Below are 288358 nucleotides of genomic sequence, written 5' to 3'. Positions count from 1 at the left end.
GCAGGGACACCTTCCACTAGAGCAGGTTGCTCCAAGCCCCTGTGTCCAGCCTGGCCTTGAACACTGCCAGGGATGGGGCAGCCACAGCTTCTCTGGGCACCCTGTGCCAGCGCCTCAGCACCCTCACAGGGAAGAACTTCTGCCCCTAAGAGCTCATCTCAATCTCCCCTCCTTCCTGCTAAACCTTTAATGACATGTTCATGATGATGTCCCCAGAAGCACAGGGAAGATTCTGCAGTTCAGCGTTACAAGTTGAGCCTAGTTCCTGCCAGCAGAGGACATTGTTGTTCAATAAATTCTCCAAGAGGCTGTCTCTTGGCATTTGCTGTGGATGTTTAGCCTGATGTTTTGTAGAGTTTTGATATACTTAGGCAATGTTTTACACTCACGAAAGAGCCTGTTTTTGTTGAAGAGCGAAAACTTCTAAGACTTTAGAAACCAAATTGCAACTGAACTATCACCCAGGTCCTGGAGGCAGAGTGCTTTTTGCCATGCCAGTTTGCAGCCAGTAAAGCATTGCTGGTAGAAGTGCTGTTGACTAGCACCAGTACTGCAAAGATTAAATGTGTTGGGTAAGCAATCAGCAGGAGGAATTGAAATCCAGGGAAATGTTATACATCTGTTACTACCAAAACTTCCACCTGCACGTGAAGGATAAGAAGGCATCATGGCAGAAAATGAAATTAAGGAGGGATTAAAACTGATGGTTTTGGGAGAAGTGAATCTGTGCAAGGGTATCTCTTGATGGCAGCAGTGGGCTGATGCTGCTCAGAGAGCTTGGGGGGAAAAACTGGGTTTGTTCAGCTATTCCCTGTTATCAGGTGTGGAGGCGGGAGCTGGGAATCAACCTGTTAATATAAAGGAATCTTCATTGGGCCAACTAGAGAAATGGGAGTCCCTGCAGACACAGAGCAGCCGCAAGTCACATACACAACAGGGTGGGTGCTCTGAGGTGTTGATGGACCTGGAAAACAGTCCTTGTTTATGTGTCATGAGCTGTACTCTGAACTGAGAGCATATGTACCTGGAGAGGGACTCTTCATCAGGAACTGTAGTGATAGGACAAGGGGTGATGGGTTCAAACTGAAACAGGGGAAGTTCAGGTTAGATACAGGGAAGAAGTTCTTTACTGTGAGGGTGGTGAGGCGCTGGAACAGGATGCCCAAAGAAGTGGTGAATGCCCCATCCCTGGCAGTGTTCAAGGCCAGGTTGGGCAGAGCTTTGAGCGACATGGTCTAGTGTGAGGTGTCCCTGCCCATGGCAGGGGGTTGGAACTGGATGATCTTAAGGTCCTTTCCAACCCAAACCATTCTGTGATTCTAGGTCCAGTCAAGTGTCTTCTGTAGGAGGTGAGCCCCATAATTTAGAGAACTCTTGAAGGGCATAAATATCCTGTTTGCCAAAGCCAAACAAGCCAGCCCCCAAAATCCCACCTCCCTCTGAGGGTAAAAATAGAGATTTAGCTTTTTTGGTTCTTGAGAATTCACTTCAATTTTGTTAAATTGTTTGCTTAATAAAAGTAATATGAAAGCTAAATACTTAGTACTGTAAAAACGTTTCTGATGTTCACTATAGTAGAACAATCCTTTAATTCACTGTAAAGTTTTAAAGTGAAGATGGGAAGGAAGGTTTTAAGCTGACTTTGGTTGAAATGTTTTTTGACTTCTGAGTCTGTTGGGCCAACAGGGAGGATTCAACTGTTTGATAGTGAGCCAGTGACCATACTCTTTGTCCTGCTTCTCCTTCAGCACTTGTAATGCTTGCCATCATCCATTACTTTGTTCCTGATGAGTACTTGAATGAAAACTGCCTTGATACCCCTGCAACCCCCAAGCTGTGGCTTCCTATCCCAAGCATGCAACCAGAGCAATGCTGTTTCCATCTCTTGTGCATTAGGAATGTTATTCCGCCTCAGTGCTGTTAGAAAGGATTACAGCGGGGCTGGGATGTGTTTGACAGGCTTTGCTCTATCAGCTTCAGTTGCACCATATTTATATTAACTGAGGATGTGGCTTTGGGGTTTGATTTCAGTTGTTGGTTCAGTCAGGAAGCCCGAGTTTCTCTGCTGTGATGCCTTTTATTTATTTGCATGGAATCTGCTTTTAAATGAATGTAAGAGCCTGAATACTTTTCTGATGGATTAGTTCTCCTTTGGGATTTCGTGGCCAGATGCCTCCTGAATCCTGCCAAAGCCAGTTGTTTGCTTTCTTTAAAAAGTAGTAGTATTGGTTGATATCTGCAGGAGGATGGGTGAATTCCTCAGTGGAGATTGATCTTCCCCTTTCCCTGCAAGGAAGGAGGCAGGCACACTCGGGCTGGTTGTTGGTACAGACTGGTAGCACTGATACCACAGACAGTGACCATTTGCAGTAATCTGGGGCTTGGCCTCAAAAGTATATCTAGACCAACTGTTGGAGATAGGTCTTTAAGCAGAAAAACACGATGGCTAAAAAGAAAAAGCCTGAATCTCCTTTTGCAGAGGAAAAGAATATCAGAGGCTTATAAAGGAAAGATGTGGTCAGCTTCATCCTTTGTAGCTTCCTTTTCCTGCTCCCCCCACAGGAGTTCAAGAGGTTTGCAAAACCTCAGGTTCCACGAAATATGACCATCCCTAATTATAAGGTTAAAGTATGAACGTTGCAAATAGCAGTGGGAAGTGTGAGGAGGAAGCACTACCCCCTCCCAATAAAAATAGCAAAATGAAGGTTTGCATTAGGAAACATGAAGTCCCCTGAGTCTCAGTGTCCTCTGAAGTGATTTCTTCCACTGGGAGGTGGTCAGCTTCCTATTTATTCAGAAACACCATCAGATCTGTGGGAGGGAGAAAGACATGTTGGTGTGTGGCCTCCTCAGCTGAACCTCAGGGCCTGGCAGGCAGGAAAAAGCAACGTGTTCCCTTTGCACTGTTCCTTCAGGTTTGGTTTTAACACTTGCACCAGCCAGGCAATGCCCCAGGAAGAAAGAGGGCAATCAAGCCTGAAACCAAAAATCAGCAGCTGCTGTTGTGCTGGTTTTATGGTGGGAACCACTGGCTTTGGGGCCTCCTGTGTTCTACAGGTAGCAGGGCTGATGTGGCACCTCCCTCCTGGGCAGAGCCCCAGCTGAAGTCAATAGGGCTCAGCTGATTAGGGATGAGTTCTGAGAGGTTGAAATGGGTGTTATAGTTGAGTGATGGGGAAGAATTAGAACTCCTCAGGTTGATTTACTTAATGAACTTTATTATGTCACAGAGACTGAGTCGTGTCCATCCTTGCATGGTTAAGAAGGGAGAATGCAAGAAGTTCTTGAAATCTCAGGGTCCTCGAGCTTTCCTGGCTGAGTGGTTTAATGAGGGCCAAAGGCACGGGTTGGTTCTTGCTTCCAGCACAGGTTGGAAGTGGGAAGTTACAGATGAGAGGCACTTATTTTTGATGGTATTGGTGTGTTCTCCCTGTTCCCTGGAAATGGGTAGGAGATATATTCATACCTGATCCAGCTTAAAGAGACTGCTTTATATATGATAGGTTCTTACACTCCTGACTAAGCAAATATTAACTACATTACAGTTTGGATGTATAAAATAGCAGAAAAAATCCCTTCCATGTTCATAAAGCCGGGTCTTTACCCCAAGGTACTGGCCCATAATTGAAACATTCATTTGCTTAATGATTTCATTTGGCTTTGTCTTGCAGGTCTGTCTAGTCTTTCTCTTTCTGTGTGAGGCTCACACATCTGGCCCCTCTGTCCTGCTCTCCCATCGTACTACTGACAGCACATACATTTTAAGCTTCTCAGCTTTCCTCTGAATTCCCCAGCTGCCTCTGCTTCCAACCATCCACATCTGGCACTTGTTAGTGACAATCCATGGCATCGCAGATCTCTGGCTGTCCACAAACGTGGTCCTGTGCTGTGGCTGTGTCCTGTTGGGTGACTCGGTCAGTAGGACACATCCCTGTTGTGATCTGAGGTGATGGATCCTGATGCAAAAACACAAAGTCCTCCTTTTGTGTCTTAAACTGGTTTTCTTTTGAGGTGTGAGATAAACCAGCCAAATGAAAGCTTAAAAATAACATAGAATCATAGAATCACAGAATGGTTCGGGTTGGAAAGGACCTTAAGATCATCCAGTTCCAACCCCCTGCCATGGGCAGGGACACCTCACACTAGACCGTGTCTAGATAGGCTCTGTCCAACCTGGCCTTGAACACTGCCAGGGATGGAGTATTTACCTCTTTTCTGGGCAGCCTGTTCCAGTGCCTCAGCACCCTCACAGTAAAGAACTTCTTCCTTAGATCTAACCTGAACTTGCCCTGTTTCAGTTCGAACCCATCACCCCTTGTCCTATCACTACAGTCCCTAATGAAGAGTCCCTCCCCAGCATCCTTGCAGCCCCCTTCAGACACTGGAAGCTGCTCTGAGGTCTCCACGCAGCTTCTCTTCTCCAGGCTGAACAGCCCCAACTTTCTCAGCCTGTCTTCATACAGGAGGTGCTCCAGCCCCTGATCATCCTCGTGGCCTCCTCTGGACTTGCTCCAACAGCTCCATGTCCTTCTTATGTCGAGGACACCAGATGATGGTCAAATACAAGTTAAGGTGTTTCATTTTAATATTAAGCTTCAGTTTTTCAAAGGACAGTCTATCTTTGCATTATGTACAGGTGGCTCTTCATACATTTGTGTGACCATTGTGCATCAGAGGATTCGGGGTGGGAGTTACTTAACTGCTCATGCAGACGAGTAACACTCTTGCATGTTCATGTCCCAGTGCAACAGGGGGACAGACAAAGCTGACTTTGTGCAAACTCAAGTTGCAAACCAGCCCCTTCGTGTGAACTGCTTGGGAATTCACTTTGGGAAGTGACTTGAAGTAGCTTCATCTCGAGTATTGCTAAACTTCAGCCTTCTGTGAACAGCCTCTTGTGATGGGGTTGTCTTTTATTTATACACAAGGTTAACATATTTGCTCTTGTTCTTTAATATAGAACAACAGAATTGTTTTGGTGTTAGCGCATATGTGGAGTTAAAAATGAATGTCTGCATATAATGTGGATGTGTGTGGATGGATGTGTCAGTGTTTCAGAGGAATATTGGAAGCAGCTGTGGGTGGAAGAGAAACAAAGCCGTGGGTTTGAGAGCCAAACAATTAACATAGGAGTGGAATACTGTAGTTACATCAGTCTTGCTTTAAAAAGCCAGAATTTCTCCCTTATTCCCCAATGTACATTATTAATTCTCTTGGCATGTAACATAGCAAAATGACTGCGTTTATGAACTTGACTACTTCTTTTAACAAGTTCCAATAACTGCTTCCTAAACCTTGTGTTTTTATATCAATTACATACAGTAAGCATTGAAATCAACCAAAGAGAACTGCGGAGGCCAAGAAGGGTTATTTATGTTAAATGAGGATTGCCAACTGCCAAAAGTAAAATGTGGATATAATTTTATAACACCATTTTATAATTAAAGGCATAAGTGAGGTTTCCTGCTATTGTTTAAAAATGTGTCATGATAAATTTAAATCAAAGATGAAGGCACAGCCCAGGCTACTAAAGAACATATCAAGACAACAAAGATGGTACAGCGAACATGTCTGCTGCAGGAGAAAAACATGTGCTAACAATTTTGGTGAAATAATTATATTTATTGCATATAGATTCTGTTTTAGGAACTATAACCACTTAGAAACTGTTTTCATTCATGTCAGATGGAGGTTAATTTGTTGTTACTGTATGGCTATAGATAGATTCTACTGTCAGAGAAATGGAATATGTTGTTTTAGTGATAAGGCAGTCCTCTGACCAGAGCAGATTCTTTTACAAAGGCCAAGAAATCCAGAAGACGTTGATAGTTTTGGCTAATATTTATATGTCTGCAGCATTTTGGAGTTAATATTGTATTAATAAAGTAAATAAAGCTTTCAGAAATAAGTACCCACTGGCCAGAGTCAGGAGAATATTGAAGCACAGGCTTAATTTGAACAATATTGATTTTAATAGGAAGCCTAAGGACTTCTGTAGGGACTCTTTCTTTGGTTGTGGCCTAAACTTGAAGAAGTAACTTCAAATTATCAATGTGAACAGGAACAACAGTAGCCCTTAGTTTTAATTGTTGTCTGAATATGTGATTTTGCTACTGTACTGTCAGAGCTATTCACTTGAGCAGATTTTAGGGGTGACCCTTTGCAACCTCTTGGTAGCTGCTAATACTGCCCTTTCCCCAGAAACAAGTGGTTTAATTCACATGCATTTGTAAGAGTTAATCGCTAGAACATTCCTGACTTTGGTAAGTCATGTTCATGGAATAGGTAAGTAATTTCCAATGTATCATTTCATCCATTGCTCTGCTAATGTAACCCATGTGTTCCATATCAGCACCGAAGGGACATTAATCAGTGCACACCACTTCTGCCAGACGGGCTCTGTGCAAAGTCCCCGGTTACATCTCAAATGTCAATATGTGGAAAAAGATGAATAATAAAATGCAATAGATATCATTTGTTACACATGCCATGTGGAAGTTCAGTGTAAAATAGATCCCATAGAAAGAGCTGATGGTAATATAACAATGAAGTTATGCAGTTAAACTCTCGGAGGTAAGAAACGCCACAGTCAGGAGTGTCGTCGTAATTCTGCTGCCTTGTGACATGCATTAGTATCCTATGGACTTCAGCTACGGGATCACAGGTTATTTCTCCAGTGACACAATGCTTTTTCCAAACTGGAAAAAGCTTGAAAGCTGCACAATGCAGGAGCCATTGGTGTCCCTGTGAATTCCACCTCATGCCTGGAAAACTAAAGCTGTAATGTGTGCTTAAAGTTATGCATCACTCTTGAAATTAGGGATGCTGGGATGGAAGCAACTCTATAACCCCAGTGTAAGAGGTTGCTGTAGGCACTGGTCTAATAAATACTGACAAATATTCTCATTAGTGACACTAATTCTAACTTAATTCATTAGTCATTTGAGGCAGAATTCCTTAAAGGCTGATTTCCTCCTCCCTCTCCCTGGGGGAAGAAGTGGTGCAAGGAAGAGAATGTGAGGCAAGAAATGAAGTGGGATGGCAGGGACAAGGAGGAGCAAGAGAAGGTGCTGGGACAGAACGGGCTGGGAGGTACATCCGTAATCCAGTAAATAATTAGTATAAACCACCCAGACCTGTGCTAGAGATCTATGACAGATGATTTCGTATCTTCACTTCGCTTGTTATAATCTTTTTGAGCTCTGAACTGAATTCCTCTTGTTTTTAAAACTTAGCCCTTTACTCTTGTCCTGTCCATGGGGGAGGAAGAGAACAAATAATTGATTTTCCCCCACCAACTTTGGGGTCCTGCAAGATGTGCCCTTCTTTTCCCTCTCCCTACTCTCTGAATCTTCTGATTTGCTATAATTACCCATTATTCCTGTTGATTTACTGTTTTCCAAAGGTGTCTAGCACGTCTTTGAACTTTTCATTGTTTTCCTGGCTTCTCCAGCTGACCAATGTAACTTTACATTCTGATTTTGTCCTCACAGTACTTGCACTCTCTTGGTAGCTTGGTATCACCCTTTTTTTTGTTGTAATTAAGGTTTCTCTCTGAAGCACTTTAAATACTTCTGAATACTATTGCCCTGTGCTAGATGTGTGTAGGATGAAGACCTTAGTGAATATGTTCTCTCAGTGTCCTAGTGAATGGTTAACAGTGACTCGTTGAACACAGCTTTTCCACCACTTGTTTTACTACTTAGAATCCCAGACTGGTTTGGGTTGAAGGGACCTTAAAGCTCCTCCAGTTCCAACCCCCTGCCACGGACAGGGACACCTTCCACTAGAGCAGGTTGCTCCAAGCCCCTGTGTCCAACCTGGCCTTCAACACTGCCAGGGATGGGGCACCCACAGCTTCTCTGGGAAAAGTCTGTGCCAGCGCCTCAGCACCCTCACAGGGAAGAACTTTTCTGGGCTAAATGTTTCCAGAGTGTTCCCTATCTCTTAGAACTCAGTAAAATGGTGCTTTCTGGTCTCCTCGAGTTCCATACATGTCTTCAGTGAGCACCCTACCAATAACCATGAATGGCTCGAGGTTCTTCATTTAGCTTCTTAAGTGTTTTGAAATTATATGTGGCTGATCTGCATATATTTAACTATTCCAAATATTTTTTAACACTTCCCCCCCCCCTCCCCCCCCCATAATCTGGTCTGTGCATTTACTCTGTTGCTATTAAGTTCAGCTTAAAGTATCTGATCTCAATTAACCTCCTTTAAAACCTGGAGCAGGAAAGGCCATGTTTAAGCCTTCTAGATGTTATTGATAATCAGGAAAAGCATCACAGATGCCCTCTCCTATTAAGCAGTTTACTATCAATAGCTTGAGAAGGCAAACATGGAAATGTCTTGGACCATTTAGAGAGAAAGACTCTGCTACTGTGGGGGGGGTTCTGCTGCCAGAACACTCACATATTTGTGGATTACTCAATGTGAGAGCAGATGACTGAGCTGAAATCACAGCCTCCTGCGTTTAACAGCAGCAGGAAGCATTTTGTTGTGCTACTTCCCTGGGTGCTCTCTAATGACAAAAAAATTGCACATTTCTGTCTGGTGAAATTCAGTCAGAATCCTCGATAGCTGGACAGAAATCAGGCTAGACAGAGCTGCTTAACGTGGTTTGCATTACATACGAGCTGCAGATATTGCCTAGAGGAGAGTATGCACACGGAATATTTTGTCTTAATTGACTCCAGTCTGTGTCACCAAGAGGTTTCTAATCTCAGTCCTCTAAGTTAACATGTTAGAGAGAACATAAGGCTTCTCTCTTTCACATACCTTTTCCTATATATGTACAGAAGAATTTTGAGAAACAAGTAAAGAAAATACAGATTCTAGTGTGTAGACTGAAGTAAAAGGGAATGGGTAGAGAAGAGATTCAGAGCAGCCCTGCGGAGAAGGACTTGGGGGTGTTGGCTGATGAGAAACTGAACATGAGCCGGCTTCAGTGTGCGCTTGCAGCCCAGAAACCAACCGTATCCTGGGCTGCATCAAAAGAAGCATGACCAGCAGGTCGAAGGAGGTGATCCTGCCCCTCTACTCTGCTCTCGTGAGACCCCACTTGCAGCACTGTGTGCAGTTCTGGTGTCCTCAACATGAGAAGGACATGGAGCTGTTGGAGCAAGTCCAGAGGAGGCCACGAGGACGATCAGGGGCTGGAGCACCTCCCGTATGGAGACAGGCTGAGAAAGTTGGGGCTGTTCAGCCTGGAGAAGAGAAGCTGCGTGGAGACCTCAGAGCAGCTTCCAGTGTCTGAAGGGGGCTGCAAGGATGCTGGGGAGGGACTCTTCATCAGGGACTGTAGTGATAGGACAAAGGGTGATGGGTTCACACTGAAACAGAGGAAGTTCAGGTTAGATATAAAGAAGCAGCTCTTCCCTGTGAGGGTGCTGAGGCGCTGGCACAGACTTTTCCCTGAGAAGCTGTGGCTGCCCCATCCCTGGCAGTGTTCAAGGCCAGGTTGGACACAGGGGCTCGGAGCAACCTACTCTAGTGGAAGGTGTCCCTGCCTGTGGCAGGGGGCTGGAACTAGGTGATCCTAAGGTCCTTTCCAACCCAAACCATTCTGTGATTCTAAGATGTATATTCTGGATTTCAAAATGAATGTAAAACTATTATCACTCTCAATATGCTTAGCATCCTTCTAGGATAGATCCCAGGCATAAATTGGCTTCAAATTGGTCAAGTCTCTGACTTAACTTAAAATATATTGACCAATGCCCAGCGGTATGTTTTGATAGAATTGGTGAGGCTCATTGTGAATTTTATACCTTCCTGGAAAGGTATGTGAAGTATTCACATTCCCAGTCCTTGTTACAGCTGGAAACACTGGAAGGTCTTTAAAGCTTCTGTCTTGACGTGATTTCCGTGAGGTAGGAAGTCTCAGTTGCTTGGAAAATTGAGAGATAGAGCAGGGAGAAACTAACTTGTGTTGGAACACCATGACACAGCAAACCCTTGATCCTGGATTTCAGCAGCTGAATTGCTTTCTGTAGCTTTTGATCTTTCTTTAAAAACTGAGATTAAAAGCCACTCTGGGAGCATGCCAGAAAATAAATGACAATTCTGAGTCCCTTTCTCCATCCAGAAATTGCATCTCAGATCAAGTACATCATTGTTAGTATTAATGAATCATTATTATACAACAATCCCCTGTTTGAAAACTAAAAAATCCACTAGTTCTTATTTGTTAGAAGAGCTCAGTGTTGCTCTGAACAGTACTTTGCTTCCTCTCTGCCTGGCCCTTGGAGCTACAAGATGGTGAATAATTCCTGGTCTCCCTGGGCCTGCTGTACATTCTAATTCAGTTGTCATAGCTTTCCTCAACAGCTTGTACAACTCTCCCATGGGTCTTGTGCATTGTGAGCTTGGTGGCAAAATTGTGAGGTGATGTGGAGCTAGAATTAAGGAAAGCATTCTCACAAAGCTCTTACGGAACTTGCCTGGTTTCATGGTTCATTAGAAGCTTTAAACTCCTGCCATGCATGTTGAAAGATTTGCGTAAGTCAATGAAGTCTTTCGAGTGAACCTCATCAAGCAAAATTGGTGGTTCCACTGAGGATCCAGAAGAATATTACCAAACAGCTTTTGCTCTGAGATTTCTTTTGATTCATTTGGAGCTGACACAGTAGAGCTGTGGAGCAACCGGAGACAAAATACTTCAATGATCTACAAAGCGAAACCACAGCGTTTTGTGAAGTTATCATTAGAGCTGTGTTGAAAACTCGATGGTTTTTTGAAATGAGAGGGGAAATATGAAATGAAGGTCTGCAAAATTGCCTGACTATGATTGCCATAGTAAGAAGCTTAAACTCTGGAAACTTCACCAACTGCTAAGCTACTTGGAGCAGCCATCATTACTACAGCAACACATACAACCTCCCAGTCAAAGCCTTCTCTGCTGAGCTGGACCCTACATGAAGAAGTACACAATGGATTAGTCCTCATCTTGGAAGGCTGAACAGGCGCAGGAGAGCTTTTCAAGTGAGCTTGAGGGAGCTTTGTGACCCAAACTGTGTCAAAATGCAGTCGTAATTTTAAGCTGCTTTGAAAATCTTAGCTGCAGGAGTCTGAAAACATCCAGTAGGTACAAAGGAGAGAGCATGGTCTGAGAAATGGGGGATCAAAATGTACTTTAGAATCGTAGAATGGTCAGGGTCGGGAAGCACCTTAAGATCATCTAGTTCCAACCCTCTGCCATAGACAGGGGCACCTTCCACTAGACCATGTTGCCCAAGGCCCTGTCTAACCTGGCCTTGAACACTGCCAGGGATGGAGCTACAATTGGAAATCCCTGGACATTTGCTTCAGACCCTGCCTTCCAAGATGCATTTTCATTCTATTTTGATTCCAACCTTCTGAAGGTTTTCCATAGACGCTAACATTGGTACTTCTCTTTTATTTTGATTTTAATAATCTGCTTATGTACCTCAAAAGCCTGTGTCAGTGTCCATGTGGCTCCATTGAACAGGCTTGCCTAATCAGATGTCCATAGTGAACCACACTTGAAGATGCCTGAGATGCCTGTGCTGTTCTGTTCTTTGGGAAGAGACAGTGGCACACACTGAGAGCTTACATCAAACCAGAGATAGCTGCCTGTAGAGGAGTACTGGGATGTGAAGCAACTGAATTACACCACCTGTAATACTGGAGTGGCATTTCCAAATGGTTTACTGCTGGCTTTTGCTTTTTTTTCCCCTCTTCTCCAGAACAAAATTACCATTTCTATGGAGAAAACCCATCTTTCAGCTTGTCTGGTGTCACCCCTTTCCTTCAGTGCCTGAAGCCAAGAAGATCAGCTTGTGAAAGCTCCTGCTCTTGTAAGGGAAACCAGGAAAGGGGAGACTACACCACTTAGGATCCCATCTGGAATCTGGATCCCACAGGATTTAACTCTCATCTGGCCAATTTCTCCCTTGAATTATTACCCACCACCCAGGGAAGTAAATCAAGGCATAACTTGGCTCAATGTACCTTACTTAGCGCTCGGAGTACTCTCTTTCCACCATCACTAGACATTGCAGAAGCACAACTAAACATAAAGCCCTTTCTGATATCACTAAAGCAAAGGGAACCCAGCCTTAAAATCCATATGAAATGAACCTAATTTCCTCTGAGATGTTAACGTGCTGCACTGATTTCAAGTTAATCAAACCAGATGTTGTCTAAATGCATCAAGCAGGATGTAGAAAATTTGGCTATTTAATGCAGATTCAAAGGCAAATTCCTTATAACCACCACGGAAACCATGGCTCTTTGCTAAGTACTGAGAATTGGTGCTGGGCTTTTTAAGTGCCACTTGCTGACTTCTGCACACTGTTGCCTACATTCTGCAGACTTATTTAAAGCTTACTTATACAGAGCCACTAAAGAGAGTTGGCCAAACCTTGGGTTTGGGGACATAATTAATATATCCTGCCAATTTCTTAAATAGAGGCAGGGTCTGATCTAGTTCCTGTGTAGGAGCAAGATGCTTTTACATATATGTTCCATTCTGGAAGCTTTACTGTTAAATTCAAGACATTTTGCACAAGAGAGTGATAAAAATGGAATTAAACTAAGGAGTTCAGGTCAGTATTTGGTGTTTCTTTTAATTGCAGGTTCTTTCAGTCTGTATTTCATCAGACCCATTTCTAACCCTTAAATTCAGCACTACTCAGAACCAGAAGAACCCAGTTGTCTTATTCCTTCTGATTCAACTCCAGAGGTAAAAGCAAGGTCTTTTTAGTCCACGATCTTCATTTGTATGTGTAGCTGCTATTGAAGTAGGTGAATAAGTCCAGTTTATGCAATAACATTTTAGTTTAGTCAGTCTGAACCCCCCTCTTGAATCCCCCTCTTAAAGTTTCTTCTGTATGGACTAAGGGATTGGGTGGAGAACAGTCTTAGGCAGACAGTCAGTCATGGTACTTCAGTGTATATTACATCTGGTCTGCAGTTTTGTGTTCTTGTTGAGCTTTATTGCAGTTTGATTCTGACATGGCCTCATTAAGTAGAATTTGATCTCTACCAGCAGAACTGAGGAAAACTGAGGAGTTTGGGGAATTCTTGTTTCGAGAATGGAGACTCCACAACCTCTGCGGACAACTTACTCCAGCGTTTGACCACTCTCACAGTAAAATGAGTTAGATGAAGTTTCCTGTGTTTCAGTTTGTACCTGTTACCTCTTGGCCTGTCACTGGGCAGCAGTGGAAAGAGTCTGCCTCCGTCTTCTTCATTCTTTCCCACCAGGTACTTACACCAGGTGATAGATCTCCCTGAACTCCCTCTTTTCTAGGCTGAACAGTCCCAGTTCTCCCTGTCTCTCCTCATATGAAAGATGCTCCAGTCCCTTTGTGGCACTTCATTGGACTTGCAGCAGTGAACCAGTGCTTTTGTGTACTGGGGAGCCCAGAACTGGCCTTGCCAGTGCTGAGTAGAGGGAAAATGTTCCTGATGATTCTTTTATGCCATTTTCCTTCCATTACAGTTAAGGTCTTTTGTCCCAAGTCTTCTCTTGTATGATCTGATATTCTTCACTTTCTGTTCTAAGCTGCATTGCTTTGGGACACCATTAAAGACAAGCCAAATTGTAGGAGTTTTGGAAAGACAAATTACAAATGTGATGTATTTTCCTATTGCTGTGTTCCACCAAAATGTGTCTCTATGTAGAGTGACAGTGTTTGACACTTATAAAGATCCAAGTAGGATTTCTTTTAGCTAAGATAAATGGAGAAAACTTCTTATCAGCCATGGAATGAAATCCCTTCAATCTGTGTAGATGGACTTTTGCATTTGGAACAAGAGGGGTTCAGGTCAGTTTTTACAGGGTATAGATACAATATAATCAAACATAACTAGTGAGTTTCTGTAAACTAGCTATTAAAATCCCTTCCCAGTGGTTGTAGCCCTTCTTCAGTGAACAGCTTACTCTGGCAGTTGCAGGCTTTCCAGCCATCTCAGGACTGTGTCATTTGTGGTGTTTTATGCTCCAGATGACTTAAATTCATGATGCTGAGGCTGTGGTGAACTCGGTGTCTCTGAGCTTTGTCAATAGGTCTGTGGTTTGGTAGATAGTGCAAGACCCTTGGTCCTGCCTCCCCTGAGGTATGGAGGAGCTCAAGTCCTCCTGATGTTAGTGGTGTTTTCTCACCTAAATACTTCTGAAGATGTAGACTGGAGTCTCCTAAGATTGATATGTGTGAACCAGTCTCAGTACGGACTCTGCCCAATGTCTAAATGGGAAGTGATGCTCCAAAGCATTATACTCTATATTGGCACTACTTGTTGACAGTTTATTCCTGCACTTGCATGCACTTAAGTGATAGGAGAATTGAGGTTGGAAGGGCTCTCTGGAGGTCATCTAGTCCAACCTTTAACCTCATCTTTGTAGAGGAAGGAAAATCCCTAGTTTAAGCTTTCAGCGATAACCGCTTGCAGTTGTTTGGCTGCACATGCCTCTGGGCTCCTGTATTTAAATGTTTAATGTGCACACTTGCTGTATCAGTTCCTTAATGGCAAATTAGGGACTAAATGAATGGATTCCAAACCAAACACAAACCAGACCAGACACACACACAACCATCTACAATGCCTGTATAATCCAGACCACATTTATGAATAAATGGATACGTTCTCTTTGGTGATTTTGATGATACGTTGTACTGAGTAGCAAATCCTAATTATGGTTCTTTGATGCTCTGTTGGCTGGGGCAGAAAAGCAACTTTCCCCTTGCATCTTTGCAGGTTTTGTTTTCTGCTTTCTAATCCATAATCCAAAAGGAGGATCCGTTTTCTTTGTGGAATCATCCATGTTTCGTGAATTTGTGGCTAGGTAAATGGAAATGTATTGAAGGAAGAGGCATATATTTGACTGTGCAGTTCAAAATAAACATGAAAGGGGCTTTACTTTTAGTTTTCTTAACCTTTTCTTTTATATTCTGTGCAAATGGCTGAGAAGCTGTGAAGTTCATATAGCAGTGACTGACCAGCAGATGGGAGGCCAGGAAGTTGTTCTCTGTCTTGTGTAGCAGGAAGGCTCGTAACTACATTAAAAAGTTAAATTATGCAAGAAAATATATATAGTCAAATATTTACTGTGAGGGTGGTGAGGCGCTGGCACAGGCTGCCCGAAGAAGTGGTGAATGCTCCGTCCCTGGCAGTGTTCAAGGCCAGGCTGGACAGAGCCTTGGGTGACATGGTCTAGTGTGAGGTGTCCCTGCCCATGGCAGGGGGTTGGAACTGGATGATCTTAAGGTCCTTTCCAACCCAAACCATTCTGTGATTCTATTTACAAAAATAAATGAACCACACTTCCATAAAATGTACCTTTGGAATATCTTTTGGAGTATCTTTGGAACTTAGAATCATAGAATAGATAGGGTGGGAAAGGACCTTAAGATCATCCAGTTCCAACCCCCTGCCATGGGCAGGGACACCTCGCACTAAACCATGTGGCCCAAGGCTCTGTCCAACCTGGCCTTGAACGCTGCCAGGGATGGAGCATCCCCAGCCTCCCCGGGCAACCCATTCCAGTGCTTCACCACCCTCACTGTAAAGAACTTCCTCCTTATATCTAACCTGAACTTCCCCTGTTTCAGTTTGCCATCACCCCTTGTCCTATCCCTACAGTCCCTGATGAAGAGTCCCTCCCCAGCATCCTTGTAGCCCCCTTCAGACAGTGGAAGCTGCTATGAGGTCTCCATGCAGCTTCTCTTCTCCAGGCTGAAGGGCCCCAACTTTCTCAGCCTGTCTTCATATGGGAGGTGCTCCAGCGCCTGATCATCCTCGTGGCCTCCTCTGGACTCACTTTCTGCTGATCCGTGGTGAAGTTGAGGAGGTATCGAGTCCAAATCACCGTTAGTATTCATGTGCAAAAGAAGAATACTCAGCATGACTGTAACACAAACAGTGCTTTTTGAAGGGCTGTTGTGTTCCATGCTCACAGGCAGGATTAGCTCTTATGTTATCTGTGGCAGCATCCTTGCACCTTCGGGTGAGGAATCTGGTGGTATGGGTGGTTGTCAGGTCTGGGTGACTGCTTGAGCTTGGGTTTACTCCACGGTGGCACTTCTTGTCTCTGCGTTGGTTTACTTTTTACATCATGAACTAAAATCCGGAGTAAGGCAGTAGGTGGCACTACAGACTCTCTGTTCTTTAGGTTACCTTCCACAGTACTTCTTCCTTGCCAGCTTGCCCTGAACAAGTGTCCGTGTTTCCAAAAATAACAAGGTTGTTTCCAAGCTTTCTTGAAATATATGCACGGCTGGTTAGTCATTCATAGTCACTGCTTTGCAAACACTGCGGATATTTCACATCAGAGCAGCACGTCAGAACCGGGAGTTTTGCAGGAATTCCCAAGATCATGGCAAGGAGTCCCTGAAATGGTTCTTTCTGGCAGCAGGGGTGGTGGGTTTACCCTCATCAGTGACCGAGCTGCAGCACTTCCCCTGCTCTCTAAGCCCTTTCTGGGGTTGCAGACTATGAAGAGGATGGGTAGAACTTGCTGGAAGACTGACTTGTGTCAGCTGGAGTTGTCTTGCTCCCCTCTTCACAGCCAAACCCCTTGGATAGGGGGAGAGTGTAGATGGGGGGAATGGCTGTTGTGAATCCATATCGTTGACTCACCAGCTTTGGCTAATGTGTGTGAAATCAGAATTGGGCCCTTGAGCTCACACGCCACTGCTGCCACCTTACCCTGCATCTCTGTTTCATTTCACTAGAAGGGCAAGATGTGATTATACACCAAGTATGAAGCCAGGGCCAGTGTGATGGAGCTGTATGTTGTTGAATGAGTGAAAAACTTCCATGGGTCTTCAAGGTGAATGATGTGGAAGATGGGAAGTAGGGATTAATTCTTTAAACTACATATGAGAGCTTAGTGCCTGCCTTGCTCTGTGAGGCTGGCCTGAAGTGCCTCAGCTAGAAGCAATAAAAAGCTCAACAAATTGCTGAGGAGGCTTTAATGGTGTTTTGGAGTAATTATCCTTTTTTCCCAGAGTCTTGTGAGGATAGCTGGTTATATCTAAGGGATATACAACCTCAAGTGTCCTGCATGCAGCCTTTACTGGTGCAAGCCTGCGAGCAAAAGGTCACTATTATCATCATCTTGCTCTCATGGGGCTGAAGCAGTCCAAGGGTAGGTGAGTGCACCCAAGTTATATGAAAGCTTGGGGCAGAGAATAAACTTGAGCCAAGGTTGCTGCACATTCTTGCTCTGACCGCACCGGTGCCTTTGCTCATGTCCTGCAGGCTGGAATACTTCCCTTGCTGAAAACTTCCATCCAAACATGTTGTGGTTTGGATTTGCTGCTACTGAGCACTGTGTGCTGGAGTCTCCCACGTGACAGTATACACTAAATCTTCCTGTGACTTTGAACTTTGTCCTCTCTTCCTCTCTGCTTTCTCCACCAACCTGTTCCATCTGCCTATCACCTCTTGGCTCTTGCACCCTGATTCACAAACCCCATATTCCATCTGTTATTCAGGGAGGTATATAAGCACCTGCTTTTGGCAGGTGATTAAAAGCAGCTGGGAATAAAGGAATCACTGAGACATGTGCATATGCTTAAAGCTTCAGCACCTGAAGATACAGGCCAGGTATGCATCCCATATGCTTGTGATGGTTGTTTCCTTTCCATTCCTGGCATAACAGGGCTCTGAGCTACTTGATACTTGAAGTGAAGCCACAGTATATGTAACAACATAGATTATTTTAGCTGACTACACTGCTGCAAATGTGATTGCCATTTTTAATTGGATTTCCCTGCCAACCTTTGTTCTTAAAGACAGGGGCTCTTTTTCTTTGCTATCCAAGAACCCATGGTGTGAAGGAAGAACAACAAATAAAGATGGGAGCAGCACAGGAAAGCTGCAGGGGCAGACAGAGCAATGTCACTGATTTCTTTTCTTCTGCCTGCTGCAAAGGCCAGCATTTGATTATGTTTCTCTTTGTGTAGACTCTGTATTGAGAGATCAGTCTAAGAAAGCCTGAATCAATCAGAAAACAAAAGAAGTGTCATCAGAAAGTTGTATAATGAATTTCAGGTTGGAGCAGCCCCAGTACAAATGGGTTGCTTCCAGCCTGGATCTACAAGGGATGCAGCCTCTCAGGTGCTTATCTCAGGTCCTTACACTCATCATGTCACCAGTGGAGAGCTGGGGCTCCAGCTATGGGTCGTCTTGAGAGGAACCTCCCCTCCTCTCTCCGTGGACTGTTAAGGAGCCTTGGGAGATGAACTTCAATAAGGTCCTAAACTGCAGTATGTGGAATACTTCCACCTCCTTCCTCTCTGCTAAGAGATGAGCCTATTTTATTTAGCTTTTTGGAATGAATTGGGGGGTTTAAGCTCTTATTTTTCCATTTCCTAAACATGCCATGCAGACTAGAGGCTGCTTAGCTTATGTGCTGTCATCCTGTTTCCTTCCAGCACATCAGTCCCGCTGATGATCCTAATAAAACAGGAGGTAACGAAGGATTGCCTGGTCATGGACTAACGCTGGCTCTCCAGAAGAACATGTCCTGCTGCTATGGGAATGCTTTCTAGAGTAGAGAGTTGAGATTTAGGTGCAAAATCAGCCACATAATCCTAAGCACAAGACAAAAGTCAGCTCCCCCCTGCGTGTGCTTTGGAAGGGAACTTAAATTCCTGCAACTGGGTTTTGCACATGTGGGTTAAAGGATCTGTGGAAAGGCCACTGGCTCATGCAGTGTATATACCATCCCCTCTAGCGTGCTTCCCCTTTTAGGCTATAATGTAAATACAGCTGCTGTCACAGGTCAATACAGCCTGTCAGATCTTTGTTACTGTAAAACTACAGTCGTCCAGCATGAGGGTAATGGCCTCTTTCACACACTTGTGTGCATGCTCTCTTTCTCTCCCCCTCTCAAAAAGAGGAAAAAAAAAAGGAAGAATTTGGGTGGTCTTAAGCCTATATTCATATAATTCTAAAGCCCAGGAGTCAGAATAGCTCGGAGGCCCTGGGAATCTTTTTAATCTACAGCTGTGCTGTCACAAAGGCATTGCCTTCCTTGAACTTACAACTTAAGGGACTTTTAAATAGAGGTTTGGGGAACTTCTGGAAATTGTTATTTATTTCTTGACTTTTGTCATGAAAATGCTTGTTTAGCAAAGACTTGGGGTGCTCTGAAACCGCTGCCCGGAGATGTGTGGGGCTGGCGGTACAAGATGATACAGGCTGGGAGCAACTTGGATGCATCGAGCTGTGTTTTGGGAAAGTATGGAAAAGAAGGTGCAGTATGATGGTGTTGGGTCAGTGAAGCTGGGGCAGGGCAGGCTCTGGCCATACGTGGCAATTGGTTTACTTGGTTAAGCTTCCATTCTGGGCTCAGTTAAGCCAGGAGGACAAAACCCCAATCCTTTCTAATGCTCCCCTTTTAAAAATACACCCTTCCTCCACCAAAGCTTTTGCACATCTCTAAAGGCCAAGCTGGAACTGAAGACTTTGGGGGGTTTTTAGAAAGTTTATATAAAAAGGAATCTATATTCCATGTATAAAAAACAACCAGTCAAGAGTTTGTTCAGTGTGTGTATCAAAAAGCCCCACATGGTAGAGGATTATCCCTAAAAAAAACCATGGAAAGCCTGGGAAATTGGAGAGAATCATGTCCTGAAAAAACCCCCTGTGTGTGTGGTAATAGGAACGATTGCAGAATCTAAATAATCTTAACTCTACATAGGAGGTGACCCTTTATTATGATATTTTAGAGCTGTCGAGCACCTTTAGTTCAAAGTGAAGTCAGTGGATGCTGTGGCTATGCAGTACTCCTGAAACTTGGCCTCAAAAGTCTGGTTTGTTCTCCTCTGGTCACAGTTTCTTCCCCAGGAGAGGTTTTAGTACAGTAGCTCAGCAGGGAAAACCTGGGGTTATGATGAGGTTATCTCTTAACCTCTTTGGATTCATCTCTGTTGGGAGGTTAGGAGGAGGGTTAAAGCCTGCCAGCCTGTGGGGAAGGTATTTCATCATGCCCCAGGGTAATTCCCAAGAGGGTTCCATAGTTTCTAGCCCAGGGCTCGGATGCATGGCACAGCAGGATTTCAGGGGACATGATTCTCTGCGAACAGGTATGGTGCCTGGATTTTGAAGCAGGGGTAGAAATATCAGAACTTGCCTTTATAACGAGATTTTCATAGTGCTCAGCACTCAGGTTTTAGAGAAACAACTGTGGGATGATGTTCAAAAGTCTCCTTCATCCTCTGTGCTGGGTTCTTCTGGATCCAACCCTGTAACACACAGCAGCAGAGCTCAGCACGGCAGCGAGTGGTTTCACAATCCTGTCTTTATTTGCTGTGCAATGAGCAAGGAATTCTCTTTTCATTACTACATCATTCATGACCTGATGTGGCGGCTCCAAGAATCACATAACCTTATCCTGCACTCACGTTAGCATGAATAGTTTAAATCAACATTTCTGGTGGGGGAAATTGTTGTTTGGGAAATGGGGAGCATCCAGGAGGCGCGTCTGTTGGTGTGTTTTTCCTGCTGAGTCTCTCCATGGACTCAAATACCTGTCTAAATACAGCTCCCTAACACTGGCTATGCTGTTTCCTTGGGGTGGGCACTGAGTTCAGATCACTACATCACACGATACAGTTCCAACCTGATGTTGTGCTTTAGATTTCTTCAGCAGGAGAGCTCTTGTCTGCATGTGCAGTGGTTCCACTTTCACAAAAGGTGAGATTTAATGCAAACCACGATAAAGCTTGATGTTTTAGTGGAAATGAGGTTCCTAAATGTATGAGAAGCTGGGCCGTAGTCTCTTGTCTCCACCATGGAGCTCCTTATGGCCTTGCTGGCTGCAATGTAGGACACCAGGATGTTACAAGGAGTGAGGCTGTGAGAGGAGCAATGTTGATGGTGCAGTAGGTTGGAAGAGTGATGATATGATGATGATGATGATGATGATGTTTTTGGTACAGGAGAGGGCATTTGCAAGGGTAGTCTTGTAGAGACATCAGTATACAGAAAGCATTCTATTTTGGGGTATCGAGATGATAAAGATGCTTGGCATGTCTGGTGAAGTGTTGTCAGTGTGTGACACTGGCAACTGCTGTTTGTGAGATGAGGATAATAAAGATAACTGTCTTTTGGGTAAATCTGTCTTGGAATTTGACTGATAAAGCTGTATCGCTGCACTCGCATCAGGCAGTAACATTGATAGTGGCAAAATCTGGTTTTCCAATATCAACTTTTGTCTACTAGCAACATGATAAGGAAAATGGATCATTTTGATCATTCTAAATGCAATTTGTTCAGTTCTTTTCAAGCATATAATCCCGATACAAAGCAAGGATTTTTGTTAGGGCATTTTTCAATTCAAACGGAACAAAAGCACAGACCACTTGGAGGTTGAATTATCACTTGCAGCTGCACTGATAAAAGAGCAAACACTAAATGCCTCTACAGTTCTGAATGCTTTAGAAGCAATGAAGTTTCTCTAAAGCAGCTGCTTTCTTCCCTGTTATCTGGTTTCTCACTGAAAGCAGTATCTCCCTCCTTCCTAGGGCATTCCTACATCTGTCTTACGCATGTAACACGAGCAAGTATCAACAACGAGGAGAAGATCAGTTTAGTAGTCTGGTATCTGTTCCCAGAGAGATGTCATGCTATTATCATCAGGCCACAGCTTCTGGCTCAAGTGTATTCAAAGCAAATCAAATTATCAGTTGTAGTTTGTTGTATTGGCTAGGGCTGTGGACTTCTAGTCTCTTCATTCTGAATAGGAAATGCAGAATATATCTCTGCATAATAAATAGAATTCTTCAAGAAGTGACAAATTGCATGGGGAAAATGGGGAACTTCCCTGCTTTCAACCAATACTTGGATCATGTGTCATAGCTCCAATCTCTGCTGTGTTTCTGGGATCCAGCTGGAGTCTTCTTATTAAATCCATCAGTTTTTATTTAGTATTGACTAGTATGCATATATATATATATATTTGCTGTGGCCACCGTCACAGATAGAGATAAAAAAGCACGTGTGAACTCAACCTCCTGCACTCTGTAGCAAAGATCTTGATGTTCAGAGAGAGAGTCAGAAGAGAGAGGACTCCTCAGCAATCTCAGATGTGGTGTTTCCCTAAAAGAAGCAGCAGGGTCTCTGCTTCTGTTCCACTCCCATTCATTTGCACCTCGCTGCTGACAGTCGCTATCTCCAGCCTGGAGGTAAGCCAACACCAGTGCCACTTTGTGAGTCAAGTGTCAGGACATGGCATGGAGTGATAGTGCCTGAAATCTTCCTGGGCCCTTAGAGATAACAAAGCCAGGTGCTCTTGAGAGCCGAAGTTCAATTCCCATCACCTTCCGTCAGGCCTGGAATCTCAAAAGGGCAAGCGGTGAGGCCGCGTGTGTTGACAAGTCAGAGGAGGGGTTTGCTCTGAACATTGACTTTCTGAGGAGCGGGAGAAGGTTGGCTGTATACACACACTTACTAGATACTATTCTTACATATGTAACTGGTTTGAAGGGTCCACTTCTGTGATATCTGGGCACTGTAACTGATAGTTGTACCAGATAGTGAGGACCTGGAGCCGGGGTCCTGACTCATGTAGACCAGCGCAGAGCTGGGTAGAGGTAGGCTGATTGGTAACACAGGCTGTGGCACACATGGTAGGGGACAAGCACGAGTACACCACCATGGAGAGGTTAATAAGTATTTAGACCTCTCATTAGCACCGGTCCTCACAAGCTCCCATATAGCCAAAGGATGGCTGTGTCCATGTCTTAGAATCATAGGATCAACTAGGTTGGAAAAGACCTTTAAGATCATCAAGTCCAATCTTTACCCCAGCACTGCCAAGCCCACCACTAAACCATGTCACTAAGGGCCTCATCTACACAGGTTTTGAACCCTTATGTTTTATCAGCCATTGACAAGAAGTTGATGGTAAAATTGCCAGTATTATTTTTACAGATGGGCAAAACAAATCCTCCCTCCTCTGGTTTATTTGCTGAAGAACCAGACTCAGTTCAACTGAAGCTGTTTGCAGTCAACCTTGGCAAACAGTTTCAGCCAAACTTTCCCACCCTGACAGAAATGAGTTAAGTGAAAGCTGTCACTTGAGCGTTTTTACATGAAACTGTTCAGGCTTTGTTTTGATACAGGGTTCCAAGACCAGGTTCAATGAAACTTAATAAAAGAAATAGAATTCTCATAGTAAGGGAGAGCCCTCAAATAGAGCAAACCACTTGCCAGTTGTGAACGTAACAAAACATTTCATTCAGTCTGAAATGCCTTTCTCCCAAGTTTACCTTTTAACAAGGAAACAGACATTTTGGGTTTAGGGTGACCTTAAACAATTAGCATGAATAACCTGGAGAAACATTCCCTACATCATCCCCTGCTCCAGGCTCTGGGAGATCATGCACATGTGCTGATGCTAATGGATGAGGTTCTGTGAGGGCTCCCTTTGTGCTGAGGAAGCAATGCTATCTTGTCCCAACTATCTCAGCATCACCAGCTTGGTGTTGTAAATCACCCTTTTAGGGCTCCGACTGGTTGTAATGGTTGTGTTGGGATAGTGATGTGGTGGTGCATTTTCTTGATGTCCCATTTGTTTATATTTTGCATGAGGGAGTGAGGGTGTCCACAGCATTCTTATCAGATAATGCCATGAAATGGGATAAATGAGGGGAAATAGAAGAAAGAAACATTTACAGCCCATCGCCACAGCAGAAATTTGCCTCGGTGAAAATGAGACCCGAGAGACACATATAAAAATGACTTAGGATATGTTTAGTTAAAATAAGACTAAATCTCAGCATTTTGGCTAAGCTAAGTGGAAGAATCAGATACTAACCGTACATCTGCAGCCAGAAATATTTTGGACACGGACCTGTTAAATGATCAAATGCGTGTTATGTGTGGAACCTTGTTTAAATGGGAATGTTAATACCACTCAGAAGATTTACAGAAACCGTTTGATTCTTAATACCTCTTCTAAAGATATATCTCTACAATCCAAGTGTGTTTATTCCTCAATAATAAACAGTGTCGACAGGAAACTCATACAGAGTAAACATGATCCTTATGTTTTACTTCTGTGTTTTCATAAGAGGTCGTTGCCCTGCTGGAGCTTTCTTCTCCAAATTCTTAGTGGTTCAGTTTAGATGTTTCTTCAGTGATACGTGTCATCAAAGTGTAGAAAGAGCTTCATTTAGTAATGCGCTTTTTAGGCCTATGAAGTAAATAAGTCTGTAAAAACACCTTAGAGAAACAGGCATCTTCTTTATTTTTAATATTCTAATTATGATTTCATTCCTGAAATGGAGAGCACTGGTTTAACTCTACTGACACTAATCATTCTGTTTGATAGAACAGTTTTATTACAAACTGTTTTCTTCAAATTTGTTAAGCATTATGTTAACTAAAGCGAGATAAAACAAGATGAAATATTCACAGTGTATCTTGTTCACGTTTCCCATTGAAAACATTTGTGACGAAAGACAAAGCTTCTTCCTAAAAATAACACCTTTTTTGCTTTTTCATTGAAAATAGGAAGTTTAGTCTTGTGGAATTTTGATATTCTGGTTCTACCTTGTTTTCTCCTTTATCAATACTGGATGCAATTGAACAAGGGCATTAAAAAGTTTCAGAAGACAGAAGTCTAGAAAACTAAAATACCCCCCCCCCCCCCAATCCAGCAAACTAAGAAACAGTTGGAAAAGTAAACCAGAAATTATAGTCAGCAGCAGTGATATTAGACATGATTTGAAACAATAAGAAAGGACAAAAAGTAATAGCTTTCCACATTTTAAAAATGAGACTTAAAATAATTGTAAACATTTTATATATTACCATTGAATTTTGATAAGAAATGCTGTTTGGTAAATCTTTGAGACATGAATTAGTTCCATTATGGAATGAAAATTGAAAATGCCCTGCCTTTTATCCAGAGTTTCTGTATGTCCAACATCTTTTAGTCAGTACTCGAAAGATCAGTGTTGAACTAAGGAGAGTGCCTTACCCTTTTATGTCTTTTCATTTCTTAACCCTAATTCTTTTCTTTCCCATTTTTAATTGCAGCATTATAAATCTTGTATATTCTGTGAATTCTGGGAACCAATTCTCATTTCCACCCTGTGTTCTGCTGAAATTCTTTGAACCCTAATGAACCATAATAAAAGTTGTAGAATTCAGAAGATCAACTCAGGACCTTCTGTATTTATGTTTCATTTTCTTGTATCTCTGAGCTTTGGGAAACAGAAGATTCCTGACATCACTTCCTGATGAGATAGATGAATGTGTATCAAAATAATCATATTTACAAATTCCCATCTTTTCAGCTTTACAGAGTTTAAGTTTCTGTAGACTGTCCAGGTTGGACACCAGCAGATCCAGTTACAAGGCTGTTTAAAGAAGAAACCCCCAAATTAAATAGAATCTCAGAAGTTTGGTTTATAAAAATCACCATTTATTTACATCAGGAAAAGGATCTTGCCCCTATTCATTATTTGGTCTTTCAATTCTAGCACACTTGTCTCTTGGCCTTGACAGCTATGCCTGCATGAAGGGGTGCACTACAGGAGCAGAGCATCTGTAGACAAAGGGGAGATGTCCACAGTGAATGTGGTTCTGGGGTTTCACTGCAGATGTAGTATGAACCCCCAGACTTAACATCCTTGAAGAGTTAGAGCACATCTTCTGCTTTAGTTTCAAGAGAAAGAATTCAGTTCTTGTGCCCTGAGCCTGCTTTATGATGGGAACCAAGCACAACAAAGGAAGATGACTGGAAGATTTGTATGATTCTGTGATACTCATTGATCATCATTAAGATGCTTCCATAGGTACACCCACATTAGTTGGAAACAGCAAAGAAACTTCGGTCGTCTCTATAATTAATTAGGTTCATTTCAATTGCGAACTGGTGGGTTTTGGGTAAAGATGAAACTACGTAAGTTGGGAATTGGTTTTTTCCTGGCGTTCTCTACTGAGCTTTCCTGCATTTGGAAGCTGATGGTGTGTCCTTCCACTGCCAGAGCTGTTGACTGGTTGCTGAGGAGCACATTGTGTGGGGCTGAGAAAGATGGAATAAAGGGGAAACAACCAGATGTGAGATCTGAACCTTCTGTGCTCCATTTGTTCCTTTGCTGAAACCTACCTGTAATATCTCAGCTGCTGAACGGCTCCAAGTTTATTATTGCATACTCTTCACTGGGCCTTTCATTTTACCTCTCAGTCTTTCAACTGATCTGAGGGGGGTGATTCTGAGCAACTTCTCTGGTTTCTTCATACCTCTGAAGCAGCAAAATTGTCTTTTCTCTATGAATGCAGCAACCAGAGCCTACTTCCTATGGGCTTTTTCTTCTGCCGATGGGAAATAATAGTGTTGTTAGTGACACATGCCAGGGTGTTGGGTGCTGTCTACAAAACCTTGTACTGGGTCATTTCCTGAATCCCAGTGGAAAAAACTCCTCAGAAGACTGGTTCCATCTCCTTTGTCATTGTCTCTCTATGGAGCAATCGCTGACTCTTCCTTTCTGTCTCATGTTTTTATGATCAGTATCTTTATTCCACAACTCTTCATCTTCCCAATTCCTTTCCTGCCCTCTGAGAAACTCTGGGGTTCATACCTCTGCCTGGTCCTGCCTTTCTAGAGATCCTTAGGGGTAACATTTCCAAGAGCTTGGTTCCTCTTGCTCCTTCTACTAAGAGAACAGCACTTTGCAGGCCCTCAGAGGTGCTTTTTCATCTTGGCACCCATAGGGCATTACCCAGCATCTCTTGGCTTTCTGCTGTTAGTGTTCAGCAGAGGTGGTCTCTCCTTTGAAGACATAAAGAATTCTGTTATGGGAGTGAAATAAGGATATTAAATGTTGGATATGGCATTTGCCCACCCCAGCAGATTGCTTCCAGCAGGGCATTGTGGCATAGAACATCAGCACAACATATGTTGTGGCATCAGATGGAAAGAGAGCTGGTGAGACTGGTCTTTAAGGGATTTGCAGAAGAAAAACAAAGGTGTGTTTAAATGTACTGTGCAGTCAGTATTGCCTTTACCTTGTTTAGTTTAGGTCTCAGTGTAATTGTAAAGGTTTTTAATTGCTTAAACAATTATTTCCTGGCCACCTTTAACATACTTCTGCACTTGAGAGGCTAAAGATCATTACCTCTCACTGCTACATATTTTTTTCCCCACATGAAATGCTAAAAACATTTCTACAACAGGGGACCTGGAACACTTAAAGGCATTTATTATTCAGCTCTATATTTAACCAACTAATACCCTTTTAAATAGGAAAAGCTCCTCTTAACTTTTTCAAACTGTCCATCTTAAAAGAACTTTATTTTTTACATCATGTATGAAATTTATTCTGGGAAAATTTGTGACAGCTTCTGGAGAACCAACCATGCAATGAGCTCATTCCTCGAGCTATCTAAGGTGGGTGCAGTTTCCAACATAATCATCTTCTCAGTTAATATGGTTTCTACTTGACAGTGAACTGGTTCAAATGTGCTGTATTTGGCAAGGGATTGGAGATCTGGCACGTTTCTTCTCTTCTGGTCAGTGAGTTTATCAATGTGAATGTATCATAAATTGAAGGGGTCCTCACTGAGAAGCTGTGGGTTGTTTTCAGAAGTGGTGATGCCGAAAAGCCCTTCATCCTTCAGTGTGAAACACTGAGCCTTGTGCTGGAGCTCAGTGCTGAGCTCAGTCCTGGCCTTATTACAGTCAGTGGCAACATTCCCATTGACTTCAGCAGAGCCAGAATTTCACCCTTTATTTTTACAGTTCCTTAAGGGGATCTCCAGGGAGGGGAGGCAGGAAAGTATGGCTTTCTGCTGGTGAAATGAGCCTGGATTCATGGAATGGCTCAGCAGCTGATGGGAGTCTGCCCCATTCAAAATGGTATCTGAGGGTAGGGCGTGGAGTTGAGTTACTTGGTGATGGGGCTCTGTGCAGGAAGGGGAATGGCTTGAGGAAGACAGGACAGAGGTGGCGGTGGCATATTCAGAACATAAGGTTTTGGATGTAGATTACAGGAATAAAGTAAGGTGTCATCAAACAGAAAATAGCAGAAAGAACATAATGGTCTAAAAAGGAACAGAAACTTGGAGTGGGTCTAACACTGGATAAAACTCTCTTCATAAAAAGTTATTTTAAAAGTGCAAGGAAAATGTCAAACTAAGTAAGTACAGATGAAACTACAGAACAGAACTGTGGAAGAGAGCTTGCAACTCAGTGCTACTCGGAGGTGTGCAGACCGTGCTGCGGAGCCTTTCTGCTTGATATTGAGAAATACCTGCACTGAAATTCCCAAAACATGGAATGTATGCAAATCCTTGATCCATTGCATGCCTTCCTTGCCCTCGCCAGGTAGTGCAATGTGCTGATCTCAGTATGAAGCCTTTTTATTCTCTGAAATTCAGGCCTGGCCTATGCAAACATATAAATGGGATTAATGAACGCGGCTCATTACCGGCTCTTGATTGAGACCACACATGATGATAATCAATCACTTTGGAGGGCTAATGGCTTTGGGTGGCTGACCCCTAACCCAGTCTTTGATGGCCATCTTGTCAGGGACACTGAGCAGAGAGCTCTGGACAGCGTCCACTGCTCTGTAAAGCAGTCCAAGAAGCCCTGGCCAGATGTGTGTGCTGACTGGAGGAATGATGTATGTTTCACAGTACAAACTGCCTCGATGCTGAGCTCGCTCTTCCTGCAGCAACAGAAGACCAGCTTGGGTTGTGCCAAGGAGATTTGGACGAGGAGGTCCTGTGAAGAAAGAAGATAGGAGTTGCGTAAAGGAAGGGGTGTCAGGGTAAAAGGCCAGCTGGATTTCCCTCTGCAGCAGGCTCTGCTGGAGGTGTTGGTGAATTACTTCAGATGGCAGATCCCTGGTGTGACACCGAGGAAGGATGGCAGGGGAAACTAGGGGATGTTACAGCCCCGTCTCCCCAGGGTGCTGGGGTGTGTGTGTGTGCTGGGGCAGCTCAGTGGTGTGAGAGCTGGGTGTAGGGCAGTGCTGAGGGCTGCCTAAAATCTGTCAAGCTTTGCTAAAGGGTCAACTTGGCTGCTTGGTCTGCCTGTAGGCATGGTTGGGTCACACTGTCTCTATCTTCACTAGACTTGTAGGAGCATGGCATACATTTCCATGTTGTCCTGACACTGTATGTCCTAATTCCTAAGGATAACTCATTTTTCATTACATCAAGACTGAAAATATCTGTTCACTTTAGATTGGATAAATCCTAATGAATGGTTTCAATTGGCTATAATAACCATCAGCAGATCCAATGTTTTCTGTTCTCCCAGATTATAATTTAAGATTATCTAAGTAAGATAATTTAAGTGGCACCTCATCTAAAGCAGAAGAGTGCTGGACTCTGAGAGATAGGAAAAAGAACTGTGGAGAAAGATTTGCAATGGAAGCCTGTGGTGGATTCCTCATCCAGGGAATGAGGTTGTGCAGTGGCTGCTGCAGGAGACTCAGGCCTTGCTTCTCCGCTGAGGTTCCCTGTTTGCTGCTGAACGTTAACCCTGACTTCTGTGCTGGTCAGTTCTGCAGTAGCTGAGAGTGAGCCAGATTTCCCCCCCCCCCTCCCTCCACCCCAAAATGTAGAGTCTTTTGTTTGGACTAAAAATCACAAGTTCAAGTGGCTCATATTTGAATAGCGAGATGAATTAAAACCAGCTGGTCCTGGGATGGCTGAAATGAGTCAGGTTCCTTCAGCATTTGTATTCATGGCTGAAAGCAGGCTTTTGGAGAGTCCTCTGAATGCAGGTCTGTTGCATGGCAGAAGGTAGGATGTCTGGAGTAACAGCTGGTGGTTTGTAGCAGTTACCTATTTGCTGCTGAGACATTGCTGTCGTTTACTTGTATCACTTTCCTCTGATTGTCTATCCATATCTGCTGCTTTCCCATTAACAATAAAGGTCTCAAGGAATCAGAGAGCAGATGAGGTTGAGGTGCCATAGCTGGCATGTCACCTTAGGGAGACACGAACCTTACCCTGGGAGCTTGGAGTCAGACGGTGTGATTGCAGGAAAGCCTGTTTCCTACCAAACTCCAGGCTGAACATGAATTTACCTTTAGAAGTATGCTAACCCCCAGAATTAAATACAGCTCTGCTCACCTCACATCGTTTTCTAATGGTATCTGATTCATGTCAGCATCAGTCTTTGGGGAGAGCTTTAACCTGGGTGAGGAATGTGGTGCCCTAATGGAGCACTTACCAGTGAGACAGGTTGAAGCCCAGGAGCTGCTCTGGCCTCTGAGAGCGATGCAGGCAACGAGGGTGTGTATTTTTGGAGTGCTGACAGCAGCGGGCCCTGAATTGAGTTCCCATGGCAGATGATTTGTCTCTGCACTGAAGGCATTGATGCTGCTGCACCACGGTCAGAAATCCAGACCAGTATGTCCATAGAGCAGAGGGAATGGCTTTAAGCTGAAAGAAGAGATTTAGGTTAGATCTTAGGCAGAAGTTCTTCCCTGTGGGGGTGCTGAGGCGCTGGCACAGACTTTTCCCAGAGAAGCTGTGGCTGCCCCATCCCTGGCAGTGTTCAAGGCCAGGTTGGACACAGGGGCTTTGAGCAACCTGCTCTAGTGGAAGGTGTCCCTGCCCATGGCAGGGGTTGGAACTGGGTGAACTTTAAGGTCCCTTCCAAACCAAACCATTCTGGGATTCTTTTCCCTAATGCTGCTCTTCTAATGAACCTACCACCTCCTTAGCTCCCTGCCATCGCTGGATCTTCCTCCAGAGCTGTCTATACTATTGAGTCACTGTAGATCCCAAATCCAGATGCCCTCTGGTATTGCCAGGGGCTGGATATGTTAGCTCACAGCTTTGAAAGTGGGCTTATGCTGCTGGGAATGGTTATACTTAGTACAGACTATGAACCACTGGTCTGGAGGGGTTAGGAGCTGGATTTTGATATCCTTGCTCACGTTCAATAGTATGAAATGATTTTGGGGGGTGGAGGTTATGCTGTAGTGTAGAGAGAGACAAGAGTGGGATTGATGGAAGAACTGCCCTGACTTAATATTGGCAATTCTCCCTTTGGTCTTTCCTGTAATATTTTGACATTTTGGATCAGTTTTAGCCCATTAGGAGATGTCTGAAAGGGGACACTGAGTTTGCATTCAAGGCAGTCAGTATTGTGATACCATGATTAGGGCAGAACAGGAACTTGTGTGTCTGTATATAATTACGAAGCAGTATGAAGCGTGCAGTGCAGAAAAGGCTATTCCCAAAACAACTGTATTACTTATATCTCATGGATTTCATGCCTTTGATATTGCTTTGGCTATCTCTTATTATGGGTTTCCTTCAGCAATCGGGTTGGATGTTCAGTTTTGACAAGCAGCCAGACGTTTTCAGTTCTCTCTGAGGTCACTGAGAGTTGGTCTGGTTATCTCAGTGGAGATCTCATGACTCTGGGTCTTCTCAGGAGATTTCTTAGTCTTCAGCTTTTCACTTGGCCAGTTGGCAACGTTAACAGCTGCCTTTGTTTCACTAGTTCTGGACCTAGACCAAATGTAGAAACAGAGGCGTGTGTGCTGCAAAAGACTGTAATTGTAGTGTAAGATCCATAGAGTGAGAAAAGGATTGTAGTTTGCTGGGTTTATCTCATAACATTAAGCACTTTTCTAAGAGTTGCAACTGCAAAAGATGCGTGGAAGTGAGAAAAGGCTCTTTCCAACCCTAACTGTTCTATGATTCTATGATCTATTAAGAAAGAAGAAGTGGGACAGGTTGTTCATAGTCTGCTAGTTAAAATATGTGTGTAAAGCAAAGAAAAAACCCCACACCCAGACCCACTTGAGAGCTTGTCCTAATATAAAATCGGTTGTCAAGAGATATTAAAAGCAAATGAAGAGCATAATCACCAGCTGATTGTTACGATGTAAGAAGATCACTATTTCTACTGTGCACTGGTGGCTTTATCAATTGGAGTAATCACACAGTAATATATTGATTTGAAAAGCAGAAAGTCAAAACACAGGCTGAAAGTAGAGCTTTATGTATCCATTTCTTTTCTTTTTTAATGGTAAGCAGGACAAAAGAGGAAAAAAAAGCTTTAAACACCAGTGAAATTTTCAGCAATATAGTGTTTTAGACCTGAGAGTTGAAGATGGGGGTTAGAGGAGGCTTCACTACATGAACTTCTTTAAACAGCATCATAAAGGTTCAAACTTAAACAGGGGACACTTAGGTTGGATGTAAGGCAGAAGCTCTTCCCTGTGAGGGTGCTGAGGCACTGGCACAAGGTGTCCAGAGAAGCTGTGGCTGCCCCATCCCTGGCAGTGTTCAAGGCCAGGTTGGACACAGGGGCTTGGAGCAACCTGCTCTAGTGGAAGGTGTCCCTGCCCGTGGCAGGGGGTTGGGACTGGGTGAGCTTTAAGGTCCCTTCAACCCAAACCAGTCTGGGATTCTATGTGTGTAAGGTTTTGATCAGGTTCTTTTGCTGCCTTGCTTTTCTGGAGAAGTGTATTATGGAATCTTTGTGACCACCAAAACCTGAAAAATATTCCCAATTCCTGGCTTGGGTGAAAGTTTTCAGTGGAAACCAGGTTTTCAGCAAGAAAAAAAAGCAGATTTAGCTATGGGAATAGTTTCATAAATATATGTCACTTTTGCCAAATTGTTCTATTAAAACCAGACAAACCAAAAATCACCCAAATCAGGTAGATCTTGAAATGTAACAATTCAAGAAGGCTTATACTTCAAAACTGCCTCTTTAAAACACTTCAGAATTGAAATAAAGCAATCCCTTCAGATCACGTTAATGTTTAGTTTCAACCTAAATTAAGTAACTACAGTTTTGTACTTTGCTGAACTTTTGGAAAGATGTTTGGATTGGGTAGATCCAAACCAATACTCTCCAGCTTTTAGAGACTGCCACAAAGTCAAAATCAACTGTTTACATAGTTCAGCATCTGAATATGAGTCTGGTCTTAAGGCCAACACAAGTCCTTTATCTGACATAAGGTGATGGAAGTCCCCTGTGCTTTTTCTGCCACAACAGACACTATTTTCCATAACATCTTCCCTGTTGCCAGCAGGCAGAGCTATGAAGGTGAATGCCATCTCTTCCAGCTTATTGTGAATGTCCCCACATTATTTCATTAGATTAATTAATCTTTATCTAGCTCCATGGTTCTGATGTGTTTTCTCATACTCCCAAGTATTTCTCCTTCAAGGTGATGAGTGTTTGTGATGCCCAAAGTACTCATGTTATACGTGTATATTTGTGCTCTCCCTGTAGCTATATTCCTTAGCTGGGTACCAGCCAGTATAGACTTGAATTTGCAGTTTGCCATTGAGGTCAGGATTGATTTGTAGAGATGATTGTTACTGAAGCAGTTACCACCCTTATAGGATAGCAAATTCATCAACCCTTATTCAAGTATCTGCCGTGGTGCTTGGAGGGGTCTGCTGAGGCCCTTTGGAGGCAGTGAGATTCCCCAGGGACCAATTGCAGCTACTTGCAATTTCTGCCTTACTTGTCTTGCCAGTAAATGTCATGAAGACTTTTTTATGAAACAAGTTTAATTAATTCACTTGAATTTAATGGCCACGTTGCAATAGGCTGTCACCCCTTTACAGCGTTAGGTTTTGAATGTACACAGCCCTGTTCAAAGATGAGAGCTGGCTTTGCTAGATCAAGTTGTCATTACGTTTAACTAGGTCTTTAATTATAAGCAGATGGATGAATTATTTTAATCGCTGCTATATATCTTAACAGTAGTTTGTACATTGACACGAAGTTGAGAACATCAAACAGACATGAACTGCTAGAGCAGGAAAGCTGCCAACCTCTAAGGGAAGCAGTTGATCAGAACCTGTCATCTTAAAAGGCTCCAAGAATGCAAAACAAACATTTAGGATTAGTATTCTAAATATGGCTTATCAGCCCTGCTCTCTTCCTTGATAATTCATCTATATCATTAATTTTAATACTTTGCTCTGCATATCTCAGACTCGGTAATTAGAGAGCTCCAGGTATTCGCTTCTTCCTGCCTTTGAAATACTTTGCTTTGAGGCTCTTCAGTAAGAAGATACAATTATTACAAGGCTATTTGATGCGCAGTACAAAAGAGTTTTCACATAGAACTGTCCCTTTGTGTGTAACAATTGACTGGAGCTCGTCCTGGCACCTACCGAGGTTCCTGCTTTTCTGATCAGCCTGATGGAAACCAAGGAAAGGGCTTCCAGGCTGGGATTGTGTTGATCTCAAAAAGAAGAGACCGAGGATAAAAGCTGGCTCTGCACAAGCATTTTGCTGCCTACTGGTCTTTCATTTAAATCCAGAGGGAAGCAATGGCTGGAGTGCTGGTAAAGCTTTTGCATACCATGTGTCATGAAAAGCGTGCTTGTGCTGGGTCCTGTGCTGAGAGCACCCAGTGCTGGAGAAGACACCAGGAAGCCTGAGCTTCCATACCGTGAATACAGGAGAATATCCCTCTTCCAGTTGGGAAGAGGCTTAGACCCTTTTTCCCCTCATTCTCCACCTCTTTTCTGCTTCTCAGTGTGGTGCTGCGCTCTGCCAGTCCCTACATCTGGGCTGTGGGGTTAAGGAGTGAAGATGGGAACAGTGCTAAGCTGGACACATGCATTTCTGTCCCTCGTGCCACACACCAGTGCAAGTTAACAGTGGGACTTAATGATCTTAAAGGTCTTTTCCAACCCATTTGATTCTATGATCTGAGTTTGTGGGTCAGCAGCTGCCTGATGCTGGATTTCTGCATCTCCCTTCTTGCTGCAAGGGAAGAATTAGGAAGGGGGTTCAGGAAGGCTCGGCACTGTCACCTTGTGTGTAAAGCCTCCAAAGGGAGTAGAATTAAACTGACACCGAGCGATATGGTTAGAAACACCCAGGGTGATTTTGTCTGTTTGATGTCTGATTACACAGCACTTACTTTCTGATTATGGTGTTGATTTGAATGAGATTATTGTGCTCTTGATCAAATGCAAGTGCTGTGATAAAACCACTGCATTTGTTTGTTTTCTTGCCAAGTAGTGATGATGTATTAAGTAGGATTATATTATCTTTTGAGAATGTTTTGCATTTATCAGCTGTGGTCTAACTATGGCCTTTATTGTTTAGAACAGGGAACAGGTATCTGTGGAGATCAGTTAAGCTGCAGTATTCCAGTTTCTCTTGATTAGGAATTATCTCACCCTGCTAAAGAAAAGCAGTATTTTATACTTTAAGTAAAGCAAGTTTATATGTAAAAAAGTCCTCAACTGTAATACACTTCACTCAGAAATCTTTCTCTCCAGCCAGAGCTAAAATGACCCTTGCTACAGGAGTGCCATAGAGTTATTTTCAAAACCAGATCTTTTTCACCACACTTTCCCTCTAGAAATTTAGGAAGTTTCAAAAACGTTAGTACTCTTTAAATACCCTGTAACAGATTTCATCTGGGGTACTGGGTGAATCTGTGAAAGTCAGGTCCAAAGGCTGCCCAGGGTAGTGCTGGAGTCACCATCCTGGAAGTGTTCACACACCACGTAGATGAGGCCCTCAGTGCCATGGGTTAGTGGTGGCCTTGGCAGTGCTGGGGAATGGTTGGACTTGATGATCTTAAAGGTCTTTTCTGTCCTAGCTGATTCTATGATTCCAAGGGCATTCCGGGGACTATAAACACCTTTTGGGTCTGCTGGTCACGCTCTCAGTGCTTAACTTCCCTGTCTGGATAAGCTTATGAGGTGAGCAGGTGGTACAAGTTTTGCAGGTGGGAGCCATAATTATATCTGAGATGGGCAAAATGCTCTTTTTACTTCATTTTCTTGTTGTTTCCAAACTTCTGCGATGGCAACGATGGCGATAGTGGTGTTTAGAAGGTACCAAGAGTGATGCTCTGTTGTACACTGAAAACAGCAGCAGCAGATCCAGGCAGAGGCAGCCGGGTGAGAGGAGGGGTGGAACACCCAAGCAGAATGACCACTATGAACCTAGCAAGTGTCACGTTAGTTATCTAAAACCTCATCTCTCTAATGGATAGTTTTAAAGAGCCCAGAGCCCAGCATGCAGGAACTTGCATCTTTGACAACGAGCTCTTGAAAACTGAGAGCTGCTTGCCACCTGGACACTTGCCTTCCCAAAGGATATTGCAGATGCTTTCTCTCATCCCTTTTTTTTCTGTTCTTGTAGTTTGTCCACACTCAAAAGCACAACAGGCTCAGACCTCCTTGCTTAATACTGACACAGATGTCAGTTAGCTAGTGGATATCTGAATAGGAGAGGAGAGCTTGATGTGCTTTTTACCTGCTGCCTCCCAGAAACGAGCAGGAGAGAGGAGCAGAAACTGGGATTTCCATTCAGGGCTACATTGCAGTGTTTACGCACAGGATCGAAGACTAACCCAGGTTGGAAGCAGGCTCTGCATGTCCTCAGGTCCACCTCTGTACTCAGAGGAGGGCCACTTTCACAGTTAGATCTCTTTATCCTGAGTCAAAGTTTATATACCTTTAAATCTCATGTTTTACATCTATAAAAGGAAGGCAATAAAAAGGTCAGGAAAGAAACCTTTGATCTGGGAATGATGAAATATTCTTGATCAAAGTAGAATATTGTTGACATTCTTAAATCGAGACACTTCATTAGAATCTGTTTGACAATAAAATGCATCTGCCTGTGATACCGTGGCCTCTTATCGGAGTTGCAGTGCCAGCTGCTGATGCTTTGCTTTTCCCAGTGCACCATGCTTCCCAAGTTGTACTTCTGATGATGTTCCTTCTTCTCCTCATGTCTTGCAGTCATAGCTATACTATTTTCCTACAATTAAATATGTGCGTTGCCAATCTCTAGCATTACTTTGATCTTTGGTCTTTCATGGCTCATCTAAAATGGCACAGGAGCTCCACAGTCTCCTTCCTGCATGTGTATTTGCAATGCTGGGGAATCAAGGAGTTGCCCTTTGCCAAAAGACAGGATTATTGTTCTAGATAGACTTTTCTGTTCAAAGCCAGGGGCTTTCATAAGCCATTCTTACATCTTCTGCTAGATAATTGTGGCAGATGGAGAGTGTGTCGAGGAGTTAGCCCTTTGTCTTTGGTGAGAAGGTGGATGTTTAAGTGCACATTGTACCCTCAATGATCTCCAACAACAGGGAGTGCCTGGGTCAAACAGCTTCTGCCAGGGAGAAGTATGGAAACAGATGAGGTGCAGAGATTTTCCATGTCAGATTTGGAAGCTGGTTTCATCTGTGATGTTATTGATGGCACTGGTAAAAAAGAGATTGCCTGTTTTCACAGGCATTTATACTTGCCGTGATGAAGAAACACTTGCTGGAATAACCCAGAGGAAAAAAGGAAAGCTCTGTCTTTTTACAATGCTTCTTGTATGGTGGTCAGTGCTTTTTAGAGCCCCAAAGGACAGGCTCTGCATTAGCTCACCTATGGAGCAGCATGTGAGTTTACACCTCCAGGCCTTGGTGTGCCTGTTGGATGGTGATGGTTTCCTTATGTTGTCTGTCCTGTTTTTCATTTAGCCATTCCTGGACCTGGCCAGGTTTGCACACTGACAAGATGCATTAGGGCAGCCGGACAAAGGAGCTCCTCCTGTGATCCAGGCCAAAAAAAGAAAGTCAAATAAAACCTCCATTCATGGGATGAAGGACGATGAAAGGCAGAGAGGAAAGATGACACAAAGCTGACAGCCGTGGCACACGTCTCCTCTCTTAGCCAGGAAAGCTGACAAGTAGATTGCTCAGGACAGGCACTTACAGGTTACCCTGTCAGCTACTTGAATGCCTTGTCTTTTATCTGCCACCCTCGTAGGAAAGAACAGAGAGAGCTTGTGCCCATCTGATGAGCTGGTTCATACTGGCACATCATCAGCTTTAGCAACACATGAACACAATGTAGCCCAAAAGCTGCACTTGGGTTGCTGAAATCTTTCCCTTCTCTTTTCTTGTCTACATACATGCATGAAGACACGTACCTGCCCGAGCAGCTGTATGCCCTTGAAAAGTCCTATTCAGAGAAATAAAATTCTCCTGCCTGTCAGAATTGGTCTTTTTTTTTGTCGTGTAAAGCCTCACTCCATTAGTGTCTGTATAACAGTGTGATTTTGTTTGTGTAGGGTAACTCCTGCAACGTACAGAGCTCATTCAGGCTGGGTGAGATCTCAGTACTTTCGCTTTGCGTCTGTCTCCACTGAAGAGGAGGACAGCGAGGACTGCGACGTCTTTCTCCCAACATTTGCTTTGAGTTTCATGTCAAAGAGGGAATTTGTTTGTGTCTAAGCTCAAAATGAGGGAGAAAGACTTGAATCTTCCTCTTGCTTATAGGTGGTGCAGCAGCACAGGGGCAGGGGGAGGTGTGTGATCTCCTCATAAAATGCATCTGAGAGAAAACCGACAATGCACCTAAACAGAACTTGCCAAACAACACGAATTCCAGCATTTCCTATCTTCATTGTTTGATGTTACCATCTCAAATGTTGACTTAAGATGGGATATATGTTGGCCATGACATAGGTACCCTAAAATTCAATTTCAAACTGTAATAATTGGCTTCTTTTGTAACTCAGCCACATTGAAGTTTCCTCAGAAAGAACATTACTTCCTTTGCACGATTTCAAGTTATTTCTGACCATGACCACGACAGAGTTATTTGACCTGGCAGCACGCTCTCTGTCCTTGTTTACAGCAGTGCCTTAATGATCTCTCTGAAAAAAGCAGCCTGAGATCAATATAAAACTTGGAAATCATCAGCCTTAACAGTTGTAGCTGTTTCAGTCATACTCTTTCCTAAACAAGGATGTGCCAGGTAACGTTACTTACTGTTACCTTTATTTTTAAAGGCTTATTCTATTTCCTATTAATGTCAGCAGTGAAGATACCACTGCTTAAAATGAAAGCAAGTAGAGTTTTAGCACTTTGCTCAAGAGAAGACCTTAAGTACATGTTATTTTGGGTAGGGGCAGCATTCAAGGATGCATGAGCCCCAAGTGTTTTGCCTGAGTGCCATCTAGTAAGGTAGACGAAGACTGTGACTGTAGGTGTTAGGTTAAAGTCCTGTCTAGAACTTCATGTAAATCAGGATTTTTAGCTGTATGACTAGAACTAAGGTAGATCCCTATTGACTGTCAGGATTCTACAGATGTTAGTAAAAATAAATGCTAAGTAATGAGTCTTTCAGCAAATGTAATAACGTCTTTAACACATCATCTCTCCCTCCTTTGCTTCTCCAGAACTGCATAGTCAGTGTTTATGGAAGACTAAACATGCTGTGTGGTACAAGAGCTTAAAGATTAATTAGTAAACAATTATGATAGACTTTGAAGAGGAGAAAGGTTGAGTGTGATTATGATAGAGATACATTTGTGGGCCATGGGCCATCCAGAGTATTGCCAGCAATTAAAGATATGTTCTTTACCGCTTCAGTAGCTCTCTTCTAATTAGCTATAAATGTATATATCTGTGGTATCATCAAGCAATTTTCTTGAGCATGCAGGTTTTGTTGTTATAGATTATGTGAGGTGATTGCATGCAGTGTTATTTTTGTGGTTGCTTATTAGATGAATTTAACTGCCTACGTTCTCAATCGCTATAAATCAGTGTCACTCCAGGCCAGGGAGCTGTGCTGATTCACACCAGGGAATGCTGCGTTCAGTGGGATTTGCTGGATGTTGGGATCTTCTATTGTCAGTCAGTGGAGTGTGGTCAGGCCAAGAGGCTGTGGAAAGGAAAAGGTATGTATTTTCCTTGGGGTCTCAATACTATGTGCTGAGTGTCAATCATACTGATGAGGAATAACAGTCATTTACTGATTAAAATAGTCAAAAGCAGAATAGATAGTCTGCACCTCAGGAAATCTTGGTTTCAGCTCTATCCCTTTCATTGCCCTGCTTGAGGAGCTTATTCACAGCCCAAGATTTGTCTTCAGAGTGCTTTAGCTGCTCAGGAATCCTGATAAACAGTTGTGCTGCCTGAGGAAAACAACGTATGGACACAACAAGGTACAACACAGAAAGTGAAGTTGTATCAGGCACAGGAACACACCTCTGGGAAGCCTGGCTTTACTGGTTGAGGTCTCTGGGGTAGGTGCAACCTGTTCGAGGAGAGAAGAGCAAGATCCATTTATTGAAGCAATTTAGCAGGAAAAATGTGAATCCTTGCCAAGGGGCAAGAATGTAGATGACCTTGGCTGCAGTAAGAGTATATTGTTCCCATTCAAGAGAGAACAGAAACAAGGAGCTGTGCTCACTCCAATGTCAGGAAAAAAATGTTTGTGTTCAGTACATTGGAGAAATGTCCAGAAATAGCTCACCTTAGTGAAAATATTACTTCTGGAACATTACCAAGGTCAGCAAGACCCTGACTTATCAATTCTGGTAATGTTCACATAAATTCAAGCTGTCAAATACTAACTTGTCCAACCAAGATACTATAAAAGACTTTTATCTGTGTCTCCCTTCTCTGTATTTCTTTCCTTTTTTGCACACTTCCATCCTTCTCCCATTGCGATTTAGAGGCTCAGCCTATGGCAAGGCAGGAATTCAAGGGTTCAGATTGTAAATGAGGCAGAAAAGGTAAATTCTGCAATGTCTTAAATAATACACAGTTCCCAAAATGTCCTCTGAGTGCAGGCATGTCTGTGAGCAGGACACCAGTGTCTTGACAAGGAAATGTTGGACAGCCCACTGCTGTAGTTATTGTTCTGGTGAGTAACAGTAAGGGTTGAAGGCTCAGCATATGAGATGTAATTCTCTGTTAGGGTTTGGTTCTGCAAAGGGCTGAACAGCTTGGCTCTGAATTAGCAAAGCAAGTTAATGCTTGTTTAAAGTGAGGCACACGATGTGTGTAACCTGTGTGGGTAAAGGAAACTCTTCACGGGCTCAAAGAAATCGAATTTGAATCATAAGCTCAATGAAAGTGAATTGAAATTGAAAATGGCCAAGGTGCTGCAGCTCCTGTGTGTGCTGTTGGGCAATCTGGATGTTGTTCTGCACTAGAGCACCCTCAAGACTGCTCTGAATTATGTTAGTGATGATGCTGTCTAAGCACATTGGCATGGGTTTAGGTCTATGGACCATGACTCCTTGGTCTCAGTGCCAGCCCCACCACCTCAGGAGTCTTCAGCTCCCCATTTGCAAAGAGACGGAGCAGGCACTTTGCTGCAGGAGAGAAACTGTCCCAGTTTAAAGTTCCCTTTAAAAGTATAGTGCACAAATGCAACACTTTCTGTTCTTTTCTTAAACATTCATGATTCGTCCTTTATAGAAGAGACAATAAACAACTTGCACTTTTCTTTCTTTGTTTCCCTCTGCCTGTTTCTTACTGCTTTAGAACAATAACTACATATATCAGAAGGACTGATAAGCAATGAGAAGCCCGGGGGTACTGGTGACATTTCACAGGATGAAGTTAAGAGATAGCTGACCTAATGTGACAAGTGTCTTTTTTCAAGTCTTTGCTAATAGCAGTAACCACTTAGACTCCTTAGGTGTGTGTCAAATGCCATGGGCAGTCAACTGAATCATGTCAAAAGGCTGCCTCTCATGACTAAATAGTCTCATATCAGCACAAAGCCCTGTAAATCCACCAGGTGGACTTTAATCATTTTGCTTTCAATGGATTTGGGGTAGCAAGAAGTGGCTGAGGGGCTAATATTTCACCCCCTGTGCCTGTGAGGTTTGTGTTACCGCTCCCTGATGCTGACTGTCCTTTTAGCTGCACGGCGTGCTTTGGTTTTCCATTGTTGGTCCTTTGAGGTCCTGAGCTGATAACAAAGCTGGGGGAATTTTCTGTTCATTCTCACAGGGCTTTAGGCAATCTCGACCAATACTGATTTTTGAAGCACTTTGTAGTTGAAATCCTGTTTGGATGAGTCTGGGGGGAAAGGTTTCAAGCACAGGGCTGGGATTTACCATAGACTATAGCTGGGATCCTGTATCTGCGCTCATGTATTGACCTTGCAGTGACAGAGCACTTAGTGGCTGGCGCTAATGAATTTACACTTGTGTATCAAGCAGGGATGTTAAGCACGAGAAGTAAACTTTAAGGCAGTTTGTGCCTGAATATGATGCTAAAGTATTGTCCTTCTATTTTCTGTGCTCAGATTTAGTCAGACAATCCTAAACCAGGCTTCCGTTTTTCTTGGTGCTTTACAAACGCATACCTGGAAAATCCAGAGAGATTCCATTCTATTTGTGTTAACCAGAAGTACATGTGACAGGCAGGTGTTATTCTAGGGCAGAAAGGAACTAGCATTCAAGAAAAGAGTCTGTAAAGGGATTTTTCAGGTTGCTGTGCAGTATTATGCTTAAAAATGAATACAGAAATGATAGTGAGCTGTTGGAAATAGCTTAAAACGATCTACAGTATAAACATTCATATGTCTTGGATATTAATGTAACTGTTGTGGAAAATCATTCCTTTACTGCTTTCCCCTTCTCCTCTCCCAGTTTCCAGTCTTTTACCTATTGCCCTCCAGTCCTTGTGACTTCCCCTAGAAGAGGAATGATGCTCTTTCCGATAATGTCTAAAGCAGGAAAACCCTGAGTTGGTTTTGGCTGTTCCCCAGAAGAGAGTAAGTCACAGAACGTGGCAAGAAAAGTCAGTGTGAGTTCCCCTGTTTGAACACTGGTGTACCTCCTCTGGTCCTGGTGGTGATACCCACTCTCTGTCTGCATTTCTCCCTGTGTTGGTGCTTTATCACTTGGCCTACAGGCTGCCCATAGCTGTGAGTAGATGATCCCTTCATTATTCAGTTGTGTTGCAGTAGAAGTCACTGCACAGAGCCTGCCCCAGCTTCTGATCCCAGCCTCTCTACCAGAGCTACTGACTCCACAGCAGAAGACGGGAGCAATCCCTAATCTGGCTCAATCCATACAAGCCAGTTTAGTTTCTCTTCACTAACATGGTTCATTTTGAATGTAGTTTAAGAGGTGTTCATGTGAGCAACACCGCTGGGGAGGTTGTGACCTTTAGGAGAGATGGTGGTGGACACCAAAGAAGAAGAGATGATCACAAACCCACATCTCTTTCCACTCCAAAGGTCTGCCCAGTGCTCCCTCCTGCAGCTTGGGGCGATAAGCTGCCTGGTCAAAGTCAAGTGTTTCTGTAGTCACTGGAGCGGAAGAGAGCTTAAAGAGAAGGATTTGAAAGCTGATAGTGGAATGGATTTGTCTTGTTTACAATGAATCCCTTCCGTGCTTGAGAAGCACTTTGCAGGAAAGCATGAAGGTGCTCATTTGGAGCAGTCATTAGTGGGCAGGAGACTGTTCCCACTGGCCAACAGGACCTGTAAGTCTGTGATATATGGTAATGCAGGAAAGAACAGGCTAAGAGGAACCTGAAAATGAAGATAAATTGATGCAGTGTAAGAGGAGGAACCATGAGGTCCGTGATGCCCATTTCCTAATTATTTGCTGTTCTTGGTTCAAATATTTGGGATTTCAGGCACTCTTGTGCTAAGTTTTGGTCAATGAGGCTTTTTTAACCACCACTTTTAGTCTACTCTTTTTCTTTCTTTCTTTTTTTTAAAGACTCATCATTAGAAAAACTTTAACTACATCAACAGGAAAAAGAAACCTTTCCTTTGACAAATTGGAACTCTCCAAAGACTTATAAGCCAGTATGAAAGATTGACTTAATGGAGCAGTATAGTTTTGCTACAGCAAGGAGCCTCCCAATCCTCTGATTAGACTGATATAGATTTTCTAGAGATTAGCCAAATCTGAAATGCATTACCAAAAAATCCACTGTGACAAAACAGTTTTGACAGCATAAATGAAACCTAAAGCAATGTAAAATGTAATTACTGCAGCTATCCCTGTGACCCCTCAGTATTCGCTGCCTTGCTCTGGCCTCAGGAGAGCTCGGGCCTATTTTCCACCTATTTATTTTTCTGCATGTTTGGCAAGAGTATTTTTAGTCTATTCATTTGCTTTTCTTTAGCACCCCCTTTTCTGGTTCCTCTGTATTCCAACACGGCTTTTGGTGAAAAGACTTTCAATAAATAAGGGATTGGAAGGTTATGAGGAGGGTACAGGAAGGTCGGAGACAAACCGGAATCAATCCCTTACTGCCTTTTCACGTGCTTTGGTGGCGGGGCTCTGTGACCACTTTATTTAACTTGCAGAGGGCCAGGAGAAGTGCTGGGGTTTATTTACATTCCAGTGGCATAGAGGGGCCCTGGCTGGTGTTAGGAATTCATAGTGTGTGTCTATGTAGAGCCTGTTTCTGCTTTGAAGAAACCAAGTGACCAGAGAGAGAAGAGGAGGAAAAAGACTTGGAAGTCCCAACGTCATGCAGAAGGTGTAGGAGTGTTGGGCCAGTGCTTTACCCTCAAAATAGGTTTCCACCATGAGGTATCCTGGCATCAGCCACCCAAGTGTCAGCGATGCAGCTCTACCTGCCAGTGTTTTCTTCTGAAAAGCCTCTTCAGAACTGACTTAATTTTGTGCCAAAGGATCTACTGACTATTGTCTTTTATGTGTCATATTAATACCCAAAGAAGCAGTGCTGATTTGCTTCTCCCTGGTGAGGGAAAGATAACTGAAGACAGTGTGACAGAAAGAGAGCTTGAATACAGAAGTCTGTGGGGATTTTTAGTCTTTTTATCTTCTCCTCTGCAAGCTGATATGTAATTGTTGTGTGTGACTGGACGTGGTGCATTTCATCTTAGGGGTGATGCAAGGATCACAACTGCCATGAGGTAATTACTTTGCATCAGCGAGCGATGTGGGTTTGAGCTGGCAGTGCTGGGGAATGAGGTTTTGATCCTTGAGTCACCTTGTCTTCCCAGCCATTGTCACAGAGGAGAACTCTCACTACATTGTGAAATAGCTCCAGATGCAACCACATATCTTTTAAAAATAACCCCAGGGTCAGTTATTTGGTGTTTTGGGGAGGGATTGTGGTTGGGAACGTTATCTGGCTCTTGGACAGCATCTATCTGAGGTATTTGCGTGGCTTCTGTTACCACAGGATCTGAGCAACCTTGTAATCATCATCATGCTTATCCCAAGGAGGCAGAGTGCTGCTGGTGGTGTCAGCCACTGCCCCCTTTGCTCAAAGTCGTGCTGAACTTCCCCCGTTTAAGTTTAAACCCATCACCCCTTGTCCTGTCACTGCAGTCTCTAATGAAGAGTCCCTCTCCAGAAGCATCCTCCAGCGAGGCAGCCAGCACAGCCCAGGGCTGTTTGCAGGGTCCACTGGTCCTCTTGGCTCTGTTTGATATCAGTTCTTAAGAAAACCTCCAGTTGCTCTAGTGGTATCAGCTGTAAACTAAACCTCAGGCTCCCCAGATGGGTTTGACCTCTGGAAAGCTGGCAGCCCTCCAGTTTTCATGGGCCTTGCTTCCACTTCCACCCCCTTTCATCATAACTTTAAATAAAACTGCTGTTCTGTGTGGCTTGGTAGTGGCACAATCAAAGTCTGGAGAAGAGAAGGCTCAGGGAGGACCTCATCGGTCTCTGCAACTGCCTGACAGGAGGATGGAGCCAGGAGGGTCTGGTCTCTTCTCCCAAGTGACAAGTGGCAGGACAAGAGGAAACGGCCTCAAGCTGCACCAGGGCAGGTTTAGATGGAGATGAGGAACAATTCCTTCCCCAGAGGGTGCTCAGGTACTGGAACAGGCTGCCCAGGGCAGTGCTGGAGTCACCGTCCCTGCAAGTGTTCACAAACCGTGTAGATGAGGCCCTCAGTGCCATGGGTTAGTGGTGGCCTTGGCAATGCTGGGGTAATGGTTGGACTTGATGATCTTAAAGGTCTTTTCTAATCTAGTCAATGCTATAATTCTATGGTTCTGTGACTTTTTTAATGAGTTGCTCCATAGGTCTTTAGTTCACTTAGAACTTCTGATGGAAATGTTGCAGGAGAGGGAACTCTCTCTGTGTCAGTGAACGGCTAGTGTGATGGCTTTCCACTACTGATGTCAACAGGTTTCCGATCATTTCTATAAGTCCTTGTACTGTACTATATGATTAGAACAACTGCAGTAAAAGAAATGCCATATCTGTTTTACGGCAAATCATGAATTGCATTGAGAACCCAAATTAGAGCTCACAGTACCTGGCAGCACTGGCTGCATTTTGTATAGGTTTACATGTATGTATGTTAATACAGCTAGAATGGTTTTATTGCTCTGGAATTTAATGCATTTTAGATTTGCTAATCTCTCTCAAATCTATACATCACTTTAGCCAAAGGATTATGGCTCCTTTAGTAAATCAAAAATATACTGCTCAATTAAGTCAATCTTTCACATCAGCTTATAAGTCTTTGGAGATTTTTAACTTGTAAAAGGGGATTTTTCAAGTAGGATTTAAACTTTTATAACAATATAAGAAACTAGCAAGAAATACAAAAGAAATAGACATTACGATGAAGTAATGCCAGTGGAGAGAGGCATAGTTTTGTCACCAGAGTGTGTAGCTTTGGAGATGCTGATGTTATAGGTGAGGTACAATGAAATCAAAAGGGCTCATGAACTTTATCCTTAAATTTCTACTGCTTAGATTCAGGCTAGTGAGATCTGAGACCAAATTATCCCCAATTTGATATATTCCTGTGGAAATTTTTGCTATTTTGTTCTATCTGATACTTTCTGAATCATCAGTAATGGTGTTAAGAGAGGAGGGAAAAAACCAGCTCTGAAGTTTCTCTTGCCCAGAGAAGCTGTGGCTGCCCCATCCCTGGCAGTGTTCAAGGCCAGGTTGGACACAGGGGCTTGGAGCAACCTGCTCTAGTGGAAGGTGTCCCTGCCCGTGGCAGGGGGTTGGAGCTGGATGAGCTTTAAGGTCTTTCCAACCTAAACCATTCTGTGATTCATTCTATGATTTTATGAAAGTCAACACTAGGATAATTTGTGGGTATACTTCAAAGCTTTTAGGCAGAAGTAGCTTGCCCAGAGTCACACAGGATTGGGATGAAGCGGAGAACTGAACAGAGCTTTTCTGAGCCTCCATGTAGCACCCAGATTTCTGGAGCACCCATCCCACCTTTCTCTGAAACAGTGGTGATAGGCTGCTCCTAGATGCAGGTAGAAGGTGTTACACAAAGTGGTTGAAGTCATCAGGGATCCTTTTCAGGGATGTCCATCATCTGTGTATGGTGGCTGCTGTGTTCCTTTAACCAAGACCATCTTCCCAGCAGCATCGCCACAATTCACCACGTCGTTGGTATTCATCAGTGGTGTTCTATTGTGGCCATGCTGCAAGCCAGATAATGCCCATTAGAAACAGCAAAGCTTCTGTAAACTGCCTTAGAGCTAAACGAGTTATTTCACACATGTCTGGGAAGGAGAACAAAGAGCTAAGCTCATATAGGAGTCATTTACTTGTGCTGTGTGCCAAACCAGCGCTGCGTTAGATGGGGCTGAGGTGGCAATGTGTAAGTCAGAGCACACAAACATGGTGTTGCTAAGTTTGCCTGTAATGCCTTAGGAAAATTAATTTGCTGTGCAGCCCCTGTGTAAAACTTATTATAGTAGTTACAACAGCAAAGGCAGTTGTTAAGGCTGAGTTCTAACCCCTGCTCTTGGCTAATAACTTTTTGCTAATAACTTTCTCAAATTCCTTTTGCCCTGAGATTTTCCATGCTCAGTGTTAGCCCTAAGGTGAATTTTTTGGGAAGTCTGGGAGGATTTTGAATTATGAGAGCATGAATAAAATACATTTTTCTTCCTCATGTTTTAAGGGAACTTTTGCATTCTGAAAAGTCTCTGAAACATCAGATTTGTTTTGTAGCCCTGAGAAAGGAAAGAGAGCAGCGTAATTGATGTCTGCAGAATATCCTGGTTCGTGAAACTGCGGTGACTGTGTGTGGTCACAGCAGCTTTAAAGATGAAGGATGACATTCTCAAAAGCATCTAATGATGTAGGCCCATTTCAAAAGCAACATTGACATTGAGGAGATTAAATGTCACAGAACCTCGTAGGATGGAGGCACCTGCGTACCTGCCGCTCTTGGAAGTAAAAGGCTGTTTTAATAGAGCTGAACAAGGAGTGTTTCTCTTCTCATGAGGTGTGGGGTTATTTTGATCCCCAGCTTGGATCAGGAACCTGCTCATACACTACAGTTATGCAGCTCCCATCAAGTGCCACGTACGTAAGTCATGTGGAAGACCATGGTGGAAGGCTGGAAATGTGTAGTGAGGGATTTCCCCTCTGTGCAAGGGTGGGAATCCTGGGCTATGGTTCCTGTGAGCCACATTGGTCCAATGTGCACCTCCCAGCCAGAGGTCTGAAACATCAGTCTTGAATGTGACAAGTGAGTAAAGCAAAAATACTTTTAAGCAAATCTACATGTGAAAGGGTTACAATCCATATCTGACTAGTCTGTGTGTACCCTTAAGCATCATTTGCTTTTAATTTCAATGATATCTAAAGGGGATTCAGCTGAACTCCACTTGAGCTCTTCTGTTAAAACCCTTAGAAGCCACCAATACCAGAAGCACAAAATGTGCTGCTTCAGTGGCTCCTATGGACTTCCCATGGCTGTTGGCAAGTTGTGACTAAGTCGATTCAATTGCCTGCTTCTTCGATTGTCTTTCACTGTCCTGTTCCCATTGTGTAAGTGCTTTTCCAGCACTTGCTGGAACTCCAACATTGGTGAACGTTCATGGAGGCGCTGAATTTCCACCAAGGAACTTGGCTACCAAATGCAAGATGCCTTGATCTGGTGATGATGCCGGGGTGAAGGCTGCTGGAGTTAAAAATGTTTCATTTACTGCTGCCTCCATCAGAGCTTCCTTATGTGTTGGTCCCTAGAACATTGTACCTTTACCATGAATGAAAGAAGTCACTGGATTTGCAGTTGTTAGAAATTCCCCTATGATTTAGATAATTGCAAAAAGCAGTGCTAGAATGATGTGAAAACTGTGGAGTCCGAAGTTGAGAGCAGGGAGAGTCTGAAACCTGTGGTTTGCATCACTAACCCGTGGTACACATACACAGAGTGAGACTAGAAGGCATTTTCCAGTTCAGTTCTCCTTGTTAAATGTAATGTGTTACTGTGTATTGTTTAATCTATGCTTTACAACACACAGGATGCATAATGGGGCTGGGTTAATACTGTGGCTGGAAAGTTCATGTTTGGAATGGTTTTGCACTTCTGGCCTTTTCTTTTTGTTTAACCTGGATTTAGTGACAACTTTTACATTTTTATCTCTATCACATGCAGAAGAATTCAATGCCTGAATATATGTTGGAGTGCCCACCCCAGGACCAGCAGGATGTAATTCTCCTCTTCAGTTCCCCAGGACTGCTGTTCCCAACGGCATTAGCTGAATGAGCCTTTGACTGTGTTCAGTTCCTTTGTGTTCTCTCTCCTTTGCTTGGTGGTGAGGAGCAGCTTCCCTTTACTCACTGGAAGCAAGTCAAACATAGAATCCCAGAATAGTTTGGGTTGGAAAGGACCTTAAAGCTCATCCAGTTCCAACCCCCTGCCACGGGCAGGGACACCTTCCACTAGAGCAGGTTGCTCCAAGCCCCTGTGTCCAACCTGGCCTTGAACACTGCCAGGGATGGGGCAGCCACAATATCCTCAAGTGAGTTGCTGACTTCATTGATTTTACCCTAGTTCAGAATGAATATTCATGTTCATCTCTCCTAAATTGTTCTGGTGTGCACTGAATGGATGATGGAAAGTTTCCTGCCAGCTTTGGTGGGGTTTGTTCAGCCCCTTCCTTTGGATCAGTTTAGGGGCAGTTAGAAAAATGATCAGAAAGATCAGTTTTGGGAAGGGACTCCACATGGATTGACTGACTCTGTGTTATGGTATGAGGAGAAATATATCTTATCTGAAGTTTTGTGACCGTATCAAATGATTTAAAAAAAGATATTATAAATAAGCAATGTGTAAACGTGACCCACTGAGAGACTCAAAACTCGCAGTGAACATTTGGACTGATTTATTTTCCTCTATTGCTTCCTTCTCAGCACATCTGTTCCTGTAAATGTTCGTAAGTAACACCTTCCTTTCCTTGCCTTTCTAGGCCCCTGTGTGCCATGCACCTTTGGGCTTTGAAATCCCGGGGGATTTTAGTTTTCTTAGGACAATTTCCCCCCAGACCTTTGCAGTGAATCTGGTGTGCATCAGAGCTGCCATGTGCTAAGCAGCTAAACTGCATTACCAACGGGGGAATAATTATCAGCCCCAGATTATGGCATTATTAACGCCTTAATACTGATAACTCTTAGCAGTTCACAAGACCATCAAATGTTTTCCTTTTAATACTGTCCCAGATTTTCCAACGAGCACTGGAGATAACCTGACAGCCCAATAGAGTTTGATGTATGTGTCTGGAGAGGGGGAAGGAAAAAAAGCAGGTTGAGATCCTCCAGTCAAGCCAATGTCTTTAATGGCTTCCCTAGATTAAAATAATCCCTATGGGAAATCCACTATGACAACAGTTCTTATACAGGTTTTGTGATTTTCCAGTCAGTGCTTCTGTGCCACAACCACTCTTTGAAACTGTTTTTGTTAGTGAAAGGCCCCATTCTCAGAGCCTTCTTGTTTTTTTCTTGCTAAAGAATGTGTTTTAACTCCATTAAGAAGAGTTTGAAGTTCTCACTTTCTTCCTTGGGCATTAGCGTGCCTATTACTCCTGTATCTTGTGAATGTTTGACAATGTGAAGAAATGTAGAGGTCAGTTCTGACTCCCATATGAAAGGTCATCCTGGTGTTTGCACTTAAGTACAGTATTTATAACATGGGTGATTTCATCCATTAGCCCTTCAGGGGATTGAAGAATTAGGCTGCATGACAGAAGGCCAGGCAGTAACAATACTAAAACACTAACTAGTGTTGATTTAAAATCCAAAGGAGAGGACAGATTTGCAGTCCTGAAATCAGGCACACTTATTCCTATTTAGAGGTAACAAATCTAGCCCTGAACAGAAAGCTTTTCACCAACACCACCCAAAGTCAGATTCTTGATGTGGGGAGACTTTTTAAAGAGCTCAGATTAATTCAGCAATGTTTTGTTGGTGGAAAAAGTCGTCATCTTTAATAATAACAGGAATTTAAAGCTGCTGGGGAAGCTTTAAACTACTGGGGTGTGGGGGAATCCATGAGAGACAGAGTGAAAGACAGGAGTATTTCTGCGGGTGTCCACTGAGACCCAAGATCATGTTTGCAGCATCGTTGCACTTAACCTTTGTACCTTTGCTGCAGGTTATATGAGCCATCAGAAGGCTGTGAACGTGAAGAAGGTCATGCTATTATTTGTGTCCCTGCCACTGAAATACTGTTGGAACACATTGCTGTGGCCACAGGTCATAGATTGTCAAATTAAAAAGGAACATTAGACTTTTCCTGCTTGCTACCAGCTGCAAGGGGCTTTTGGCTGTTAGATGGTTATTTAAGGAGCAGCTTCTCTTGTTCCCACTTTGATTTGATATTTGCAGCAATCAGGTTGGTTAATATGTGTCCAAGACCTGTGTTTCTGTATGGTAAAAAGCTCTGAAGCACTTTGCAGTAGTTCTGTAGTGTACATTGTTATTGCAGCACCCTCCACTGGCTCGTCTACCTACTTTACCTCTCTGAAAGATTAATTCTTAGGTAAGGCATGGGAAAAGCATCACTTTATCACCAATTTAGAGTGATGTCTTGGCACCATGCAAATGTTCATGTCACATTGAGGTTTAGCTAGCAAAATGGAGTTAAACACATTGTTAAAAATAATGATTTGAGACCCAAATTCATGGTCAAAGGCTACATAGTATGACATACTTGAGATATTTAGTTAAAAAAGTTCAAGGAGCAGAGAGGTGGTACTGAATGGTGCAGCCCATGAGGGCTGCCCAAACTGCTAACAGTGCTATGTTATCTCTAACCAGGACTCAAAAGTGATATTCAAAAGATAGAATTGCAGCTTTGTAGACTGTGATTAAGGTCTGCTCTTTGGAAATGTGACTAATGACTGTCTTTTAATTATGCTCTGTATTCTCCTGCTTTTGCATCTCGATGCTGGTGTTGGGCAGGGTGCTGACGAGGCTGAGCAGCAGCATATCGTACAATCATAGAGTGGTTTGGGTTGGAAGGGACCTTAAAGATCACCTAGCTCCAATCCCCTTCCACGGTCAGGGACACCTTCCACTAGAGCAGGTTGCTCCAAGCCCCTGTGTCCAACCTGGCCTTGAACACTGCCAGGGATGGGGCAGCCACAGCTTCTCTGGGCACCCTGTGCCAGCGCCTCAGCACCCTCACAGGGAACAACTTCTGCCTAATGTCTAATCTCAATCTCCCCTCTGTCAGGTTAAAGGCATTCCCCTTGTCCTGTCCCTACAGGCCCTTGTCCAAAGCCCCTCTCCAGCTTTCTTGTAGCCCCTTTAGGCACTGGAGCTGCTCTAAGATCTCCCCTTCAGGAGCCTTCCCTTCTCCAGGCTGACCCAGCCCAGCTCTTTCAGCCTGGCTCCATAGGAGAGGTGCTCCAGCCCTTGCATGCAGCATCTCCGTGGCCTCCTCTGGACTTGCTTGAGATTGTCCACATCCCTCTTGTGTGGGGGACCCCTTCATGACTCTGCAGATCAACTTTCCAGGCAGAGTATGATCATGTTTTCTACATCCAGCTCCCCTGCTAGGCATATCTGTCTCTTATCCTCCTAATGAGCTTTACACAGCAGCTCAGGTCCTCTTTACAACTGGTGCATTGCCAGGAAAGAGAGCTGCTTGGTGACATCTGCCCCATCACTGTGTGCTGTGGTGGGATGGAGGTGAAAACTGGAAGGGGCTCACTCTGTCCTGTGTCACTGTGCTCTCACAGTTAAAATGCTGCTCTGGGTTAGCAATTCGCTGTCTGGAGTCCTGTTGCTGATGGGTATGTGAAATCAAACCACCTTCGAGGGGTTAAGCTGTGGTTTGTTGTAACACTTTGGAAGGAGAAAGTCAAAGTTACCAAAACAGTTTTCAATGGGGGTCAGGTCTGAGTGTGATGACCTTTCTGCTCTGACCACTACCCAGCTTAAGGTTAAACTGTACTGCTCCAATCTCAGGGCTGTTTACATGATACGCTCTAAAAACAACATTGCTCCATCAAATTTTCACACTTCCATTTGTTTTAAGAGTTAGGGAAAAAAAATAATCAGCATTTCATAAATTCCTCTTCTCGCCTGAATGAACCAGGCAGTCCCACAACTTTTATTTTCAGCTGCTTTTCCTGTTTCCCACACATTGCAGTCAGCAACCTTTGCCCAGGGCAGGGTGACCGCTGATTCATATGGAAGACCCGAGTCCTGCCTGTAGCGATGGGGATGCTCTGGCAAATAGGATGTTTGTTCCGCTTGCAGGCCAAGGGAAAAGGAATTTCTGGAATGATATGGGTAAAAAAAGTAATTGTTTCTTTTGGCAGTCTCGCTTGGACAGTCCTTGAGCTGTTGTGTGGTGGTTCTATTTACACCGAGAAAACCCAAGCAAACAGACTGCCCGGGGCTATCAGCAAGGCTGGAGTTTCCAACATATTTTTCCAGCATATCAAGAATTTGGATCTTTGCCACACAATCATGCTACAGAACCGTGAGTGGGAAGCACTTCAGTTGTGCTTGATCTGTTTTCTACGTTCTCCAACTACTGCTTTTCCAGGAATGGTCAGTGCAGCCCCCATCAGATGAAATACCTCTGAATTTGTCCTCTCTTGATCTAATTCTTTACCAACAACTGCCCCTTCTGAACTGTTTTTAGTGCTTACAATGCTGTTGTATTCATTTAATCCTTGCCACCCCTCACCTGTAGAATTACACAGCAGTGACAAGGCTGTTTACCACGATGGTACCAGCAGTTTTCATGGCCCTCAGTGTTGTTCAGCAGAGATGCTCCAGGGAGACCTTATAAGTCTTCCAAAATCTAATGAGGGCTACAAGAAATGTGGAGAGGGACTTTTTACAAGGACATGTAGTGACAGGACAAGGGGGAATGGCTTTAACCTGCCAGAGGGGAGATTGAGATTAGACAAAAGGAAGCAGCTCTTCCCTGTGAGGGTGCTGAGGCGCTGGCACAGGGTGCCCAGAGAAGCTGTGGCTGCCCCATCCCTGGCAGTGTTCAAGGCCAGGTTGGACACAGGGGCTTGGAGCAACCTGCTCTAGTGGAAGGTGTCCCTGCCCGTGGCAGGGGTTGGATCTGGATGAGCTTTAAGGTCCTTTTCAACCCAAACCATTCTGGGATTCTATTCTATGATTCTGTAATCTCATCCACCTGCCCCACTCCTGCTATGGCTTCAATGCAAGTAGCTCAAGCCCTTAGTTGAGAAAACCTTTTTTGGTTGGCTTTTATGTTGAGCTTGTGCTGTGGAGTATTTTCACAGCTTTTCAGGCTTTGCTGTTGTTGTTGCTGCTGCTATGTTAAAGGCCTGTTCAGGACAAGGCAATTGCTATAGGTTTCCTTGGGCAGGTCCTCCCTCTCTGCCCTTCCCCACCCCAGCCCTGTGTGCTCTTTCATGGCCTCTGGGGCAGTTCAAGGTTTCTGTTTTACTTTCTTGTACGAAGAAGAATTGAAGAATTGTTTGGTAGCATCTATAGAGAGATTATAGTTCCAGGAATCCTCTCTAAGCTTTATTTATCAGGGAAATAGCAGAAGAGTTGTTCATATTGCCCATAAACAGGCTTCCGGTGCTTCAGACCAAAGCTGTTTAGTCCATGTTCATTCTGTTTAGTCCATGGTTAAAACAAAAATGAAAGTCTAAGAATGTAAATCAGCTGATTAGTCTCTTTTGCTGTGTTCAGACCTGGGTAGCTGGATAAGAGCAAAGAGTGGTGCTTTGGACCAGTGCCTGGCTATTCCCAGCTCTGCCGTCCAGCCAGGGATGACCTTAGCTGAGCCTCTGTGCCTCCGTTTCCATCTGTGTGAAAAGTTCATCGTGATCCTGACTTCTTTTTCCTGTTTTTTGAAAGGATTTTGACCCCTGCTGCTGAAAAGAGCCAGACACTGCTCTTCATGATTCCCCCAGGTGCATGGGATAAAAGCAGGCTGCCTTGGAGGAACAGGCTCCCTTCTTTGGGGAGCTCCGTGTTGCTGGAGGTGCGGGGCTGTCTGAAGTGTTTACATCCTGCACTTCTGAAGTCATATCTGTAGGCCATCACTTTGGGTTGAAAATTGATTTTATTAGGTGAAAATGAAAATGAACTGAAGAAATGAACTGCGAGCCACATTGCTGCGCTCGGCAAACGCGTTATCCAGCCTTCTGTGTGCCCGGATGTAATGAATACGCAGAGACCACCTACTTGGAACACTCCTCTGATTTCCCAGTTTCTTTAAAGTCTAATAATATTGGCAATGCAGGATGAAAGCAATTGTGAAAAGTGAAAAAGTCCTTGTTTGCCTATCCTGTCATCTGGGCTCTGTTTCACTGAAGCTGAAAATGAAGGTAACTTGCCTTAATGCTGGAGGACAGCTTTTAGTCTAATTGAACCATGCATCGGCCAGAACCCGGTATTGAGCCTTCAGTCTCGGGTTAATCCCTTTTATTGGCTTGGGCGCAGGTTATCATCCCTTCTTATCAAACAAGGACCCCTTTCTTCTCGCTCGGGATCAGAACTAAAAGCCAGTTGAGAAAGAAAATGACAAATTCAAAGCTTTAAGCCTCCCTTCCCCCCCAAAAAACCCTTCCCACCCTGCACATCCACGAGGTGCTCTGCGGCACACACACTGCAAGGCCTGGGTGCATTTTTGTTGCTAGGAAGCTCCCTCCCCTTTCAGCTGTGATTTCAGCTTCAAAGTGCCCCACTTGGCTCAATTGTTTTGCCCAGCATTTGCCGGTCAGCATGTCAGATTAAATTTATGGGCGGTTGACTAGTGCTTAGTATTTGAACACCTGCTTCAGCCTCCTCTTCTGGCACAGCTTTTAGAGCAGAGGTATGTTAAAGCCATCGATAGCGAGTGTGTGGTGTGGGGCAGTGATGGCTTTTAAAGGGAATAAAAATGGCTTTGGAGGGGGAGAAAAATAATAATAAACAGTTATTTTTGTGTGAGGCAGCTGGTCAAACTGCAGGATCACAATTGTCCTTTCTTCTGACCTTAAATTTGAGGAATCTGCTTAAACTAACATGGCCAAAAATCCCTCATGTTTATTATCAGACTGTTTTATCCATGATTATAGGTCAAATCACCAAAAAGTAAGTAAAAAGATGCACTCTGCATATTTTAAACACAGGAAAAGGTTTTTAAATGAAATAATAGGAAACCTTCGACAAAGATTATCCTATGTATACTTCTAGTTTATCCTATACTGGGTTTTGGGAGTCACTTATCATGGCATGGTATTATTTAAATGTAGTATAAAACAACCAAAACATCCCACTTGCTTTTCTTCATCCTCAGTGCCTGCCTTGGACTTTTGCAACAGCTTCTACAATCAGAGCAATCTGTTAAACAGCTTTTCTGATAATGGACAGGAGGAGAAATTAAAGGTCAGGACAGTCTAATAGGGGATATAATAGAATAAGGACTTTATAAAGGCCTGAAACCTTCATGCTTCTGCAGAAAGGTTTCTTTTATTTCCCTGTGAAACATCTGGTCTGTGACTCTCGGAAACAGGATACTGAACCATGGGTTCTGATCCCATTTGGCATTTTAGCTCCCCTTCACACAGCCCAAACTCCAGCAGTTAACAGCAATTCAAGGTGTATGACCCAGCAAATATCAATGCCTCTGAAAGAATCTGATCCTTTGTCTGTTTTGGGGCTGTTTGACCAAATTCTTCCCATCATCTCTCATATTCCCTTCGAGATGCTTTCCCCACAGGCACCCGGAAAGAGAAGGTTGCAACGTCTTTGTAAGTTTTCTTCCCTTCCATATTGTTCTTTGGTAAAAGCATAGCGTGGGATGGTTTTGTCATACAAACGCACAATGCCTGCTGGCCTGGGTATCCAAAATACAGTTTTATTGTTGTGGAAAGGCCTTAATGAGGAAGGAAAAAAACCAACCCCAACCCTATTTAATAAAGTGCATCAAGTGCCCTTGGGACAAATTAGCACACAATGACTTCTTGTGCCGCCAATTGAAGCAGCAGATCGGGGTAGTGATAGGCTTTACAGGAAATATTAAAAGAGCACAGATGGCTCAAGTTTACATGTTTACAGTGGAGCTGGAACAGCAGCTAAACCCTTCCAGTAGAGTATAATTTACTCGGAGGTCATAGACCTCATGGTTAAGTATGAACCTGAAGACTATTGTAAACACGTTATTAGGGTTTGTAGAGGTTTAATCCCAGCATTTTCCCCTTCTTTTCTGCAACATTAGAAGCAATTGGCTGCAGCGTGAGTGAAAAGGGATACTTAAAGCATGGAAAAATGTGACATTCTGTTGGCGGCGGTGGAGCTGAGCTGTTGCAGGGAGCTGGGATGGGGTTATGCAATTGCTACTGTTACTATGTAATTAGAAGCTCTTTGGCACCGACCTGCCATTGGGCTCGCAATGTGAGTATAAAAAAATAGTACTGAAAAATGTAGCTAGAAACAAGCTGCTTCAGCAATTACGGGAGAATCTGCTGTGCCCTATAGAGCTGTGGCTCGCAACTCTGTGAGCAATCACAAGATCAGACAGGTTGGAAAAGACCTTTAAGAACATCAAGTCCAACTGTTCCCCAGCACCGCCGAGGCCACCACTAACCCATGGCACTGAGGGCCTTGGCTACATGGTGTGTGAACACTTGCAGGGACGGTGACTCCAGCACTGCCCTGGGCAGCCTGTTCCAATGCCTGAGCACCCTCTGGGGAAGGAATTGTTCCTCAGCTCCATCTAAACCTTCCCTGGTGCAGCTTGAGGCCGTTTCCTCTTGTCCTGCCACTTGTCACTTGGGAGAAGAGACCAGCCCCCTCCTGGCTCCATCCTCCTGTCAGGCAGTTGCAGAGAGCGATAAGGTCCCCCCTGAGCCTTCTCTTCTCCACATTAACCCCCCCAGGTCCCTCAGCCGTTCCTCATCACACTTGTGCTCCAGGCCCTGCACCAGCTCCATTGCCCTTCTCTGGCCCCGCTCCAGCAGGGAGGCTGCCCAGAGAAAAGAGATAACCCAGGGGATTGGGGTTCAACTGCTTGCTCTACCATGAGCTTCCTAGAGGGCCCAGGTGCAGACAGCTGGATGCTTTCTTATTTAGGTAACTAATTAAATGCTTATTCAATTATATATTTATAGTTTGTTGCATCTCTGGTGGGATCTGGCAGAAATCTGACTACAGCAGATATCTGACTACAGCAGATAACAGGGCACTTTGCAGGGATGCTTTGAACAACCTGGGCATCCTTTTCATCATTTATCTAACTGTGATAAGCGTCACTTCTTTTTACTCTTCCTCCTCTTTGTTCAAACTGTCAGCTCTTCAGGACAGGAATTGTCACATCCCAAACTCAGACAGAAAATGGATTTTAAGAAGGCCTGTAGCAGGCTGCGGTGTAGGATAAGAAGATGGGGTCACCAAATGGACAGGCGAGCTTTGCTAGGAACTGAGTAACTGCCTTTAGTGTCAGGTGTCCTTAAAGTATGTGGTTTGTTCCCTGCAGGAATCAGCAACCTTGGTCAATCAAACATCTGCTTAACTTAATGACATCTTAACCTGGAACCATGTTCTGCCTCCCCTGCAGTTTGAGCTATTTTGTTTACTTCAAATAATACCTGACCCATAGCAATAGGACAAGCAGCTAACCTGGCCCAGACACTGAAAGTAAATCTGAAGTAATGAAAAGCTCTAAACATAAATATAACAAAATCTAGCTCATGTATTTCCCTTCATGACTGGTTTTCAAAGGACTATTCAAAGCAGTTCAGTATCGTTACCCTCTTCCAACAGACAGACAGATTGAAGCATGAAAGTGTGAAGTAATTTGCCAAAAGAGTGATAAAGTTTGGTGTCAGAAATAGGTTTCTTGATTTCCCAATCAAATGTTCTGTCCTTTGTATCAGAACCATTGGGTTGTGCTCAGGGTAGTCTTTGCATTTTCGTGGTGTGGTAGCTCCTCTGGTTCCAATTGCTGTCAGCCCAGGAGCAGCTGGTTTCTTTTTTCCCCACTTTCTTTGCCTTGCACATGTACATGCAAATGTGAATGGTGTTATTTTCATTTAACAAGCTCCTGTAATATCATTGGAATCGCTTGATAATTAAGTCATGTTAAATTAAACCTGGCTGCTGCTGCCGCGTCATCACCATCAGCAGTACAATAGGTGCATTATTAACTGAGTATTTACTTTGCAGACAATTATCTTCCTCATCAGAAAGTTGACTTCACCTGGGAATGTTCGAATAGGTGAGCTGAAGCTGGAGTTCTCAGCTAATCTGGGGCTGATCTAGATGGCAATATCTCCATGTGAGTTTCACCAAATGAAACCTGCATGACTCACCTCACAAAAATCTCAACCAATAACATGAGCTCATTAACCACAAATCAATCACCACAGCAACTAAATCCACAACATGGCATGGAGCACCTCAAAAAAGAGGAGATTTGGGTGAAAGTGCCCACCATACCCAGCTTTTCAAGCAGAGCTTAGTGCTGGTGATGGTTATGGGACAGAGCAGACAGTGAGGATTGCTCCAGGACAGGGCCCATAGGAAGTGCAGTGATTTTATGAAAACCCCAAGTTTCATTTGCTACACAACCTTTTCCAGCCCCTTGCAGCAGAACTCTTTTCAGGAGCCCAAAGCCTTGTAGCAAGCCTTGCAATTTAAGAGCTGGTGGCATTTAAAACCTCTCTACTTCTCCACTGGAGACCGATACCCTATTCTAGGTATGTAATGCTATGATACCTTATTCCAGCTATGCACGAGGACTGAAAATGTTTGTGTCCACATGTAAGAGGGAAGTGAGTATAACATGTGGTTGCCCTCACCTGGGGTAGAAGGAAGGAGTCCACTTCCAGGGCCCTCAAGCTGACGTCAAGAGCTAAACACCCTCTGATTATTTCAGCAAGGGCAGGAATCTGTGGTGATGCTGAGCACAAAAGGGAGACCATTGGGTCGAGCTCAGCGCTGCTTTGGCCTCATGCAGCCTTTCTGTGCCTGCCCGCGGCTCGTTCTGGGAATTCTGCCAACCCAAATTCCCTGCTCTCTGTGTGAGTAGCTTTTTAAACATCTCAGCCTGATCTAGGGGTGTAGTGTGCCACCGTTTCAACTAGTGACCTTCGATGAATGCTAAGTTCAGGAGACGTTTCCAGTTGAGTAGGTTTTGCTCTCTGGATGCTCATTCTTCCAGCTGTGAGAAGGATGGGCACACACGGCAGTGCCCTGAGCTGAAGCTGAGAGCTTTTGGGCTCGCTATCATCAGCCCTGATGATTTGTCAACTGTGTGTTTTCCAGAATTCAATGAAAATTGAGTTTTGGTTGATCTGTGTGGGAGTTATTTAGTTTATATTTGTGAGTGTGAGTGAGAGGAGAAACAGCTCAATGATCTGCTGTGATTCTACCCACTTCTGACCTGGGGGGAGAAAGGTTTAATACCAAATTCATGCTGTGGTGAAGGTTTAATTCATGCTCTCCCATGTGAGACATACCTCACTAAGGTATCCTTGTGTGTCTGAGACCCATTTCCCAGTTAGCTTGAGCTCAGTTACCAATGGCTAATATTCACAACGTGTGTAAGGTTGGAGAGCTTCCACGCTGCTGAATACAATCCTAATGACTGCAGGCAAAGGAAAACAGGGAAAGGATTTCTGTTTGAGATGTGCAGCAAGTGATAGCTCTCCTATTAACTGCAATGGGATCCAGACTGGATCGTGCTGTTAAGCAGTTCTGAATTAATCTGTGTGACAATACCCCAGTTGACTAGATCTTCATTTAAACGACATGCACGCACATTTAGGTAAGCCTGTAACCCTCTTTTGCCTGGTAGCAGTAGCTTTAGTTTATAGAAGGAAACACAGTGTGTCAGACCCCGTCCCTCTCTAGATCCATATGTTTATACAGGCCAGAGTTCCACATGATCTAAATCAGTGATAGGCATTAAATTCAGTGATAAATATTAGCTGAGGTTGGACTGTTTCTATTTACAGCACAAGCCCTGCTGTGTTCAATGTTTTGATAAGAACCTAAAATAAATTGTAGGGCGGGGGAAATAGTTAAAGCTGCTCAGCAGAGAAAATACCAGTGTTAAAAGTGCTTTAATTTCTCCAAAGAAAGTGTAACAGGGAAGCACTGGGATTTAGAACTGACCTCAGCAAATTCAAATGAGAAGCAGAATGTTGTTAAAGTATAACATTAGCTGGAGGGAGGTATAACAAACTGTCAAGGGGAGGAGTGGGTTCTCCGTGAGAAATGCTTTCTTCTTCAAGAGTGAATTACTTTTCTATATTTATTATTAAATATACTCAAACCAGACATAAGTTAGTGGGATCCATGTAGAAAAACTGGCCTGTGTTAAACAAGAGGCCAGGACTAAGTGATCTAAATCATCTCTTCTGGCTCTTAATCTGGCCTATGAATCTTACTATGTGTTTACGTAAATCCTGGCACAATGAGTTCTTGAGCTCAGCTGTGACTCTGTGGTGTAATGATTTTTAGTAACAGAAATACACTGAAATGAATTTGGAAAGTGAAGCTTTGTGTCCATGAGTAAAGATGGAGAAAAATTTCTTCACGTTAGTTGTAGGTATGCATTCAAAGTGGGGTAGTTAAACCACTGGTGAGCATCTATTTCAGAAACAAAACGCTCTTTAATTCAGTTTCATTTTGGAAGTGAAAGAAGAAGAATCCATTTGAGATCACCAGCTCAGAACCAGTGTATTCTCACAAGGAATTAACATGGTTTTAAAACCCCTTTGTATGCTCAAACTATGCTTCAAATTAATTTCCTCAAGTTGTCCCCACATAGACCACTCTGTGGTCATGATACTCCTGCTCGTGCTTTGTCTCCACACCGAAGCTAATGTTTCCTCATCTCTTTCTGGTGACGATAACTCTGTCCTTTATCTCCTAGATGACTGTTCTGTTAAATGCAGAATACCTTAAATTGGATGCCTCTCAGTTTGGATGAAATTTATTACTTCAGGGCTTAACATTTCATCTTGGCTTATGATTAGGAGGATGAACGCTGATAGAATGTTGTCTTCATTCTCCAGGAATGCCGAAGAGGTAAATACAGTGTCTTACTGAGCGTGGTTTAGACCACACGAGTTGTTGGTCTTGCTATATATATATATGTATGTATATATATTTTTAAGAGAAAGAAATCTACAACTGGAAGCAGACTTGTTGAATAAGGGACAGAAGCATGGCAAAGGGACACTAACCCAGGGTTGTTACAAGCCTAACCATGACACTGCATGCTCAGCACCCTTTGGATCTCAAACTTCCCATGTAACATGAGAGATGTTAAACCTGCCCAAATCCTGTTAAAATTCAGGAGAAATTGCCTGTCATGCCTATGGATGCTGTTAGCTGTTTTGGACAGAGGAGATGATCTCTCGCACTGTCTGTGCAATACATAGAAGAAAGAGGAGTATAAAAAGAAGGACTCTAAGGTGAGATGCATACCTCTTACAGCTCTTACTGCTTGTGTCTAAAGAGAGTGTCTGACTAAAAATCCATAAGAATAAATGTATTGTGCCAGGAAAGGAGAGGGCTTTTGTTCCTATTCACATGAGCCAAACTCCTTATTGGCTCCATAGAAATTACACTGGGAGCAGAACTGTTCCAGTGAATGCAAATGGGTGATATGGGTGGGCTGTGATACCTATGAACTTCCAAGTGCTTTCTAAAGGAGTTAAGTGCCTTCAACTTTCAGAAGCTGATTTTTTACTCATATTTCATTTTACTCATATTTCATCAAAGATGTTGAAACATCACCTTGAATGATCAGAAAATGTCAACTGTTGTTCTGGCCCTCCGTTTGTGCTGTGTTATATTATCTCACTACATTATATTGCAATACTTTCTTTAGAAGAACTCACATTAACTTGCATCAAGTGACTGGAAAATGCAAGACTGAAAATCCACCAAGATGATTTAATGCAAAGACACCATCTGTGGCTCAGGAAATCCACAAATCACTGAATCCATAGATGCTGGGAGAGTGTTTTGGATAAATACCACTTCAGATGTACCCTGGGCATTTTACTGTTCTCCAAATACCTGCTGGTGGTCAGAGGCAGAATCAGGGGTTAGATGGACTTTGATGGGACTTGTTATTCTCTTCTTATGTTGAAATCTGCTTCAACCTCCACATCAACTTTGAGTCTACACTCATGGTACTCTGTTTGCCCATAAATGCTTGTATGTAAATGGTGATGATTGTGTTACACTCATTGGGTTTACTTTTAGGATCTCCCCTTGCAGTCCCTGTTGCGGTTCATACCAGATGCTCTACAAGTCTCTGCAACAAGAGGCTTTGAGCCAAAAGGTGGGGTTTTCATCTTCATTCAGAGATTTGAGAGAAGTTGCCTGCACCACTGTATCCCCAAGACACTCATAAATCTCTCTTTCCCAATACGCAGGGCAGCTGTACAGTGGGAAAGGAAAACAAGGGAACCCAGGAGTGAAGGGATTTACCTGCTGTCACAAAGCAGTTCTTGGCACAGCCAAGCATGGAACTCAGGTGGTTTTTTGACCTTTAGTGGGCAATTCCTGCTCTCCCCCACTGACCTTTCACGGAAATGCTGTTCTAAAGCAATAAAATTCTAAAGCTTTGATTCAAATACTTCCTCTCTGCAAGCACCAGGTGACAAATCAGAATAGTAAGCCATCATTTCCATCCCTAAATCCTACATGTTCTGGCAGTTCCAATATGAAAGAAAATAGCTTAAGACAAGTAGTTACAGTGATTTCCATTCTGGACCACTTTTCATCAGTTTGGTGATCAGAGATGTTCTCTTTAACCCTGGCTCAGCCTCTAAATATTCCCTGCTCTTTATAACAGTGTTTGTTGCTTGCTGAAGCTGCTTTGAAGGCAGGATGGAGTTAAATCACCTATAAATCCTGCTTGACACAATATGTGTTTCAAGGTAGTGAAATATACACTCTAACAAAACCGTTCTGAATCATTAGCTGGTGCTGGGGGAGAGGAAGTATTTCAATCAAAGTTTACAAGCATTTTGTCTCACATTAGCTTTTTGATAAGACCCCAAGGGGCCAACTTTTGTCTTGTGACTGTCAGATCCGTCACCCAGTGCTCAGAAGTCAGGGTGAAAAATTCCCTTTATAGGAAAGATTACTCAGAAATCATGGATGCAAAGGAATAGATGGAATTGGAGACAGTACAGGTAAGGAGTGACCAGATGGATCACTCCAGTGAGGAAGATCTTAGTCCATGACCACATATAGTAGAAGTAGACAGACTGTGGTTTTTATCAGTACTTTGCAAGAGTTACCAGCTCTCAGTCATTGTGTTCTCATGGAAAATGTATTTCTTAGAAGCATGTTACATATATTTTTACTATTACTCTAGAAAGAGTTTATGGCCAATTGATAGTCTGCTTTGACCTTCTAAATTCCAACAGGAAATAGTTTTTCCCAGGTGATTCTGCCATGAAACCAGTAACTTCTCTTGAAAACTGAGCATCTTTTAAAAGAACTGTAATTTGCAAAGATAGAATCAGAGGGTTTGCCAAGAAATTGTTGTTTTGAGGTGTGGGGTTTTTCAGGTCAGGACCTTTATTTGTGTATATGGTGCAGTGCTGAGCCCTCTGGTGGTGTTCAGCAAATAAAACGCACAGTGCAGAGTCTTTGTAGGAGTCAGCCAAATTCATCTCTGGCGTAATGGCCTTGAGGCTATTCAGGATGCATCAGGAACGAATGGTCCCTCTTGGAGAGAGGTGAAAAACCAACATTCTCTTGTGCCTGGAAGCACCTGGGGTGCTGCTTCAGTGTAAGTCAAACAGTAGCTTGGGCTCAGGAAAGCTGTGCTGAGGGAGAGAAAAGCAGACCCATTGTGTCCCTTCTCCTAATAATGTTCCTTGTTCAGTATATTAAACAAAACTAATCTGTGAAGAGCTTTATAGCAGTCCCACAGCTGTCATGTACTTGTCTGACGTTGCCTCTTAGAGCTGAGTGTTCGATCTGTTGCCACTGCTTCACTCTGTGAACAAACCAACCAGATTAACTACCCTTCTTTTTGGTAGGATAAAGCTGAATCATAGAATCACAGAATGGTTTGTGTTGGAAGGGACCTTAAAGCTCATCCAGTTCCAACCTCCTGCCACGGGCAGGGACACCTTCCACTAGAGCAGGTTGCTCCAAGCCCCTGTGTCCAACCTGGCCTTGAACACTGCCAGGGATGGGGCAGCCACAGCTTCTCTGGGAAAAGTCTGTGCCAGCGCCTCAGCACCCTCACAGGGAAGAGCTTCTGCCTCAGAGCTCATCTCAGTCTCCCCTCTGGCAGGTTAAAGCCATTCCCCTTGGCCTGTCCCTACATGCCTTTGTAAGTATAAATAATAATAAATAAACAATCCTTATCTGGTCCTATCTGGGGACAGTTTCCTACAACTGTTTCTTTCTTACAGTGCATGACCAATTTAAGCCTGACTGTTAGAGATCAGTATGTACAAGTATCAGTGCGTTAGCTTACAACGAAGTCTGTACACGCTGCTGCTTATAGACCTGTTTGTGATGGAGATAACTGAAGGTTGAAGCCAGGGAAACAATAGGCAGGGGAATGCTGATGACTGAGAAGAGCTGATAAAAACTTACATGAATGTTTCTTGCAACTTTATGTTGAGTTTGCAGATTTGGAAGTTTCATTGCTCATAGTATTGCAAACTCCTGTCAAACGAGGACAGAAGGTTGATCTTAAGGGGCCTGCTTTGTGTGATTGCCTCCAGGAAACTAGAGACACTAATCTATGTACCTACAGTAGCGTGGTACAACACAGCGCGGGGGGGCTGCTCCCTGAACGGCTCCTGCGGTGCCTGTAGCTTCTCCATGTATTTAATAACAACTGTCAGTAAAACCTTTCTCTTCTCAGTGCCACATTTTAATGTAGTTAGTAAGGATTTGGGTTATGTGCCGAGCAGGCTGTTGATGTAAGACACCTCTGTGCACCTGTCCACTTAGAAGGCTGATCTTATATTGGTCTTTGCTTCAGGAAGTGGCTGTTACTAATAATTTATTGAGTGCTGACAGCCTGTTCTCCTCTGTCCAAAATACCTCCTCCCTTATGAAGACTACCTACTGAGTAAGGCAGACAGTGCCCTATAAATCATGATCAAATACAGCCATGCTGCGGTGATTCAATATGTGATTCATTTAAGATTGGAGGGGAGGAGGAGAGATGGGAAAAGATGGGATAAAAGCACTTCCCTGAAGAATGCTAAGTGTAGATCACAGATTATTTTCAATTAGATTTGCTGGCGTGTGGCTTTTGCATGCAGGCAGGAACTGGTTGTCATGTGAACCGTCTGCTTTATTCACAGGAGCAATGCTTAGATGTCCTTCTCAGGAGCTACTTAAAAAGCAGTTCTGTTTATCTGTAAAGGCAAAGAATTATAGACGTTGCTCTGCTTTTCAGCCCTAAGGTTATGTCTCTTTTCACCAAGTTCTTGCTAAGCATTTGTTCTTGAATCAAAAGCTACTTTTCAATTGATGAAAGCAATTAGACAATTTGAAGGCGGTTGTCTGTGTTAGGTCTGTCTTTAAGGATTTTGGGGTCTCTCAGAAATTCTACACTGCAGGTTTCTGATGTGTGTCAAAGAACTTGATTTAAACTCGGATTCTTGTGGCAGGGTGTGTGTGTATGTGTAATGACACAGGAAAGGAAGTCTGTCTTTCAGTCTTGCTGTCTGAAGAGGTGTTCAGAAGACTCTGCAGCTTTTGTCAGACTCGCTTTCTTCTGTGAATGACTTCAGAGTTCAAAGAGGCTCTTACAGAGACCTGCATCTGAGATTGGTTTCCCTCAGGAGCATCAGCGTCAGCCTTTGTTGATGGTGACTGAGTTACTCTCCTATGTAGTACAGAATTCAGGGGGACCTCTGTGAAAGCAACTGCATAGCAAGGCTCACAGCTTGACCCCAAGTTGTGTCCTGGTAATACTTTCAACCCCGAAGTGTCCAGTTCTGGACAGACTCGGAAACAAGGTACAACATGATTAAAGCCCAGGGGCTTTCCTGCTGTGGCAGGCTCTGTTTTCCTAGAGGGTATGAGTCCTTTGCATAGGCACCAGAGGTGAAGTGTTTTAAAAGCACCTGCATGATTTGGAAGCCTATAGGTTCTGACTAACATTTGGTAGTCGGTTAAAATAAGACAGCTGAAGATTTTACTACCCACAGGTATCTGCCTTGCTCCTTTGATGGATATCACTCCCCTGGCACAGCAATGTCTGACCTACTGGGGAACTGCCACCATTTCCAGCCTGGCATGTTTGAGTTTACTCACAGCCTGCTTTCTTGGCTTATTTTTATGTGCCAGCCTGACTGTTAATGGTTGTGCTGCCTTCACTGCTCTGCAGCTTCTGTCTGAGCCCCACACAGGTTCCCTTGCTTGTCTGTGGGATGTAGGTGGTTGTCATATAAGTTGTGTCTCCTTGGCAGTGCTGGCACGCTGATCATCCAGCCTGATGGGAAGTGGCAGCACGTTTGTCTCCCTCCTGGGCCTACCACCCTCTTCCTTCTGTGCAGTCACCAGGGAGTGAGGGAGAAGATGCTGCATCTCCAGGGCTATGGCCCAGCTCTGGTTCTAGATACAGGATCTTGGGTCTAGAAACTCCACTGCTATTTGGCCATGCAGGTGCCGTGCAGGTAGTCTGTTCAGCATGCCTGGCTGGGCAAACGGAGCTCATCCATGAGCTCTGCCAAGGGCCCTCTATACAGGTGCCAAGAGGGAATCTGCATCTGTGCTTCAGTTTGGATCAAGCTTGAGCTTTTGAAGTGAATCTTTCTACGTGTACGCTTCAGTGAACATCACAGAGTGGTCCTGGGCTGCTTTTGGATGAGGCTAACACAGAACATATGCACATAACATGCTCTAAATGCTGACAGACATTCAGTTCATAGGTTTAGGAACAGGGTAGAACTCAACACTGTTTTTTCCCCTAGATCCTCCTGTATCTGCTGATGTGAATGTAGCTTTAGACTGGTCTTAAGGATGGCTCTAGGGCTGCAGTGTTCCCTAATGCCCAGGGTTCTTCTTCAAATGTGGTCTGATTTCAGATATACTCCAACCCAACATCAGCTGGCATAAACCGTGAGAAATCTTCACAGAATTAGAAAGCAGTATGGAAAAAACCCCCAAGAACTTCCAAATGCTGCTTGTTAAATCAGGATGCAGAACTAAATGACTCAGAAACACTGGATTCACCCCTCCCCTCTCTTGCACCGTGAGTGCTGTTTCACACCAGCACATACATGGTGGTTCTCAGAGTACCAAACCACAGCGGTAGCTCCTACCCCTGGCTTGTAGTCATATAAACAGGTAGGTTCCTGCAGGGGAAGGTGAATCTCAGCTGGTATCGGGGAGATACTTCCCCTGGGGGGACACAGGGCCCTGTCTCACACAGGACAGCACATCAAACCATTGCCTCCATCCCAGGGCTCTGCACCATTTTGGGCTGGCAGGTTCATCTCCCCTCAAGAGGGCAGCAGGACTTTAGGGAGGGCACCTGTGTTGTGAACCTGCAGCCCTTGCAGGAACTAGGGTAATTTGGGCAACTCTTTCACAAAGGATTGAATGTCTACCTAATGCATCTCAGATCTATGTCAGAGCCATCTCTGGCGTCTTGGTAGCTGAGATTATCCTGTCTTTACACCAGGGATTTAATCAAACTTCACTGCAGCAATATGGGGAACCTGTGCAAGATGAGCTGACCGCCTCTATGACTGAGGATGGACAGGAATCCTTAACACAAGGATGTCCAAAGACAAGGAGAGATGGCTCCTTTAAATTCAAGGCACCAAGAACAACTCTGAAACAGATAGTTTTCATCTTGTGAGTCACCAGCACATGTCAGCTTGGGTTCCTCTCCCATTTCCAAAAGCTTCCTGGTACGAATTCTAGCAACATTGCACTAAAGCAGTGAAAGGTTAGGCACCACTGGTATTGTTAACCTCCACATGCAACGTGTGTCAACACATCCCAAACTGTAAGTAGGAGGCTTGTGAATTCTCAGCACCCAATATACTTGTCAATACACATTTATTCTCCACTAGGCTTGGGCTTATGATCCAATTAGGATTTATTAGAAGGTAAATGATCTTAACAGAAAATACAGTTTAAACTGATGAGGGTTTTGTGTAAACACATGTGCACACACACACGCTTGTGTAAGATTCTCATTCAAGTTCTTGCCCTCTTCTGTTTAAGCCAATATTACTATATTTTCTAGTGAATCAGAGAAAAAAATGGATAATTTTTCTTTTTATTAATCAAAGTATATTTTCAAGCAAAAGGATTTGAGCATCACTGGTTTTGAGTGTCAAGTAATGCCATTAGAAAACCAGGCATCCTGTCTGCAGCCAGCAGTATCAAGATGTGCTTCATGGACCATTTCTTTGTCTTTTGGAGAACTGTCTACGTTGTGAGGTTGATGGATCAGCCCATCCATTGCTCCAAGAACATGAGGTAGGCTGTGTTTTGGAGTGCTCCTGATTAGTAGTACTTTTAAAGTCATTTAAGTGCTACTAATAGTACTTAAGTATTATTTAAGTACTACTATTTAAATACATTTAAGTACTACTAATAGTACATGTAAGTACTATTAATGTACTATTGTACTATTAATGTGTAACGTACTATTACATATAAGTACATTTAGTACTAATAGTAGTACTTAAATGACTTTAAAAAGTCACGAGGTGTCCCTGGACACCTTTGTGCAGTCGTGGTCCCTGTGTGGACAGGAGGTGGGACAGGTTTGGAGACATGCCATGCTCTTAACCTTATGCCACACCATTCTGTACTCATGACGTGCATAAACCCTTCAGGACTCTTTAGGAACCAGAGGGCAGGCAAACCACCAGCAGTCCGAGTCGAACCATTCCCATTGCTTTAACCAGCCCTTCCCATGTACGTTTTGCATGTGGGAACAGGAGGGGAGATGGTTTGGGATGGGAGAAGGGGTGGATCAGTGCGAAAGGCTGCTAAAATGCACTCTGCGCAAGAGAAACGCTTCACCTGGGCAAGGAGGGAGCTCGCTGTCTCTCTCTGCTACTGAACCAACAATGGCCAGGAATGTTCCTGGGCCGGGAGCGTGACTGCCCGCCCCGGTGAACTGTTCCAACAGCCCCCGGTGAGGTTTTGGCATGCGCCAACCAGCGCTGCCCCGGGTGCTTTTGGAGGATGGGTTGGCAGCAGGCGTGTTCAGGGACCGTCCCCAGCCAGCGCTTTGCATGCAGCCTCCCTGTTGTGAAGGGTGAGGGTGTTTACTGGCGGAGGCTCAGGCCCTTCCCTGCCAGCTGGCCTCCATGCCCAGGAATGTTCCCAGGCACACTTAATTTACTTGTAGAGATAGAACCTGATGTTAACAGTTATCATCTGTCCCTGAAGCTCACATCGCTGGGCTAAACTAGTATGGTGCTGCTTGTACGCAAGCTTTTTGCTGCATGGGGGTGTTCAGGCTCGTGTTGTGTGTGTTGGAAATCAGCTCAAAGTGTCTTCACTGAGAACCCTGTCAAGGACAGCAGCTTCGTCGTGGGTATGTTCCTACTGTAAGTGGTCCAAGCAGTGCTGCTTTTGGGACCACAGCAATGAAAAACCCCCTGTGTGATAATTCCAACACTTTAGGTTGCCATGTCCCTTTTTCTTATTTACTTCGCATTAACATTAAGTTTGTTTTGGAATTGTTGCTTTCTGAAGGAGGAATCCCAACCTAAATGAACTGAGTGGAAAATTCTCACTGATTCTATAGGGATAGGATTTTACTGCAATTTCCTGTATCCATCAACTCTCTGTATTGCTGGTTATTTTGTTTTAGATGCATTTCTTGTGTTCTTTAGAGTTATTTTCTTCTAATATTTCTCAGTGTGCTGAATCTCATGCTATAATTTCTCTTCCTTCTTTACTGCTCAGTTCTTTTCCTCTTTGCATCTCCAATCACTTTCATTATATTTTACATAATAAATCTTTGGTGTGTTCATGATATAGTTACTGACACTGTATCTACAAAAGTCTAGTGCAGCACAGATCACACAAAATAACAGGTCTAGTGGAAAAGTATAATTTCTGCAAGACAGTGTCTCTTTTGGGATTGATAGGAGTGAGCCATATGTCAGGGTGCCTACACGTGTACAATGTCTTCATTAATGATCTGGAGGAAACTAGAATATATTTAGATCAGACATTAGGCAGAAGCTCTTCCCTGTGAGGGTGCTGAGGTGCTGGCACAGGGTGCCCAGAGAAGCTGTGGCTGCCCCATCCCTGGCAGTGTTCAAGGCCAGGTTGGACACAGGGGCTTGGAGCAACCTGCTCTAGTGGAAGGTGTCCCTGCCTGTGGCAGGGGGTTGGAACTGGATGAGCTTTAATGTCCTTTCCAACCCAAATCATTCCATGATTCTATGATATTTTAGTCTTCTATTCAAAGATAAAAGAGATTAGTACATGCTTCAATGATATGACACCAAATTTACAGTAAGCCGTTAGTCATAGCTGAGATAGTCACCAGATGTTGTGGTGTGGGAGCAATGGTGATATTTTGTGTATTCTTCATTAGGTGCCTATAATTACACTTTGCTGGTGACCTCTGTCTTTGAGCTAAGGCAAACCAGGCATTTTGGTTTGTTATATATAATTGTAGGATTTCATTGGTTATTTTTGTAACCTGCAGAATGGTGTCACTTGCAGATATTGTTGGGGTAGCCACTTTCTTCCACAAGTGTGGAGGGAGTGAATTGGGCTGGAGAATACTTATGCTACAGGTTACCAGCTTTATTCCTTAGGAATAAAACCCCCTCAACATTTTATAGCCCTCTGTCTGAGATACTTCTAAGAGCTAAACTCAGTGAACTATTTTATATCAAAAAATAAACAGATATATGGCATAGTGACAGCCCCCTTGGACACAAATCTACCACCTTCTCCCCCTGTAGCCCCAAACTGTCAGAACAGGCATATCTATTCCTGTGTCTTCCCTTTTGATTTATTTTGCATAGTCGGAAAGTAGTCACAAAGTCTTTTATTCACAAAAGAGCTGCTCAGCATGATGCAGGTGACTGACACAAATAATGGGTCTGGAGTGATTTTGCAGTAAATAAAGGAGCAAGTAGCCCCCTCTGAGTCTTTAGTACTATTATTTATGTTGATGAGAGACTGTGGTTTTGAAGGTAAAGCTGTTCCTGATTGCTCACTGGGAGATGAACATCTGAAATGCTTATGGTATTAAAATCTCTGCCTGCTCCATCTGAGCAAGCACAGTTTCGCTTGGATCCAAAATGGCAGCAGTTCAGAACAGATGCATTACCCTCATCTTAAATGCATATGTTATATATCCCACCATAATATATATCCATATATATCATTTTGATCCAGTCTTCTAAGCTGATACGGTGGCTACAGCTCCTCAGTAAAGACAGAAGCAGTTACAGAGCAGGCTGCACTGCACATCTCCCGTATCTTCTTGAGAGATGCATTTTATTCTCCTCTGGACCACCACCTCCACAGCCGAATTAGCCACCTCTTTGAGAAGAAAAGGCCAATGGCCTGAAGGAAAGTTTTATGGTTTAATGAAACAGTAAGAAAATGAATATTCGGTTCTTAGTGAAAGAAACGAAAATGAAAAGCACACAGTAGTCAGTACTTTATGACCCATGAATTCCTTTCTCTTGCCCCGCAGAAAGCACATGTGTTCTGCAGTAGTTGGGCTGATCCCATTGGCAAATCTTTCATTCAGTGTAATGGCGCAAGATCAGGAATTTGGGAAGAAAACTGGGAACAGCAGATGGAACCTGCTGAGACATAAATCCAGCCTTCTGCTCTCATGGGCTCTGCACCGTAAAATCACTTCCATAAACTTTTCAAACCTCCACCAGCGATTGTCAGAGCTCTTTGTCCTCGCAGCTCCCCTTGGCATGCTTTTCTGCTGACTCACCTTCTTCTCAGGTTTTGCCCAAGTTAATTCATGGCTGTAGATGCTGCTTTGTTCTTGAGCCAAAGCTGTTCTTTAGCCTGCATGGATCTCCTTTCTGCTGTGCATCCCTCTGACATGCAAACACCAGCTACGCTCCCTCTGCCTTTCACTGTCAGCCAAACTCTTCCAGTCATCTGCCAGGGATGGTGCTTTGCTTTTGCTATCAACTTTGCCCTATCCCAGAATTCCTACTTGGTATGAAGACTGGAAAACTACATAAGGTAACACCACTGTTAGTGTCACTTTGGAAACCACTCCCAATAAGCTCTGGTGAATGCTACAACTGTGAGATGAACTATAGTGTAGCACAAATATCAAACCAAACCCATTGACTGTGTATTTCCTTAGATGACTTTTTGTGTTCAGTGCTACACAGACATTGTGAAGTACATTGCTGCTTCACATGACAGTTTGTGTAACACACCGTGGTGCTTTCCCGGCTAGCAAGAAGTGGGCCACACCACTGACCCAGGGCTAAGGATCTGGTGTGAGTGGAAATAGAGTCAGTGGCTCATACTGTGTTCAGTTCTGGGCCCCTCACTACAAGAGAGACATTGAGGTGCTGGAGCGGGGCCAGAGAAGGGCAACGGAGCTGGTGCAGGGCCTGGAGCACAAGTGTGATGAGGAACGGCTGAGGGACCTGGGGGGGTTTAGTCTGGAGAAGAGAAGGCTCAGGGGGGACTTCATTGGTCTCTGCAACTGCCTGACAGGAGGATGGAGCCAGGAGGGGGCTGGTCTCTGCTCCCAAGTGACAAGTGACAAGACAAGAGGAAACAGCCTCAAGCTGCACCAGGGGAGGTTTAGATGGAGCTGAGGAACAATTCCTTCCCCAGAGGGTGCTCAGGCATTGGAACAGGCTGCCCAGGGCAGTGCTGGAGTCACCGTCCCTGCAAGTGTTCACACACCGTGTAGCCAAGGCCCTCAGTGCCATGGGTTAGTGGTGGCCTTGGCAGTGCTGGGGAATGGTTGGACTTGATGTTAGAGGTCTTTTCCAACCCAGTTGATTGTATGATTTCTGTGGTTAGTTATTTCTGTATTTCAATGGGTTCAGTTTTTCTAACATCACCATTCTCTATGTCAAGATAATTACAATTCCTTTATCTATTGAGTTTGTAAAGACTTTAAGGCAGAATCTGCCAGTTTCTGCGGGCAGAGTCATCACTGAACACAACAGGATCATGACAACTGGAGGCTTTTAGAGAGAGAACTGTAATGTGAACAATTGTCATTGCAGGAGCACTTTCAAAGTAGTAGTTTTCAAATGATTTTATGGTTGTGCTACCCAGGTAGGCTCAAATCAAAGTATTTTGGCCTCGGTCCTTTTGAGCTTAGCCGTTATTGATGGAAATTTTCCTGCAACACTTTTCTTTTTTCCTTATGGAAATTTAATTTTCTACATTTAAAGCTGTATTTCTCACAGATGAAGTGAGTGTGCTTGTTCATTGTGAAGATAACAATACGGCCAATGAATTGCATATGCCTGGGTAAACTCTAAACACACAAGCCTAACATGGAATATAAATCTAAATGTCTTGCACATGCTATGCAAATTCAAGAGGCTTCAATAGGGCCCTGTTTCACCCAGGAGCTGATTCCAGAAAAGTTTGAAAAAGCAGTGGAATAACTCTAACATTATTAACCCACATAAAGCCTCCTGAATATAGTACAAAATCGCTGCTGTTGATATTGGCTCCCCCCCGGAAAGAAAAAGAGATCAAAGGGGGTTTTTTTCCCCTCAAAATATTAGCCTTGAGTTTGTTTTCATCTTTAATGTAAAATTGCATTTACTTTCTATGTTTTCGAGACTGAGGCATTATTGTTACTCCAGTTCAGTAGGCTTTTTATAATCACTTCATACACTTGCATCTGTTTAGCTCCTTCTGAATGGCAAGGAGATGATTTTCCCTCCAAAAATGGGGGTCTTTTCGAAGAAAATACCTGAAATAATTGCACCTTTATGATTATTCATAGATTTGTTTGTAAGGTTAGAGGCCCACAAAGTGTTCAGAAGTAATTTAATTGCTGAGCTGACACTGGCTTGAACTAAATGGCTGAATCCCAATGCTTTGTTCATTTTCTGTTCTAGCATATTGTATTTTTTAGTGCATTATAATACTGGGTTACTCAAACAACATGAGAATGCTTATTTCAACAAGAGCGGGGCTAAAGCTGGGGTTTTTGAAGGATATTACATATTGTCTTTTAATGTGACAATTTCAAAATGATGCCTGCATATTGCTGTCAAACCAGAGAGAATTATACTGCATCATAATGGGATGTATTTGTTTAATATTGCAAACTAAAACACAAAGGAACCTTCTCTAATATATCTTGAGCTTCTGCTTTAAATCTTGTTCACCAGGGACCACCCTGGCTCTGGGATTTGGTACAGCTTTGTGTCCTGGTTTCAGAGAGATATATTGAGAGTGAGTAATATACTACCAGTCAGTGTTACTGTTCTGCTCCCTGGACGTGCCCTTATGGGAGGTGAAGGGATGTGAAAAAACCCTTTTCCATTTCAGTTTTTTAAACCAGACTTTCTACCTACTCCACCTACCAGGAGTGAGAATGAAGAATCATAGAATCCCAGACTGGTTTGGGTTGGGAGGGACCTTAAAGCTCATCCAGTTCCAACCCCCTGCCATGGGCAGGGACACCTTCCACTAGAGCAGGTTGCTCCAAGCCCCTGTGTCCAACCTGGCCTTGAACACTGCCAGGGATGGGGCAGCCACAGCTTCTCTGGGAAAAGTCTGTGCCAGCGCCTCAGCACCCGCACGGGGAAGAGCTTCTGCCTCAGAGCTCATCTCAATCTCCCCTCTGGCAGGTTAAAGCCATCCCCTTGTCCAGTCCCTACAGGCCCTTGTCCAAAGCCCCTCTCCAGCTTTCTTGTAGCCCCTTTAGGCACTGGAGCTGCTCTAAGGTCTCCCTGGCGCTGGTACTGCAAAGATGAATGAATGCATTTGGAACAGCCCAGATCCTGGGTAACACCAGCAATTCTGTTCACTCTGCTGAGAAGAACTGCTGTAAGTTATCCTGGTTCTCCAGAGTCTTTAGAGGCAGCTGGAAAAACACTGGATGGTCCATTTTTCACATGGCTCGGGAGCTGAGGGGGAGCAGTTTTGTCCTACCTTTGGCCTTAAAGAGTCAAATCAGCTAACACGGAGGCAATGGCGAGAGACAGGATGGCTTCTTTCTCTCCTTCAATATTAGGACCCTCTCCTGCAATCATGGTGTTAGATGGGAGGTCTTGCCTGAGTGAGGAATGTGGCACAAAACGAGTTCCTTACACCAGGACCTTAATTGCTGTTGAGAATCTTTAGGTATGGGCTTCTTTAATGAAGTGATTTGTTGGTCCTAAGTAACTGCTTTATCTCATGAAGTCCTCAGCACAGGAAATCTAATGTGAAGGTTTGGTCCCAGCAAAGTATGCTTGGCTTGAAAAGAAGAATCACACTTTGGGAAAAAAGGAATAATGGAATGTTGAATTAGTAATGGCTTTTGCAGCTTGTTTGCAGTTTGATGTTTCTATGCTGTAAAAATTATTTCAGTATTTGATTTCTGGGGCTTAATTTGTGCCTTTGCTTGAATTATTTTTTTTAAAGCATTTCTTCTGCTTGGAAGAGTTTGTTTCCTACAACAGAAGAATAATATTACAATGGATGGTTTGCATTTGGCTGCCAGAAACCCCAGCTGTTGGTAAGAGGATGTTCTGAGCAAGTGTGTAAATAACGTTGAGACTGACAGGCTGCCTTGAATATCCATGAAAACACAGCTTACCTCTCTAGATCTCCAGTCCTGGAAACTGATTCTGTCTGTATTACCTGCACTATTAGAAGTCTGTTCACGTACTCCACTTAGATAAATGCTGATCTGCTTTGCTGGGTTGGAGTCACTCAGCTGTATCTGTCCTGCTGTGGGCTGCAGCTCATGTAAACAGGCTCAAACTATCTTCACCTGAAGTCTCTTGGGCTTTGCTATTGATATGGACATGGGAACTTGGAGTTGAGGAGCATGGTGTGGTACCAAGTGCTGGCTGACCTGTGCTGAGCTCCATGCTGAGTTAGCTGTGCATCTGGGTGTCCAGCCAGCTAGGTAAGGCTGTGTCCTTACCTAAAAACTAAAGCTGCAGTGGGGTGTGCTCAGAGAGCTTGAAGTGAATGAGGATACTGGTTTAACACTCACTTTTGTACCCTGTTGTGGGGGTAACACACCTTACTGTGCCCATAGAGGGGTAGAGGAAGAGTTACACCAGCTGAGATGGTGCTGCTAAGTGTCTCCATGCGTTTGTCTCCTGTTTCAGATGTCCATGAACTCCTCCACACTCAAGCTCATTAGGTTACATACCTACACTTACAGAAGGGAAGCTGATGTGCAGAGAAACGAGATGCTTTGTACAGGGTCAGGAATGATAGAGCTGAAGCCTGGATCCAAGTCTCTTGAAGCCATGCCAGCACCTCAACCACAAGGCCACCATTCCTTCGTAGCATATTTTCCTTTGACTCTAGCAGCTTTTGCAGCTGGCTGGCTTTGTAGAGCAGATCCAAAGCTCACTGAAGTCAGTGGGAGTCCACTTGGGGAGCTGGATCAGGCTTTGGATCACTCCCATTAGGTGCTGTTTTCCTATACACTAGAAAGAATACTTCTGTCTTTTAATGCTCCCTTTACCTGTCCCAGCTGTGTATGAGGGAAGCTGTTCAGTATGAGATGAGGGCTGTTTATTTTACCTTGTAAGGACCCCTGGCAACTGTTTGAAACCACTGATAGAAACCAAGGTTATTGCTCCCATCTCCCCACTGGAAACCCCTGCTCCCTCAGAGCACAGCTACACAAACAGCTGATTTGGCATTTAGCACAAGGGAAGGAACAGAAACGCCTGGCAGGGTGGTGGGAATGAGTTATTGGAGGTGATGGGGGAAGGGCCAGAGCCTTGGAGCAGAGCTGCTGCCGGTGCAAGAAGCTGTGCTGGATGCTGAATCCACTGTTTGCATGGCTGCAGCCCCTTTGAAGAGATGGGAACTATCAGATGTGGGTGGGAAGGAATCTCTTCAACTGCTAATAAAATGTTATCATTAGTGTGGTTGCTGATGGCCCAGTGAGTATCTAACAGCTGTATGTGACAATATCCTGTAGCTCCCCAGGGTCAGCCATAGCCACTGCCCTCTCCCCAGACTGCAGAAATGATGGGTGGGAATTCACTGCTTTTGTTACGTTCCCCTATTTCCCCGTGTGACCTAATACCCATTTTCCTCAGCAAACGTATCCCTGCTCATGAAGAATTTGATCCTGTGCTTTATGAAATCAGTGGCTCAGTTACCAGTGGCTTCTGTGGCATGGCTTCATGAGGTTTTCTCTGCGAGGAAGGCTGTGCAGAGCTGGACACAAAGCTGACATGCACCAAAACCTACCAAACCTTTAGTTCTATTTCTGTATTTGGCTTTTGATCTTACCCAAAGACAATTGAAACTGTCATTTAGAGGAGGTAGTTTATTGCAGCTGCAGTATAGTTATTATCTTTAAAATTATAGACATGGGCTAGAAACTAAACCGTGCTCCTGGCAGGTCCTCTGCTTGTTTGCTGATACTGCGGAGGACCCCAGAGTCTGGATTCCTCCCAGTTTGCATAGAATCCTTAGTTGTTTAAGTGGGAGACCTAATTCCTATGGGGCCCTGGAGCCCTCTGTAATCGTAGAATCGTAGAATGGTTTGGGTTGGAAAGGACCTTAAGATCATCCAGTTCCAACCCCCTGCCATGGGCAGGGACACCTCACACTAGACCATGTCACCCAAGGCCCTGTCCAACCTGGCCTTGAACACTGCCAGGGATGGAGCATTTACCACTTCTTTGGGCACCCTGTGCCAGTGCCTCAGCACCCTCACAGTAAAGAACTTCCTTAGATCTAACCTGAACTTCCCCTGTTTCAGTTTAAACCCATCACTCCTTGTCCTATCGCTACAGTCCCTGATGAAGAGTCCCTCCCCAGCATCCTTGTAGCCCCCTTCAGACACTGGAAGCTGCTCTGAGGTCTCCACGCAGCTTCTCTTCTCCAGGCTGAACAGCCCCAACTTTCTCAGCCTATCTTCATACTGGAGGTGCTCCAGCCCCTGATCATCCTCTGGACTTGCTCCAGCAGTTGCATGTCCTTCTTATGTTGAGGACACCAGAACTAATCGGTGAAGGAAAAATAGTTACTGCCAGAAAGTGATTCAGAAACTTAGATGGGATTCAGGTACCTGCAGCTTTCATGGCACTGTGGTTGGTTCTACTGACTGCAGGGGAGTTGGTGTAGGTAAACTCCTTATTTAAGCAGTTTAGAGTTTGAAGCGCCTGAAGTAAGGCGAGATGGATTTGTGGGCTGGTGAGTAGTGATTTCTCATGGACCTCACTAAACTTTCATGGAGCTGCTTAACTACAGATACGTTGTTTAATAAGGGAAAGAGAAACCTGTGGGAAAACAAAGGCTATCAATAATCACACGTACTTACATCTGGCAATAAAGTTCTGGGGAAAAAAAATCAGTGCAGCAGCTTGTTGCCTTTGAAACTTAATGCTATTAAAATGTTCAACATGAAGTTTCTATTTTTAAAATAGCAGTTGAAAGAAATGTGCAAGATTAATAAGAAGCTAAATTGAAACCACGTTGGTTCATAGGTAATACAGACAAACACTGAGTTAATGGGGAAGAATTCTTGGGGAGAGCTATGTGTGTGCTCCACTGCTTGTTTGGTTTTTATTTTGTCTTTCTTAGAAAGCAGAAGGGGGTAGAAATACCAGCCTCTTAAATCTTTTATTTCCCTTTTTAGACTGTTGTTTAGTTGAGTTTATTAAGCTTTCTGAAACAGCAGCCTATGACAAGTCAAGACACCATCTACCACCCCAGTACATAGGGAGTTGCTAATACAAACCGTTCTCCAGCAGAAGTGGACAACAGGTCTGCCTGTGGAAAGCCTTAAAGATAAACAAGGAGACGTGTAGCAATCATGTAGGAAGTGATGACAAGGAGATTTGGGTATTGAGCTATTTCGTTGGAAGGGAGAAGCCATCTGGCACAGGTGTCCAAGAGAGATCTCTGCCTCTATTGATGCTGTTGGAGCAGTTCAACTTAGAATGGACAATTCTCATCTAGCTAAGATACAGAAGAGCTGCACCTCCAAGGAAGTGTTTAGAAAAGCGGTTGCAGATAGAAGTTTGTTCCAAGATGACCACGCTCTCATGCTAATAACCATAATTGCCAGCCCAGAGCTCTGGATGAGCTCTAGTTCTTGATATTAGATGAGAAAAAGGGAGTTTGAGTGGGGAAGTAGGGTGTTGGTAGGTTGGACCTTGGAGAAGCGCTTTGGTTTCATTGGCACTGTGACCATTTACACAATATCAAGATCTGTCCCGCTGACTGCAGTGGAGTTAGGATAGTCCATGCCAGCAGCAGAGCTGTCCCATATGGCTTTTATTTTCTCCCAGATCATTATTGGGTTTTTTAAGTCCAAAGGGAACTGGCTGTGTGGTAATAATAGACGAATGAGCACTGAAGGACCTTGTTAGCAGCCCTGAAGGAGAATATGCAGATAGTTGTTCATGAATTGTTAGCAGAAGCAGTGAATGTTCCCAGCAGGAGCTGTGTATGGAATAACCTGCCATGAATAAACTGCACAGAACATCCAATGTGTATTTACATAAGGGAGACGTCTGTAAAATATTAAAGTAATAAATGTATTTATGTACATTCACATGTGCATTATTACCTTACACTAATACTCAAATGTGGGCTCTGTATTTCATTATGAGTTTGAATCAAAATGTATCTTTACAGGGCTGAATTAAATGTGGTATTAAGGCGTGATCAACAGCATGCTGAAGATAGCAGGGTGCTTTCCATTAGCTGTGGCTTGCATTAGTGAAATGCCCCAAGACACTCACTGTGCTCAAAAACATCAGTTAGAGATGGTTCAAGCCTTGCACCTTTGCCATTGGCACCATGGCATAAGGAGTGGGCAGGGAGGAGCAGACTTTTCCATGCGGTGTGTGTGTGACAGAGGTGAGAAAAGAACCAGGGATTTGTTGGAAGAGAAGGACAAGATAAAGCCAGGGTAGCTTTGAGCTCTCAGTCAGCTCCAGTGGTAGCCTCAGCCTCCTTTCATGACCTGTAGATGTGCTTCACAGGACCAGGTTTCTGGCTGCTCCTCCAAGGATGGTTAATTTTCAGTTGAACCCTGCATGTCTCATAATCTTTGGGTCTTAGATTTGTAGTCATAGTTTGTGTTTTATGAATTTACTTCTTTGATGATGGAGGTTAGTAACAGGGATGGAGTCAGTGATGAGAACCTGGAGGAAGACCATGGATACGTGGGGAGTGATCTGCTAGTGTTTAAGAACAAAACATGGAAACCTTTCCAGCTTACTGTTATGATTGCTCTCCTTGTATATGAACAAGTTGTAAGTTGCAAAGCTTCAATAACTTCATCTCTGCAAAATGGAACATGGGTACAAACTGCCCAGTGGTAGCACTGGTAATTAAATCCTTTTTTCTCTGGCCAAAATTGTGCAGTATTAAAGCAAAACAAAGCCCTCACCATTTTCAATGTTAGAGGAAGAAAACCCCATTTTTTCTCATTGAACAGATGTCTCGTTTTCACAGATCATAGAATCTTAGAATCATTTTGGTTGGAAGGGACTTTAAAGCTCATCCAGTTCCAACCCCCTGCCATGGGCAGGGACACTTTCCACTAGAGCAGGTGGCTCCAAGCCCCTGTGTCCAACCTGGCCTTGAATCTGACCTACTCAAGCACTTTGGAGTCTCGAAGTGGTTGTTTAGGTGTTATATGTCATTGTTAGAGTTGATGGAAATGAGAACTTTCTCTATTGAGGCATAATGTGAAGTCTCAAAATGAGTTTGCATGCCCCATCAGGATATCAAGGTACTCACTGAGTTTGGAATGAGTTGGGCACTCACTGTGTGGGGGATATTTGGGGAAGTTTTACCTTGGAAGCATCAAAACATTTTGGTTCTGAAACTGGAAAATATGGCATTCAAGGATAGTGATTTTATATGATCATGTGTAACAGTGTAATAGGGAATGGGATATAACAGTATGCACACATGGTATGTATTAACATTTGTTTTCATGTAATGTATGTATAAGTTGAAACAATGAGATACAGTGATATGGTGAGGATAAAACACATGAGTCAAGATTAGCTTGGAAAGTTAAAGCATTTAGCTGAAGTCAGGTTCTGTAGAACAATTTGATTTAAAAAAAAAAAAGGCTATTTCTTATGTAAAACTACAACATCAAACTGCTCCTAGCTTTCAACCGAGTTTCATTATAATAAGTGAAACCAGTGATGCCCAACAATTTCCATTGTGGCAGCCTCTAATGTTGTTAAACTTTTACCATGCGTGCTGAAATCGTACATGCTGAGGTCTGCTTCAGGCTGAATTGCCTTGGAAGTGATCAGCAGAAATGCTTCAGCAGATTCTGACACTGAACACAGGGAAGAATACATTATTTTGCTCACACTAAAATCTGTTACAGCTGTTTTGGAGAAAAGCCTTAAAAAGGACTGGAAAACAGGGCACTGGGATGGACTTTTGGCCTCCCATGTGTCTCCCAAGGTGTGAACTTGTGTAGCATTCACACGTCCTCTGCGTTAGAGCTCGGCAGCTAAACTCTGGTGGTTCAAGGAAGGTTTAACTTATATCTGTTTCTTTTCCATCACTTTTCCTGTTCAGATATGTAGGGAAGGTTTGGAAGGAAGAGTGGCTTCAGGTACCCTATGCTCTTGATGGATCTCATTAGTTAATTATTCCTTTTTACTAAGGAAAAGCCAGCTGCTGTGCAGAGTTTGATGAGTGGGACATGTGCCATTCCCTCTGTTGTGCCTCCGACCTCAAGTCCAAGTTCTAACACAGGCTTGGTGAGACGATGCCCTCCTTGTTGCCAAAGAGGAGCCATCGGTGCCAGAGATCTAATCAGGTGGTGACACCGAGGGCTAGCGGAGATGTTTGTGAACATGGAAAAAGTAGTTCTCCTGGCTCTCCCAGCCAAACGCCTGGCCAGAAGTAAGGTTTCAGTTATAAGCAGAGCTGAAGTGTGTTTGCCTTACGGACAGATCCATCAGCTGAAGCGCAGATACTCTACTGAGAATGTATGTGGTGGGGTTATGTGCGTGCTGCTTATTCATTTGACACGGGTGCTTACTTGAGTTTGGTTAATGACGATGGGTGATCTCTGCTGGCTGAGAAATAGCACCATTGAACCCAGATTTCTGATAGAAATTAAGATTAGTTTAAGATTTAAATTTAAGATTGCCATAGGACAAGAGGAAACGGCCTCAAGCTGTACCAGGGGAGGTTTAGATGGAGATTAGGAGCAATTCCTTCCCCAGAGGGTGCTCAGGCATTGGAACAGGCTGCCCAGGGCAGTGCTGGAGTCACCGTCCCTGCAAGTGTTCTCAGTGCCATGGGTTAGTGGTGGCCTTGGCAGTGCTGGGGAACGGTTGGACTTGATGTTCTTAAAGGTCTTTTCCAGCCAAATTGATTCTATGATTCTATGTTTCTGGCTCCAGCAGCCCCACCACAGGGCACTGCTGCATGCAGCACCTGCACACATGTAATAGAATTGATAACAGTGAGGTATTTTTGATTAATTCCTTCATTTTGGTGGAAATTATTGGAATCTCATATTTCAGAAAGGTAACAATATTTTGTTTGGTTTATGTTTGTTTGTCATTTTTACCTTAATGGACTGAACTAGTTGATATCAATAGGAAAAGACTTCATTTTTGTGAAACCCGATTTCTTCAACTCAGACTCCCTTGCGGTAATCATGGTTCCACCCAAGCATGAACTCCTTTCTGTAATTCATCCTCCTGAAGGAAGGACGAGCTTAGCTCTCCTTTATTTTTCATCTGGTCCTGAGTTTGAACACATCAGGGCTAACTTTCTCCTTTTGCCTCATGTACTGTCCCCAGGGGCCTGTCACCTCTGCACGGGCTCTACCTGAGGAGTGGAATGTAACCTGGTTGTCCAGGGCAGGCCGATAATTACAGCTTTAATTTTATTGTGTTTAGGAGGAGACAGATATCCAGCCTTCTCTTACTTGTAACTATGGATCCGAAGAAAGGCCTGAAAGCAGATAAGGTGTGCTGACAGACAGGATGGCCCTGATGGCAACTTGCCCATCAGGTGAGTAAAACCTGCTATTGATGAGCCCTATGAAAGAAGGACTGTTACTATAATGATACACGTAGATAAATATAGCTCTGTGTCCACATACACATACACCCATTACATACACACACATACATGTGTTTCTATGTGTTATTAACAGAATCAGTTCCAAAAAGAGCTTAGGAAAGCGGAGAAAACGTGTGTTTTATATTATTCCTGTGTATACACTTGCTAACATAATACATGCTTCATTTCCTCTGGGGACTTCTTTAAGAAGTTACTAATGTATAAGTAGTGCAACTTAAAACCAACTGGAATCCAAATAGTTTCTTACAATACCTACAGTTTCGTGATAAGCAAAAACCCTGCACTTTGAAGCAGCAGAAATGATCTATGATTTTACAAGAAATGAGCTGTTATTACACAGTAAGAAAAGAAAAGCAAAGGCCTGCAAAATACTGCAAAAGTTATGTTCATTTTGCAAATGGTAAGCTGTGTGGTTTTATTAGTCACAAATTGTTGCAGCCCCATTGCTTTGAAAGGGAAACAGCTGATTTCTATCAGCTGAAGATCTCTCTTTGAGTTGTGGATGTTTTATTCAGAGTTCTTGGACCGCAGTACATTCGAAATCACTGTGGTAGATTTACCATAAATATTCAGGTTCTGTGGTGCATTATTCCTTGAGTAATCCCATTAATTTCAGAGGCTTAAAAGTCCTCAAGAGGACAGATTCCCCTGGAAAGAGGAAAAGCTGATCACTGTGGAGTTATGGAGACTTACCACAGCCTGCTTTCCAGTGTGGTGATGAACTTAATTGCTGCACCATCAGCTCTGCTCCTTGTTCCATGCACTATTGTTTGCCAACCGCATTGGGTTGAATACAGCACCTCTGGAAACTGATAGGAACCTTTTCCCTGACTTCAACAGGCATTGGGTGTTTAGGGATCTTGAACTAGATCAAATAGCAGCTATTAATGGAGCCTGGCCTTCTTCCAGCTTTAGTTATTGCCTGTGGTGCTTATACAATCTGCTTGGTGTATAATTTTCTCTCATTTCATAAAAGAGAAAGAGAATGACTCAGAGCTGTGCTATGCTACTTGGTATTTTTGTTTGTGTATTGTCACTTACCTTTGTATTCAAAGAAGATAAATCCAACAGCCACCTAGTTACTGACCCTTTCTACATGTGTTTATGTATATGAAGGCTGTTATTACATTTATAGGACTGCCCAAAATGATTATGAAAGTTCAAAGCCATGTTCGTGCTCTCTTAAAGTACTCATTTTTCAATACTGGGACAGATGTTTGATGCTGTTGGAAGAAAAACCACAAAACCTCGGACAATGGGAAGGTCCAGTTTTGGTGTTGAGGATGTTTCAGAAAGTGGAGCTGGTTGAAATAGTCCCAATTTTAAGAGGAATTTAAATTTTGGGCAAAGAAAAAAAAAATATAGACAATAACAGCAAAAAATATTTCACTTAAGTAGATTGTATGTTCCTCCACTCTGTTAAGAGTTGAAGAGCAGGGATGCAGTTGATAAGGAGCCTACCAGTGTCACAGGTACATGAGTTTGGTATTGCAGATGCTGTGTGTGTTTCCTGCACTCCTGATTGAAGAAGGCAAGGAGACATCATCTGAGGTTTGGTACCTCTCTTCACACTAGAAGTTTTCTCCCATTTCTCCTCATTTCCACCAGCACTTTGTCCTGCTTTCTGCTTTTTCCCTTGCTTCCTTGAATGAAACAGGTGCTTCACAGGATGACTGAGTGCTTCCAGCTCTAATCGCTGTCTCTCACAAATGGATCTATTGTGCTGTCTGGTGGATTAATAGGGGGTTAGGTGCTTAAAACAACAAACAGTGAGTGCAAACAGTGGGAAGGAAGGGGGAAGGAGTAAAGCTGCATGTGGTTGATGAGTGAGATGAAGTCATTTATTTAGCAGGGGTGATACAGTAGTCGGGAGATACCATGGGAGGAAGGGCTTCTTTTAAGGAAATAATGTATTACACCACCAAGGACTAGTATTCCACCGGGCATGAAGCAAACCACAGCATATCTCTTAGTGGCCAACAGGAAAAGCTCCTTGGTTTTGAAGCCTTGGAGCTCAGGTGCAGTGAAGGAGAACAGGGGCTCATTGTTAAGGCAAGGATCAGCACTCGCTTTTGTTCGTTCCCCTGCCCCCCTCTCCTCCTTTGGCACTACAGTAATAATATCTTGTCACTCCTAAGACATGCTGGCATACATCATGTTCACTGATGGATGTTCAGTCAATGAATGTACTAAAATAGTTTGTTTCTGTTGATGTATGTCTCTGTAGACTCCTCTAATGGGAATGTAAATAAATGAACCCTTCCCCAGTGATTTCTTTCGCTGTAGTCCAGTTTAACCTCTGAGTGCCTCCGAATGCTTTACTGCCTTACATTACTACAGCTTTTGCCTTTTTCTTGAGTTTCATGTGTTGCTTTTGCTGTGTGTGAGGGCAGCTTTCTATATGTGGATGCAAGTAATTAATTAAAACTGGTGTTCACTAAAAGAAGATTGAGAAATTAAGATGGGCCGTCAAGAAAGGTAAGGGCTTAATGTCCACTGAATCAGTTAAAAGGATTTCTCCTGGTTTCCCTGGGAACTGTAGAGGTGATGACAAGCTCTTGACATTCATTTCTTTTAAGCTGTGTGTGAGACCTGGTCTGTATGTGGTTGTGAATCATAAAACTGGAGCATTTTTTGCCATGGTCAGTTCTCACCAGTACGTAAATAGTGGTACAGGGGTACTTGTCCTCAAGACACTGGAACTCAAAAGCATCTTCAGAAAATACCCAGAAGGAATATATATACCCTTAATGATAAACCAAAAATAGCTTTCACAGGGAAGATAAGCCCTAATGTATTTATTCCCAGGAGATTTTTTTTCACCATAAGTGTATGGGAAGGAGAGTTTCGAAAGAAGATTAACACAGTTTTCACAGCTCCATTCTAGACTTCGTAGTGCTTGTACTTGCACAGTTTGCCTACACCACTGGAAAGGCCATCTTCCATTATTGTGCCTTTTAAGAACCATTTAATGACCCCATTTCTTCAGCTCTTGACTTGAGGAGGCTTCTTTCTGTTCAGCCTGGAGAAGAGAAGCTGCGTGGAGACCTCAGAGCAGCTTCCAGTGTCTGAAGGGGGCTACAAGGATGCTGGGGAGGGACTCTTCATCGGGGGCTGTAGCGATAGGACAAGAAGTGATGGGTTCAAACTGAAACAGGGGAAGTTCAGGCTAGATCTAAGGAAGAAGTTCTTTACTGTGAGGGTGGTGAGGCACTGGAACAGGCTGCCCAGAGAAGTGGTAAATGCTCCATCCCTGGCAGTGTTCAAGGCCAGGTCAGACAGAAGGTGACATGGTCTAGTGTGAGGTGTCCGGGCCCATGGCAGGGCGTTGGAACTGGATGATCTTAAGGTCCTTTCTAACCCAAACCATTCCATGGTTTTATGATTCTATGATTCTTTTCCAGAGAAACTTGTACACCAGCAGTGAAGAGCTTCTGGTGAAGATGGAAATGGAGGGTAGCAGGCCTAATGGTGTCAGTGTAATTGCAATTGTCATTTGGAAAAGTTGCAAAACTGGTTACAATTTCCCCTCCGTTTCGATAATCAGACAAATCAGTGATGGAATAGGATATGCTTGCACAGCAGAGATGGAAAATGATGGAGTATCACATGAGTATAGAAATGCTCACCAAGTACAGAGCACTCTCTGATAGGATCTGTGTAACTTCATAACAAGTTCATGTGTTGGGACAACATACTGTTGTATCATCTATCTGGAGCAGAGACAATTAAAACCAGCCTTTTCCCATTTCAGCCTCTTGTATGTAGGAGATGCAAATGCCAGATTTTGCCAAGAGACCAACTACTGACAGAAATCAGCCCTTCCTGAAATGCATTTGCTAAATCTTGTCTGTTCTGGAGTTTTTGATGTGAATATACTCACCAAGGGAGAAAATCATCTTTTTACAATATGCTGTTTATTTTTCAGCCTGTGTGCTTGCTGACCCTGCTATTAAAATCTGTGGAACTTTCTATCTCCACCCCCTTCTCCTATGTATTTATTGTAGTGGAAACATAAGAACTTTACTGAATGGTTGACTGTGAGGACACTGGAACAGAGCATCCAGTATCTCTGTATCATTCCTTCGTTATTTATGGTTGCAGCGTAGTAGCATGCAGCACCAGATGTGAGTAAGAAGAAGGAGGGGTGCAAAAGAGAACTTCAAATGACTGTGATGAATAGTTGAAAGTGAACAGAGGGGCTTTTAAGACTCCTTTAAAGAAAGCCTAATGCTCTGCTTCCCTAAGCAGCAGGCTACTGATGATGGAAAAGTCACAGACATACCTGCAGAGATTTGGGAAGCTCTTGTTTCAGTAGGTCTTTATGGCAGCTAAAAGAATTCCTGTTCTCCTGCCAATTTGGTTGGTGTGTCCAGATTTTCTTCCGTGCATTTTACTCTTTAGGGACAACATGCAGTGACTTGGACAGTGCCAGCTTCCAAACTGTGTTTATTCTTAGTTAGCTACCCCCACCAAGAGCAGGCCCTACTTGTGACTGATACTTTACCATCAGGATGGGTATATTGTAAGTGATATCATGCAGGGGGAAGAATTTTGATGGGAAAAGGGTTTGTTACCAAGACTGTTACCAATGAGGCTGAATTCAAATTTCATGTGGTCATAATCTTCCCGTCCAAGGCACCATCAAGGTGTGAAACAGAGGGCTGAAGCAGAGCTAACTTGAGGACTGCTGTCTCCTGGCTGCATTTGATTTCTGGTAATAGCATAAAATACCAGGCCCTGAAAGCCCTGAATCTTCTTTGTCTTTATTAAACCAAAGAAGTGACATTTTGTTTGACAGCCACTACCTGTGCTTCGCTAATGGCACGCTTGAAATCCAGCGTTAGTATAAGTCATGAACAAAGCACTTTCTATCCTTTTCCTGCATCATGCTGTTTTATAACAGGCTTTCTAAATTGTTCTGGATTCAGACTAAAAAATGTTGGCTTTCCCAACCATCCAATTCCTTGATTCCATCTTTTTTTAACTTTTTGGGCAACATGAAAAATTCAGAAAAAAAAATTTAAAATGATAGATGCCAAGGACTTTTTTAAGGGATTCTTGAATTTTAAGTGGTTCTGTTGTTTGAGTACAGCTAAAATTGTGGAATTAAAGTGGAATCAAACCAGTCTTTGTATACGTTGAGGTCTAAGAGGGATGCAGTATGCTGCAAGTGAATAGCAAAGTGCTGTTCCTCCCCATGCTATTGCTTCATGTTGTCCCTATGGGCTTTGTCCCTTCTGCCTTTGGCTTTCTACCATGGTGTGTGTGTAGGCACTGAGTAGATGCATTGTGGTGGCTGAATCCTGGAGGTGAGGGTGAAATTGTTGTGTGGAAGTGGGGTCAGTGAGAGCCTTTAGGTACTATGGCATGGGGGCAGCACAGCGTGTAAAACATCGTGTGTACAATGGCCTGAGCATCAGTGCTGCCTAAACTTGGTTTATGCTGATTGCATTGATAGGAATATGCCCTCGAAGAGCTTTAGCTCTAAAGTTAACACAGTCTTTGTGTGGGTGAACTAATTGGTGTAGCAGGCCACACCTCTTCACACAGACGTTTAGGAAATGGTAAAGCAAATAAGCCCGGTGGTGCCAAAATGAGAGCGATGGCTGATGAAGCCCTGATGGGGAGAACAGCCAAACAGCGTGAATGGAATGTCAGTAAGTATAGAAGTTAAAAATACACATCTCAAACGTTGAGGACACTCTGGGGACTAAGAAGCTATATTGATACTAGACTTCAAAAGATCCAAATAAACAGTGGGATTTTCTCAATGCACAGAAGTTCATACTTGTGATGTCAGAGCAATGGTATTTCTGCACTGCAAATCCCAAGGCAGATGCCTAAAGACCCAGTCCAGATAAGTTGCCTCTCATTTAATTTACATTCATAATTGCTCGTATTTTGTATCCATTTATCTTAGAAACTTAGTTTTGGGTTCCTTCTGTGAATCCCAAATTCCTGCATTTCTGCAGATGACATTAATGCTTTTTTTTAGGGGAGAGTGCGTGGCTTGTGTGGTCCTGAGCAGCGTTTCCGAGCACTGGAGCTCAGCTTGTGTCTGTGCCAGATGACCTTGGACACGTACAGCAGGAATAATAACATTGGTTTGCTTTGTGAGATTCTTTCAGATCCACAGATTAAAATACGCCAGAAAAGAGTGAGGTGTCTAAAGACAGATTTTTCCTGGATGCTTCTCATTCTAAGTGTTAGGAAGACCATTATGTCCCTTCTCCCAGTGCAAGTGGCTTCCTGGTTCTCAAATGCTGGGTAGGCTGTGGCTTTGTATTATAGACAAATGAGGACTGTAGGTGGTGTATACATGCAGTGCCTGGATGGAAACTGCTGGAAACAATTCTGGTATCTCCATCTGTGTTACTTATCCTGGGGTCTCTTTATAGTGAGCAAAGAGGATTTTAGGAGGTGATTGAAGTCACCTATTTCAGATGTCTGCTTTAGGATGAAATTACTTTTGTCTTCAGGTACCTGTTCTCTCCGGTGCTCACCAAGGGAGTTTACTGTGACTACCTGGATCCTGCCATGGAGTCTTAACAAAAGCTCCTAGTGTGTGTTTCACACTGCTGTGTCAGAAAATAGCTGCAGTGTGCAGTGGCAGTTGGCTTTCTACTGGTTAGATGTGGTGAAAAGCTGGCAGATGTATTTTAATTCACTTTGATTTATCTAAGAGAGAATTACAGTAAGGTAGGGAAAAAAGTGTTTATATTAATGCCCTTCTTGGTCTAATGGCAAAGCTTAGATAAAAGCAAAGGTATAACAGATACAGACCATAAAAGATAATAAAGTGGATCAATTTTTTAATAGTTGAGAGAATCTGTGGAATAATTTTTCATGATACAAAAATCTTAGTATCAGAGTTGTAGGCTGGACTAATGGATGATTGTATTCTATGTACAGATCAGATTGGTGAATTGTAACAGTACCCTCAGACGTGAAAACCCCAAGTGCTGCTCTAGAGGAAACCAAAGAGCTTATTGTTCTTGTGACAAAGTGTACTTATGATAATGCCAACCCCCAAACAGGGGACAAATGACATGCATTTTATGAGTGTGTAAGAGTGACAACTTGTTGCTGCTGGAAGAAGGACCTTACTCATGTCAATACAGTTTATGGGTAGGTTGGCATTAATTAAAATAGCGTCATCAGAGTATTAACAGTCTGCACATCTTCATATAAAAGATTAATTGAGAACACGAAATTCCCATGTTCTACACATGCTGTTTTGCCCAGACCTAACCAAGTCAACAGAAAATGTAAGAAAATACATAAAACCATAATAAGGTTTTAAACAAAGTACATTAAAGCAGCATCTAGATTCACCAGACCAAATCTGGGAGCACTATGCTGTACAAATGAATAGTACCAGCCATCCCCTGCTGTGCAAACATCTGAAACACATGGAGGGAACAGTGTTCTCCTCTTGTGGATGGCTCTGGCCATGGGAGTTGTTTAGGTGTGAAAGGGAACATCATGTCTATTTTGGAGAACACCATAGTCCTCAGAGCACAAAGAAAAATGCCCTCCATAGTCTGTTTTGTATTTTTAATGCATCCAAACCTTATGCATGAGAACAAAGCTCAGACAGAAATATTGCTGAGCTTTTCTGTATGCATCCCACCTTGCAAATTCCCTTAGTTAATCTTTTCATCTCTGTGTTTCAGTAGTCTATAAGGGCTCTGTAGTGCTCTGGAGCACTAAGTGAGCTTTGTCAGGGGAGCTGCTTTTAGAGCTGGGTTTGAGCTCTATTACTGAGAACTCAGTGGAGGGCAGTGCATGACAAAGTGGGACACTTGAAAGCTACGTGCTGGGGAGAGGGGAAGTGCTGCATGAGCAAGAAGTGAGATTATAAATTAGAATTCAGCTCAGCACATTTGGAGCCACATAAATAGAGCAGGATTTGTAAAGGAACACCCTCAAGGATTCAGAATTACAGCCGAAGAGGGGGGGAACCATAACGCTGTAGTTCCCTGTGATTGATGCACCAAGTAAGTTTGAATTGATCACTAATGTTTGGAAGCATTGATAACCCTTACCCAGGACTTGCTGTATGATGATCAGCTATAAATCTTCTTTGAGTAAAACAGGAAATATCCAAATCCTTTCTCTCAGGAGATGGGCAATACTTGTACCATTGCTCAAGGGCACCCCAGTTTGAATCCTGTTTTTCCTCAGGGTGAGGCTATGGATTGCTCATGGCAACTTGGCCATTTCCAGTTAGCTCAGAAGATATGTGCTGCCAGATGGGACAGCTGTCTGAAACCATGAACTCCCATTTACCTGACTTATACAATCAGCATCATACAGTCCGCATCTTGGAATGGGCAGATTTGCCCAGGGACGGAACAGAAGAACTGTGAAAATGCTGTAGGTTGCAAACTCTTCGTTGTTACTTTTCATGCTCCGACTATTTCAGTCCTGAACGACTTTTAAGCTCCTTTTTCCTACTTGTTGTGGTTGTTTGAAGTGGAAAACTTTCCATTAAGGACTAAACCCCCTGTTCTAGTTGATGCTTTGCCCATTTGTATTTGTGCCAAAACCAGTGTGACTTTTGATTTCTTCTGAGCATATGTCAGCTGGTGACCTACCACACCTTCTCTTGTGTGGCCTCTATAAACTGGTGCCGACTGAAGCTTCAAAGAGTGACTTTCCTCCCTGTAGGACTCTACCTCACACTTATTTCCAATAAATTGCCATCCTCTCTATTTTCCACAAGCAACAGTGTAATTGAGCAGTAACCTCAGTGTGTGAAAGTCTGTGTGGCAGATGAAAGAAACACCATTAGACTGCAGGCAGCTGGAGTGCAGTCATGAGGCATAATGAGCTCAGCTCCCATAGAATCTCTCTTAGGAATATTTAGAGTTTAAGAGAAAAAACTGGTCAGCGCTTTGATGGAGGTGAAATTCTTATCAACCCAGCGAAGAGGGAGAGCTGTTTAAGTAAATAGATTGTTGTTCATCCAAAGAGTAAGGAAGGGAAGAGTTTCCCTTCCCCATGAAGAGGTCTGGCTAGATCAGCCAGCTGTGAACCCCTGGGGCATTTCCATCTGGACACTCAAATGTGCTTAGGCTGTTGAGGGAGAGGTACCAGAAGATGCACTGTCCATAAGACACGGGGAGTCCTCTAGATGCCAGAACAGGCAGCTGCTATGTTATAAAAAGGTATCTTTTAGTTGTTGCTGTCTTTATTATTTTAAATGAATGTTTAACATCTCTTTGTTAAAGTAATCTGAACTTACCCAGCTGATATTTACAGCAGCTTTGCTGCTGCAAACTTATGGCACAAGATGTAGCTGATCTGCATAAAGCATCCTGGCGGACTGAAGCACAAGACTGCAACAGACCTACAATCAGCACTAGCAAGTCCATCCTTAGACATGTTCAAGGCTTCCCTTCCCTGAGGATGCACCAAGGAGGTGGTTGTAGTTGCGAAGAAGCCAGATGTGTGAATTGAAAATGATACCTGTGGAGTACAAATGATACCTGCTTTTCTCAGCTTAGCTGAGCAGTCCTAGAGAGCCAGAGTAGTTCCTAAGCCAAGTCATGTGTGTGTCACCACAGATGTTGCCCACAGAAGTTGTTCCAGGTGGCTCTTTCCTCTTTCCCAATGTGGGAGCATTGGCTGTTTGCTTCTAAGAGGACCTAAGAACAAGCCTGAATACCCACATGAATATCAAGTGAGAATTGCCTTGGTTTAGGCTTACCTTTTCCAAATCTCTGTGGAAGTGCTTGCAGGACTGATCAGTAGATCTCTTTGAGATTAGGCTCCTGGCAGTGCTTTTGTGAATAATGATTGTGGAACCAGAACCATAAAAGGCATTAAAATACTCTTCCTAAGTACACGCATCTATGGAATGTGATTTTGAAATGCCTCAAATTCACACGCACACAGAATCTGTCACCGTTCCCTGTGACCTTGATCAGGAGCATTTCTTTTAATGCCTGTTATGCCTCCAGATAAGCAGAGCACCACCCATTGACCCAGGCGGGTCATTATCCTCTTCCCCTTTATCAGGAATCCTTCAGCCAATTAATCACACACTGCTCTGCAATCTTGAAGCTCAATTATGCCTGGACAAGTGTTGCTCAGCTGTTCCTCCTGCTACAGATGTGACATATCCTGAGATTAGCTCCGATTCACAGAAGGTCACTGATTCCATATCAGGCGCTAAGAAAAGCTGGGCTGTCTGGGAGGGAAGTGACACCATCTTCCAAGCATTTTATCACAAAGTAAGTGTAGATGTCTAAAAAATCCCGCTTGCCACCACCACATCACAGCAAGTCCTTTTCACTCACTGTTGCCTCTCATCCTGAGACAATTTACCAGGTTTTCCTAGATGGAGATGTCAGCAGACTAATAAACTGTTAGTAGCACACCGATGACAGACAGTAGCTAGTTCTCCTTTCGGGTAGTAGATAGCTTAACTTGGAATCCCTGTGAGAAACCTGGTTTTCCCTATTTTGTGAAACCCCTTTTATGCATATCAAATAGTGTATTGGTTTTATTTTCATTTTTCTAGTTTCTTGGAATGGACATATTGCACATGAGAAATAGTTTGATTGATCCAAGAATTCTGCCTTTGTGAGGAACTAGATGATCTTAAGGTCCTTTCCAACCCAAACCGCTCTATGATTTCTTTTCAGTTACACAGAAACACAGGCAAACATTTAGTAGAGATGCCTGCAATTCAATAGAATTATAATACCCTTTTAGAATAAAATGGCCTTCCAATTTCTATAAGCAGACTTTGTTAAAGAAATTCCGAGTTTTGAATCTTTAAGTACGGTTCATACCATATCTTTTAATTAAAACCTCCTCTTTTTTGAACAAGATAAGCAGATGCTGGGTATGTAATTGTTTGCAATAGAAAATCGTTAACTATACAGAATAACTACCCTTTATCACTTTCAGACTTCAAATGAGTCTTCTTAGAAACCCCTACAGAATGAAAGCAGTGTTTGCATTGCAGCTGTGGATGGTGAACAGATAGGATCTGGTTCTGCCCCATAGCCCTGGCTGGGGGCTCTTTACACACTGGTGTGAATGCAGAGATATACAGTGAAGTTAAATAGTGTTTGGAGCTGTGTACGGACAACTTGATTTCACTGGGGCTGAAGCAGCTGTAGGCACACAGCAGGGCTGTATGTTGCCTCACAAGGCGGAGACTGCCACTTCGAGGGCTGGAAAGCTTCTGTCTTAAAACACCCAGATATTCTGCAGACAGAACTACTGCTATTACTTCTCACATTGGCATCTAAATTTGCAGTGTTACCTAGGGCTGTTTGTGGGTTAGCTAGTGTAAAGAAGCATGAGCAAGAGAGGCTTTTTTGGGTAACAAGTTATTGCTCACCAGACAAGGGGAAAGTGAAATGTGTTGTCCAAGGTTAACACAGCTAAGAAGTAGCAGGACAAGGAGAAAAATCCAAACTACGTTGCCTGTCATGAAACCATTCAGTGGATACTGGTGAATACACGTGAGCAGTTGTAGTAGTACTGTGGCTGGTGTTCTCACATACAAACGCAACTGTCATACATTCTCTTTTATGGGTTTAAATAAGGTTTAGGAAAGATTCAAGTGAGCTCATTTTGAATGGGCTTTATTACTCAGATTCTCACATACAAGTTCTTACTGATTGGTAGGTTCAGGTTGTGGATGAGTCCCACCGTGCTAAGACACTGAAAAATAACTCTTCAGAGAGTATATTGCAACCTAAGTATATGGCTACATGAGTCTCATGTGATAAAGTTGTTGCTGAAAAGGTTATATTTGCATCTTGCTATAGGACAATGGGGAATGGGTTTAAACTTAAACAGGGGAAGTTCAGGTTAGATCTAAGGAAGAAGTTCTTTACTGTGAGGGTGCTGAGGCACTGGAACAGGCTGCCCAAAGAAGTGATAGATGCTCCATCCCTGGCAGTGTTCAAGGCCAGGTTGGACAGAGCCTTGGGTGACATGGTCTAGTGTGAGGTGTCCCTGCCCATGGCAGGGGGTTGGAACTGGATGATCTTAAGGTCTTTTCCAACCCAAACCGTTCTATGAGTCTATGATTTCCAGGATACAGAAGATGGAGAATGTGGAAAGATGTGGGTGTAGAAGGGGTATTTCACTTGAAACTCGTTATACTTTATTTTATTTCTCAAAATTACAAGAGAATACTTGGGCTTGGTGCTGTTCAAGTTCAATGGCAAATACTGCAGATGTATCTATTTTTTAGGACACAGTTAATTTGAGTTGCAATCCTTCTATTATTTTAGCTGTCCAGAAGCTGCTGGGAAGCAGACCAAACTGAACTCTTACTGAAAATAAATAGTTACCTAATTGAGACATTTATCCTAAAAGCCACATAGTTAAAAAGATGTTCAAGAGGGAAACTGGACACAAATGCTGTAGGTCTTCTTCATGGAAGTACTTTGTGCTGTTCAGCAAAGGAAGCAAAGCTGCAGTCTGATGGTAATAACTACAGAGCTCCTTGATGGCATTGCTGGAGGGCCTGTGGCTGGAGGGTAGCATCCAGTGGTGATGGAGCAGAGGCTGAGGAGCCAGATTGGGACTGCAACTTCCACGTATCCTCCGTTGTGTTGGGCTCTGTGCACTTGCCTTGTGTTGTGGGCTTTCGGTGCAGGATGTGTTCCTAGCAAAGCCTCATGCTGTGTTTTGCTGACTAGTCTGTGAGCTAGATGTCACCCCCTGCCATACCTTCTCCACACAACAGCCAGACTCAGTTACAGCCCTCTTGCTCACTTTGTGCATGTAGCAGTAAAGCCTCACACAGAGAGGAGAATATAGACTGGTTTTGTTTCTGCAGCTTAAAGCTCTTCCAACCTTTCCCTTGGCCTTTTAAAAATGATTAAATGAGAACCTTAAACATATCTCCAGAAACCCAAATAGAGGTGGTCTCATCCTAAAGATGGAAAAGAGGATTAGAACTGGAGGGAACTGAAGTTGTTTTGGTGGTTTATAAATAATCTTCCAGTTTCCTGTCACTTGGCAGTTCACCTCTCTTGGGGTTCGTGCTGGACTCTGCTTCTCTTTTCACCACTTTCTGTGCTGGTCAGCCACAGGAGTGGAAAAGAAGCTGGAAAGATGAAAGGAGCTGTAGACTCCTAAAAAAGGCATAGGAATTTGCTAGAGATGCAGGTCGGAGTGGGCTGTGCAATTCAGCTGAGGGCAGCTAATTTGCTGGGTAGTCCCAATAAGAACCAGGCAGAGCTAAGAACAGAGCAGATATGGCAGCTGGCTTCTTAGTGTGAAGGTGAAGGATGTGGAATTTTCCTATCAAATCCAGTGTTTCTGTTCTCACTGACACTTATCTCTTGGATCATGGGGTAAAGACAAGAGGGGCTGGCTGAGGAATTCGTGAGCAGTGTGAGTTACAGGGATTGTCTAACCCAGACACGGGAGTTAGTGGATGTTAATGCAAGAGCTCTCTTCTGGGCTTCTTTGTGGAAAGGACACCTATCCATATGCAGGAGGAAATCTTGGAAACCTTGAATAAAGATAAGCCAAGCTTTTACTGCTCCTCATTTTTCCACCAGTTTATTCAAGTTATTTGAAATAGTAACTCCCTTACCACTGAAAAGGAAAAGAAATTTTCCTCTGTGTATTCAGATCTCGGTTAAAATTTGCCACATTGCTTCCAACATTGCAATATTTATGAACAATTCTTGAAAGTGAAAAATAAAAAGCTCTTTCTCAGCTTTGTCCCCCAAACCTTCAATCTCTTTGGCTAGGAATTAAAATATTAGGCATATAATCTGAAAGGGACTATGTAGTGCTGTTTCTCTAGTGTTGGATCTCCAGTGCTGGATCTCTGCTGGTCTTGGCAAAATGAAGAAACACTGAATGAAGTTTATTTCCTCTATGGCCAGATTGTATCAGCTCTGCCTAAAAGCATGGCCTTTTATTTCATTACCAGCTCTTCTAAAAAGATCACTTTCTGCTTGGAAAAAGTAAAATCTTTTTCTTCTTTTCAATTTAATTCACTAGTTTTAAAATACAGCTTTATTTATAGTCTGGAGCATTTTGGTTCATTACTAAAACTAAGTCATTTGCTTTACCATGTCTCAAATTGAAAGCTTAACATCACCAGCCACCTTTTAGAGGTGGGGATGTGGAGGTACAGAAGTATCAAGTAAGTTGTGCAGGGTCACCCTGTAGCTCAGCAGGAGACTCAGAAGTAAAACCCATGTTTCTCTGCTTAGTCCAGGAAGCATCACCTTTCTTGGGTACACATAAAATGTAGTTGAAACATAAGATATATTGTTAGTGGTTGTGTGGATGAGCAGATTGTTAACTGTGGTCTTGGCCAGGGAAGATGTTTGTGTTCAGCCTCTCATTTAACAGGTGTGAGCGGATGTGATTTAGCACAGGGACTTTACTAGGTTAGGAAAAGGAAGACAAACACTGGGATATCTGGTAAGTAATCATAAACTGCAATAAGGTGAAGATAATTCAGCCAGACAGAAACAAAACTGAGAGCCTGACCTTAGGAGTTATAGTGCTAGAACACTACCGTGAGACGAGACAGGGCCCTAAGCACGGAGTGCTATAGACATTTAAAGTCAGTTTAAGGACCTGCTTCTCTTTCCCTTTTCCCCCTTAAGAAATTATGGACTCTGTTGGTGGTGATTGTACTTTTCCTTTCGCAGGTTCCTTGGGATGGATGTGGTCAGGATTCCACGAGATTTTAGATTAAGGTCCTGTGAGCAAATACCAGCATGCGTGTGAGCGCTGCTGTATGCTTTTCTCCTTCCCTCATTTGTTACCTTGCAGCATCTGAATATAGAGGAAATTAGAGACTCAGATTTGTACTTCTCAAAGGGGGGAAAAAAAAAAGAGAAGAGAAAAAGAAAAAGGGAAAAGAAAGGGGGAAGGATCCCACCAAAACTGCTTTGTGATTCCCTATGGGGTCGCGACCCCATCCTGCTGAGACTGCTGTTCCAAAGTAGTAACTTGGTAGCTGGAGTTTCTTAAAGTGGTTGTTGATTGGCTTAGCTGTAAGAAAATCACATTTCCCTGGAACTCTTCGGGATGCTTTAAATGGGTGGATTATCCAGCTGCCTGATTAGAAGTTTGGGTTATGTAAACACCAAGTGTTTAGATTTAGGCTTTGCAGTTGAAGTCCAGGCAGCTGTTTGCACTTAACTCCATCAAGAAGCCCAGTTAATCAAAGAGCAGGAAGGATTTTTTACCTTCTTAAACCTGTGTCATTATTTCTGCTGTCCAAACTCTTTGGAGTTAGGCTTGTTGCAATGTCGAACAAGCTATTTGGGATGTTCTGCTGAGGAAACGGGAAAAAGTGGATGGGGTTTTGCTTCGGGAAATGTTGTGCCTTGAGGATTTTTTCCTCCTTCACTGTGACGTTATCATTTCTCCGGTCAAAGCTGCATCAAGCCTCTAATTGCCTATCAGTTTGTGTCTTTAAATCTATGGATCATTGCAGTGGTGTGGTATAGTTATCCAGTGTTGTTTAAGAGCTTCTCTGCATATTTGTGTTTGGGGGATCATTTTGCCTTCATGTGGATGAATAGTCCCTGAAATGAAATCCTTTTGGACAGACCTCTCTGGCAGAGATCTGCCCATGGCCAGGGTGTGAGACAACTTTCCACACTTGGATCTTTATGTCCATGTTCTGTAGTTGAAGTGGTAATAAAAAGGAGATAACTTTTCATAGCCTTGATCTTGGTGCTTTTACACCAAAAGGACCCTTTGCCCTGCTTCTTCTCCTGCTTTTCTCTGGAACACCTCCAGTTATTTGCATGTTGTGGCATATGGTATGTACAACATTCACTTGTGGTGTCCTCAGATGCATGCTCAGAGAGAGAAACATTGGTAGTGCAGTAGATGGGAGAAGGAGGGGATACTGTGGGAAGCAGTGAGCTGTCAGTCAGGCCCTGAAGAAGCAGAGGGGACTGGGGAATGTCCCTAGAGTCAGCAGGGCACAAATTGCTGCAGCTCAAAAGGCTGTTGAAGCCAAGGAAGGAGAGTCAGAGACAGGGATTTATAGTTACAACTCTTGTATCAGAGGTTATACATCCTTTCCTGTCATCTTCTACTTGCCTTGAGTTTTCACTAGGAAAACAATCAGTTGCTGCTGAAGTCAAACTTGACTTATTGAGTCTTACTTGGGGAGCTTCTTAGAACACAAAGTCGAGGCAGATCCACCTCAAAGCTCTGCTCGCTCATGTCACTCCCCTCCAGACGTACCGTTTCCAACCATCAGGACCTGTGGACCCTGTTTACATGGGATTTCTTTTAGGGAATTCTTGACAGCGTGAATAGATAGCACAGCAGAGTAACTAGCTTAACACTTCAGGATCCAAGCAATGAAAGAAATGAAAGAAATGAAAGAGTCTTTGTGTAGCAAAGAAATAGAGTCTTTCTTGTCCACGAAAAGAAAAAAAAAGAAAGAAAGAAAAGAAAAAGAAACTTCTAAAAAACAGGTTTTCTTTTTCTATGTTCTGTTTTAACCCCTAACAATTTGGAAATTTCAGGAGGAAAAGAAGATAACAAAACTTTCTGCTTCTCTCAGTGGTTATCTCTTTGTGTTCCATATCTGGTTGTTGCAGTTAGAATTCTGCTTTTTAGTTACAAGTCACAATATTAGTTGTTGATTTCTATTTCTGCCATTTTTTTCTTGGTTTTCTAACTCTAGAGATACCCAGAGGCAAACCACAAGCACTTTAAAGTGCATCTCTGACAACATGTGTACTTGTGATTAGCTAAAAATAATATATGCTTACTCGATATCAGTAAGATACACTTCCTTGTGTGGATGCTCACAATTGTGTGCTGCCTAAAAAATACATAATACAGTATAAACTTGTAAAGAATTAAACCAAGTTTAGCTTTGACAAGCAAAAGATATTAATATATTGTATTTACCCTAAAATAATCTTCTCCAAATCTTTGCAACTGCCAGTTATTACATAGTCCTGACCGTGACAGCATCCTCAGTGAACTCTTGTGCTGCTGTTAACACACAAGTGATACTACCTGCATCAAACTGAAGCCGTCAAGGGCCCAGCTCTGATCTTTTATGGCCAGAGAGGAAACACTTAGAGAACGGTGGTTTAATGGGGTAGGTGTTTACCTATCAGTTTACTGGATAATAAATCCAAGACCCATAATTCCAGCCTGAATTCCTAATCAAGTGTCATACTGTAATTACAGAAATCATTTTGTGGACTGTTATTGCTAAATATTGATTTGCTTTTAATCTATAAACCAAACTTTAATTCACATTTTATAATGTACATGGCTTTCCTTGTAATTAGATCTAATACTTATGATGTTCTTAACTAAGAAAATGTGTATCACATTATCCCAAGGAAACCCTAATTGTCATGGGGATCATTCTGTCTTGTGCACTGACTGTATGGCGCCTGGGGACAAATCTATCCCTGCAAGAATTAGACTAAAAGCCACACAAATAATAAGCATATGGAGATACAATAGTCAGCAAAGGACTGTGGTGACAAACTGGCATGTCTCTGCTGACATTTAATAATGTCATCTAATATTGAGATATTGATGGATATTTGCAGACAGTTTAAAGTGATCAGATGGTGCTGACAGGAGGGTCAGACAGTTGAATGATCTTTTTATGTTTTCCCTCCTTTTGTTCACGTTGCTCTGAAGATACACTTTACATAGGCTGATCTCCAGGATGGCAGCTGGCTATCAGGTTGAAATGATACAGAGTTTTTGTTATTATTGTCCATATCGTTTACTTTCAGTGAACCAGACATCTGGGTGGAACATGATATTGTCACAGCCTTTCACATTTTCACATTTATTATACCTGTGCTTTTCTACTTTCTTTGCAGGCCTCGCCTATGGAAAGGAGCAGGCATTGTTTCAGATACCTCCTCCCAGGCGATCCTGTGCTATTTACCATTACCAGATGTGGAGGGCTCTGGTGTCCCTTCTGTAAAGAATAAGGTAGTACCTGGGGCTTGTTTTCCTTCCAGCATGCTGCGCTAGAATAACATTATAAGGCACTGCCTGGTCTCCTGGGAAATGCTTCCACCTTCTACCTGTGATTAACCCATCAGGCCACTTTATGTCACTATTGCTCCACGTTCAAATGTGGCTGAAGCAGCATTTATTGAGCAGCAGGCCAGGATGCACTGCCTAGTTTGTTATAGACTTCAGAAATTCCACCTTTGAGAAATGGGATCCAGAACCTGTCTTGAATGGCTCCTTTTGGAGGGAGCATCCCTCTCAGTTGTTTACCAGCCAGGTAACTCTGGTTTCCAAATGCAGGAGATCCCTGGTCACTTGGGTTCCCTGGGTGACTATTCCCTTTTAGATTGTGACTTCAGCTGGAAGTAGATGGGCTGAGGCATGATCTCATCAACATCCTCTCTTTCCCCTCCGACTTTTGGGACAGCTGGCTTAGCAGCCACCCAGTCAGGAATGGGAGCGAGCCAGTCCTCCCTCTCTGCAGTAAGGCTGCGGCCAATAAGTAAATGTCATGCCTGCCAAGATAAGGGTAATAAAATCTCATGCTTGAGGGCATAAGACAATCATTGCAGAAGTCAAGCTGGAATTCCTCCCCAAACATGCTGCAGCATTACACAGTTACCTCAGCCAACAGGTCTCATGAGTGTTCCAAAGTGTAGCTTCTCTTTACAAGGAAGGTCCCCTCAGACAGTCTCTTCCCCCTGCTGAACCTTCCTTGTAGCTGTTCTAGTGCTTACTTGTGCACAAAAGTAAAGTTGGAAAGGTTGGGGGTAGGTGGAACCTCACCTTCGTGCCAGTTGTGCTGTTGCTGCTTGCTGGTACCTATTTACCATTGATGTACGTGCTGGGTTTTCTCCTTCCCTTTGGAGACATGTCTACAATGAAGTAGTTTCTGCAAAACCCTGTTGTGATGCAGCTGCAAGGGTGAGTTTAAACCAGCCATGGGTGTTTGCACCTCCATACATTCTAGACTCTGCTTTATACCCAGCCTTGGTGGAAAAGAAGTGTGTGCCAGAGAGTTAAATCTAGAGATTTAAATCATCAGCTGATATAAATGGGCATCATTCCATTGATCTCAGTGGAATGACCCTGGCCTGTGCCAGCTCAGGAGTCTCTGTGGTGGGGAGGGAAACTGGAGGAAAGCAGCTGTGAGGTGTATTCATTCATTTGATTTAGCTTGTGAAGTAATGGGAAAATTTTCCTGAGCAGCTTCAGCCTCGAAAAGGACTTGAGTGTCCAGAGGCTCAGGTTAGGAGCATGGGCTCCCTGTGTGTGCCCCAGGACAGGCACGTGCCAGTGTGCTGCGTGCTTTGAGCTGGGCAGTAAGAAGCGCACAAGCCTGGTCCTCTGCAAAATGCCTCCCCCATGGGCATACAGAGGCAGGAGACTTCTCCTAGAAGCTCTTCATCGGGGACTGTAGCAATAGGACAAGAGGTAATGCATTCAAACATAAACAGGGGAGATTTAGGTTGGATATAAGGTAGAAGTTTTTCCCTGTGAGGGTGCTGAGGCGCTGGCACAGGGTGCCCAGAGAAGCTGTGGCTGCCCCATCCCTGGCAGTGTTCAAGGCCAGGTTGGACACAGGGGCTTGGAGCAACCTGCTCTAATGGAAGGTGTCCCTGCCCATGGCAGGGGCTTGGAACTGGGTGATTTTAAGGTCCCTTCCAACCCAAACCAGTCTTATCATTCTAAATAAGATGTTTTAGTGGCCTTTTGGTAGAATAAATGTATGTGGAATGGTGCTTCTATTTTAGATGGTGCTTTAGTGGTTGGTACTCACCATTTTGCAAGTCCTGTGGTATCAGGGCAGTATCTTCTCGTTCACACAACCTATATGGGAACTGGTTTGTGAGACATCTCTGCAGACGACTATAGGTATCTGTGATGTGAAGCCACATCTGATGCAGCCTTCTCCCCAGCGGTGGACCTTGCAGGGGGTTGTGTGAGTCCCAGCCCTGTGTCCCTGGTTACATGTGCTTCAGGCTGGCACTATTCAGACACATTGAGGTCTGGTGAATGCTCTGTCTGCACAGTGAATCAGATTCATCACAGAATTACTTAGCAGTGACAGTAAAAGAGAATCTATAATTCAGTGGGAAAATATACACTGGTCAATAACCCACATAACTCTTACTTGTATTTGTGTGGGACATCAATGTAGTTGTCAGCACCCTGAGCTCTAATGTGAAATATCTACATCTATTGGGTTGTTCCAGCACTCTTTGTTTAGTAATCTCAAGAGCACAGCTAATGTGAACTTTGGGTTTTCCCCTTCTGAAGGGAAAGGTGCTGCCATGCCCCATCTTACATGGCAGATTGGAATGGGAAATGCCAGAGTCAAGTGGAGGTTCTCAACCCAGAAAAGTTAATCTTTCACTCTTACATTTTATTGTGTTTTAGTAGCTAATTCACCTGTCACATCCATTGGCTTTGCTCAAATTTGGGGATAAGTACCTGTGTCAGTGGTAAAATTGGTTTGAATAATGAGGCTGAAATAATTAGGATTATGCAAAGATATTGCTTTGCCCTCTGAACAGTTTGCATGTCTTCTGTCTGAACCTGAATCTCCTGCTGTGTTCCACCCTTGGAGAGAAGGTGGGGGCAGCTATGGACACCAGATCCTGCCACATCCTGGGGAACACAGCAGAGCCTGGCCCAGACTGGGGAATGGGGACACCAGGCAGTGAAAGCGTCTCTTCAGCCAAGGTTTTCAAACAGAAAGAGTAGAATTTTTTGCCAGAATAGTCCCATCAAAACTGAAAGCCAGTGCAACAGCCAAATCATAGAATCACAGAATGGTTTGGGTTGGAAATGACTTTAAGATCATTCAGTTCCAACCTCTTGCCATGGGCAAGGTGCCTCTCACTAGACCATGTCACCTAAGGCTCTTGATAAGGTCACCAAAAGGAGCAAACTTGACTCTTAAGCAGACCTCCTTTATCAGAAATGCTAACCATCCATGTCAATGAAACTAAACCAAACCCAAACGTTTTTAAGTTTCCTTTTCCTCTTAGTAATTACATTATCTGCATTTCAGTAATTCTACAGTAATTAGAGATAACTTTAGCACTCATTAAGTTAACTTTAATGTTGGAGAAAAAAAAATCGCACAAAATCTAAAACCAACTCTAAGCTAATTTGAAACAAGTAAGAGCATTCTTACCTTCATTTGCAGATAATAGCTCAGATTTTAAACAAAACAAAAGCTTTCTAATGAATCCAGTTCTTCCTAAAGTTTGCCAACCTTTTTTGTTCTCCCCTTCTATAGTGTTTATTGTTCCCTGTGATGTTAAATCCTACTGGTGGGTCAAACCCCAGCCTTGTTTCAAATGGAGGGGTTTTACCACTTGGATAACATAAGGCACAACTTTCAGTCCCTGTAGATCCAGGGTTTAGAGTGACCATAATTATATATACCTACATGGTGTTTTGCCCTCACAAACTGTTAAAGCACAAAAGCCAGTAAGAGACAGCGACACAGTGTGAGACATTTGATTTGCCACTCAAAGTGGCCATCCCTGCAGAAAATACACTTATTTTACATTAAGGGTTAGTAAAGTAACCTCTGTTTACTTTGTGTTTGCCAGGTTGCTGAGTCCATCTGTAGCTACTCCAAAATCAAACTCCCCCAGCAGAGCAGAGTAGGAAGCTCACAGTGGAGCTGCAGAGCGCCTGCTACTCCCACTTATAAATAGCAGCATCTGTGCAGCAGTAACCAGGAGCTGTAATGGAATGGGCCATGTTGCAAAAGTAGTTTGGCCAGACTCATATGGCCCAGCATTTTCTTACTGGCATTACCTGTTTCAGTTAAATGGCGTTCTCCTTGTGTTTCAAACCTAAGAGGTAAAGAAGGATTGGGTGGAAAGGACCTTAAGATCATCTAGTTCCAACCCCGTGCCATGGGCAGGGACACCTCACACTAGACAATGTCACTCAAGGCCCTGTCCAGTTCAACCTGCCTGGTCCTTCCAGTCCATTCTCTTTAGCTGTAAAAAGAAACATGGCTCTTTTCTTAGGAGTTATTTTCAGTAAATTCACCAACACCAATAAACCCAAGAAAGACAGTTCTTTGAGTCACTGGTTCGGTGTGAAGTGTCCATCCCGTTTTGCCAAGGTATACAGTGACATGTATTTACTCTAGGGGAGCCTGCTAATAGTAAATAATTCCATACCATCATTTTTCCCATGGCAAAACTAAGCAGATAACCAGCTGTTAACAGGGGAGGTGTGGGGAGGGAAGTAGCCCAGGGTGCTCAGAATATAAAGATATGTGTGTTAGCACAAGGGGAATAGTCAGCTCTTTGCTACCTTGCATTGTCTGTGCCAGAGCCTGGCCCTAACCACTTCCAATTCTGACAGCCAATTTCTGACCTTTCACTCTCTATGATCACTGTTCATTCTTGCAAGAAACTTGGTGTCCTTTCTTGTCCAGAAATTGTAAGCAAATACTGTTGTTATTATGATTACCTCTGCAGTATTGGCTTCTAGGAACCAAGAAAAACCTCCCATCGCCACTGTGTACAATTACATCATCTCAACATCACAGCTGCCAACTCTTACTATTGCTGGAGAGTCATTAGTTTTGCTTTAAAGAGATGGAGTGACCTCATGAGCTTCTGAAGAAACCCCACAGCTGACTGCTTGCCATACCGACATAATAAAATGGTCATATGGGACTTTGGTTGATTAATGCTTCGATACAGAAGCACCTGCGCTCATTGCAAGAGATCAGGTCCTCTGCGCTAGACCAAATCCTAAATCTGAGCTTCTCTTCTGTGTCTTTTTAAAAGTGGAAGGCTGAGAATGGAAACGAGTAACTGTTGTTCACAGCTAATCTGGAATGTGTTGGGATTTATGAATAAAAAACCCCTGGCATCGGTTCAGGCTTCATTTTAAAGCTGAAACAAATCTAAGTGTAATTGAAAACAAAAGCGTGCATAGAAATTGGGAGCCTGATTCTTATTTACACTGCACACCCTTTGCACCTCTCCAGCAATGTGAAAGGTCTTGGAGCATGGCTCAGTTATTTTTATACTCTCATGAAGGGCCTGTTTATTGAGTTGGAGCTTAGAAATATTTATACGAGTGCAGGATTTGCCTTTCAGAGCAGTGGAAAGTCAGCACTGTATGACTATCAGGCACTGTGCTTGAACTTATTTGGGGTATCCAGTTGGAGAGTTGAAGGGAAAAATAGGGACTGGACAATGGGTGGGTCAGAGGTTCAATAATGACATGTGAAGTACCTCATCTGTAGGTCATTTGTGTGAATCAAGGAGACTTTGGTTATTGGCTGGAAACGATGTGGCCTTTGAAGTGTAGGTAAAAGCAAATGGTCTCTGGGCTGTCTCACTGGCCAGATGATCTCATCCCAGCTGGCAGCATTTGACAGACCCACCCTTGTTTGACACTGTAGCTCTCATGGAGCAACCTAATGATGCTCCAAGAGAATGAACTATCCTCGTGTCCTTATGGGAGAAGACCTGCAGGTCAAGGTACTCAGTACCCTGGGTGGGACAGTGCATGGAAAAGCTTTCATTGCTGGTGCCTTTTCTGTGCCCATTCTGAGGACAAGCAGACACAATCAGGCTCCTGGATGACTGAATGCTGCCTATTGAAAGCTCTAAATTGGCTTAACCTTTACTAAAGGAATGGTTGAAAATGGAGAGGCAAAATGAGAAAGTGAAGGAGTGGTCTGGGAGAAACACAGTCATCATGAAGCTAGCAGGAAAATAAGGGCTTGATTATGTAGCTCCAAGAGGGCCCTGCCAAATTGCAGGGCAACGGGAAGAACCTGAGCTGGTGGCAGTCAGTTCTTAGGGTGTTGACATCCTGTACAAGGGAGGTGCTTTCTGCACTGGGCTGAGCACGGTGAGTTTTCTTCTCCTGGCAGTGCCAATCCTGCTCTGCAGCCGGGGACTGTGGTTCTGCTGTGCTGCAGGTTCCCTCTGCATCTGCCATACATTTCTTATTTCATGTTTTACCAGTTGTCATGGTCTTTCTTAACACATGAACTCTGGGACTTACGGGAGACTTTAACTTTCCAGTTTTAAATGATGGTAGAGGAAAACTGGAAGGCACAAGACTTTTTAAAGCTCTCTGAGAATGAAATAAAAGACACAAAGTCAATGACCTAAAAAGTCCTGAGCACTATTTGGGGAACATGGGAGGAGAAAAGAGAGAGAATCATAGAATCATAGAATGGTTTGGGTTGGAAAGGACCTTAAGATCATCCAGTTCCAACCCCCTGCCATGGGCAGGGACACCTCACACTAGACCATGTTGCCCAAGGCTCTGTCCAACCTGGCTTTGAACACTGCCAGGGATGGAGCATTTACCACTTCTCTGGGCACTCTGTGCCAGCGCCTCACCACCCTCACAGGGAAGAACTTCTTCCTTATATCTAACCTGAACTTCCCCTGTTTAAACCCATCACCCCTTGTCCTATCGCTACAGATGGAGATATTCAGATCATTGCCAACGCAAAGTACCCAACACCATTATGCAACATCTACCACAGCAAAGCCTTGCTCAGGTGTGTTTTCAGGCAACTCCTGCTGCACCAATATTTGAATCCATGCTGTGCAGAGGAAGTCAAATGCAAGAACAAGTTCATACCTTCTGGCCAAGCCAAGAATGTTTTCAAGTTCTCCCTCTCCCCAAAGGAGCCAAACCACTAGCAAATCACAGCTTCAAAAATGTTTGACTAAAGCAACACTTTTATGAATCAACATTAAAAATAGACCTCAAGAATTGGACCTAAAAAAATTAAAATAATCCTGCTGTCCTGAATTTCCTGTCGCTCTTGGATATTGGATTAAATTTTGATATGAAATGTATTTTCCTGAATTGGAATTTGTCCTTAAATTACTTCTGAACAATGAACTCTTTCAAGAAAAAGAACTGCTTGCTTATCACAAGAATTAATGCTGTGGTTTTTGTAAGTGAGTTTCCATAGCTTATCAAATCCTTTCGTTCCTCTTAGTTGGAGAGGAACTGAAACATTTCTATCAGTTAATTCTCTTCAATTTCATGATTTAAAATCAGGTAATGTTCCACATTTTACCTCACTAGAAGTGGCTACAAGCCACTATTCATTCTTGTTCTCCCTTGTAATATCTTTAGCCCAGAGAAACTCACTTTTCCCCTCATTTTGCAGCTGCTTTGACTGAGGAGCCATGTTAACACCAGTAGATGTGCACATGTTCTCTTGCAGCCAGTTTTGCTCTGCAGGATCCTGGTGTGGTTATCCCGTGGTTGTGTTACCACTGAAGTACTGCCACCTGTGGGGGAATCCGAGCTGTGATTCCTCATGGAATCACTTGTTTGATTCCAAGTCAGTTCCAATGTCTGGTTTGTACCATTTCAAAGCTTATTTAGGAGTGTCACATCTCTTATCTGTGACAGTGGCATTCCAACCCTTTGACCTTCAGATTGATGCTGAATTTGAATAAGTTTAGTTCAAGCTATAGTGAAAAAGTAGTTTAGCAGACTCTACAGGTGAAAGTTGCAACTGGTATCCTTGACTTCTGGTGTGTGTTGAAGGTAGAGCTTGAGAGCCTTGTCATTCTGAAAGGGTATGTTATAGGTGTCCCCAGTAGTGCCTTGTGGAGGAGCACTTGAATCTGGGAACTTGCAGCAAGATGCTCAGGCAGCCAAGAAGGCCAACAGCATCCTGGCCTGTATCAGCACTGGTGTGGCAGCAGGGCCAGGGCAGTGATTGTCACCTTGCACTGGGCACTGGTGAGGCTGCACTTCGAATCCTGTGTCAGTTCTGGGCCCCTCACTGCAAGAGAGACATTGAGGTGCTGGAGCGGGGCCAGAGAAGGGCACCGGAGCTGGTGCAGGGCCTGGAGCACAAGTGTGATGAGGAACGGCTGAGGGACCCGGGGAGGGGTTTAGTCTGGAGAAGAGAAGGCTCAGGTGGGACCTTATTGCTCTCTGCAACTGCCTGACAGGAGGATGGAGCCAGGAGGGGGCTGGTCTCTGCTCCCAAGTAACAAGTGATAGAACAAGAGGAAATGGCCTCAAGCTGCACCAGGGCAGCTTTAGATGGAGATGAGGAACAATTCCTTCCCCAGAGGGTGCTCAGGCATTGGAACAGGCTGCCCAGGGCAGTGCTGGAGTCACTGTCCCTGGAAGTGTTCACACACTGTGTAGATGAAGCCCCAGTGCCGTGGGTTAGTGGTGGCCTTGGCAATGCTGGGGAATGGTTGGGCTTGATGAGCTTACAGGTCTTTTCCAACTTAATTCTATGATTCTAAGAGCAGTAGCTAGTTTCTGCAATGGTTCCAATGTAAGAAGACAAATGGTTCCTGAAGACTTGATCCTAACCCTATGGAAATCAACAGGACTTTTAATCCTTTCTTTGATGAGTATTAAAACCAGCCCCAGAGCTTAGTCACAGCAACCATTTGATCCCACAAGAAATCTGGGAGTGCCCTATAAGACATAGATCTGTCCTGCTTGGCACTCGTGGCGCTGAAGACATATCCCAGTGCATGGTCTATGTTCACTGCTGAATGAGCTGGATTGCAAAGGCTCTTCCTATCAGGATTCAGTGAGGAGGATGAGGAAGGGATGAGTGTGAAATGAGCAGACTTATGCTAGATGGGCTTCAGGGACTGCAAGCATATACCCAAAGTTAGGTGTTTTACAGAAAGACAGTTGTTTCTACCACTGGGGTAACAGCTGTAACTCATAGCAACTGCATCATCATTTATTGTTCACTGTTTCTGGGACACTGAGAAGTACAGGTATGTGGTCAGAGTTCATGTATATAGTTCCATACAAAAATCTGTTCTTTGTACTTTCATTCATGCAAAAAACATCTTGTTTTCCCTTAATGCTGTTGAAGTGTGTGCCTAAATAAGATGTCATTTGTAAAGGTGAAAGCAGATACCTACAACAATATTTAAAAAGAAAAATGGGACTTCCTAATGTGTTTAAAAGGAGAACCCATTATGAGGGTACAGAGGATAATGCTCAGATTATTTTTCAAACAATAGATAACTTGCATAATCCCATGATGGACAGGATATGTTTCACAGTCTATCTGGAAGACAATGAACACTGTGATTCTACAGGCCTGAAACGCTGAGTATTGACTGCCAAAAAGAAAAGCTCTGCACATATGGCATTGGGTGGAAAAGCAGTCATGGCATGTCTCCCCCCAAATAGCCATGATGTTTGTAAGTTTTATGCTTTCTGCAAAACAGCCTGTACTTAATAACTACTAAGCAGACCTATGTGAGTGTTTGGCATCAAGTGCCTGCCGCTGTAGTGGTATGGATCTTGCTATATTGAACTGCCACCAAGGCTCTATGTGTCGTGTGCAGCCAGGCACTTTATGTGACTGTGCATCAGGGTAATGAATTTGCTCTTGCTAAAGTTATCTGAGCTCTCCTAAAGAGATTTTACTTGGAAGAGCCTGTCAGGCCAGAGAAATGGAGAAGCTGGAGTCATCAGAAGACGGCTCCATATGTTATGGAATGTTTTAGTGTCCTTAAAAACTCATGTGCAGTGTTGCTGCTAGGTCTCAATTTAACCATTGGAAGACTTTTATATCAAATTATCGAAGGCACTAAGAGTCTCAGTCCCAGTAAGTAAGTATAAGTCTTTCCTTCTGTTGTCTTTATCACTGGTCACTTGATTTTGGGGCCAGATTGCAAGCTGGTCTTCTCTGTTAGCCTGTCTATGCTTATATGCATTAAACTTCTTTCTTTCTTTGCAAGAGAAAAGATTAGTCTTGCTCTTTGACATGATACTGTGTCATCTCCTAGGAAGTCAGTGGGAAAAAGACAGTCTTGCGCCTCTTGGATACATGTCTGTGAGTGCCAGTGTCCTTCCAGGTCTCTTCACTGAAAGGTAGTTGCAGATTTATTATCCTTTATCTGGTTGCTATCACCAAAGAGAAATGTGCTGCCACAGGCAGCTGGGAGCAATGCCTGGTCAGTAAGATCAATACTAACCTTGGCTCGAACTGCCTGTGGCATTTAGTGCCCCCACTCACATCCCATCCTGCATGGTTAGCTCCTGGGCACTCCCTACCTAAGGGCTGGAACCTCTGGGAAGTTCAGCACTAGCTCCCATCACTTGAGGATGGGACATAAGGTGAGTAACTGTCCACACCTGCAACTGGCTCCCCAAAACATCTGGATTATGTTAGAGGCAGGCTTTGCTGCTAATTTGGATGCTAGGAGTTGGAGGTGTGACCCTTTTTGGGGTCCGTTACAGGACGGGGTGTGTGATGGAGGCAATACTGATACATGTGAGTATCAAGCTTAATTTCAGGTGTTTCTGATCTCCTATTGCTTATGCCACCAGTTCTCAAGTTCCAACTCTAGCGTGAGCAAAGAGGAAGCATCTGCACACGTTATGTCCACACCTTGAAGAGTTAGAAAACCTGGGACTTAGCTAAAGAGTTCATGAAAGGAGATGGCAAACTGAGTGTTGTGTTGATAGGATTTTTTTCCATGTCTTGACTCATTCAACTCCTGGGGGTCTGTGACAACCAACAGAAGAGACAGCGCCAAAAAGAAACACATTTCTGCACTCAGCTGCCTTTGTGTTCTGATTAGCATTGCCTGTTGTGGCATCAGAGCAGTAAGATCAGATTACTTGGTCTTACCAATTCCACACTTGTACTTATATAGTGAAAAAAGGTAAATTTGAAGTGGATTAACCCTCCCTGTCTTTTCCTCCCTCCTGATTTCATTCTCTTTAAATATTTATGAGCACTGCAGCCCCACAATAGCTGAGCCTTCGTGATTCCAGCGCCATCGGATTCCTCTGAGGCAGAGAATTACCACTCCATTTTGTAGCTGGAGAATGAAGGCAGAGCAAGGTACTCCATGACCTGTTTAGGATTACACAGGTACCCTGAGACAGAATCACATTTGCGTGTCCTAAGTCCCATTTCACTCATTGACTCAGATCTCCTGAGGTCTCCTTCCTTTTCTACCCATCTGGGCAGCACCAGAAGGGCTTCCTGTAGCAATCAAAAGCTGAGGAATCTAGGTAACTAGCTAATGAATCTCAGTAGCCATATGTGAGAATGTATTTGCTTGAGGTGACAGAAGCATTTTCCAAGAGGCTGAAACTGGCATGCTGATGAAAACAAGCCGAGATTATTTTATAACTAGGAAACTATTTAAATCTTGGCTTTAGTGGAGGAGTTTCAAAGGGTTTTCATGAAAGAGGAGGAAGCCTGGTTTCCTGCTTCTGTAATTTTGTTGTTCTTTATAGTTGATTAGAAGTTGAAGAGAGATCTGAGAAGCTCGTTGGAGCTTCCTTTTTTGTGGAGATCCACAGTTGATGGTTTGCTTGTAGGACATCCATTTGCAGCTGTGTGCTCAGTAGTGTTGCTGTTGGAAAGCTGATATGCTTTTGTCAGATGTAACTTTCTAAAACAAAAATCAAGTGTCACTTTGCAGGCTCTGAGTTGTGCAAACTCTCTTTTATCATGGCACCTTTGATCTACAGCTTGTGCCTTCTCTGCACAGTCAGGTTGGGCTTTCAGTAGCTTGTTGGGCTTTATCTTATGTCTGTCCCATGCAAAACCCTGCAGTGAGCTTAGCACTTCTGTCAACAGGGACAGACCTTACTGACAGCAACAGGTAGAATATGGGCTTTGGTTTTCATTAAATCATGGATGGGTTGGTTTGGGTTGGAAGGGACCTTAAAGCTCATTCAGTTCCAACCCTCTGTGATGGGCAGGGACACCTTCCACTAGAGCAGGTTGCTCCAAGCCCCATCCAACCTGGCCTTGAACACTGCCAGGGATTGGGGCACCACATTTGGGCACCCTGTGCCAGTGCCTCAGCACCCTCATAGCAAAGAATTTCTTTCTAATGTCTAATCTAAATCTCCCCTCTGTCACATTAAAGCCGTTCCCCATCCATACATGCCCTTGTAAAAAGTCCCTCTCCAGATTTCTTTGGGGTGGGAGGTGCTTCAGTGCCTTTTTACAGCTCACAACCTGCATCTAAAAGGGGAGACCAATTGCCCTGTGACTCCCTGGGTGAGAGCTGTGGTGCTGTAGAGAGCCATGGGATGTGCTCCCTGAAGGCTCAGCAACTCTCAGGGGATGTAGGATCATGGAATCATAGAATGGTTAGGGTCGGAAAGGACCTTAAGTTTGCTTTGTAGTGTGGCTGCTCACATCTAGGCTTAACTAACTCAGGTCCTGCTCACCAGAGGTAACGATGGTATGTCCTAAGCTCCCATCTTCACCGGAATCTAAAGTACACATTCTTGGAAATACAAAGCTATCTCATGTTTAAGAAACGAATCTGTCTCATTTCAGCAAGTCGATAGGTGGGAAAAACCTTCCATAGATACTTAAATGAAAAAATAGAGGAATTTTTACTGTTCAAGATTGGCAGATAGATGATGTCTTTGATAGCAAGCCTGAGCATTAGAAGCCATGGACACCTACCAGAGTCCCAGGTAAAACACTGAGCACTAACGCAGTCCCTCAGGTACCGTTATATCCAAAGGGCATTAGCTCTGCCTCTAGACTGTGACAAAACACCTCCCTGTTCCTCAGTATTTGAGTTGTTCTGTACAAATATGTGCAAAATATCTCTAGTTTGTGGATAAATCCGTTTTTCTTCATTTCAAGAGATAGAAAAGGGGAATGGCAAATACTGCCTCCCAGGAGCTCCCATGCAAATGTCTTCCCATTTGACTTAGAGTGAGTTTCACATAGCAGCGGGGTGCACACAGCTCCTGTTAACTCAGAAAAGGTAGCAGCCTTGAAAGCAGAATTAAAGGGAAGTGGCATTAAAAGACATTATGTAGTCTTGTGACTAGAGAAAAACAAATGGTCTTTCTAAATTGTTCTTCTAATTCAAATCCATTAAAGAAATGGAGTGGCTCTCACTGATATTTTTCCTTGAATCTAGTCCACAGGAACGAGGGCAGCTTTATTATGCAAGAGTGTCCTGGCTTTACAAATCCCATATGCAAAAGCAGTCCTCCTGCTTTGCATCTTCTAAAGGGCTGAAACATCAGGTTGTCTAGTCCCAACTAGAAAGGGAAGTCCCACAGGAGCTGCTCGTTGTCTGGATGTCCTTGCTCTGCCAGTAGTGGCTAATCTTCCTTCGGGTTTTCTCCTGCAATATTTCCCAAGTGTCATCATGATTTGCAGTGAGTTCCACAAAAGGAGACTCATAGAACAGTTTGGGTTGGAAGGGACTTTCAAAGCTCACCTGGTCCAACCCCCTGCAACAAGCAGGGACATCTTCACCTAGATCAGGTTGCCCAGAACCACATCCAGCCTGGCCCTGCATGTCTCCAGGGATGGCACATCCACCACCTCGCTGAGAAATCCTAGGATCTAGACCAATGGCTTTCAACCTGCCACCCACATATCCTGGGGAAGAGGCTATTTGAAGTTGACAAAACCTCCCTCACAAGAAAACCTTCCTTCTTGGCCTGCTACTGCCAGATGTTTCATCACTCTCTGTGTCTTGCCGCATCTGCTGTTCCTTGTGCATGTAGACTGTGAGCTCTTCAGGGCAGGGACTGTCTTCTGCTGCGTGCTTGTGCAGTGCTCTGGTCTTGCCTGGTTCCCTTAGGGCCTACCACAGTATAGATCAGTTTAGCTGTAACTGATGGGAATGATTCTTGGTGAGGATGCACAAACAACCAGAAGAATCCAGCTGGCTCCTTTATACACGTGTGCCTTCTCCAGTACTAACAGCGGTAGAAATTAAGCAATTGAAACTGCAGATGCTTATAAAGACTTTGATTACCCACAGGAAGCACATCTTTTGAATAAATCAGTGTGGTAATTTCTTTTCAGACTAAAAGGGATATTGAAGTCAGGAACAAACTTGCAGTGGTTGGGAATATTCTGTAAATGGGTAAGTGGTGTTGTTTTTGGCAGGAGTTAATGAGAGACATCTTAGGATGGTAACTGCAGGATCGCTGATAATACTCAGGCAGCATTCCTGCTTATTACTAGCAGGGATTTGGATCACTGCTTTCTTCTTGAAAGGGGATTATTCCAAACAACAGAAGATTTGGGAATATGTCACTTCAGCATGCTTTGTGTTTATCTTAGGAATTAGTATGTTTGATCATTGTACTTGAAATGGTAGCAAGTTGTTCAGCAACATGTGGTTTAAAGGTTGAGTATGCTGTAAGTACTGCCTTTTTTTAATGAAGGCTTTGAGATTTAGCTGTGGCTGGTAGGAAAATGGGAAAGTACAAGTAGTAGATGACTAAGGCAGTAGATAGCCTAAAATGGCTGTGGACTTCGGTGTGAAATACTGCAGTTGGCAGGTACATATTGTACCTTAGAGATGTTTTCAGCCCCGCCAGAGCTTTGCCTGGCATTAGTTTCAGGCTCCAACCATGTTATTATGGTGGGGGATCTGATAGGCAAGAACAAGGTTTAAAAAAGCACCTTACTGCTCTTTTCTAAAGTGACTTAGAGGTGCAGGTATTTCAGTCTGATTGGCAAGATGCAGAGTCCTACACAAAGCAGAGCAGACAATTCTTTTGAGAGGTGTTTTTTCAAAAGCATGAAACATTTACTTGAAGTGAAAATCTTCTGAATCAGTTTTGATGTGTTGTTTTACGTAATTTTATATATGTATTTTAAATAAAACTTGGTTAACTCAGCTATAAACCATAGAATTGATTTGGCAAGGACTGAGGAGGAGATGAGAGGGCATTTGCATCTTATGTTTCATTTGTTTTGGGGACTGGGTTAAGGGTTGAGTGTGCTGAAGCACGTTGCCTGAAGTATATCAAGAAAATTAATTTGGGCCGGAGGGAGGTATTGTTCATCTAGTTCTTCTGGTCAGGCCTTTTTCAAATGCCTTTACTCGCCCAGCAGAGTCAGGATTGAACTCGAATGATGGGCACTAGTTGTGTATTAAAGAGGCAACCCTCTTGTGCATGGTTACAACACACACAACTGAAGGCATGAATCCCTTCCATGCCCATAATGCTGGATGGTACCCTTTGGTTTCTGTGTTTGTTTTGGAGAGAGGAATCTGCTTGGTTGGGTTTGTGTGGCTGTATCTTGGTGAAATGAAGGGGTTTGCATCTGCAGAACTGTACTGACAACCTGGTACCCGGAATACTTTGATGCCCTTTTGCTTCGCTTTTGGCATGTGTATGCTTGCAGAAAATTCGGTTTGAAATAAAATGCATCTCACTGCTGAGTATCTGAGTTATTTAGTAAACATTTTTCCACATGTGCCTGAAGGCAAGCCTGAACAATACAGCGTGAAACAGTGCTTTCTTTGTTTCTTATTAAAACATAATAAGCCTAGCTCTGTTCTGGACCTGGCCACTTTTCCGTTTTACTCGATTTAGAAAATCTTCAGAAGGAATCATGCCACATTATGCTCTGTTCTGGTTCTCTGTTTGGAATGGCTGTACAGATAGCTTTCCTCATTTGGAGGGATCAGGAACAGCAAGGATTTTCCGTGCTATAGCCACATGGAGTGTCAGAGGAGAGTGGGTATCTTCTTCCATAGATCAGCAAGGGGATCTGGACAAGCCTGTGCTTTGCTATTGACTTTACTGGTACCTGCAGTTCAGAGTCCCTCTGTGTGTGTGTGTAGATTTGCATGAGACATGCAAATCTACTGGTCCAGTCTGATAATTTATCTTGTAGAGCTTTCCCAGCTCAATCATCAGAGTGTTGTACTGAAAACCCCACACTTTCCATTGCCATGCCTGGGAACTAAAATCTGTAGGCGTTCAATATCAAAGGTTTTAAGGTACACTTGAATTTCCTACCACACCTACATCGCCTTCATATTCCACTGGCTATAAATTACATCTTCTCCCCAGTCCTGCAAAGATTATCACCTTGCTACTCTTCATTTTGTGCTGCTAACTTCCCCCACATATACCAGTTACTGTTTCTTAAATAGATGGCCTCACTGGTACATGTTGAATTAAACTCCAGGCAATTGTTTTCCCCATTTGCATTTAGTTTTGAATTCTGCTGCTTGTGTTTTAGATGTGGAAGGAAGGCCCATGAGCTGGCCTGAAAGCTTGTCTGCTCTTTCAAATGATACTACTTGGTCTAATAAGGGAAATTCTTTACACCTACAAACCACATCTTGCCAGGCTAGATGAGAGACAAGCTAGTAGACATTTCAGTGGTTGTAGGTGTAGAACATACTGGTCCTGAATCTCATTTTAGTGTGATGCTTCTTGGATAGTAGCTGTGGCTTTGGGAAGGTGTGGGAGGAATTGGGCACAGAAGTGAAAAACTGCCTTTTAGGAGAAGGAAGCAAGCACTTGTCTGGCTGGAGATTTGTGTTTGGGGGCATATGGATACGTGCTGGAAATTTCACCTACTCTTAGCTCTTATTTGAATTGTGCAGGGATATGAAGATTATGGCACTGAGGTAGACATGGGTCCAAGTGCTACTGGCCAAATGGACATATCGTAGTGGACCTTTATCAAACTACTTTTCTGCTTATCACATGATTGTTACTGACTTGTGTAGCATAACACTGAGTAAGGAACAGAGTTGTAACTATAGTGAAGAAAGAAAAGTAAGATTAATAACAAGAAAATGTAAGGTGAAAGACCGGAATATTTCTGTTTGGAAAAGCTGCCATAGTACCCAGCTTTAAACTTCTTTCTTTAAGCTTCTTTAAACCTGGCTTCTATTTGGACTGATCCTCTGTGGTCTCCTCCCTTAAAGATGATAGATATATGACATTTGAAATATAATTCATTTAAGGAGTTTGGCTTAGATGAACACGAGAGGACAAAATCCAGCTCCCATGGAACATCGCAAAGGCATGTAGAAATGTCTTTGTGCATGGTTGGAATACTTTAATATTTTGAACAATCAGTTTCTTCAGGGGAAGAAAGGATCCTTTTCATGCAGAATGGGCACTTTTCAGAAGAATTGTGTTACGAAAAAACCCCATTCTCCATCAAAACATCTGTGATTCATTTCGAGACCACTATTTGTAATGATAGCTAATTTGATTCATATTTTCCTCCTTCTCTTCACAAGCTGTATGTGAAAAGATGGTGATTTTCACATATGGCTTTTCATTTCAGCCATGCTTGTCAAACAGTCTTTGCCTATAGATTATTAACTGCCAGTTTGTTGAAAAGATTCATAGACTCAACATTGAATTGGTGTCGAGTTGCTGTGACATAGTATAGAGGGTGGGATTCTGGTTGATCTACCCTTACTGCTACTGAAGTCAGAAATGATATCTGGGAAGGAAGATGTGGCTACCTTGGAGACAAAGGTATGGTTTCTGTCAGCATATATTAAAAGCTTGGAGCTGTTCAGAGAAGCAGTAAATAGTTGGGCCTGGTTTTCAAAAGAACTCAACACCAAGCTCAATTCAGAAAAGCGGTGATGAATTCTGCCCTTCCCAAAGAGAATACAGGGTGGTAAAGAATGGTTGGCATATTTGAGAGTCTGGGCATTTCATTGATGTATCAGCCAGGGAACTGGGTGCTTTAAGAGTGTGAATGGCAAACTGTTTCCAAATCAGGCTTTTGGTGCTTGTTGCTAGCAGTATTTGCGAGACTAGGGCTTTCAAAAGCATCTCTAGAACTCAAAGGCTCAAATTCAACTGAAAATCGATAGTCTGTGTTCCTAATTCACTGAGGAATATTGTATGTAAATGCAGTTTGGAGATGTAACTATCTGTAAACATCTGGCCCTAAGATACCTCTGAAATTTGTTCCCTAAATGACTTGGGAGACAGCAAATGCCGCTGACTTTTGGTGAGGGAGATGTAGGCACTTAGAAAACAATATACACAGCTGCCAGAGTTCTTAGGTTATCTTGGGCATGCCCAGACCAACACATAGTGAGAGGGGAGGACAGGACTTTCATATCCTGCCTTGCATTGCCCAAACGAGGTAGATGTCTACCTCTGGATGTGATTCTTCCCTCACCTTGCCATTAATCCTCTCCCAGAATTAAGGCTTAAGTCCTGTCTCATATAAAAGCCAAATAAATCAAGACAAACCACAAGAAGAACAGAAGACATCTGATGCATGTTCCTTTCCCTAAATATTCTTCAAGTCAGGAAGAGCATGTCAAGACCCTTCAGTGTGCCTTGCAGCCAGCATCACTGCTCTCTCCTTAAAGTGGGAGAGTCCACGTTTAAATCTTGCTCCAAGTTCAGCTGATGATGGAGTTTGAATGATGTGTTCAAGGGACAGCTTCCTGGTACCATTAAGCCCTGTCATGAGGGGCAACACTAAGAACAGGATGTGATGAGGCTTATGTTGGATGGGGCTTGGAGCAACGTGGTCTGGTGGAAGGTGTCCCTGCCTGTGGCAGGGGGTTGGAACTGGATGAGCTTTAAGGTCCTTTCCAACCCAAACCTTTCTATGATTCTATGTGTGTTCACTGTGTTCCAACCAGACCCAGTGGGGGCTCACCCAGTTTTGGGTTCAGCCTGGGATGTGGGCAGGAGGTGGGCACTGAGCTGCTCGCTGCTGTTGACTTTCCCAATGAAAATGAAGTGTTGGCAAAGTCAGGATCTGGGAATGCCAGTCTGACTGGTAGAATTAGGACTCGCTTCCAAAGGGCTTTTTTGCTCGTAACTTCCACTTGAAAGTGGGACTTTGACTCGTAAGTCAGTAAAGAGCTTTTAAAAACATGAGCTTTCACCCTCTTGAAAATCCCAGCCTTGATCCCTACCACCAGTAATTTGCACTGGTATCATATGAATAAAATTAGCCCAGTATGTTTTCTGGCATTGCTTGCTAACTCTGAAAGTCTGACTATCTAGTCCTTGCTGTGTCTGAATCCTCTTCTCCTTGTCTCCAAACCATCTAGGTTTAATGGGCAAATGGGGTTTAATCCTCTGCAGACCTTTGGAGATATTTTTTTACTATCAGTCCTGAGGCATTTGGCTCACAGCCCAGGGGGAAGAAAGAGGAATAAGGAGAAGAGGGGAAGAATCTGACTGAAGTGGGAAAACCAGGGAGAGTGATGAGCATAGAGAGGCAAAGGGCAGGAAGTCGGCTGCTGTGGAGGTGGAGGAGTAGTGACAATGTATGGACAGGGTGTGAAGGCACAGAGTGAAGGTTGTCTTCCATCCTGGGAGCTGCTGGAGGAGAAGGGAAAGCCAGAGTGCAGCCAGGCACAGGTTCTGGTAAGGTCTGATGTATCACTGCAGAGAAGTTATTGGATAATGTGCTACCATCTCTTCTTGCATTGCTGTGAGGATGGCACAGGTCAGGCTGAAAAAGGAGGTAGGAATTAGTGAGGGGAACGCAGAAAAAGAAAGGAATAGGCCAATGCAGAAGAAGAGGAAGGCTGTGCTGCTCAGGCTGAATGAGGAAAGGGGTAAAATAACAGAGAGGAAAGAGTCACAGCAGCAAGAAGGTCAAGTGGAATATGGCTTCCTTAATTCTCCAACCTTTCTCATGTATAGGAAATACCACAGCATTGCAGAGAGAAGTGATGAAATCACCAGTTGGTGTGGCTGGGCCTTTCCTTGCAATGGGAGCTGTAGGACAGGGACTTGAAAGATCTGTTTTTTTAATATAGCATTTATGTTTTATGGCCTTTTTTAGGGGACAGGGTGGACTTTAAGGGCTGATTGTAGCCTAGAAAGGGAATAGACTGTGGCGTATTTAGGGATGAGAAGAAAAGGTAAAGGCTTCCCTATAGCCACTATGACCTGAAAGTGGGGGAAAGATGAGCCTTGGTGGATGTTTCCATAGCAAAAAAAAATGCAGGTGTGTTCTTAATTTGGATTTGCTAACCTGAGCTAGATAATTCAGATTAAACCAGATAAACCAAAGCAATTGGAGAGCCTTCACTGTTATTTTAACCTGAATTAGCCAGCCCCAATTAAAAGCACATATTTGTAGACCTGCCCTGTGCCAGGCAGCCGTACCCATGTTCCTGCTGGCTCTGTACAGTCACTGTTGGAGGGTTAGGCTTTGGCTGTGCTGGCCCAGGAGCAGAGGGAACTGGAGACATTGCCCAGGATCAGACAGGGAGAGTCTGGCAGAGACAGGGACTGAGCGGAGGCCTCTTGAACTGCAGCCCAGCGCGTGGGACTGGGTAAGCAGAACACTTAATATTGGGTTTCTGTTGAGAATACACACAGTTATGAGCACTAGATTTCTTTCCCAGGAGCATTCCCCAGTACTGATTTAAAATGTACCATTTCCACCAATATTCCTGCCAGAAAATTAATTTGTTAAACTATTCGTTGAAAACAAATAGGGAAAAGGGGCTGGCACACAGCTGGGGCAATGTAATGGTAAGGATTCAAATGAATATTAAATCTCTTTTGCAATAGCACATTCCTGTCTCTAATTATGACTCTGGGTGAGCAAAAGGCTCTGTAAAGTCACTCCTGGAAGGTGTACATACAGCAATCAGTGTGATAACAGGCTTGCAGATCGAAGTGGGTGGATGACTTGAGCAATATAGTAATGACATACGGAGCCTTCCCTATCTTGGAGGCGAATTCCTATCTAGCTCAGATCAATAGTGGGGTGAGCATTATTGCTTGTGGAGAAGCTCTGTAACACGGGCATCTAGAGGCTGTGATATGTCAGGAGATGCTGGCCACAGCCCTGCCAGGTGTAGGAGCAGCCCAAGGCATTAGACTCTATGGGCAATAGCCTCCTGGTGAGATGCTGGTATGGAGGGAAACTCTGGTGACAAGGAGGTGACCACCCATTCAAACTCGAGGCTTCTCTTGGTGGCTTTCATTTAAGGCCAGACACACTTTTAAGTACCTGAAGCAAACACAAGTTTTGGGGCTAAAATAAAGAAGGATTTTGAGATGTAATGGCCTGTGATACACAGGACGTCAGCTGCACCATCTAAGGGGCTGGAGGTTGTGGTGAAACCTGCCTGGTACAGGCTGGCCTGTCTGCACCTATTGCAGTGGAGCTGTGTTGGTCCCCAGTAGCCAGGCTCTGGTGCCATGTCCGCAGCACTCCTGGCCCCTGCATGGTGTATTTGGGGTCATTTTGTCAGGAATACAGCTCCCACTATCTTTCTTCCCCCCTGGGCTCTTGCTTCTTTGCTACTTGTATAAATGGCCTTTTATTTTGTGGTAGGTGGCTTTGGTTTTATCTTCCTCATGCTATTCATTTTGCCCAGAGAGGTGGTAGATGCCTCAATCCCTGGAGACATTCAAGGCCAGGCTGGATGTGGTTCTGGGCAACCTGATCTAGTTTGAAGATGTCCCTGCTCATTGCAGGTAGGTTGGACCAGATGAGCTTTGAAGGTCCCTTCCAATCCAAACCATTCTGTGATTCTAATTTTTCTTCAGTCACTTCCACCTCCCCTCTTGCTGTCCCCACTCCTTTCCTTTCCTTCCTCCACATTTTATGCCAGTAGATGGTGGTATTCAGCAAGCTCTTTGAGTGCCAACGTAGCTCCCTTGGTCACTAGCTGGCAGTCCAGCCCAGCAGTAGGAAGAGCTGTTCATGTGTGCAGGAGTTTGTGGCTGGGGGACCATCACAGTGGTGGCCTGCATGAACAAGAAGCATAAGCTCAGCCCGGTTACTCTTTATTTGCCTTCTTGTTAGGCTTGGGAAGGAGCTGTCACATTGACAAAGAGTCCTAAACATCCCAAGGGAAATCAATTATTGGTTGTGATGTATGGGATTTGGTAGAACTCCGTGTTCTGTGGGGTTACTCAACCAGCTGGCAGAGGCTGATGTTGGTTTTGTAGCCTCCTATCAGACAAAATGAGGGTTGGGAAGTGTTTCTAAGCAAGGTTATCAGTGCTGAAATAGGTCTCGGTCTGGATGCCCAGTGCAGGATAATTGGATTATCAAAACTCAGAGCCCTTTAAACTGTCTTGTGTCGGGCACCAAAGAATTGAAATTCATGGTACTTCAGCGAGTGAGTTCTCTCTCAGGAGCCTCACCCCTGCTTAAGGGCAGGATTTGCAGCAAGAGGGTGGCTGAAGGTTTTCCTCTTATCGTGGATAGCATAACGGGACTACGCACCATGTGTGATGTGACCAGTGAAGAGCCTTAATCTAGTATGACAGCACGCTGCTCTGCAGGTACCAGTGCAGAAAGCATTCTTTCCCACATCTTCATTTCATCTGCTTTATGAACTCATGTGATGTCCATATTCCTCTTTGAAAATTATTTTTATTCCAGGATCCTGGTGCTTGTTTGAGTCAATGGGAAGGCTGCATAGAACTGAAAGAGATTGAATAGAAATTATGTGAAGGATTAAAGCAAAGATTTTCAAATTTGGTGGTGGAAGTAGTGTGCAAAATTCCTTCTGAAGCAGCACATGTACATGTCCCATATGAAGACAGGCTGAGAAAGTTGGGTTATTCAGCCTGGAGAAGAGAAGCTGCGTGGAGACCTCAGAGCAGCTTCCAGTGTCTGAAGGGGGCTACAAGGATGCTGGGGAGGGACTCTTCATCAGGGACTGTAGTGATAGGACAAGGGTTGGTGGGTTTAAACTTAAACAGGGGTGATTTAGGTTCGATATAGGGAAGAAATTCTTCCCTGTGAGGGTGCTGAGGCGCTGGCACAGACTTTTCCCAGAGAAGCTGTGGCTGCCCCATCCCTGGCAGTGTTCAAGGCCAGGTTGGACACAGGGGCTTGGAGCAACCTGCTCTAGTGGAAGGTGTCCCTGCCCGTGGCAGGGGGTTGGGACTGGGTGAGCTGTAGGTACTTTCCAGCCATTCTGTGATTCTTGTGCTACTCTGTGATGCTTCCTGAAAAATCTAACCAGCACTGGCCAAAGGTTTTCTAAAAAATAAAAGCTTGGAGTATGAAACTCCTCTTGCCTTGCTTTTAACACCTCTCTGCAGTTCTCACATGTTCTACTGTGGCTTTGCAGCTCTTTCCGTCCCAAACCCCTTTTGGGCATGGTTGCGTGGGAATAGCATCTATTCCTTCTCCAAGTTTGGAATTTGGACTCCGTTCCTATGGTGAGCTGGACTCCAGCAGCAGATCTGAGATAAATCTGCTTTTTAACATTGAGGTTATCATTAGTCAGTTCAGAGTAGCCAGAAAATAAGAATGAAAGTGTTGGGGTGTGATGCTTTCATAAGCTTCTCGCTGGAAAATTACTGATTCGACTATACGGATAAAACACTGAAGTGCTGGGATATTTCAAGTGTCTATTTTAAGAGCTTTCCTGGGTCTTTGATATTCAAGAGTTGCTCAGTACTTACTCTCTATAACAAGTTGTTTTGAACTATTTTACCTGAGAAACAAATACTTTGCTGATCTGAAGCAAGAGTCACTTGACCTTAGGAACCTTAAACGTAAGCCTTAGAGAGACCCTGTGTCTGGCTGCGAGAATTGCTGTGGGTTTGATGCCCCAACCTGTCACTGAAAACATGCTTATCTCTTTTTAGTAATACACCTCGGCAAGGCATCTTGTCCCAGGAAGCGTCTCTCTCTCTTTTTCAGTTGCAGCACACTATTGTTTCTTGTTCTAGCAAGGAGTGTTTCATAGCCAATGTGTCTCCTTCCCATTCTTTCTACCCTTTGTCATTCCCTGGGGCTTTACCAGCCCAGTTGATAAATGTTCATCAGCATGCTGTAGATTACCTCATGCTAAGATAAGAACTCAATACACAATTACAATTCTATTTCTAAATAACAGTGGGCCAGGCTGTAATGCCTTTACTCTTCCTAAATAGCACCCACAGTTTACTACTGGAGTGGCTTGAAATCAAAATGCCATTCTGTGTGGGTAAGAATATTCAAACTGAGCCCCAGAGTCAAGTCCAATGGATTTTAATTCAGGATTTCTTTTTCAGTACTTCCCTTCTTTAATTTTCATCTCATTTTCGTGGATCTATTCCAAAGATTGCTGTCCCACATCTGAAGTTCTTTGAATATCTGTAAAAAGCATGTTCTCCAAGTTCCCAAAATGAGTGATACCCCTGTCTCCTAAATGTTAGCAATGTTACTAATGCTGCTTTGTCTCCACATGTATTAGCAATAGGACTGCTTCATTTTTCCATGTGGAAAAATACAATTCAAAAATCCCTTCCTCTGCTAATTTTGATGTATGTATGTTTTATCCATTTTATTTGTGAGGGTTGCAATAAGAAACACAAGCGAGAACTGATTTAAAGGGGAACGTCAACATCTGAAATAATGTTTCTTTTTTAATCAAAGATACTTTCTGATCCTCAATCAAAGTGTTTAGTTTGGGATTTTCATTGAAAGTGAGTTTTCAAGGAAAACTCCAAAATCTTGTCAACAGTTGAATTGTGTTAGTTGAAGAAGCCAACATCCTTCAACACAAGAATCCTGCCCAGTTCTAATCAGCAATGCCGGAAAAAACTATTGGATCCTGCAGAAGTCCCCTTCAATCATTAAAAAGCCATAATGAGCTCTGGACTTGCTGCTGTGTATGTGACTGTGGCCAACATTGCTGCTGCTCTCTCAAATGATCCTGCTGAGAACACCCCTTCCTCAATGTGGGGTCGCAATTGCCAGTGGTTCATTCTAGCACTGATGGAGCAGAGCCAGTGTTTGTAACAGTAATGTCTGCAGACATGAGGTTGATTTCCAGAAAAAAACCATCTCAGGATAACTGAGAAACATTTCACAAACCCCAAATCTAGTTCTCCTTTAGGGGAGAGAGCTGCAAGATGAGTAGAGCCCATTTCTAACCTATTTGCCCACTGAAGGGCTGCTCTCCACCCTGTGTGAAGCAGCAGACCCCGCTGTGGAAGCACATGTGCTAGATACTGGTCCTTTCCCTTGTTCCCTGCCCTGGGTTCAGAGGGATTGCTCCTGAGCAAGGGCTTGTCCATGTGAATAGTATGTCACAGACAGGTTTCTAATGAGTGTTAATTTTAGGGTTCCTGGCTAATTGCCAGGTAGACACGATTGACTTTATACTAAGTACAGCTCACTTCAGCCACTAGAACTGTCAACTAGCGTTGCTAACTCAAAGCATTAAAAAGTCATGAGCCAAGCCTCTCAAATCATACCACTGGTTCAAACTGATGAGATTTTGTATAATGCCTTCTAGGGTTTCGTTTGACTGGTGATTATTCAGGTTCATGTTTCTGTGTTTCATTTTCTGCAGCTGTGGGAATTAAACTATCTTGGTTTTTATAATAGCTTCTCCAGTCATCACTCTGTGGATTGTCACTTCCATGTCTGCATTCATAAGGTCTTCATAAAAGTCTTAAAAGTGGCAGAGAGGCTTCTGCCTTCTGGCCTCTCAAATTTTACTCCCGAACTTGAGCGTAACTTGCCCTGAAAACTTTAAAGACAAACATCTGGAAGATACTTGGTTTAGACATTTCCAAGTTACGGGCCTGGCAATTCCTTGTCATGCTAAATTGGTTCACGTGGCATGAGATAGAGATTACAATCTAGGAAATCATATAATCTAGTGAAGATTATATGGCCCAGTGTGAGTATGATCCGTGTTGAGTGTGCTAATAAAGCCTGCCATGGTTGCTTAAAATGTGTGTCAGATACCAGCATGTCATGCTCCCAGTGAAAGCAATGATGTGCTGGGCACATCTGGCATCTTTGTTAGATAACTTGCTGCATATCTACAAATACGTAATATGTTTTAGATGAGCATCTTTGGGCAATCCGTGTTACAAAGATAGAATCATAGAATCATAGAACGGTTTGGGATGGAAGGGACCTTAAATATCTAGTTCCAAACCAAAATATTGGCTGGTTTACAGTATCCTCTCTCAGAGCCTGTTTCTGTAAAGCTTTTTGATGCTTTCTTAGTCAGACCAAATTCGACAGAAGCTTTGCCTGAGAATGGAGTGTGGAAGGGATCTCTTGAGGGGTTTGGAGGTTTTCCTATGGGTAAACACATCTGTGTGAGTGCACCCTGTAGTGAACACTTTGTGAATTGCACACATCTTTCAGTTCAAGAGACTCACTGTTTCCAGGAGGATGTCTGAGTAGGCCTGCTCTTGTGTAATATTCCAAGTTCATAGAATTCAGATTTTGGTGAGCATTGGGTGAGGAATAGCAAGTGGTGACACCTGTAGGAGAACATCCTGTGATATAATAGGCACTGTGATGTCCCATCTAAAAGGGATTCTTTGCTTTCTTCACAGGTCTTCCTTTTCTCAGCTTTTATCCACTTTGATACTCAGGAAGGTGTTCTGCCTGAAGGCAGTTTTAATAGTAGAGAGGTACTAATGCAGAGCAGAATGGAAGGCCACAGCATTATTGTCTCTTTCTGTTGCTGACTGTTTAAATAAAAGGGATTTTCTTTCCAGGAAGTATCATTATTTCATAGTTATGAGAAGCTGAATAGTGTCAGAATGAGTCTTCGTTGTGCATCTCTGCACAAGGTGAGGAGCCTACATAAATCAAACGAAGCTGCAAGCTCTCTTTCTAGTCTGAAGAAGGCAAAGAAGAAAGTACTGAATTCCTACTGCCTGTGACTTACTGGTAAAATGCCAGTTTTTGAGGAGTCCCAGACGTGCTCTGGGAACCTCTCTGCTTACCAAAGGTGTACAGGTGGTTTCTCTTGTATTCCAGGACTCCCCAGGTGTGAGCACGGTATAAAACAGGCACTGATGCTGACGAGATATTCACGCCAGCTCCTGTCCTTTCATCTGGAGCTGGTAAGGAATCTCCTTTGAAAAGTTTTTTTTACTAGAAGAAAGAAAGTCTCTCCCAAGGATCAGTGCCACCACAGGGAAAGGAAATGGCTCATGAAACAAGACATCTCACATCTCCATCTCTTTCATCCCCTACCAGAAGCTCTATTGTACTTCAGCACCCAAAGTATCCTTGAATGCAGCATGTACTATCTTGTATTAGGCTTCTCTAGATACTGTAACATGCAAGAAGAGCTTCAAGGCTTTAGACTGAAGTCAAGATAGGGGCTAGGTGGTGGATTTCATACCCTGAACCCACTGCACTTATGGGTAGAAGTCTGTTTTGCTGGCGGGACTGAGAACAGCAGCAGATGGACATTTTGGGGTCAAAGCTTTCTACAGGGAAATAAAGTAGGAATGCCTTTTCTCAAGACAACTCTGCGAAAACTCTGAAATCCCATCAAAATACATTGCTTTTCTGAAGACAAAACGTCAGATTGTTTCCTAGGTCTGTCTTCTATGGGTTTTCTTTCTCCTTTTGTCAGAAGAAGTATCAGCAGGATAATACTGCATTTAGAAACACAGGAAATGTTTTTGTTTCTTTAAACCTTTTGGTAGAAAATATTTCTCACTTTCCCTCTAGTTGTGATCAGAATCTCCTCTGCACTGCTCACGTGTTACCTGTATCTAATCTGAATGGGCAGAAGGAGACACTCGAGGCTGTCACATTGGCAGATGTAGTTGAGAAGGAATCTCTGCAACAAACTCAGTGCAAGTGTTGGGGGAAGGGAGTAAAACTTCATTTTAAGCTGTTTGGGAGAGGCACTGTCATTATGTTCTGTATGCATTAAATGCAAACACAGAACAGGTTGGTCTGTGGCTGGTGCTTTTAAGGTGTGACAGCAGTACAAATGAAATAATAATATCAAGTAATCTCAGCTGGTCATTAACCCGGCAGTAAATGCCTGTTTCATTTGCCAGGTAGGAGCACTCAGGGACCTCAGCTAAAATTGGCACCTTATTGTGCTAAGCACACACAGACACCTAATTAAAGACAGTCCCTCTCAATGAAGTGTGTTTTTTGGTATAGATGAGGCAAGACAGATAAAGGATGGGAGTACGAAAGCACAATTATCCCCTTTCGGAGGTGAGGAGTTCTGATCACACAGGGACTCTGCTGTGGGGTTTCTGTGCTACCCTGGAGTTAGTAGGTTAGTAGGGTCTTCCACCCTAGCCCCGTGCTTCAGCCACCAGACCATCCTTCCTCTGCAGGAGGATGCATCCAGCTTCTTGTCGCTTAAATAGAAACCTCAATTTACATTTTTCTTTCTTCCTCTTTAAGAAAAAACCCAGCTCCCTGACCATTTTTGGTTTCTCTCATCCTTTCAGAGCGTTAGTCATCATTTCAAATACACACAATGATTAAAATGAGTCTGATCATGTTCAAGTACAGTGTTTCAGGGAGGCTACTTGGTATGACTTGCATGAGGACACGAAATGCCAGAAGGACCAGTGCAATCAACAGCAACCTTGTGTGCCAGAGAGTGGGTGGGGTCATGTGCCGTATACAAGGGATTCATAAATGTTTACTATAATTTGCTGCCTGATTATGTTTGACCTCTGTGGGTTGGCACATGGGCTGATTTATTGCCTCCGTGCTATCCTAATTACGAAGGACACAGCTGAGAGCTTTTTGAAATGAAAAGTGACTTCTTTTCCTCAATTACTGAAGCGCAGAGGCTCAAGCGCATACCCGGTTGTGTTTTTCTAGCAAGAGAATGGATGGTTCGTATAGCCAGTTACACTTGTTTGTGGTTCTCCCAGCTGCTGGACTCTGGGTATGTACAGATGTAGGTACTCCACGGTGCCTCAGATGAGTATGTTTACCAAGACTTAGCAATCTTTTCTTTCTCTCACTGCTGGTCCTGCTTACAAAACTTGGCTCTTCCTGGTCTCAGCTGGAACTGGAAGGCAAAAGGAGGAAAGCCTCTGAAAGGTTGCTCCGAGTGTTTTTCTAGCCCAGCTGGATGCAGGTATTATTGGAGACTTCATAAGAAGGATTTTTCCAGCAAAATTTTCACCCTGGCTTTGTGGACTAAGGGATACAAACAAGTTTTGAATGAGGATCCAAACTTAGGTTTCCTTAGCCAAGCTCAGACACTGAAGCTTTTGATGCAGCCCTGCTAGCGCGTACATTGTTGGACCACATTGAATGTGTGACACTAAGCAGTTGTGTAGCAGGAATTCACAAGTGCTTGGACTTAGTTTTTCCTAGTTCTCATTTTGAAAATGTGTCTGAACATTCAGGTCAGGCATCAGGAAGATGGTTTTCTGTCAGCTACAGCCCTACCTTGACTTTTGCGAATGTAGACAATGATTATGAGAAGCAGTTTCCAAGTTGTGGGACTTGAGACTTCCTCAAAGGCTCTGTCTTTCAGAGGACTTTTCAGTGCAGCTCCTAAAAACTGTGAAGAGTCCAAATTCCTCTTACCTTTCTCTTACTTATTCTTGCACTTCTGTGTACAGGTAAGGTGCTTAACCATATCTATGGATCTAAATTTGCAGATGCTCTAGCTGTGCTGGGGCATAGTTCCAGAATTAGGTACTTACAGGCTTTATTCTAATTTCACATTAGTTATGCTCACACGTAACTCAGCTGCAGCTGGTGGCATTTTTCCTCATGTCAGATAGCAGTGCAGTGATTTTCAGCATCTGGTTTCTGGGCCCCAAGCATCCTCCGCAGGATCCGAGACAAATAAAACACCCCATAAAGCAAATCTAAAGAGGTTTGCATCTCTTCTCTAGGTGTAAACAAGCAGTAAACTCTGAACTTAAGAAAGGTGGTGATGAGAAAGGTGGTAATTCAGATTCTGTATACCTCCATGATAGCTCATCTCATGCTCATTCCAGGATTTTAAATACACAATACAAATAGCAACTTCATACAAAAGTGTGTTTTCTCTCCTTTTAACAGATCACTTGTTGAGAAAGCAGCTAAAACCAATTCCAGCTATCCCATTCCTAAGTCTATCTTCTCTTTCAGAGCATGGTGAGGAAAGGGGATGACTGAAACATCACAGTGTTTGTGAGCTGCTAACAAAACTATGGCTGCTCTGGAGCATACCAGGCAGGCTGCAGGTCAGGAGGACCCTCAGCACAGCCTTCCAGCCCCTTCACTTCTCACACTGAATACTTCTGGCAGCACAGCAGGGAGAGAGGAACGGTCCCCTGGTCACCAACTGCTCGCCTACCTTGGAACTGAGGGTGTGATTGCAGTGCAGATAATCAAATAACAACTAGCTTTAATCTTCCCAGGGTTTAGGGCAGGCTGGACAAGCCTGCCCAGGATGCGATGTGCATATTCAAGAGCTGGTGCCTGAACATTGTGTCTCCACTGCTTAAGGTATCCAAAGTAGCTAGATTGAAACTGGTCACTGTGTTGCTCTCCTGCTTTTGACTGCAAGGTGGACAAAGGTGGCGTAAGTTCACTTGAGCAATAGGTGTTCTCCATCCCGAATTGCTATGGGGGTGCTCCCAGTTGTGCACAAACCTCAGGTGCCATTGCTGTCACTGCTGGGCAGACAGCCTGACAACCCAGCACTAGTTCCTGCAGGACTTGTGTTCTGAATGTGCAGGATGTCTCTCTGTACAGGTAGAGATGGATCTGACAGTGGCATGACTTCTTCATGGCCACAAGGCCAAAATGATCTGGAAATTCAGACCAAATTGCTAATCCAGACCCATAATAACAACAAGTCATTTTCCCTAGATGATTCATTAATAGCTGGGATCTGGTTATAGCTCTGTGTTACAAAAGGGTATGAAATACAGAGGACTTGACCACGCAGAAGAGAAAAACAGGGGAAGGGTGAAAAGCATCTGAAACTCGAGACAACAAAGGAAAGAAATCTGAAGTGCTAAGATGTAAATATGGATGATGTGTACGCAGATACGCCTGGAATAGGGAACTGTGTCTGTGATTGCACAGTACCAGAGGGAGAAGATAATCATAAAGAACATGAAGCTTTCAAACAAGCCCCTGTAACAAGTCAGAACTAACCCTTGGAGTGAGATTGGAGGGAAATCAGCATTGTAGAAACCTAGAGAGCCAGTTAGTGAAGGGTTGTGTAATTAAACCTCGACTCCAGTGGCATCAGAGTCCTGCATGAAATCATGACTCTACTGAAATCAGTGGCAAAAATCCCAGTGATGTCAGTGGAGCAGCTCCTGGCATTCACCCACAGCAATCTCTGCTGGTTCAGCTCGTGAGCTGCGGGGCTGTACGTGGTTCTGTAGTCTATATGAAGAGCAAAGGCTCTTCTTGAGAACCTTCTCTTTCAGAAACCAGGCTTTTTGATTAGGTGTGTTTCTTCTGAAGAGTGTTCACTTTCTTTGGGAAGTGTCACTGTCACATTAAAAATTACAGCTCCTGAAAAGCAGTGCGTTTTCAGCTGACCATCCTGGAAAATGTCATTGATCTCAAGAACCTGACCCATGGAGTCAAAGGGAAGCACAATTTCATTTCCGACGGGACACCAAACACACCATCTTAAATCACTATACTAAGGGGTCGGCTGGAACGCTGCAGTGATGTTTTACCTCCATGTCACATTTTTCAGCACAAAACCCCGTTCTGCGCTGTTTTGTGAGCAATGCAGAAGCTGAACTCGGAGACCAGCTTGGACAAAACCCTGTTTGTCCAGCTGCTGCACAGGAAAAATCAGCTGCTTCCCAGGATAAGCCAGCATCTTGCTGCCTCTCAGAAGGTGCATTGTCACCTCTCCAAGGGTAACAGCACCCCAGGCTGAGTCCCTGATGCAGGAATCAGACCCGGGACAGGCTGTTGTAGTCAGTAGAGGGGGACAGAGAGCCGCACTGGGCTTGTAGCTTTGTTAGCAGATGTGGAAGAAATGGCATTTTGTTCTGTGTTTGTACAGTGAGTGATGTGCTGGAGCGTCGGTCTGTGAGCAGAGACCCTGCAAGCGTTGGTAATACAGATGGAGAATAATAGTTTAACAAAGGAGCATTGTCAAATAAATCCAACTTAAAATAAAGGCTGGTTTTGCAAAGCAAATCCAAAGCCACAAGAGGCAAAGACTTCTCATTTTATCTGCTGCTAAAAGGAAGATGCTTAAGGGCCTGTCTCTAAAGGGAAAAATATGTGCTCATTTAATTGCATCTTTTCTGGCAAAGGGAGAGTACATTATTATTATTATTTATTATTGTTAGACATATTAGAAAGAGCTGTGTGCTCTAATATCCTTCATTGCAACCACATTGATTAGCACTAACTGAGAACGTAGTATAATATTAACATGAGGCACATAGGACTCGTTTGGCCTGTCCTGTTTGTTGCTTAATTAGGCATGTATAAAGTAAGAGGCACAGCACCTGTAGAGGTTCCCAGCACCTCCTGTGAAGCTGGGGCAGGAGCTGCAGTGGATGAGAGCAGTAACCAAATCCTGCAAGCATGTTTACATTTTGAACTTACCAAATCTTCCCAAGTGGAATGCAGGGTCCGGTTTCAGCCAAGGAACTGTTAGCAGTGAGTGAGAGTTAATGGATCAATCTGCTGTCTCTTGTCAGTGCTTTTACTGTTGACTTCTGGAATGTGTTTGATGAAAAGAAAGCAACTTCTTGAGACAGAAGATACAGATGTAGCATGTTAAGGTTGGGACCTACATGAACAATAAAGCAATGTTATCAGTGCTTCGCTTCCCCAGTGCTGCTTGCCAAAACTGACAAAGGAATAGCAGCAAAGCAGTTCTTTTTTTAACTTACCCATAACTGCACATTAACCATTTGCTCTGATTCTTTGGGGAGACACAGTTGTAGTGGTGTTAGAAGTGAAAGATGCCAGATATGTAAATGGGAACATGCTGTACAGCACCCTGCTGCCTTTCTGTGGCCGGTGGAAGCTGCTTTCCAAAAAGCTGAATTAAAATGGAATTTGCAGGATCATTCACCAGAAGCAAGCCTGCTGGCTCTGTGTGCTTTACATGCTGCCTACCAGCGCAATGCCATGTGAATTTCATGGGATGCACTCATTCTCCCTGCATCCCAACTAGGTACCCAGATTGCAGCGTCATTTTGAGGCACATGGGCTGTACCCACCCAGCAGAACACAGTGCTGTATGGAGATACCCAGGCTAGCTCTGAGGGAATAGCTGGTAATGCTGTGGTGAGAGCTCTCCACAACCAGATTATATTCCACTCTTGGCTGAATAGTAGACCAGCACCAGGATATTGCTCTTCCACTGAAGCCAGATTGTTAAGAGTTAGCTCCGATGTGCCCACTCGGTACTATGGATACCCTTGTGCTGTTTAGACATAACCATAGAGGCTAAAACCCAACTCCATCGAGGTATTTAGGCTTTTAACTCTCACTGAAATGAACAGGAGTTAAAAGCCTAAATACCTTTGGGGATTTGGGCCTAAGTGGCTTACAGAAAGCCTGTGGCACAGCAGACACTCAGATATTTTGACTCGGAGGCTAGTGCCTCCGATATGAAATCATTCTTCCTCCCTACATCTGGTAGCAGTTTGCATTCACATTTCCCAGCTCGGGCCATCAAAAATATGCCCATGCTTAGGACAGGAGGTGAAGAATAATTTAGGTAATTGAAACTACAGCAGGAATGTGGTTCTGTCAGAGGGCTGTTGCCTGACCTGGAATTTAACCAGACAAGTAGGGATTGGGGAAACTGCGCGCCAGCTCTCGCCTTTCAGGTGCACTGAAGGCAGTGAGTTTCTCTGCTACAAGGGGCATAAATAGTTGAGCTTATGTATCTGTTAAAAAGGAACCCATATTGCTGAGAATGAAAGCAGGAGACTTGCCAAACACTTGCCTTGTTATCCGCATGACTGTTTATCAGTTATAACCAGAGCTGAGCCAATAATTCTTAATGGGTAATTCATCTGATGAATATCTCCCCCTTACACTGTGTTTGAATGGTGTATGAACCAGCCATTACTTACAAATATTTATTTACTAGTCACAATTATTTGTGTAATACTGTGAATAATTCATGGTTTGTGGAATGTTTTCAGGCAGTGGCCAATGCCCAGGCTATTTTCATTGGGCAGAGGAGTAAATGTCGCCTTTTTCTGATTACGCCAGTGTTAACTGAGGATAACTTGAAGCCAAAAGGCTGGATCCTCCACTGATGTCATTTGGCTTAGCTCCATTTTTTTTTGCAGTTGATTTCAAATGGCCAGTGTTAATTCACACCAACTTACTAGATGGTCCTGAAAAGATGAATTGTATGAAGGAAGAATGACTCTCACACCATATTGTTCCAGGACTGCCTAAATGTAATTCATTTACAGCCACCTCTCTTCATTAAAATTATCATATGTATAAATTCACAATTTACCTTTAAAAATAGCATTCAATATTAATATCTCAGTTGCTTATCAGTAAGTAGCTTTGCAGTAAATTATGCTTGTGTGATTGTGCACACAAAGTGACAAGTTTTGCAGGCAGTCCAAGTTCAGTTGTAGTTTCAGGGCAAGGGGGAATCTGCTTTGAGGACAAATGTGTGGCTTGTGTTGAGGTTAACCTGAAAAACTTCCTTGTTCAGTGTGCAGGACTTTTCAGTTCCAGTATTACTTTTACCATTACAAAATCTTCCCTTATATAAGTCTCACTGACGTCAGTGGAGCTTTGCCACTTGTATTTGCCTTATCAGATTTCCAATCCTTAAAGCTATTTTAGAAGACGTTTTTAACTGCACTCTCTGTGGTACCCGGCTAATGATGGGAAAAGTAGAGCAGGGGATTGTGTTGGATTGTGTCTCTGCAATTCTTGCATCCATGGTCTCCAAGGGTTCTAAGTCAGAAGGATTTTGCTGGAATGCCTTGTCTGATTCCTGTATCTGTCCCTCCCAGTTCCCTTCATTATAATAGCAAATTGTACATAGTGATACCACCGAGAGAACCAGGGAGGGGTTAAAGGCTTGGTCCCTAGAAGTAGATTTCTAGGTCGTTTCCATTTCCAGATTTCCAGAGCAGCACATGAGTCTTGCATTCAACATCACTGCAAACTTCTCACCTGAATCCCTACATATCTGTGTTCCTCTCGGTATTTCTTGTTCTTCTCCCAAGGAACAGGTGATAGGACAAGAGGAAACGGCCTCAAACTGCACCAGGGAAGGTTTAGACTGGGTGTTAGGAACAATTCCTTCCCCAAAAAAGGGTGCTCAGGCTTTGGAACAGGCTGCCCAGGGCAGTGCTGGAGTCAGCATCCCTGGAAGTGTTCACAAACCGTGTAGATGAGGCCCTTGGTGACATGGGTTAGTGGTGGCCTTGGCAGTGCTGGGGTAAAGGTTGGGCTTAATGATCTTAAATGTCTTTTCCAACCTGGTTGATTCTATGATTCTATGATTCTGTACAGCAGAAGTTTGAATACTGCCACTCAGATTGCCACCATAATGTGGCTGTGGTGTTGGCCTTGGGGTCTTTGCGTTGCTAGCAAACTGCTTCATTGGGAGAAGTCTTGCATTTTTCTTTCTTCTCTTTCATCCTTGCTTTTTGGTACTTCTGCTCCACTAATGATACAGCTCCTAGAAGTACAAATCATTAAGAAAATAACCACATTTCAGAAAGATCTGTTGCTTTTTTCTTCGGCTGAAGTAGCACAACCAATTTGAATGTTAAAGAATCTCCTCAGACTAAATGTCCAGGTGCGTGTCATTGCTCACTACACATAATTTACTAATGAGTGGATCCAGACAAACAAACTGAGGATCCAGCATGCCCTCTGGCTGCCTATAAAAACGAGGAAAGAATGAAGTGGTGTGAATCAGGGCCTTTCTGTAGCAGCGAGGCATGAAACAACTGGAACACAACAGCTTCTGCTGTCAGGTACCAGATATTACCTCAACAGTTCTGTAACCAACCATGGGGGCAGATGGGTTTCACAAACCTTATTAGATTAGCACAGCAATATTTTTCATGCCTCAGGTTTCACATTTCTGGATGTCAAAGAAAGTTTCCGTTATGAAATTCATATATATTTGGGTTTTGAGTGCACAAAGGTAAGCGTGATCCTCAGAAAGGTGCAGCCACTGACCTTTCTTTAATTACAAGCAAATGCAGGGGGTTGATGGATATTGCCATACTGTTGGTCTCTTCTGTTGAGTGAACATTACTGAGCAGCCTCCTGAAAAACAGTGGTGTCTTTGTACTGCAGGCTGCGGCTCGGTAGGAACACACCTGATTACACCAAGCTCTTTTTAAGCAGGGCCCTGCACAGTGTCAAAGGAAAATGTTTTATTGCATGTGTAGGGAAGAGCAGATGCATAGAAGAAAGGTCAAAGAAGAAGAGAAGCAATTGACCTGCTAAAACAGAGCATCTTTGGGGATTTCTTAGCAGAAAACGTCTTCGTCTTCCAGTTGCTGTGATGGTGCAAGCTTCAGTCAGGAAGAACTGCTGTGGCCCAAAATATAAGATACCTTTTTGTATAGAGTCCCTGCAGCCAGTTCAAAGGCTGTAGTTCTTCTTCAGCCATGTACTGTCGTTACAACCGTTTCCTGGACTGTGATTCAGGGCTCAGCCCTGCAAACACTCGGTTTCCCATTTGTATTTGTATGTGTGTGACTCTCTCTTCCTGAAACACAGTCCTCAGAGACACAGGCTTCTAAAATTGTCCTTATTGACAGAGGGAGTGCTGGAGATGAAGAGCACACACGCACCGCACAGGGGAGCTGGCTGCCTGTGCGTTGGGACAGCCACACAGAGCAGTGCTGTCAGGGGACACGTGTGTCATCCAGTGCAGGTCTGCGTCAGGGCTGTGTTATGCTGGGCTGCTTTAGCAGGACAAAATAGCCTGGGCATAGCATCACGCTGACTTGGTTATACTGTTGTGGTTCTTGCTCTGTAGCTATCTCAGATGTTTGCTCAGGAATCTCTGAAGCATTGGGTGGTCTGCAGTGCATATGTATCCCTGGACACTTGTCCATGCCCAGCAGTAGGCCTGGACGCTTGTCCATGCCCTCTAAAGGTGGGACTGGTATTATCGTTTTATTTGAGATCAACCATGTGCTTCTGAAATGAGTCTCCCAGTGATCCCCAGTTAACTGTGCATTTATGTGGCAGAGCAGTCATGAAGGACATGAATGAGATTCCTCTGGGATGGCACTAAGCTGGTGGATGTGCTTCAGGACCGCATCTGGAGTGGGACAGCTCAAGCTGGTTGCTACTGCTGATAGACTGCAGCTAGTCTAAAGTGAAGCATGTACAGAATGGAGAGGCACAGTGGGGATGTCAGGTCCTTGGCACCAATTGTTTCTCCTTATGTATTGACTCCTCTTATTTTGCACTACTTTCTGTTATAGATGGGGTCAGAGATGCCTGAAGTCCTATCTCAGTACATTGACCCTTCATCCCCTCCCTGGGCCAGGCCATTGAGGCCGTTTTCAATATGTAGGGAAGACTTTGGGAAATCAGGTTAAGTTTGATAAGTCTCCATATGTGTACAATGATTTCTGTATGTGAATACCTTGCTGAACAGGGACTGGTGGGTCAGACCAGGCAGCACAAAGCCCAGACCTCTTGTACAGCTGCAAAGCTATGAGGTGTTTAAGGGGCAAAGGGTGAACTTCTTTTTTTCTCCTCTTGTTGTATGGTATCTGATCACATCTCATGATAGTCCCCTTCCCCTTACTTGCACTCATATAATTACCAAATATTGCTCTTTCGTGCTGCCTCTGGAGACTGATACTGTTGAAGCATGTAGTTTAACTCTCCTATTGACCCTCTGGGGGAAAGATAGGAAGAAACACTGAAATTAAACGTAGGTGGGGTAGCAATGATAATTATGTTGGATCATAACTTCCACTGATCTAATTAATGCCACCTAAGTTGTGGCTTGTGCAACTGCCTTGATTTATTGGTTATATCCACAGTTCACAGAATGACGTTTCTGAAGGCCTGTGGCTCTGATACATGGAGCGATAGAAGTTGTATTTCATGAACATCATGTTGTATAGTTACAGGATGTGTAACAGTTTGAAAGCTGCCTGCTCTGTGATGCTCTTTAGAGGCACTGTAAGTTGGTGAGGATTAAATAATGTAGGCTGTACAGCCTAATTAATTTGTTTCCAGCCAAAATCCCTTCATGCTGCTCTTAAAATGATGTTTTCCTGTTGAATCTCGTATAACGAGCTCTAGGTGTTCCCAGCATTAAATGACAGTAAAAGATGACTCTCACCTAAGTTCCAGTTTATGTATTTGTTTTATTACTCAGGATATGTCTGGATTTTACAGCTGAGTATGTTAGGAATTTAGTTACAAGTTGAAACCGCTTTATAATGCGTGGCTATAAAGATCAAAGGTTGCAAAACCAACATTGGAGAGCCAGGTCCTGCTCTTCCAAGGCTCATCAATCACGACTTAGTTCTGGCCCATCTCACATAATTTTCCACCATGTGCTGTCATTTGGACAAATGTTTACCCATAGCAGCAGACCAGAGACTCCCACAACTCTTGTGCTAAGTGTTGCCATTGGTTCCTTGACAGCACTTCCCTGTTTCTATTTACCTGCTATCTCTTTTTCCTCCTCAGTTTTTTCTTCTTTATCTCCCAGTTGATAATTTGAGGTATGTGGCTTCTGCTAGTGGCACGCTGGGAGTTCTCCTTTGTTCCAGGTGGACAAAAATCAAGATCAGTATAAGATTAAGATAAAGATCTTCCTGTTTTCCCCATTGGAACTTGCTGAAGTTCTTCCAGCCCATGAAGCAGAAATAAGGCAGGAGAAACCAAAATAAAGGCTTTATCCAGTGAGTCTGACCATACATTCCTATCAGGTCACTGGAGGAAGAGTTGAGGTGAACCAGACTCTTTCTTCACTGCTGCCATCAGTGTGCTCAATGGCACTGGGCAAGTCACTTTAGTTTTGGTTGCCCATCTTTGTTTCTCCTTCAGTTATGAGCCCCTCAAGTAAGGGGAAGTCTTTTGCAGAATGGGGCACCCATGAGCCACAATATTAGGAGTCCTCTTGATGCCTCTGTAGTAGAGAAAATGATGCAGTTCATCATCTCAGCTTTGCCTGGGAAAACTGGAACTCCTGTTATGAGTTTCCTTATGAAAGATTCCTTGGTGGGAGATAGAACAACAACTGTGGGCACTGGGGCCACTGTCAGTTCTGGGTTTTGGTTTTCTTAGGTGTTTCTAAATGACTTTTTAATTCATTTAATTCAGAAAATAAAGGGAATTTAAAAGTAAAGAAACTTTCTGAGTGGAGAAATTCACACTTTTCTCCAGAAATATCTAAATTAAATATTTAAATAAAAAGGAGCATCTGTATAATAGACCTCACATCCAAATGTAGCAACCATCAACTTTAGGTTTAGTTTTGCCTGCTTTGGTGACAGAGATTGAGAAAGTCAGCAGCACAAAATGCATTCCAGTATTTTTGAGACCCGAAAGTTTTCCCTCCTTCTGTTCCTGAATGAACTGTTTGTGGAACTCCAAGGAGTAGATTGAGTTTCTAGCCAGTTGTCATGTCAGGGACAGGGTTAGAAATGAGAATTAATCTGAACGGCTGCTCAAATAACTCATTTGTTTCCTTTCTGAAATGTCTGTTTCTGTAGATCCAGCTTCCCGTTTCTCCCCCCATTCCTTGTCAGGATTGCTGGAGAAGAATAATGATTAATGGAATTCGCTTGGTAGTGTGGCTGTCACTGTTGTGGCTGGAGGGTCAGATGCATCTTTAACAACGAAAATCCAGATATCAGGAATCATTGGTGAGTCCAGTTTTTCACTGTCTTGTTTTTGGATATGTGAAAGTAGCTCAAAGCATTGAGCTTTAGTATTTTAAAGTGCCTGAGAAAGGCGTTGCAGGCAGGACTGTTTCCTGTTCTACTTTGTGCCTTTGAGGGTGCAAGAAAGTTGCATCAAAAGGGAAAGCAGCAAAAAACGGAACAGGGAAGCAGGGTTGCATTCTCTTTCTGAAGAAGCATTTTAATGCAAATGCATGTAACAGTTACCATAAAGCTCATGTTATGTTGCCTTTGACTTTTGTAACTGTCGGGGTGTGACAGGATTTCAACTTTTCATGGCATGCCAAAAATATTTCTTAACATCAAGTTACTTTGCCTAGCTAATGTAATTATGTCCATTACTCACAGGGGTTCCATTTTGTCCTGTACTTTGTCTTATTAATGTATTTATACAGTGTTGATACCAGTATTCAGATGTCCAACCCTGAAGAGTCTGCTGGAGGTTTCATGGAGGAGGAGGAGGACAGGCATCTGGCTCGTTTGAGGGCCGGGTATGACATCCCTGTGGGGTGGGGTAGAGCTGGAGATAGAGGTAGGATTTGTGCTGGTGGCTGATGCAGAGCTGAGGTGGAAGCTGGGAGAAACCCCAATGGACACGAGTTCTGTCCCCAGCTGGAGGGAGCCCTGTGAATTGACACTGGATGGGGCTGACTTGAGTGGGGAGCATGTTCGTGCTGGTCCTGAAGCCAGGGGGAATGAGCCTGGGCCCCAGTGGCCACTCAGAGATGCAGAAACAGCAAGATGATGCTTTCATAGGTCAGCTCCTTCCTACTTCAGAAATCAAGCTGAATAAATGTATGGATCTGTAACATGTTGCTGAGTCTTGGGTGACATGGCCTAGTGTGAGGTGTCCCTGCCCATAGCAGGGGGTTGGAACCAGATGATCTTAAGGTCCTTTCCAACCCAAACCATTCTATGATTCTATAATTCCTTCCCCAGCTGTCTTAATTCAACAGATCTGATCCAGCGTAGGTACACTGATTGTCCTCAGGCATAAGGTCTGGAATTGGTGCTGGGATAAGCTCATGTTTGGCAGTGTTAGGCTCCTCTGCCTGGATTTCTGGTGGGATTTGATTTAGAATTTGGTTGTTTGGCTGATTTCATTGGAGGTTAGGTTGTATAGCATAGGATGTTTAAAGACACTCAGCTAAACATCCTTTAACTTGCCGAAGGGCCAAGTTAATTCTCCCCACTGGTCCCCCAACTTCTAAGGAAGCTATATTTCTGTTCTTCCAAGGCAGAGCCCAGATGTCCAGGATGCACATCCCCTGTGAGCACAGGACAATGTGGGTGCACCTCTCCCTGCCTTCCTGGGCCGGGGTAGGGGCAAGATGCAGAGACCTAGAGCCTCAAGTTGATTTAATCTGTACCTGCCTCTGTAACTACGTCTGGCTTCCTCTGACCCAAATTACCTAACTCAGCTGGTATTTCCTTCCTCATATTCCTTCCCTTACATCTACGCATCTCACCTGCTATAGTTTAACTGGCTGCAGTGGGGGAGTTGGGGGAAAGTGTGTGCTAACGTTGTGCCCACCTCTGCCCTTCTCCCCGCTTGGCTTAGAGAGACACACTGTGTAAATGGAATTTTTAACATCAAAAGTTTCAATTACAGCAGGAAATGTCAGGCCGACAGAGTGCGACTGTTCCAGGTTTCCCATAAGGAATACTCCCACCCCTACTATTTACCCATATGGAAAAAACAACCTCGGGTGGTATTTTTTTAAGTTCTCAGGTAAACGGAGCTGAATGGTATCATCACATACACGGCAGGCTTGCTGCAGGAGATGAAAAAGTGTAAATCATAGCACAGGGTCCAGAGCCTTTACAGTGCCTTTTTCATGAAAGAAAATCCCGGGATACAGGCTAAGTGGGATGGGGGCTGTTTGAGAGGCAGCTTAACCTCCAGCAAGTTAGCTAGAGGGGAAAAGAGGAATGGAACAGGATGGAAACATTGATCTCAGAGCAGGAGATCGTGTGGAAAGCAGCATACAGAGTGGCACGTACACATAGTGCAGTGATCAGTGCAATGACCGGCAGAGCTGTGCACCTTCAGAAAGAACCTGGCTCTGTCTTTTTGGTACTGTCTCTGAGGTAGCCGAGACAGGAATAAGGCCCCCCCATCATCTTCTCTTCTCGAGGCTGAACCAATCTAATGCTTTCAGCCTCTTCTTGGTCATCATGAGCTCCAGCTCATGTTAAAATCATAGAATCATAGATTGGTTTGGGTTGGAAAGGACCTTAAGATCACCTAGTTCCAACCCCCTGCCATGGGCAGGGATGCTTCACACCAGAGGTTGTTCTTGGTTGATTCAAGATCTTGGTTGCTCTCTCTTTGATTCATCCAGAAAATGTATCCCAACATATCTTACAGGCAGCATCAAGCTCAGCTTTTATTGGAAGAAGTGTAAGAGTTTTATCGTGGCCTCAGACACCTCCAGTGGTCTTGGGTCTCGCTTCCTCGTACAGAGCCACTGCTGAGGTGGATGATACAGCCACTTAATTTATTGCCACTCCTGCAGGGACTCCATCATTTGCCTCCAGCAGGAACAGGTCATGCTTTTAATGACAGTGTTCAACCTGCGGGATTGTCTTGGACATACTGGTTCCTGAAATCGCAACTGGGGCTTCCAAAGAAGCCTGGAGAACTTCAGTGGTCAAATTAAATCAGTAAATGTGGTAAGGAATTTGGAACTTAAGTCGTCTGGATCTTCAGGATAATTCAGTGTATCCCAAAATCAGGCTCAGTCAGCATATTGCCCGGCAGAAGAGTTGCTGTTGAGTTTTCAGTTCTCCAGCCTGCTCAGCAAACTGCTTCCTAATGGGAAGTGTCTGCCTCCATGTGTGCTGTAGGTATAGATTGGCACTTATTTACTGGAGGGAAGTTTTGTGTGAAACCTCACTGCGTTTCTCTGCAGAACAGCACAAGATCGTAGCACAGTACAGTGTTTTGCAGACGTGGTGGTACAGTGCTTCTGGTTAGGGCAAGTGGGGACACACAAATTTAATTTAATAGAAAATAGTGCGGTTTCAGAGTGTGTTTTTATGCCACAGGAAGATGAAACCGAAGCCTCTGAAATGTTGCATGAAATGAAAATGAAAGGGAAAGAGAAACTTACTTACAAAATAGCTATTAGCTCTCTGGTTAAAGAATTCACCTGGGCAGAGGGAGCTGTGCATTGGACTTGCCCTCCTCTATCAAACAGAGCAGGGATTTTTACCTACATCCCATGCGCGAGAGCCTGGATGATAGTGAAGAGAGCCCTGTGCTCAGCGGGACTCAGGGAGGTTTGGGATTGGTTGTATTCATAGTGTTAGCTGGGGAGATGGAAAGGCAACAGAGCTACGTGTCAGCAAGCAGATCCAGCCATGGGTGCATTCATGGGCAATGTCCTCAGCAACTCAGCTCTGGCTCACATGGCACTGGAAGGACCCTCTAATAAACAGAGGAGCAGGATGAAGAATGTCAGATAGGGTGGGAGAAGGCATCCTCTGAAATCTTTATCTCCAAATATAAGCTTAATGGATGTTCAAGAGATTTTATTTTCTTTTTTTGGGAAGCTTATTAGCTATGGAGAATAATATAGCACTATTCCCCATGATGCAAATCTGTATAGATTTAAATTGATAGGAGAGATTTGCAACTTGTGTAAACAACGCTGTGAAGTCAGTGGGGTCACACAAGTTGTATCAGCTGAGGATAGAACCCATCATTCTTCCATGTAAGAAAAGGCAAGGAAACGGGGCTATGTGAAGGAGAAAATGAACTAAAAACCACAGCACAGGGCTTACAGGGTTTATAGACTGTTGGCCATCACTTTTCTCAGCCTCTGCATGGAAAACATTTGCATGTTACAAAGCACTTTGATGTCTACTGTACAGGCTGTGGGCTCTCCTGCCCGCTGAATAGTACATTGCTCCTCTGATGTCAGCTGTCCTCGCTGGGAACAGGCAAGCTGAATATTGCTCTGAGCAGCTGAACATACACCACCCGCTGGTTCCAGTGAGTTCATTCCACTTGTCTGCAAGTATGAAATATTGAAAGGGTTGCAATTATTGTTCCTTTGGAGATATTAAAGTTTAGAAGCTGCCTCTAATGACTGATGTATAGCAGTAGAGCGTGGTCTTTCCATGGAAAGTTGATGGCTACTACAAGATAAACCTTATGTGGGTAGAATAAATAACATCTTTCTCTCTGGAGCTAGTGCGTGATGTTTGGTTAAGCAGTAGTGCCAAATCCAATGGGAATATACCTGTAATTGTAGCAGGGAACCATGTAGCTGGGTGAAACACTGACCAGGAGACCAGCAGAGATGTTTGCAAAGGTCCCTGTTGAGGCTTTATGTCTACATGTAAGAACTTGGCTAACCAGTTCTGCTCCAAGCCTTTGTGCTGGAGCAGCACCGCCTGTGCACACGTGGCGGTCTTCATGTTCTTGTTGTTTATTGGAGGTGTAGGGACAACAACAGGTTCCATCTCCTAGGGTCAGTCATAAAAGGCAGCTTAGAACAAGGCAAAACAGGTGGGCACGGAGCAAAGGATGCACACAATGTGTGTGTAAAACAACTGCTTTTAACTTGTTGCAGCAGCTCAGCATCTGACCACTTGCTTGGGATGGGATTCCTCTGGCTCTATGTGGACGTGTACGTAGATCTAGAGGTAAATGGTCTTTGCAGCTGTCAGGGAGTGATACTGATCTTATCCTAAGGGAGGCATCTGCTGTAGGCCAGGTGATTTACTCCCCAGAAGTGCCTACTCACTCCATTAACTCCGGTGGGAGGTGAATGTGGCTGAGCAGATGTAGATACCAACATTGTTGGGAGGTAGGTGAGAAAAAACCCCATCCTTTGCTGCAAGGCAAGTGGTGATCAAGCTTTCCAAGGGAAAAACAGCAGGTCAGTGTGTGAAGGGTCAGTCAGACAGGTCTGGGTGACTTCTCTCCAGCATAGTCCGGTATGTAACTGAATTGTGTATGGGCAAACTGGTCCTGAAATACCCAGTTACCTTTCCCCAATGTCACACCAAGGTAGTGCCACGTGTGACATTGTTTAGAGGTTGTGTTTGGAGGCAGTTGTGTTGGAAGAGACAAATACAGCCTCTCTGTATGGCTGGAAGTGGTCATCTGTGAAAAATCCTGCTCACTGCTCCCCACCAATCCCCATCTCTGCAGCAGAGCCAAATTTAGCAATGACATCAGTGGCAACGTGCATTAAGTGCCATTAAAGCAAGAGCTAGCACTAGGGATGGACTTGTCCCACAGGGAGAACGTTCCCTTTTGATGTGCTCTGCAGATCCTTTGCCCTCGATGTGTGGATCTGTACACTTCGCTCCTTCCACACACTGACATCAGTGGAAACTCTGTGTTTAGGCAGGTGCAAAATAGGCCGTGCTTAGATCCATCATGGCGATAAGGGCTCTGAACCGCCAATCCTGGAGGAAAATTCCCCATCCTGCTTCCACCCCGCTGTTTAATTTTGGGTTACCTCTCCTGAGATCACTGAGTTTTCAGTATGGTGAGACTCGCCATCCCAACATGAGTCATTTGAAGAGTTCAATTAGTAATTTATGAAACAAATTAGCAAGATATTAAGGGCCTAGTGCAATGACGTGCTTCTGAAGTGATCTGATGAAGGACTCGGAATGCAAACTGTTGTATCGGGCAATAATAAAGCAAACTGGTTCATTCAAAGGAAAATAGGCATTCTGTGGTTACCATCCTCTGCTGAAAATACGGCATGGTAGCAGGGCAGTAAGTGAGCAAAAGCAAAGGGGTTCTTTATGGGAATGGCATTAGTTTGTAGGTTGCAACTAGGGATGTATGAGGCAGGATCCTATTTTTGTGTAACTGTGAAGTTCTGCAGAACTCTTAAGGCTGCACCTGGATTGCAGCTGGGTCAGAGGATCCCCGTGCAAGTCGCTGTGGCTGGGCTACCTTTAAATTCCAATGGTCAAAATGGTTTTGGGTGCCAGGGGCACTTGTATCATCAGACAAAGGAATGCCCACATTGTCCAGCAGATATGCCCACTGCTCTTTGTGAGCCCTCCTCAGCCTGAGTTTGGAGAGGGGGAAGAGAAGTGCAGTTAATGCCCAGAAACATTTGGCCAAATCTTGCCTTCCTTCAGGTTGCCTGGCTTAGACATGGGTGCAGTTGAGGGTGCACTTCAGTTTGAGACAGTCCTCTAAAAACGTCCTGAGCTCAGCTCTTCCTCAGTGCAATATCCAGGCTTCAAGCCCAAGCAGCCAGGCTATCAGACAGAAATGTGGACAGAAAGCAGGTAAGCCCCAGAGCTGGGCACACTTGAACTGTTTTGAATCCCACTCATTACACAGTGATGTAGAAATAGCCTTGGATTATATTTTAAAACTGTTTAGCCCTGACCCACATCCCAGTGAAGTCAATGGGATGTTGCCAGTGACTTAAATGGGCTCTGGAACAGGCCTGCAATGTTACTAGTGCCTTCAAATACTTCCTTCACCTGTAGGATGAAAGTCCTTCTCCTGAGTCAATGGGCCTCCTTACTTCTTCCTCCCCTCTCAGTTTCCATGGGCCCCTAGCATGGGAAACTCAGCCTTATTCATCTTTGTATTTCCATGTCTCTGAATCAGGCAGGTTCTGGGTATGTTCCACATAGAAGCCTGTTATCTTTTCAAACGGCAAAAAAGAGGGGATTTTTCCATAGTCACATAGTTTTTCCACAGAAATGTATTCATGAGAGTTAAACTTGCCCAAACTATGTTAATGTATGTGGTTGGCTTCTGTGCCAATTTTCATTGTGAATAAGACGCAAAATAAAAGGGCTCTTGTGTCTCCCTTTCCTCCTCCCTCAATCCCTCCCATAATTTTGGAGTTCATAAGCCCATTTTGTATGCGAATCAGATCAGGAGAGGAAAGGCAGGGGGGTTACTTTTGCTTTTAAACTATGCCTTTGCTTTAAACTGGTAGACACATGGAAGTTCTGCCTGAACCAAGAAGAGGTCAATACAATGGGGCTGGACCTTATAGTCGGTGTAAATTGGGATAACTCCACTTGTCCTGAGTGAACCTTGCTGATTTACACCAAGGGAGGACACAGTTCATTGCTGTGTTGTTATTCTAATGCATTTTCATCTGACAAGAGAAATGGTGTCTCTTTTTAATACAGATGTTAGGACTTCTGCTCGACAGTCTCCTTCCTGAGCATGCACCGTGGGTTACCACAGCACACACAACACATCAGTTGAGTTCAGGCAGCTCTGTTAGCCAGATGGCTATGAAACATTCATAATACAAGCTGTAGCTATTATGAGCCATTTCTCTTTGGTGCATGTCCTGACAAGCTGCTGTTATTAAGTTTCAGTGTATTTCTGTTAAGGTTACCTACCTATTTTCATTCCTGTATGCTGTCACACGGAGCTGGTTGGCGTGGTCTTGGGAACTGGGCTTCAAGGCTCCTCCCTGTGAAAGTTGCCAGCTCATTTATTTGTTTCTTTCCAGTGGTTCAAGCTGGTGCGTTATTCAGAAACTTCTGAAAGAGAGGGGTTGGGTAAACCTCTGATTCAGTTCGTTTGAAAGCAGCCTTGAAGTCCTCCTCCACATCTTGCCCTCCTGTGGCTCTGAAATAGGCTTTGACAAGGCTCATTTGGAGCCTGTTTCTGAGAAATCACCAGTGCTTTTGCTGGAAAGGTCCCTCAAGTTGAAGGTCTTTCTTGCAGAGCTGTGGTACTTGTCATACTTCTTGGGTCCTGAATCTCCCTGGTTTTTGTTTCTCAGTCGTGGAGTGAGTGCAGGAGGAGAGGGGTCAAACACAACGTGAGCTGTGAGGTGTGAAGGTCAGGTGGCAAGAAGATCACTTCTGTTTTATCCTTATCCCAGCATCACGCTGCAGGGGCAGTGGTTACTGGTCCAAATTATGTTCTCCTGATGGCTGCTCCATTTTGCAAAGCCTCTTAACTTTGCAAGTGGCATGAGAGTCTCCAGGGAGCTCTGAGTACTCACTTTTGATCCTGCCAGTGTTCTCTCCCTGTGTTTAGCAACAGAAGGAGCTGTGATACAGGACCTGCTCCAGGCTGCTGGCCAGTGGTATGAATGGGATGGGCTGTGTTAGATGAGGTGGTTTGATAGCTATAGGCTCTCCTCAGCCCACCTTTGCCCTGTAGGAAAGCTGCTGATGCTGCTGCAGCTACAGAGGAGTCTGCACACAGCCACCAGCATAGACTGTGAGCTGTTGTCTCTATGGATGGAGCACACCTTTACATGCCTGGGCTGAAAGGGCAGTGACAGCAATGTGCTAAGTGGTTACATGCAACTGGAAATACTTTGGATCTAAGTGTCATTCCTGACAAGACGTTCAGTTTTTGGATGTCATGTGCACCATGTAAGGTTAACAGTGGGACTAAGGAAGCTCTTTGTAGAACATACATTCAGCAAACCAGTTCAGTTGGTTTGTTGGTTTATAGGACTTACATGAACCGCCTGCAGACTGGGAGCTGTTTCTTTTTCACATGACAGTAGTCGTGTTAGCATCCAAAAAAGTGTAATGTTGAGATTGCCTTTAGAAATCCTGAGATTTTAGCACACAGAGCTGGGCAGAAGTTGCCTTCTGGTTTTTGCATCAGAGGCGCTCAGGTCGTTGCATTCACAGAGGATAAAAACTGACTTTAAATCAGAGATGAGGTTCTTAGGGACGAAAATCATTGTAGTGGAAAGTGACTATATGTAGTAGGACTCACCATGAAATTGTAGGAGTTGGCCATTGTAGAGAATTGGACAATACTTGGTACTTGAAGAAATTCACAGTACAAGGAGAGCCCTTTGTTCATGTGCAGCTGAATATGTAGCAGACAGCTCTAAATTACTCTTTGCAAATGTTTTGTAACAGCGGTGGGTAGAAGACCCTTATGGGATGGATGCTACAAAAGTAAGAGGGCACTCACAAGCTCTTTGGCTGCAGTAGCCTCCTGCAGCATCCCCAGGATTCCCCTGTGACTTGACCACACGAGCCAAGGGGCAGTGCCCAAAGGGCATCATCTCCTTTTGGCAGATCTTAGTGGCTCTCATTGCAGCTGCTGCTTTTTGGAGAGGAACTGAGAGGAGTGAATGCATGGTGGTTGTTTTGGAATGGGTAGCCTGAGAAATTCCCATCACAGCTGCAACCTGCTTAGGTGGACCCATGTTCTCCTGTGAAGAGAAACAAAAACGTCTGACAGGCAACAACTGGATTGTTTCAGAAACTCCCTGCTCTCCTTTCAAGGAAGTGCTTTTTGCTGTGATACTGGACTGCCCAGTCCTGCAGACATTCCTTGGCTCTAATATCCAGTATTCCTGTCCTTTCCTGGGAGGGGGCCTTCTTTTGCATCTCAGATGTATATACCAAGGTCAGCCAGGTATTCATATGAAGGAACCAGTGTCTTGGGCTCTGACCCTGAGCTGCATACAGCATGGCCTCAGGGAGCCATTCACCCACCTCTGGGTGTTCAGGAACTATGACAAGGCTTCAGGTAGGTGTTTACAGTACATTTTCCAGCTGCAAAGGGAAATATGGGTTTTCTTTGCAGTTGTATGTAAATTGTTGTGGAAACGGAGAGTAATAATGTTCTTGTTTCAAGAATTGTCACGAATGCTTGGTTTTGAGGCCAACCATTCAGCTCCTCTTATCTCTAGGAATCAAGATGCTAATCTGTCTAAATGATTGCAGTGTGTCTCAGGTATTTGAAGGTGGTTCTTCCTATTTGTGGGAAAAAGAAAGAATCAATCTTTGTTTCCCAAACTATCAAAAGCATATTAGCCTTGGGCAGATCTTTTTATCTCCAAGGAATAAAGCAGATATGTCCAGATCCTCAGCTAGTATAAATCAGTTTAATGCCCTTGACCCATTAATTTTTCTCTTGCAGTTTGTCTTGAGTGGGATTTAGGCTGTGTTTAAGCATCTCCTTGTCTTCAAGCGTCCAGTTTGAAGCTTAGCAGAACAACCATTAGCCCTGACTCTTGGAGAGCTTGCACTGGATCATAGAATCATAGAATAGTTTGGGTTGGAAAGGACCTTAAGATCATCCAGTTCCAACCCCCTGCCACGGGCAGGGACACCTTCGACTAGAGCAGGTTGCTCCAAGCCCCTGTGTCCAGCCTGGCCTTGAACACTGCCAGGGATGGGGCAGCCACAGCTTCTCTGGGCACCCTGTGCCAGCGCCTCAGCACCCTCACAGGGAAGAGCTTCTTCCTTATATCTAACCTAAATCTTCCCTGTTTAAGTTTAAACCCATCACCCCTTGTCCTATCACTACAGTCCCTGATGAAGAGTCCCTCTCCAGCATCCCTGTAGGCCCCCTTCAGACACTGGAAGCTGCTCTGAGGTCTCCACACAGCTTCTCTTCTCTAGGCTGAACAGCCCCAACTTTCTTATGATGCCACCTGGCCTGCAGTGCCTACAGAGCTGATGGAGTGAGGCTGTGAGCCTTTTGTCAAGTAGCCAAGCAAGACAGTTGCTTTTCAGGGTTAGTGGAGAAATGTGGGCTCAAAACGTGAAGAAGGTGGTGCAGCTGAGTTCAGGTGACCCCAGGTAGAAGCAGCACACGTATGTGCCTCTCAGTTCATTGCAAGGATGCTGCAGTTTTATCTGATGTATAGGCAGAACTTTACCTAATGCAGCGGGTGCCCTGGGGGGCTGCTGAAGATTTAGGCTGCCAAGTTTCCCTGCTTCCCAGCTGAATTGTCTGTGCTCTGGCAAAGTGGAGAATGCCTCCAGGAAATCTGGTTGCCACATGAAATGGGCAATGTTTTCCTCCCAGAGTAAAACCTACAGCTGCCACTTGCAGTTGGTTAGATTGACTAAGGGACAGAGAGTTGAAAATTATAATGTTCATAGAGACTTAGAGATTCTTGTGCCAAGATTCATGTCAAGAAGAGGGTAAGAGCTGTAAAGGAGGCCAGCTCCTACTGTTTTGGGGTTACTGGCAAGGCAGAGCCCTCTTCCCCTAACAGCTATGTTAGCCAGGAGCAGTGGTGGCACCAGGAGATGAAGTGAGGATGTGGGGCCCCACGGAGTCCCCTGTGTCTTACCCGGGCAGGACCCTGCCTTAAAGCCAGGGCAAACCCTCATGTATCCGCAGGTGATTTCTTTGGGGATGGGGGTATCACATCAAAGCAGGTTGGCCCTTCTGTCCAAGAAGGTCAGGTTACTGCAGTTCCCCCCTGGCCTTTTTCCTTTTCTATTTTAAGGGCGTGGTATATTTGGTAAGTTTTATGTTTATCAAGAAGTTGATTGTGTAAATAAAATTGCGGCCTTGTGTGCCAAATAGCTGGGTTATGCTTTCCTGGAGGAGAGCCAAGGCGGTGTGTGGGAGCATGCCAGTGTTAATATGTTCACTTTGCTATGAAATACGGCATGTGTGAGGCAGTGATGCTCTTGGAGCCGTGGTGCTGGTTTAACCCTTCCCTGGCACCATCATCTCCATGCTCTGCTGGGCTTCCCCCGCTGTGGTTCAGTAACATTCACCTGCAGAAGGGGCTGAGGCTCTCATGGACTTACCTGAAGCCTGGCCAGATCAATGTGGGGCTTCCCAAGGCTCGGGATCCCACCCCGACTCCCCTCCCATGGCAGGATCCTGGTGTTTCCTACAGCCGGCCTGTGAAGGCTGCGTTGCACAAACCTCAAAGGGGCCTCGGAGAGAGGCAGGTCAGGCACGTGCCTGGGGATGCCAGGGCAGGGAAAAGGGCCTTGGGCTAAATGAGAATAAACTCCTTGACTCTAATGACTTTATTCCCTATTTACTGCTAAGTGCTACCCAAAGTTTACCCTGTTTCTACACTGCAGAGGCAGCCAAAGTTTTATTCCAGTGGCTGTTTGGATAGCAGCCCAATCACCGAATAGTTTGGGAGTGTTTTCTGCATGGGATGGTGCTGCAAAGCTGAAGCCTCATGTCACTGAAGGCTTTGAAAACACCAGAATTATGCTCTGGTTGCTTGTTTTGTTACTTTTCCCCTACAAATCAGCAGTCCCTATCTCAGAGCAGCTCGTACCTCCTTCCACTCATCCTTAGGTCATTATATTCGGGAGGTGTTTAAAACAAATGAATGCAGAAAATGTAACCTCTTGCTTTCCACCAGAAAGGAAATCATGAGTCGGCTACTTCTGCAGACAAAGCAAAAGTCCCAAGGATGCATGAAAGGCCTTCATTTTGCCAAGCAGCAGGGAGCAGAGTTAGCTGTGTTACAGTGGGAGGGGAGCCTGTGTGCGGGGGAATTCTTGCAACTCAGACAAAAATAGTGACTTCCATTATTTACCTTCCTAAGCCGGAAACCTGCTTGCATTGCAGGCATTTATTGTAATTCCTCACATAGCTGGGGATGATAAGCCCCGCTAACTAGTCATTGCATGCTGACTGAAAATGATAGTTAATGTACACCGTCTACCCAAACAACTTTCCTCTTTAACCCTTTCAAACTGGCTACGTTTGGGTTGTTTTTGTTTTCAGATGATGTTGCTGCTGATCAGCCTCACCTCAACCCTTTGTCTTCATAAAACTCAGTGTAGTGGAACCCTTTGATGCAGTCTAATCTATATGGGAGACTTCTCGGAGCAGTTCACACGTCTAAGATACACTGACAGTTATGGCTCAAATTTCAAAGGAATCAAAGGGAGCCAGTTGGCCGACTTCCACTAAATGTCACTGAAATTTGGATGCATAACTCCTATGTGTTCCTTGAGCAGGCTGGATACTGTGGTTTGAGCCCACTAATGATTCTGAGCCCTAGCCCGCTGCAGTCAGTGGAATTCTGTTCTTTGTGCATTAGTTTGTGTTATCTAGTGTTCAAATACTGCGTAGATGAGGCCCTCGGTGACATGGTTTCGTGGTGGTCTTGGCAGTCCTGGCATAATGGTTGGACTTGATGATCTTAAAGATCTTTTCCAACCCAGTTGATTCTATGATTCTATGACCTAGGCCCAAATGCTGAGGAGGTGAAAGAGCTTTGCTCTCAGGGGAGCATATTGGAGAGGAAGAGCCCATCTAAGGGTTAGAGTTTAGGCAAGGGGAGCTTACCTTTTCCATCTGTGCTCATGCATGTATCCATGTCTTCCTTCAGCCATCCCGCCTCACCACATCCATCGCGGCTTTGCCGTGTGCTGGAGTGCACTCGACTGTCCCAGTGCCCTGTCCAACACGGGTTGTCCTTTTGGCATCGTGCAGCACTGATGTGCCCATGGGCTTGGTGTGGCACACCGAGCTCTAGACCTGAGGTCACTGCTGAAATGCCTGATGGAAACACTAATTCCAGTTTGTGGGGGAAGAGGGAGAAGGAGTTTGCATTTGGGCTCCTGCCCAATGCTGTTTGCACGGGGATGGGGCACCACATGACTCCCAGCAGGCTATTGTCTTGGGATTTGGCAACATCCAAGGTACAAGGTGCACATTGATGTTTGGTACCAACGTTATATAAATGCTACTTGTGCAAGCCCAGCAGCTGATTTTACAACACGTGGAGAAAGACACATCTTTATCCAAGGGAAGGATTTAGCCCTAACTGCAATATCTTCCCAGGTATGATACAATAACAATACTTAGCAGGCATGTAGTTCTTAACATCATCAAAGCAATGTACAAGCAGCAACTAATTAATCCTCACAACACTCCTGTGAGGCAAGTATTACCATCCCCATTTCACAGATTGGGATGATGTGACTTTGGAAGGTCAAGTGACTTGTCCAGAGCTAAACAGTCTGCAATGGAGCTCATTAATTCCTGGCTCACAGCCACCACTCAATGTACTTGCCCAGCCTATTACTGTATTTTATTATGCAAATCCCCATGGAAATTAGAAGCCCAAAGCAACCCACAGATCTAAACATGGTGCTTAGATCTAAATGCTGAATCCATTTTGTTTGAGATCGGTTCTGGAGGCCTTCCAGTAATTTCACTGGATTTTGGATGGCAATGGGAAAAACCAGAGTGACTGTCATAGAATCATAGAATGGTTTGGGTTGGAAAGGACCTTAAGATCATCTAGTTCCAACCCCCTGCCATGGGCAGGAATGCCTCACACTGGACCAGTGAGATTCCCTATCGTACTTGGAAGTCTCCAAGAAGAACAGAAGGGGTGAAGATGTGTATTGGTGGCTGTCCGGCTTCACCCTCATTTACACAGGCTCTTCTGAGGCCACCAAACAGTGCCATGCTAGACAGGGTGTCACCAAGATGAGTAAAATGACAAAGTTCAGCCTCAATTCCTGCAGGTGTATTGCAAGCAGCGAATGGAAATGGGTCTGCCTAGCCACTGGAAGACTCTTTGGCCACAAGGTTAAAGCTGGCTGAAGAGACAACCCAGGAAAGCCAGCGAGCTGCAGTGAACTGGGGTCTAATTCAGGCATACAGGGTTTTCTTCAGTATTGGCAAGCTTTGCTCAAAAGCTGCTGTTGTCCATGCAAACTGGCACTATTTTGATGATTCAGAAAATCAGCCAAGCCCTGTTTGGCTTGCACAACTGCAGTTCTTGCGGGAATTGCTATGGATTTTGCATGTGCAAGGAAAGGAAAAGATATTCACCATGTAACGTTGGATCAGGACTGGTTCTTGGCTCCTTATTTCATGGACTGACAAGTGCACTGCTAGATTTCATGAGGGTGTCATCATGCCACTGAAAGCTATTTACACTAAGTCACCCTCCAGGAACTGGGTCACAACTTTTTGTTTCATGAGACTTGGCAGCGATCTCAAGGCTTTACTAGAAGCTGAAGAGAGGATGCCTATGTGCAACGCCAAAACCAACTTAGATGCAAAGGGAACTGGGCCCTGTGCCATTGATCAGTGCGTGGCATGTCGGGCTCTGAAGGCAATGGGACGGGACTTCACTGCTTTGCAGCTCCAGCGGTTGCTGGTGGTTGCCTTTTGCACTCTGAACAGGTGTAAGTGACTACCCAGAGGCAAAGCAGGGCAGAATCGGCGCCAGATCTCCAGCTAGTGTCAATCAGTGCCTCGGCTTCAATGGGGCTACATCAATTTGCCTTAGGAAAGGGTGTAATGTGGGAAACAGAGATAAGGGAACTCATGTTCTAGCACCCTATATCCTATATAATTGCTTAAGTAAGAGCACAGCCCAAAATGGGTTTGCCAGATGCTGGGGTGGTGCAGAATCCATCCCATGGTTTACGGGCAGGTTTATACACCCAAGAGGAGGAATCCTGTGGCCAGGATGGGCTCACCTCCTGCTCGTTTCAGGAGGTGAGCCCATCCTGGGCTTGGGTACCAGCTGGTGGGAAGGATGCGTTTATATAGACATATAGGAGGCCTTACATTCTGGTTGCTGGGCTGTACTCAGGCCATGCCTCCATATCTCCTTTGCTCCTATGACCCACAGTAGCTGGAGTGAAGCCAGCACAGGTCTGTGAGCTGGAGCAACAATCATACCTTTGTTTTGCAGGGCAGATGAATAGATAGATAACAGCGAGTTAATGGACAGCAGCCCCTTCCCCCCACAAACATCAGTCCTATCACTCACCTCCTCCCGCAGCAAAACGAGGCCTCGGGGACAGAGAAAGAGCACAGAGATTAAAAACGAACCCCTTGCTTTGGAACTCCTCAGCAAAAGGGGCTGATAAGAGAGGGCTGAGATCAGGAATCAGATTTCAGGGGTAACAAATGAGCAACCACAGAACGGAAGGATGACGAAAGGGTTATCGGAAGGGAGCGAGATGCTGAGCACGTCCCAACAGCTTCTCTTCTGACAAAAACAAGAGGAAAGGTGTTTCTCTCGTAGCAGCAACAGACACAAAGAGACGTTCAGATCACTTTGCACCCACCAAGAACCCTGGAGAGATGAAAGAGTGTCCCAGAGTGGAGGTTTGTAAGCTATTAGTCAAGTACTGTTTCCATGCTGGCAGATTCCCGGGAGCTGTAAGCCCCACTGTTCCATGCTTTCAACGGGAAGCGATCAGCACTGGAAAGACTCGGGAGTAGACAGAGCTCATGCACCAGGCTCTGGCTCAGGCTGGGCAATGTGGTTTCAATTTAGGAGCTCTCCCCTCAAAAGCCTTCATAAAAGCAGCCTGAATATAAAAGCCCATGTTCCTGCGGCTCAGAAACGTCAGGAAGACTGTCCTCCCCTGCTAGAGAGGAGCAAGATTCAGCATCAGAGGCTTCACTAAAGTGCTGCAAAGGTAAAGTTCACACCTCTGCATCTTGACATCTCACAAAAAAGATGTTGGAATCACTGTGTGATCCAAGTAGTGTATTGCCCTTGCTGAGATTTGGGCCTTTCATATGTTGTTTGCACAGGATAAGTTGTTCTTATCCTATGAAGACAGGCTGGAAGGGTTGGGCTGTTCAGCCTGGAGAAGAGAAGCTGCGTGGAGGCCTCAGAGCAGCCTTCCAGTACCGAAAGGTGCCTACAGGAAATCTGGAGAGGGACTTTTTACAAGGGCATGTAGTGACAGGACAAAAGGGAATGGCTTTAAACTGACAGAGGGGGTATTTAGATTAAACATTAGGAGGAAATTCTTTACTATGAGGGCGCTGAGGCACTGGCACAGGGTGCCCAGAGAAGCTGTGGCTGCCCCATCCCTGGCAGTGTTCAAGGCCAGGTTGGACACAGGGGCTTGGAGCAACCTCCTCTAGTGGAAGGTGTCCCTGCCTGTGACTTGCTGTCTTTGACCCCAGTGGAGGTTGCAGGGGGTTGTTCAATTTGGAGGAGAAATCTTAGGACCATACAGCTATGGCAAGGTGTCAGGGTTACTCCAGCAAGCCCACACTTAGCAGGTTTCTGCCCATTATCTGGGTGATCTGGATGAAGCTATGAAAGAGGCTAAAAACAGGCAAGGAAGATCCTGGGGCCTTGACCCTCTGGCTGGCGTGGGGTGACCTGGGCTGGTTTGGATTCCATCTTTAAAACTAAAGGTAAGCCTGAGGAAAGGGAGGAGGAGGGATCTTCCTTTGGGAATTTGTTTTCCCATTCCCAGTGGGTGAGCCTGTCTACTTACTCACTGGGGCATGTAGTCATTAATACAATTTTCTTGATAATAATAGTTTGGGGGCTCCGAAAAACCAGCAGGTGGGAGCCAGATAAACCAGTTGTGAAGGTGAACACTGACAACTCCTCAGATGGCCCGAGCCATCTCCAGCAAGGCTGAGGTAGACTCATCACTGGCTGCTCTCAGGGCCTGTGAGCTCCCTTGAGGCAGCACTAAAGCAATATCATCGTGGTCAGCCTCCATGGGTGTCCTTTAGCTGCACATCTGGGTAGTGAATAGGCCACAGTTATGGTCTTTACTTCTTTTGGAGTTCTGGATTTGGATCCGCATCGGTTCCCTGGTTTTGCATCTTCAACGATGCTGGTTTTGAGGGTCTCTGGGCAGATCCCAAGGCTGGCTGGTGCCATGGCAAGGACAGAGGGTTTAAAAGCCATACTGGATACCATGAGACTTGAGAAAGGGTTGGAATATTAAGCAATTTTCCTGGCAGCTACTCTAAGAACCATTTTTAGGCCCGGCTTACCTGAAATTCTTTACAATGAGGGTGGTAAAACACTGGCACAGGTTGCCCAGAGAGGTAGTGGATGCCCCATCCCTGGAGACATTCAAGGCCAGGCTGGATGTGGTTCTGAGCAACCTAATCTAGTTGAAGATGTCCCTGCTCATTGCAGGGGGCTTGGACCAGTTAGTCCCTTCCCACCCAAACTATTCTATGATTCTATGAAAGAAAAATGATACAATATTTGTATTATAATTCTATATTGATTTTTTACCACTGGTTATAGTGGGACAAGACCTCACATGAATGCAGTTATTTTGGTGTCAGATGCTTACACCATACAACTCTTCTTTCCAGCAAGAGCTGTACTACATTCACTATTCTCACTACATTCACTATTCCCATACACTGAAGGATGCTCTACCTTTGTATGTAGATGAGATGTTAGTGGCAGAGACTTCATTGCAGCACGGCGAGGGTGAGCAGGAAGGTGATTATAGTCTTGCTTTTTATTGTTCTTATATAAAGCTGCTGTGGCTATTTTCCATCCCAGCTGTGCCTCCCAGCCTGCCCAGTCTTACTTTCCATTGCAGTGTGGATTTTGGATCCCAGAGATTCAGGGATACATGGCAAGATCCCACAGAATGGCTCATGATCATGGAGGTGCGGAGGCAGATCTGTGCTTGCAGATTTTGTCTGTGCATGAAGCCAGGGATACTGTCCAGTTTTCTTTTCCTAGTGATTTTTTTAGAACCACGGAAGGGCCTGAGCCCAAAGCTGGGTTCTTAAAGCAGCAGATTTTTAAGGACACTTGAAACCTGAACCTGTATTTCACCCCAAATCTTCTGAGCAGCGTTTGCACTTACAATGAATCAGATCTGCACTCTATGATCAAGAATCATAAATAGAGTAACAGATTGATTCCTCAAGTCCTTTCAGATGAGATTTCCAAGCAAGGAAATCAAAGGTAGAAAACAAGACATATAACAGCTTTTTTAAGGCTGTGTGTTATCCTGCCCCATAGTTCTTGACAAGCTCTGCAAAATGACTTCATAAAACCTTTCCGAGGTGAGAGTATTCGTGTAGAAATCTCCACAAGAGCTCATTAGGCCCTACAAGGCCCTTCACACCTGATGGAGTACTAACAGAAACATTTAGGGAATATGAAAACAACACCCATTCTTTAGGGTTTCATCTCATGTCCAGCAAAGATACCATCAGGAATCTTCCACCTGAACAATCCATATGATTGCACATTTAGATCTTCCTTTATTCCTCCGGGAGATAACAAGAGTTAATAGCACACATTGCATGAATAGCTAGGGCTATCAAACTTCTCGTCTCACCACCTCTGTGATGCTGGGTCACAAATCCTTTTGTTATATGCATGTAGAAGAACTAGCATGTTGGAACCTGTTAGCACTAACAATGGCTTTATTAGTGGTATTACTCCTATTAACACCACTACTGCTGCTAATATGTTAATGAGTCATTAATAGATTTAGAATGAATTATGTACTGAGGTAATATATGTTACACTTTGATTTCAAGTGAAGGTCATTTGCAAATGTCATGCATGCCTTGCTATGGGGATGTATTGCCCTGCTTAGGAACTCCAGTGCATAAGAAACATTTGGCATTGCTCCTCTTTTCCTAGAAGTTTTCCACAGCATTGCTGTTTGTTAAATGGTGTTACTTATTCTGCTCTTGGTTTTGTTGATGAAATAAGAACAAGCCTAATTCTATATTTTTTTGAGGCCCAGAATTTCCTGTTAGTTTTGAAAGGAGCAAGGAAGAAAAGTTAAAACACAGGGAGCCGGTTTTCAAATGTGCTCTTTGAGGTAGTAGGTAAGAGACAGTGAAGCAAGCTCCTTCTGACTCCTGTGATTTCAGAGGAAATTCCCAAAGAACCTCCTTTAGCACTGTAATATCCATAGTCTACTGACTATGGCCTGGACAATGCTTCAGCATCATGCATCACACAAAGTAATATTCCTCAGTGTCAACAGAACGATACTTGATTTATATTTGGGGGTTTGAAATTCGATGCTGTGACTTAATTTTTGGAGGAACTGTGTTCCCTTCCAGGGGAAATTCTTGTTTGAGAAAGAAAGAAAGAAAGGAAGGGGGTGGGGAAGCAAAAAAGAGAAAAGAGGGAGAATGATAGAGGTTGCGATAGTATTACGTTACCGATTGGATAAACTGACAAAACAGCCCACTGTGACTCGGTGAGCTTAATTTTGTGCATTTTGGCAAGTTCTTAAAGCAGAAAATGAGAGCACTACTGTCAACAGGGCTTTTGATATTTCTCAGTGTTTATACTAGAGATGAAAGTGCATTCTGAATTAGAGTGGAAGGCAGCAGGCCAGATTCTGACTTTGGCGACAAGAGGTGATAAACGCTGCAGATCTAACCTCCCTGTAACAGCGGGTAGGAAATGGTTCTCCTGTTGCACAAGATGTTGTGAGATTTCAAGGTTTTTCCATTCTGCTTGAAAGGCACAGGATCTGTAAAGGAGTTTGGGGCTTTTCTTATTACTGCAGTAAGCCAGCAGATAGCCAAGTCGCTTGGTGTATAGAAGACCCAGCGTCATGTTCCTGCTCTTTCTGGTTCAGTGTCCTGGCCTCTGGGCCGCAGAATTGGTCTTGCTCTTACCAGCAAATATTTTATGACTTACATCCAATCTGAAATGACTCCTACAGGAAAGCAACATCCAAGAATGGCCTCTTGACTGGGGGTTAAGATATCCCTCTTGGATTTCGGAGATCCAAGTTCTTCTAATATATGTCTTCTGCACTCCAGCTGAATGCAGAAGCCCTTGTCTGCTCTGGGCAGTTTGTTTATGTGTGTTTTGACCAGAAGTTTCCTCCTGGACCAGAGAAACCTTTTCCCAGTGGAAGTTTTGCTGAAGCTGATAATACATAAACAATCAAAGAGACATACTGGGGAGGGACATGAAAAACCATCAGAACCAATCCTGTGAACAAACATGGGTTAAGACATACATTTGCCAGCGACTCAAATTAGTCTCTGTGCCATTGTGTCTTTTTGCTAGGATTTAATGGAAAGAGCTATAAATTGTGGTTATGATTAGCCAGCAAGAAAGGTATCTGTCAGGCAAGTTCTGCCACCCTTACTCATGTGTAGTATTTAATTTCACAGGTTGTCTTGGCTATTTTGCTGGACCATCCTCTCTGCCTCCAGCGGTGCTATTAAAGGAAGGAGGGAGCTATGAATTCCTGCAGTCTTTGGTAAGCTACAACTTCCTTCCTTGCTCACAATTAATGAGAAAGCTTCAGCTCTTCTCCAAACCTTCCTGACTGTTTATTTATAGAGGCCAGTATCCAGACAGTATGGGTAATACTTCAAACCAGACTTGGACCTGGGATGTAGGCTGGTCCAGCTCAGCTGCACAGTAGAGTTTTTGTTGGGTGGAGGCATCTTAGTGTCCTGCTTGGGACAGAATATCTCACCTCTAAATAAATGGCCTGCCCTGCAGGGTAAGGTGATTCTGAACATGAGGGAGGCTGGTGGAACCAGGCTTATAAAAATATCTGAGGAGTGGAAGAAAATAACTGCTGTTTTCCAAGAAGATGCATTTTTCTATTTTAATTTTTTGAAGGCTGTGATAAAATAAATGTTGTCTATGATGCAAAGGTGAAGGGTTGACCAGAACTTCCTTTGTGGTCAAGCTCTTTCTTTATTGATTGATTTTAAGGCCCCTATATTTGTCAGGCTCGCAAGTGCAGCGGTGACTTCAGTTATAAGAGAATGTTTGTGTCTTTAAGGAAAAATACAGCGACCCCTCCTCCCTCTTGCCCTTCTCATCCTTGCAAGGAAACCTGCACTTGGCCAGAATGTTTTTTCACCCCCAGTGGAAAATGTTGATTAAATATTCAGAAAAAAATAGCAATTAAACCCCCCAGACTCCTAAATCCCAAGAATCTTTAATAGGAAACTGCTGAATATGGAATAGTTGCATAATTTTGGCTGAAAATGCAAATTGGCATTTTTTTGGTAGAAGCTCAAAACTTTAAGAGAAACGTCTTGACGGAAAATATCTCTTCTCTGTTGATAGAAAGAGGTGTTTTCCAAGCATTTCCATGCAAGCTGTTCTGCTGTTGAGTTGGTTGAGCAACGCCATAGCCACATGGTTGTGCTGCTGAAAGGCACATGAGTGACTTTCCATACTTATTTTTCCTTCCTGAGCCAGAAATTGTTTTAGTTCAGCGTTTTGGTCATTCTTCACACCAGAACACACATTAGGGTTTAGGCTGGGACCATTTGAGTGGTCAAGTCCAGTCTTGTCACACCACAGTGATGCTGCTGCTGTCAGCCCCTCAGGGTCTGGCATCAAGCTCTCATTGCACTTTTGGGGCACATCTTTGCTTAGCTGGTTTTACTGGGATAAAATTCCTCCTGTTATTACTCCCCATTGGCATAGACTGCTTTAGTGCTGACTCTACAAACAATGTGCAAGTGTTTGTGTGTAGAGGTACAAAATACAAAATGACCAGGTGAGATGACCAGGTTATGGCAAGTCAGTGACCCGAAGAGCAAAGCTCAGCTGAACTCCACGTAGTGAGGTCACCAAGTACTCAGTCCTCAAACAGCACAATATTACCCATCTTCCTTCAAAATCCACACCTGCTTATGCAGCCAGCTTTTGAATGTGGAAATATATGGAATCTGGATATATGAAGTGAATTCCAGGGAAGAGAAAAACAAGGAATATAAATATGGAAGAGCTTTGCAAATCCATGTAAAGCCTGCACTGTTTCTCATTCCCTGGGCACGCTGGCTACTTCTCTAGTGCCTTCAGTACTCAGTGGTTCTCTGGGCTTTCTGTTAGAGGTCTGATCCCTCTCCCATCTGACTGGGTCTTGCTTCTGGTTGAAGATATAGAGAAGAGCTGGACACTGGCAATCTGCAAGACTGGAAAGAGAAAAGGTGGAGCCATGTTTTGATACCAGTTGAGTTGATTTACACCATCTGGGATGTGGATTTCTCTGCTTTGTTTTCCCTCAAGGAAAAGAGATACAGAGAAGTTGAAGTTGTTCCTGTGTATGATGGTACAGCCAGTCAAACAGCACAGTCAGCCATGCAGGTTGCCTGTGGGGCTATTTCTTCACATTGACTCGGTTTAGCTGTTGTCGAGGTCAGTTTTTCCAGTGATCACTATTATGAGAGCTGAGGTTGACCATTCCTCATCCACATCCCAGTTGGCGAGGGTTCCTTATGGTGGCCAGGAGTACAGCTCCAGAGTAAACTAGATGCTCACAAGGCACACACAAGGCAGTTTTAAGTGGCGCTAAAGGAAAGCAGTTAACAGAACGGGATGAGATTTCTTTCCACAGACCTTTGTTTTAAGGAGTGTTTTGGGATGCGAGTTAACCTTTCCTTGGGTCTCCTGCCAGCAGGTGGGAACCTTTCTAAGTTGTCCTTTTTCTGAGCAGGGCTGAATCGTCTGCCCTAAAGCATCCCTTAATGCAATTAAAACCAGCAGTACTGCTTCTCCAACACTGGGGCCTCCGATACTGGGAGGGGAAGCGGTGGCTCTTCTTTGAAGTCCCACCTACGTGAACATCAGTGGCAGGACTTCAAAGGGAAGCTGCTATTTCCTGTTGGAGCTCAGCCCTGGTGCTCAGCACTGCTAACAAAGCAGTCGGACTGGTTGTAAAGGCACTGATCCAGCAGAGAACTTAAGCACATGCTTAAGTCCCTCAGGACTTAACCGCATGGTCTGCTGGGTTGGGACTCAGCTGATCTGGAGACTGGACTGATGGTCAGGGGTATGTCTCCAGCTCAACCTGTCAAGGGGAAGAGCCAGATTAGAAAGCCTTTCACAAATGGCTTGATGGTGTTGCAAAGCTGGGCTCATCATTCATAACCCAATGACTTGGGGCACCTGTGAAGCAGCAGGAGGTGGAAATACCACAAGGAATACTGCTGGATTTAGCCAACAACCTGGAGACAGACAATAGGCTGCAGTAACTATCAGCAAATGCTTGTAAATCATGAATTCAGAGCTAGCATTGTTGAGTTCACCTTAGTGGAGCTGGCCAGGTGAAGTTCTGACCCAACAGAGTTGTAAAGATGGGAGTCTGTTTGCAAACACGTAAGAAATGCTAAAGACACCATCACTCAGCCCCATGTTTTGCTGAGTAATACTTTATTTTAGTGTTATTCCTCAGATGTAATTTTCTAGCAAGCATTATTTAGGTAATTCATGTAATTTGCACCAACTTATTCTCTCAGTTGTTGTCCTCAGGCTACAGACAGACCTTGTGGTCGTGATCTGCAGCTGATGCAAGTACCACACTGCTAGCCCTGTTCTCAGCATCACGTCATCCCCTCTTCAGTAGCAGTGCAACATGAGGGCTTCTCCCTCATCACAACCTACGTGAAGGCCCATGGTTGCCTCATGTGTAGCAATTAAAAGATGTTTGAGAGATGTTCCATGCTGGCGGCCTGGATGTTTGCAATTGGAAAGGATGCTTCTGTTTGTGGAACAGATGTGTTGGATTGAACATGGTACTTGTGTAGGCTGCAGGAATAAACAGGTCACGAAGCCTGAGAAACCGTAGTAGTTTCCAGTTCCTGCTTCCTGAGGTCCTCCTGTACTTGTGGTAGCACAGCCTGATGAACCTGACATAGACTGCAGTTATCCTCCACCTTGCCCTTCTCCCTGTAGGGGAACCCATTGCCTGGTTGCTAATCCCCCATACCAAGGAAGTAAACAGAACAGCATCTTGGAGATTTTAATCTGAGCCAAACTGGAAACACCTTCATTTGGGTTATGAAAATACCTATGAAGCTGTTAGGACACTGGGTTTGGATGTCACCAGCAGACATCTGCCCAGCCATTCAGGTTCCCACAAGAAACTTCTGACGTATTTTCACTGTGTGGATGACCACTGTATAGTTAGTGCTCACCAAAGCAGCAAGACTTACTCAATTCTATGCTGACCTTCTCTGTTACATGCAAAAAGTAAGCACTGCTCACAAGTAAGGCCCCAACAGCTCCCCTTCTAGGTTCAGGTATAGGATGCTGGTACGGTGCTAATGTTACTGTTAGCAGTGCATGATATGTCCTTGGGATACTCCCTGCAGGATCAGGTTGGTGTCTCCACTGTGATGTTGTGTGAAAGGACCCTCCCACAAAGAGTACAGGTGCTTTGCTTCGGATGGGAAGGTTGGATGTTGACAAACAGCTGTGTGACTCATTGCTCACACCTGAATGCTCTGCAAGGAGTCTATGTTCCTGAAAATGAGTGTGGTCACTGCACCTGAGAGTGAAACTGGTGACCACAGAGGGTTGAAGAAGTTCAAACTCAGCTTTTCTGCACCTTGAAAGTTCACAAGAAGCAGGTGATGTGATTTCTTGGGAAGGAAGCCTTGTGTTGTGACTGAGGCATGGCATTAGTGCAAGGAAACCATTCAGTTCTTGGTGGTGACACAGGTGTCTTGGGTGGCCTTGAGTGGTTCATTCGGTCTCATTTCTCTTTGGTCTCCCACCTGTAAATTAGCCAAATAGCTCCTTACTTGTGTGGCCATCAGCCAGCAAGCTCTTTAGGTAAGGGTATATCTCATTGTGTGTTGTACAGGTACTAGGTTTGCTCTTGAGCAGGCTTCTCCTGTAAAATGAAGACACAATATGATTAACTGAGACAGGATGGATTTTGGGAAGGCTTTCTTCCAAAGGCTCTTTGGATTCAAAGAAGGTGCATTTTGTTAATCTTCTCCATTTGTGTGGTTTCTACCCGTGGGTTAGGACTGAAAGGGTTTTATCCGATGCAGGGTGTACATGCAAATATTTCTATTTGAATAATACTGAAGAATAAATTTAGAACTGGTTAAAGAGGGGATGAATACCTCAATCTGCGAGGTGGAAAAATTACTACTTCTTGTGGGTAACCCAACCTGTTTAAGTTGCTAAAAACATACCTGCCTTAAAAAAAAAAGAGCAGAAGGAATAGCTGAAAAGAGAGCTTTAAAAAAACACAACTCTCTTCAGATTTCTAGTTTAATATTTCAGTATTTTCATAACTGCAGCTTTTTTGGGCAGAGGTGGGGGGAAATTAGAATATATTCAAGAACTCTGGAAACCGCTTTCTATTTGTAAAGCATGTTGTGTGTGTATCGTAACACCTACAGTACTTGTAGCTCTGCCAGGTTGTGCATCGGCTGCCAGGATTTTCCTCGCTAAATGACATTATACTACTTTGTGGGTATTGAAAACAAATATGTTGAGGGGAGGGAGCATCTCATCCACAAAGCGTTCACCGTGCTTGCAGTATTCAGTCATAGTGTTTTATTTGATGGCTGCTGCGTTTTTCTGCTGCTTCCCATAAGCCAAAGGGCAGGTTTGATGTATGTTTGTGTGCTCTCTGTTCATTGACGTGTATTCTTTGCAATATAGCAGCACCTAGGGGCTCTGAAGGAGATGAGGACCTTGGGATGATGGGCACTGTGTGAACATGCCGTAGAGGACAGTGGTGGGAATAGAGAAATATGGTGGTTATCTTCAGAAGTGCAGCCCCAGAGTAGTTTTGCTCCCACAGGGAGGTGTTGGGAGGGATGTGAGATTGCCTGGCTGGGTGGATGGAGCAAGTTAGACAGTACTAACGTGAGGTATGATAGGGTGAAGCCATGGGGCAGTGCAACAATGACCTCTGGTATGGTGTCTGGTAGTGGAAAAGAAGGAGATGGGAGAGATGCATTGCCGGCTGGGCAACCACCATCACTGCTGAATAGGTTATGCAAAGGCTACCGCCTTGCCGTGAGATGCAGATACACTGCAGCTATCTCTAACCAGCTGAGGTTATGAATTAACCCAGGGTCTCCCACACTCCTGTGGTTTTGAGGGTGACACAGAGGCATTCTCTTGCCAACATGAGATGAGCCCTGACAGATCCCACTGCATAAAAGTCACCAGAAGAGGAGTGAGGAAGGAGGAAACAGGATTAGAGGCTGCTGAGGTCTCCTCAGTTGAGCTGCTGGAACAGCCTCTGTTGGGCTTTTGCTGCTGTGTATGAAGTAAAGCTGCTTTAAGACTGCTCTAACTTACAGCCAGGGTTATGCCCCAGCCGCAGCCTGGTGCAGAGCTGTTCCTGTGCCAAAACCTGAGAGGAGCATAGAGCATTGCCCAATGCCCATCAATGCCTTGGTGTCATCAACACATCATGAGCTGCATTTGCCAAGCACAGAAGTGGAGACATTTGCTGACACTTGATATTATGTTTCAGTGGCACTCCTGTTGTTGTTTGGCATAAAATCCACAATTAAAATGTAAGCTAATCAGTAGTTAGTTATTAATATCCACTTGCTTTTTAATTGTGATAGTTGTGATCAGTTTTCATAGGTATAAAGAACTAGTGTCCTGCTCAAAACTGTAACATGCTTTAATCCGCAGCTGAGCAGTTTTCTGTGACTGGAGAGAATTTTTTATTAGAGATGGTTGATTAAAATAGAAAGGAAATAGAAAGATGTTTGAGAGGCAGTTAGGAAAAAATCGTCAGGAATGGGCTCTTCTGGCTTTTTTTTACTCTCCTAGAAATGATGTTGTCTGGGATGGATGGGGTTGCTCCAGAGGCTTCAGGGCACATTAAAGGGTAATAAGAAGGGCATGGGGTGAGAAAAAGGTTCCTGCTGGGTTAAAGAGAGACACATGATAGCTCATCTGGGAGCAGAGAGTCAGGTTTAATAATGTTCTTGCTAAACACAGTTAATAATTGAGGTCAGGGCCCTGGGTGAGGGTAATAAGGGGATAGTCTCCCATGTGTGGAGTGACGGGGTAAGGACAAGCTGTTCAGAGTGCACGAGCGATGCTGATAGCAGGCACGCAGCAGAGCTGGGCTGGGTCACTTGGGACCATGGTGGCATCAGGTAGTTCACAAAACACTGCTTTTTGTGTGTCTTCTCTTTTAAAACACCAGATAATTGCATCATTTGCAGAATAGGGAGGCACACAGAAGTAAGTGTGCTGGCTTAGCACAGTCAAATGCTAACTGATCAGCTGGTAGATATCTGGTTAAGACAACAGGCTTATCTTGCTCCATCTTGCTGATGTGGTAATGTATAGCTGGAATTAGGAACTAAAGGGCTATAAATGTTTCCATCAGAAGGATTGGGTTTAAGTATCTGAGGCTCATTACAGATGCTCTACATCAGAGTCCCTTCCAGTCCCCAGCGCAGTCATCCTCAGAGTGCTCTGCTGAAGGCAGGATTACCTTTGCCTTCTTGTACAGATATCTGGGTATCAAATACCCAGGAGAACTGGCTAAAGTCGTGCAGGGAATCTGTCAAAGCAGAATTAGGTTTTTACTCTAAGCACTGGTGCTGGCCAGTTCCTGCACGTTTATACTCACATGGTCTGTGTTGCCACTGATGCTGGTGTATTCTCACAGAAAACATTGGAAGAAGAGTTCATACCTACTACAGGAGACAAAATACACGATGATCATGTTCAAGACACCATTTTTGAGGTTACAAATGAAACTGAACTGGAGGGAGTAGAATAAATGATACTTTCTCATTACATCTTGCTGTCACCAGTCTAAGAAGATACCACATCTGTATCAGTGAGAGGCTAAGAAAGTTGGGGCTGTTCAGCCTGGAGAAGGGAAGCTGCGTGGAGACCTCAGAGCAGCTCCCAGTGTCTGAAGGGGGCTACAGAGGTGCTGGAGGGGGACTCTTCATCAGGGACTGTAGTGATAGGACAAGGGGTGGTGGGTTCAAACTTAAAAAAGGGAAGTTCAGGTTAGATATAAGGAAGAAGTTCTTTACTGTGAGGGTGCTGAGGCACTGGCACAGGGTGCCCAGAGAAGTGGTAAATGCCCCATCCCTGGCAGTGTTCAAGGCCAGGTTGGACGGAGGCTTGGGCAACATGGTCTAGTGTGAGGTGTCCCTGCCCATGGCAGGGGTTTGGAACTGGATGATCTTAAGGTCCTTTCCAACACAAACCACTCTATGATTCTATGATGTCTTCAGCCTTCACCTGAGAAACAAAACTTAATGTGTTACTTGCTTTGCATGGCTTGTACTTCATGGCCCTGATCCTGCCACAGACTGCACGTGGAAGGATGCCTGTTGTTTTTGATGGGACCATGGGCTGTGTGCTGCGAGCCTGGTGCTTTCTCTGTGACAGGATTTGAGCTATAGCTTTGTGGGACGAGGCAGGCGTCATTCCTGGCGCAGCAGGGGAAAGCGAGTGCAACCCATCCCAGCTTCTTCCACCTCATGGCAAAGTTGGAGGGAGGATGGGAAAAACCCCACTCTCTGATTACAGCTCATGTATGTGCTTTGGCAGAGAGAACACAGCGTAACTGTGGGCCAGAATTCTGCGATTAAGCGGTAAATCCTTGAAAACTGTAATTCTGCAGACTGCAGGCAAGTGAAAAGCATGTTCCTTGGGTTTGCACTGAGAGATGGGAGGAATGGGAACATGTTGTGGGGGGTAAGAGAGGCATTGTGGCGCTATGTAGGTCTGGGTTCAACTCCAGACGCTGTCAGGGTTTCTTCTGGGGCTCCTCTGTGCACTTGATCAGCCAGCGCCTTTATTGCCCTTCCTATTACATAGGAGGGGGGAAACTACCTCTGCCTAGTTAAAAGGTCTGGGAAAAGAACACCCTTTTCCTAGTCAATCTATTGCCCAGCACAGCATCAGTCCGTTGCCTAGCACAGGCAGGGTCCTGTGACCTGCAGGGACTCCTGTGCCAGCAATTAATAATAAATCACAAACACCATACAAGTTCTCTGACAGACCCTTCCTTCCTTCCACGGGCTTGTACTGAAGGTATGGGGTAAGAAAAACAAGAAAGGAAAGAAACAGCTTACTAAATGGCCAGATTGCATTAGTTTGGCAGTCTTTGCTTGAAAAAAGGCCTGGTAGCACATGAAAAATTAATCAGTATGTGAAGGGCTGGAACATTAGCACAAGATCTAGTAGGCTGATGAAGGACTGAAAATACTGCATGAATAAGTCATTCATAGCTTATCATCCCAGTAATCGTTTCCTCAGTGATAACCACTTTTTAGAAAGCATTAAACCTAACATGGCATGGACTTAAAATTTAAGATAAATCCGGGTCACATTTTGGCTGTCTGCGAAGGTGGAGTGGCAGAGGGGGGATGGCAGGAAACCATTTCTGTGAGCTCTTTGTGCAGGGACTTGTGCTGGATAAATCCCCAGGGTCAGCAGCACCCAATGGGGCATCTTTTAAGGGATACAGCACAATTCCTCTCACATCTAAATGCTGTGGTCATCCTGTGTCAGTAAAATACTCGACATAGCTTGTGGCTAGCTGGACCTTCCTTGTCCCTGCTCCTGAGCAAAGGTCCTATTCCAAAAAATAGTGTGCAGTCCATAGAAAAATATTATACCATGAGGCATAAGTTAATCTTAATTGCTGCATTTCCTCACTTTTTAGGCTTGGCTTTGTCACTGCTGTAATGTTCTTTTAATGTTGTTATTGTTTCTTACATACATGAAGTGTTTTACAAATGATGGATGGCCGAGGCTCTCTGATGTTTGGTTGCAGCAGCTCAGTTGCATGTACTGCCAAAACGTTAGCCAAAGGAGATGATTAAGAGTCTGTGTGTACAACTAAGAAGGATTTGGGGCTTCTGATCCTCTGGCTGGGTGTTTTCTGTCCTCACAGGTATTAGCAGACTAGATTACGCTGTTCTACCCGTGCTCTAACTTCTGCATTACTCCACTGTTCCCAGAGGAGAATCCATCCCTGCTAGTGGTGGCGGGTGCTCCCAAAATCACAGAGTCCCAATTGTCCTCCCTGTGCGATTCATTTGCCACATGTTTAAAAATGAATGTAGCTATGTGAATAAGAGGAAAAGTTCAGGCAGAGGAATAATTTATAATTCCCAATAATATTGCTTCTAGCTACTGCTCTGTAGTGCCAGTTCCTGCCCAATGTGGTTTAAGCAGCTAACAGCTATAAAAGTTTGTTGACCTGAGAGGCTTAGTATCAACCATAGGTACAGTCAAAGTCAATATGGAGGCTGAAAATCCAGTGCTAATAGAAAAATAGAAGTCAATATTTAGGATGTGAGTCAGGAACTTAAAATAGGAAAGTGAAACAGATGAGGGCTGTAGCTGCAAGAGTGCTGGAGGTGAAATGTTTAGATCCAAGGACCACTGCTGATTACTATCTTTCCCTCTAACAAGGTTGCTCATTCTGCTTCAGAAATCCATTTCCAGTGGCCAGGCCACCTCCCTGACCTATATTCCTCAGACTGCCATTACGTCAGAGCCTGCCTATTTGGGGTTATAAGTGAAATCCTCTGTCTTTTAGGTGAAATCCACAGGTAATTATATATGGGGCAAATATGGGCTGGGGCACGGAGAGGCCAGGAGAAGAGTTTGGCTTTGCTCTGTTTATACTGGAAAATCCCCTTTCTAAGGCTGCACTGTTAAGTCTTGGAGGGGAGGGGGCACAGGGGAACTCCCCCCATCCGAGGCGGAGGCTGCTGGGAACAGGGATTTCACAGTGTGGCAATTCCGGGTGGAAAAGTAACCAGCTCTAAGTGGGGGTTTTCAGGCTGGAGAGGGGCACGAGGCACTGAGAGCTCTTGCCCACAAATGAAAGTGATGTGGCCTTATTTCCATGGTGAGGGATGGGGAGCAGTGCCCGAGCACGCTGATGATGAATTTATATGCCCTTTAGTGAGGTGTTATTTTAATTTATACATCCTTCCCTCAGTTTGGTTGCAGTGGACCAGATCTCCAGCAGATGTGAATCTGTCCAGCTCCATTAAAGTCAGTAGAGCCTTTTTCCTCCAGCTAGGGACCGCATCCGCATCTTCTGGTATGTAAAGAAATTGCCATCTGCCAGGTTCTCCCATTGCGCTCCCTTTCCACAGAGAGAACTTCACTTCTTAAAAGGGGCCTATAAAAAAGCTGGGGAGAGACTTTTTAGCAGGGCCTGTTGCAATAGGACGAGGGGTGATGGTTTTGAACTAGAAGAGGGCAGATTGAGGCTGGATGTGAGGAAGAAATTCTTTACCGTGAGGGTGGTAAAACACTGGCACAGGTTGCCCAGAGAGGTGGTGGATGCCCCATCCCTGGAGACACTCGAGGCCAGTCTGGATGTGGTTCTGAGCAACCTGATCTAGTTGAAGATGGCTCTGCTCATTGCAGGGGGGTTGGACCAGGTGAGCTTTGAAGGTCCTTTCCAACCCAAACTGTTCTATGATTCTATGACTTGGTAGCTGAGAAGGTTTCTCAGGAGTCACACTGACATTATTTTGCTACTGTAGGAGGACCCCATCATATCCTCCTCTGACACACGCGATGACATTCCTTTGTTTTGGCTTTGATGTCATAACATTGTTTTCAGACTTGCCCTGATCTTGTTGTGACAAGGTCAAGTCCCTTTCAATTCAAGAGGGAAGTATTAATACCAGGGTGAAAACCCCTGGTATTAATTAAGCTCTGAGCAGTGACTTCAGGCATATGCTGCTGTCTTTATTTCTTGCATGCAAAGTGCTTCGGCCAACACAAGTGGTTCATGGTGCAATCCTAGCTTTGATTAAAAATAATGTATGTACTCTAACGAATGATTGCTGGGAAGGAAGGAATCAGATTAAAATGTGAGCTGTGCTCAAAAGTGACACCAGAAGTAGCAGGGAGGTAAGTCTGACACTGTGTAGCAGTACAACACGGCTGAGTGGAAGAATCTCTTATTGCACTATACTTTCTTAATGAAAAGTAAAGTTTGTTTCAACTAAACTACCTGAGATCTCTATATAAATTTGAGCTTCTTATTTTTAAACCCAAATGCCCCAAACCTCAACTATTTAAGCTGCAACAGTTTGATTGTAGTACAGTTCCTGTTTCATGCTGCCCCATCTGACTATTGTGAACCGCACCAGGTTTTAATTTAATGTAATTGCAGATGGCTATAATTTGCTCACATTATTGTAATATCCAGAGTGTTTGTTATTTTTTCTGACCAAGTACTCGGGCAGTATGGTGTGTCAGCACATCCTAAAATATATACATTGGGTTATGCAATGCCTGGTAGCTATTTAACTTAGGATTTCAGGTGTGGAAACTGAGGCACATTGCAAGGAATGATTTGCCTGTGGTCCTAAGCGCAACCTGTTGTAGACTTGGTGCATAACTGGATCTCAGTCTGATGGGTTGTTTCCCTGAACTAGAAAAACTCCAGCCACCTCATACTCCCCTTTGCTGCAGCCTTACTTTTGCTAAGGAAGAAACAAACTGATCTCTGTTTGCCTCACCTTGGGAATCAATATTAAAATGGATATGGCACCTTTCAGCCAAGCTTTTTCAGCTAGAGAGTTCGCCAAGATAAGGTATCCTTAGAGATACATTATCTATACATAAGGTATATGTAGAAGGTTTTCTTAAGGCTGGCAGAAATCCAGGGTTTCTGATTCTCAAGAAACCCAAAGAAACTACGTTTTCTTTCCTTTTTTAACTTCAGGTAGAGGAGCAGCTCTCAGTGTTCCTTCTGTTGCAATCCTCCTGAGGCTGCACCTTGATGCCTTTCTGCCTCTGAGGGAAAAGTTAATGTACTCCTAGTCCCCCAGGTGCCCTTTGGCTCCTTGCTCCATCCCTGCACAGCAGCTTGATGGCCTTTCATCAGTGTTGCCACTGGTATTTGAGTGTCTGTGCTATGAGCTGGGTGATGGGAACTTGTTGCTGATCCCAGTGTACCATAGAGAAGTTTTCCTCATGACATCTCTTATGGTAGTCCCATGATTTCAGAATAGATGAGCCATGAGTCAGTTATAAACAGTATAAAGACCACTGTATAAAGGATTTGGTATGTGTCAAAGGCTTTGAAGATTTTGGTTTAAATATAGCTGCGTATTGTAAAACGTTCTTGTTACAACATACAGATTTCCTATCATCTAGACACAAATTCAGCAGTAGAGATTTTTAAAGGGATGGAATGTCCTAAATTGACCTAAAATTGTTTTATTCTGCATAAACATGTCATGATTTGTAAAGAACTTGGGCTCTTTCATGGACAGAAACTTGGAATTTCTCCCCTCAGACACTACAAAGCTTTCCATTGTGAGCTCTGACGAGTCAGGAAATATTGGATCTTAAACTTACAACTCTTGCAAGACTGAATATTGCTCAGAAGATTGTAACTTTGCAGAGGTGTTACCCATTGAGGAACAGAGGTTGAATCACTGGCCTTATGTCTAAATATAAGTCTCCAAGAAGGCCCCAACAAGGAATACTGATATCTGTTTCCTTACCCTGTTTGCCAAAAAGGGAATGAAAAATATCTTGACAAGTGGACATGAAGGATTTTGCGAGAGTGGTCTAAAAATGAGTTGCAAGATAAAACAACAACTCCTTTTTTGAACCCATGGCTGCTCGAATACTACAACATTGTTCCCCACTGACCCAATACAAAGAAACGAGTGCCTGGATGTGTTAAAACATCATCTCTATTTCCCAGATCTTCCTACAAAACTGATTGTGAAAAAGAGAAGAGAAAAAGATGGGAAGTAAGATAAAATATCTCTTCCTAAGAGGCTATCTGACACACAAAAAAACCCCAAAACAATTCAAGTGAGAGGAGAAGAGCCCTCACATGCCCCTGGGTGAAGCTGGAGAAACCAAACCACAGGCTCCTGAGCTAACCTGCTGCAGGTACATTTGACCCTTTTGCCCAAGCTGTATTTCATTAATATATCTCAAGGAGGATGGGCTGTTAAATGATTCAAGCTGGATAAGATTTGCTGCAATGGAAAACTTGTATGCCTCTATGCCTCTCTAGTTGAAATACCATTAGCAAAAATAGATCAGCGAATCATTGTCGCAAACTGGACCGTTTACCTAAGAGTAGAAAATGCAAGGGGATTTGAAACTGCGTTTTAATTTGTCACCCTCCTAAATAATTCATTGCACATCTCACAATATATTGAAATTAAAACCTGAAGTATGACATACAGTAAATAATTCAGGATGGCTCTTTCATCAAGTGTGAGCTAGGTTATTGATACTTCATTTTAGTGAGATAGACATCAATGTCAGCTCCTGCTGGGGATCTCTCTGTTGACTAATTTTGCTTGCCTTGGTACAGGTGAAAATTTAGGGCTACAAAATTGATTAGAGGGATGGAGCACCTCCCCTAAGAGGAAAGGCTGAGAGAGTTGGGGTTGTTCAGCTTGGAGAAGGCTCCAGGGAAACCTTATTGCGGCCTTTCAGTACTTAAAGGTGGCCTGTAAGAAAGATGGGGAGAGACTTTTTAGCAAGGCCTGTTGCGATAGGATGAGGGGTGATGGTTTTAAACTAAAAGAGGGGAAATTTAGACTAGATATAAGGAAGAATTTTTTGTGATGATAGTGGTAAAACACTGGCACAGGTTGCCCAGAGAGGCAGTAGATGCGCCATCCCTGGAGAGAGTCGAGGCCAGGCTGGATGGCTCTGAGCAACCTAATCCAGTTGAAGATATCCCTGCTCATTGCAGGGGGGTTGGACTAGATGAGCTTTGAAGGTCCCTTCCAACCCAAACTATTCCATGATTCTATGAAATCCTCCTTCAGGCAGCCTGCAAACTCCCTGTGCTTAGTACTCATTCAGTTCTCCTAATGAAATGACTGTGAGGAAGACTTCCTGAAGCCTGAGAAGCCAACACAAACAACCTCATCTAAGGGTGTAGCCTCACATGTACTTCAGGAGCAGCCACACTACCTTGAAGGATAAGGCTGCAGGTATTGATCAAAACCTGATCATCTCCACTGCATATCTAAGATGCCCGAGAAGCGTGTGTGCAGTACACAGCAGCCACAGAGCCACGTCCAGGAGTGGTGTGGTATTTGCAGATCGATGGCATGTGCTTTCACGTTGGCAAAGTCAAATACATGCATTACTGTATAACTGTTCTTATTATTTGAGATTGAAATCTTAACAACCAATTAGTATCTCATTAGGGTTCTATTTCCATAGCTAATGAAGATAATTTCTGAGGAAAGAAAGCATTTGAGACTCTCCATCGCAGTCAATTGACTTTAGGTATGGTGAAGCAGATAGCCAACTGCAGTTAGAGCTTCTTTTTTACCTGGATAATAGGGAGGACAAAAGGACATTAGCCCACAAGCAGGAAACAGCCTTCCATGGTGGGACAGCAACCTCCCCGTGCCCGAGAGTCTACTAACCAGGGGTAATGAGCTTTCCATTCCCCACACACTCTCTGTTTAACGCACTTCTTTTGAGCAGAAAATGTGTGGTTTTCCTTTTATTGTACTTATTTTTTACTCTCCAAAAAAGAAGGGGGGTCATCAGGCCTGTTTGAAGTTTGTGGATCGGTCCTGTTCAGCTCATCTCGGAGGAGTTCTATACGTTATCGTAGGTAATCCAGAGCTTACTGCAGGACAGTGTGTGTTTGGCACTCCCAAGTTTTGGGAAAGATTCACAGAATGAGGTTATGAGTTTAGTGAAAGATGGTATTTAGAGAGTGGCCCAGTACACCAGACACAGTACACTAAGCCTATTAGTGCTGCCCATAGGCTTAGAATTATAGGGCTTACTAATGCCTGGAGGGCACTAACTCAGTCCTTAGGAGGTGAGAAATAAATTGGTTTTGGTTTGGAGGGGTTTTAGCAGCTCTGGTCTTGTGGAACTGCATCTTGTGTTTGCAAGTAGCAGAACAGTAAGGAAATGGAGCCTCAGTCTCCCACAGCAGAGGGAAATCAAACAGGAGCTGCACACTGTTTTTGGTTTCCAGTGCCACATCAGGAGTTAATCTGACTGGGGCCTAAGCCTTGCAGCTACTTCTGTGCATGTTCACCAGAAGGCTCTGCAGAACAAGCCATGACCCAGACTAGATTGATGCATAGCACCGTGTTTCCGGCAGAGGATAGAAACGTGTGTGACCCTGCACGCAGGTTCATTCCCACAGCCTTGGGAAGCGACTGTCTGAGGGAGATGGAGCTGTGCTTGGAAGTGTCCAGAGCAGTGCTTTGGGTGGCTGCTCTTACCTGCCTTGGCACTCAGGTGCTCCTCTAGTTCCTTGGGAGAGCTGCTCTGGGGGGAAAGACAGTCTTTTAAGAGTAAGAGAACAGAGGCACTTGTTTCTTATCAAAACCGAATACTGACCTTTCCTGCCTGTTAAAACTTCTGTTCTTGAACTATTGTTAAGGAAAATATTTACAAGCTTAGAACAAAATCTAAAGCTAGAGGACCTGTGAGAATCATGGGAGACTGTCTTTAAGGAAAGGATGCTGGTTTCTTGTCATTTTTAGTCCGAAATGGTAAGATTTTTGTAACAACTCTTTTTAGGATGGGCTAGATCCTCAGCTGCTTTGAGGATTCAGCTGAGCTATACAAACCTCATATACTTCTCCAAGACTTGAAACAGGAACACTGAAAAGTTGCAAACCAAAGTTGAGCTAAAGCAAAGTGTCCTGTGTTACATATTCAGACCTGAAAGAAGCTATATGAAGCTATATAAATGTGAATGTGTATTTATAATCTGATTGTAATTATTAGCAAATTACACTCTAGAGATTAAACCATTCTAAGAGGCAGAAGAGAACTTCTGTAGACCTTTGGGTGGGCACAGGGAATTGAATATCTAATGATGACATCTGGGCAATAAAAAGAACATACAGGTGTATTAAAAGCAGAAACAAGCCATCTTCTTTCCTTCACTAATAACTCCTTGATCACTCATGGTCTTCCTGGGCTATGCCTTGCTGAAGGTCAACATTTGTAGTGAGAGACAGGTAATATAGTGGATGATGACACCAAACTCTATGAAGTGCCTGTATGTGAGGTATATGTGTGTGGCTGATGCTCATGGAGTGTGGAAATATGATCCCATCCTTTTCTTTTTGCATCCATATTCCATGGATGAAAGATGTGGAAGTCACACAGAGGCTTCAGCCCTGCCCACTTCCCCATGACAGGTTGGAAAATGGTTTCAAGCTACACTTCAACACGCAGCACAGCATGAAAGTGTGTGTATTCCGGGGATTGAACTCTTGAGTTGGGATCCTAAACCTCTGTATTAAGGGGCACCTGAGAGCTTTCTGCTCTGGAGAGGGTCTCAGTGGCTCTGAGGAAGGGCCTTCATCAGCATACAAAACACTCTTCTCTCCAGCTGCTGTAGGGATCCAGCTGGCACTGTGCTGAAATGGTTTTCATCTACTACATGCTCCAAGATTTACTACAGCTCTGAAAGCTGCTGCTGCAGGAGGAGGCACTGCTGCCTCATAGAATCATAGAATGGTTTGGGTTGGAAAGGACCTAAAGATCATCCAGTTCCAACCCCCTGCCATGGGCAGGACGCCTCACACTAGACCATGTTGCCCAAGGCTCTGTCCAACCTGGCCTTGAACACTGCCAAGGATGGAGATTTGCCACTTCTTTGTGCAGCCTGTGCCAGCGCCTCACCACCCTCACTGTAAAGAACTCTTCTCCTTATTAAACTTGTTCTTTGCTAGCTTCTGCCCCCTTTGCCACTTATTTTAATGATGTTACGGAAGCTCTTCATTCTCATGCTGTTGCTGATCCAGTTGGTGCAGATGACGTGGGCAGCATTCCCAGGGAGACTGGGTCACACAGGAAGAGAAATCGGCTTGGGAAAATCACTGTTCTTCAGACATCCTTGTTCCTCCTCCCCCCATCCCTGTATGTGTGTGTGTCTCGCACTAAAAAGAAGGGAGGAAAAAAGGCAAAAAAGCAGCTTTGGAGGCTTAAATCTCAGACATAAGCTTACTTGAGCTTTTACTGCCTTCTTTTTTTTTAATCCAGAAAAGCTTATGTTCACTCAAAATGGCAATTACTTGAATCTAATTGGAACCATTTTATGTAGCTCCAGACTCATTGCTTGATCTCAATAATAAATGAACTTAGGACATATTTTTGCTACTAAAGAAGTTGTAGTTGGGCAGGCCAGGTCATCAATCATGATTTCCTTTTGTGTGTTTAATATGAACTTCATTTGATTTTGAACAAAACATTAGCTGAAAAGTTAGCTACTGTACCTTCAGCTGTGTGGGGATCCTATAGATTTTTAAATCCTGGTTTACAAGTTAAAGATTTTAACAGAGATTTATTTATTAAATGATTCTACATTTCATTTAAATATAAAGGGAAGGAATGTATTTGTAGTGTAGAAGTTCAAACTGAGATCAGGCCTCCTGTGTACTTACATATATACATACTCAAAGAAGGGATTGCTTGTCAGACAAAACAGCTCTTTGAACCTTCTTACTGCAGGAGCACTAGTTTTGGGAGAAAGGATGGAGCAGAGCTGGGTGGCTGGGGCTGGGAAGAAGGTATCCAAAAGGAGGGAAAGTGGCAGCATGTGCTTCGGTCAGCTGAGTTGTTTGGGACTGTGTTCTTGGCAGCCAGGCTTGCTTCAAAATGTTCTTGTGCTGGATAGTGAGCAGATGGGGAGAGGAGGGAAGTGTCCTTCTGCTCTGGGGTAGATTTGCCACTGGAAATGCAAAGCCTGAACCTAAACAAGGTGTTATCAAGCTGCAGCATATATGGGAGAACTGGCTTCACCTTGGTTGTGCAAAAGCTCAGAGCACAGGTAGTGCTTAAGTGGAGATCACTCATATCTTCTGCCCAGCTTATGGCTTTATAGTGAAGGAATACAACTTGAATGAGGTTTGGCTTTAGTGAACAGATTGCTTTTGGGGAGGGATTTTGGACCATGTGTTTGGTGAAGTGGATAAAAACATCTTTACTCTCATTACTGAGATATTTAAAAACACAAAACTGAGATAAAAATCTGCCCAAAGAGGTGATGGTCACACATCCTCATGTAGCACCAGCACTTTCTGCCAAGCCAGCTGCTCAGCAGAACATACAATTGCTCCCTAACCTGGTGCAGAGGAAACAGAATTAGCTTAAATGCATGGAGAAGTTTTATCCTAACTTGGAGCATATGGGGAGACTTGAGTTAGGGGGTGGCTGTGCATGTGAGGTGGAGGAGGCACTAACCCTCAGTGAGGATGTGAGAGGAAAAGACAACCATTTTCCCTGCTCCCTGCTCCCAGAACGGGGTTTATAGCCATAGTATGACACCCTGATAAAGAGGATGCCAGTCACAAGTCAGGTGCCAGTTTGGACCAGCTTGTGGACCAAACACAATGCAAAACTACGTTGTTGTATGTGCCGTTAATGTGCCAATGCAGAGCTCTCTATATTCTGGCAAACATGGGCACAATTCACAGCAAACATCCTTCAGCCCTTCAGTGGGAATGGCTGAGCAAGGGTCACAGCACCTCAGGAGCCCTCTTGTTCCACCACAGCCCAGCAGCACCCTGGGATCCCACCCTGTTTTGGTCCAGGCCTGCCCCAGAGCTGCTTTCTGCATCGCTGCAACTCCTCTTTCAAGTGGTTTCCCCTCTAGGCTGCTTTAAACGCTCTTATCAACAACTCCTGCACAGATAAAAGGTGCATTCACCAAGTGTATGAAATGAGGATCAGCTGACTGAAGTGGTGACAGTGGCAATCTAGGTCCTGTGGTACCGAGCAGGCAGAGGTAGGCATGGCCTTGGGCTATACCTGCGCTGGGAAATAAAGCACTTCCTGGAAACACTTTTGGACCCAGCCAAAAGCCCAAAGTGACTGGTTGTAGTCTCAGGATGCCTCTGGGATGCTGTTGGGCCAGGCCACGCAGCTCTCTCCCAAAGAAACTAGAGCTGAGGTTTGTTCTAACATTCCTGGGACCATCCCCAAGCAGCAGTTTGCATGCAGCCACCCCGGTGCGGAAGCTAGCAGTGAAGCAGGCTTTTCCATGCCAGCTGGCCTCCGTGCCCAGGAATGTTCCCAGGCACACTTAATTTACTAGAGTAAATTTTAGTAGAGATGTAGCCTTAGAGGAAGAGGGCTGTGGGTCTAGCTTGCTCCCATGGAATTTTGCCCTAGGCTCTGGAAGGAAGAGGATTTTGCTTCTCTGGAAATGCTTTTGGGTCCAGGAGGAACATGGAGCGATGTGCTGTGGGAAGGGAAGGAACCAGGGAAAACAATACGTTTTTCATCATGTCTTTGAGCTTGGGCAGTGATATGACAGATCACTTTAGTATTGCTGAACCTGGATTTCTAGTTAATGCCCTAAGGTGCATGCAAACAGTGCCTTCAACGCAAGTGAAGGAAGAGTTGTGGTTTCGATAGTCTGGGGAGAAACTAGAGACACTCTGCCTCCTGAAGCCGAGTTTCTTGCCTTGTATTGGCTTTGCAAGCCCAGCACAGTGACTGAAGCCTTCCAAGATGCAGGTACTGACCTCCAAATGACCATGCTACATGCCACTGCCCTAGTAAGGGCTGAGATAGAAATTCACTTCATAGTATCATAGAATCCCAGACTGGTTTGGGTTGGAAGGGACCTTAAAGCTCATCTAGTCCCAACCCCCTGCCACGGGCAGGGACACCTTCCACTAGACGAGGTAGCTCCAAACCCCATCCAACCTGGCCTTGAACACTTCTGCACAGTTAACTTGGGGTTTCATTTCCCCCACTTAAATTGGGATCCAGTGCTGAGATTTCTTCTGCTTTTAAGATGTGAAATATTACAATAAGAGAAAAGCTCTAAAGCCTCCGCCTTTGGGTGGGTTATTTAGCCATTCCTGGCTTATTATACCATTTATATCAAAGCAGTAGTACTACAAACCCCTTTGTCAGTAGTAGGGCCAATGAAGGGATTGCCAGAAGCAGTTATACCCCTCTTGAGGGACACTGAAAAATACAATTTCTCTGAACACAATGGGGATAGTCCTTCTGCTGATCTGCTGCTCTGCTTACAAATGTTTCATTTAAATGATCACCATGTGGCAGCTCAGGAACCTCCTTTCCAGATGGAGTTTTGGGAAAGCCACAGAGCAGATCAGAAGCCAAAGAGATGGACTTCAGATCCTAAAGCTAATTGTTGCAATAGCTTATACCCAGCATGTTGGGGCTGACAACACACTGTACTAGAGGCAGCATCTGTTTGAGTTACTTGGGTAGCTTGTAAACATCATGTGTAGCTCTTCTATATAGTGGGGATTTTCAATCTGAGAACCTACAAGGCTTGTAAAGTAGAGGAGAAATATTGTAAATAGAACCCATCATCATGATCCAGTGTAGAGGAATTTTGTATTTCTAGTGAAATTAGAATTCATTCTTTCTAATGAAGGCAAACATGTAAGAGATGATGTATAGCTGCCTGGATACACATGGTGCAAATGGCATTCAGTCAGCCTAGCTGGGAAATCACTTCAGCTTAAGGGAAAGAAGCCTTTATTCTATCATACATGTATATATTCATTTGTAGAGTTTGTAGAAATGCTTTTTTACAGTTTTGGCCCTGGTAAATCCAGCTTATTTTATCAGTACATGTCCAATATCATAAACGAATGGAAAGAAGGAAAAAATAATATTTACATATTATTACAGTGCTGTGGGGTTTTTTAGTCTATCAAATTACTTAATATTAATGTCTGACATTTTAGAAGTTGCTTAGGGGAAAAATATAGATACAAACCAGTCTATTTTTTGTTAAATTTGGTTTGTAAGGAAACGATTTTCCCACCAGCTGCAGAAACGAATGTCACATTCAATTGTGCAACTTGGAATTTCAGTTTTCCACTGGTATGGACAGAGTGGCCCTGATTTTTCAAGGATTTATTCACAAACTTATTTTTTAGGTCCTCAGGGTTCTTCCTAAGCTATGGGAGCATCCGAACTAAGACTTACAGCATCCATTCAGTCTGGTCAGAGTTACTTGAGGTAGTGATTTTGGGCTTGCAGTGATGTTGCATCTTCCCTGATTCATATGCTACTTACAGTAATGCATGTGAGAGTAATTTTCTCTACAACTACCTGAAAGGAGGATGGAGCCAGGAGGGGGCTGGTCTCTTCTCCCAAGGAACAAGTGATAGAACAAGAGGAAACGGCCTCAAGCTGCCCCAGAGGAGGTTTAGATGGAGATGAGGAACAATTCCTTCCCCAGAGGGTGCTCAGGCATTGGAACAGGCTGCCCAGGGCAGTGCTGGAGTCACTGTCCCTGCACGTGTTCACACACTGTGTAGATGAGGCCCTCAGTGCCGTGGTTCTGTGGTGGCCTTGGCAGTGCTGGGGTAATGGTTGGACTTGGTGATCTTAAAGGTCTTTTCCAACCTAGTTGATTCTATGATTCTATGTGCTGGGTGCCTTTTCTGGCAACCAAAGAGGGGCAGGAGAAGTTTTGGGCCAGTTCCTTTTTCTTTCTCAGTGGCTGTCAGAGCTGTATGCAGAGGTTTGGGATGTACACGCGGAGCAGAGAGCAAGAGAGGTTGCAGGTGCAAAGTAAATGGAGTTCCCAGCTTGTTTGTTTAGTCTTCTGATTTATTTGAAAGGAATTTATGCCATGGTGGACTAAAAGAATATTTTCAGTGTTTAGTATACCCACCTTAAGTGGATGTGAATGTTTATTGAGCCTATACACATGAATGCTGTATAGCAAACAGAAAATGGAATAAAAGGCAAATATCTTACAGTAACACAACACCAGGATGCAGAAGTCCAGTTGGAGAATTGATGGAAATAATGGATTTACTAATTGGACGATGCTGCACATCACAAATGTTTTATCGTAGTGCTTTTTCAGCCTAATCCTGGACAGGCTGAAGGATGGGCTTTAGTTTTACAAGCACATAAACTAAGGGTACATTGGTCATTGCAAGTTTCAGAAAGAAGCAGGAAGCTGAGGTGTGGCGAGGAAAGGCAGTTGGGGGTATTAAGGCATGTAAAGGATGGAACAGGCTTTCCCAAAGCATTAAGCAGATCGGCTGTGCAACACCCAACCTGCAGTGGGGCCTGGAGAACAGAGAAAGGGAGGAGGTGATGGCACAGCAAGCGAGGGAATCCACTGTGTACCTCTCCTACAGTGGCTGAGCCGGTTTGGGAACAAAGCTGTCCATACCCTGACCAGTATCTTTATTGTCCTCACCAAGGTTGTAAAAACCCTTCTCTCTTCAGAGTAGACGGGGTCTTACAAGATTAGAGCTTTTCTCTATAGTTGAATAAGCTGATGATATTCCTGCTAGGATTTATGGTTGCAGTAAGAACCGTGGACAAGGCACTGCAGGAATTCATCAGGAAACTATTGAGCAATAGATTTGGTATTGGGCTTGTCAAAAATGTCTACATGAGCTGAGTACTTAATGTCACACTGAAGTTTGGGGAGTTTAACCCCAAAACAGTGTCTAACCTGATAATGGATCATCAAAAATCGTAGTGTGACCTACATAGATCTTTGGGCCCCTCTATACATCCCAGAAAAACAGCCTTTCACTGCTCTGTCCCTCTTCCCCTTCTGTAAAATGGAGGGAGCAGTTCTTCCTCCTCTTGGAGTAGAATGGAGATGCCAAATACAGGAAGAGTACTATGACTTTGGAGCTACAGATGTTCTGAGGATGAATGGTGCCTTGAAGCAGTTCAATATGTGCCACTAGTAACTAGTTTGTACCATTTAGAGAGTGCATTCTGGAATGCTGCAGAGGGAACGCTCGAGCAGATGAGAGCCTGGGAACGGTCAATGGATGTTGTTCTCCTAAGACCCCTCCCAGCCACTGGATTTTGCAGCACACAAGCAAATGAGCTACCAAATAAAAGTTCCAGGGTAGTGTTTGAACTGAGGCCTGTGCCCATCAAAGCTCCTCTGGAAACTGGGCAGAGTTGGGAACAAGGGATGCGATTGAAAGCAACTTGCAAATAGCTTTACTCGCAGTGTGAAGCAGGTGCAGCAGCTGATTGCTTGTGCCGAGCACATGGCACGGAGCAGGCACAAAGCTTTACTATTGCTTTTCTGTCCTCCTGTCTAGTTTTAAGAGGATATTTAAAAATCGGAATGATAATGACCTGAGAAAACATGACTTTACAGCAGAAACTAAACCTGCAAGCATTCATTATCAAAGGCATACTGGCGAAGGAGTGTTAGAGAACAAGAATGCCTGATGATGCAATGTTTTTCATCCTGCAACTGAGCACAGAAAACCTTTTCATATGCCCTAAATCTGCAGCTACAATAAAGCCTTCATACAGACAATCTGCTTAAACAGAACGTCATGCTTGCCTTTATTTTATTTTCATTGCAAAACATTATCCAGTTGCACTGCTAAAATATGCACTTCTTAGGGCAATATGCGCAACTTTATATTATCCTCCATTTTCCTTGACGTCAAGATCTCTGCTGTGATGAAATTATAAGCTCCTGAAGTGGACCATCTATGACGCAGCCATTTCTCTTTTATGTGGGGGAACACCCTCACCTCATTGTCTTCCCAACAAGACTTACTTTTATAATTAAAAAGCCCTCTTTGCTCTGAATCTTCTGACTGGAATAGTTGGCATCCCTGTCTCTTCATCACTTACACACGTGATCCTGTACCTCTGAAACCAGTAGGAATTTTGCCACTGTCTTTAAGGCAAGATTAAGCCCTGGGATTCCAGGTATTTGAGATTGCTATTGGCATTAACCTAGTATTTAGCCCCAAACAATAGCAATGCCTAACTCTTTGTGCTTTTACCTAAAGGTCTTGCAGGGACTTATAAGTGTGGGTCAGCATGATCATCCCTATTTGCAAGGTGGGAAAACTGGGGCACAAAAGGAAGAAAAAGGACACTTCTGTCACTGGGAAGAGAACTGAGGTTTCCTGAATCTTAATCACTTCACTGCCTATGGAATCTCCCTGGCCTGGCAGTCTGTGACTATTCCTACTCCATGTAATTAAATGTACATAAGTGGTGGCAGTGCCTTGGAATCTGTCCAGCGATTGCTTGGTTGTTCTTCAGCCTGTACAGAGGCGTTACGGCATTTTGTCTTCTCTTAACAATAAAAGCCACAGGTCAAATACTGGATTTTGACATTTGGAACTTTATAGCATCAAGGGGAAAACAGTATAAAAAAAGGCGTCACATTAGCTTCCTTTTTTATCTCTTTCCCCAGCAATTTTACTACGAATTGTAGGAATTTGTCTTACAATTTAAAGTTGCACAGCCACATGAACTGATTACTACAGCCTGTATTTGCAGATGTAACACTTTTAAGAGCAACTGGTTTTGTTCACTGGAAATGGAGACATACTGGATATGTAGAAAATACTGGGTCTGCATTGTATTTCCTGATAAATTCCCATTTCCCTGCCACTATGATGGACGGAAGGCTGAGGTCTGATGAATGAAATTGAGACTCGCAGTGAAACAGAGCTTTGAAGAGCTGCCAAAATTCAGCAAAGGTGAATAAGAAAGAAACAGACATTTCTGAACAAACTGCCTTTCCCCTCTTCAAAACCAGATCACTGTCTTGTAAATTATCTTCTCGGGTGAGAATCCATCCTTCATGGGACAGGAGACAGCCTGTGCAGCAGAGACAACTGATAGATGTTAAAAGACAAACCACCAGAAGACAAATACATCTTCAGAAAACAGCATTAAGGAATATCTTAAAGAATGGCCACACATCATATTCACACAGATGCCAACAGGAAGCACAGTTCAGGAACAGAAAAGCTTTCAGATAATCTCCACCTGTTACGAAGCCAAAACCTCAACATCACTAACACATCTTAACTCATGTTCAGAAGCCACCTCTCTAGCATTTGATGCTGTACCACGTGTATGTTTCATGCTTCAGCACAGATTTTTATCAAGAGGTTTATTCACTAAAATGTGCAAAATCTATAGAAAAGCTCAGTGCTATTAATATTTCATGTCTCACATACATATCATATCCAGGGGACAGTGGTGCAAAGCAGGAACTTTCACTAATGCTTAGCATTGGTCTAACTGGTCTGGGGAAGCAAGGAGTAGAACTGTTGACCATCAATGTGCATAGAGCATTCAAGTGTTTCGGCAGCCCTTTGCCTCTAATCCCTGGCACTGTTCAAGGCCAGGTTGGACACAGGGGCTTTGAGCAACCTGGCCTAGTGGAAGGTGTCCCTGCCTGTGGCAGGGGGTTGGAACTGGATGAGCTTTAAGGTCCCTTCCAACTCAAACTAATCTGTGATTCTGTGATTCTATAATAGACCAGAAATTAGGTCATTTTGTTAAGGATTACAAGTTATAGTCAGAGACCCTAGTGAGAATTTCTTATCTAGGTCTTCCAGCTGAAGTCTTCTGCTTGTAGCCATCAACAATGATGGCTGCAATCTAACGAGGTTGGTAAAAAGGGCACTATGTGGTGGCATTGTATAAATGTGACTTAGTATAGTATTTGTAAGAAGGAGATGCTGGGCTTTAAGGACTCTGTGTTGTAAAACTTGTCCTTACTTGGATACTTTTCTATCATTGTACTAAGAAAACCCAACAATACTTGAAGTTGAGATATATCAGCTGTGCTTGGGTCCTGGAAATGAACACCTGGACCTTAAACCTTAGCAGCAGGTGACACAAGTTGGGTATTTACTGGCTCATTACCTCTCAAAAACCCTACTAAACACTAAACTAAACTCCACAGACCAAGTGCTGCATTCATTATAGCTAAATACACCTGCTTCTAATGTTCTTCGTTATGACAAAGATGATGCTTAGCTTTGACCTCATGTGTGCTACTGCTAGAGACACAGCGGAAGCAGGCTGGAATGCTGTATTCAAAGACAGTGGGCTTTGCGGAGGGGCATTTAGTTGGTTCTTGTACTGATGAGGCACAAACTGTTAACCAGATGTTCATGGATGACACTTTGAGGGCCTTATTCCCCACATTCACCAAGGCACTGGCTGAATCTGTCTTACTGGGAAATCAAATGTGAGGCAAGTGCTCGGGCATGGCTGAGGTCCTGGTGTGGGTGCCAGTACCTTCAAGGAGGATAAGTGCTTCCATGTTGTCTTTTGGGACCTCCTGGAAACAAGTGGGAAGGCAGAGTCACTGCCCTAGCAGCTGCTGATCTAAATAGACTGAGAAAGGACAAACTAGAAAGGGAAATGCTTTATGGCCTCAGAAGACTCTGAGAGCCTATTTATATTTAAAATCAGAGAGGGGCAAACCTACAAGACCCTCTTGATGTCAGAGCATCTGCAGGCCTTCAGAACAACCACAACCACGTTCCTCCCTTACAAGGCTCATCATCCTAATACAGAAAGCTCCTGGAGATAACACGAAGCTGGGCACACAGTACAGCCTATGCTCCAGGCACAGGGAGTAAGCGTTGAGGCAAGAAATGACTTTTTCCTGGCATGACCCACTACAGATTGAACTGGAATGGCAATTAGAAGTTGAAGTGCTCATTTAATGTCAGTGATGTGTAAACTACGTTGCCATTGTTATTTTAGTGCTGATTTACATAATTGGCATACCCTGAAGTCACACTGCACAGCACTTTCAGTTCATGCTAAAGACTTGCAGGAAGTCATAAAATTAAACATTATCTGCACTGGAATGCAACGGAAGAGTAACTACACTTTTGAAGGATTTCACCTTGCTCCATCACCTCTCCTGCTGTACTCACAGTAGAGAGTGAAAATCCAGGTTAACAAGTGTTGGGAGCTGTTGGTAGGAAGGAGCTTTACCAGCTCTTTAATTAGGCTGGTGTAGTTCTAAGGGGGTTTGTTACTCTGGTATGTAACTCCCTGTGTGAGCACCTCATCCTGCAGTGATGTTTCGCAGGTATAGCTGAAGTCACTCTATTGTGGTAGGAAAGCCAAGGATCACAGGAGGAATTACTCCAGTCCAAATGTGCTGAATTCCTGCCTCAAATCGGTGGCTTTCCTGCAGTCGAAAAGTCGTAAGATGGAGGGAAAAGGCCGCTCCCAAAGGAGGAGCTGGTAATGGAGCTGTCTCAGTTGTTATTGCTTTAAATCCTCCTCTGCAGTAATTCAAGGTGTCAAAGGCTGGCTATGCCTTTTGCAAATGAAGCCCCTGAGAGGTATTTGGTTGGAAGAGGAGGTGCAGCACAGGGCATTCACCTTGCTGGGAAGGAGCCTGTGCTAGCACCAGGACCTGGGCTAATACTGTGTGCCATTGGCTTTGTCTTTAATGAGTGCTGAGGGAACTGGAGTTGTTTAATCTGGAGAAGAGAAGGCTCAGGGAGGACCTTATCGCTCTCTGCAACTGCCTGAAGGGAGGTTGTAGTGAGGTGGGGGCTGGTCTCTCCCAAGGAACAAGTGACAGGACAAGAGGAAACGGCCTCAAGCTGCACCAGGGGAGGTTTTGACTGGAGATGAGGAACAATTTCTTCACAGGCTGTGCTCAGGCATTGGAACAGGCTGCCCAGGGCAGTAGTGGAGTCACCGTCCCTGCAAGTGTTCACACACTGTGTAGATGAGGCCCTCAGTGACATGGTTTAGTGGTGGCCTTGGCAGTGCTGGGGTTAAGGTTGGACTTGATGATCTTAAAGGTCTTTTCCAACCTAGTTGATGACCCAAAATGGCTGGGTATCACATACGTGTGGAAGAAGGGCCAGGCGCTGCTGCAGAGCCCAAGCAGGCCAACAGAGGATGGGACATCCAAAGGGTGCATCCCAATGGACAAATTAAATGGTATTGGGATGAAGAGATTTGCCAATATCAGCAAAGGGAACTTGGATTGGGAGCCGAATTCCACCAAGTATAGGCCTGCCTTCTTCACCCCGCTGCCTATCTCCGTGCCTGGATGCGATGCCGGCTCCCGCAGACCCGGCCGCTCCGGTGCGCACCGGAGGCAGGTGCCGGGCTGAGTCGCAGGGCTGGTTTGCGACGGCGGTGCCGGGGTTTGTGTGCCGGAGATCCGCCGCATTTCCACCACTGGAGGGCAGCCACATCTTAATAAAAACCCCTGCACACCAAACCCCAAACCCAACCCTCCGCTCGGCCAGGGCTGAGCTCGCAGCCGGGAAGGAGACTCCTCCGAGGACAGCGAGGAAACCCCCGGCTCTCCAGCCCTCTTCGCGCAGGATCGCACTCAATAAAGTAACTATATATGTTGTTAAAGTGATTTTAGAGCACCGGGATTCTCCCGATACCTTACGTGACCTTCGCACCTTACCACCCCAGCCGTCCGGGGGCACGGTGCTAATCCGATTTGCGGTACAATGGGTTATTGTACGACCCGATCCCGCACCCCGATCCGGGCGGCCGTGCCCCGCCGCCGTTCGGCAGCCCGGAACGGGATGCGGGGAACTGTGCCGGCGCTTCCCACAGCTTAACGGGGCGGGCGGGCAGCTTCAGCGAGGGAAGGAGGAGAACGGGTGAAGGAGGAGGGAGGGAAGGAACGAGGGAGGGAGGCGGCGTCTCCTTTAAAAAGCCGTGCGGGGCCGCAGCCCGCTCCCACAGGGAGCTGTGATTGGAGCGGGCCTGCGAGCCTCCGGGGTCGTGACATCGCCGCGCAACAAAAAGCCCCGGCGGCGGGCGGGCACCCCCGGCAATGGAGCGGTGCGGGGCGGGCCGGGCACCGGGCGCTGTCCCCTAAAGCCGTCGCTCCCCACCCTCTTTTTTTTTTTTTTTTCCCTTTCCTTTTCCCCTCCTTTCTCCTCCCTCTTTTCTTCTTTCTTTTTAAGGGAGCGGGGAAAAGTCAAGCTTCGCCTTAATGTCGCTGCGGGAGTCTCGGTAAATGTCCATCTGTCCGACGCGGGTGATGCAAAAGGACTTTTTTGTTTTTGCTTTGAAAAGGAGCTTTTTAACTCCGTAGACACATAGGGACCCATTCACGGGCAGGCACACGCACACACACTCGAGGAGAAGGAAGAAGAAGAAGAACAAGCAACAACTTTTCGATCGCTGCTTTTAAAAGAGAGAAAGCCCTTCCCTGGCCGGGACTTGCCTTCTGCCTCCTCACCCAGCTGCTAAAAGTATGTTTCTGAGGCGGACCGTACTTCAGAGAACTTCTCTTTTCTGCTCGGCAGCTGTAGAGGAGCAGCAGCGAAGTTCGGAGTAACACCAAGTGATGCGGGAAAAACACCCCGAGAGCAGAAAACCCTCCTGTAGACACAACCCCTGCTGCTGCTGCACACAGGTATAACCCCGGTGGTCGCAGACCCGCTGAAAGCCTCCTCTGCAGGATGACTCCGTGGGCCACAGCGGAGGTGCTAGCGCTCTGGAAGAGAGGGGGGACGGGACACTAATCATAACAATTATAATAATGATAATAATAATCCAGCGCAGAGTTTCACGGGGGAGAATATCACCCTGTGGGTTTGGCTAAGGACCTAGCAGGATTTGTGTTTTCCTCCCTCCCCTTCTCCCACCCCGCAGAGGGAAGGTAGCTCTCCCTCTCTCCTCACTGGGGAAAGCCGCTGCCCCGCCGCTGAGCGGCGGAAAGCGGAGCCGGTTCCCGGTCCCCTCGGCTCGGCGGGGGGAAGCGCACCGGGGGTCGAGACGAGAGCGCAGCGGGGAGGTCGCTCTGCGTGCCGGCGGGGCAGCAGCCCCAGCCCTCTCCGGGCGCCGGAGCGGTCCCGGCCGCGGCGGGAGGCGAGGCCCGTCCCGTCCCGGCGCACACCTGCGCCCCGCCGAGGGCAGCGGCCCGGCCCCGGCGGTGCCCCCGTCCGCCCCTTTCCTCCCCTTCTCCGCCGCGCTCCTTTGTTGCGGATCGCTCCGCTCCCCCGCCCCGTCCCGTCCCCTTTGATCTCCTGCCACGGGGATTTTCGTGCCTCGCTCCGCCGCCCGCCGCGCACCTGAAGCGGCCCCGCGGGGGGCTCCTCCGCGCCTCGGGGCCGGCCGGGGCCGCTCGCCATGGGCTCCGCGCCGAGCCCCGCCGGGGTGGGACCCACCTGCGGACCGTCCCCGTCCGCCGCCCCCCCTAACCCCGCGGCGCGCTCCCCCGGCGCGGTGTCCGCGCTGACTGGCTCCCATCGCCTCCTCCTCCTCCTCCGCGCAGGTTGATCATGGTTGCCGCGACCCGCTCCCTCCTGGCGCTGCTGCTCTGCCAGGCGCTGCTGGGCGGCGCGGCCGGCCTCATGCCGGAGGTGGGCCGGCGGCGTTTCACCGAGCCGGGCCGCGCCGCCTCGGCCGCGCAGCGCCCCGAGGATCTCCTCAGCGAGTTCGAGCTGCGCCTGCTCCACATGTTCGGGTTGAAGCGGCGGCCCAGCCCCGGCAAGGACGTCGTCATCCCCCCCTACATGCTGGACCTCTACCGCCTGCACGCCGGGCAGCAGCAGGGGCAGCCGCCGGCCCTCGGGTACCCGCTGGAGCGGGCCGCCAGCCGCGCCAACACCGTCCGCAGCTTCCACCACGAAGGTACGGGCTCGGGGGGCCGGTGGCGGGCGCGGAGGGGAAGGGGGAGGGCCGCAGGAGGAGGAGGAGCGTCGGGGTGGATTCCTCCCCGGGAGCGCCGGTAACGCGGGTGTGTTGGATTCACCGGGGCGGCGGTGCGCTTCCAGCCGGCCGCGCTCCCACAGCCCCGGCGGCAGGCGCCGGGGTTGCCGCCGTGGCGCGCCGCCAGCCTCGCTTCTCCTCCTCCTCCCGACGAGGGGCTCCCGTTTTATTCGCTAAAGCAGAGCGACCCCGCGCTAAGCGTTCCCCCAGGTACCTTTCCCTTCGCGAGGGTAAAGCGCAGGGAAGTCTCCCTGAGGCGCGGCCGAGCTGCGGAGGTTTCTAATCCTTATCTAATCCCCGTGAGAGACCAATGCAACTATCAATCGCGCCCTCCTCAAGCCCGCCCTCGCCCCGCTGCCGTCGAGGAGCCGTTTACCCCGGGCCCCGGCTATTCCTCCCCAGCCAGCAGCGCCCAGGCTGGTAAAAGCCCTGTGGCCAGGTTCCGGCTCTCACCTGCAGATATCCCAGCATTGGGATGCGGAGCGGGGCGACCAGCTTCATCCCTGTCCCTCCTGGCCTGCAGCCCACCGCGGCCACGGACCCTCTGAGCAGCTTGGGTGCATTTCCCGGCTTATGGAGCTGAAACAGTGGCTGCGGCATTGGCCACGGCACGGGTAGGCCCGTGGAGCCGGTGGGGCGCGTGTCGCTCGCGTGCTCTTCGGGAAACGTTTCCCCAGGTTGTAATTGTTCCTGGCTGCTTGTCTCCGGAGCTGGCGTGCAGTGGCCCCGCTGTAGAAGTAATGAAAATGCAGTTTCCCCCATGCTTCTAAAGTGAAACTGGGTTGAGAAAAGGAATCGGCTAATATTTAATGTTTCCGATGGGTAAAAGAGGTGGTCTTGGAGAAGTGGATGTGCTGTTTAGTGGAAAGCATTATCGTGAGGAAGGAGATGGATGATGAAATGTAACTTCTCATCGTCCGCGTTTCCCTATGTGGAAAGTAAACGCGTAGCAATGAATGGGGAAAAGCCAGTGTGTGGGTCATTCACATTAGTGTGGTAGGCAAGGGGCTGAGCAAGAGAGGAACTCGGAGGGCAAAGTTTATAATTTCTAGGCAAGTACAAGAATCTGTAGTTTGAAGTAGTCATATTGTTACGGCAAAGTTTTTGGCATAAAAGCTATTCTAGAATTGTCACAAAATTTGGAAGAAGATCAATATGATTCCAGTTTTTCACTGAGTTCTCCCTCTGTTAGTGACTTCTTAAAAGCAGAAGTTTGTCTTGTGACCACTAAAAACATCTGCATGTTTACAAATACTGATCTGCTCCTGGAAAGCGGGAAAGCTGAGCCTTACCCTATCCAAAAGTTGCACAGGATTCAACAGGGAATGGTTATGTGATGAAGAGCTGCTAACAGCAGTTAGGGCTTCCCCTTTGAAAGTGAGTGTTTCTCCAGGATGCTTAGCACCCAAAATAGAAACCAAAATTGATTTGAGAGAGATTTGTTTTGGCAAATACTTGTTATTTCTTCAGTGTCTGTAGCAGCAGTGTACTTAGCAACCCTAGATACATTTTACTCCCTCTGAAGCTCCGTTCAGTTACTTGTTGACTCAAAGGTGAGAACGGCCTGGGGTTTAGTGGCTTTTCAAATTTATTTTTTGGTGTGGTTTTGCAAAATCTGTTGTTCAGAAGCAACTTTATTTCATTATCCTTTCACCATCCACCCCTTTTCAGGAGTTGAACCCTCCTGCCATTCCTTATGGCCCTTTTGGGTACATCCTAGGGCGTGCTTCATAAAACGCTGTTACAGATGTTAAGTTCACTGTTTCTAATTAAGATACAAAAATCCATAAGTTAATATTTATAAGTCACCTAAACTGTGGAGTGGTATCTTTTAGGATGGAGTTTAAGGGACTGACATTAGAGCCATATTCCTGAAAAAGGCAGAAATGCAACGGTTGCTGTAAGTCCTCAACCAGTTGTAATGATTCTCATCAGAACCACGCTGTCAGGCTTGAGTTTTCTCACTGATGTCCTTGAATTCCAATGTAACGCTGCGTGGTTCTTGCCACTCATTTATAACCACCTGGAATGCAAAGGGCAGCAGTGTGCAATCAAAATGCATAACAGTGAGTGAAGCACCCTTAACTCCGTGCTATACACGCTTGCGTAAATAGAGAAAGAGGAGGGAGGCGGCATTTTCCGCCTGAAAGTCTTCTGTGTCACATGTGTTAGCTGTCATTTGAAAGTTGCCAGCAGCAGACTATCTGTGAGGGGTTTGGTTGCTTGTCTAAGTTCCTGATTTTTCTTTCTTTCTATTTTCCCTGTTTAATCAAATTAGAAGTTTTGGAAGAACTGCCAGAAACAAGTGGGAAAACAGCACGGCGTTTCTTCTTTAATTTAACTTCCATCCCTAATGAGGAGTCTATCACCTCAGCTGAACTCCAGATTTTTCGGAAGCAGGTGCACGAAGCCTTTGAGAACAACAGCAGCTACCATCACCGTATTAATATTTATGAAATTATAAAGCCAGCCACAGCCACCTCTAAGGACCCTGTCACAAGACTTTTGGACACCAGGTTGGTGCATCATAATGCAAGTAAATGGGAAAGTTTTGATGTAACGCCAGCTGTTTTGAGGTGGATTGCACATGGACAACCTAATCATGGGTTTGTGGTAGAGGTGGTTCACTTGGACAAAGAGAACAGTGCCTCCAAGAGGCACGTTAGGATTAGCAGGTCTTTACATCAGGATGAAGATAGCTGGTCTCAGCTCAGGCCATTATTAGTAACGTTTGGGCATGATGGCAAGGGACACCCGCTCCATAAAAGAGAAAAGCGTCAAGCGAAACACAAACAGCGTAAACGCCACAAATACAGTTGCAAAAGGCATCCGTTATATGTGGACTTCAATGATGTGGGGTGGAATGACTGGATTGTTGCCCCACCGGGGTATAGTGCCTTTTACTGCCACGGGGAATGTCCTTTTCCACTGGCAGATCATCTAAACTCAACAAACCATGCCATTGTTCAGACTTTGGTCAATTCAGTGAATTCCAAAATCCCCAAGGCTTGCTGTGTGCCGACAGAACTGAGTGCTATTTCCATGCTCTACCTTGATGAAAATGAAAAAGTTGTATTAAAGAACTATCAAGATATGGTTGTGGAGGGTTGTGGGTGCCGCTGACACAGCAAAATATATTAGACAAATGCAAAAGGTTAAAAAAACCCCCCAAGCTGACACTTTAATATTTCCCAATGAAGACTTTATTTATGTAATGAAATGGAAAGAAAAAGAAAAAAAAACACAACTATTTTGAAAATATATTTATGTCTACAAAAAAAAAAGTTGGGAAAACAAATATTTTAATCAGAGAAATATTCCTTTAAAGATTTTTAAATGTATTTTAGTTGTACATTTTATATGGGGTTAACCCCAGCACATGAAGTATAATGGTCAGATTCTTATTTTGTATTTATTTCCTATTATAACCACTTTTTAGAAGAATAGCTAATTTGTATTTATATGTAATCAAAAAGAAAAAAAAATATAGGGTTTGTACATAATTTTCCAAAATTGTAGCTGTTTCAATTGTGTGTATTTAAGTTGAAAAAAGAATACATGGAAGGTTACTATGGCAAAGTGCATAGCACATTTGCTTTCTGCTGTGCTACTGTTAAGGTCACAAGTTCAAGTCCAGAAAAAAAAGTGGATAATCCACTCTGCTGACTTTCAAGATTATATTGTACAATTCTCAGGAATGCTGCAGGGTGGGCTGTCCAATCCATGAGAACTGGCATCCTCTTTAGGTGGAACATTTGGATAAGAACCAGACGTTGCTGATCTAGTATAAATACTGCTATTCCCAACTAATTTGCAGTGTGAATTTAAGAAGGGCCAATAGAAACCCTATGGGAGGTGGGGGTGGGGGGTGCGGGGGAAGGCTGAATCCTTTCTAGACCTACAGAAAAGTGAATGTTTGATGTTTCCTTTCAAAGTCCTTCCTTTAAAAGTCCTGGCCAAATATAAAATAATAAAAACTAAAATGTCATCTTTTTTTATTTTTGGTGATTATGTATTGCTAAAGAGGAATTCTTACCTTATTTGTACCAGCCCTTGTCTTTACCAGTTGGAAGAGCACTGCATACTTCCTCACCTCAGAGGAGAGCTCACTTCTGTGGAGTGTTGTAGTGAAATTAATCTTCAGTTTTTAGCCCTACATACAGCAAGCTGTTGTCATATGCAGCCTCCTGTCTAACCTCAGCTGGTGGGTTTGCTGTTTTGCAGATTGGCTTGTCTTCTTTTCCAGGGTTTTGTGTTTGAAAGCCCTTTTTTTTTCCCCCTTCTCAAATGTTTCAATCTGTGTCAGATAATAAATCATAAAACTCTGATACTTCTTTCTGAAAATTCCAGTCTGAAAGGAAAAAATGGTTCACTTGTGCAGTCATCACAAGGATAACTTATAACTTCTTACTCTTCAAATCCTTCCTGTAAGGGGCAAAAGCATGATTTGCAGCTGGCAAACAGCATTAAACCTAATACTTATTGTGCCTGTTGTAGTTTAAGACTGATAGGGCAGTCAGGTTACTAGCTATAGAGCCTGGGATGAGCATATAGAGGCTGGGTTGCTTGTTGTGTGAAGGTTGTGCTGAAGTAGTAGAGCGGGAAAGTAGCTTAAACTGGCTTCTTGGCAATCCACTGTGGAGTGCACTGAAGCTGGGAATGGAATGAGATTGTGTTAGACTGTTCGTGGTAAGTTCCTGACTGTTTCAGGAGCTCTCCACTGTATTTAGAGGATATATAATGATTGTGCTGATATCTCCAGTAATGTCAGAACCCCTTTGTTCTGTTATGGATCCATTTCTGGATTTGGTGAACTGAGGCAGTACTTCCTAAAACCATGTGTGCAGTTGTCCCATTAGAGATCTCTCTAAGGCAACTCTGGGAATCTCTGATTTGAGCCTAACTTTCTATTAACAGAAACCTTTTCTTTCTCACTGCCCTCCCCGAACTCCTACTTCTTCACCAGAATCATCTGGGCTACAGCAAAGGTACTGCATAGGTTTGTTGATCAGAAAGGCTAACTTGATGATGTCTCACAGGTCTTCCTATAGAACAGTTCTCTAGGGCTCATTATCACAAAGAACAAGGGGTACAGAGGATAGGAAAAACTAATTTCCTGTTGGCTGCTCCCATTTTTCTCTTGTGAACTTAAAGGTATTTTAGGGTCATCGTAAGCTTCTGTGGTGCAATAACTTCTACATTTCTTGGTACCAGCAGTATTTTTGAGAGGTAGCTGATGTTATTGACATGCTGATACTACGTGGTAGGTACAGGTTCACTGGGTGGACAATCTCTGTTTGCTTTTTCAAAAGAGCAGTGCTGTTTACTTGACTCATGTTTTTAGGGGGAGCATGATATGTGCAGAAGTTTAGTTTGCTTTTTTGTTGTTGCCAGCATGACTGATGGTGAGCAAGTTTATGGCTGTTGCTTTGGCAAGGTTGTCAGTCACAGGATATGCCACAGTGAAGGCCCTGCAAGGCTGAGAGAGTTGGGGTTGTTCAGCCTGGAGAGGAGAAGGCTCTGGGGAAACCTTATTGTGGCCTTTCAGGTCTTAAAAGGGACCTATAAGAAAGATGGGGAGAGACTTCTTAGCAGAGCCTGTTGCGATAGGAGGAGAGGTGGTTTTAAACTAAAAGAAGGGCAGATTCAGGCAGGATGTGAGGAAAAAATTCTTTACGATGAGGGTGGTAAAACACTGGCACAGGTTGCCCAGAGAGGTCATGGATGCCCCATCCCTGGAGACATTCAAGGCCAGTCTGGATGTGGTTCTGGGCAACCTGATCTAGTTGAAGATGTCCCTGCTCATTGCAGAGGGGTTGGACTAAGATGAGCTTTGAAGGTCCCTTCCAACCCAAACTATTCTGTGATTCTATGATTTGTTGACTGTTTGCAATGCACAGTTGTACCAGTCAAGTTATGTCAGTGTTGACATACTCTAGAGCCTGAGCTTGCAAAAGCTGCACAGAAAGTGCTGCAAACTTGAAGATTGCACTGTTTCTATGAGCAGGAAAGGTATGATCCCAAACCTGCTGAAATTGGTAAAGAACCCACAGCACTTCTAACCAATCTTAAACTCCAGCATTGCAAGGCTTAAGTTTCACAGCTCCTAGCTCTTCATCTGTGACTACATTGAGGGAGGCTTTTTACACAGTGGTGACTGCTTTACTTCTCCTGTAAGGCATGAGAACACGTTGATGCTAATCTTGTTTCACAAAAATTGGCTACGGCGCTTGTCTATGCATGAGCAGTAGCTGGCTCATGGCGTGATGCCGCATTCCTTGTAAAGGCAAACCTCCTATTGCCTGAGAAAGAATTGCATCCTTAGTAAAATACACTGAGGCCAATGTATAATTGTAAACCTATTAAGACCCATTCTTGTAAGCATTTCTATACCTGCTTAGCGTTAGTCACAGAATCACCGGTTCCGTGCTGATTTTGAGGAGGAAATGGGCATGTGTCAAGCTCAGCATGTCAATAAATTTCTGCAGAATTGGTTTCGTAATGTACCTTTAAATCCTTAACCCTTAACCTCTCTCTCTAGATCAGAGATTGTGAGAGAGTGCTGCACCAAAGAGCTTGTTTGGGATTAAAAATAAAAGAATCAAACTTTCATACATGAGTAGTAGGAAATTCTCCTGGAGATCAGTTGGGTTCCTGAACCCTGCTAAATAGGGTTGATGATCAGACAGTCCTTCTGAAAGGTTTGGGCTTTCTGGCATCTTCTAAGTCTGGTAATGACTGCTAAATAGTCCTAAAAACTAAAGGTATGCTGTTACCACAGTGCTCAAGTATTTTAGTTCTTTAGTAGTACTTTACTTTAGTTCTTTAGTAGTACTTAGTGTTATAGTGCTCTACAAGAAGAAATGAGCTTTTTGGTCTTTTTTGCCTCTTGAGGGGAGAAAAAGCAGAAGATCTGGAAGGAAAGCTGCCTTTGTTACCCTAAAGCCTGTTTCCCCTAAACATTTTGCTTCTAGGCACTTATACAACCTATATAGGCAGAGATTGTGATAGATAATATCACCCTTTGTGCATTTCAGATAAGCATCTCTCTAAACACAAATGTGATCAGCATCTCCCCTTGTCCTTTTGAGACTCAGTAACAGCTTTGTCGAGTGGCTTGGTAATTTTGGGGCACAATTCAGTTGGACTCCTGCGGTCAGCAACATGTAGAAATGCCGTGGGAAGATCTTCAGTTGAGGTAAGCTCTCCTGAGAGCACTGGCCATTTTCAGCTGAGCAGGATCTGCTCTGCTGCGCTAACCTGGGCTCATCATAACCAGGCGTTGAGACCTTTCCTGCTCCTATGATGACTGGGTTTGGGGGTCCCCAAACTGTCACCTGCTCGCCCCCTACTAGGCAGTCAGATGTCTCGCTTGTGCACTCAGTAGTGATGAGGCTTGGAGAGGAACATGATTTATTGTACTCTGAGCTTTGGAGAAGGAGCTCATCTGGACTGCATTTATATTAGACCCACTATTAGAAGAGGATAATTATTGAACTATTTTATTATACAGCTATTCCTAAACTTGTTGATTTTGGGGGTTTTCTTTTATTGATTTCAGGAGGCAGCTAATTGCCATATGGCAGCTTGATGTTAATGTTTTATGAAAGAACATAATGTTAATGTTTTATGAAAGATCAGGAAACAAAAGTTTATGAAAAGCTTTTGTATAGTAACTGCAGAGTTTCAAGAACTGTTTTATACTTCCTGACAGTGCAGGTCTGGCTTAATGGTTTGTTTTTATTGCTTAAGAGTGTAAACCTTTCTTTAGCCGATGTGTGGAAATTATATCCTCATCCTGCATTACGCATTTCTCATTGCTCATTACTCATTCCCTGCTTTCATTTCTGCCATCTGTAATCAGAGCTTTACTGTTTCAACTGCATGCAAAATGCTCCTGTCCTTTGCACAGTGAGATACTTTTCCTTAGCACTCACCCACCCTTCCAAAAAAGAAAGGGAAGGGGGAAGGAAAAGGGGGGGAAATAAAAGGGGTGGGGGGAAGGAAAAGCCTACTCTGTCTATATTGTTTTTGTCTGTTTTGGGTGGAGTCTGTCTTAGATTCTGGTTGCTAGATGGGTTTCTGTAGTAACAAGCAGAGAAAAAAATCCAAGGCTGAAAAGGCACTTTTAAAGGTGCCATATCTTGCCTGAAGTATTATTTATCTAATTATGGATATGGAATGTTTATCTTCTCCTTTATGTTAAGGCTACCCCTTTTGGTAGGCTGCTGCTATGAGAACTCGATTTGTTGTGTTCTTACAACACGAGAACATGAGAACCACGAATCTTGTTCCCAGTTGACTTAAGCTGCTGAAAATAATGATGAAAAGCCAAAGGCATTAAAATGTATTTTTAAGGATGTTATAAATGGTTGTTATAGGCACAAACCACTTTGTTTTTTAGTTACATAGGAAAGAAAAAAGAAGCTATGTTCAGAAGGGTTCTTGGATTTTACATACTAGTACTGTAAGGGTGTTGGAGAAAAGTGTCAGTCTGTTTTGTTAGACTACTATGACAAGGGAAAGAAAAATCCCAGCTCCTTCAGAATATAACCTTACTGTACTGTACTCCACATCTCTTGTTTAATCCTCCTAAGAGATTTTGCAGGTGTGTGAGAAAGTAACTATTTGTGTGTGTTCACTACACTTGCCTTGCTTGGGCACAAAAGGAATTGCAAACTTACTGTAAGATTACTTCTTTCCTGTCTCTCCAGTACTAATCCTTCATTACCTGTATTCCTCACAGCCTTGTCTGCAACAAGCAGTAATGGTTTCCCAAGGTGGAGTTTCCTCTCTTTTTGGAATCTAGTCACCTGTAAGTGCCCTCTGGGATTTAGCAACCTCCTGTCTGCACGCCTTGTGCAATGGTCACTTGGCAAAGCAGGTACACTGGGTTTGTCCTGGTTCTGTGTCCTTTAAGAGGCAGATTCATCCCTGCCTTCAGCAAGAATCCTAGTTGGGGAAGGGTTTGAAGGCTTGCACCCAGTGTGTGCAACAGAGACACCTCACAACACCAGGGACTGAGTTTGTAGCTTGCCAGGAGTCTGAGGGCCAAAGCTCATTTGCATCTGTATTTACATAGTGCTGTGAAGGCACTCAGCTGTAATACCTGCCTGGGCTTGTATTGCCCTCGATAGATGAATAGAGGCTGAGAGTTGTTGGACTTCTCCAGAGGCAGGAAACTCACAGTGGGTCAGCTTGGTCTCAGCTCGTGAGGCAGGGGTAGGGATGAGATGTATGAATGTTCTTCACAGTTCATTCTTGTAGGGGCTTCTACAAAATGTGCTGTGCTGCCCATATAGAAATCAGAGCAGGGCCACTGGGTTAGGGCTGCAGTTGGGTATGTTGGCTTCACTCCGGGAAAGCAGCAGATCTGTGCCCTTTTAGTTTGCAAAAAGGCAGGGATTTTTGTGGGAATAAGTTGTAGATGAAGGAAGTGGGGAAGGACCCTGCAGGCTTTTGAAGCTGAAAGCGTTAAAAGTTTCTAGAGGGACTTCAGGTGGAGGGGTCAGAGCAGTGAATTGACAACACTCTGAAAGTTCAGGTTCCCACAACAGCTGGACTGTGGCAGATTTACAATTTAATGAGGCTGATAATCCCATTAGAGATTAAATTAAGAAGGTTTTCCTGGGAGATCACCAAGAAAATGATGAATATTGTACTGTAGCTTGGGTCATCATGCCAAGGCAGTGGAGAGCTGACATGTACTTCTTGCACTGCGGGATACTGTTTCATTCAGTGTGTCTCATTAAAGCAGAGCATTCAACTCCAGCAGTGTTTCACTACAAACAGAAGCAAATGTATTATTATTACTATTATTACTACTACTATTATTGCTATCATCATCATCATCCTGGAAACAACACGCAGATTAAAAGATGGGAATATCAACCAGATCTGCAAATCAGCACAGCTCTACCTACTGACTTCGTTCTCAGACAATCCGGTCCTTTTTATTAAAGCAAACCCTCAGAAAGCAGAGTGACCACGTACAAGAAATGAATGTATTTAAGGTAACTATTGACATAACTCCAGTAGCTTGGAACTTGCACAAACCCATTTTTTTATGGCATCCTGCACACCCTAGTGATGGGAAAGTGTTGTATGGAATAATGACTCTGTAACCACAGACTTCAAAAGTATAGAATGTCTGCGGCATGATGGAAATAGCTGTTTCCACATCAATAATATACACACAGGCATATTGAAGCTTAATTGCAAGGCCAGTGGTGATGGGAGGGGGAAGGGATATCTGACTATGGCTGCACCAAACTCGCGGGCTGAGCAGAATGCCTCTGCTTTACAGCCAGAAACAATGATTCATTTCATTATAATCTTGACTTTTGCATTTTTTCTCATGACTTATTGATAACTTCATATGGGACTTCATAGACTAAAGGAGTTATTGACTCCTTAGGAATTAAGAAGAGAGACAGGGTATGTATTATTTCTTAAAAACATCACTCTGATGGTTGTTTTAATTTAAGGACAGTTCCACCATATTTTTTCTGGTTGCATTTTCCCTCGTCCTTTGAATGAAAAGATCTTTAACTTAAAATCAGTCTTTTTAAGGGCCCAGCTCTTTTGTCCATTTTCATGAGGAATCCTGATCTAGTTGACATCATAATGTTAACACAAAGGCAGTTTTGATGTCACAAACTGTTGCTGTTGGACCAAGTCCTAATGCACATGGAGGTCATTTTCCCAGCCCTGGCACTGTAAATCAAAGGTGGACCCCATAGCTTTAAGTAAAAAATGAGTGATTTTGTTCTGCAAAATACTGGCATTACTGATACTCTTTCATTCCTCTTGTTCAAGATGTAGATTACTGGAAGGTGTCCCTGCCTGTGGCAGGGGGTTGGAACTAGGTGAGCTTTAAGGTCCCCTCCAACCCAAACCATTCTATGACTCTATGAATGGCAGATATGTTGTCATTCTGCTGCTTGCAGTGTACAGACTTGGCATTTTGCAGGAATACTTTAAAGCTTCCCCTATTGGCATCTCATGAGGACACTATGGATTCTTACACATAAAGTTTCCTCACACTGTCTGGGGAGAAGCCCCAGAATTGCCACCTTGAGACTGAAAGATCAGAAGGAAATGGAGCTGAAGTTCTTTTCTTAACCACTTTTAAAGTCCATCAACATTCTTGGTTAGTTAGGACTAGCAGTAACCCATGCTCTAGATGATGTTATTACTGAGGGGAGGATCAAAGACTAATTGATTCATATTTCCTGGTCTAGTGATTTTTATTCTTTTAAGGAATGGTTGTTAACTGCTTCTTGACACGTTGGGCAAAGGAGTCTCCCAGGTTTGCAGATGAAAAGATTTTCATCTTGGAAAATATAACCCAAATGTACCCTAGAGGGCAGAGTCATTTAGAGAGAGCTCCTGCACACCTGCTGACTTACTGATTCATGCCCACTGCAAGTTCCTCAGTGAGAAAGACCAAGCCCTGGGAAAATGGTGTTGGGAGCGTGGGTTGGAGCCTTCTGGTTTTTGTCAGCTGCAGAAGTTGAGGAAGTGACTCTCCTGTGTGCAGGTTCTGACGGAAAACCCCCAACAACCAAACAAAATGCGTACAAGAACAGATCAGTAGTTGTGAACGACACTATATAACCCAGCAGGATGTCCTCCTTGGCAGCTCTCAACTGCTGGAGGGTCTTAGCTTTACCTATTTTTGAGGGTTAGATTTAATTTTCAGGTAGAAGCAACTTAACTTATGTTTTATATCAAAGCAAATAAACCAGGCGCTGCTCTTTCCTTCTCCTGTTGAGCCCTGAGCGACGCAGTGGGTTACTGCCAACTTTTCCATCTAACTGGTGAGGAAGAATTGTTGTCAGGCCTTTATCTGTAAGGCTGAGTGTCTGGGAAGGATCTGGGAAGGTCTTTCCAGCTCCTCTTGTATGAGAGTACTTCCTTCAGGGTTTCAGGCTTCATTCCTCTCTTCTTTACCTCATTCATCTGAGGGGGGAAAAATAAAGGGTCAAACACTGGGACACTTTGAAGAGTGTGCCTTTACCAAGCTTTGGTTTTTCTCTCTTCCTGGAACTCTCATTACGTGATCCTTGTTAGCCCAAGGCCAAATCCTTAACCTTGGGCTAGATAACAAAAGCACAGCCGAGGTGATCTTGACTCCTTTAGAAAGGCTGTCTACTCTTTGATGAACTTGGAATGAGATGCATAATTCATTTTAGTTCCAAAGGTTGTTCTTAGCATGGGAAATTAGCAACCTCTGTGATAAAAAGTCAGCATGTCGAGTGTGTGTGCTTTATGGTGATCTCTCTTTTCCATTGCATTCCACATCCTGCAGGGTGTTGGTGTGTCTAGGGAGAACCCAAGATTGAATTCTCTCTGGGAAGTTTTACTTTATGGAACTGCATCAGTTCATACCAAGGCGTGAAGACTTTGTGCCAAGGACAGGGATCAGCATTTGGAAAATGCAGCTTTCTGACTTGCAGCTCTAAATGAGAGGAGTGTGTAATTGGAGTGTAAGCCCAAGAGAAGCTGAGATCAAGTTTATTAGTGGTTATCGAAACTGGCTGGTTAGGTACAGCCCTCTTCTATGCAAAGACCTCAGAGGCAAGAGAAAGCCCAATGGGTGTCATAGTGTGCTAATGTCTGGTGGCTCTATGTGCAGAAGCTCTTCTGTCTCTGGTGTGGAGGCTTTTCCAACAGGCCCTTTCTGAGTTTTTTCTTTTGGAATAGGACTCTTCCACTGTATGCTCTATTGCTGAAGTCTTGCTGCTACTCTGAATAACTTTGAGGGTTTATTTTGTACTGTGGTATAGGAAGCCTGATGGCAAAACCCAGCATCACTGGTGGCTGTAGTGTCAAGCAGGCGTAGTCACAAAAGGTAGTGGAATTCACAGCTAAGCCGGTAGCAACAAGATGGGCTTTGGGGGCTAAACCTGTTAGAAGGAAATGCAAAGGAATGAAAGTCAAAGGAAATAGAGGTGGTGTAGTAGCACAGCCACCAGACTAAGGACAAGGAGAGACAAACCTGGAGTGCGCCATCAGAAGAATCCCTCACCATCCTTGTGTGCTAACTCTCAAATAGCTCTTCCCTGCGTCCTAAGTGTGTTTGTAATGATATGTACCTTAAAGAATCTGGAGATGCCCACATGCACTGCTGTTTATCCTGTAGGGTAGAGATAGATAGCTACATCATATAGCATAATAACAGGTTTCGTCCGTTGGTAACCAGTTTGCATGTGGACCAGGTCTGGCCAGTATTAAATTGGAAAGCAAAGATGGCTTTGTGATTAAGGTGCTGGAATGGGACGCTGGAAATCTGGGTTCAAGTTGTGGGTCAGCCATAAACTCCCTGTGTGACCTTGAGCAATATAATTATTCTGAGACTTCAAAGGTATCTAAACAATTTGGACACCCATTTTCCAGTCATTTTAATTAACTGGGATGCTTTGAAATGCTCAGCTTTAATCTCTCTGTGCCTAGGATTCTCATTTGTAAAACCAGGATAATAATATTTCCTTGCACATGAAGAGGATGTGTGTGTTAATGATTGGGAAGTGTGCAGCTACTCACAATGCAGCAGATACGGAGCTTGCAAGTTTGGTGAGGGGGGAGCACGCTGAGTTTTGTAGGTGTGGGGTTCAAGTATGTACATGGGTGCTATGCACAGGCCAAACTTAGCCTGTTTCAGTGAGATTAGTTTACATGAGGGCATAAACTGGGGGATAGTTACTTACCGTGATATATTACCATCATATGGGTTCATGGGAGACAAATACCATTGCACGTAAACTGCAAGCAGAATGTTTACTGAGAGGAACAGCTCATTTATTCAATATTTCATTTAGCTCCATAACAACATCTTGCTATTTCTTTAGTGTCTTACCATTCTTTAATAGTGAATATTAAACTTTAATGAGATAAAGTGACTAGTTATTAACCTCTCCATTTCTGTAGCTTTACTTCATAACCAGCCATACTCCCCCTTTAACATCACCTACGGTTATGTCCCTTTGCCTGGTGTTATGTGGTTGTGTAATGAAAAGCCTGTAATGCACACAGGCAGAGGGAAGGGTTAAAAGAGCCAAGGGAGTCTTTAATTCCTTTGTTTTCTGACTTTTGTGGGTTTAATACACAATCTTAACATTCCATTAGTAAGTGGTTGCTTTTTTTTCCCCCCCTTTTTAACTTCAGAGATTAAAGGTTCCTCCAGATCTTACATTTTTTCACTACTCTCTTTAGTCGTGTCAGTTTTGTGTACTGGGCAGGCAGGAAATGAAAAGCCATCCTCAGTAACAATCGATGCTACTCCCAGAGCACAGTGATGGATCTTTAGGAGGTGCCTGTCCATAGGGGGCTGCTTTTCCCCAAGGAATGTCTATTGGGGCAGAGAAATGTTTCAAAGGCGCCAGGACCTGGGTTCCTCACTGGCCTTTGAGGTGACCCTCACCCAGTGCCTTTGAGTAAAGTGTTTTGCAAACCACATGCAAACCACTGTGCAGTGTTACATGCTGTCAAAACATCTGATCTTCCTGGTTGCAAAAGTTATTGATATGTCAGTGGTAAGTAGATGTTGAAATGAGGCTTCGCTATTTAAATATGAAGGAAAGAGATGGCTGCTGCTCTAAACAGCTTCCACTGAACCAGTTGCATCTGTGACTTCAGTATGAATCAAAACAGAGATCTTTTCATTGCTCCATCCATTGGCTTCTTATAATGGAACTTGATGATCTTACAGTCCTTTCCAACCCTGACTATTCTATGACTGTAGGTAAGAAAATCTGACTCTCTCACTTCTTGGTAGTATTACGCCAGGATGGCAGTGGAGTAAGTTGTTACTTATCATAAGGAAGTCTCAAATCTGGCTGTCAAGATATACTTTTCTCTTGACATTTGATTTTCAACTATGAACCAAGTACTTCTTTAATGTGCCGACATGTCTGCCTGCAGGATAGGTGACCAAATATTTCTCAGTCTTACTGTAAAGTCTGTATTATGAACATCCTGGATGTTAAATGGCAAATTTTCCTCTAAAAGTTCAGTGGAATAAGATAGTGAAAACTCTGGTTGTAGTTTTCATTACAAACCAACCATCAGATTTATAAAGGATTTGGGGTGGTAGCTGTGATTACCCAAGATTTTCCTATTACTTTGATTTAGGTTTTTACTGAAGTAAGCAGGTAAGAAATACTGACACTGTTTCTTCATACTGTGTACAAGCAAGTATCATCTCTAAAGAAGAGATGCAGAAGAATAACTATTTTATGATTAGTAAACATTTTCAGATGGTCTCACCTTGTAGAATGTCATCATTTGTCTCTGGTAGGTGCATGGTTTGAAAATAAAAGCAAACAAAACCAGGAAAGAATCATGTCTAGATACCTACTAAAAGTTAAAATTACCTTAGATAAAGAAAACTGCCATTGGGTTTTCCAGGAGAAAATAATGCATTGAATTAACTGAAAAAGATAAAGCTAAGAACAAAATATGGTCATGATTGGGGCTTTTTCTTTTACCCAATTCTGCAAAACCTTAATGTTCTTATTAGATATTTTGTATTCTAAGCCCATGAAACACTTTAGGACAGAAGTTAATTTAGTACATTGTTACAGACTCTGGTATCTGCCCAACTATATGCAAGTTCATGAACCTTTTGAACAGCGGCCCCCCTCATGCCCCTGGGGTTCTGGAGAGGGATTTATGGTTTCATGTGCAAAACAGTGTGAAACTTGGCACTTTTGCATGGCCTGAACCCTGACAACTCCAGGAGCACAAAGCAAAATCAAGGCCTATGAGCTCAACCAGCTTAGAGGCAAAGTAAAGGTTTATTGAAACTAGCATGAACTTGAACTAAATTCTAGTTTAAAAAAATCTGGCCCTTGCTATCCCATCATTGCCTTGCTAACATGGAAGAAATCCATCCTGCAAGGCTGTTATGAAGATAAATTCAGTAACATTTATGAGGTGCTGAAATGAGGACAGTGGCGGGGGTGGTGTATGGGAGTTAAGGGCTTCTGATAGGCAGGAAGGAGGTTGATGACCAGGAGATATGAATGTCTTAATAATCAGTGTATGGACAAGGTTCCTCTGGGTTCCCACTTGCTGAAGAGCCAGGGCAGGCCAGTCATTAGAGCTGTCTAACAGGGTAAATGAGTCACAGTCAAATCAGGCACTCATTTACATCACCCGGCTCTTTCAGAGCCTGGACAAACTGCAAGCTCCAGTTCATACCAATGGCCAGGTTTGCCTTTCACTCTGCTTTCAGTGGGGTTGAAAGATTATGAGTGGGAATTTGGCCAAAGGTTTAAAATCTATTTGCTTTCTGGTTTATGAACCAGTAAAGGTGCTATGTGCAGCCAGTATCCAAGTCCATTAGAAAGACAGTGTGAGGTTCCTGATGTTATTCCTTTTCAGTTCTGCACATCCCATCTTTTTTATAAGAACTGTAGTCCCTGGAATTCCTGGAATTGACTGTTGCTGGGGATTGGGCCCACAAGGTACAGAAATATTTCTTCCTTTAGTCATTTCCTGGCCTTACCCTCTGGGCCGTCTGCCTTTGGAGCTTTCATCATCCAGGTAGGTCATGCTATGCATCTTCTTACCAGGTCCTGAAATAAGCCAGTATTGCTCACCTGCAGGCCCAGATTGGCTGTAAGTGGGCATTAATTCTGTGTTGTGTTGCCTTTGCTTCTACACTGTATGAAGTACTCCAAGGATCCTCAGCAAGTGAGGCTACAGGTGGATTTGTCAAAATGGACCTCTTTCAAAGCTGCTTGTAGTTGTTGCATTTACCAGGGTATGGATTCCAACTGTGACCCTACATTGTATCTGTGATGATAGCACCTCAGCTTATAAAGTCACAATAGGAATATTCTGCCATTAACACATGCAAAAGCCTGGTTATCAAGAAGTGGGTTCATTTTACTAACACTAGGCTAAATATAGGAGAACTGTAACCCTCCCTCATCTGCTGGAAGGACAGTGTGATCGGGCATAAGCAATGCAGGAGACTTATGGAGCGTTTCGATGCTGGTGCTGGATAAGCTTATGATGGAAGCACTGGACCTGCTGCTCATGAATAAGGAGGAACTGTTTTGGGGTGGTGTGGTTGCAGTATGAGTTGGTTGTTTAAGAACCCGAGGGAAGTGGGAAAGGCAAGTAGTATAATAATCACTCAAAACTTCAAGCATGTGGACTTTGGCTTGTTCAAGGAACTGGTAGGCAGAATCTCCTGGGAGTCTGCCCTGGAGGGCAGAGAGACCCATGAAAGTTGCTTGATCTTCAAGGACAGCCTCCTCAAAGCACAAGAACAGTCCATCCTGATGTTCAGGATGCTGAGCAGGTATAGCAGGAGGCCAGCTTGACTGAACAGGGAACTCCTGACTGGTTTCAAATGCAAAAAGGAGGAGTATGGAGGTGGAAGCAGGGACAAGTAACAAAAGGGGAATACAGAAATGTTGCCTAGGCATGTAGGAACAGGGTTAGGAAAGTCAAAGCTCACCTGGAATTGGAAGCGATGAGGCTTTTGGGTCACTTCTACATGCACCGCAAGGGAGACCAAGAAAGACGTGGGCCTTCTGCTGAATGTGGCAAGGTGATAAAAGGCATGGGAAAAGGCTGAAGTATTCAATGTCTTACTTTGGTCTTTATTAGCAAGATCTGCTTCCAGGCCTCTATGCATAGTGGCAAAGCTTGAGGGAAGAGATGGTACCTGTATTAAAGAATTAAAGATCACATAGATAAACATGGCATATACAAGCCCATGGGTTGGACAGGATGCATCAGAGGATGCTGAGGGGCTGATACTATTTAGCATCATCAGAAACCAGATCAAAGAGACAGAGTGGATCCTTTGCAAGTTTGCAGGTGACACCAACCCAGGAGAAGTGGTTGATATGCTGAAGAGCAAGTTTGCTGGCCAGAGGAACCATTCGAGGAGTGAGCCAACAAGAATCCCCTGAAGTTCAGCAGAGATGAATGCAAGGTCCCTCACCTCGGACAGAAACAGGTACAAGGATAGCATCCAAGCACCTGGGCAGCTGGGAGTCCTGATGGACACCACATCCGACGTGTGTCAGGGGCCTGTCTCATATAGGAATGAAAGCCAACTGTGTGCTGGGTTGCCTAGAGGAGACTGACTATTCTCCTCTGCTTGTGCTTGCTAGGATGCCACTGGGGTACTGTGTCCAGTTTGGGTCTCTGTGGTAGAAATACTGGCTAACTGGTGAGAGTAGCTGTGGTAGTCACACAGTTGGACTGTGTGATGCATAAAGAGAGGCGGGGAAATCCTAATTTATTTAGCTAGGGGGAATATCATTGCACTCTTCCATGACCCAAAAGGAGGTTATAGAGAGGATGGAGCCAGGCTCTTCGCAGAGGCGCACAGTGGAAGGACAGGAGGCAGTTGCCACAGATTACAGCAAGGGGAAATCCGACTGAATATAAAGAACAAAATCTTCACAGCAGCAGTGGTTTAGTACTTGAGCCCTGAGAAATTGTAAAATTTCCACTTTTGGAGATTTTCTGAAGTTGACTTGGTAAGATCTTGAGCAACCTGATCTAACCTGAAGCCGAACAGCATCTGTATGAGTAGGAGGTTGGATGAGATGGTCTCCAGAGATCCCTTCCAACCTCAGCATTCCCGATTTTGTGACATAGAGAAAAAACATTGAGCAAGAGCAATAGATGGAGCAATAGGAATGTAGCAAGTTCTTGTTTCTGCATATAGCAAGTTATTTCTCACTTGTGCTCTGTTTGAGAAAACATGTTTCTCATATCTTTTTCTTCTCCCCAAAGTGATCAGAAATCTGTAGGCAGGAGCCCTGCTACAGTGTGCGGATTAGGATGTCACATCTTTGTTGAAACTGTCCAATATCAATGAAATAATGTTAAGAAACAATTGATCACTTATTTCTCGCAGGCATTTTTTCTCATAAATAGCAGGTTTGAATGAATCCTAACAATGGGTTTGAAAAGATCTTCATGCATGTAAGAGGGACTCTCATGCTAGCTTTAATCTGAACTTTTACAACAAGAATTATTCAGTACAGGGTAGTAAATGATTTCAGTAGAAAAGTGTTGTAATTTTACTCCTCAAATCACTGTAGCATGGATGAGAAGATGATACAAGAACATCTTTGACCAGTTAGAATAAAAACATTAAAGACAGCAAACTACTTGCAGCCACTGCCACCTGTTAGAATTCAAGCCCTTGCTGGAATATCTGCTGCAATCTGTACTGAGTGTATTTTTGGTTTAAATATGACTTCCCATCCTGGTATTTGCAGGTGCATTGTACTAAAGTGAACACAATCATTTTGTTAATTGCAGTTCAAGCTCATTAGGGAACTATAAAGGCAGAAGAATGAATGTAACCGTGCATTAAATGGTAAATGATTTTGGGGTGGGAAGCAGTCAGGTGTGTTGCCCTAGGCTATGATTTTCCCCAAATTAACATACATAGCAAAGAAAGAAGGAATGAGGCGGGTGGGAAGAAAGAAAGGCCACAGGTCACCAAAGCAAACCTCCCAAACTTGAGTGACGCTGGCGGGAAATGATAGCTGAAGTGCTGGGAATCTGGTTGGTATTGGGTCACACCGGCTGCTTTTTGTGTTGGTTTCGGTTCATTCAGACCAAATATGGTGAAATCCAAACCAGCTCAGCATTGCTCATGTAGTTAACATGTAACTGAGCAGAGCCCTGGAAGGTTTCACTGCAGCCTGTGATACCTCTCGGATGTGCAATGTGAATGACTTTCATTGCAAAACCATTTTGAAGTAGCGTGTGCTTGAGGAAACAGCCAAATGTTTCCCCTCAGAGTTTCGATGTGAACTTGAAAATGTATTATAACAAAGCTTGGTTGCTTCCATCCCTCTACCAGGCTCTGAAGCCAGCAGGGATCCATGGATTTCCAGATGGTTGTACAAACGTATTTTGCTGCCTCAGAATAATGATCAAGTGAAATGAAAACCTTGGCCAGCACTTCAGATCTGAACAGCAATACAGAGTGTCTCAATGTTTGGTGTCTGGATGGATGTGGCTCAAAGAGTAGTTTCTTCAGATGACAGAGATCCATGAGTTGGATCTCCTGGAAAATCAGGCTTCTTTATGTTTCCTCTTGTTTCTGTTTTACCTTTGAAGTGGAAATACTTGTTTTGAGAAAGAAGGAAGGTGCTTGGAGAGCTGAATGCAGAACTGAGCAAAAACGCTGCCCTGGAATGTTTTCAACTGATCCTGTATTTTATATAGAATCCTCTCTTTCTTTCTTTTCTGTTTTCCACTTTCTTGCCTGTTTCCTGAAAGCATTTCCATTGTATGCTGCTGTAGTGAATTGTTTAACCAGTCACCAAAGCTAAAAGTTTCATGACTTTCTGAATATATCCATAATATTGGAATGGCAATTGAGGTGCAAATGGCCTGAGGTTTTTTAAAGCTTTCAGGAAAATAGCTGCTTTCTGTCTAGTCCTCAAAAATTCCTTTGCTAGAAAAAAGAGAGAGAAATACCATTATTCATTAACATTTATATCTGGTGAAACTAGATACTCCTTAGCTGTTGTTCGATTTCTTGATATACTTGGTTTGATTTCTTTGTTGTTTAGTTGTATCCCAAAGAGAAAATAGACATCTGTGGACAATGTTCTCTCAGAGCTTAAACATAACTATGAAAAGCAATTAGTCTGAATTAACAAGAGTGTGTATGTTAGTCATGAATTTTGTGATTATTCAGGAAAATAACTGCACTCTCAAGCAATTGGACCCTCAAGCCCCAAAAGTGAACATAATAGACAGGAAGATTGATATTTTTTCTCCTCCCTTCTCATGTATCTGGTGGAGTCAGGGAAGAGTTTCTGGAATGGACTTGGCTCAGTCTTTTCCAGCAAATCCTCTGTTCTTTGAAGTCCCAGCTTTGGTAGCTGCTGCCAACTTCACTGTCCAATATGAGACCAGTAAAACCAGGCTCTTCTGGTAGGGCCAGTCTCCGAGATGGCTTCCTTTTGTAGAACCAAATATGGACAGTTAATTTGCTTTTGGATGTATATTGTCTTTAACAAGATGGATATTTGTTCCTAACAGCTTAAACACAAAGGTGTGTACTGTTGTCTGCTGTGTCTCTTCCCAATTAGCCCACTTGAAGTTTGTTTAGCACATTTGGTATTTGCCTATTGCATTTAGTAGGTCTGCCATGAAGATGTGTGCAACTTTGTGAGTCTAAACTGAAAGTTCTCAGCTTGAGGTAGATGGTGATGAGCTGTTCAACCATAGCCAAGTAAGGGAAAAGTAGGAAAAAACCTCATTCCTGACAGCTATTAAAAGTCTTCTTTATTGGTGGCACATGGACAAATACACGGGAAATACTTTTTAAACTATTACAGGAAGGAATTCCAGCCATTGTGGAGTTTTTTGTTGTTATGATGGGTGGATCTGAAACATAAACCTTCCCAGACAGCTGTAAATCAGGACAAACCCATCTCTTCACTTAACAATGTAGAGACTTCAGTGGCAGTGCTGCCCTGTGTGTGTGTTTATGCACGTATGTCACTATGGCATGTGGCTGGTGTGGGACTGGCACCACCAGGTTTCTGGAAATGGGGGAAAAAAGAAGCTTTGCTTGCCTGGAAACAGTCAGATATCCGATTGGAGCAGCTCGAGCACCACCGTGCTGTTGAGATTTGGCAGGAGAGTGACTTTCACTTCATTTCGCTGCCAAAATCAGCCACTTAATGAACATTTCAAACCTCTCGGCTTGCACGTGCTCGGCTGATGGTTGAGGGACAAATCTCATCCTTGCAAAGCCAGCTCAGGCTTTTCCCTCTGCATAGGGGCTGCTCTCCCACAGCCCCCACCCATGGTGGGTCTGTCCCTCAGGGAGATGGAGGGGGGCATGGATGAGAGAGGAATTGCTCTGTAATTGCAGCTGTGTTTTCAGGATGGGAGTGATCTCAGGAAAGCCTGCATGTCTGGATGAGTATCTCCCTCTGTACTCACAGGGAGGGGGGGCAGATGTTTGCAAAGAGCTCCTCTGTCTCCCGTTGATGCATAGATACATATGGAATAGAGCAGAAAAGAGAGCAGGAGACCTCTGTGTTTTTGTGAGGCTGTGGATAAGTTTGTGTTCAGCATGTTTCCTTCCAGAAACCTGAAATGAAGCCGGTGATTCCTGTGTTTTGCCCTTCTCAGCAAGTGTCTGCAAAGTCCCCAGACAAAGCGTGTGCTCAGGTCCCTCTTGTCTGCACAGCAGAAGGCAACACGCTCCCCTTCTCACAGGTACTTCATTAGCTTTAACTACTGGGGGTCCCTTCAGTCACTCCACGGGTCCCATCCCTGCTGGAATGTCCTCCCAGTGGATTTTTGTAGCTTTGTTTTGATTTGTTTTTTGAAGTGAAGGACATCACACACACGTGTGTGTTTGCAAACTGTATTTAAAAACTCTTGGGATATACCAAAATTATCTTGCAACTTTAATTCTCTACCCAGCCATGCTCCCATCTTCTGTGTTATGATACAGTCTTTAATTAGACCACTACAATTACAGACCTGCTTGGGGAATGAATCAGGGTTGTGTGGTAAAAGACACCATTGTCCGAGGATCTCTACCCCATTCCTGGCAGGAGTGGAAAGATGAACAGTCAATGAAGTGGGGGTTTGTGGAAAGAGGATGAAATATTAAAGGCTGTTCAGATGTACACTAGGGAATTAGCACTCTCAGTGCTTCTGCCAGAGTGATTCCAGGCAAGTAGCTTAAACCAAACTCTTCATGGGTGGTCACTATTTAAGTGTTCCTGTATTCTGAGTATCTGACTTGGGACACAGGGGTCTGACCTGAAATCCTGAGCAGTCACAATGGCAACAGAGCCAGGAGAGCTGCAGCATAGAAAATGAAAAGCCTTTGGCATGCCCAGTGACACTGTCCCCATAGCCATGGATCCTTCAGCTCTCCTTTTCCCTCCTCGCTTCCCAGCCCATGAAATGGGGGAAAGGTCATCCTTTCAGTTTATTGGGAAAGAGAAAATAAAGTCAAGTTTGTGACGTGCCTGAGTAATAGCGTCAAGAGTGCCATAGCAAAACAGATGAGGACATTGCTAATTCTGCAGCTGGGTTTGACTCATGTGCAGCAAAGCAGGAGCACGCAGTATGTGCTGGGGCTCGGTATTTCAAGTGTATCAAGTATATATATCAATATATATATATCAAGCTTCAGTTTATCAAGTACTGAATTGCTCTGCAGGGTCAGACCAGCCCCTTCCTCACCCTGGGCATAACTAGAGCCCACACCCTGAAAATAGGAGTATGGTCCTATCACTAAAGGCTGTGTCATCACACACATGCATGAGGTATGAGGGGAGGTAAACTTGCTCCACTTACTGTAATTCTGGCTTTTTCTCACTTCTGAGCACTTGGCTTTTCATGAACATTAAGTCTTCTTTATCTCTTTTGTGAGTAACACATCCCTATCCACCCCTCAGCAAAGAAATGCTTTCCTAATGGTCCTTTAAGACAGAACGCGCCGCGTTTAGTGGCTTGTTATTAGGAAGAAAACTTGGAGGCACAAATGTTGATCTTTTCCTGCACAGCAGTTTATGGCAGGATAAAAGGGTTCTGAAAATAGGTCTGATTTAAATAAAACAACTATCTTCACTTTAATTTTTCATGTGTGAATGCTTCAGAGAGCGCTTCTGTAAACGTCATTAGAGCGCATGCCATTGCGTGCCAAATTATAAGTTTCAGGATCTTTGAAATTAGGCATCTGTTATCTCTTGCCTGGGGTTTACTTAAGGAAAACAAGAATTCAAAACACGAATGCGCTCAATCTTTACAAAAATCCTGGTGTTTACAGTTTGACCTTTACTTTCTAGTGTTTACCTAAGGGCTAAGTATTTGGAATTATGCTTTGGCTTATAAATGTTTATCATTTAATAGGAATGAAATCAGAGTTCTTCCAAAAATAAGAGTTCCCTGGAATAATCTGACCAAAAAAAGAACCACAGAGAGGGGGAGGGAGGGGAAAAAAAAACCCTGAAAGAAGGGATTGGGACTTCCTGACATCACTGTCCTATTCTAATACTGCAGATCTGATTGAGAACGGTCTCCTCAGGGCACCTGTCCTTGCTGTGCCAGCAGCCTTCTCCCTTAGGGTATGGCAGCACACTGCTCCGCAGCCCGGCCCCGGGCTGCTCCTGTCCCTAGGTAAAACCTTCAGGCCATCCCTCAAAGCTGGTAGCAGTGTCCTTGCTGGGAAGGATATGGGACAAGGCATGAAGTTTAGCTGAAGAGTGGCAAAGGTGGAAGTAGTTATGGCGCAGGAGATGTGTGCATGAGGCTCGGCCCATGGAGATGCAGTAGTGTGGTGAAGGTGCAAGTTCATCCCGTGTTATAAGCCTTTGAAAGCTGACTTGCAATGGTGGGGCTGTCCTACAGTGGTGTAGGAAAAGCTGCTGGGTTTTGTTCTTCTGTTTTTCTACAGAATTATGTAGGAGACTGAAGCAGGCGGAATTTCTGATAGTGTTTTTGAGAAGCTGAGGGAAAATGAGATGGTGGTATGTTGAGTGGATGGGGCCAGATATGGTGTAGGCAGGACCACAGCGCGCTATAATGTAGCTCTAAGCTTACACTTTGTCTCTCTTACCGTACAGTATCCTGCTTTTCCAATTTCCTGAGCCCCTCAAGTTGCTGTCATTCTTTGTACGAGGTGCTGGGGTCTTCTCTTATCTGAAGAAGTGGTGCTTTTCAACGTGTTTTTTCATACAGGTGCAGGAAGTCAGCAGGAATTGTGTTTAAGAAAGGTGGCTCAAAGTGCCATTACTGTGTCCTCCTTCTCTGCTGATGTAAAGCATGCTGAGATGATGATCAGATTCCTCTGCTTTTGGTGAGGACAGCTCTGGGTCAGTCTTTGGTGGGTTTCTTTTATCAATTCTGTTTATTGATGAGCTCATTGCTTGCCTGCCTGCTCCATTTCTTTCCCTTCTTGTATCATATTTTCACTTAGCTTAAGAACAAACTCCTCTTCCCTTTCTCTCCTCATGAGGTGCACCCAAGTATTTCCAAATATGATACAGCTACAAAGTTCGACAAAGTCATTGACTCTATTGAAAGCACAACTTGGCTCCTTGGGTCAAATCTACCTGCCCAGGTTCTTCCTGCCCAGCTTGCTGATGTATAGCATTTGGTGGCTCAGGACAGGGCTGTAAGCAATGAAATGAACACAAGAGAATTCCTACTGCTGCATTGGCTTAGGAGTGGCTTCAAAATGTGCTGTGTTTAAGCCTCATACTCTGCTGAATTGCTAAATTTGGACAGCTTTGCTTTTGATGCTCCTGCACTGCAGCTTGTCATCAACAGTGCAAGCTGGAGGGAAACACTAATGTTCTGATGGGATTTTTGTACCGGATTTTTCCACATTTGGCTACAAAAGCTACAAATGAATGGTGAGCCATGCTCCTTTCAGGTGATATCCTCAGACTTAATCACTTTGCTCCAGTCAGGGAGAAACATAGTTTAAGCAAATGCCACTTTTGGGTGAGGAAGGTGGCCGAGTTGAGCTATGGAGAGCTCTGGCTCAGTGGGAGCACTCGCACTGCAAAGCACTTGGATGACAAACCAGGGAGATGTTGGGGAACAAAAAGCCATCATGAGACTGAGGTAAGAGGGGAGGGGAGGCTTTGCCTAGCTCTTGGCCTTGGTCCTAAGCTGGATTCTCCTGGCCTACTCTGTCCCTTCCTTTAATTTCTCTGTGTTGACTTGCCCAGCTGGAGTAAATGAGAAGATGTCAGATTCCAACTTTTAAAGATCATGGCCTACTGCCTAGAGAGGCAGCATTGGCCATGGTAGTGTTGATCTTATTGGTCTTGGAGGTCTCTGTGCCCTCTCAGTGATGCCAGGGCAGCTCTCAATCACAGCAAACTCTGCTGCTGATGGGATCACAGAAGATTTATTCCATGTAATTATCATGAAGCTCCTGCAGGCCTGGCTGGGTGAGCAGCATATGTGAATTTCCAAAACCTTGGAGAGACCATTGCATGCACTAATTCCATTCCCTCCCCAAACTTACGGCAAGAGAACGAAATGTGAAGCAGGATGACAAGTTTTCTGCCCCTGGCATTAGCTATGATTCATCAGCCCAGCCTTGAAGAGATGTTCAGAGGTCCAATAAAACCTATTCAAGATCTTGTTTTGAAAGGCGTGCAGGAATAGGGAGCAGGAGGTTCTTTACAGTGTAGTGCCTTCCCTTTCTCTTCAGGAACAGGGTTGATAAGTTCTGTTTCCTGCCTGCCTTTGAAGCTAGTTTTTTAATCTATATTAAATAGTGCTCAGCCGCATATTCTGATGTGGAAGAGTTTACAAGACTGGTGGCAAAGACGTCAGACCTGCCTCTGTCCAGTCCTCCTCCCTGTGTAACCTTATGCTGCAGAGTAAAAGCAATGTGGGTGTAGAATACAACTTTTTTAATTCAGATGGTACTTTTTACCTTTGTTCGCACAGCATGTAAGAGAAACAGTCTTTTCAAAGGAAAACATCCTAGAAAGAGGATTTTTAAGCAAATCGCAGTGCAATTCTTCCACTCTTTTGGGAAACTGAACTGTGTATAGACGTAAAGTCAAAATCAATCATTTTTGACCCAATAGATGTAGAACAGGTAGAAATGCACACCTAATTCCTTAGGTTACACATTTGTCAGTTTATAATGGAGGCAAAGCTACTCATTAGGTTGTATAGAGTGGAGAGCAACAAAAAAAGAAAAATCATTAAAGATACCAAGTTAGGGTCTAATCTCAGGTACAAGAGAAGTGACTTCAGTGGTTTTGGTAAAGCCTATTCCTAATGGATGCAGGTCACTTAGGGCAGAACGGACCCCATCCTGGTTTAGAAGTATTTAATTGTGGTTCATATGTATTAATAGATGATGGCAGTGCTAATTTGGTCCAAATGCTTGAGGTGGCCTATGGATGTGCCAGCTGGAATCATCTAGCCACAGGAAAAGCAGAGGTTCTGAGTTTCAGGGCAGGCCTGCAGACTGTTAGACTGGATTCATGGATTTATTCTAGGAATTATTTTCTCTTGGTTATCTGAGAACTCTTTTTTTGCTCAGTTCGGAGCATTTCCTTTCCTGGATTAGTGGCCAGAGTCTGGATTCAGGGTTTGCTAGGAGAAATGCTTGACATAGTCTTTCTTGCTCTGTCCTGGGTCTTTTGGGTTATTTCAGCTATTTTTCCTCTGCTTTCAACATTGTGGTTTCTAAATGCCTCCTCCTTTCAATGGCCAGTGGCAGATGAATTCCCTTTTCTCTCTTTTGAACTGTCTAGCTAATAGATTGGAGCAAAGGGAAAGTGAAGCCACTACTGAACTACTGGTCTTTCAGCCAGAATTGTGTATCATCTGTGAGGAGAACTCTCCAAGTTCAATGAGTATTTATGTGGAGTGGCTGAATTTAGTAGCTGAGCATCTGAATAGTGGCATTATTTTTTTCATGCAAACATTCCAGTACTTCTTTCCACTTTACCCACCTTCCCAAACAGCCATTGTCCAGTGTTATCTCTGAAACCACTGTCAGATAACACTGGACAATGCACTAGTACAGTACAGACACTGGTTAGTTAATTATCAACTCCTCTATCAATATAGTTTTAACAAGGGAACTTGTCTTAATGGGATGACTGGCTGGGAAGTTAGCTTGTTTCCTGCTTCTGCAAATGCTATTACTGGGTTTATGTTGATAACTGCATGTTTTGGTTCAGATTTTGAGCTTCATGCACATCCACGCTAACTTCACTGCAGTTCTCGTGCTTGTGGGTATTGCCTGGTGACTTGAGTGGCAGCCTTTCAGCATGCACTAGTAAAAGAAAACGAAAAGAAATAAAGGAAAATCTACAACAACCCATCAAAATACAGAAGAAAACCCCTCAAAAAAACCCTATTCCATTAAAAGGTTGTATTTCTTTGCTCTATTTTGACCCTCCAATGGCATATATTTCCTTTCTGGTTTGTAAGCTGTATGCTGGGGAAAGCAAACATCTGAAGGGTAGAGAGTTCAGACCCTGCCAGCCAAGATCATGCCAAGCTGTATGATACCAATGGCCAAACCACCAGTGACTGTAACACACACTTCTGAAACGTGGTGTTTTTTGAGCTTTTGTCATACGTGCACTGTTTTGGCATCACTCTGCACTGTAAGATGATTAAGGTCTCTTAAAAGAAGGACCTGCATTTACTCTGAGGGAAACGAGACTATTTTCCAACCCTGTTGCCCTCCCCAAACTTTATTACCTGAGGGGAATTACGTTAGGTGAGTGGGGCAAAATGAAAACTCCTGGGGTTGGAGGTTTTCTGATGAATGAGCTTTCTTCTTCATGGCCAGATCCACTTTTCTAGCATGTTTCCTGTTTATCCATATGAATCAGACTCCTGGAGTAGCTCTAGGGCAAAGGAGGTTGTGTTAGCTTTGAACTAATGCAGTTTTCTCACCCTCAAAGTGATACAGTTCATCTCTTTTGAACCTAGCAAAGGGGTTTAGTACTAGCAAAAATCCAGAAGGAAATCCCAAACCCAGCTTTGGTAATTCATCTAATCAGCCATGATAGCCCGTGTTCAGCCTGCCTGGGGAAGGAGGAGCCCATGAAAATACCCTTTGAGGCTGCGTGGATTTTAAAAGCTCGTGGTTTGGATGTGGGACTGACTGGAGACAGAAAGCGACAATGTATCAGCTCAGAGCATGCCTGGATTTGAAGGGAGATTCCAGGAATCCTGTATTGTTATATGGTAGTAAGTCTCCTGCCTTGTAAGGATGCTCTGTCCTTCCGTGAGCTTTCCTTAGGTTTGAGGTGAAAGACACACATGTGGTACCTATTTCCATTTACTGATTGGGGAAGAAGCATCACCAAACACTCTTTATCCCCAAACTTTCATGAGCGGTTTTTAAACCAAGCTTTATTCAACAGAATTATAAGCAACTTTAGTTGTTGTTACTAACAGAGACACAAGAGTTAAACCTTAGAGGGTTTGCTGTTAAGACTTTTACCCTGCTGGCACGGCCAGACTCTTTTTGAAGCTGATGCCTAATTCCAAGCAGAAATTACACTGCTTCGATCATCTGGCCCCTACATCCACCACACCTCTCTTTTGACCTTTCTGCTTTGCTTCTGAACTCCTTATTTCATGGTAGTACCATAAGAACATGAACCTCGTAGCTCCACTTGCAGATGAACGCTGCTCTGTCCATTGCACTGCACTGGGCTCTGCCAGATTGTCCCTGCCAGCAGAGGGGATGCTGATTTACCTGGTAGAGAGACTACACCGTCTATCAGCACATTTCCTGTTGCTGGGGATTAAAAAAGCTGCTTGCTCTGGGAGCAGATGGCCACCTCTCCACCCATCCTCTCAGGTATGGGGAGGCAGCCAAAAACTAGCTTAAAAGAGCAAAGCGTAACCTGTTCAAAGGAGAACAGAAAGGAACATTTTTCAAACAGCTTAATGAAGCACTTGTTAAGGACTGCCAGGGACAGATTTCCATTCTACACAGGATATTCATTAGGAAAGTAAACACCCTCCAGCACCATTTGTAGGAACAAAGCAGCTCACATTCTATAACGAGGTGTTAATTTAATGAAGGAGGGGACTTGCAGAGGAGCAGGAGGTAACTAACCAAATGACAGACACCTTTTCCTGGGAGGACAGGGCACTGCTGTCCTGCTTTGCTGGGTGGTGGAGGAACATGGGCACTGTGCACCACCCAGCAGGCATCCCTGGGATGGCCCTGGGATGAGTTATTGGGTAATGTGGAGGTCGTTGGCCAACCTGCAGGCGTTGATCAAGGTTCCCCAGAGCCAAGTCTCTCAGCTGAAGAACCAGGTCCCCTTGAGGCGATGGTTTAAGGGTAATCTTTGAGGCATTATTTTTACAGGTACTGAGGCTACTGTGTAGCTTCAGTGCAGCTCATGTGTACGGCGTTGGGAGCTGAGGATCTTACAGCTTCCAACTTTGCTGCCCCTGGGCAGGAACCCAAAACCCCACGTGAGCATGGGGATCCCCCATGCTCCTGCTCTGTGCTGTGCTCCAGGGCCTGAAGCCGTGGGACTTCCTGAGCCTGCTGTCAGCATCCCCAGTGCTTATTGTGACCCCAGGGCTGGGTAAAGTCGCAGGTACTCAAAAGAGCAGCTGTTTGTTTATTTCACAAGGAAACAAATCCTGTGGAAAGGGTTCACTTCTTTTTTTTTTTTCTCCCTAAAATGAAACAAAAAAATCCTGAGTAATTTTCTTTCTGTGGGAAATGATCTTTCTGAAGCTGATCCCATACACAGAGACATGAAATGTCACAGCTTCTTGCAAAACAAGAGTGGCAGTTCAACCACCTCCACTCTGGGTAGGTTGTCAATGGATTTGTGACTTGCTGGCTAGAAAGAGCTGGCCTAGAGCTAAGGTGGGTCATCCCCAATGATCATAGAATCATAGAATGGTTTGGGTTGGAAAGGACCTTAAGATCATCCAGTCCAAACCCCCTGCCATGGGCAGGGACACCTCACACTAGACCATGTCACCCAAGGCTCTGTCCAACCTGGCCTTGAACACTGCCAGGGATGGAGCATTTATCACTTCTTTGGGTAACCTGTTCCAGCGCCTCACCACCCTCACAGTAAAGAACTTTCTTATATCTAACCTGAACTTCCCCTGTTTCAGTTTGAACCCATCACCCCTTGTCCTATCACTACAGTCCCTGATGAAGAGCTGCAATCCCTGATAAATCCACAGCTCTGTGTTGCTCACAGGAAAGGGGGATGGAGAATCCTAGCCAGCTTTTCTGGAGGGGTGAGGAACAGCAGGAACGTTTTGCTCTGCTGCTGCTGGGGGATGAAGGTAATCTGTGTGCTCCCAGGATTAGCCAGATGTCACTGAGGGAGAGCTGGGAGGTGAGGGCGAGTTTTTCTGCATCTCATGCCAGGACTTAAGCCTCAAGCCTATCCCTCATTTCCATACATGTGTGTTTCCCACCAGGGAATCTCTAGCAGAGCATTCAACTCATGCAGTTACTCCCTGTGGGGACAGGGCCAAAGCTAACCTGCCCTCCCAGCTCTGGGAGAATGGGAGTGACTGTGGTGCTTGGCTGGGAAGGAGGTTTAGGAGTTGGAGGGAAAGCACATGACAAGAGGCCAAGTCTTTATTTAATGACGTTATCCTGTTTTTGATCGGAGCATGCAGCAGACTGGAGGGGACAGCAAAAATAAGGCCACGGGAGCAATTCTGGCCATGAACCTCTATAATCAGTCTGAACGTTGGCACGGATGAGGTCATTTCTCGTGTTTATATTTTTACATGCATTGTGTGCTCCCCATTCCTCCTCCTCATGTCACCGAGACGCGAAGGGAATTTCCTGCGCACACACAGTATTGTTGTTGCAGGGCTTTTGTGAACATAAACCACTTCAAGTGGCAAGGAGAAATAATGCTCTGTTCTGGCAGTGAAAACACAAAGTTGGGAGAACTCCCACTCCCTCAAATCATGTTACTTCTGGTTGCTTGCTGAATATTTTATTAGAAGATTAGAAGGAGAAGTGGCCGCATTTAGCAGCTGCTGACACGTTTCAGCACTCTCAATATGCAGAGGTCAGCTCTTAAGGGCTGTAAATCAGCCTGACTTCACTGCAGCCCGGCCATGCTATGGAAGCTGAGGAGGGGGCTTGTGGAGAAGACCATGTGGAGCCCTCCTCTCCTATTGTATTGTAGCTTATCAGATCTACAAGCAAAAATCACATTGGAATGGTGAGTTTTTTCTCGTAGTATCTCATCTTTGAGTGTTTGCCACTCATGATAGTGGGACAAGTTGAAAATGTGTCCCCTTTGGCTTCAGGTTCCCATGAAAGGTGGTGGATGTGCCATCCCTGGAGATATTCAAGGCCAGGCTGGATGTGGTCCTGAGCAACCTGATCTAGTTGAAGATGTCCCTGCTCATTGCAGGGGCTTGGAACTAGATGAGCTTTGAAGGCTCAACCCAAACTATTCTGTGATTTTATGAAATATATGTATTTCTTTGGCTATTGAATGGAAAATCCTGGTTGGTGCTGGGATTGAAGGGTGGTGGGACACAAGGGCTGCAACCAGCATTCAGGTGCAGCCAGCCATGGGATCCTCGTCAGGGGGCCAACTTAGTGATGCAAACTGGCTGCAGTATTCCAGCAGAGTCAATTAAAAGCAGATGTGCAAAGGAGCATCACCTCCTGCCCTCAGCAGCTGCCTCAGCTGCACAGCTGTTGCTTAAGGGCAGCAGAGCTTTCCTGCTGCCCTCAGGCCAATCCCAATCCCAAAGCCATCCCAGACCTATATCCCTGAGGCCATGGCATGCTTTTAACCCCAGAGCTAACGTGCACTGTTGAGGCTTGAGGGGAGAGAGATGTGACAGACAGCAGCCCCAAGGCTGCTGCGATGGGCACATCTCTCTTGTCCCTCCACCCCTGGCAGCACATTCCCTGCCTCAGATGGCATCGGTTTGGCAACTCGGAGCCAGTGGCTGAGATTTGGCCAGAAGCACAACTTTGCTTCCCATACATATGGCCAGTGTCCCACCTCAGCCTCTGAGTTCAGGCAGGGCAGATGTCACCATTGAGGTGACAGGAGTGGGGCAGCCAGACCTGAGAACAAAATGCCCCAGACACTGCAATAACATGCCTCTCCTGAAATTATACTTGGAAGAGGCTTCAGAGTGCACGAAAACAACAACAGAGAAAGAAAGAGAGAGAGAAAGAAAGAGACAAAACTGAACAAAAAGCCAACCCTCATGTAAACCCCAGGGCTGGAGGAATAAAAAGTGCCAGAAAACATTTATATTGGGCTCCCTTGATATCAACACAGATGAAATGGATCCCCATGCTTCCCTCCAAACCGCAGGCTCTAAAGTGGATTCCAAATCCCATCCCCACTTTAATTTAAGGGCCTCCCAATTAGACCATTGGATGCCTTTCAAAGCTTTGTATAAATTGGAGATTATACCTCTAGCAGCGGAGGCTTGTCTCCTTGCTGGAGCAGCCACTGGTTGTAGCTCCATTCCCAAGCAATCCAGGTCTCTGGCAAGGAAATTCAGGGGCTGGACACGGCGTCCGCATGGCCCGTGAAGGGCAGCTCCATCCCCGCTGCCCCAGGGCTGGTGTCTGCTCCAGCTATTTGGCCTTAGGAAAACCTCAGTGCTGCTGGAAGTGGGGTTGGAAGCAGTAGGGATGTGGGAGGGAGCTTCTCTGGTGCGCTGACCAAAGCGGAAAAATCTCAGGAGAGAGGGAAAAAAAAACCCAAAGCCTTTCAGGTTGATTTGAAATGTTTTTGCTATTCTTCCTCTTCCCTCCTCCCCCGAACTGGCAATAGACAAATACTCATCATAGAACATGGCACAGATTCAAATAGTTTTGGTTAAACTGTATTTTTCACAGTTAATTTTAAAGATTTTTGTTGTTGTTGCCCAACCCAAGTATTCTCCTGTATTTTCCTAAGCAATAACACAGTCCTAGGTGGTGGGAGCTTTGAGTGGGAGAAGGAAGAACCAGAGATTTTTCATTCCTGTGTGAACCTCAAACGTTTCCTCCTGTCCCTTTTGCATCCTCTCTCCTATCTGCCTTCCCTCCAGGGGCTGCACCCACACCTCAGAGGCTAATGGGCCATTAGTGTTGTCTCCAGGGCTGAGCGGTGTCCCATGAGTGAGGACAGAAAAGTCCACCTTGAAGTGGCTGGTGGTGTCGTGTCTCTCCTGTTGCTCACCAGCTCTTTTCCTATCTGCCCTCGCTGTGCATTGCAGCTGCAGGACTGTCACCTCCTGAGCAGAGGCTGGGTCCTGTCCTGGTCTGCTTGGAGATGCCACTGATGGTACTTTGGATTTACAAAGACATGAATCAAAACAGCTGAACAGAAAATTTTGTTAAGCTTCATATTGATGGAAATATGATCATTGTCTTGACTTTAAACATTTGCCACCAGGCTTTGGATCCCAAACTCAGAGTGGAGACCAGCTCATTGCACTGGCATTAACTGGCTCCAGTGAGTGGATTAATTTAGTAATTGATTACTAAATTAAAAATGATTACATGACCAAGATGACCAAGGGGTTGGGAACTCATTTACTCAGGCATTTCCATATGAGTTTGGGTCTGGATTTCGCAAGGAGCTGAAGACGCAGGGAGTCCTGAGCCTGGTTCTGCCACCCAGGGCAGGTTCCTCACGGTTTGGACCAGCTGATGGATGCCAAACACGGGATATAATTACAGCAATATTTCTTTTTTCTGGTGGAGGTTTTTTTTCAGCTCTTTAAAGTCATTTTTCATGGTCAGGTGCCCTATTTGGCATAGTTCAAATTAGGACAGCCCTTTTTTGTTCTTGGCACAGGACTGGAGCGCTTACAGGATGGCTCATTTGCTGCTACAGGTATTGCCAACTGCTTGAAATGACTGAGCCTTGAGTGAGAGATGTAGGACTGGACTGAGCTTTAAGTTCTTCTTTCCTTATGCACAGGAATATCCCATTTTTGTCAGTCTTCCCTTGAAACATGAGAATTTCTCTTTTCAAATAAAAACAACAGGCAGTAAAAAAGAATAATCATAAAACCCAAAGGATAAATTTGTGTCTCTTTTAATGTAAAAAACCACCATGTCACCATTAAACTGTCAAATTATCCTCTGTTTAATTTCTATATACATTTTAGAACCTTCTGCAGACAGCCAATAAACCTCAAGGTGATGGGACTTGTTTCTGCTTCCATTGAAGTCAGTGGCAAACCTCCCATTTATTTTGGTGTGTAGGATCAAACCCCCAGCACATAAATAATGAGGCGCTGAAGGTGCTCTGTGATTCTTCTGTCCGTATCTCTCCCTTCCTCTCAGAAAACTTCTGAGGTTGGGCCCAACATTGATCTCATGCACAGGCTGGGAGCATCTTTCCTACTTTCTTTTCTTTCCTTCTCTTTTTTCCCCTCTTCTTTCCCCTCTTTGTGGGTTTTGATCTCTCCCTTTGAAATGGAAGCAAATTCCCTGCAGGGTGCTCTGTGATCATTTGTTGGGTGTAGTCGCATGCTTTCACTTCTTGCTGTAGGTGAAATGGCTCATGTGCAATGATATTAACTCTCTGCTAGGCAGCCTTACGCAGCAGGAGCAATACACTGCATTCCTTCTGTGTTCCTAGATGCTTAACAGAGCAGGCAGCTTCCCCCCAACCCCATAAAACCTCAGCAAAGCACAAGTGTGTGTGTTGGAGTAATGCAGCACTGTGAGAGTACAAGATATATGAGAGGCAATGTTTTATTTAGGGAGAGCCAGATCTTGGACAGACCCATCTGTATAGTTAGCTTGAGTTAGTTGATCCAAGTAAAAGATATTTCCTCTTCCTGCAAATTCGTGCATAATCTAATGGTTTGTTGTCAATTATGATTTACTTGCCATAGAAGAAAATGTCATTTCCCCTTGGTTTCACTGGAATGAGGCAGTTGGAGAGGGAAGTTGAAGAGGGAAATTACAGTGATGGGATAAGTGTTGGGAGAAAAAAAAAACCCAACTGTTTTAACAGGAGAACTATGGTTAGGCCCAGCCCAGAGAAATATGTAAGAATGTGCTTGTGATTTGCTTCCAACAAAATTTTTAAGCCTATACTTAACTATAAGCATGAGTATCTCATTGCTTAAGGTTAAGCACGTGCTGAAATACTCATCTGGAGGTAAGCCCTGGCTGGCAAGACTGTAAGAAACAGAGATCACATAATCAACGTCCAAAGCAAGAGCCTAATCCTAGCCAGCCAGCTCTTTTGGGGGAGTTTCCAGGAAGGCAAAGAGGTTGCAGGAGGTGGATCTGCGTCTCTGATCTTACAAATTTCCTGGCAGGTGCAAAAGGACTGCTCTGAACAATACCAGAGGTGTTTGCAGGGTTGGCCCGAAGGCTTTGTCTGCAGCAGCAGATGAGGTTAACAGGCTATTGAAAACAAACAAACAGCCTCACCTCCCTCCAAAAGATTTCATGAAGATGGTCCCTGTGGTTGTGGGGTGATTGTAAAAAGGTTTAAGCAGGTTTGCTCTGAAACTGTTCCTATAGCTCCAGAAAACTTGAGTCTTTGCACCTTTATCTCAATCAGGTTTGTAAATTGACATCCCAAAGTCACATCTGTATTAAGGACTCAGTCTGGGCATCTCTTCTTACAACCCCATGTCTTGGATTTTCATATTATATGAAGAAAACCACCAAGTAACACCAAGAAGCTCTTCTTTAAGTGATGTTTACTTATTTAGTAGGAGTTTTAACTGGAGATTTTCCAAATAATTATGCTTGAAGAATGTGTGTGTGTGTAATGGGGTAAACTATGCTCTTGTGAAAAAATGCATGTGTACACACATGCACAAAGAAAGGGAAAAGCATTTGCTTATGATATGAAATGCAATTCTGAAAGCTAGTTGTATTTTAAGCCCTTGGAGAGGGTTATAGCATCAATGAATGTAATGCCATCTCTTACCAGCTGTGGAATATGGGACCATGTTTATAGCAATCAGAGAGAGAAGCAAACAGAAAAGGAGAGAAAAGAAAACCAGAAGACCAGCTTGGGTCTGCTGCTGAGTGCTGCTCAAGTGGCCAAGGTCTGCTTGGGGCCGCAGCGAGGTGTTTAGCAAGAAGGCTGGGAAAGGAGGCTTTGGGTACTCCGTGCTTCATCAAAACTAGGTTTAAGGTCTTGTTTTCATTACGAAGGCTCTTGGCAAAGGCAGGGTTGATGAAGCCACTGGATTTCTTCTATCTAGTGGAGATGTGAGGGAGGCGATTGAAGTGTTTCCAGGCATTTCTGGCTCCAGAGAAAACTCAGGAGAGTTTTCAGCTTGCTGGTGGTTTGTATGCGAGACTCGGTGTTCGCCAGCACTTGCTGCCCTCCCAGGCTGCTTGGGCAGCAGGTGAGTTCATTCTGTAGCCCTTTGAGAGCTGATGCAGCCTGGCCACCCCACAAAGGCAGCTGGATCACTGTAAACCACCCAAAGGCTTTGCTGCCAACCTCTGGTTTAGCTGTAATTGCATTGGAGAATAAGCCACTCATTTTCAAATGCCCAGCGGTGAGTTTGCGAGCCAGGCTGTGTATGCCTCAGTATTAAATAATGAGGTGCAACAACACAGATGATTATCGTGTGGCATTAATACATTTGTAAGGCACTGGGTAATAAGTGGGTCCTACTCAGTGTTTCAGCGAAGATCTCGCCTTTGGATTTTCATGGAGATGATGATATACAGAAAAGGTAACGTGCTGGAAACAATGGAGGTTATCTACAAGTATGTTCAGGAAGGCCTGGGGCTTTCAGATGCAAATACAGAAATACATTTAACATCTTGACTTCTATTCTTTTGTCATAATACAAAGTGGAAAGACAATGTTTAGTAAATGTTTACATCTTACAAAGGGGAGTTTTGCAAATTGCATTGTAGCGCGTTGGGAGGAACCAGGAAAGAGGGCAGGATGTTAACAACATAAAAAAGAATAGCAATAAAACCCACCCCTAATATTAATTGTCTAAGAGGAAATGCATCTATCTCTCATCAGGACATTTCAGACTCTGCTTTGCATTGCTGGAAGCCTGAGAACACTAATCGTTTTTTGGCATGGAGAAGCAAGTTCTTGCATACTTGAAACATAACTCATTTACAGTTGTTTTGATGGATGCTTATAAGCAAGATGGAGAACCTCCCAAGTCCCTTCGGCTTGCCGAGCACCAGAACTAAGAACGGGCCCAAGCCGCAGATGTAGATCTGGCTCAGCTCCTTGACATGGGAACTGGAGGGGACTGCTCCGATTAAACACCTCTGTTCAGTTTTGGCCGAAGGTTGGCTGTGTTGTGCAATGAAAAGCTATCAACAGGTTTCCTTGTGAATTAATAATGCACCTGAAAGGATTCACAAAGATTCATTTGCACCAGCACCATGGCATGGAGCCATCAAAATAGCTCTTCAACAAGGTGGCAGCAGCTCACACTTACTGAGGATCTGGGCTCCAGGTGTTGTGAAGGTCCCATCTAGTGCTGGTGGGTAAAATAAGGAGGGTGCCAAAGTGCTTCAAGGCAGTTTTGGGAGGGAGGTGTAGCCCAGAGAGCTGCAGCCTGTCCTCCTCCTCCTCCTTCAAACAGCAGCTGAGAGCCACCACGCGCTGGGATTAGGGGCAGACTCAAAAGCCATGCAGCGATGTTGCAGGTGATGATGAGAGGAAAGCATAGGCTGACCTGTAAAAATCAGCCACCGAAGTCTGTGTGCGTATTTGTGCATACATGTGTATATGGAGGGAGGTGGAACAACAGGTTTGTGGCTGCAGCAAAATCCTTCATCGCTGGCCAATGCCAGACATCATATAAAAGCCTCAGTTGTTGATGTTATTTACTTAGACATGAGGCTTTGCCCTGTGTTTCAGTTTCTCCCACAGACTGCTATCCAAAGATGAGTTGGAAGATGAAGATTAGCAATGAGACACTACCTCTTGTGGAGCGTGATTTCTTTTCCCCAGACCCCAGCCCATTTTTCCTGGTGCCCAGAAAGCAAAGCTCTGAGCAAAGTGGTCTCCAAGGGCAGTTTCTCTTAGTGATGGAAAGTTATATTTCTGCTGAATGATTTTCATTTCATGCTGAGTAAATTCCTATGAAGTTGCAGTAAGTGACATTTTGGTTACATCATGTTGCTGGGAGGAAAAGGAATGGGATTATAAACAGGGTGACTGTCAAGGAGTCCTGCATGTAACTCATGGTGTGGCTTTGTGTGCAGAGGATGCAAAGATTTCTACAGGAAGACTGGAAATCCACTTGTGGAGACAGAGAGGAGTCAATGCCAAATGCTGCAGAGCCAGATTTTTTCTTTCACACAGGCTACCTCAGTGCCTGTGCACCTTCCTCCTTGCAGGTGAACTGAAGACCATGTCTTCATTTTCACCTGTAATGTAGCTCTCATTCTGTTTTCATAGCATATTTACTACTCTTCTGCGTGTACCATCCCTATGAAGCACTGCAGGAGTACATTCCAGTCATTAGATAATACCTTACATTCCCCCCCGCCCCCTTTTTCTGTGTCTTTCTGTTCCTTTCCTTTCCCTCTTTTCCCTTTCCTGTCACCTATCTTCCTTTGAGCATCCATTCTCCCTCTCCATGCATGGCTGCCTGACCCCATCATTCATTGTGCTGCTCTCTCCTGATAGCTGGCAGGGGAACTGCAGGAGTCTGTTCCTGCTCCACCCTCACCGGAGGTTTTGGAGCCCTGCAGGGAGCTGCACACTTACTGCTACTGACTTGTAAGGGCAGGTGAAGTGCTCTGAACTCCACCTATCAGTAAGGAAGGTGGAGGACCTGCTTGGCCAAGAGGCTTTGCAGAAGATAGGTCTGGAGGGAAGGAAACCTTGGAGCAGTCCAAGTGCAGGAGGCTTGGGCTGAAAGCTCTGGACACTGCCAGTGGGTTTGCCCATTTGTTTAAAATGATGAACAAATTGAACAAATCAGACCAAATGGGTACAGTATCGTATTTTCCAGTATCTGAAGGGGGCCTACAAGGATGCTGGAGAGGGACTCTTCATTAGGGACTGCAGTGATAGGACAAGGGGTAACAGGTTCAAATTTAAAGAGGGGAAGTTCAGGTTAGATATAATGAAGAAGTTCTTTACTGTGAGGGTGGTGAGGCACTGGCACAGGGTGCCCAGAGAAGTGGTAAATGCTCCATCCCTGGTGGTGTTCAAGGCCAGGTTGGACAGAGTCTTGGGTGACATGGTTTAGTGTGTGCTGTCCCTGCCCATGGCAGGGGGTTGGAACTAGATGATCTTAAGGTCCTTTCAAGCCCAAACCATTCTGGGGTTCTATGATTCAGTATTTAAAAATAGAAAGGACAGGACCATACAAAGGTTGTCACCAGCCTTTGTCTTGTTTTGATGTACATCATGGAGTTAACCTTAGCAGAAGCTTTCATCTCGCATCATCCCAGGACAAAACCCGGATGCAGGCACTGAGTTTGGCTTCCATCATCAGTCCTGTATCACCGAGGAAGACTTGGACCAGGGAAGAAGTGCCTGTCTAGCAGCTGCTGCCCATAAAGCAGCACTGCAGCTCTTCAGCGATACCAGGCTATCACTGAGTTATGCTGGCCCTGTCAGCCTGCGTGGTGTTCCTGTTACTTCTCAGCCTTAGGAGACAAGCTGCAGGGTTTAATGAAGGACCTCTTTAGCGAAGTGTGAAGCTACAGGAAAATAACAAAACTGGAAAACTAGACAGTTTTCTGCCCCATCTCCACAAAAGTGTTTTCATACTCTGTTAAAAATAAGGTTAAAGAGTGACTATCATTCCTCCCCCCCTGCTCTTTCTTCTTGCTGGCAAAAGAGTATAAACTATTGAAAAAAGCCCCAAACCATAAGAGAAGAGGAAATAGATGAAAACTTATCAGAGTCACTTTACTTTGTTTGAATAACAGCAGAAGGCTTTATTTTTATTGTAGGTTTTTTATGAGGTTGCAAAAAACCTCTCCCAGCACAGTTAAAGGATAGTCAAGAATGTAATTAATAATAGAAACAAAATAAAGTTCTAATAGTCCAGGGTGACTATTGACTAAGATGCTCGTAATCATATAAAACCTCCTCTGGGATCTTTCATGACCACAAGTGAGCTTAGAGTGCCTTTTACAGCACAGCCAGAGCCTCCTGTAGCAATGCTATTCCCTAACAAAGCTGGGAATGATCTACAGGATCTTTATTGAGTCATCAAAAGTATTTTCTAACTTTTTCAGTCCAGGAGATCTTTTTCCTTAAGGAAAAACCCCCATGTGGCAGGGGGTCGGAACTGGATGATCTTTAAGGTTCCTTTCAACCCAAATCATTCTATGATTCTATGTACTCACTTCTACCAGTCTTAGAGACTCTGGACTCACATTGGGCTGTGATACTGTGGCAGCTGGGATAAATAAGGAAAAGAGGACATTTAGGACATTTGACTTCCAATATGATTGGGACTGGGGATATTTTTTTAATTGCATTAGGACAAAATGTTCAAAATCTCCAAAAATGGCTGAAAGGCCTAAAAAAAGCAATTTAATGTTTAGTCTTTGGCCTCCCTCTGATTTTCTGTGGTAGAATATCAAGTCAAATATTCAGAAGCATCACAGTTCTTTAGCCAAACTCCGTGTGGGTACTTGGTAGGTTTCCCTTCCCTGTTTCTAGTTTGGTTTATACCCCAAAGCCAACTGGTTTTTGCTATTCACTCTGTGGGTGGGAAAGCTTGTGAGAAGGTACTAACAGCTCTGCGTCCCAGTCAAGCAATTTTCTTCTCTGAACTTTCCTGGATGTGAGGAGGGAATTCTTCTCCAAATCAACAGCATATTTTCAGGCCTTTGTTGTTGTTGTTGTTTTGTCAGGCAGATCTACATCAGGAAATCTGAGCACCTGGAGAAGGTTCGAGTGCAGACTGAGCTTCAGGTCTCATCTTGGACTTAACAGATGTTAGTAACAACTACAAACCTTCCATCAGCACAGCTATCCTACGTGTTAGTAATAAATGAAGTACTTTACTCAGGGACTGGTGTTCTGGTTGTTCTGCTCCATGGCTCACATGCAGGATAAGTGATTCCTGCCAGTTTAGGGCTGCCTTCACCTCTGGTTTGTTCTCTGGTTCCCAGCTGAGGTTGCCGGTATGGATGCATCTGATCACCAGGGGTAGAGTGCAGCCTCCAAACCCCTCCACAGTGGTGGTAAATATTGAGCATCAAATGAGACTTGCAGTCATTAGCAGCAGACATGTTAGCCACAAAATGAGATAGCTATGGCCAAGCCGAAGGGTGCCTGGGTAACACCAGCAAGGGAGCCAAGGGCTCCTGACCTCCTCCAAGTCATCCCACTTCCATGTCTAAAATTACTGGCTGCTCACAGTCATTTGCTGTGATTCTACCTCTTTAGCCAAGAGGAAGGGCTACACTTCAAGGCCCTTCTCTCTCCTTCGTTGCTGTTGCCTGTGCTTTGAGAAAGGTTTATGTTTCTCCTTTAGCTATTAGAGAGGAGCTAGTGATCTGAGATAGCCCCTGGTGAAAGCAGGGCTCCAAGCTTCTATTACTCCTTCATTTGCCAGCTCAACAAGAGTGCCCAGTCACCTTGCAAGAAACAGTCATCTCCCTTCCAGAGACAGAGAACAGCTGAGTCCCATTCTTAACCTTGGTGGGAATGCTGACTGTCAAGAAGGGGTATAAAACATACAAGGATAACCTCTCGGGGTGAAGAGGCATTGAGGAATCTTCTGCGTCAAGGATTACCCAAGCTTGCTTTGCTTAAGCCAGCTTGTTTGCTGTCACCCTCTGAAGCCCCCAGAGACCATAAAATCAGAACGGTTTGGGTTGGAAAGGACCCAAAGATCATCTAGTTCCAACCGCCTCACACTAGATGACCACTAAGAGGTTAATGGGCTTTATTGGCCATAGGTTTGGGTCAGTGTAGTAATTCCTGTAGCAATTCCCCAGTCTGGGGGAATGTGTGCACCAAACACCACAGGGATCACATAAAAAGCTCATGGTTATTAATTAAACTGTATTTTGTGCTAACACCACAGCTTCTTCCTCCAAGAAAAGTTGGTGACCACATCTTCAGCTACATTTCCAGATTAAATACATTAAAATACTGCTCCTACCAGGTGGGGGGAGCCCATGCCAACACTCAATTTAAAGTTCAGTTCAGGTCTGATGGTTTACAGCTGATAATGAATTTAGCAAGCTACTAGTTAGGCTTTGATGCTAATTATTTTAAGTATCATAGGTTCTGATTCACAAGGCAGTAATCTCAGGTCATTATTAATGACATTATTAAGTGAAAAATTAGCTTTTAGGCTTAGAGCACCATGTACTAATACCCTCTGAAATGCAACACCTGTGGGATGCCTTAACAGACAATGGAGGGAAATTAGGCCCCTTCATTAAATAAGCTACAACTGTGCATTGTTTGTTGTATTTGCACCTTTAGATGGCAATTTTCTATAACTAAAGTGGGACACTGGTTGGAAACAGCAAGCCCAGGTTTTGCAAAGCAGCAGTGACTTCCCTTTGAGATGCTGTGGTCAGTGCCCCACACACTCTTCCAGGAGTAAGTTGAACCTACAGTGATTTTGTTGGTTGGACTCTTTAAATGGGCTAAAATGGGGTCAGTGGAGGCACATCCATGTACTGGCTTTGTGCTTTAGATAAACACACAGGCAAATCCAGTTTTCTGACACAGCTTTGATGACAGGAGAGAGCAGACTTTTTTTCCTTCCTATCTCAGGGTTCCTGCAGGCAGGCTCCAGCCTGCACCTCTGCCATGTCCAGGGATGAAGCAGTTCTAACAGGATTAGCTTTTACCATTGAGAGAGCTATGATAGCTGTGACTGCTCCCTTCACCTCTGGTGCTTGGGGTCCTCCAGCTCCCCTGCCAGCTCAGGGCAGGTTACGGCTGTGCTGCTTCCTCTTGATCACTCCTAAGACCTTAAGACAGCACAGAAATGTGCTTGTGGAGAGGTACTTCCCTCTGGCTTCATGTTACACAGGTGCTTTGCAATCAACAATTCCTTTCCAGGTGCGCGGAAAGGTATTAGTTTTAACAGTTTTGAATAGGATGGTTATTTCCATAGAGACTATTCTACTTCCTTTAGCTTGAGTTATCCAAGGTATAAGAACAAGCACCTTGTTTAATTGGGAAGGGCCCAATATTTGCATTTCAATGGGAAGCTCTAGGTATAGAAACCAGTGAAAAGCATCTGCAGGCGTTTGTGTGGGATTTTGATCCCTTTGCATCTCACAAAGAATTGACAGATATTTAATTCAAAGAAGGAAGGAAGTATGATAATTTCCTCATCTCCAGATGTAGGGTTTCTTGATAAGAAAGTATGGAAAGCTTAAATAATTTGCCCAAAGCATAGCCTGAAATAGGACACAGATACCAACCTCCAATCCTTACCTGCGGCCATAAGATCATCTTTCTTCTCTTGATCATAATGGAAACTCAGAAGCTGCTTGTGCTGCTGTGCAGGAAGGTAGGATGGAGCACCACACCATGGGGACAGATTAGGGTTATGAGGGGCAGCACCTGGCATGTGGGGCCAGGGAAAAGCAAATGAGTCACCCAACCAGTCTGCCTGCCACATCCCAAATGGAACGCGTTGCTGCTGCCAGCATCTGCATGTGGGGCTTCAAAACAGAGAGGGGGCTCTCGCTGGTGTGACAGGGCAGGAGCATTTCACATTCACCTCTTGCCTTTCCAGCCGGGTTTTTGGGCATCTTCCGGCAACCTTCTACACCTTTGGTAACATAGGCATGGAACTGGTGAGTGTCTTTCCATTATCTGGTCCACTCAGGAGCTGAACAGCTGTGGTTATCCTGGTTTTGTTCTTGGTGGGTTTGTGGATCTTCGCTTCTGTTTCTTTCAGACAATCCAGAGCCTCCTGCTAGACAAAATGAGCCTGATTCTGCACCACATGTTTTGGTACACGTCCATTTAGAGAAATACCTGTTTTTCTCCTCTGCCTGTCCACAATAGGGCAGGGGTTGGCTTTCTTTTTGGAACAAGCCTTAAAAAAATTAATGAAAATGAAATCCCCCTTTCTAAAAGTTGTGTCCAGCTGAAAAGCTCTCTTGAATCATAGAATGGTTTGTGTTGGAAAGGACCTTAAGATCATCCAGTTCCAACCTCCTGTCACGGGCAGGGACACCTCACACTAGACTGTTCAATATAAACTTGAATTTACAAAACCAGCCTGGATTGTTCTGATAAGTCTCTTGAAGATCACCAGGGTAAAAAAAGGGGACTATTCAATTGAAATTGTAACAAGAAAATAAGCAAGAACACCTAGAATATGAAACACCAGAACTGCAAAACTGGGCTAAAGATTCAGTGTTTGGATTTTGTGTCTGGAAATACCAACAGATCCCATATTAAGTTATGAAAAGGAAAATAATAAGTGGATCCAGGCTTTCAGTTATAAGTCTCAGAGCAGTTCACGAATGTGCTAAGTATGCAATCACTTTTTGTTCCTCTGTATAGAGAGAGTGATGTGGAGCTACAGCACTGAAAAATGTGTCACTGTGACACAGCCACAAATGGCTCTTTGAATCCAACTCCTTGCTTTGGCTGCTGGGCTACACCGAAGCAATTAGTTGGTTGGCAGTGGTGTATCTGGGTATAAACAGAATTCACTCCACAGCTCAGGAATTGTGGGTGGTGGGAAGCTCTCGCTGATGGGGCTGTGGATTAAGTGTGTTGGTGCTGGAGGATAGGGTGTTCCTGCACAGAGAGAGCCCTCAACTGAGGAATTTGCTCCTCACAAAGGTATGCCAAAGCCCTGAGGCTTCCTGCATTTAGGGTGTGATGTAAGATACTGCTCTTTGTTGAGAGCTTTTCTCCTGACATCCTTGCAAGCCAGGCAGATGTGTGGATATCTCCTAGTAGTTACCCCTGGAAGGAAACTTTACTGGATAACCTAAGGGGTAAACAGTGCTCAGAGCTGAATTAAAAAGCGTTGTCTCTGTTTACTCCAGTTCTGTATGTGCTGCTAACTATTTCTAGGGCAAAGCACTCATGTTTATTCACAGTGGCCAGTTTTCAGTATTGACTTCCAGACCTGCAGAAGTGTCCTCTTTGAAATCCAGAAGCATGAGGAATTGGCCAAGACTCCAGGTTTCACTCCAGACCCAAAGCTCAGATCACAGTCAGTGAAGGAGCCACTGAGGGGAGATGGGAATGGATGGCTTGGAAGTGCATGGGACAAGCAATGGGGCTGATGCTGTGCTCCATGTGCAGCCCTACTCCAAAGGCCAACTCTTGGCCAAGAGGCCTTGCGCCATCAAGTCCTTGTAGCCAGAAGACCTGAAAAGTGGATCAAGCTGGTGGCCTCTCCTGATGATGGCAAGCAGCCATGACCTGCCAGGACAAGGTGAGCACACCCTGCAATGTCCCTGTGCTGCCACTCACCTTTGTGGGTGTCCCTCATCAGTGCGCTCCTCCTCCAGTGTTAAAAGGCATGTCCATTCTGTACAGGCATCTTCTGCTTTTGTAAGGTGCTAATCAGGCTTGGAGGTGACTGTTTCTTCTGTAGTTTCTTTGGTGAGTGACAGAGCTCCTTGTCTGATGAGTGAGATGCTAAAACCACTGCTTAATGTTGTGCATGAGTTCATGTCTCCCTGTACTCTCTCCCTTAGCTTGTTTGCTTTGCTTAGTTTGCAGTGCAGGATAACTCCTTAATCTGTGCATTGCATTTTCCATCCTGCAATTTTCATCCAAGCCTGGGAGCTGTAGCAGCTGCTGTTGTGCACATAATAAAAAGAAACTTTTAAGTATTTATTCCTAGACTTTTAAAGCATCTTTTTGTTGTGTTTAGAAAATGCTGAAATTTTCATTATCAAAGCTGAAGTTTTACCTAGAAGTAGTTTGGTTTCTGACGGGTTGTTTGGAGGGATAACAACCATCCAAAGATGGAATTGAGGGAGGAGAGGAAAAGAAGGGTTAGAGACAGACAGATACAAGCAGATGGATATACCCTTCCTTATCCCCACATTTCTGTGTATGAGTAGGCACCATCCTAGAATCTGACTTGCCTGTCCATGTGGGAATTCAGGGTCCAAGCAATGACCCTGCTTATCTGAGATCAGTGACTTGGCCTCAAAACTCACAGCACAACTAAAGCTGCATGCTCAGAAATCCTCCTAGCTGGAGTTCTTATTTCATAGCTAATGCTATTTATATCAGCCTTTCCCTTCATCTTTAACCGGGATAGGATCAAAGCTCTGGGAGCAGAGATCTGTCATTACACAGGCTATGAATTCTGTATTCCTACCTCAGATTTTGATTCAATTTGGGGCTTGTGTGGAATTCATCTAAAGCCAAGTGGTTTTGGATGTCAGAACCATAAAACAATTTTCCTGTTTCATAATAATACCGTTGGCCTTGCCCCCAGGTTACCTAACCATGGCTGTGATTCACCTCAGAGCTTTAGCTGCCCTTCTAGTGGACCTGTGCTCAGTTTTTGTAACGAATGCAAAGAAGTCCAGCCAATGCTTCTGCCTTTCAGGTTCCACCAAAAGCACTTCCAGTAGCTCTGCTAGTTAATGTGAAAATCTACTTACTGCCAATACAGCACTAATGATCTGTACTTCAAGGGCACCTTTGATGTGATGATCTCAAGCTAATCAATTAAGGGTTATCCCACACCCATGCTGTGGATGGAAACATTGAATGTATGGAGAAACAAATCCTAGAATCACTGGCAAACTGGATGTGAAAACTGGGATTTCTGTCCCTTTCTGTCCCTGGGAGAAAGTAAGTCGCCTACGTCAATGTTTGTTTCCTTCCACATCCAGAAGACCAGGATTTTGCTATTGTGGATGTGTTTCTGGAATAGAATATATAAAGGAAAAAATATTCCCTGAAGGTGTCACGGCATTTAGTTGTGTATCATTTAGATTCAAAACTGAGCCCAAATGACACTGTACCTGTGATGCTGTGTGCTCTTGGAGCGCTGCACCGCTGGACTCAGGCTGTGCCACAATGGATGGTCCCTGCTTCTGAGGTCCAACAGCCCGGCTGCAGTCAGGGGTGATGGGGGTGCAAAGTATCCAAACTGTTATTGGCGTAATGTCAAACGCTCTTTAGTGCTATACTCTGACAAAGTCAAATACTTCGTTTTAAATTTCCCATATAGAAAAGAGACCCCAAATAAATAAGCCTTTCCTGAAATTTGTCCCCGAAAAAGTCAACTCCACTTGCACATTGCAAGCAGCATTCTCCATGGGTACAAATCTGACATAAATCAGAAGGTGTTTGCAGTACTCAGCTGGAATCAGATTAAGGAAAGAGCTTTATTTTGGAAGAGTCTCAGTGTTCATTGGGCCATGTACAGCCACTGCACACAGGTCACTCTCCGGAAAGCTGTGACTGCTCACAGTAGCAAGCAGTGGTAGAAACCCAGCATGGAGGCACTGCCCTGTCCCAAGCCCTGGGCTGGTGGGCTCAGGCCCATAGAAGACAGGTTAGGGTCAGCTTTGGTTCTGGACTCTCCACACTGCAGTTGTTTTTGGCTGAGGGGGCACATAAACCATTTCTGATTAGATTGAGTGTTCCTGTCCTCTTCTGCATCCCTGAATATTTGCATGTACAGCAGTAGACAGTTGGCCAAACAAGAAGGATGGCCTTGTTGCAAGTATACAAGGTCAGCACCAGATTTTTGGTACATGTGAACTCTGCAGGATGAAGCAAGGAAAAGCTTTCCCTCCCACATTATGCTTTGTCCTGAGCACCGGTGGCAGTGGGCCTTACACCCCGGAGCATATTTGGAAGTGTTTAAACACGCAGCTGAGACAGCAGAGGGGGAAATGGCTTCTCTTCAAAACACCCGAGGCAAGGATTACTTTTCTGCAAATCACCATAGGAAGTGATGTTTCCTTACACTCACACCTCCTTAAACATTTGTGTCTTTCTAAGGGATGAATTTCCCTCTGCACTGACAACCTTTCTTGCAGTGCAAGTCATAGACTGGAAAATCGCGGCACTTGAATGGAAACAGTCCCTAAAGCCCAACAGATTCTCCCATTTGTCCTGTTGGGCAAACATCTGCAAGTGAACAGAGGCTTCTGCTTTAATCTCACCCTCTTGGTCTTGCATTTCTGGGTTATCCTTTTATGTGAGTCATGGTTTGTATCTATACATAGACAAGCTTTAAACTGCCTCAAGTGAGGTATTTTTCCAGTACTTTTGTGCTATTTAGTCATGAAAGCACCAGGATCAAAGACTGGGGAACTACAATATTGGAATGTTTTTATGATTGTGTTGTGGCCAGTTTCATACATACTGATATTTTGTGAGTCTCAAATGAAATCTCCCACGGGGCATGATTTGGTAACTAGATGGTGGGCTTCTTTATGTCTTTCAATAGTAAAGGGACCTTTAACTCCTCAAGGAATGCAGTGTCAGCCCCACAATAAAAAGGCCAGCTATGACTTTGAACATGCTGGCACCCAAAGGTGGACATAAAAACCCAACCTCATGGATTGAGACAGCAGACCCTGTCCTGAAGATCTGGTGCCTCTATCAGATAAGCAGTGAAATGACTGGAGCCTAGAGCCTATTTCAAGGGTAACTTCAGGCAGTTAAGGGCGTAAACCTCACTGTAAGCCAATAAGACTTACCATTTAAGTGCTTAAGTTACTTCTGAAAGTGAAGCTTTTAAAGTAATGCTGCTGTTTCTGAAAATCGTAGCCTAAGGCCACGACTTCAGTGAAGCATTAACCTCAGTCTGAAATGGCTGTGGCTGTTGTCTTCTCACCTGAAAGGCCAGGTAATGGTGCTGCCATCCGGGCATGGCAGAGGCTGGGATGGTGCCTGGGCTTTGCCTTTCCTTACACTGGTAACCTGGACCCTTCCCTGCAGCGACTGATGGGTCCTGACAGCCTTCCTGTGGGCAATCTGGTGCTGTAGCCATGAAACTCACCCTCTCTTTTCAGTGTGGTTAACTGGTATGAAATCTGCAGCGCCTAAATGCTTGGGATCTGACAAAAGAGCTGTTGTGCTCATGGTTGATTAAAAAATGAGAGAGGGAGAGGAGGATATGGAGTGCAAACAGGTCCTGCTGCTGGTGACCACCCATGGATGGGAACACCAGAGTACGACTGCTCTGGAGGAAAGGGAAGGGGGTGTTCTGGTTCTGTTGGGAATGAGCAGACCATAGGGATTGGACTTCTGTGTCTCCTTCCTGCATCTGGAGCAGGTGAGATGAGCTCTGGGAGCAATGAGGCAGAGGAGAGGCTGGAGCTGAAGGACAGGCAGGGCAGGGCAAGCACAAGCTAGCGACACACGTAACAAAGCATCTGTAAGATCAGTGGCTAATAATAGTTGTCCTAGAAACAGACAGAATGGAGTGAGAGTATTTCCAAAATGTATTTTTTCCATAATATGGGATGTTTGAAAAGGCCATTATTCCTCCTTTAGAAAAAGAAAATTATTTCCTTTCCCCCCCTCTTTGTTCTTTCTCTTGTGGGAGGCCTGGGACTTGACAGCGTGGGCTCTTGTCCAGCATTTGTTCTGACCTAGATTTTGATCTCTGTTTTTTTCCCTTACCTTCTGCTTAGCTGGCTACTACCTCTTAAAGACATGCATATAATCTATAAAACATTTGTGTTTCCCATTAGCTTTATTTTCTCCTTTCAGGAGATTCTGAAGACTGTAACAAGAAGATTTAAATTACAGTGACCATAAATGCTTTGGGCTGTTAGGGTAATCTACATAATTGTAATCAGCAAGGGAACGTGCTATGCCCTTTAGTAAAGAGAAGTGAGATATCAAAAATAACAAAACAGTGAAGAATGCTGCAGGTTAAACAGTGTTTGTTCTCTTTCAGTGGGCAGCAGCAATTCACAATGTCTTCTCTGACAGCACAGGAGAGCTGGTGCACCTGAGTGAAACCCTTGAAATCAAGTAAGTACTATTGTAGTCCAGCCTCAAGCCTTGAGCGTGATTTGGGATCTTTTGCACTGGGTGATGTGCACCTGTATGTAAAAGACAATCCCTATCCTGAAGTGTTTACAGTGGAAGAAAATATAACGCAGACAGAAGATAGGGGTATGATGTGGCTTATGGTCCCTGTTTTCCAGTTGTTGATTGGAAGCAACGGGGAGACTCTTGACATCACTTGCGAATCTGGCTTCCTTCTTACTGGTGTCTTTTAGCTGCCCTACCCCCAATGTCCAGGACAGGACAGGGCCTTGAGCAACCTGGTCTAGTGGAAGGTGCACAGGCTCCACCAGCAAGGAGGAAGAGGCACAGACAGAGTTGAGCTTTCCCAAAGCATGTAGCTCTGGACTGCTGTCTTACCTGCCCCTTCTGTGGCTAAGCAAGTCCATTTGGGCATGTGTTGGTGAGGACTTGTGTGTGCCATGCTCATGGCATGGCTGGAGCAACACTGGTCAAGCATCTGCCAAAACCAAGACTCAGTGTATGTGTTGAGGAGCAGCACAGTGCAACACCATAATTCAGGCAGCTCTCAGCAGCAAGCACTTTATTTGGGTAGTTTTTCCCCTTTTCCTCCCCTCCAAAAATTCAAGTCAGTGTCCAACAAACCATGGAGCTGTTCAGCCTGGAGAAGAGAAGCTGCGTGGAGACCTCAGAGCAGCTCCCAGTATCTGAAAGGGGCCTATAAGGATGCTGGAGAGGGACTCTTCATCAGGGACTGTAGTGATAGGACAAGGGGTGATGGGTTCAAACTGAAACAGGGGAAGTTCAGGTTAGATTTTAGAAAGAAGTTCTTCCCTGTGAGGGTGCTGAGGCGCTGGCACAGGGTGCCCAGAGAAGCTGTGGCTGCCCCATCCCTGGCAGTGTTCAAGGCCAGGTTGGACACAGGGGCTCGGAGCAACCTGCTCTGGTGGAAGGTGTCCCTGCCCATGGCAGGGGTTGGAACTGGATGAGCTTTAAGGTTCCTTCCAACCGAAACCATTCTGTGATTCTATGATCCTATGTGTGTGTGCATGTGCCTGCACACACCCCATGTACTGTGATTCCTCCTTGTTAACACAAGAGAAGGGCAAGGTGAGCGTGCTGTCCCGCTGTCCCACTGCCCCATCTCCTTTAGGTGTGCTGCACCACCCAGAGTAATCCATGAGCTAATCCTGTTTGATGATCCAGAAAGAATTTTTCAAGCATGCTTCATCCCTCAATAATTTTGTTAACCTCTCCTGGCAACCAGAAGAGGGGAGGTAATGAAGTGGCATTTCCAAGGAACATAAACCCTAGACAGCCCTGCTGTCGTTTGAGAACGGTTAGGAGGCATATGGAGGACCTCTCCACATGGCTCTGCACTTCATCTGAGACTTGAAAAAAAACCCCAACCTTGTGGGATACTAATTCAGCCCTTGGTTTCTTTCTTGTATCGAATGCTGCCAACTGTGCCTTAAATTTGGGCCAGATGCATGATGGTTTTATGATGTGATACTGTTAGGAAGTCTGGGTTGAATATAACAGAGGCTCTGCTAATGGGGCTGCTCCTTCAGGGCAGTGGTAGAGCGCTGGCTTGGGATGCTTGAGCTATTTACTCTGTGCCCCTGTAGGAATACTTCTTCAGAAGAAATTAATGGTTTGGGTTACCAGGGTGGATATGATTACTGGGGATGATTGGGGCTGTTAGTATGGTGAGAGGAGCAAAATACTTTCTGATGCACTGGAGTTTGGGGGTGAGCCTTCCATGTCACCCTTATTTGAGCAAAACCCTTCAGGTTTTGTTCAGGTTAATTCCTGAGCTATTTGTGTGCTGCTGCAGGTACTACATTTATACATTGCCAGGGCAGGCCTTCTCCTTGTCCGAATGGATAAACTAGGCAAAGAGGGATTATGCTCATCTCAGAGCAAAGACATGGCACAGCTGGGCTTGGAAGTAGCACAACTCACGAGTTCAGTTCAGTGCACAGGACTATCTTGCAACTGAAACCCAATCACAAGACTGTCCTGTTCCTTTCTGATCGCGTTATGTCCCAGAAGCTTTGTGGAGGATCAACCAAATCTGTGTTTTCATTTACTAAGCTCAGTCACGTGATACAAAACCCAGAATGCTTTTTCTGCCAATTTGAATTGGCAGTGATTAAATTGTGCTGTTGTAGAGGGTTAATTTTCATGGGCAGATATTAATAATTATCAGGTAATATGCTTAGTAATCTGAAGGAAATGTTTGGTAGTCTTTATAGCTACTTAGCTAAGAGATACTGGCATAATTCCTTTGAATTTAGGCTCTGTAACTCAGTGTCATCTCCTCTTTTTGTTCTCTTTCCTAATAATCTCATCTGTGTCTTTGCATTGTGGTGAAACTTTCTCTTCTTCACCTAACAATGATTTCCCAGTGACAGCCCAAAGTGCTTTGTTGTCACTTTTTCTTAAACCTGCCTGCTAATGCAGAGCTGGAGGAGAGCGATTGAGATAGCTCCCCAAAAGCATGGGCCAGGCATGACTGCAGGATCCCTGGGCATGTGTATATATGTGTGTTATAAAAGTAATAATCTTCTAATGCAGTGAGTGCATTATGTGGTGAGTTCCTCGCACTATAATGCTATATCTATGGAGATGAAGCACTCATTTTTACTGTGTGTGAGTTTGGGGACTGGGAGTGAGCAAGGATAATTCAATACTAGCCTGTTGCACTATGTGTGCTTGCCCTGAGCTCATACACCTCCCAGTAAACCCACATAATGCTAAGCCAGTCATACCATACAAGGAAAAGTGTGTTTTTCCTGGATATCTGGGCAAAGCTGATGAAGTATCAGCTGAGTATCTGCCACAGCAGCCAGCAGTGATGTAGGGACCCTGGCAGCAGCAGAGCAGCAATCAGAGGTGTCCGATTTACACGATGTCGAGGTACGAGTGGGCTTCCTGGGATGGGGTTGTGGAGCACACTGTAACACACCAGCAGGGTCTTGACTGAAGCTCTGCCCTCGCAAACATTTATGCTGCAGCAGACGTGACATACTATGTGGTTGCTTTCCAAAGCATGGAACAGGAAGACATGGAGAGGGTGTATTATCATTTCTCTGACCATTGCAGGTGCAAAGAATTCGGTAACAATATTTGCTCTGGAGCCAAATTGCTCTCAGACTCCCTCCCATGTTTATTCAGTTGAAGTGAATTATCCAGCTTTTCTCCTGCACAACAATCACAGGGTAAGAATTCCCAGACAGGGTATTTTTATTTCTTTTATTTTATTCCCCTTTGAAACATGTGTCTAGACAAGTGACAGCCAAACCTCAAACTGTTTGGTTGCATATTTGAAAGGTACCTGAATGTTTTCTTCCTCAGTCCACCCTCCTGAATGCATTCAACCTGCCTCGGTTCCTGGTACCTGGGCTGAGAGCCTCAAGAGAGCAACCTGTCTTGTGAGCTTTTCATCTTCTCCTGGTGTTAGGGAGTTCAAAGACCTTCCAAGCATAGAGCTTTTGCAAATACTTTGCTCTTTGGATTTCTGATTTTCTTTAACCAATAAGAAGAAGAAAGCATGAAACGGTAAAAAAAAATTACACATATATATATCTATATATGTATTTCCCCCCAACCTTCCAAACCTTAACACAACAGAAAAGTGTTCCTCATTCAAATTAAAACTGCAAAGAAGCTGCTTACAAGCAGTTTGAGTAAAGGAGAAGTGTTTGAGTCCGTTTTTAAGCTCATTTAGACCAGGAGCTTACTGCTAGTAGCACGTAGCCCTGTGCAAGGGGCCACACAGGACATGCTGCTAGTACAGCCCGTGGTTGTGGTTGTAGGCTGTTTGCTGAACGGAATGAATGCAGTTAGTCAAATCCATTTGATTTCAGTGGGATTTCACATGGATGAAAGTCTATTGCAATGTTGATGTCAATGTTTTCAGTACTTGCATCAATATTTTCCTGCTCTAAAATAATTATAGTCAGGGCTATTTAATAGAAACAGTTAAAAAATAATTAAGGGTAAGCAAAGGCAATCAAGGCAATCAAGAGCCTCTTACATTATCTGTCACTCCATTTTATTATATCTGTCACTCCATACTTATATGTCACTCCATATTTATTATTTATCTAACCAGTGATCGTAGAATCATAGAATGGTTTAGGTTGGAAGGGGCCTTAAAGCTCATCCAGTTCCAACCCCCTGCCACGGGCAGGGACACCTTCCACTAGAGCAGGTTGCTCCAAGCCCCTGTGTCCAACCTGGCCTTGAACACTGCCAGGGATGGGGCAGCCACAGCTTCTCTGAGCACCTTGTGCCAATGTCTCACCACCCTACACTCTGAACAATGAAATACTAAGTGTTTATGGTAAAGTTTGTCCTGTTAATACTACAGTATCAGTTTTTAAAAGTTTTTGCATTTGGGTTTTATTTCAGTGAGTCATCTCAGGAACATGTTCCACCTCCCTTGGGTCACTTCTCTCAGGTTTTGGGCAACTCCAGTTGCACTTGTTCTGACACAGAGGTAGGAAGTGGGGTGGGAGCAATCTGGTTCAAAATGCACTGCCTTGGTGTGGCTCCAGTCTCCCCACCACCCCACTGGCTTGGTGCAGCACAATAAATACCTGAGGTGAGCCAAACTGCCTAACTTGGTGTGGGAGTGGAGGCTCACTGCAATAAATTAAGAATAGTGAATCCCACTGTTCTTATTTTTCAGTTAGCAATCTATAAAGAAATCAGTGCAAAACTCAGCTCTTCTCTCTAGCATCAGTAACATCCCCTATGCGGGGTGGTGTGATAAGTCAAAATAGGGCAGACCTCAGAGATACTTAGATTGGGTTAGGAAGCAAACTCCAAACCTCCAACTCCACTGCAGCTGGTTCCTTGCTGCTGAAGGCTGAGTAAGGAGAAACCCAATATTGCAGCTCTGCAGTAACACTGGAAGATTGTAATTTCCATTCCATTCGAATTTTAACATGAAAAAAAGCATTTCTTGGGCTTGATACATTCCACGCGTCCTTCCCACCTGTTTCCATTTTAATGCAAAAATAGAAACACTCCAGTCCATATCTTGTTTCCAAGCTGGCAGAAGTCCTTGGGTTGATTGTAGTGCTATAACTTATCAGAGTATGTAGTTCACTCTCTATTTTGCTGCTTTTTTTCCTTCCCTCCCCCCCCAGCCTCCCTTGAATACTGAGGGCTGGTTCTTCAGTTGGTGTCAACTGGCAAAGTCCTGGCTCCCGCAGAGAAAGAGAGCCCAGACTCCTAGCTAATGCAAATCGCTGTGAAGTCCGGTAATGTTACTAAGAAAACATTCAGTAATAAGCCACACACTCAGTTGCTTGGGGAGGAAGAAGAGTTTGGTGTACTTGAATCACAGGGTGACTTTGAGACACAGCTATGTTGCAGCCATGAAAAGGAAAAGGTAATCTAAAGGGTAAGATGAGACAGTGACAACATAGCAGGCACAGGTGAGAGCTCAGCTTGAACACTTTTTTGCTCACCAAGAAACATAAAAGATGAGCTGAAGCAGGAGCAACAGCAGAGTGTGTTGATGAGATGACAGGGACAGGCGGGCCTGTGCTGGGTGAGGAGACATGAAGGGAAGAGTTAAGAAAAGCAACACTGAGATTTCTGCCTATAAATACGTCTTAGCTGAAAATTAAGGAAGGTGAAGAAGAACTCTATAGGCAAAGGGATGCAGTGGCATGAAAATGGTATTATAAACCGCCATGGATGGACTTCGGCTGGAATTAGAGGACGGTTCCTAAGTAGTGGTGGCAGCAAGCACAAATACTCCACTGCTGCGAATCTTTCTTGTTCACGCTGCGAGGCCCAACAGGAATCATGCCTGTGGGGCTCTTAGCAGATGTCTCTTGGTTTGGAAAGGGACATCAGAAGAATTGTTTATCAGGAATAAAAGGATTAAATAAAAATTATGTTCCTGCCTAAGAAATTAATGCTTAGCCCAAAATAATGTAGGTATCCACAAAGAAATGAAATGCTCATGAGGAAATCAGAGGGGAGAAGTTGCCATGTGTATTTGTCTATGCCCCATTCAAATGTCCAGGTTAGTGCAGAGTGCTGCTCAGAAACAGTATTCTTTGGAGAGGCTAAGGCATGGGTGATATTAAAGTGTCTGGTGCTGTAACACTCATCCTTATGGGTAAATACAGGCTGTGCCCTCCCTAATATGTGTTCCTACCGGGCCTGATGTCAACCTGCCCATGCTTGGTTTGGGGAGCAGGAGGGAATCACAGATCACTCTGAGGAGAGAGGAAAAGGGTAGAAATGTGCCACTCTGGGGGGAGGAACCTGCACAAACTGCTCAGCTTCAAAACTGACAGCAAACCCCACCAAATAACTCCCTATTTGAGTGTCACCCACCCAAGGGGAGCCGTTGTGCTTCCCTGCTCGAGGAACTGCTTGTCAACATGGAGAAAGTTGTTGTTGTTTTTTAAACTGTGGGTGATGTCAAGAATAAAAGACTTTAGTGAATAATCCTAAATAAGGAGCGAGCATTTAAACAAAGAGCCACTGTGGAACTGACAGAGAAACGCATGAATTGGCCTGTTGTAAAACGGACAGCATTTCACTCAAGGATGCAGCGGCCGCTTCCAGCCTCCCGAATTTCCACCAAGTTTTAGAGACTAAGTGCTAAAGAAGATAAAGAAGGGAGATGTTAATCAGTGATAGGATTTCATCTGTCCTGGGTGTTTCGATGGGATGTTAGCATTAGCCCACCTTCAGCACACCTGGATTGGCTTCAGGTCACTGTCCTGCAGCTGATGGAAGACAAGCAGAGCAGCAGAATAGATCTGCTGGCCAATCCGAAAGCTTTTTGCACCTTCATCATCTCCCATCCACAGTTAGCACATTAGGCCTCCCTTTCTTTGCTACTGCTCACAAAAATAACAGCTCCATACATGGCAGTATGTTGGTGTTACAAGGAGTTGTGCAATTTCTATTGCAGTGTAGGAACACTGCTTGCTTTTATGCTTTAGAGTGAATGAGAAGGGGAAAAAAAAGGCAAGAAAGAAACAGTCCTGCCTTAGCTCTTTGGCAGAAGAGCAACAATTTCAGTGCACACCCCCCCCACCCCATACACATGCTTTGCTGTGTTACAGGCAATGGTGTTACTTGGAATGAAATGCCACAGCTGTGAACTTTGCTTCGTGTGAGACAGGAATGAAATGTTCTCTCCTTCACTTCTGTTTGCAGCACAAGCAACATGATTTCAGATTATGTTACCTGAGTGATCACCATCCAAATTATTTGTCCAGACACAGTTTAGTAGGGCAAAATAAACCCACCCAAGAAATCTGCGGTGTCACTTCAAATATGTATATGAGTATTTCCATGCCTGCAACTCTCCTGTATAGGTGTCTAGTGATTCCCACTGATTATCTAACCATATGTTTTTTTTTTCTCTTCTTAAAAAAAAAAAAGAAAATTAAAGGATTCAACACATTTTTTGTGGCATGCTAGATAGATAGACTAAAATAACACATGGTCTTATCCTGCCACCATTCCCACTGACTAAACTGGTTCAAGATTAGGTCCCCACTGAAGAAAAGTCCATGCTATGTGTAGAAGTAGCCAGGACTGTAAATAAAGACCCTCTAGCTGGGGGACATATTGAGCTCATACAGAACTAATACTTTTCCATAACCTGGACATATACAGATGTACTGCACAGTACAGACAAAGCTCCCACTGAATTAAGAAGAGAAAACAACAGGCTGAAAATTTGCAGTTGCAATTCAGGTCAGTAGAGCATGATCAGTGCTGGTCTGAAGTATGCAGATGTTGTAGTTGTGGTCCAAACATGCAGCTCAGCTCTGAAGATCCACAGCAAGAATTATACAATTCATACAGTAAGGGTTGGCTCCCCTTCCAGTTATCTCTCTGTAAGCTTTCATGTCTGTGATGCTATTCTCTGCAGATGATCACCTGTATGTCCAGCAAACAGGTTTTCAGGTGCAAAGCGGTGCATGGAACAGCATCCAGAGGGGTAACGCTTAGGAACTCATGATAACTTCATACGGCAGGTCCTGCACCACACCAGAGCTCAGACCACACTGAGCCACAATCCTCGGGCATGCCTCACAAATCACAGCTTTCTAGGATGGGCACAGGTTAAATCTCAGGTTAAGTTTATCACAAGTTTGGCCTTTCCTGCTAAACCACTCGGACAGCTGACTGACAGGGGAGTGAGAACAATCCGGGACAACAGAGAAGTGGCAATATTTAGTGACACAAGGAAATGGCTTGCCAATGCTAAGTGCCCCATGGGGTTTCACACTGCCATAAGTGTTAATCCTCCAGGACAACTGACCTATACCAGGGTATGGTAAAGAGAAGTATCTCTTCTGCTGGTGTGGGCAGCAGGGTGATTTCAGATGAACTTGCTTCTCAGCAAGCCCACCATTCAGGGGGCTATGGTCTATTGCAATAGGGCATTAAGGACAGACTCTACGTTTTGGGCTGATAAATGATACAAATTGAGTGCAAAAGGTGTGTGGCTCACTCATAGGCACAAATAAATGATTCTGTATTGGGCCAAAAAGGTTGTGTTGTAGGCAAAAGGTTTTGGTGTAGTGCAGTCTTTCTTACCAAGTTGAATTTCCTCCGTTTGATGGTCTGTATGGTTTACAGAGCAGCCATGATCATCAGGGACAGATGATCTGATAGTTATTAAAAATAATAGGCCGAGAAATGACATATCCCTGGCTGTGGAATGAAATACTTGACACACCAGATGGGCCTTGTTATCACTGATTTCTCCAGCTTACCCACTCAATATTGATAACATGCTCAGAGGAGTTAGGAGAGTCATGCCAATAAACACAAATGCCTAAAAACTGTCTGCAACAAGGCTTCACGATAAGAGATGAGAAAAGAAAGTTCTTTCCTCAAGTTATACAAAGTTAAAAGCTGTCTTTTTGGAAGATGGGTGTAAAGCTCTGTTCATTGTTGTGGGAGGTTAATGGTGAGTCCCTGCAACACTTTGGCTAGGATCTGCCACACATCTTTGTGCAAAAGAGAGGTTTTTTTGTGCATTACTTAGAACTGAGGTCGTTGAAACACTAATTTGATAGTGTTCAGACATTCATAAATAGTCTGGTAAAAAAGATGAACAGTGAGATGAGAAATTTTGCAGATGATGCAAGCTATTCAGCTTTGTAAACCTAAATCTGGCCACAAAGCACTGCCGAAGAGTTCATGATCCTGAGTGGCCACGCAATAAAATGACTGATGTAGTGCAGTGTCAACAAAAGCAGAGCACATGCAGCAAACCCACCTTAACTCACTTCAACACAGACAAGCCCTAAATGCAACATTTAGCTTGGAGACCTCTGAAAATAGCACTGCAAGTCCATCAGAAGAGGCAACTATCATGTTAAGAATGAAGTGGCAAAGAGGCTGGAACAAATCAGAAGTCATCATTATAGCACTCCTCAATGAAACTGCCTCTCCATGGCAGTGTGTTTTCTGGCCATCTAACTCCAGAGGGTTTAGCTGAACTAGAATGCACAGGAAAGAAAGCATTCAGGGTGAGGAGAGATGGGCAACAGCTTCCACAGAGATGGAAAAACAAGCAGATGACGAGCCTTTAGGATGGAAAGGGATGACAGAAGCAGGAGGTGCAGTAAAGGTCTGTCAGAACACGAATGACATAAGGAAAAAAGCAAATAGGAACTGGCTGTTCACTGCTTCTCTTAAGAATTAGAGGGAACCTGATGATGCTGTCACACAAAAAGGTTTAAACCAACAGAAGGAAGTACTTTTTCATACAAAGCATAATTAAATTGTGGAACTCATTGCCACAGGATGTTGCGGAGGCCAAAAGTTATAAATGGCTTGAGAAAGGGATCAAAAACATTTGAGGAGGATAGATCCATGGGTGGCTGTTAAAACACACTGGTCTGGAGGCAGGCTCTGCTTTGGGAAGTCCATAAACCACGGATTGCCTGAAGCGAGGAGGGTACAGCAGGGGAGGGATTGCGCTGAACCTTCTCCTTGAGTTTCCTCCTCCTGCGTCTCCTCCTGGCGATGCTGGGAGATCCATGTGGCCTTTTGGTGGGATACTGGGCAGGTCCCAGCTCTGCTGGGTGTGCTTGGGGCATGTCTCTTCTTACTTCCCTTTAATTAAATAAAGCAAAACAGAAAACACAACCAAAAACAGGAGAGGGGGAAGGAGAAACCCCAGCCCTCCACACACTGTTAGTAGGCAGCCTGGTAGTTGTTTTATTTTCTTTAGAGTGGACTTTGTGTTGCAAGTGGCAGGAAGCCATGAACCACAAAAATAAAATAATTCTAACCCTAGTGCTAAGTAAGGAAAACAAAGATGGCTCAGCAATTAGCAGCATTATATATGTTAGTACTAAGTAACAACAGATGTCAGGACTTGAGCCCTTCGCATTCCTCGCAATCCTTTGGAAACCAAAGCCTTTTGACGTTGCTATACATTATTACAGTTATTTTGGGTCTGAGAGAGCAGCAGAGGCTCTCTGAATTTTGAACTGTGAAGGTTGCTAGGGCTGGCTGAGTCTTACCTGTGTCTCCTTCACCATCCTACATACTTCTGCTGACTTAACAGGCTAGTGTGTGCTGTAAAAGCCTGCTCTGTAAAGACATGCGCTGGCCATGAGTCATTAGCAAGCATGCGAAGCTAATTGGCAAAATACTCATAAAAGATTTTGAAGGTGGGTTAATTACAATTCATTACACTGTAAACTATCCCCAGGCTATTGTTAAAAAATGCAGGAGTTTCAAGGTCCAGTATTTTATGATTCATTTTGCCATGCAGTGAAAAACAGACTCTATATCAAACTACATTCATTATAGTTAAGACCACAAAATCTTTATTGGTTTTCCCAACATTCCCTCGTTATATGAATTCATATGGACTGCACATTTCTAACAACTGGCAAGAAGGCATGGAATAAAATTTATGATATTTTCTTACCTTCTGCTCGGTGCAGCCTTAAAATCTGCCTGTTCCAGTTGCTTTACCTTCTCCCACCTTAGTTCATTTGAGCTGATAGGATGGGAAATGGAAAATAAACAGAGAAATGAATGGGAACAACTTCACCATGCTTAAGATTTGGGTGTCTGATGAATCTGGCTGCTACATGTGTGCACAGGAACTTCAGCTCCAAAAGGATAGTGGTAATGAAACAGTAATAAAGCAGAATTTCCCCTTGTAGTAATATAGATAATACTTAAATTCACAGTAGACACATTTTTACCAATTACTTGTATTTCCAGATAGAAGCTTTTGTAGCTAAGCCCAGGATGCACCTTTGCTTAGACAAATCTTGCAAGCTCGTGCCTCATTTTATTCACATTGAGCGATACTACCCACATGCTTTGCTGGACAGGGACCTTTGTCTACTCATAGCCAAATTCTCCAGCTTATAAAAGAAGATAACAGAGCCTTTGCCTGTCTTTGCCTATGCCAGGGATGTCATATACTTGCATTTTCTTGTGAAAGGTCTGTGGGAGGGAGGCATTACCAGTGAGTAGCTTAGTATCATTCTCAATAATGCTGTGTTGAGAAAAAGTTAATAAAAGCCCCAGCTGTGACCTTTGTGGGAGCAAAGCCAAGTGCTGCTCATCACTGCTACCTTTGTACCCTTCTCGGGGGGGTGCTCCCTATCTCCTTGTGCTGGCTGGCACTTAGGCTCTCCTTTGAGGCTTAAATAATGCCATTCAGCTGTGGTTTTCCTCTACCGCAATATGCTGAGCTCTGGTTGCTGCTGCAAACCCAGTGGGATCTCTCTTGTGCTGGCCCAGCCTGCGTCTGGTGGCATCGAGTTCTACTCCGCAGGTTCACAGGTGTTTCCAAGCAAATCGTTGTTGGTATTTCCAGCTCAGCTGAGCTAATTTTGAGGTTAAATAGGTTCTACTAAGCTCTATATATATTGCTATTACTGTTACCAATACATGGCAGTGAGCTGCAATGGTCTGCTTGGAATCTGAGCTCAGCTCAGTCCAGCCTTGCCTGGCTTTTGGGTGTTGCTGTTCTGGGAAGAGAAGCTGGAGCAAAACTAGATTTAAGCATAAGGAGTAAACAGAATCATAGAATCAGCTGGGTTGGAAAAGACTTTTAAGACCATCAAGTCCAACCGTTCCCCAGCACTGCCAAGGCCACCACTAACCCATGGCACTGAGGGCCTCATCTACACGATGTGTGAACACTTCGAGAGATGGTGACTCCAGCACTGCCCTGGGCAGCCTGTTCCAATGCCTGAGCACCCTTTGGAGAAGGAATTGTTCCTAATCTCCATCTAAAACTCCCTTGGCACAGCTTGAGGATGTTACCTCTTGTCCTATCACTTGACAGAAGTAGCCAGGGACTATGACTTCCCCCCATGAAAACTGTTGATGACATGGATGGATTTTGTTCTTTCAGTTACTATGTTACCTATTTTTGGATTTTTTTTGAGGTGATGGGGAGAGGGGCAATACTGAAGAAATCTCTCGCTCAAGCAATAACTTAATTACTGCTCTGTTTTCTTATTGAAACCTCTAAATCTTTCAATGAAACTGGCCATTTTTGGAGGCAAAATTTTCATTCAATTGAAAAATGCCTTCTCCAGCACAAAAAAGCATTAATAGAAAAAAAAAAACAAACCCCAAACCCAAGCCCTTCCAGCTTGAAATTAGTCATGTGGGAATATCAGTTTGTTCTAGTATGACTTAATAATGGATTTATTGTTGTGTGTATTGTTTTTGATTGCATTAACATAGTGTGAAGGGATAAATATCTTGGGTTAGCTATTTTGTCTGAGGTTTTCTCTGGGTAACTGGGTTTTCTTACATGACAATCAGAACTGCCATATTTATTGGGACCAAGGATCTCTCTAGCTTGGTTTCCAACAAAGACATGCTGAGAAGAGTGAAAACCAACCCAAGCATTTAAGCCCTGGGCAGTTTGCCAGTCTCCACATCTGCTCTGTCACACTGGGGACTAACCCCTTCTGCCCAATGTGACTGGAGGCTGTGACAATGGGGATGAAGCACGAGGGGGTCATCTGCACTGTATCATTTACAATGCGGGAATTTTTCTACCAGGTGATCTACTACATGGGACGTGCCTCTTGCTTCCCCTCCTGAAATGGTCTCCTTATTGCACTGGTGGGGATTCCTGGTCATTGCTAAGACTGAGCAAAGCCATGAAGGAGTTTAGAGCCCAGCAGCGAGAGCTCACCTGGGTTTTCACAGCCAGTGGGCACTTGGAGCAAAGAACTTGGAAATCAGAGTTCAATGACAGTGGAACTAGATGATCTTAAGGTCCTTTCCAACCCTAACTATTCTATGATTCTATGATATTAATGGGTACTCTGGCTAATCTCTGTGCCTGGCACCTAACAGCTATATCCAGAAACACAGGCAAGTACTTCTTTCCATAGAATCACAGAATAGTTTGGGTTGGAAAGGACCTTAAAGCTCATCCAGATTTAACCCCCACAGGCAGGGACATCTTCCACTAGAGCAGGTTGCTCTAAGCCCCATCCAACCTGGCCTTGAACACTGCCAGGGATGAGGCAGCCACAGCTTCTCTGGGCAACCTCTTCCATTGTCTCACCATCCTCGCAGGGAAGAATTTTTTCCTAATATCTGATCTAAATCTCCCTCTGTTAGTATAAAGCCATTGCCCCTTGTCCTGTCACTACATGCCCTTGTAAAAAGTCCCTTTCCAGATTTCTCATAGGCCCTGTTTAGGTTTTGGAAGATTGTTATAAGGTCTCCCCTTAAGAAGCCTTCTCTTCTCCAGGCTGAACCAGCCCAGCTCTCTCAGCCTGTCTCCAGAGCAGAGCTGCTCCAGCCCTTGGAGCATCTTTATGGCTTCCTCTGGACTCGCTCCAACAGGTCTATGTCCTTCTTATGTTGTTTTGTTTTGGTAAAAGTTATAGCTATTCCTGTTGCCATCTCACCTGGAACTAGTACATGAAGAAACTTCATCAGCTTCACTTCATGACATTTAGCAATGTCAGTGCAGTTACTGGACAGATGTACCAGAGGCTGAAATGGAAGCAAAGGAGGAAAAAATGAGTGACCAAAATTTTCCAACCTCTCACAGATATTTGTTTCTAGTGGTGGAGAGATTTTGCAAGTGGCAGGTGTCAGTATTCAGTACTGAATTCTTCATTTTCCCTTTGGTCTCATTATAAACGTGGTATTTGTTTTTAAAATAGACATTTTTCATCACTTCTTTTTAGGGTCATTAAGGCACACAGATCCTGAATTTGAACAGGACCTTTCAGCCATAATATAGGAAGCTCCAAAATTTCAGAGGCTTCATTAAGAATATTGCAGATATTGGGATTTTTGCCAATTGGCTCCAAGATTGGAAGTCTTGGAAGTCATCTTTGATTTGGAAATCATCTTGACAATTGCTGTGATACATTGCTCTCCAAGGAGATTCCTGCTACTTCATCGTTTTGAGGAGGCTGTAAATAACAGAGGAGCCTGACTCATCAAGTGCTCCTCCAGTCCCCACTCAACTCAGTGTGGTCAGGAATGGGCAACAGCAAAATGTTAACCAAATTCCTTCAAATCTCAAAAGAAACGTTGAGAAGAGCTTCTCTGAGACTGCAGAAACCTCTCCATGGGAAACTGTCAACATTTCAATTTAACATATTGTGTCAACATTTGGCATCTGTGAATCAACTGGTGAAGTGTTTGGAAAAACCAGGAAAACAGAATTTTATGGATGTTGGGAACATGTATTTGTGAGAAATACACATAGATACATGTGAATTTATACATCTATCTAAACTACACATTAGCACCTATATATGAAGTCTTTCGCTTGCCACCTATGTGTGTGTCCCTCTGTTTATGCGGTATCTATATGTGACAACAGGAAAATGTTCAGTTTTGAGCCAGTCACTTTGAAAGCAGAGCCTTTTGTGTGTGCTTGTTTGTTTAACAAAACCCATTTTGACAAATGGCCTCTCCTAGCTAAGAGATACCCCAAAATCTGGATGGGCTTTGGGATGGGACATCACTGTTGGTGCTTTCAGAGTTGCTACCACCAGTAAGTCTACTAACTTCCTCCTCCCTGAGCTGTTGTAATTCACTGGTGTCCTGCCCTCCACTCCAGCAGCTGCTGAGTCCCATGTAAGTATTTAGGGAGACAGCTTGGCCCCATGGCCATCAATGGCAAAAATCCTATTGACTTCAATGAACCTTTGATACTTGGATACCCCCAGTCCTTGGAAGATTTTTACAGATGTGTAAATAACACACTGTCTCTATCCTATAACCAAAGCCTCCCCTGTTGAGTTTATTTACTTTTACACTGTGCATGATATTAAACTCCAGCTCTTTAAATTCCTGCTCTTACTCTAGGCTCAGTGGAAAGACCCCCTCTTCTGTTTTCATTGAAATACATCAAGGCTGGTGGAAGTACTGAAGGTCCCTCATGTGAAGTGCTTCCTACAGTAAATTCAAAGGGACAAGACATCTCACAACTGGCTTTTATAACCTTATGGGAAAAAAGCCTGGCTCAAAAGCAGCTGACTTTAGTGGAGACTGAGCTGCTAAGACACTTTTAGCACTCCTCCTCACTGAGCCAAACCCTGGCTCAAATCAAAGCAGTGAAAAGCACCAGAAATCATTACAAACAAGAGGCACCACTATCTAGCTGTGTACCAATCACTTTTGGAGCCAACAGCTCACCAGCAAAGATGATGTTATCACTACCATGAAGGTGACCTGGAGCCCTACAATGAATTCAGGTCCCCTGTGTGACCTTGGACAAGGTACGTACACTCCTTGCCTTCACTTCCCCATCTAGAAGATGGAGCTAGTAGCACTTGATTTGCTCATCATGTTTATTTAAATTATTAATACCTCCAGGCAGAGGCAATCTCTTACAACGTGTCTATACAACATCTGATAGAAGGCCCTTGTCTCAGCGAAAACTCTAGGTACTACACGAAGGCAAACAGTAGTACTTGGCAGACTGCAGGTTTCAATCTGGAAATCTAATACCAAATAGTTCTCATTCTTTCCTGCTTTTGGCACTTGGCCCTATTCAAGGTGATTTGGTTTGGTTTTGTTTAAGAAGGTACAAGACCAAATCCTGAGGGCCCTCTGTCTCTGATTCCCATTCAAGTTTACATTACACTCACTGGCAGTTTGTCTTAGAAGAAGTGTTTCCCCCCTTAGACTTTTAAACATCTGTACGGCAGAAAGCAAGAAAGAATCAACTCTATCTGGTCCTGCAGCTGTAATCAGAAGCTTTATGATGAAGTTCAGCTGGAAGAGCAAAGGAGAGGAGGAAAAAAATCCCAAAACACAAAACAAAACAAGGGAATGCCATCAAAGTCTTTTAAAGACAGAAATTCATTTTACCTTTGTCAATGACTGTGGTTTTCAAGGATAAAGATCAAAGGGATGACCGTGGGCAGAGCTATGACAAATGCCGAGATCAGTCTGTTAAACCCTAGCATTAGTGCTACAGTTAGACTGGTGTCTAGACTAGCAGTGGGTACTCATGCCAGGTTTGGCAAACACGGCAGCGCAGCGCTTGCATCAGAGCTGTAGCAAGAAGAGTGAGGCATCCAAATTGCAGAGGGGAGGGAGCAATCAGGCTCCAGCAGCATGGAACTGGAAAAGGGAAGTTTAGGAAAATAACACACCAACCAACCCAGAATACCCCCACAAAATACCCTCAGATTATTGCCTGAGCTCAGGGAAAGACAGCTGAGAAGATGCATCCCCCCTTCCTAGTTTTCACATTGTGATTAATGTACACAGAAAGCTTAGACAACTGGGGAAAGCAATGCCAAATTCTTATCAATACAGATGAGCTGGCTTCATATTCCTCCAGCCCTTTCATGTGGAAATGAGACTCATCTGACGGGGCCAAGCCCATGTTTGAAATAGCTCAGCTGGGATGTGCGCGTGGTGAGGGTTCAGGTGCCTGCACAGAGAATTGCTAGAGATGGATGGAAAAGGGGAGACCTTTCCTGAGGGCAGAGGGTGCTTCAGCTTCCTTGCTTTTTATCTTCCTTGGGAAGACAGAAAGCCCTGGCCCTGCAGGATGAAGGTGTGCTGAAGTCTGAGCTGATGGACTGTGCAAGGAGGTAGCTGGTGAGGGGGGCTCTGTGTTCCTCCAGAGATCTTTTGCACAGACCCTTAAAAATAACACTCTGTCACATCCCAAAGGAGGAAGGTGGATGAATGAGGGGAGTACACACACACTTACAACAGTTCCTGTTAGTACGCTTGGGGTCAGCCCCGCTCTCACTCCTGCCCCAGGGCATGTGCTTGCTCCAAGGCTGCAGGCTTGGATGGAGGAGAAAGAAGTGACAGCATCACACTGCCTGTGGCACCCTGTGCCTGGCTGAGGCTGGGGCTCTCCTGGCCTGAGAATGCCACACAGGATGGGTACAGGGATAATGCGTGTTGCTGGACAGCCACCATCACCAGAGCATCTCAAACTCCCCTGATACTTTAAACCAACCATTTCTCATCATAGTTACTTTGGATTCCACCAGTCACGACCAAGTTCAAACGAAGCTGCAATTTAATGTGGGCAAACGTGATCTCCAATGGATGAAGATAGACTGGAAGAAAGAGTTTCATAAACCCAGCTGGTTTAAGCTGTGCATTATGCAGGGGCTTGCATTGCCTGTTGTCAGGAATATGGCATAGTACTTGCTAGAAACAATCAGCTAAAGCTTAGACTGGTCCATATGCTATTCTCAGCTCTGCTACTGACTCACCTGCATGGCCTTGGGCAAGTTGCTTGCATATTTGTGCCTTAGTTTACCCACTGGTAATAGCAGAGATAGTAACAGTCTCAGAGAGTGGTGTGAGAATTAGTTAATTAATATTTGGAAAACAGCTTGTGCCTTGACGTCTTTGTGCCTTTGTTTACCCACCAGTAATATCAGAGATAATAACTGTCTCATGGAGAGGTACAAGGGTTAATTAATTATTTGAAAAGCAGTTTGAGATCCTTGGATGAAAGATGCTATGTGAGTAAAACATATCATTAAAAACATCTCCTGGTCCTCTGTGAAGTTAAAATAAAGCTAGAGCTTCTTAGTCATTCAAATAATGAAACCATAAATACTGTTTATTTTAATCTTCCCTTTAAGAAAATAATCTCATCTAGGCAGTGATACCAGCCAAAGAATGGAAAATGTTTCAGATTCAGGAGACCTATCAATTTCAAGAGCTTGATTCTTAATTGCTTTTTGATTTCTATCAATGGAAAGTGAGAGCAATTGTATTTACAAATGCCTGCAAAAGCACAGGGCAGCTGGGAGGACACCCACAGCTCCTCTGCAGGGTTTCAGCCTGCATATTCACATGGATACAGCAGTTGTACGCTGTGCTGCACAGGGTTTCTCACACCATCCAAGCAGATGATCCTATTTGACTTGTTAACAAACAGGGAGGTGTAGGCTTCCTCTTAAAAGCACGTCAAAGCCAGCTTCCCCCACCAAAGCATGGATGCACCAAAGCAGTGTTGCAAGAGCAACTTCTCCTCCCAGAAATGGTGCCAAAGGGAAAATTCAACAATGGCTGATCATCAGCCATTGATCCATTCAGCCTTTTGCATCCTGGGCAGCTTACACTGCTTGTCTCTGCCAAAGCTCACCACTGATTGTGTGCTGCAAGCCAATGCCCTGCCTAGGTTCACAAGGAGAGAAATTCCTGACTGAACTGACACTGGAAAGGAACAGCAGGAGAATCGATGGAGTCTATATTTAAAATCATCTTTTATTCACAAGTGTACATGCCAAATGTGGAAAACTCTCTGCCACTTCCCTGGGGACTTTCTGTATATTGGGGTGTAAAATATGTGCCAATTGGCCTGTGTTTTGTCTCTTTCTCTCTAGTTTTTGTGCACGTTGTTTTACAAAGTAGATATATGAAAAAGAGGTTTGCAGGATCAAGGTCACTGTGTTTAATTGAACAATGCCTCTTTTAAGGTATAACTACTGCTGGGAACCTGCGGTGCTGGGCACCCAAACCACCACCTGAGCCTTCCACCATGTGAGAGAACCTTGTCTCAGCCTTTTCATGGCCTCCCACTCCTCTCTGCCCATAGAAAAGTTTGCAGCAATTGCAAAGTAACCTGTGTGGGAACGTGGGGAGGAAGAAAGGATGTAATTGCCTTCCTGAGCTCCAGCACCTTCATTAGTTAAATGTCCTCCTGTCTTTTCCACGCTGGTCCAGCTTCTACTGAATTTTCATCAGACCAAAAGAGGCCTTTAGGGCCATTTGAAAGTAACCATCAGATAAAAGCAATTGTCATCCTCCTTATGCGGCAGGCAAGGAAGCAGACACAGGTAGACTGGTCACACAGGAAGGAGAGGAGGGACGTGGTGACTCAGAGCTTTTGACTCCCAGCTATCAGCTTTAGACGCCATTCCAGCCAAGCATAAAAGCACATGGTTATCTCTGAACTCATGAATAATCCCATTGATTTAAGTCATAAACTTTAGCATCAGGGCCTTAACCACCTGACTGTGCTCACCAAGAGCGGATAAACAGGAGTGCAGCTCTGGATAGGCCCAAGATATTCCTCTTGACATAAAGGAATAGCAGCAAACCCGGAGCAGGTTTCTAAGAGAACCACCAATAGGGATGCAAAAGTGGCTTGGTCCCCAAGATGAGAGGTCCCTTGGGGGTGATGTAGCTCCTGTGCCAGCCCCAGAAGCTCTCTCCACACTGGACACGAGTACACTCATCCATCTCCCTCACAATTAGCCTGTTGGATGCATTTCGGGGGCTGCTTAGCTGACTGCAGTGACATTGACCTTAGTGGTGATTCCCCAGAGCACAATGCCCAGATGGTGCAATCCCAGTCCCCAGGCTTTGCTGGAGGAGAAAGAGGCATTTACATATATGATGATACCAACTGTCCTCTCCTGACTGGGATTTAATGAGTTCCTCATCCCTTTGCTCACACAGAATCGGGAAATGACCTGGTTGTGAAGGAATCTCACCCATAAGCAAAGGTATCCTTCAAAACTCCGCAACCCAGTTCAGGATACAGTTTACTCCCCAGCAGCTGCTTTTGACCTTGCCTTTCTAGCAAAGGGCTGAGAGATCAAGGGAAACAAGGAGGAAGCTGTGTTCCTGTTGTTGATGGGAGAGTGAGTGAAGCAACCTAAATTATACATGGCGTTGCCTACCAGATGGTCGGAGCGTCTCTCCCTTCTATTATGCAAAGTAATAGTTTCACAGACAAAGTAGAGGGGACCAGAGATACTAGAGCATTTGGGAAACATGTCCCATAGCTGATTGAAAAGTGTGTTTTACTTCTAGCTGGTAACATGGGATTTTAGCTGGATGCCTGTGGTTCAACCCTTCCCTGGAGGTGAAAGGTGTCAGTTCTGCCTCTGAGAGTGAGCACGAAGACTGTGAACCCAACCAGAATTGGAGCAGAATTGGATTTATAATGGCAGGGTTTAGGCTTTGCAGACAGGAGGTGGTGGTTTAACTAAAATGTTCAATAAATCTGGGCAAAACCCATTTTGCTTCTCACTTATGAGAAGTCTTCAGTTTGGTCCCTTGTAGCTGCGGGCACTGGCTCGTGATCTCTCAGCTGGAGTAACAGTGGGGGAGTATGAGCTGAACGGACTGGTCCCCATTGCCTAATATGTCCAAATATTCTTCCTGGTCTGCATCCATCTGCTGCCTCATGTCATTATGGCATGTCGACATGAAAACTGAAGGTGTGAATGGAAAGCTACTTCTGCTGGCTTTAACATACGACAGTTCAGATATCGGCGTAACGCTTCCCTGGGAGTGTGAAGCTCAGTGTGTGCTGAGGTAATGCTGGACCACATTTCTGGGCTGAGGATTCCAGGGGGCCTCCACTGCTGGCTGACTGGCACCCCTTCAATCTCCAGCTTCTCTGCAGCACAGACATACACATCATGAGGGTGGGGATGAGAATATTTTCTTCACTTCATGACTATCCAGTTATTTCACACAATAGTCCTGGACCATGAGCAGAGCTCTTCAGCACATCATGAACACCTATATGGAGCATGTATAGGGATGAAAATGTCTCTTATCAGCCTTGCTAGGTTGGCCCCGCCATGCCCATTGTGCAAACCCACTGATAGGCAGGATGCATGGACTTAATTTCACTGATAATGGCATTAATCCGTTAAATAATCAAGCCACTCATGGTTTTGGTTTGTGCATTATGTGAGCATCCAAAGGCTTTAAAAAGGGTATCACATAGATCTCGTACTCACCTATAGTTTCTATCTTCTCTCAGATGCAGCTTTCGCTGGAGTAGTGCAAGATATGAAATGTATCGGCCTTCCCTTATGGCTTTTCTGTAACTGAAATTCAACTGATCAAATCTCATACTAGGAATGGTGGCCCTCGTTCTCACTCTGAGCTGTGAGCTATCAGCTCTTGGGCTAATTTCTGAAGCAGTTCACTCCATGAGAAGAAGTTATTTAAGAATCAGTGGCCAATATTGGACTAAATTCAGCTACCTTTCACTTAGCTGCAGATTCCTCTATCACAGATGCTGGAGTTTTTAATCCACATTTAATTTCCCCCTCTTTCATTTTTCCCTAGGAACACAAGGGGAAACCAAACCATGAAAGGATAGAAGGGATGGAGGACCCCTGCTTGTGCCTGGTACACTGACTGGCACTCTGACTCCTGCTCCAAGCCCTTCCTTCAGACTACTGCCTGACCTCAGGTAATTTGCATCACTTCCCCATCACTCAAACAGAGTTAAGCACAGCACTCATTCTACAGCATTTACAAACCAACAGGTAGAAAGTGGTACCTTGGAGCTAGGCACTTGTAATATTGCTTTTTAAGGCCTCTAATCCCAAATTCATGGCATGGGAAAACCAAGGGTTTCATAACAAAGCATGGAAAACCCTAACAAATATTAGCTCAAACCCTCCCTTTCAGGCCACACCCAAAACCCAAGTGAGACTTTAATGGACAAATCCTCCTCTGGCAGGGGGCCGATCAGCCAGAGCACCATTCACCCAGTCCCAACCTATTTCACACCAGGCAAAATCCCTGTGGGAACAGGCTGACAAGGTTCAGACAATTCATGGCACTGTACCTTTACTCATGACAGTAACATCAGCCAATTGCTAGCGTCTCGGTGTCTGGCCAAAGCGGATGGCAGACGGCTGTCTGAAGCTGGGACCTGGGAAAATGGGGATAACATCAGGAAAAAACAAAAACATCTTACATACCTACTACTCCCATCTCATCCCACTCTGGGGAGATGGCTGCTTGCTGTGGACTGAGTCAGTGCCTGGTCTTGTGGTCCTTCAGCAACCTGTGGAGCTACTGTGTGCTTGCAGACTTGGGGCTGTTGGCACATCCTGTCCTACCTGCTGCGTGCAAGGACTTTACAGCCAACACTGAGAACCAGTGGCTTGGCTATTTCCACCTTGTTTTGGCTGTTTTGGCCTACCTGTGTGAATGAACATGCAGCCTCCCCAGCGGGTCAGCAGGTCAGGATGGAGCAACAGCACCTACTTGGGAAGATTTGCTGGCTCCTTTGAAAACTCTCCCCGGATTTTTATTGGATCTTAGGTTACCACAAAGTATCTGCCTGGATCTGGGCTTTGATTCTCCGCTCTATAGCTTTATCCCAGGCTGGCAAGCGCAGTGCCTTTCCCTCAGAGACCACAACTGACAGCTCTCAGGGAGAGGGAGGAATGGGGCAGTGGTTGCGTTGTGAGGGTGGGGAGAGGAAAAGGCTGTCTGAGGGCACTGCCTGCATGGGGGAGCTGCAGGGCTGGTGAGGATGAGCAGCAAGCATCTTATTTCTCCTTCCCTGGGTTGCTAACTCCAGCTGGGGGACTGCTACTCCTGGATCTTCCATTGCCCCACTCCCTACATCCCAAATAACCCGTCAACTGTGCCAACTCTACCCCAGCCTCTCCACCGCTCCCCAAGCAAGTCCTGGCCTTTCAGCTGCAGCATGACATTCAGTTTTGCCTGTGTGGCTTATAAATGTTGGCTCTTCATAAAAATACCAGCCTGCCTGCAGGGAATGAGGTGGAAGCTAGACCACACTGAGGCCTTTTATTTCCTGCAAAGGCGTGTTTGGAAGACACTGGTGGAGAGCACTATGCAGATGCATAGAGACACTATGCAGATGAGCGACACACTGAAAGGCAGGGCCAGCTCCCCAGCTGGGGGAAAATGAGGTAGATCAAATAGTTATCCAGATTTCCATCAGCTGTGGTGACAGTTAGGCAGGCTTGCCATTTTGCATGGATGGCTTACCTCTTTGCCAGCTGTAATAAACATAGGTGCTTGATGCCAACAGAGCTGGGCTGAGCTTCACCAATAGATGTGTCTTCCTCCTCGCCTGCTCCGCTGGAGTAAGTGGCCTCATCTCTGCAAAGTAAGCACATGAAGAGAAGCTAAGTGGGAATCCGGGCTGTATTCATGCTGAGAGCTGGCCAAAGAAGGAGAAAACATCGATCTCAAAAGGGTTTTCAAGATTTGGACATCTGGCTTCATCTTTGACTATGCTCAAACATGATCTGTCAACTCCTATCAAGAAAAATAAGAGGAAGAACAGCCTAGCCTTTAAAAGTCAGTACTGCCATAGAATCATACAATCAACTAGGTTGGAAAAGACCTCATGGCTAGAAAGTTCATGAAACACATGTGAGAAAAAAGATTAGTCTGAACTCATGACTTTAACACTAATCTACACCCTACAGTTCCTTTCTCACTTGTTGTGCTAAGAAATTCTGGCCAGAATACAAGAAAGTGAAATGCAAAAAAAGCTCTTAAGAGTAATAATAATCTACCAAAACTAAAGCTAAATTATGGAACATCCATGTTCCTCAGTTGTTCCGTGTTTGAGAAAATTCATGGTAGGGTGTAAAGATTTTACCTATCTGAGCCTTGGATGGTTTCATTATTAGCAGGCCACAAATGAATTAGGTGGATGATGCAAAAGTGACTGCCAATAAAATATTTACACCGATTCTTCCTTCTGTGTGAAACATCTTTTATACCTATGCATAGACGTACATACTATAAATAATAGAAATGATGCTCATATTTTATATTAGGGATGTAAACACTGGTCCCAACAGCAGTGGCACATAAACCACTCACATTTTCTGATTGCATAATTTGCCTAGAGGATGGATACATAATTACACTATAATTAAGTATAATAAACAGAGAAAATGATTTGAGAAGGAAAAATTATCACAGCCTCAACCACATCAGCCAGAAGCTCTCTTCTAATTAAGTTATTTTATTAAACAAAATGTTTTTAAGGTGGGTCCCCTTTGAAAATGTACATTATAGCACATGTAATGCAATTTACTTTATAAGTAAAACATGGCTTGTGTATGGACAGATCATATCTGACAGGACTCATGAAATACACAGCCACTGGGTCCAGTCCAGCCAGGTGCTGAGTCCCTCACACCCCTGGTCCAAGGAGCAGGCACTGAGTGCTGCTCCAGGAAACTGCAGCAGCACACAGAGGACATTATTTGTGCTCACTGATGGGCTCTTTTTATGTTACTTGGGTTTGTTTTCTGACTTAAAGGGAGAAATGCTAGCAGGTAACTCTGATGTTGTCATCCTGTAATGGTACAGTAGAGGCAAAGGCCAAGAAAAGAGGTAGCTCAAGCTAGCCCAAATACCTCATGCTATCTGGAGTGGAGTCTTAAAACACTATTCCCTCTCAAATGCTTTTACCCTCACTAATTCTGCTCAGTGCTTGGCAAGATGTGCAGGTGGAGCTGACTTTTAAGTACTGTCGCTAAGGAAATCCAAAACACTGGTTTACAAACTCAGGAAGACCACATAATCTGCTACCTCATGTGGCAAAGGCCATTGGACACCCTCTAGTTTATTCCTCTTAGAACTACAGCTCCCCCAGCCACTCAGGGACCACAGGAGCTATTATGGAAGCCTTGGAGCACTACTCTGAAGGTAGCTACTGCTCATGTTCCCCCTCTCCACAAAAAGCCCAGCTTTAAGTTTCAGCCATAAGATTCCTATAGACATCTGCCTCATTTCCACATTTCTCTTCCTCTTGCTTATGTGAGTCCTCAGAGATTATGATCAAGCCATTCCATAGCCTCTCTTCTGTAAGCTCATTAGATCATGCTGCACGATATAAATCTCTGCTGGTTTCCTGGCTCTTCAAGGCTCCTACAGCCTTGCAATGTTCTTTGGGAAGATCTCTGCATATCAGTGACCTGTTTTCTTAACTACTTACTCTATTATTCAGTTCCTAAGTCACTTGTAAGGTTTACTTGTAATCATTTAGGCTTTCTTTCAGGTCATTGTGAAAAAGAGCATACCCTGAGTAACACATCCCTTTGGAAACTGCTAGGGATGAGATCCAAGAATGGGCTTACATCCAGTGTAGGAGAAAACATCCTTGGCCAAGGAAAATCCAGGGAAAGAAGAAATTGTGTCCTAAAATACTTGTTGTCCATAGCAGCACAAGGGCCTTAAGTTCAAAATGTTGAACATTATGTCATGAGAACATCTCCAAATGCCCCGTGGAGGTGTATTTCTCTAGCTCTGTCTACTGTACGCACAGAGTATTGGGTAATGGAGAGAGCAGTCTGGTGGTCAGGAAGAATCTTTTCTTGTTTAGAGCTTTCCCCTCTTAAATGTTTGCAAACCTCTGAACCACAAAATGTTGTCAGTTATTGAAAAGATGATTGATGTGTGCGGTTACTGCTAGCAGGGTGCCCCAGGCAGGGCACATCACCATGGGTCTATAAACTCCTGATGACTATTCAGTTTCTCTCCTAATCTCACGCGTTTTCAGCTGTATAGTGACCTGATTTCAACTAGGAGCTTCCATGAACAATCACGTGGCAATCACAGACATTGTAAACTCAAGCCGAAGAGTCATTTTCAAATGCTTGGCAAACGCTAGACCACAGAAACTCAATGTGTCGTAAGATTCCACTTGGTCCCATAATCATGGGTGGGAAAAAGGAGGAGGATTATCCGTAGACCTCAAAGTGTTTTACAAAGGGAGACAAATGCTGCTATTCCCATTTATTGGATAGGGCAACGGCAAGTAGATACTTGCACAAAGTCACCCAATTAATCAGCCAGAAAACTGCCACTGAAACCCATATTCTGGTCTAAACAGGTTCCCAGACTGCCCTCATCACTGCAATATCCGAGTACCCTCCAGTAGTATATTAAGAGAATTTGGGCATGCCTACACTGGCCGATGCAAACAGCTGCCTGCCAATCCAGCCCCCTTCTCAGCCAACTGGACAAAAGCCATCTCCAGATGGAAGCTGTGTAGCCACGTTAACACCGTCCTGAGCCCAGATGTATGAACTCCACCGCAAGTCAGGATGAAAGCTCAAACCAGCACCACCACTCTAATTCAGCTGTTAGGCTGTCTGAGAGTAGATAGACCTTCATTTTAAACCCCATTTCATCATCCGTAGTGCCTCTCAGAGTATTTCCTTGTGCTTCAGTTCTTGCTAAGCCATGGACACAGGGCACAAACATGCTGGTTATCTGGTTACAGCCTCATGGCAGCTTTGAAGAAAGATCTGGAAGATGACAATTTGAACAGGGATATTTGGATACGTTGCCATAAAGAAAGAAAATCTCCAAAATATACTTATTAAGTCAGGAAAAAAGGGAAGAGAAGAAAAGCATCTCTTTAAACTCAAGATCTACTTGTCATGAACAAGAGTACTAAAAAACCGGTAACTTTATAACCTGAAGGAAGAGTAGCTGTTATTACAGGACATTGTACTGGCAAAGCTCCTATACATCACAACAATAATTCTCTCCAGACTTTCTCTTCCCTTCCAAGGCATGAGGAAACACCAGTGCCTTTAGCCTCAACCCCCTGGCAGGCAGCATCACTTCCTCGTGAGAGGCAGGGAGCTGACACAGCAAGGGGAAGGCGGTCCTTTGTGAGAGCTACAAAAGCCCCGTATGACCCAGTAAGTCTGACGTAGAGCTTGAGAAATGAGTCCTGCTCCAAGGAAGCTAAAAATCCCAAGGTGCCCTGAGAGCTTGGGCATGGACTACTTATGCTCCCAAGGTTTAGAAATCCTTTGAGGGTTGCTATGTTCATGCAAACCACTCCTAGCTCTGGAAGTCCAGCTCTGCTCACCCTAATTTCACTTTTCGCCCATTGGTGTCTATTTCCACTGTCTTCTGGCAATGGGGCAAGGTGGGCTTTGATCTGAAGCTGCTCTGATGCTCTCACCTGGATCTTGCGTTTCTGGATGTGAATCCCTGCTGCCAGGGATCTGGCTTCACCAGATCATCACCCTTTGCCTGGGGAAAACAGGGCAGCACGTAAGCAGCAGCATTTCTTTGCAGCTTTACACTTCTTGGACTTCTGTGCAAAGCCCTGATGGGTGAATGTTTGCTTCATGCATATGCAGAAAGGGCACAGACGCTGCTTGAAAAAGAACGGACCTTGGCTATGATCATCCAGGAAGTTTGTGGCAGAGCTGCAAATAAAATCCAGACATTTTGCCTTTTGGGCCTGTGTCTTCACAACACCACTGTTCTTCCTCTGGGCATCTGGGCTGCTTGTCTTATCGGGATGAGCTGCTCAGCATGTCTCCTTAAAGAGAAAGAGTGCTGGGAAAGCCATGCTTTAATTCTGCAGAGAAAATGACACCACCTACAGAGGAAAACCCCATAGCTTTTTGCAATTATTGCCATGCATGTATATCTTTCCCTCCTTTTGTGATCTTTACCACTTCCTCACCATATGTAAAAGGCCTGATCCTGATGAAAATAGTCATGGTTCCAGAAATGCCACTCAGATGATGTTGATTTACCTCCACAGAGGATGTGGCCCAATGCTTTTGGCCAGATTTTTCTGCAAGCAGCAGTCACATTTCTCTCTCCTCCACCCAGAAAGCTGGGGGAAGTTGTGCAACAAGAACCTTGCTCGACTTCACCTGGCCCACCCAGGGAAGAGCTATTTCTGGATGGGCACGGAAAACCCAAGCCTTGTCCCTTTAATCTGACATCTCATGCAAGTTGCTAAGCCTAATGTTTAAATTGAAAAACACCGACCTGAAAATAGCATTAAAGGAAGCAGAGGATTTGAACAGCACTATATTTTTAAGATAGTCTTTCTGAAAAACACTATATTTAAAAGATGACCCTTTTACCATGAGGTTTCTGAAACTATAGAGCCATCCCAAGCTTCCTGTGAGATAAGGCTTGTAATTTGGAACTGAGTAATGGCACATAAACACAATTGGCTTTGTATTAAGAAGCAATATGTAATCATCTGGCAGTGTCATATTGCCCCCAGTCCAGAGTGGTTTGGGGGCTATTTGTGTTGGAAATGGAAGTGCTACATTATGATGAAGGTGCCTCATCCTCTACGCCTGGCAGAAGGATGGTGTCTCAGGGTGCAAATCTCCATGGGGCTTTGGAGAAAAACCCCTCCTTTTGAGCATTTACAGTCCCCTGTCTCCCCTGTTTATGAGACTGTGGATTTAATATCTAAGCCCATAACACGTAAGTGTTTGGAAGGGCAGTTGTTGAGCTGTGATGGGCAGAGGCTGCGCATTGCGACCTCCTCTTAACTAAAGTTTAAGACACAAACTCAAGACTATTTTAACAAGAAGACCTCATTCCTTCATATTGAGTTGACATATTTCTATTAAAGGGCAAACCCAGGGTAACACAGGAGTTTCCGTGGTGGTTTTATGCCAAGCACAAGTATCTGCGTAGGAGCCTTTCAGACCTCTTTGCACTCCCAGAGCAAGGACCAGATCTGGCTTTAGTATTTTAATTTTCTTCCAATTTGTTGGCGTGAAATCTGACAGCCAGGCAGATGTGCCTGCCTTGATCTTTGGTGTGGATCTCCTGTTGCACTCTCCTCTGTTTTTCCAAGCCTCAATAGGGGAAAGTGGAATTGCTGTCCAGAAACATTAATCACAGCATCTCAGATCTGTAAATTCTCAAGAGTTTTCCCTCCTGGAGCACTGGAAGGCTTTGACCCATTTTCCAAAGTGGGTATAAAGCATATATACATAAGGAAAGCACACATACTTGTAGCATCTGCAAAAACATATGGTAGTTTCACATCCCACTAACCAGTTTCCTGGATTGAATACATATAAGTGCAGGCTTTGTGAGAACTAGCCCGTTTTGAATGCTGGGTTTCTGACTCTCATCCCTTAACCGCAGTCCTTCCTTGACTTTGTGAGAGATACCATTTCCCTCTTAATTTGGCAAGTTATTGCACACAGTCTTTCTGGATACTTGTTCTTGTGTTGCCTTTTTTTTGCAGGTGAAGCTACTCTCAGGCTCCGCTGACAATCTCTTCTCCCATCTTGCCATTGCAGACAGAGGGGTTGTGTTATCTCTGCTTAATCCTGAATGGCAAAAAGCAACCATGTCCAGGAGTAGTAATTACACTTCAGATGTCTTGGGATTTTGCTGGGCTGCTAATCTACAGAGCAAATGTTTCCATCTAAATCTTTTGTTTTAATAAAAGACTGTTTTGCCAAAGGACCCGTTTTCCTTAAATAGACTTTTTTGAAGCAGAACATCTAGAACTTTTGGCTGTTGTTTCTGACAAGGATATCATTTTTCCTGTCTTATCAACATTTTCAGTGCAAACATACCCACCTATCAGCATGTTTTCCCTTTTAGTAACCAACCTTGAGTCCAACATGCCTTCTGCTTCTGGCACCAAAGCAATAAACCCTGAAGAATAGATTTAAGCAAGCACATGTAGATATGGAGAGACCCTCCTGCATCCTTCTATGCCCGTGCCTATGCCACTCCTATTGTACATTAGTTTTAAACTCTTGGAAACTCCCAGAGAGGGAGATCCCAAAGCCCCTTTCTGCACCATCAGATCCAGCGTCTCCCTCTCTTTATGGATAGAGCTTTCTTAAACTTTCACCTCCTCTGTTTTGCCCCAGATAAAGCCAACTAGATCTTGTCTTTCCCCATGCAAACAGACCAGTGATCACTGTACCCTTTTACCATACCCATTTCACCTAGTGTCTTTCCATGTGAAGTCTCTTATAGCTGTCCTCAGTCTTCTCTAGACTAAACAAACCCAAATAAAAAAGAAATAAAATTCCTTCCCGGTCATGTTTTTTTGAAACCTCTTATCAGTTCTATTGCCCTCCACCAGACTTGCCCCTGTGCTTACATCTTCATATGAAGCATGGAGCACAGATATGTGGTCTGGGCCTCTACAGCACCAGACTGATCTCCACACAAAAGGTGCTCTTGATACCTCGTCTAAAAGCAAGCACCTTTCTGGCCACAGATAACATGGTAGATTTAATTTGAGCTTGCCCTCTACCAGCTCCTCTAGCACATTGCCAGTACCATGACCTGGTTCCTCACATGTATTTTAATTATGCACTTTCTTTTCCACATAAGACTGTTTCTAAAGTTTATTCAGAATACTTATTCAGAGCAATCTGCCTCCTCTCCCAAAGCTGGGGTTCTCCCAGTCTATTCTGTTGGTTTAACCTGCTGTAAAGAGCCTGGTCTGCTCCACCAACCAAACTCTTAACAGAGATTTAAATGAACCGTGACTAGCACAGACTTCTGTTAATGGTCCTCTCACTTTGACAGTGAATCACACATGCCTAATCTTCAAGGATATTATTCCAATCAATGCTCGAAAAGTAGCAATTATTTCTGTCAGATAGGCATCATTTCTGATACTGACAGCTGCCCAAGGGAGACCTGAAGCCAAGAGTGATACCAGTGAATAATAGGCGAATACCTACTCATCACCTGTACCAGCTTGAGTACAGGCTTGAGTACCAAGCCCTGAAACTACACTCTCTCCTATTTTTTTATAAGAGGACGGCAGCAAAGCTGGATTATTCATAGCTCTGAAAGCAGGCTGGGCACATCAGTATGCCCCTAAAGCCAAGATGATGAGCTAATCAACTTCGTATTGTTAGAAGAGTCCCCACCTACGCTTTCACACAAAAGGCTGATTAGCTCACAGGTATGCAAAACTCTGGGAGGATGCCATCTTTCATCGCTACCAGAAGATGTTTAATATATGTTAAGTTGCCAACAAGTAAGTGTTTGTGAGTGTGTATGTGTGTGTACACACATGCGCAGCCACTTGCTCTGGTCGCAGGAGCTGCTCGCTGTGTTGCGCTAAGCCGCCGTGCCGGGGCAGAGCCCTGCGATGGGCACAGCTCCACCGCTGTGTGCTCAGCTGCAGCAGGTGGGAGCACAGGAGATACAGTCTTCACAGCCCAAAGGAACCAGATTTTAACAGGCTTGTCCTGCTTCCAATGGCAGCGGCTGTGACAGGAACAGTCATACGATGAGGGAGTGTGTCTACATGGGAAGCAGGAGGGTGGTGTACACCTACAGGGCATGGTGTACTTCCACCTCTCCTGCAATGTCCTGGTGAAAGAAAGCTAAAAGCACTCCACCATCTAAATCACTGATGGAAACACTGAGTCTGAGTGCACTAAAACATGCTTATTCCACGTACCTGTGTGCTCCATAAACAAAGGTCAAATAAGGAGCAGGACTGAAAGGGCACATAGCAGTGTAATGTTGCCTAGGCCAGTTGGTGTGATTCCAATTACAAACCAGGGGTGATGATGCGAAGTACTGGCTTCACACCATTGCTCAGCCTGGAGAAGAAGTTCTCCAGGGACACGGTATAACAGTCTTCCAGTACATAAAGAGGGCCAACAAGAAGTCTAGAGATGGACTTTTTACAAGGGCAGGTAGGGACAGGACAAGGGGGAATGGCTTTAAACTGACAGAGGGGAGATTGAGATTAGACATTAGGAAGAAATTCTTCAATATGAAGGCGGTGAGGCCCTGGCACAGGGTGCCCGGAGAAGCTGTGGCTGCCCCATCCCTGGGTGAAGCTGTTCAGAGGAATATAGGCACTGAGGCTGCAGGCGGCCCGTTGTTTGCAAACCACTGACAATGTATATTTGTCTCTTTTCGATGTCCATCAGCAGTTCTTAAAGTTCAACAAGACAGAATGATCTCCTTATGCCACAGATTTATGTCAGAAGGAAACAAAGAATAATTTGAGGAAGAAACCCTCCCTACTATCACTAGTCAGTAATATATTTGCTGTCTTCCAATGGTGTACCTTATCTTATGTGCGTAGGAAATAATGTCCCCTCACTGTCTTTTTCTGCACTCTTCTTCCATGCTCCTTGCTGAAGATTTGCAGGACGTCAGGAATTCCCTATGCTCCCCATTAGCTTAACAGTTAGCTGGAAAAGAATGTGACAAAAAAAGGCATGCATTGAAATGTGCTTTGACAAATATATAACCATACATATTTCCCAATATATTTTATATTTTATCTTACTTATACATCAGCTGGTTTAGTATGGAGGATTTTTCCATCTGGACCACCTGCATTCTAAGGAATGGAGATGCTGAGGGTGTCCCATCTGCATATTCTCTTCCCTGGGATAGGAGTGATGAGAGCTGGTTCATGTTGGGCAAATAAAGCCCTTAAGGAACTGAGTACGAATTCATGCCCTACAGCTTGCGGAGAGAAGTTATCCCAGAATAACTTTAGTCTATTGCTGACAAAAAGTAACTGGCTAAATCCCGAATGATTTAGCCCTGTAGAGCTTTTCTGGCTTCAGAGAAGCAGTTACAGTCATATCAGTTGGGTTCCAGCACAGCCCCTTCACCCAGTGGAAGCTCCCAGCCCAGCCATGACCTCTCCGTCGCTGGCTGCTGTTTGCAGCACGGCACATCAAGAGAGGCAAAGAGGGAGTTGGCAGAGGCAGGCAGCTCCCTTCACTTCCTCTGGCAAGCGCTTGTACTTAATGCAGAGGGGTTTTACTTCATGGAAGTCTTTGCACCAAGTGACTTTGTCCTAACCACTGCACTACCTCGGTTATCGCCCGCACAAACATTCCCTTCAGATCAACATACCGTCTGGGCCAGAAATCACACAATTGATGTTTTGGTTTCCACTGCCTTATCTAAATCCAGTTACTGCTCAAAATGAGACTAAGTCAACAGACTTAATTGAATGAAATGGCTGTGAGACAACCTAGAGATTTGTGGCTGTGTATGTCCGTGCAGGAGCTAATCACTAAGCAAACACTGCGCAACAAACAGAGCTGGGCTGAGCAGGATCGGGTTTTCTGTGGCCTAGAAGCTCCTGACACGCTGGGGTTGCACAAGGCATTGTTGGGGCTGGCAGGGGGATTTAACAGCATCGCAAACAATGTCCTGCCACAGAGAAAAGCTGGGGATGGACAATGGAGCAAGCCATGTACAAACACTTCTGCTTGCTGCCTAGATTAGGAGATAGCAGAGACCCTGTAGTAATGGCCAAAAATAATTGCTCCCCTGTAACTGTTGCTGCCCGGATATGTGAAATAGCCTTGCTGGCACCCAGCTGAGAGGTGCTTGATGGCCTTAGCTCATTTGTGGGGATGTGGCTGCCAAACTCTGGATGCCCCGAGTTCTCAGCTCTTGCAGACATCACAGGTCTTTCCCAGCTGTACAGCCATGGCATTCCTCCTGGATCTGCAGTTCAAGAGAGAAAGGTATAACTGAAATACATGGGAATGGCTACAACTGGGTCACACCACTGCTCCACCTCACCTCTCTTCTTGTCTTCAATGCAGGCCACAAGCAGACTCTTAGGAAAGGCCATTAAAACCTGTATAAGGTCATAGCCAGGATCTAGACCCCACTCTGACAGTGCTGCACAAAGCTTCTCCAGAGTAAAAGGTCAAAGACTTACCGTGCAGTTGCAACTTACCCTGGCAAAATCTGTGCCTCTCCTTTTTCTACCACCTGCTCAGTTCAGAAGCCCTGTGTGGGTATAAGGGCAGCTGCTCTATAGGTAGGCTACAGTGGGAATGCTCAGGTTCACGACAATGGTTCATCTCAGCCATTGCAAGAAGGGAGGCCGAAGCTGCAAACCTCCTAAAATAGTCATTAAATATCTTCTAATATGAGATGACTCACATACTTTCGTGTCTGGTAGGACTCCATCAGGTGATGGAGAACCTGAATCAGGTTATTCCATAGGCAGCGAAAGCCTTTCAGACACCTAAAGGTGACTTTGCCATAAGCAGTATAAAGACAGACCCTTGCCGTTCCAGCTGAGGAATGAACATGATTTTGACTGGGCTGAATTTTGGCCCATGCCACAGAGAGACACCACGCCTTGCACAGGCCACCCACTTGTCACTGCACACTAGCCTGGGGCCAGGACATCTGGCTGTAAAAATGCTGTAGCAGTGTCCCCTAAAGAAAAGAGGGCACTGAGCTTGGCTACATCCTTCTTCCTTAGGGGAAAACACAGTCAGGAAAGATGATGAGCTTTGTGATCAGGTGCTGCATGGCCAGAGCGCTATGCAACGTCAAAAGAAACTGCTGCTGAATGCCCAGGTTTCAGGATACAACAATAACACATAGCACTATATTTCACTCCTTTAACAAAGTGCTGAATATGCAAAGGCTTTTTTCCCAGCTTCTGTCTCCGTCTTGGAAGCTGGGAAAGAGCTGAGTGTGTAATTATTTTCAGATGCCATCCACTTTACTGATTATCTGAGTGGGATGCGCAAATAAGGGCAGCTAATGCCAGGAGCAGAGCTTGAATGAAGCTCGCTCCCTTTTGGGAAAAGCTGAAATCAAACCACCATATGAACAGGTCATTGAAAACAGGCTGGAATATATTCCCTATAGTCATTCCGAAAGTTCAAGGGCAGGGGAAAAGAGAGAAGACAAAAAAAAAAGCAGCCGTGTCTGTGTTCACAAAACTTCTAATATCTGAAAGTGCTTAAAAAAAACACACAAGTGCTGCTTTTCTTTTTTTTTTTTCATACAATCATGGAAAAACACACTAAAGCTTTTGACTCCATGGTTTTGTTTTTCCAGCGAGTCTCTTCCAGGTTCCACGCGCCATCTCCGAGTCACGTCTGCTGGGTGAGCTTCGAGCTAACAGAGGCTTTAGAAGAACTCGCTGTGATTTTGCCACACAAAGTTTCAAGTATCGGCTTGCTGGAAGTGCGGCGGAGAGGGAGGAGGGAAGGGAAGTGGCGTGAGCTTTGCCAACACACCTGCACAAGCTTTGGGCTCTCCTGGACAATCTGTGTGCTAATGATGTATAACCTGCAGAGCCTGGCAAGGCGCTCACTGAAGACTATAACAGACAGGCTGTGCATGCCTCTGATTTCTAATTGCTTAAAACAAGTAATAACACCCCTTATCCCCCCCCAACCCTGTGCTGTAGGTAAATGCTTAGGATGGAAACTGAGATGTGTTCAGCTGGGCAGAGCTTCTACCAAGGTAAGGAACAAATGACAATTTAATTATAGTATTTTAGGTCTATGTAATTCCTCTTCTAAAGCAAAAGAGAGGAAAAAAAGCTGAAAGTCAGAGCTCCTTTCAGCTCCAATGTTCTGCTAATTTTTCTTTTGACTATTAGAGATGCAGCTGGATCCTATTTCTAATCCACTTTCAAATTTGCTTGAATTAATCCCAGATCACTGCTGTGTTTTCAAGTTGAAGTGTGCGTAGTAGCCAAGGTTTATATTGCAATTTCTGGAGTTATGGAATGATGAGCTCCAATAGAGGAAAGAGTGTTGTATGCCTGAGTCCTGGGGAAAAGAAAAAAGGTTGGCATCAGTATTATTTGGAATTAGAGCTCAGTTGTAGAACAAATAGCCTTGAAGTTAACACACAGCTACATCTTACATTCGGTTCCACCCACTGGAACGGGTTGGTATGGAAGAGCGAAGGCTGCCAGGTAGGAATGGGAAGTGCTATTTAATTATAAAACCTGGTTATTTTTGAACTTTCACCTGAAATTTAAAAGTTCCCCTCTTAGTTTGAGGCTTATTTTAATAAGAAATTCCTTTTCTAACTAAAATAGCACAGTAAGACTGCCCTTGCTTTGAAATACCTGTGCTTTCTCCATTGCTACCTGAATCCCAGTCTAAAAGCTGGCATTTCTGTTTATGTCTAAATCCAACTTTGCACCTGGAAAACACCATAACTCACATGTAGTTATGAATCCTCATATTCTCTAGGCTTTCCTATCTGCCATGACAATTCCCAGCCACTGCCAGGTGAAGCCAGCTAGCCAATATTTATGGAAAATGAACAGACTAATAATTTCCAATAGCAGGACACGATTATGATATAATTGCAGCAGTTACGTTGACATCCAAGTGGACGATACGAGCCAGAAATGGGAATAAGGGCTCCACCCATCTACCATCCAAATGTAAACAAGCCAGCATGGTTAAAAAGAGGACTAGAAGACAGGGCTCAGGCGTTCTCCTTCAGCCGTATTATGGTATGAGTGCCAAGCTGCCACACAACCTTCCTGCCAGGCAATCTATCCAGCCATAAAATGACCCTTAGCTCACACAAAAAGGTTGAGCAGCTTCTTTCAGTATCAGCTTCTTTTTAAACAGGGCTAAAAGCACTTTATTGTCAGTGAGAGATTATGTTTTGGAGATCGGGTGTTGTAGGGTCACAAATTAAACCTGTTAAGTACCTAAAATCCAGCTCAGTCTTAGCCATGACTGGCACTGCTGTAGTGTTCACATGTTACTGCCAGCATGGATAAGGGAACACCTGCAAAAGGGAGGGAAGTGGGTATGAATACAGCTGGAGATGAGGTGAATAAAACTGATAGCTTCTTACAAAAGATTAGGAGCAGTTCTTTGGCTGATGGATGATTGAAAATCCAGAGGTAGATTGTGAGGAGCTTGATATGATGTCACAGGAAACCAGGGCAGGTCTTCAGTTGAAATAAATTGGCAAAATAGTCGTGGATGCTGAGCAAAATAAGCCAGTTTACAGTAGCTTTGTGAACTATTAGCCCCTTTCAGAGTTTTTCACAGGAGAATGACAAAGTGTTTTCTTTCAGCAATAACAGAGTCAAGCCCACTCCACTGTGAGGATTTCCCTCAATAACAGAGAGAACAAAGCTATTTGTGTTTGGGAAGGGTGGTCCTGAGAAGAGCTTTGAAGTTACCCTTATAACTCACTTCTTGCCTCTCCCCAAGTTGGCCTAAATTAAACTATTCCCCATTTCCAATAAATTCACAACCCTGAATGAAACAGCATCTGCTGTTTGTTGATGCATCTTCACATGCAATGGTCAATCCATTCCTCCTGACACCATCACCAAGAGCAAACAGTGCTGCTCACCTTTAAGTTTTCATTCCTAAACAGGAGACCAGCTTGGCCTGAGTATGGCCTGTGTCTGCACCTCTAGATATCACAACCCTCCTCAAACAGGCTGGTTAAAAGGAGTAACTTCTTGTGGAGGTTGGGGCAGCTTATATTAGTGGAGGATCTGGCCTGTGAGCACTTGCACCTGCAGTGTAAGGAGAAAAAAAAAGCCCATGTTCCAAAGCATGGTGACCTCCCAGTCTCCTAAGCTGTATGAAATCCCATTTCCTCTCTACTTGTGCTAAATGTAAAAACAGAAACAAAGGCACACACCTAAATAAACAGAAAAGCACAGACAGAGAAGGGGAGGGAGGCCCTAGTGCAGGTCCTATGCCAACTAGTACAGAGAGATGTTTCCTATTTGCGGTCTTTCGTGTTAGACCTTGCCATATCATGTGGATGAGAATGTGAGTGGGAGACTTGTTGGACAACGTTGGTTTTACAAATGTCTCACAATTGCAGAAACACCTGCTTTACATTATTTTTCTTGCTGGTCCACAACAAAATTCCTCCCTGGTCAACAGTTCTCAGCAGGCTTCATTTCTTCCTTCTCTGTGGATGGCTCAAATCACTGGTTTCTAAAGCCTTGGCCACCACGAACCTGAAACTCCTTGAGTAGGAGGGGGAATACAGAAGGCAGAAAGGCACTTCTATGCAGAATCATGCCAAAACGTTGGCTAGAGGACCAAAACCTCAGGACACTGCTCACCATCAGGTGGGGGAAGCAGGGCAGGAGGGTTACCCAGGCCAAATGGACAGATCTGTAAGACCCATCTGTTTTCACCATGAAAACCTCACAGCCCACACCTATGCAACACACACCACTCCAGTCACCACAAGTTATTACTCTTGGTCTCCACCGCTTCCTGTGAAGCTGTAATGGGTCTGAGAGAGCGTCCAATGAAACCAAAGGGATCCTTTCCATTAACTCTATGGGCTCTGGATCAGGCCCAACATCTGTTTGGCCCTCTCTGTACACAGTGCAGCCAATTTATTCTTTATCCGTTCCTGGGCCTCTCTCTCCAATAGCATCCGTATTTTCCTACTTATGGTTGTCATTAGCCACACTAAGCACCACCCCCAGAAAGAGACCATCCTTCCCCTCTTTGGCAGCCAGTCCCCTGCTGTGGCACAGCCATGAGTGCTGTCCCAAACCTTTATCATTTCAGCCAGGTAAAAGTCTCTCCTTTCTCCTTGTTCAGGTTTCCAGGCCATCCCTTCAAGCAGCCAAGCTCTTCCTACTCTTCCCACCAAGGATAGGGCTGGTTTTGCCTTCTATTGTATTGTAAACCTGGCCAAGAATCAATAAAAAAACCAAACAGAAAGGGAGCCTGTAAGACACCTGAAAAGCATTGTCAGAGGAGGGACAATCTCTCTGAACAGACGTTTCCCACCTTGGTTGGTGACAACCCAGGCAATGAATTCTTTAGCAATCCAGGGTACAAAGGCTAACAGCCAAGAGGCAGCTCCATACTCTTATATTGGGATCCAGAGCTAGAATAAGAAACCTAGCAATAAATCTCCAAACTGTCTGTATAAGACCATAGTATCATAAAATACCTCAAGTTGGAAGGGACCCAGAAAATCATTGAGTCCAACTCCCTGCTCCTTGCAGAATTACCTAAAACTAAACCATATGATTAAAAGCATCATCCAGATGCTCCTTGAACTCTGACAGGTTTGGTGCCACGACCACTTGCCCAGGGTTCTTCCCCCACCATCCCTGTTATGTCCTCAAATGTGAATATATATACATACATACATGTGTGTGTATGTGTATACATAATGCCAGCTAACAACACTTAAGTTTCCAATCACTCTCACCTAATTTGTGATTCAGATTGGAAAGACTATGATGGAACTAAGCATAGATCTTCTCCAGGTCCCACAGTGACAGCAGTCGCAATGGTCCCTGAGACACCATTCATTCACTAAGCAATACACAATACTAATTTCTTTATGACTTTGCTGAGCCCTTAGATTCCAGGATCTCTTCTTATCCCATTACACACAGATTTCCATGCTGTGAAATGCATGTCATTGCTAAGCAGACCAATAGCCTTCGTCTACAAACCAAGCAGCTTCTTCCAGCTTTCTTCCAGAAAAACAACTCTCCAGTGTTAAACCTATAGATTCTTCCAGACATAGAGATACAGTTTCATTTGGGCACTGCCACTGTGTGAGAATCCCATGCAAAAATACCCCCTTGATATATCCCAAGATCACATGAGTTTGAAAATGCAAGCATGGTGCCTGAGGCCAGATGTGCGGACTGGCAGGCTGCTGGCACTGTGCATAGGCACATACATCTGCATGTCAGGTAGTTACTCATTCCTGCATACTTCCCTGATAAGATCTGGATTGCCTAAAGCTGGTATTTTCACTCCAGTTTCCTTATCAAGGTATTTACCACCTCCTGTCTGTGCCTTGCAGACTGAGTGTTAAATGCTCCCTTACTCTCTCTGTGGTACAGTGAGCTCAAGCATGTAGAAGCTGCTGTACAGGACGGGATTTCTAAACCCACTGGAGCCCACAGTGGGTGGCTGCTGGCCTGGGCTTGATGGGATCTTACCCTGTTTGTACCCAGGATGTTGTGCTTTTGATCCTCACACTGGCTTTCTGCAGCTGGCGGGCTCCTTCTTGTGTTTTGGGGTGTTTGTTGTGGTGTTTTCTTGTAGTCCCTAATTGCATTTTAAAAGCTGTTGTCTCCTGTGAAGGGTTCTATCCTGGTGTACAGCTGCATAAAGAGAGATAGCTTGGGTTGCAGTTATCTCAGGAACAGCAGAAGTGTATATGGCACCTCGGTACAGACACATAACATCTTTTTCGCTCTAAAACAAAATCAGCGCTCTCTGTAAATAACAATATTGAGATAGGCCAGTGATCACAAAGGCAAGTTGCCCTTGGAAACTTTGAGCAGTCCCTTTCCAAGAGCACTCCACACCTCTTCCCAACCCACTGCTGATACCAATCATCTGGTTTAGCCAATGGCTCTCACACCCTCCTTTTCCCATGAGAGTGAACATCACTCTGCACATAGGGGTCCCTTGATGGCTCTGCTGTTCCCCTCCAAGCCTGATAAGAAGAAAAAGAGGCACAGGTTCTGAAACAGTATCTAAAAAATTATTCATTTCCTTGAGGAAAATTATTATTCGATTACCCATTGTAAGCAACAAAATTAATTTTCACAAACATGGTAAATATTTCACCAGTTTCAGAATTACGTTTGTGGACACTGATCAGTTGGGCCTACACTGCACTGGGGGAGAAAATAGTTCATTTTGGGGTGCCAATTCTACCAACGGTGCTATCCTCAACCATTCCCATGAGCATTACACTATAGGAATACACTTTTCTGTCTGAAAAAAGGTTTTTGCTAAATTCAAACAGAATGAAATGCCATTTGATTGCAGAGATACCACCAGGTTATTTTAGTTCACAAAACTATCAATATAGAGCTTTTCAGGCTTCATATAAAAATATTTTCTTTTGATATTTTTGATCCATCTCTTTATTGCTGTTTGGGATATAGGAAAAAACCCACAACTATCACATGGGGTACATTTCTAAATGATTTGCTATTTCTGTCTTGGCACAGGCTGGCTGTAAAGAGAGCAATCTCCCCAGTTGCTACCAGCTTGAGCAAACTTATTTAAATCCCACCACTATACCCCACCATACAGGCAGTACTTTTGGGATGCTGGACAACACTTAAGGGGACCCAGGAAAAATACCTCTGTATTAGTGTTTAACCCCTCTGTGGTCTTTCTGCTGAAAGATACTAGACTTGGATCCAAGGTGGTTGTCATACGTGACAGCATCTAGCCTGGTGAGAGCACTCTGAACCCCAGTAGCTGGGCAGAACAGGCCCGTCCACTGGCAGTAGTGAAGGAGAACCAGGCAGGGTTCCTGGGGCTGGTTTTTCCCATCACTTTGGCTTTTGGATGAGCCAGCACTGAAATCAGAGAGATGACTCCATATCTGAGGTGGCATTAATTAGGTGCCAAATGCAATGAAGGCATGATGACGTGGGCTTCAACGGGAGCTGGCTGCCGGGGATCATGTCCTGCATCCAAGCTATAACCTGCTTTGCATCCTCCCTCCTGCTGGGATTAAGACTAGCTAGGCTAAAACCAGTTTGAGACATGCCTGCTCTTGCTGTGGTTTCTCCTAGGTTCTCTCTTAGGAGCTGTGATATTTTGGAGGTGCTGTGCACCTGCCACAATCCCTTTGTGCCAGGGTGCTGAGTGCCCAGAGCATGGGCAGGAGCAGTCCTGAGATGCCTCGAGCAAGCAGCACAGGAAAGCAGATGCTTTACAAAGTGCTGACCCACAGTTTTATCCTGTCCTGCAATCTCCAAAGACAGCGCTCAGGAGTAAAACGTAAGGAACTATGTAGTGTGAGAGAGCAACTCAAAAATTACTCCTGTAGTGAAGAAACCACATAATATATTCAAGATGTCAGAGGTTAGCTGTGGTGCATGTGAATCATGCTGCAAATACCTCACCTTTAACTTTACTGTCGTAATTAGATTACAAAGTTTTTATTACGGTTTTAAATTCTGCCTTTATAGGTTGCTGCCCAGCTGTGCACTTAAATCTGGTTTTATCACACTTTCTGAGCTCATCACATTTAATTCTGCCCCTACAATGCTGGATTAACTTTAAGGGTCGCTGAAGTCAGAAGTCACTCACCCTTGCCCTACTAATGGATTCACACCATCCCTGCACGGCCCCTAAGAGTGATGTGTACAGTAAACTACATTTATTGGCACAGTGGAGGGGAAGGGGCATAAGGGTTGTTTATTTACTCCACTGCTGTGCTTAGCTATCAGGATATTTGCACAGATTACTGCATTGATGAGATGTTGTTTACCTCCAAAAGCCTGCTGCAATGAAATCTCAGCAGCACTGGGAGCTCAGGAGGAGAATATTTAGGTGGATGGCTGATTAATGAGGTTTATAGACCTGTATCATCTGAGCAGCCGATCAACTGTCTCCATTCAGAAATCCAGAGATCACACTCTGCCATCACACTCCCTCCTGTATTTTATGGGTCCCAGCTCTGATATTTGAGGCAGTCCCATTTTATTTTTCTACACGTGACTTCCTCAATGTCTCTTATCATCAAGAAAGCAGGGCAAGGCACAAATGAAACTCTTCATCTAAACAACATTCACCCCTGGGTTTTACCTCAATCTGTTCTTCTTTGACCAGCAAAGATCAGATGGGATAGTGTTAAATATCACCTGAACAAGATGATCCATTGTCCTGAAAAATTCATCATGTAAATGGGCAAATAAAGGGGAACCAATATTACTTCTATTTAAAAAATGGAGAAATGAGGTACTGAGTGTCCATCCAAGTGATTTACATGAAGTCACAGGGGGAATCTGAAAGGAATCTGGGAAATAAAACTAGCTCCAGCGGAAAGGTCATTTCTGTCTTTCTTGCCGAGGGATACTTTGAACAGAATTAGAACATACCTGAGCCAGAGATGGACAGCAGGGACTTTAATGAAAAATAGGGAGCAAAATTCATCACTGAGTAATGTCATGACTATTTTTGACCTTTGCCATTCAATGACTAGACACAACATTTTTGGACCCAAGGTTAATAATCTTCAGCAATATACAACCTTCTCCCAAAGAATGTGTGGTGATTAGGGGAAAGAATTTCACATGGTCACAAAATATCTATCTCAGAGTCCTGGGCTTATAAAATACTCTATTTCCTCCATTAATTGTGTCCACGTGGAGCTGTAACTAAGTAGCTGAAACAAATAAAACTAAAGTAATATTGTTTCCTTTTAAAATATTTCACTTAATTTGTGGAAGAGGTTTGGGCTCATTAAAAATAGACCATCTCCCATGAGGGCTTTTTCCTTTTCTTCTCCAAGTCTCTCAACCAATTCTTAGTAATACACACAGCAGCACACTCCTCCTCAGCACAGCCCTGGCTGGAGCTGCTCTCGTTTGACTCAGCAGCTCCTGCCGTGCTCAGCAGCGAGGGCAGGCAGCGCTCCTCTGGCTAAGCAAAGCAAGGCCTCAGTGTCTTCTGATGTGTCGCTGCTCCGAGACAAACAGTCAGTGTTGCTGACTAAAATTTCCTCCTTCCACCTCCAGCTCATTAGGAAACTCCACTCCCTCCTCCCACGTTAAGGTTTGGCTATCCATATTTCTGGAAATAACAATATGTTCATTGCAAACGAAGGTGCGAGCAATGCTTAGACCTCAGCTAGAGCCTACATAGTTGAAGCTATTGTGCAGGCACTTGGCTGCTTCTGGTGGATCTTAACCTGCTCGCCAATCTTCCAAAGTAAGTGATGAATCAGTTATGGGTGACATCAGAAACCGCTGTGTCGTCAACAGACCGTGACAATTCCTTTCCCCGAGCTAATGTCAATGATGAAGCGGGGGACAAAGCAGATGAGATAGAGGTGAAGAGCAACCTGGAGCAAGGGCGTTAGACTGCAAGAACAACCTCTGGAAGAGATCAAATGATTCCACAGATTCCTTTCCTGTTTATCATTTTTGCACCTTCAACAGGATATAATTTCCAAATCCACTCCTCCAAAAATAAAGGCATCTGCAGCCATGACTCTCTCTAAACAAAAATGGGAGAAGATCTGGTGATTCCACAGAGTCCTCCTTCTGAACTCTCCCATTGCTGATGTGCTCTGATCTGGAAAGTGCTTGCACTGCAGTACGACTTGGGCAACAGTGAGACCCAAAAGTGGATGAACTTGTGGCTGTCCCATCCCTGGCAGTGTTCAAGGCCAGGCTAGACGGGGCTTGGAGCAACCTGCTCTAGTGGAAGGTGTCCCTGCCCAGGGCAGGGGTCTGGAACCGCATGAGCTTTAATGTCTCTTCCAACCCAAACCATTCTATCATTCTATGATGGAAGGATCTGACCAAAAGGTGCCAAATACACAAGCATTTCGTTTAGGGCAGAAGTTGAAACTGTGATCTTCTCCACACTAGCAGGTTTCACAAGGTATTAAAGCACTGTTGGCACCTAATGTCCTTCCCCTCTCCCCCACTACTGATGGGGCCCCAAATACTCGTCAGGTTATCTGTTATGGATATGTATGTTATGTTACAGAATGTATGCTTCAGCCCTATTTGATGAAGACATTTCCATAAAATTGGACTCTATGATCCCTCTCCGAATTTCTCCATTTTTCTTGTGGGCTCAATTGCACTGTAGAAGAATTTATGCCAATGTTACCAGGCAACAACTAAACTATGAGTGAGAACGTCCCCATCAAAAGATGTAGAGGAGTTCAGAGGCTGGGTCGTTCCAGTTCTTCTCACTGGTTTTGTTCACCTTCTAGGGGGAAACAACATCTGGAAAATTACTGGTGTCCTGCTGTTCACTATGGACACCACTGGGAACTGGGATATGGTCTTGTAAACTGTGATTAGATCTACAAAGTAAACTCTCATTATGACCTCTCATTATGACCTCTCTAGGTCTTTAAAAACACATTTCCCTAAATGCTATGATTATATTCAGATTCTTTCATTTTGGTAGTAACAACATCATCCACATTTTTCTCTCTTCCTCCTCCTTTTTCTGATCATAATCTTGTTAGGCACAACAGAAAAGTCATTCCATGCTCTCCATCTCTGGGCACGAGCACTCTCCTCCCACCAGAAAAAACCCAATATAAACACAAACAGCTCCTCTGCTCTGGATGAGCTGAACCCAAAGTGTGGGGCTTTTCTGGACCATGTTAAAAAGTAACTATCATCATCA

At 44.3% G+C, this 288358-nt stretch overlaps 1 protein-coding gene and 1 long non-coding RNA gene across 6 annotated transcripts; both read left to right on the top strand.

The window, feature by feature from the left end:
• The first annotated feature begins 53364 nt into the window (after positions 1-53364).
• On the top strand, positions 53365-197041 carry BMP2 (bone morphogenetic protein 2). Of its 4 annotated transcripts, XM_030490564.1 has the most exons (8): positions 53365-53423; positions 83935-84049; positions 101965-102079; positions 141224-141376; positions 162009-162097; positions 191301-191755; positions 192617-192975; positions 195332-197041. In XM_030490564.1, the coding sequence occupies exons 7-8, from the start codon at positions 192624-192626 to the stop codon at positions 196174-196176; spliced, it is 1197 nt and encodes a 398-aa protein (XP_030346424.1). In that variant the 5' UTR covers positions 53365-53423; positions 83935-84049; positions 101965-102079; positions 141224-141376; positions 162009-162097; positions 191301-191755; positions 192617-192623; the 3' UTR covers positions 196177-197041. The 4 variants fall into 4 exon arrangements, with proteins under 4 accessions (XP_030346424.1, XP_030346425.1, XP_030346427.1 ...); XM_030490565.1 differs by lacking the exon at positions 101965-102079; XM_030490567.1 differs by lacking the exons at positions 53365-53423; positions 83935-84049; positions 101965-102079; positions 141224-141376; positions 162009-162097 and adding an exon at positions 188584-190713.
• Positions 197042-238217: 41176 nt separating this feature from the next.
• LOC115609951 lies at positions 238218-272918 on the top strand. 2 transcript variants are annotated; one of them, XR_003992057.1, is made up of 4 exons: positions 238218-238896; positions 243352-243428; positions 264993-265119; positions 272698-272918. It is a non-coding gene; the product is annotated as an uncharacterized LOC115609951 (long non-coding RNA). The 2 variants fall into 2 exon arrangements; XR_003992056.1 differs by lacking the exon at positions 272698-272918 and adding an exon at positions 266725-267381.
• The last annotated feature ends 15440 nt before the right edge of the window (positions 272919-288358 follow it).

Source organism: Strigops habroptila, chromosome 6 (genome assembly GCF_004027225.2).
Source record: "Strigops habroptila isolate Jane chromosome 6, bStrHab1.2.pri, whole genome shotgun sequence".
NCBI classification, from domain to species: Eukaryota; Metazoa; Chordata; class Aves; order Psittaciformes; family Psittacidae; genus Strigops; species Strigops habroptila.
The sequence above is the reverse complement of the archived record's forward strand: the minus strand, read 5'-3'. Positions and strand labels throughout refer to the sequence as shown.

Bases quoted from the DNA above. Each gene is read 5' to 3' on its own strand.
- BMP2 (XM_030490565.1), top strand. From the start codon at position 192,624: ATGGTTGCCGCGACCCGCTCCCTCCTGGCGCTGCTGCTCTGCCAGGCG. The intron at 192,976-195,331 runs GTACGGGCTCGG...TAATCAAATTAG, and splicing joins CCGCAGCTTCCACCACGAAG to AAGTTTTGGAAGAACTGCCA.